Here is a 237,036-nt window from a genome sequence, read left to right as displayed (position 1 = left end):
ATCTTCTAAAATGCAGAAATAAAATCAGAGTATTATATCTGTGCTTCAATTATTAATGCACTCAAGAACTGTTCAGTGTAGATATAAAATAGTTTATTTAAAGCCTATTACAAATCCAGGGAGATGGGCTTTAAAAGTGAGTTAACTATAGAAGAATAACCTGGCGCGGGTTCATGATGATAAAGTCAGAAGTCCAATATTAGAAACTGCAGTAGGAGGAGTCTCTCTCCTTGGCTGTGCTGTAGATTCTAAGGTTTACAACACAACCACTGGTTGCTACATCAACTAGGTATTTGCTGATATCTCCTGACTGATTCGCATGCACAGTTTGCTCTGTAATTCCTAGCAGCTAACGGGGAAAAGTCCAATTGCAAACATGAAGGTGTAAAAAAACAAAAAAAACACCACACACACACACACACACACACACACACACACACACACACACACACACACCCCACTTTGCTACTAAGCCAGAATAGATTCTTTGATGGCTCTGAGACGTATCAGAAAAGTTAAACTTTCCTTCATTGTATTGACATTCTAGGTGTCATATGCTCTGATTATATTAAGGTAATTTCAGTTGCTAATAGAGGATCTTCCTCTTTTGCCTGAAGCACTAGCACTAAGAATCAGAAGCAGGTTTATTTAGTAAAAACCTAGTTTTGGCTATGTGGAATTGTTGCTTGTATGCCAAGCTAAACATATATTTCTTCCTGTATTGCTTACATTTTGTTGTGAATGGTACATATGTGATCTTCAGATGGGAAGGAAAGAGCAATGTGGGGGGGAAAGGGGGGAGAGAAATCACTACAATATTAAAAAAACCTTTCAAATAAAAATTGTCTAAATTGATATTTTTCCTTCTTTGTTCATAACAAAGAAAAAGTGATCTCTTATGATTATTTGTTATCTCTTATCTTTGCTTTGTAGAAGTGGGTGAAAGAGTGAAGCTAGGGAAATGTAAAGAACCACACAAATTTACAGGGCAGGACTAGCAGAAAAAAAAATGGGAGTTTAAAAAAAATCAACAACCTCTCATTGATTCTTCCAAGGAAGCTAAGGCCAAAAAAATCACAAATAAGTGGCATAAACATACGGAAAAAATAGCATCAGCCCTCTCTTGATTGGGAAAAGTACTAAAGTTCCTATCTCACCTCTCTTCTCCTTAGGCAGAGGGACTAGCACAAGGCCTATGCACCACTTATGCCATCAAAATAGTGCTTAAGTGGGATTTAAACAGTGGCTTATATTACATTGTTGCAGAGGGGTGAATGTTGCCCAAAGTCATTAATCCTCCCATGGAGCAGTGACACAGAAGCCCAACAATGTTCCTTGTTCTCTTCCAGGCATTTTCTAATTTGAGCATTCCAGAGCCAAGTGGATTAGAAAATTGTACCATTTGCTTTCTGAAAAATTCCCACAGATGAAAAGCTGCAATCTCCATTACTTATAATCCGGAATTTTGAAGTACCCTCATATTAAAGAAAGTAAACAAACTACTGCAAGTTAAAAATATTTTGCTCTCATGTTGAAAATAAAATAAATGTGCAGCAATGCACAGAGTAAAATAGACTCTACCTTGGAACCATAGTTTGATATCACTATATCCTTAGTATTGTAGTCACTTAGTTATTATTTTAACGATACACAGGTGGATGGGAATCAAATTTCCCCCAAATTCACAGAAAATCTGCATCAAGTCCCCAAAAGCAGAAAAAAAGCCAATATGAAGTAGAGGCAAAGCAGAGAATAGAAAGTTACCTGCATAGCACAGGTTGGAGGGAGGTGTAACTTCAGTGTAGCTATGCCAATTGACACAAACTGAGAATCTGGCCCTTAAGTGTTTATTTGCTGCATTGTTAGTATAGGCAACTTGTTTCTCCTCTTATTTATACTAGTTTTAAATGAGTATAACTCCACTTATTTTAATGGAGTTACTCCTGATTTCCTTTGCTAAAGTAAAACAAGACTTAGGCCAAGATGGTCTAAATAGAGATGCAATAAATTATCACACTACCCTGATCCAAAGACTATTGAAGTTCATGGAAACTTTCCTGTTGACTTTTATGTCAGGTTCAAGATCAGCTCCTAGGCGAGATGAAGTTTGACATACTTTATTAGGGATCTAAGTGATATATTACATGACAGACCTTCAGGCTATTCTGGAAAAGTCTGGATTTGCTCACACAGGACATTCAAGTTATACATGTAATCAATATTATAGCTATATTACTGAGTGGGACATAGTGCAGTTGCAGAGGATCTCAGGATGCCTGCTACCTTCTGTCAAATACAGCCAAGAATAGCATATGCTTCCTTCTGAGCATTAACTCATGTTCATAACTCCCATGATCATCAAATCTACCTGCCCCATGCACACATGATGTACGAGCACTTTCTGTAGCTGAGAAGAGCTTGTTCCTTTCAATACCTCCCCTTATTAAGATGAGTGTGTATTTTAATGTATTATTGCTTCTTACAGGAAAGTTAAATATAAAAAGTCAGGCTGCATCTTGCTGCGCAGGCATCCAAGTTTATGATCGTCCTAATCCATGCAGAAAGCAAGTGCACTAGTCATGAACCAGCTTCTGAGAAAGCTTGGTCCCCTGTATTTCTGTCTTGTGTTCTACCCCAATACAGAACCATCAGGAATAGTCCAGTTCAAAGCCCAATAGTGTCAGTAGAAGGCTGTCTATTGACCTCAATCGGCTTTAGAACTGGCCCAAAATTACCACTGAGCTGCAGAGCACTTTGAGAAAGATGATTGGAGAATAGGGCTCCATGGAAGCAGACTGGCAGACGGTTTACATCTGTTTTGTGGTTGTGGATGCTTCTTTTAAACTTTATTTGGGCTTTAAGACAGCCCCCTCTCCTGTTTTTATTAATTTGGTGTATCTTATATTGTTACCACTTTTGCTTCACTCCAGGGGGACTACAGTTGGATCTCTCTAGATGCAGATGGATCTACCATGCACTAAACAGAAGAATACAAAGGAAGTGTAGAAAAAAACCTGGAAAAAAGGGTAAAAATAACAGAATGTAAAACTTTTCTGCAGTTATTCCTCCACTGCCTATAAAAATGCAATCATGTATTTCATTTCCATGTATTGCATTCAATTAACTCTCTATTGGCTACAGAGTGGAAGCAGGTTGCATTGGAGATAGTGATGGGACCAGAGTGCAATGGCTCCCCTGGTGACCTGTTGCATAAAACTCTGGGTAAGTCAGTAGAAGTTAACACATCTTCTAGCCATCACATTGGAAGTGATGAGTAGGATGAGTAGGAGGGCACAGATGCAGCATCAGGATCAATGGTCCTAAATGACTCTGCTACCAGAAGGGGAGAGAAATTCAAGAAATAGTGAGGAGGGATTCCCACATCTGCTGAAATGAAAACAAAATGTCCCAGGGAATCTCAGGCTCTGTATGATTTGAAGGAAAACATAAGGGAAGATCTGTGTCCAAATCAGCTTGATTTCCTTCTTAGACAGAGTAACTGGTTTGGTGGATAAAAGGAAAGCGATGAACATAATATACCTGGACTTCAGCTTTTTACACAGTCCCATGTGATATTCTGATAAGTAAACTGAAAAAACATGTGCTTAATAGAGCTTCCATTAAGTGGATACATAATTGGTTAAAAAACACAAAACAAAGAATGATGCCAGATTGGAAGATCTCAAGTGGAGTTGCAAGGTGTCTGTTCTGGATCAAGTGTTATCTAAGATCTTTATTAATGACCTGGATGTAAGTATTGAGAGAACACTGATCTGACTTGCAGATGACACAAATCTGGGGTGGGAGGTTGCTAACAGTTTGGAGGAAAGAGCTAAAATTCACAGGGACGTATATAAACTAGAGAAATGGGCTACAGACAACAACATGAAATTCAACAAAGATAAATGTAAGGTGCTACCGGGGGCTGACAGCTTCTGCGGGCCCCCAGCAAGGCATGGAGGGGAGCTTCTGGCTCTGCACCCTGGAAGGCACAGGGCCTCATGCAGAAAGAGTGGGGCCAGAGCAGCCAACCCTTAGCACTAACTAGAGTGTGGTGATGGCCCCACTCCTCCGGCCCCAGAGCCATGTGGAGCACATTGCACTGCTCTACAGCAGCAATTTAAAGGCCCTAGGGCTCCAGCTGCTGCCACTGCCGCAGTAGTAACCAGGAGTCCTGGGCCCCTTTGAATCACCAGGTTCTGGAGCAACTGCCCCATTTGCCCCTCCCTGTTGGTGGATGTGGGTGCTACGCTTAGGGAAGAAAAAACAAATGCATATATACAGAATGGAAGATAATTGGCTGAGCAGCCGCATTGTTCAAAAGGATCTGGGAGTTGTGGATCACAACCTCAACATGATTTAGCATTGCAATGCTGCTGCTAAAACAGCAAATGCAATTTTAGTTTGCATGAACAGAGGCATAGGGTGCAAGTCATAGGAAGTAATAGTAGTGATCTAGATGGTGCTGAGTAGGTCTCTGCTGGAGTTCTGTGTACAATTTTGGTCACCACTGTATAGAAAGGAACCAGCAGTAAATGACAAAGATGGTCAAGTAAACAAAATTCTGAAGAATCATAGAATACTAGGACAGGAAGGGACCTCGAGAGGTCATCGAGTCCAGTCCTCTGCCCTCATGGAAGGACCCAGTACTGTCTAAACCATCCCCGATAGATATTTATCTAAGTTACTCTTAAATATCTCCAGAGATGGAGATTCTACAGCCTTCCTAGGCAATTTATTCGTGTTTAACCACCTTGACAGTTACGAACTTTTTCCTAATGTCCAACCTAAATCTCCCTTGCTGAAGTTTAAGCCCATTGCTTCTTGTTCTATCCTCAGAGGCCAAGAAGAACAATTTTTCTCCCTTCTCCTTGTGACACCCTTTTAGATACCTGAAAACTGCTATCATGTCCCCCCTCAATCTACTCTTTTCCAAACTAAACAAGCCCAAGTCTTTCAGCCTTCCTTCATAGGTTATGTTCTCTAGACTTTTAATCATTCTGTTGCTCTTCTCTTGACCTTCTCTAATTTCTCCACATCTTTCTTGAAATGTGGTGCCCAGAACTGAACACAATACTCCAACTGAGGTCTAATCAGTGCAGAATAGAGCAGAAGAATGGCTTCTCATGTCTTGCTCACAACACACTTGTTAATGCATCCTAGAATTATGTTCTCTTTTTCTGCAACAGCAACACACTGTTGACTTGTATTAAGCTTACGGTCCACTATAACCCCTAGATCTTTTCTGCCATACTCTTTCCTAGACAGTTGCTTCCTATTCTGTGTGTGTGAATCTGATTGTTCCTTCCTAAGTGGAGCACTTTCCTGTTGTCTTTACAGGCAGTCCCCAGGTTACATACAAGATAGGGACTGTAGGTTTGTTCTTAAGTTGAATCTGTATGTAAGTCGGAACTGGCGTCCAGATTCAGCCGCTGCTGAAACTGACCAGCGGCTGACTACAGGACTACAGTGCGCCTCCCCCCCCCCCAGCAGACCAGGCTTTTGTTGTGGATGCCTGGGGTAGAGCAGCTGGGGTGCTGCTGGGTTGGTCCTGGGGGGGACCTACAGGGCAGCACCCCAGCTGTTCTGTCCCAGGCTCCAGATTCAGCCGCTGTTGAAACTGATCAGTGGCTGATTCCAGGAAGCTGGGGGCAGAGCAACTCTGCCTCGGGCTTCCTGTAGTCAGCTCCTGGTCAGTTTCAGCAGCAGCGGCTGAATCTGGAGCCAGTTCCGAGTTACGTACAAATTCAACTTAAGAACAAACCTATAGTCCCTATCTTGTACGTAACCTGGGGACTGCCTGTACTCAACCAGTTTCTCCCTATTCGTTAAAATCAAATCTAGGACAGCTTCCCCCCCAGTAGCTTTTTCAACCTTCTGAAATAAAAAGTTGTCTTCAATGCAGTCCAAGAACGTATTGGATAGTCTGTGCCCTGCTGTGTTAGTTCCCCAACATGTGTCTGGATAGCTGAAGTCCCCCATCATCACCAAATCCTGCACTTTGGATGATTTTGTTAATTGTTTAAAAAAAGCCTAATCCACCTCTTCCGCCTGGGTAGGTGGCCTGTAGTAGACCCCTTAGCGTGACATCACCCTTGGTTTTTATCCCTTTTAGCCTAACCCAGGGACTCTCAACATGTTTGTCTCCTATGTCCAGGTCAGTATGTTTAGATTGGAAAAGAGGAGATTAACAGGGGACATGATAGGAGCCTTCAAATATTTGAAAGGTTGCCATAAAAAAGTTGGAGAAAAGTTGTTCTTTCTTGCCAGAGAGGGCAGGAATTAGAGGCTATAGGTTCAAACTACAGCAAAGCAGATTTAAATTAAATCTCAGCAAAAACTTCCTAACCGTGAGCAAAGTAGGCCAATAGAATAGGCTGCCTACAGAGGTCATGGAATCTTCTTCACTGTAGGTTTTCAAAAGGAGACTTGAGAGCCATCTATCTTAAATATTTTAGATACAACAAATCCTACATTTTGACATGACTTTTTTTAGATGACTCTTGTGGTCCTTCTAACCCTGTGGCTCTATGATTTCATCACTGTGGTAGTGATTGTAGGAGTTGGACCCTGTATAGATATAGAAGCACTTTTCTCTCTTTCCTGGGTTATTCAGGGGTTGGAGAGAACTTGGTCCATATAATGAAAAGCCATCATGCGAAGGATTTTCTAATATACTGTATCAGCAACTTTTTTATATTTCCTATTGTTTCTTTATAAAGAAAAATACTCCTCCTGGGGTTTGGAGTAATATGTATTTTATGGACTTTGTAAATTATTGTACTATTTCCAGTAATGTTTTCACACTATAAACATTGTACTTCTAATAGTCACTTTTCTTTTCAGCACATGGCACCAAAATGTGAGCAACACAGCAGGAGGCCAAGAGAACACTCCATATTTGGAGGGGGAAGGGATAAAAAATTGTTGCAGTCTCTAAATAGCAGGAATTTATAGGTTGACAATTTAATGAGATATATATTTTTCCATGCTCAGTTAGTCTGCATTGCTTGGAAAACAAAATAGGTTAGTAACAATAATTTCCATGTTACATTGAATCATTTTTATTCACATAATACTCCTATTTCTTGTATTATTTACATTTGTCATGCACCCAGCTGCAACACTGGCTTCCCAGGTTGTGTGAAATGTGTGTCCTACATGTATAGTCTGTCCCTTAACTTCAGGGCACTGTCTTATGATTGTGTCCAAACACACCAATATGAAATCCTGACACCTATCTTATGCAGATAATAAATCATATGTATCAGTTAAGAATTCTACAATTAAGGCAGAAATTTTAAGAGTTCTTAAGGTTTGAAAAGAAATATAACTATTTTAAAAATTCAAAAGTTAAAAAAAACCACAATACTCAGAGATCTACCCATCTATCTCTGCAATCATGAAGAAATTACAAGTTAAAATTTCTAATTTCTTTTTTTTTTTTTTTTGGTTTCTCGCAATTGTTCCTCTACAAACAGGACAAGTCAGAAAATATCTGTATGTATATGCTAGGTCTTTTGCATATGTACAAAACATCCAGATTCCTGATGCTTTTTTAGCATGTATTTTACATTCTCTCATCTGAAATGAAACACATGCTGAAGTGTCCTGCAGTTATGTACTAAGGCGGCTTACCTTTCAATTGACGTGGAATGTGAGGGTGGGAAGTTAATCCTTGCAAGAGGTCACACTCCACATTTCTACAGCACCACTAACAGCTGCTGCTGTCACTCTCTGAACCTGCTTACTCTGTAAATACTCCAGGGAGGGAGAGAGAACAGGCATGATGAAAGAGGGAAATTATTACATACGGTATAAATCCCCACCTCCTGTACAGAGAAATGAATGCATATAGGCACTACGTACAATGTATACATGGCTCTTCTGACAAGTTTCCTCAGAGAATCTTTTAGAATGTATTGATTCTAGGAATGATGCAGCAATGGTTATTTATTGCACTTTATTAAACAGACCCTTCCAAGGCTGCTCTTGTTCCACTGAAGGCACTAGGAGAGCACGCCATTCTGATTACTGGTTAGTTTATTGATTGAAAGTGGACTACTTACAGACAGCGGTGTCAATAGCAACCAAGTGTATATGCTCTGACTGGGATGTAAGAACATTTAAGAAACAAAGAAGCCCTTTTTCACTGGACATCTATTGCTTTAATAGAGCAACTGCTCCCATAAACAGCTGTACTTAAGTTACTTCACAGCGTGAACCACATTTAAATGGAGATTGTCCCCTCCCCCAAATCCCAATCACTCATCTCATTCACAATCACATCCCTATGATAGACATAACAATTGCTTAGAAGGGAAACACATGAGAGGTATTTAATGCATTCTTAATTATCTTTTAATGGAATTTGCAGCTAGAAACAAGGAGTTAGCTGTTCACAGACAACCAGCAAGTGCTCCACAAAGAGCCAGTTTGTCAATAATTGGTCTATGTGGTCATTAACTAGTAAGGTTGTGTCTAGACTACAGGGTTTTTTCCAAAAAAAAGTAGTCTTTTTTTGAAAAAACTTCCTCTGCATCTAGACTGCTGCCACATTCTTTCAAAAGTACATTGAAAGAATGTAGCAGTTTTTTTGACCACGGAAAACCTTGTTTTACGAGGAATAACGCCTTTTTTCAGAAGTGCTCTTTCGAAAAAAGGCGCTATGTAATGCAAACTGTGCTTTTTCGAAAGAGAGCATCCAGACTACCTGGGTGCTCTCTTTGGAAAAAGCAGCTTGCTTTTTCGAAAGTACTGGTTGTAGTCTAGACACTCTTCTTTAAAAGAGGCTTTTTCAAAAGTATCTTTCGAAAAAGCCTCTTTTGAAAGAGGCTTGCAGTCTAAACGTAGCCTCAGTGTATGAACTAGGCAATTGTTATATCGGTATTGACTTAAAGGCTTTATTCTGGGCCTATTTCTGCCCATCATTTCTCTACAGTGGCTCAAATGAGTGAGGATAACACAGCATGAGTCACAGTGGCAGATTTTGGCTCTTATTTTTTTATTTAGTTACTATACAAGCAAAATCTGTTGAAGTGAATGAAAATTTTGCATGAGCAAAACCCAAGTAAGGGATTCAAGATGTGGCCTTTCATGTTTTTTAAAGGGACATTCACATTTATGGTTCTGTCTAATGCATAATACATTAGATTTGTGCGCCTATGCAGGGCGCCCCCGCTATACATCCAAGATACATTCCAAAAAGCGTGGATGTATAGTGAAACAATGTAAAGAGGGGAATTTTTTCCCGTGGCTGACTTCCATTTGCACAAATTGCTTGCGGGTTTTTTCCGCGATGTAAGAGCAGGAATTGAGAAGACTTATTATGACGTTAATGCAGAACCAATGTATACCAGAACAACTTATACAGTGATGTTATACGACAAAATCCATAAAATTGTCATCTGTTAACTCGTCGTCACTGCAACCATTAGAAGGAAAATTATATCCATGTTCATAACCAGATCAAAAGTCTCCACATTGCAATCTGAATTTTGCAAGCTGAATTAAAAATAACCAAATAAAGATATTCATTTTAAGCATTTCTATTTATTTGATTGCTTCTGTTTTGTGGAAAATAATTTGAACACCAAGAGTCTCATGGAACTCAAGCTCATGGAATTCACAGCCACGTGTGCTCCTCAAGTGTCCTGTCTGCTCTGAGGTATGCTTGCAACACTGTATACATGGGAAATAAAATTCAAACTTTCCCCTAGAGTTTCCTATTCACCTGGAGAGCAGTAGATTCACAAGTTCTGGCCAGAGCAGTCAAATGGCCACACTGTCCCGGAAGCCAAGAACATTGACTTTCACAATGCTGGGTCTACACTACCATAAACTGAACCATGCAAGGTTGAATTTAGGGTTGTTCCTCATGAAAAGCAGGAGTACAAAAATCAGCTTCAGCAGCCATTAAAGTCAACAGAGAAGGTGTGGTAGCGTGGACTCATTGTTTAAAAAAGTTGACTTTATGCAGCTAAATTCTATCTAAACTCCTAGTGTAAACTAAGCCTCATTTTCACAGACCCATAACACCAGCTGAAGTCAGTGTAGGCTCAAGAGAGCACAAGAGGAACATTCAAATAAAACTTTGTGACACTCAAAATTGAAAGCCACTTTTGAAAATATAGAAAATGATGTGCACAATGTACACTGTCATATACTCACCCTGCCTTTCTTGAATATTTGAGAAAGCAATAAGAAATTATATATAATGAAGAACTTAAGAGTACAACTGCCTGCAGCAGAGCAAGATAGTGGAAATATATATAGTTCTCAGGAGAATTCCATTTTATTCCATTTAACTCCCTTGATTAGCTGAGTTCATTCCTGCTACCAGTTATTGGTTTATAACTATGTAGTATCTATATTCTCCTATTCCCTGCAGTCCAGGAAGACATAATTCAATACTAATAAAAATTGCATCTCACATACTGGATTGCAAAACCACTGCCTAATGTAGAAAGCCAGCTTTTAATATTATTTCTGCATTGTGCATTCAGTAAGGACTATGTCACTATGGAGAAACAACGATTGCTTCTATGAAGAAACAAGCTGTGTGGCACAAGAGGGAAAGAGAACAAATGTTACTTTATAAAATTTAATTTCCTCAGCCAACGTCTGTCTACCCCACGTCATAATAGAAAGATTATGGAACTGATATAGGCATTATTACAGCACTAACAGATTGTGTAGTAATGCTCATGTTCCAGAATTAATGAAAATTAATGTTCATATCACTAGCAAATTATCCTAATTTCAAAGTGCAAAACAACAAGAAAACTGTGGTGGAAACAACTAGTGATGCAAGAGAAATGTCCATATCATGAATTATCAGTGTTATTTATAATCTTAATATTTCACATTAAAGGTTTCTTCATACTTACTAATGTTTTGTTAACATGATAGCAATCTTCTTCTAGGGCCAGTACTGCTAACTACCATGATATCTTTCAAGTCATTCTGAGAGAATCATCAGCTGTTTTTTTATGTATTTGACTAGAAAATGAGGCTCTACCAGGTCATAGGGCTGAATTGCATTTCTATATAAACAGAAATGGTGATTCCTAGTAAATGTAGAGAACTCAGTATATCTTTATCCAGAAAAAGAGGCTTTCATCACTTTAATAAAGGGAGATCTTCCTTACTAGTTAGTACTTCATATCCTCTTCATAGGCCAGCCGCTAGAAGATAGCAATCAAACACGTAAGCCATCTAATCCCATGAAAGTACAGGACAATGGTACATAAGTGCACTAGCAAATATCACATGTAATACTCAGTTCAAAGTGTGTGGTTTTTTGTACCTAAATATGTGCTAGGTGCTTGAACAGTTAATGCATTCGATTCTGGTGAAAAAAAAAACCAGAGGGTTGAATACTGAAGTACAAGAACAGTTGATCTCTGCTGTTTATTATTCATACTTTGATTTATTCTGAAAAATATATGCCAAAATTTCAAGGCAACTTCTGGGGCATCTGCTTATATGCAAATGAAGGGGAAGAAGAGACAAGCCATGGAAATAACTCTCAGTTAAGAAGCTCTCTCAACCCAGTCCCTAGCTCCTGGCTGAAGAAGAGGCTTCTCTAAGTTTTTATCTGACGAGATCCTTACTTTCAGTTCCTTATAAAAATCTCACATGTGGATCTCCTAAAATATTCACTTAGAGAAGCCTCTTCTTTAATTCTTTGGTATGACTTGCACTTTTCCAGAGTGAATTACATTTATCTACAAAAGAGAGAACCATTCATTAAATTGAAGAGTAATATTTTATTCAGATAGAAAATAACATAAAATGAGACAATACAAAGGAATCTGTAGATAGATCAGGGGGTTGGTCACATAGGGGGAATGTGCACCTTGGTTGAAAAAATAAATAAATCTATAGACGTTTGCTTTTACCTTATTTTTCAAATGGGTTGAGGTACCCCCCAATGAATAAAAATCTTTTTTGTCACATTGACTTGTTGTAAAATGTAGAAATTTGAAACACTTGACGTGACAGTCACATAACTTTATGTTGAACATTTCATTTCAAGTGTATTCATTCCAACTGAAGTAAAGTTCAAGGCAAGTAAATGTAAGTTTTGTTTTGTTTTTTTTTCAATTCAAATTCAGTCTGTATACTGGTTTCAACTATGAATAAGGCTTAGTGGTTCAAGTGCTACCTTAACAGAACAACAGTGAAAAAATAAAACCATGACATTTTTCAGAGTACTGTATTAGGGAGGGTAAAAAGCACTGTTCAAACACTCTGAGTAGACATGGCTTTCTGCATTGTCCATCTCTTCAGGCTCAAAGTCATCCAGATCTTGAGTTAATTGGTCAGTGTCCTCATCTGAAGTGGAAGGGCGTGTTAGGATGATTCGAGGTATCTTGGGTAAAATAGAAGGGATTTCAGAACACAAGAGATGAGAGAGTTCAAAACCAGAAAAGCACAAGAAAACAAAATTATATTGAATAAAAGAGAACAGAGCCAATTAATAAAGTAACTAATGCAATTAAAATGTGAGCAACCCAGCAGAGCTCTGTGGCAGGTTAAAGAGTATGAAAAATGTACTTACCCATCATACCTTTTACAAAATCCATGTACTAGAAGCAAGGAAATGAATTATTAAGGGCCTCATAAACCTTTCACTCTCCACATAACAAACAATATTCTTATTAGGTATCAAGAAATGCATAACTCATCGTATCACAAAGACTTTTAATACCAATAATTTTTTTTCAAACTCCTACAGTTTATGTATTATTTTGATTTTGAAGTCTTTGTATTTTCTTTTAAGGAATACAATGGTAACATTGTATAACAATATCTTAGTCCAGGACTGTAGATATTATTAGTAATGAACTTATAACTGGCATGCATTGAAAATTGTGTGTGATTTAATTTTATTTTGTAATTTAGCAATTTTCGCAGATAGGGAAGCACATGACATTGTGATTCATGGCAAAATTATGAAGCTATATGGCCTATCCTTGAGGCTAATGAGTGTTTTATTAATGCATACATATGAATTATTGTGTTTCCTTTTGAGAAAGGCATGCATTATATTTAAATGTTGACTCTGCTAGTGATAGTAGTAGTTATTTTGGATAGAATTTAAGGTTGCTTTGTTGTACTGAAATATACAGTTCTTTATGCTTGATAAGAAAAACATGCTTGTTTGTTATGTTGGCAGCATAAAATTTATCATATCCTTAACTATTCATTTCATTGTCTTAATTGTTTAGTTTTTGTAAACGGTGTGGTAGGTAACTGTACAGTCACTTAGCAACATTAGCAAGGTTTTTTTAAATGAGATTTTGGTTTTAAGAATTTCCCAAGTAATTTTGGGTTCTTTTTTCCTTCCCTTCCCCTCCTCCCACCACTTCATCTTAATTAACCTAAGCAAAAGAAAGCATTAAAGACCCAGTATTTTACTTTTTTTTTTAAATGGAATAGAGAGATCATCATATTTTATTGAATCATGAGTATGGTGCTAGCCAGCCTGATGATAACTCTTTAGGTAATTTGCCTCATTGAGTGAACCTCAAGAAAATATATTTGAGTTACTTGTGCATCCAGCATAAAACTACCTACCTTAGCACTGAATGTTGGCACAAGGGGATACAAATCACTATCAGTAATAGAACCCAGGTTGCTTTGTTCTACATACCTACTGTCCGATCTAATCGGTCTCAGATTCCCTAATTATGTTTGGAGAATATGAGGCACTGTGGTCTAGCAGGGGAGATTAAGGCTTACTACCTTCAATATCAGAGCACAGATCCTGGCCCAACTGAAGTAATTGGCACAATTCCTAGGAACAGGATCCATATTTCACCTAGTGGACTGTTTCAAGCTCAGCTACAAACTACTAATGGCACTTCGGGTAAATCACTTATTTGGTCTTAAAAACAAAACCTGGAAAGCATATAATGGGGAATGCTGGAGAAAGTTTCCATTGACTTTTAAAAAATAGCCCTCAGCTATTTTGTAGAATAATTATTACAATATTTGCCATCATCATGGCTTTTCCTCAAATGATCTAATTGGCAAAACATTATTATTTATATATTTTTAGTTCCAAAGAGCCCAGACATGAACCAGGACCCAATTATGGTAGGTGCTGTACAAACACAGAACAAAAAACGTTCCTGCCTCAAAAGCTTGCAGAGAGTGAGATAAGCGACAAAGTGTACCAGGCAGGCTTGTGAGTGGGGATTAAGAACTGTTTTATCAATATTGATCTTCTGCCACTGGCAAGACATCTACAAGATGTCAGAAACACATTTAGGTTTCAAATAAAGCAGTTCCTTAAACATTTTAGTAGCCGTTTTTGAAATATGCATTTTATATGAACCAATGTTAAATATAATTATATTTCAAATATTATGGTGTAATTTGATTTCATTGGACATGTTCAGACAGAAAAAAAATTATATGTTTAGAAAACATTTCTAGAAGGAGCCATTTTTAGGTCTTTCAAATCATAAAAATACCTTATTTAATTTAATTTAAAATGTCACAATATTCTAGTCATTAACTAACTTAAAAGTTGCTCTTAAATGTCCCTTAATTCAGGAATTTTAAACTTGCCTGGGCTACATCTAGACAGCGGGCCTATTTCAGGATACCTGAAGTATCCCGAAATAGCTATTCTGCGTCTTTAAACATGCTTGTTATTTCAAAATATATCATCAAAATAATGGGCACACTATTCCAGCATCCCTGTAACCCTCGTTCCATGAGGGTTAAGGGACTTGTCAAAATAGAGCTTTATTTTGAAATTACCTCGAAATAAGCTACACAATTTGCATAGCACAAATTAGATAGCTTATTTCATGGTAAGGGTGCATTGTAGACGCACCCCTACAGTCCACAGAAAATTGATTTCCCCTCATTTTTGTTTTAAAAACAATTTACATCTAAAAGAATCATGGAACTGAGGTTATAAAGAGAGGTACTTGCAGTAGAGGAATGAATGCCGCAGCATTTAGTTCCTGGTATGAACAGATTTGTGTGTCCCTCATGGTGAGTCTACAGTTATTTCATTTCAAGATGGAAGATGAAACTCTACCTGAAGGGGACATACACATCCTAGCTCTGATTGAGTTAGTGCATTGAAAATAGACTGCAGCCATGGTGCTGCAAGCCGTGGAAACGGCTAGCCACCCTGAGTACATATTTAGCATTTTGGCCGGAGATGTACTCAGAATGGCTAACCGTTCCCGCTGCTTAAGTTGCCAGAGAAAAAACAGTGCCCTTGCTTGATCAGAGAAAAAACAGATATGTCTCTTCCAGCTGGAAACTATACCTCCAGCTCAAACTAGAAACACCCAATGTCACACAGTGCTTCACACATTTAGGCTTTGGCAAGATGAGTAGTGAGGACTAGGAGGGGGTTACAATTCTAACTCTGGAAAGACTATGTCCGCTCCATGAGAAAACAATAACACATGCCTCTTGCAGTGCTGAGGCTGCAACACTGAACTTTAAGTTCCAAAAACACAGGTCTACATTATTTTGAACAAAAGCAGGTATGGTGCTTAAGTGAAAGGTTTTTCTTAGACCCCCTGCCATCACATTCATTATTACATTTTTGACTCCACATCATCACTGTGGCAACTGCAGCAATTGCTTCCATGTACAAGTAACATTAGGAAGTTATTGCATGTGTTTTAGCTGTCTTTTTCCTGCACTTTCCTGCAGTTTTTCAGCTGGAAACGAGGAGGAGTCAACACCATCCGCCAGATCTCTATCGACTATACAAAATCACTTTGCAGACCCACAGAGGTCCAAAGACTGAGTGTTTGGGAACTTGTGAGTAGGGCCATCTTTAGGATTTATGGGGCACTATGCCAGTGGGCAACCTGTGGTCCATGGGCCGCATGTGACCCAATGTGGCTCCACCTGCAGCGTGCAGACCCCTTGGCTGCCTTCCTCCTTCACACACCTCACACACACTGGGGCAATGGAGTCTTGGAGTCCTGCACTTCTCATGCCTTCCCGCTCCCTCCCAGCACTTTCAGAGAAGCCACAAATCACCTAATTCAAGTTCCATCCCTGCTCTTCCCCTCTCCCCCAAGCTGGAATGCCATGAATCAGCTCTTTGTGCCATTCCAGCTCTGGAAGGGGAGGAGAGGAGTGGGAACAGAGCACAAATCAGGTGAGTCACACTCTTTGAAAGTGCTGGGAGGGAGGAGGAGGAGCAGGTAAGAGTGGGGCTCTGGTGCCCCAGTGGGTGAGAGGTGCAGATGGGGCAGTCTACAGGGCCACAGAGGGGGTGGGCTGCAGTCCACTGAGGTGAAGTAGGGCCACTCATGCAGCCTACCCATTATTCATGGTTGCCCATCCCTGCTGTACACAGTATTATTAAAACTGGTGTCCCTGTGCCCAATGGCAGCTGGGAAGAAAGGGAGGGACAATGATTTCTTAGTGATGTGTTTTTATAATATTCAGCAACACACTCATGAAATATTTTTAAAACAAATATTAAACTAAGGTCCTGTCAACTAACAGTAAATTCAGAAATTCACAGTACATACCTGGGGTAAGCAAATGCCTGCTAAACAGCTTAATTACTACTTGAATGGCTCTTCCACAGTTTCTCCTAATACAGAGGTGGGCAATAATTTGTACAGGGGGCCACTTCATAAACTGTGGTAATGGTCATGGGCCAGCTCCAGACCCCTCCCCCCTCCAACCCCCCTCAAAAGGGCAGGGCCTCAAGCACAAAGGGTGGGATTTCAAACAGAAAGGGTGGTTCCCTCTAGGTGCCACATGCCTCTAGTGGGGGAAGTGCACAAAGTCTCTCCCCTCCCCCCCCATCACACCTGATGTGTGTGGTGTCTAGAGGGAACCACCAGCCCTTTTGAACAGCTGGTGGTTCCCTCTGGGTGCTACATGCCCTTTGCGGGGAGAGGAGACTTCATGTGCTCTTTTGCCCCAGGCCAATCAGGGGCCGGGGCAGTACACGAAGTGTCTCTCCCCCATCTGCTGCCCTGCCAGGAGCGAGTGAAGCCTAGAAGGAACCACCAGCCATTCTGAGCAGCTGGCAGCTCCCTCTAGGAGCCATGCACTCCTGTTGGGGGAGGAACTGCCAGCTGCTTGAACAGCAAATGACTTCACACACTCCCCCAATCTCGACTGGCCTGGGGATGGGGGCACAGCAGGCTGGATCAAATGGCATGACTGTCCAGATCCTGCCCATGGGTTGCATCTTGCACACCCCTGTGCTAATAGATCTAATAGGCTTTTTCACTTTTAAGTTAACTAGATCCTCTCTAGAGGAAGCAAAGCCACAGAACAGAGATAGGAAGAGAAAGGTGTATGGACATTAAGGGCTCATCTAGACTACGCTGAAGTTTTGAAAGAGGATATGCAAATTCCGATCTCAGTTTCAAATTGTTCCAAAACATTCCTTGCTGAAAGTCAAAGTTTCTCCTCTCTTCTTCTACGTGAAATAATAACGAAATAATAATAATTATTGTAATAGCACCAAAACCACCAATACAAAGCATCTAAAAAACATATGTCCAGGAGAATGAGAGAGTTACAATTTGAAAAAGATGTTGTAATTTTTGCTCTTCTCCATAGGTGGTGGATATAAGAAGCAAAGAAAAGAAATGTGTCCCCTGCATCTTAGTGCCCAACCACTTACCTCTTCCTATCCCTATTCTAATCATTCCTGCAGGCTTCCATAGCAGGCTGTTGAGTCCTGGAGAGTCTTCCTATGGATAGGAATCTTGTAACTGAAAAGTGAAAAGCCTTCCAGCTTGCCAGACCTACTAGCTTCACATTGAACCTGTGGAAGAGCCATTAAGTGGTAATGAAGCCATTTAACAGGCATCTGCCAACCTTGAGGTATACCACCAGTTACTGAATTTACTGACAAAACCCAACTGTGCATTACTGCTATATGTTTATAGGACCTTCATTTAAAATTTGCTTTAAACATTTCATTAGTTTGTTGCTGAAAATTATAAAAATCCTTGCACAGATTTTTTAGATGAACAATCTGAGTTTTCATCTTTAACCTTCAATGCTTGGCTCTTCAGACATAGACCACTCTTACTAAAATACACATTTTAATTTTAATTACTATATTATAGAAAACTTGCTTCCAAAATAGGTCGAATTGGGAAGCTAGAGAATCAGCCAGCCAGCACTGGTTAAGTGGAAAATAGGAAAGCCAGGCTGGCAGCCAGCAACCAAAAGAAGATGGAAAGAGCCAAAGCAAGTAAACAGGATAGGAAAGGGTATTTTGACTGGCCTTCTGCAGATGAAGTGGGAAAGATGGGATTTGTTAATCCCCTCATTAGACAAACTAATTTTTCATAAACTTAGGAAAATGTTAATTAGTTGTGATGAATTTACTTAAACACTTTCTTAAAGAAAGCTCTCTTTCAAACAGGGAGACAACTCCACACTTTTCTTTTTATGAGTGAAATGCTGATGCTGTCATTTGTTTTCCTTGTACAGGAACATATTTCAGAGAAATTTGTTTAAACATAACACACTTCCCTAGATAAGAACGTTGGGGTTGTATGTGAAATGTAGCCACTACCTTATGAGTTCAAATCTAAATGAATATTGTTTTTCTATTAGTACTGGGGAAAGCAATAATAGACAGACTTTAACAAAAGTAAGAATTACACACCTGACTGCTCATCAGAGAATGAAAGCAAGGTTTTTACTGTGTATAAAAAGTTTGGCTGTGATAATATAATATCCATAGCAGAGCTTGTCTAAGTTAATTTTTCTAACTTTGAGTGAAGGAAGTTATTCCTATTCATCCATGAGAAAATTAATTACATATAGCTATTTTTAAATATTTTTTTCAGAAGAGTCTACAAAGGTGTCTGAGAATTGCAGCAGTGAATGTATATATAAGTTGTCCAAAGACTTATATAATACTGACATCTACTGGCTTTTAAATTAATTAAATACGGTTATGGTTAAATAAAAATAAGACACAACCTTCTCTCTGAAAGAAAACTTAAAGAAAGCTAAAGATACAAGAATCATCTAAACAAGTTTCACAAACTTGCATGACTTTTAACCTAACAACCTATTTGCATTATTCATATATACACATAATGTCCATAGGATAAATTGCAGAGGCATTGTCCATGACCTAAGATTATTCAAAAAGAGCTTTGCCGATCAGGATAAAGTCAGTAACTAGATTACCTGAGCAACTAAGGTGCTACCATACCAAATTAGATAAAGGTAGACATTATGTTCGTTTCCAGACTTTTAAACATCTCAGGCATACAACTGCATACAAATATGCATATGAAACTGCACAGCTATATGTATGCATGCAATATGACCTCTTTCTCTACGTTTTAAAACATGTTGGTTAAAATGTTCCAGCTATCATGAAATGTACAAGCCCTAAATGCTTCAACTTTATTACCATGTGTAATAGTGGCTTTTTTCCATTAAAAGTCTTAGCCTTAATGAAGAGACTGTGTGTGGAGGAATTATATCAAATTTAGTAGACAGCCAAGAAGACATGCAAATGAAAGTGTGAATTTATTACAGGCAAAGAGATATTGAAAGAGCAGCAAACACTAACATGCACTTGATAAAAACAAAATTAAAGCAATGGCTGCTGGAGCCACCAATCACCCAACCCCAAAATGCTAACATCAGTGACAGCAATGGTTATAAAATCCTTCATCTGCCCTTTGAAATCTGTTGTTGTCTGCCCATTGCCCACCTTCAAACACTGTTGTCTGGGAGAGCAAAGCATTAACCCTTCCAATGCCCTTGGGAACAACTTTGCAGGCTCCTTTCTTCATTGTGCTTGTCTTGGTCTTCTAGTGTTGCAGTGTTTAGGGACAAGGTTGAGGATCCAGTGCTTCTCTTATTTATATGTTTTGATAAATCATGAGGTATGTAAGAGGAGATGGCTCCCCTTTAAATTGTTTATTTATTTTCCATTAATGTATGATCATTTTTAATTGTGTATTTTCTATGTTGGGGCAGAGGAGACAAGCTTAAAAGAGAATTATGTTTTCTCCCCATTCTTCTCCTCAGTTTGTACTAATATAAGGCCACTGACAGAACAGGGACAAAACAAGAGAGCTGAAATTAGAGTAAAATGTACAGGCTCCATTTAGCAAAAAGGATGGAGAAAGACAAATGTGTCCCCTCTTTTGCGGCCCTCTTTTGGCCACAGAGGGTTTACATGTTGTTCAAGTTGCTGATGAGCAGTCTTCACGCCAGCTCCCTCAGCTTCTCATTAAAAAAAAACAAACCAAACTTGTTTTTAAAAGTTACAGACTCACATGGCTCCCTCTCTGAAACTTTTAAACATGTCAGTCAGCATGGCTTTGTCTGCCACTTCATCACTTGGATTTTAAGTGAGTTTGTCTATACAGGAGCTTAGTGCATAGTAAGTCAGGATGTGAATTTACAGTGCACTAGCCACTCCTTACCCATTCTACTTGTGGACATACTTACTACACACTACCAGTGCCCTTGGCATGTTTAAAGTGTACTTTTAATGTGTAGGACATTTATCCACACAGACAATTAGTGTGGCATAGAATGCCTTAAATTCACACCCTAACTTGCTGCTTCCCATATAGACAAGCCTTAGAATCTAAGTCACCAACATAGCTGCTGAAATATCAGACAAAACAATTCTGAGTGATGTGCCTTAAATTATATCCAGAAGGACTCCACTATCTTTCATCTTGTACCTGGAATCACCACCTGGCAGATTTGAATCTGGGATCTCAAAACTTAGTGTAGGAGTCTCTACAGCTTGAGCTATAAAGCCAGCTGGCTCTCAGCTTAGGCTGCACAGCTCCTTCATTCTTACCTCTCACTCTTAAGTGGTCTAACTACCACTATGTGGGACAGTGAACCACACTAGGTGTGTAGGTTACATAATCATTTACAGCCTGTTCTTACAAAGCAGTTAAGAACACACATGGCTTTTCTCACATGAACTGTACAATTGACGTCATGGGGACTACTCACAAGAGCAAACTATGTTTGGGCTTAAGTGCTTAGTAGGAATGGGTCGATGCAAAGTGGGTGTAAAATGCGACCCAGATAGAGTGTTTGCATCTTGTACCCACTTGCAGAGATGTGAATGCCTAGACAAGAGGCAAGGTAATTCAGAAGCAGATCCTGTAATCTCTAAAACTACATCATTAGACGGGAATGGTAAAAAAGCTGATATGACAGCACTAAGGACCATGTAGGTGTTTTTGATCAAATTCAATCCAATTCTTCATAGAAAATGTAAGGGTCTGAAAATAATATCAAATCATACATTAGGACAATAGGTTTCTCAGAGCATTCACTCTGAGAAACTTCATTTGTAGTTTGAAACAACTTTAGGGCAAAAGTTTGATTTCTCTCTGATGAGGATTAAAGAATTCTCTATTCCATTTAAATTGTCTTTTCTGACTTCTGCTTCTTTGAGCTGAACATTACTTTTGTTTCAATAAAATGACAAAGATGAGGTGACATTTCAAGTAGGGCAAAGGAAATTTATCATTTCAAGGGGAATTTTACATTTTCTTGATATAGAAAACACTACCAAGATTAACAAGAAGAACTTCCTAACTGTCAGGGTGGCTAAACACTGGAATAAATTGCCTACGGAGGTTGTGGAATCTCCGTCACTGGAGATATTTAAGAGCAGGTTAGATAGATTATCCCTGATAGATGTCTATCAGGTACGATGCTTGGTCCTGCCATGAGGGCAGATGACCTGACTTGATGATCTCTCAAGGTCCCTTCCAGTTCTAGTGTTCTAGAATACTAATCCTGCATCAGGACATTTTTTTTTTTACAAAGCCTGAATTGAGTGTAGATGAAAAATACTTGTCCGTTTTGATTCTGATTGATGTAAAGATTGTCATGGATCATGTCTATGCAATGTGAATGAAAGGCAGAGCGATAAGTGTTTACGTGGTTCAGCACAAATAGTGGAGTTGCAAATTGAAGGGCAGAAAACACTAATTGGGATTTTCACACCCAGGTCTTTTCCCACTAATATAGCACGGTCCATAATGCTTAGGTCAGTGTAACTTATATAGCCTGAGGGGGGTGGCTTATTCACACCCCAAATGATGTAAGTTATATGAAAGTAAGTTGTAGTGTAGACCTGGGCTAATTTTTACTTTGAAAAAGAACGATACGGTATGAAAGAGCTTTCTTGTTTGTCCAACTGATTACTGATCATTCAAAGTGGAATTAATTCTGAAGGCTGTCATTTAAGCACATGAATTTTGGACGAGTTAAAATTCAAATGAGCCTTTCAAAATTATCTGGAGCAACCAACTCTTTGAAGAATGGAAGACCAGAGAGGAGAAATTGAATCTACTGGAGACAATGTCTTTTGTCATGACAGTGATACCATCTGCAGAGACATCATTAAGGATAAAGGATAAAAGTGGACAGGCAGATTGGTGAAAGAACACAAGTATGATTAATAAAAGGTAGAGGTTTTCCTGATTAAAACATATGAAGTTTTTTATTTCTGAATTCATAACTTAATAAATGCAGAAAAAGATATCCCTGTCTGTTTTTGAGGCATGAAGAGAAATAGAGAGAAGAAGAATACTCTGTTAAGAACATACAGATCATTATACTGTTATGTCCTAGATCTTTAATAAGAGGAAAATTCTAGCACATCAGAACTTCAGTAAGGACTTTCTGTAACATCTAGTCCACCCCTCTGAATATTGTAGGTCTTTTCCTCATATATATGGACTCCAATGCTGCAATCCTCTCTCAGAAAAAACTCCCATTGAGGGGCAACAGGAGCAGTGCCTGAGAAAAGACTGAGTAAGAACGTAAGATGAGGTATTGACTAGATCTATGATAATAGCCATAAGGAGACAATAGTCCCATAAGATTTGGTCAGGCAACTACTTCGTTAACTAGTCATAGTGTCCATGTCCTCATTGAATCACAATGATGATGTCCAATGGATTATTATCCTCCAATATGTGCAAGTGACCTTTTAAGTGAATATTAGCTCTGCACAGAGCTGGTTATTAATTCTAAAATCAAAATGCTTGAGGAAATCATGTAGATTTTGCTAACATTTCATTTTGGACAAAAACCTGAAGCTCTAACAATTTTGGGCTGTTCAGTTTTGATTTTTTTTTAAAATATACTTCTGTTGCTTTTTACTTTGAATTCTAGTATACAAGATGTTATAAAATTAAAAAGTTAAAAGTCAAAACAAAAAAATTGATTTTCTTGAAATAAAATATTTGAATCACTCCAAAACTGAACAATTTTCAGAATTCTCTTTTATGGCGAATTTCGAAGTTTCCAATTCAAAACAAAGCCAAATTTCAAAACCATTTTGTCAAAAGAAAATGCACTTCAGTGTGGTCCAACTCTGATCTATCTTTGGTCATGTGACCAACTTGAAATCAGATTGCTTAAAAACTTCTAAAGGGCTAATCAAATACTGAACCATCTGTCCAAACTCATAAATGGAAGTAAAGGGATTTCCTTTCCCAATTAATTGTGCCACAGCTGGGTGTGATTTGAGAGAGAGGCTGGAAGAGAAGAAATGGAAACAAAGTGTTCTACTGGTGGTTGGAGTCACCTGGTACCAGTTCCATGGGAGGCAGGCATTCCAGTATGAAAGCTCTGACTGAGTTAAAGTTTGTGACAACATTTTAGACAACAAAGACTCTCCTGTTTCCTGTGAATCCCCTTGGTTTTTAATGGTATGTTCCATAAATAATGGTACTTTCAAGAGCTCAGCAGCACCCCCAGCTGGGCACAGAGTTTCAAAAGAGCAGAATTTCCATTTAAGTAACTATGAAAATTCAGCACCCAAAGTCTCCAAATGTGACACTTACAGGCAGATTTTCAAAACAGTGAACATCGGATTTTTTCATTTGGTTTCTCAGTGGAAGTTTAGCTCTTTTGGAAATTTGCTCTTGATTGTGGCTGCTGAGTACTTGATAACTTGACCCACAATGGAGTGTTTCTTTTAAAATTTCACTTTTTATTACTTTACATTTTTTGCTAATGCTGTCTGTCTGAATGCCAGAGTAGCATGTGTATCACAACTCACAAAACATATGTTTAATCATGGCCGTTTGCAAACCGAAGTCACCCTCTTCACTTACTGTTATGATGTGGCTTACTGTCTGGAATGGACTCCTTTTAGCTGGAACATCAACAGGACCAGATTCAGGTGTGTTTGGTTCTAAAAGAATGGACCCCTTGAGAGGAGAAACATAAAATGTACATGCTTTATATTCTGGGTACTATTAAAATAAAAGAGGAGTAACTACCTTGCACTCACATCAGCTTAAGCAGTGACTAGATTAATTATCATGTAGGATTTCACAAGAAAGAATTCAAATAGCGTGTACTCATTTCTTTCTCACTGTTCCTTACATTCACTGAATACATGTGCTTGAGTTGTTGAAAAGGTCAGAATGACACTAACAACTTGTAAAACAAAGCTAAATGACTATTTTAGTTTCTTGAACATAGATTATTCTCTGGTCAAAACATTAAAACTCCTTTTTAAATATGTTTTAATGTATTAATTCCTTTTCATCTCACAAAAAAGTGAAATTTTTCCCTACACATTTGAAATATATGAATTGTTCTGCTAATAGTACCATCTTGTGGCATGAACAGAAAAATGCAGATACTTAAATCCGCCACCTATTTGAGAAGGAATGAGAACTTTTATAGTTCTTGATTTTACATGCCCAACAACCCACAACTATATTTAATAGCTAACATAATTAATTATGTGGGTTCTAGGGGATTATTACTGTATGGGACTACCGTACCATTGATTTTTAAACTTAACTCTCTACTGGATCTCAATTGGGAAGTACATTTCAAAACTGAGGGCACACTAGGCCAATAGTAACTAGAAAGGTGGATTAATTTTGCAAATAATCCGCTAATATGAAAGACATGTGAATAACAATGTTTCTTTTAAATTTTTACTTTGCCAATATCCTACAGTTTTTAAATAATACTAGTCCTTCATTCAAAGTAAAAGTTTGTGTTCTCTCCTTGAACAAGCACTACAGCAGCTAACAAAGAACAATAACCTTTCCAAAGAATTTTTCAACCAACCTATAGAATTCAAACAAAAATATAATGTTCTATTAAATTCTATAGGGTTGCTTTCAAGTGAAGGATATCATTCAGTTAAATTATATAATTTTAAAGTAATTTCTGTAGAATCCTGTTTAATTTCTATATAGCTGAATTTTTTAGTCTCTGTAAAAATATCTAGGACTTTTCTATAAAAGTAGACTTTGTTGTAGATCATGCATTACATTCCCAATGCAGACAATTTATTATACAGAAATCTTTATTGTATCGATGCTGATTCAACAAGAAAGGTCAAATTACGTAGTATTTAAGATAAATAATAAAATGCTAGCAACAGAAATAAAAAATACTGTTTTGAGAACAGTAGCTGAAAAATAGGTGTTAGAGAATAGTGGTCCCTGTGCATCTAAGGATTAAGAATTTTAGTTCAGGTGCATAGAAAATCATTTTAAACAAGTGTTCATGAGAGCCAATGGGGGAAAAGAGAATTCTATTGCTCACATAAGAAAATACAGTACTCCACACACAAATCAAGCTTTTTACCTCCAGCACTGTGTCTCCTGTTTGTACCCCAGCCAAGTCTGTTGGGCCATCCGTGGCCACCCGTGCAATTAAGATTGCCTGGTGACATAAAACATAAAATTTCAGATCCAACAGAGTTGATCCAATTCTGCTTGGATGTTAAAAAGTAAATAGGCAAACTGATTTTCAATGCCTGTTGCTCAGCTACGTCTAAATGAATACAAGCTAAATGTGTTAATCAACACATTAACAGAAAAATAAAACCACCCATTGCTGACTGACACAAACCACAATCAGCAGAAGTCATTTACAGTGCCAGGAAGGACATATCTGAGAATAAGAATTTCAATGATGATAAACTGGGTAAAGACAAATAGTTCAAGTAGGAATTAGTGTGAACAAACAAGTGGCATTAGTGTGTGGGCTGCAAATGGAGTTACTTTGAAATCAGGTGGAAAATACCCAATGAGATTTCAAGCTGTGAAACCTTCAGGAGCTAATCATTCACTTTCCATCTTTTCTCAAGGAGGCATCACGAAAAAGCTATCATCATAGAATCATAGAATCATAGAATAATAGGACTGGAAGGGACCTCAAGAGGTCATCGAGTCGACTTCAACATCTTTTTTTTTTGGGGGGGGAGGAATATATGCACCCCCTTTTGTTCTCCTTGCCAACTAGGTTACTAAGATTACAGCATTACACCGATGACTCCAAAAAGAAAATAGCTAAAATGGCTAGCTTCTAAAAATTGCCCTTTCCCCATCTCTTTCTAAATGATTACTTGGTAAATGTTGGATTAATGAAATGCACCTCATCATTTTCTTTATATGGAGATGAGCCCTTTCCACCAGCAATGCTAATACCAAGACTCCCCATTTGACTGCACACAGTAATGGTTATCTGCAAGAGAATTATAGTTAATATCAAGTGGCCTGAATAATCAAACAGCACCCCATACATAACACAGGCAACAATACTGTAATGTTCATTCTGTATATGAACAATCCATCTAATTCAAACTAAAGAAAAATGGTGATTATTCTGTAGTAATATCTGAAGTGGGTCTGCCCCACGAAAGCTCATCACCTAATAAACCATCTTGCTAGTCTTTAAAGTACTACATGACTGCTTTTTTTTTGTTTTACCAAGGTCAGACTAACACAGCTACCTCTCTGTTACCACATAGAAGTACAGCCTTCACCTTTCCCAAAAGCACACAGAGACACTATTTCCAGAGCTAGGTTTTAAAGCCTGCAGAGACAATTTTAGAAGCTTACATTTTCTCATCGTGGGCCTGATTCATCACCATTAGATACTGAGTACTATATTAATGGTTATCTTTTAAGAGGACTAATCATGGATTACATTACTACTGGATGGATGAAAACCTTGCTGTATTGAAAGTTATGGCAAAACACCTCCATTTCAGTGAAGAAAGAATTTTACCCAATGTGAAACAGCCATCCATTGTATTCTGATCATCTGATATCCACTTCAGAAAACAACAGGTGGGTTAATGAAATTATTTCTTTCACATAAATCAATGATTTATTGAGCACTTGCCTTGACAACAACACTATTTCTATACATGTGTCATTGTTAATTGTAAACCACTTTTTTGGAAAGTTTTTTATATCACATTGGGTTGAAATTTCACACAAGTTCCCAGCCCATGTGCATTTTTTTTCTGGGCCAGGTGATTGCCATCAATCAGCATTAAATTGGATTGAGATGGCTCTTTTTAGTGCTACTGTAATGCAATCCTCACTTTTTTAAAATCAACATTTTTCAGACAATTAGCTCGTTGAAAGGCCTTTTGTTTGTAATAGAGCAAGATAATTCAGAGTTAAAGCTGACATTGGATTCTTCATACCCTCTCACATGCCTAGAAATTTTAATACATCTGGGTGACACTTTTGTAATATATTATTAATCTACAGTCCCTGCAACACAGTCCAGTGGGATTAGTTTAGGTCACAGCAGCAACTTAAATTAACAATTCCTTTTGCAATTTCTATATGGTGGTTTTAATACATAATTTTACTGGTACTAAAAAGCAGAAATAGCTTTCAAACATACCTAAGATTCATTGCATTAAGAGTTAAGGAAACCCCATTTAAAACTGAAATTGAGCTGTAGATAAATAGTGTTTCATTCATCAGTCTTACGTGTAGCTAAGATGCTATTACTTCTGCAGCTTCAGTTCATGCCTCTAAGGCAATGAGAAAATTATTTTTTTTAAATGTTACATTAAGGGCTGTTCAGTGCAACTGTAGTACATTTCATTAATATTACAATTTTAACATGTGTACACATGTGTTGATTTGAAACAATTATTTTACATGTGCAAGAAAATGCCACCTTATACTGATTAAAAATGTATAAGCCTTCGATTATGCCCCAGTTACCATGGAGTCCAACCATCATTTATGCTCAGCCTGAGTAGTCTCATTGAATTCAATAGGACCATTCATGAGAGCAAAGTTAGTCACGTGCACCACGGTTCACAAGACTATCCTTCTCAACAATGCTTCATTGATCTTGTTGGGCTAGACTGTAGCCTGGCCTGCTGTGTGCATCCACATAGGCGAGTAAAACCCTCCCTTTAATTCCTGGCAGCCTCTCTAGGTTCCAGTGCCATAAAAGTGCACTGTGTACCTGCTATTGAATCTAATTTGACCAGGTAGACCTGTGCTCCCTCCAGCATGCTGGTCACCAGAGAGAGAACTCAGCATGGAGAAGAGACCATAATTTGCTACTGGTATGAACTTGTACCAAGTATTACCCCCCAGAGCAAGCCCCAGAGATGTGCAATTCCTTCTCTGCACTACCGCAGGCCACGCCCAGCATTGTGGTCAAGCCATGATCTAGCTTCCCCTGCCTCCCACTCCACACACCTACCCTAGTGGTTTATTCCATAAATCCAAGGCACTGCTTTTGCAGCTCCCTGCATAATGGCAGTCCTTACTCATCTGAGCATTCCCACCAACTCCAAGGAAATATTGAAGTTAGCAAGATCTGTGCACAAAGGTATATTCACAAGCAACCACTGGTTGTGGGTGTCTAGCTTGAGATACTTCTGGATGTATCTCTATAGATGTGATACGTTCAGAACTCCCTTTGACTTCTGAGACTTGCGAATGTTCAGCCCTTCTGAGAAACTAGCCCAAGGCGTCGGAGGCTGAACATTCAACAATTTAGGCACTCAAAACTGGAGTGTGTTTTTGAAAAGTTTGGCTACACATCACTAAGAATATGGACAAACCCCTGTTCCCACAAAAGCCAATGGGGATGGGAATGGACTCCATACAGCACAATGCCAGTTATATGAATATTGCAAGGCAGATGAGGATATTTCTTGATTTTACATATCGCACTTAAAAATTTCCTTTGCATTCAAAGTTTCTCATATAACCCAAAGTCACAAAACTGGATGGGAATGAAAGGCACTTCCGGGAGGTGACGCACTACCTTTAATGGTGGCTGTGTCACTTCTGTCGCTCTGGGAACCTGCTCTTTCATTTCCTCTGGAAACCTGCTGCTTTCTGTTGGAAAGCTGCCTGCTGTTGAGGTAGGAGCCTGTGGCTTGCTTTTAGCCTCTGGAAAGGGCTTGGTTTTTGCAGCTGCTTTGTGCTTTTCCTGAAAAGCCACTCTAGTCTTTCTTTGGTCCTTGTCATTGGTATCAAAAAGACTGCCAGAAAACTTGGATACTGGCTCCTGTTTGTGAAAGAAAGACAAAACAACAGAAATATAAACACTGAATTACTGTCTAGGAGTCTAGACATTACATTCAACAAATTAATGTCTTTTTTTGTCACGTGGGTGTTGATCAGGAGTTACTCTGCTGAAGACACTAGACCTAACTATGCCCTCAATATTCATAAGAAGAGTGGACTTTCTATGCAGCTGCCCTTGTGGCACCAACTCTAATTTCTCAGGGCCCTGTGAAGCATGAGATGCAGGTTCGGGGACTGGGTAAGGGTGAAGGTAGGCAGTGGGTGGCCTCTCAGACATGGTTGAGTGTTTCACCTGCTCTGAACCCATGGAGATAAAGTAATTCAGTCTAGGACTCGATTACCTGATATGCAGAACCTCCCATGCTGTGCGAATCTCCCCATTAATGAAATTAGCTGTTATACAAGGGATTCCAGCTGCGGCAAAGTGGCACCATGCTGCCAGAATGTGTGAATGGAGAAACAAAAGTACCATGTAGGACATAAGGAGTGAGTACACCAAGTACAAATCTATCTTTTAGACAGCTCTGGTCAAGAATTTCTATAGTGATTCCAGTAAGGACTACAATGAATCCTGTGTTATCCAAATAACCTGCATTTACTCAATTCAAAACTTCTAACAACTTCTGCACATAGCAATTGTATTGATACAACTAAATAACACGAGGCCCCTCAATTCTGGAATTCATTCTCCATTTCCTTCTTTAATCCACCAATACTACAAATCTACTGTCCATCAATATACATTGAAAAACCATTTCACTAGAACTGGTGGAGGAAACATTGATACAGAAGGTTAGGGCCTTCTAAGGAGAAACAGGATATTTCTATTTCCCACTGTTGGCCAATTTTTTTTTAATGTGGGTTGGGGCTCTGCCCCGAGTGGTTTTGTTTTAGACGATTGTTAAGCCTCCTAGAATCTAGAACAGGCATCTGTTTTAATGTATTTCAATTAAATAAATAATTGAAAGTGGTTCCATCTTCACCACCACAAAACACAAACATTGAAACTATGCATTAGAACAGCAACCAATCCAGTTCAGAAAGCTATTGATCCTTTCTAACCAAGAGTAGTCACATGTTCATCTAATGAAACACTTACTGGATTAAAAATGTAGTGTGCGTATAATCTACTATATTATGTTTTTGAGATTATAAAGGAAGTTAACTTACATCCTCATCAGAATCCTCCAATTCCTCTGCTTCTTGCTCAGGACTGACTCTCCCTCCCTTCCATTTTTCAGTGCCTGAGCTGAATTTGTGCAGATTGCCACCACGAAAACTTTCCCTTCCCTTTAATGAGGCCCAGCAAGAGCTCTGTGAGCTCCAGTTATGGCCGCTGTGAAGCTTAGGAGACCTGGGAAGCCACTTAGAGGCCTGGTGGAGAAGAACAAAACAAGATGATAGGCAATGAATAGATTTTTTAAATGTTATTGTATTACAGTCAATAGCTACCTACCAAGAAGGTGCTCTGGCAAGAACAGTAGGGTGTTTCAACATCACATAATAGTTTGTTGGCTTACATGGAGGTAAGCACCACACATAGGAATGTGCCGTTAGTCCAACAGACATGCTTAAGGTATGCCAACACTGCAATTGAAGGTATGGTTTGCGCTAGCTTTTATTTAGCTAACACTAGTTTTAATCTAGCTAAGACACTAAAAGATTAAGCCCATTTACACAGTTTCTATCTGTACTAGCTAGATTAGTGCTAATGCTAACACACATACCTAAGCTACAACTCAGATCTTAAATCACATCATAGCTGTACCATTAAAGAGTAAACCACCATTAAAGGTGGTATGGGGAATGATCTGCAGGCTGTTAAAATCAGCAAGCAAGGTATCAAGCCCACATTCAGTTTCTTAAAGAAGAGGCTGTCTGCTCACACTCAGCTAAATACAACTTACAGTAATATCTGTCAGAGCACCATGTAGTAGCTTCCATGGTCCTTTTTAAACAGTATTACAGAGCAGTTTGAGCTTTCCCACTGTTTCTCCCCATCTCTTAGTTTAGAATCCCAGCAATAATTAAGTGTTTGCTTTCCCTGCCCTTGAAATAAAGTGTTTTGTTTTAAAAGCATTGCCAACAACATGAAATTAGTATTTTTTTAAAAAAAATCACTGATATACAAAGCACTGTGAAAAAGTGAAGGAGCAAAGGGAAGGAGGAACTTTAAGAGCCTTAAAGTTATTATAATATACTGTGTGGTAACTGAATCCAGTTTTCACATGTGGGCCCCTCATTAAAGGCATACACAAATAGTCATCTCTTTTTCTATCCCAACTTACACAATTCAGAGGGCTTTGAGTTATACAATGTGTAGACCCTAAAGAAGCTGCATGTAACAATGAAGGGGAGTAATCACACATCAAATGTATGTATGCTCTCTTTGAACAAACTCCTTAAAGTGACAAGTTGACCCTAAATATGAGGCAGCAACTTGGGAAGTTGGTGATGAGAAACATCAGTTCTTTTATATTGAACTTCTACTTCAGCATCTATCTAAGGAGCTCAAAAGCATTTTGAAAGCTAAAAACATTTGTATAATTAGTAGGTATTATTGCCATTTTGCATATGGGAAATCTAAGGCACACAGGTTAGACTCCCCACATAGAATCACAGAAATGTAGGGCTGGAAGGGATCTTGATAGCTATGTCAATCCCCTTCACTGAGGCAAGGTGATATATTATCTGGACCAGCTCTGATAGGTCATGTTTTCCAGATCTTTAATAGTTTTTGTTGCCTTCCTCTGGACTTTCTCTAATTTGTTTCCAAAGAATTAGAATTCTAATTGTGTCTTCCAAAGCGCTTGCAACCCCTCTCAGCTTGGTATTATCCACACACTTATAAATGTACTCTCTATGCCATCATCTAAATAATTTATGAAAATACTGAATACAACTAGACCCAGTACAGATAGATGCATGACCACACTTGATATGGCCTTCCAGTTTGACTGTGAACCTTTGATAATTCATCTCTGAGTATGGTTTCTTATCAAGTTGTTTACCCACCATATCCTGGGTTCCTCTAGGCCATAGTTCCCTAATTTGGTTACGAGGCAATCATAAGAGACTGTATCAGAACCTCACTAAAGTTGATACACATCTATTTCTTCCCTTATCCACAGAGCTTGTTAACCTGTCAAAGGAGGATATTAGGTTGGTTTGATATAATTTATTCTTAACGAATCCATGCTGACTGAGACTTATCTAAAATCTGATTATTTGGTACCCAGAAAGATAATAGAGTAAATAATTCAAAGTTAAGCTGACAGATCTATAATGCCCCAGGCTGTCTTTTTTTTTTAAATAGATAGGAACTATATTAAAAGTTAAACTATTAAAACTATATTAAAAGATCCCTTTTCTAATCTTCTGGGATCTCTCTCATCCTTCAAAAGTTCTCACAGGTAATTGTTCAGAAATCTCTTCAGCCACTTTAGTGAGTATTCTCAGATGTATTTTGTTAGGTCCTGTCAACTTGAAGACATCTAACTTGGACTTAAGCAGAGGTTTACATCCCTTTTATATTACACAAATTATGTGTGATAAATTCAGTCCATCTGCTGAGTTTATCCAGGAATCAGAGCAAAATGTAAATAAAACAACATGAAGTAAATGTGCACGTGTGTCAATGCACATACATCCATGTCAATGAGGCAGAGATGGAGGAGAGTTTTAGATAAGGGAAAATTCAGGAAACTCAAGAACATCGCATCCCCAACACATGGCTGCACTCATACCTCATGTTGGCTTAAATGGTTTTCTTCATATTGCTTTTTTGTTTTTTAATGCAGCATTGTTAGTACATGAGATTTTGCATGTTTACAAATTATTGGTGTGAGCACAGAAGATGTTACAATCTGTATTATACATGATAAAATAATGGATGGTGATAAAAGTCTTTGAGAGGAAACACAGGAAGAAAAAGGATTACCGTGCTAAAAGATCATGCAATATATTTATAGTCCTCTTAAGAGATTTTTGTCTGATTATTTTTTCTTATTATAGTTGAAGAGACTAAATATCATGTAGTTCAGTGCAAGAGGACAGATTATAGAACTCTTTCACAGACTTTTCTAGTGGATCATAATACTGTACAATAAAAACTAAACATAATTTTTCCATTACAATACTCCAGTATGGTCACTATAGCAGCTAATAACTTTTAGAGGCAAGAGGTACACTCAAAAATCGTGTTGGCCTTAGAAATTCCCCCATTCATTATTGATAACAAGGATTAGGGTATCTGGATATTCTTCATCATGGTAGGTCAGAGTATTCTGCTTTGCAGAGCTGTAGAGCCACTTCACCTATAAATGAAATTTGAATGAGCCACAAAGCAATCATGTTTGCATTAGTGGCACCCATTCATGACAGCATGGTACTTAGGAGAAAGGATTCTCTTTTGCCTTTATTCATCGCTCTCCTTGGATGTCAGACAGCATGGGTGTGCTCCTGTGATCACCACTCTGTTCATTAGATAGGAAAATAAGAAATCTGATCAGACACATAGATTAGATGGAAAAGCCTGCATGAGGTTCTAGAACTGCAGGTATGAAATCACCAATACAGGAGATTATAGGTTTTTTTTTTTAAACATTAGGAGGTGGGACTGAGCCAGTTTACTTATGAATTTGAACTTCCCCTACATAGATTGTTTGGTCATAGGGATTGGTCCTCAGTCTGCTCTGCATCTGAAACCGTTTGAAAGCAAGCAGACAGCTTTGGTGGGTTTCTGACCCCTTTTAAAAGCCTGAACTCCTGAATGGTAACTCCTCAGATGCACATACATTGTTGCAAACACTTTTTCCCATAGGACCAGAAAAAGCCCATTGTCCCAAAGGAGTGCAGGTTGAAAGATGCAAACAGAGAACATTATGACTTAATGTGGATAGGTCTCAGTCATTTATAAAAAGGAAGAGCTTCATTTCATAGTATCCCTAATTGCTGCAACACAGATATGGCGGTTGCGTAGGTTGTCCTAGACAAAGTTTAAATTTCAGTCCAACTTGGAGAGAAAGATAAGTCTGGAGGATGTAACTGCAGGATAGTCTGCAGTCCTTGTTTGTGTTTTCTTCTTTGGTAGAGTAAGTTGCATAGCATCCTTTTTTAGGTTGGACTTTATGCTCAGGCCTTAAATGGCAATCCATAAAGGAACTGTCAAGAGAGCACACTAGCAATCCAAGATCTTTTTCACATCCATGAGCTAGCTTTTTCATCACTTTTGCTTATGAAAAACATGCATCAATAATTAAATCCACTTTCACCAGTTTTTTTTTCTATAAACATACATTTAGGATCAATGAGGTAGAGGTACACAAACAGTTCCAGACAAGAAGAGCTCACCATTCCATCAGGAGTTTGAAATATTCCTTCGTTATTGGTAGCCAGAATGCTTTTCAGAGAACACAGCCACCAAGCCATAAAAATAAACAGCCAATGAACTCTGATGTGAATACAAACCTTAATTCTTAATCTCTTTTTAAAATCATTCCACTCCATAGAAGTTTTCAGTGCAAAAAATGCCGAGATATAGAGCATGAACCTGAGCACAGTAGGAATGGAAGGTCCTGCATGGGAAACAAGGAGTGTCCTATATTTTGCAGGTTCAAAACCTAAAGACTGCAAGCTCCTTGGAGCACAGAACTGTGTCTTTCTCTACATATTGTACAAAGCCAGGCATACAACCGGATTACTCAATACTTTCAGTTAGTACTTATACTAACTACACTGTATCAAAACCAGATGGGTAGTACATGTCTCCTGATGGCATTGGATTATAATTGAATATTCGTTAGCACTTAAATCTTACTACAGCTGCCATTTATTGACTGGATAGAATATATGTCTTTCTCTGAGACAATCACCAGCTGGCACAGTATTGGCAGTTTTTGCCTTAAAAATATTTTACAAACAATAGCTAACTTTATGGTTCCCAGATAAGATCAGCATCTAAACCTTTATTTTACAAATGGAAGAAACCAAGGCACACAGGTGTTACATGGCAAACCTAATATGCCTAACGTCAAGTATGGATTTAAGTGCCTAACATTAATTGATGTTTGATTTTTTTGTAATAATTCAGGAGCAGAATTGGTGTTCCTGCTTCCTAATTCCGTGTTCAAAACTTTTCAAAGATTTTTTTTATTAAATATCAAAAGATATTTTGCTCATCGGATGTAGTTCTGTTCAAGAAATTTAAAATAAATTATTGAAAAACATTTTGCTTAGAACCACCATAGCTTATTTCATTATGGGACACAAACACAGTTACCATTTCACACCCTTTATTAACGTGTGCATGCCACGTTGAGTTATAAAACTGCCTTTTTACTTATTCTTATTCTACTTAAATGATCCTCCTTTACTAGTCAGAGGCTCTTAATCTCCATCTCTTACCCTGTGTTTTCTTTATATGCAATCCCTAAGGATAAGATTACGTCACAGAGATCCTGAAAGTCATGAATTTGGACAGTTCCAAAGAACTCCGTAACATTTTTCTGCCTCCGCCTCTGTGAGCTTCCATTGATTTGTTTATTGCATGAAACCTGTCCTTGAGTTTTACTAAAATTAGTGGTATCAAAATCTTAACCTTCACTATTCTTACAATACATTTTTAACCTCATTTGTTAAGAGGACAAACTGTCCTTATGAGTCATAAGTAAAATAATGTGCAGCTACTTTGATAAAATCTGTTTAATAAGTCCTCTATAGGAATAAATTTCCATCTGCCAAAAGGTTTGCAAGTGCCACATATTGCTATAAATCATCTGCGCAAAACAACAAAACCTCATGAATTATTCAAAAGAGATGAATGGCTGAACAACTAATCTACATTTTAAGATTAAAGAGAGACAGAAAAACTTTTGCAGCAGTAGGCTGATAACACTCCATCTGCAAATCAACATACAATGTAAACACAGTGAATTTGCAAATATCTAGAACATGTGGAATGAAGCACATTTTGTTATCCATAACCAACCTCATAAAAAATTTCGCTTTCCAACCTGCTTGTCTCCTATTTTTAAAATGACTTTATATTTTAAAAATGTGAAAATATGCAACTGGTTTTAATTTTGCAAGGTATTTTTCTAGAGAAACTCCCTTTCCATTTTATGTATAAATGCACATAGCATTCTACTCACCAAAAGGAATGTACACTAGTTTAGCTCTTTTAACGATAAATTTCAAAGTGCTTTACAATCAAACTGAAATAAAAAAAGTGTGCAAATCACTTAACTAGAACAGCATACACCATACTAACTCCATGACTCTTCTCAGGAAAAGGAAGATACCATTTCCAACAGATCAGCCTAATTGAATCCACGCTCTAGACTAGAGTGTCTCCAATTTAGTTAAATTAGTGCTAAAGCTATAATGCAGACCAGTGATTGGTTCCTGAAAAATAAAAGAAGTGCTTGGACTTTATGGTGATCGACCCCTCAAGAGTCTATTTAGTGGGTCAGCTGCTAAATCAACCACCAGTCACTCCTGTCCACTGTAGTACTCCATCAGAATGAGATGAGTAAGGGGAGTTGACAGGAGAGTTTATTCCGTCAACATTGTCTGGTGTGGATCCTACAGTAAGTAAATCTAAGCTATATCAGTTTGAGTTATGTTACTGACATAACTCAAATTGCAGAGCTTAGACCAACTTGTCTCCGTAGCATAGACCTGGCCTCGCTTCCAATACTATCCTACATGGGCAACAGACCCAAAAGTACTAGAAGCTGGAATGCAAAAAAAGCCAGAACAGAGATTTTATAATTACTCAGGACTGCGTAGATACCCGCCCATAATGTTCTTTAAGTGCCCTCCTATCAAAGTAGCAATGCAGCTTAATCAGACCTAAGTTGTGAAATAGGAAAGATTCATAGCACAAGATGGCATGGTTATTGGCTTTGTTCACATCAATCAGCCACACTAAGAACTGCACGAAGCATGCTGAACCCAAACATGCTAAAATGAATTAATTATATAATCACTGAGAACCTGCCACAATAGGATTATCCATAGCAAAAATAAACCCTGAGCTTTTAAATTGCAATCTCCACCAATGTGCATGCACCATGTGAGACAGATATGGCAAATTTCTGCAATGTCTTTGGAAGAGTTAACTGGATTAAGCTTATTCATCATGGGCTAAGGACTGCATGTCATTCCATTCAGGAGGGTGACTACAGCTCCTCCAAGAATTAAGAACTGAGAGAGGTAAATTCACTCAGGCTGCAACACCTCTAAAGAGGCCCCACTATGGGGACAGGCTGCCATTTACTAGCTCTAGATTCTCCAGAGATCAATAAACAAAGAAAGATCTTTGGGTAAATATCCTGAGTTTAAAGTGACTCAAGACCCAGCTAACACACAGGGGGCCTTAACACTTGCAGAAGGATTGGAAAGGCTTTGGCCTACTGAGGCCCATAAGACTGATGGGTGACCTCTGACAATCTATTAACACATGAACAGGAACTTTATTGTTTTTAATAGGTTTCTGTTCTTCAGATAGATGTAGGAGTTGGCGTTCAGAGTTTATTTCAACAGGGACAGCAGAACTTGCTCCCAAAGTTTGCATCTGATTTAGATGCAGCAGTAATGTTACTGTGGTTTCTGATGCCCTAAAGACCTAGTGGCAGCCCCACAAGCATACAGTGTAGGAATGTCACTCAAACCCCCTTAACATTGCCCAGGCTCTCATGGAACGAGCTCATACCCCTTGAGGAAATGGCCTGGGCTACTTCACATGCTATATGCCTGACACAGGAAGTTAATGCCTGGAGATCATCTGTGAAGCAATCCTTTGACCCTTCTTTGGTTTGCATATGAACAAATAAGATGGGGAGTGGAAAAAATTGTTGTATCTAGATAAAAAGCTAAATATCACCTGACAGCCAATATGTGAAGACATTGTTCTTCAGGGGTTGAATGTGGCACTTGATTCAAGTACAAATGGGAAACCCCTTGGATAAAAAAAAACAAATAAATACAGCAAAGATGCAGGATTGCTTTGTCTTTAGAAAATTGCATATAGGGGCTCCACTATCAAGACCTGCAACCTACCCACCCACTTTGCACATGTTATTGCCATAATGAAGGCAGTTTTCTACCATATGGAGAAAGAAGCTACCAGAGGCTCTGAGGACTTATAAGAGCCCCTAGGACAGTATTAAAACATGCAAATGATAGGCTGTAATGGGCAGAGGGAGACAAGTGACTTATCAAGGACCTCACAACCATGAGGTTTGAAAATATGGATTTCACATGGATGCTCAGATGAAAGGTGGATCTCATAAAACTAAACACAGGACCAGAAGAGTGAAGTGTAATGTATATTTCTAAGTTGTCATGGATGAACCTACCAGGCTCATGCCATATCAAGAACTACTTTCTTAGTCAAATAGGTTGCTCTGATGGACAGCTTTCTTCTACTGAGCAAGGTCTGCCAGACCACCTTCACAATTGATCCTCTGCTTCATCTAATTATGCAGCATCTATGCTGTGAGACGCAGGGAACTGAACAGACCAGGTTACAGGAGTCAGGATGACAAAGAAAGAATATGAGAAGCTGAACCAATAGCACAAGGAGGTCAGAAAACCAACACTGTCCCAAACATGCTGGAACAAGGAGAATGAGTTTGATTTGGTCCAATTACAGCATGAGAACAAATCTGCAAGATAATCAGAATTGGAGCAAATGCATACAGGAAAGTTAATTCACAGCTCAAGTGAAAACCACTGTTCAAGGAGCCCAAACAGACCCTCGTTGGGAATAAAACAGTTGATATTTCTTTTTGTCTCTTGTGGCAAACAAGTTGATTGTTAGGATGCCCCAAATTCCAAAAACGAACTGTAGCACACTGGGCTTTAGCAATCTTTTGTGATTAAGGGAGAAATTTATGTTGAGATGTTTTGCCAGATGATTCTGGACCAAGGCAAGTGATCCACCATGGAAGCACCATCTTCCCCTATGCAAAACTGGCAGGGCCTGATCTCCTCCTGATAGAGCATGCTGTAGTGTATTGTCTGTAAGGATGTACACAGCCAAGTTTCTGAAGTGATCTGAAAGAGGCTGACAGAGCATACGTGGCAGGAAGCTCCAGGACACTGACAAGCAGAGAAGCTTCCTGTTCAGATGTAGATCTTGGACTTTCAGTGGTCCCAGATGCACTCCCCAACCTATTAAGGAAGCATTGGTGCCCTGGTCAGTAAGGATTGAGTGAAGAGAACACACTGGCACATGGAGCCACCTTCAGGACCAGCAATCTGATTCTGGAGCAACTCAAGGAGTAGGATCTTATGGACCAAAAATGTCCTTAAGACTTTAAGGCCATGGGCCATACCAATAAGACAATGGCGGCCATCAGGCATCAGACCAAGAGCCCCTGACCCAACTGTGGGACAGATGCCAAATCTCAAGACTGATGATGAGGCAAAGTTTCTCTGTGGTGCTTATCTGTTGATCTGGAAGAGTCTTGAAGATTCTCTGGGAACAATGAGGAAGCCAGCCCCAATGGAGCAAACAAATGGTTAGGCTCTTCTGATGCCCAATATGGGAAGGGGGTCATCAGTGCCAACCAGGAATGGGGGATTGGCACTGATGGTACCAAATGAAACATGTTCCTATTGCTGATACTGGGAGAGGTGCCAATACCAAGGATAAGGGCAGTCCTGAACTCAAAAGGACCTGCTGCCCAGACAACAATGATGCCCGAGGATGCACCAGCATCAATGAGACCTTTGGTGCCTGGCCTTGCATCAGCCACAAATGTGTCTGAAGCCTGGGCAGTACAAGCTGTGGTGCTGACAAACCCAGCAGCTTTGTGATGCAGGCAAAAGATGATAATAGCACAAAGTAGGATGAGTTGGAAGAAGCCATGGCACCAGAGAACTCCTGAACCAGTGGAGAATCCAGGACTCAGAGGCTACAAAGGCCGGATGCTGCTTGGTATGTCAGAGTGGAGACAGACCCCCATGGCCAGAACTGAGACGTTGACACAGGCTCTTGTCCTACCTCAGAGTGGTAAATCAGGGAGCAGTTGGATGGACTGCTCTATCCCTATATGCCAGACAAAATGTGGTGCCAGTCAGCACTCCTCTTGGAAAGTGTGGTACAGTCTCCCTGAGCCTTATTTGTTTTATGGGACCCCTTTCTAGTTATACTAGAAAAGGGAAAATGATCCCTTCCTCTCTGGGGAAATGCCAAAGCCAAAGAACACAGTGACATCATTTGAAGGAGATGTGAAGGCATCCTCGTGGTCTGCACCAGCAGATGCTGCTTCAGCTGCAAGTGCTTGATCACTGAAGTGCTTTGTGAATGACTTACAGGTGGAACACAGCTCTTTAATGTTTCTTTCACTGATCCAAAAGAACCATCTGTAGGAATTACTGCATGGAATGCCCTCCTGCCCCACTTCTCCCCTCCAGAGATGGAGAATGCTTGAACCCCAGTAAGAGCTTTACACATGCAGCCAACTACTCTAATTGAATACTAAACTTAAGATAAGATGCTACTATATACAAGAAAATAATCTCAAACAGACCAAAAGCACAAAGGTGAAAAACACCAGAGTCCTCACTGTAGCCAGGGGCTGTAAGCAGTGATTGAGAGGGTTAGAGCAGTGCTGCCTTTGTATGGCTAGAGGAGGGGTTGGCAAGATCCAACCTGCCAAGTCTTTTAATCCGGCCCACTCACCCTTGTGGCACAGACCTGCACTGTGGAAGTCAGCAGGGAAGCCGTTTGAGAGTGCTGCTGCCCAGGAGCTGTTTAGGTAAGCACCTCCTGACCAGAGCCTGCCTCTGACACCCCAGTCCCCCACACGCAACTCTCTCCCAGACGCTGCACCTCTCTCAAATGCCTCCCCCCAGGTCAGAATGCTCTCTTGCACCTCCTCACAATACCCTCTTTCACCCAAACGCCCTCTCAGACCCCACACTCTTTCCTGCATCCCAGTCCCCCCCTACCCTGAGCTCCCTTCTGCACCCAAACTCTGTGTCACATAAAAAGTCGTATGTGGGTCCTGCAGCTTAGCAGGCCTGGGATGGAGGTTTGCATCCTAGCTGTACATAGCCTGGTAAAATCTTATACCCTGCAAACGCAAACAGCAGCTGGGCTTTATCAGCTTTAACCCATGCCTTGAACTGGGAAACTAAGTGGTAAACTAGTTTGACCTTGGTTCCCAGCCCCATGGGAACATTGGGAGTGGAGTTGGGCGAGCTTGCAGACACTCGGTATACAACTGTAGTATAACTAGCATAGGGAGTCCTGTGCTCGGTGAGTCTCACCAGGGACCTAGACCTTAGAGGGTGCCCTGGATTCCTCCAGCTGGAGCCACATCCACGGCAGCCTGGTGCGAGGTAACAGGAATGGGAGTCCCCACAGACTGAAGGGGAGTAAGCATTTCTAAGTGCCTGCTGCTCTCTTATGCATTGCTCTGCCTATGTTTATTGATGTGTCTCTTTGCAGTAGCTGTGTAACCATCTGACAGTATTAAGCCTATAATAGTAGTGATGTAGTGAGATTAATAAAATCAACAATCCCTAATCGACTCTGCTGTGAAGTGAATCCATAATCCTGTTTGGCCACATCCCTGTGAGTTGACACTCCATCCCAGACCCCCGCCTGGTCCATAGAAAAGTGTGACCCTTGATCAACTACAAAAATTTTGATGTGGCCCCCCCCCTTCAAAAATTATTGCCCATCCCTGGGCTAGAGGAAGGGCTAAGGCTGTGTGCACTTGCCAACAGGTAGTGCAGGGCAAAGATCTCTGGCCCCTAGTCCAGAGCTGCATCTACTTGAAGAAGAAACTCCATATTCTTGATAATACTATTAACTTAGCAAAATGTTCTTCCTGTTAAGTTTCTCAAGTCTTCCTTTCAAACATTTGAATGTTTACAAGCAGGTTCAATTCCAAATGATAATGTACAGAGGAGCTTGCTTGAAGTAGTAACACTTATTTTGATCATACTTGAGTCTGTTCATTTCAGTTACAGGCTTGCATCTGAACCTCCTAGGTATAGTACACCTTTTTTCCGAACCTAAAGGCTATTCAGCGGTCTACATGTGCAGTCTTTGATTAGTTCTTAGTGAACACAGATGCACAACACAGATACAGTCAAAACTGACACTATTGTTTCAAATCTCAGCAGAGGTGCCACAAATGTAATATATATGGAGAATGAATTGGTCTCATTTGCATGTCACAGTCCAGGAACACTGACAGCAATGTGAGAAACCTTACAATGTAACTGTTTGCATTGTATTTGCACTGCATTCAAGAGACTATTTTCTCTGGTACACATTAAAACTGGTACTTTTCATGGCATTAAATTCAATTTAACAAAGTTTACTAAGCCCTCCACTCAAAAAGACCCCAAAAAGCTTTCAATACAAACATAAAGCTAGTGTTCACTCAATTAACATATAGCACAATGAAATGTACAGATAAAGTCAATTCTAATATTTATCATAGCAATTTAAATGATACAAAAATGCTATCGAGGCTTAAGATTTTTATTATGGTTTTATATATGGATATAAAACCTCCAAAGCACTTTAAAAGAATATCATTCTTCTTGTGTAGTACATAAAACTAGTTTCATACTGTGCTTCTGAAAGTCTAGAGTGCATTTTGTTCTGTTTATTTTATAAATGGCACATTCAACATTAAACGTGAGAGCATGAGTTTTATAGTGACTGCAATCCATCATTGCATCCAAAACAAGAGGTTTCCTTATGATTAAGTTAAAGTGTGAGTGCATTGTGTAATAAACAGTAGCAGTCTGGTCATTTAATCTCACCTCAGCATACAATAAAATAAACAGTTGTGCTTCACAAATTTGAATCCTATGATATAAACATCAGTTTTCTTTTTTCTTTATGTAAAATACTCCAAATGTTAATTACTGCTTGAAATGAACACATCCAGACAGCCACCCCATTTAAAACTTCTTCTTCTGCCCAAGGATTCAGTTTTCTTTTAAGACTCGTCTGACATACAAGACACATTAAGGCACAAGTGGGCAATATAAACAACAAATGAATACAACTGTCCGTGAAACTCATGTTCTCTTCCACAATACTAAAATATGTACCGATTAAGATAAATTTCTTTTTTAAAAATGAAATACACCATATTGTTATGAAACTTCTATACAAAATTTTAAAATGTACACCATCTGAGCTGCCGAAGAGTAAAAATGTATCCATTTTCCACATAAAACTGTATTTCTCACCAGCATAACTAGCAACTGGGAAGAAAATACCACAGCACTTAGGAAAAATCATATTTCTCCACATGTAAGACAAAAATACAGCACTATGTATACAGTATTGTACCCTATTAAAAACGAATTTAACTATTAAAAGTACAATATTGATTTGGAAATTATTGGTTCAATGCCTGGCTGAAATAAGGCACTTTCTTCCAGTGAGCAGCACCTTCCACATACAAGGAGATGATGAATAGGTTTTGGTTAAAAACAAAGGGGGCTGAATGAAGTCCCAGAAGACGACAGGAACATTTCAACAGCAGGGGAAGACACAGGAGGTAAAACCTGGAGATGAGACTCTACACAGAAGTGGTCACTCTGTCAATGGCATTATTGACCTCGTTTTTGTTTGAATCCAGTCCTTTAGCAGCATTCATATCATTCCGTAAATTCTCCACTGTCTTTTTCATGTTCTTTAACTCTCCAGGATGTGGAGTGGCTCGCCTTAGAAGTGTACTCTAAAAACAAACAGTGGAGTAAACGGTTTTGCTTTTGTCTTTTTGAAACGCACACACTTTCATGGTTTTAGCATTTAATACCACATATTTTTAAGAATCATAATGTTAATTTTAAGATATGTAATTTCATAGCAGCTTTTTGATGAAATCATTCTTGGGAGGGTTGGGGTGGAACAGACTCCAAGCACAGAATTTACTAATTTGATCTGTTAATTTGAAATCCACACCAACAGAAGTTGAAAAATAGCTGCCAACTGTGGGGTGGGAGGGAGGGAGGGAAGCATGAAAGAATTAGATGGGATTTATAAAACCAGCAAAGTAATTTAGGAATTCATTCTGTAAACCAAACAAAACTTAGGTCATGTCTTCACTGTGGGAAGATCGACACTACCACGATCAATCTTCCGGAGTTTGGGTTAGCATGGGAGTGTGAGCTCCCATCGACCTCCCGCTGTAGAGATCACACGGAATCTTGAATTAATGGAGGTGGAGTTGCATATCTTAATTCAATCTTCCCCTTTACAGCCATAGATACTTTTGAAAAATCCCACAGCACCTCTTTGTGGTGTGTCTATATTGGCAAGCAAATGTTTGTGTGATGTTTTGCTTGCCTTCCATCAAGACCTGGATTAGATTATGTGTTGTCAAACAGGCATTGGGAATTTGAAGGGAAAGAGGGGGAACATTCCAACAGTCTATTTTCAGTAATTTGGTTCCATTTCTAGAGAAGGATGTTAGCATATGTTCAAGGAAAGTTGACAAAAGCTAAATGAAAAGATAAAATTTACTTGCATAATTGGACAAAGTTTAAACTTTCTTTTAAAATTCTATATCATGCTGACTGTAGCAGCATGAATGTATGTGCAGGTGTATATAATTTATGTATGTGCTTTACATTATCACAGTACCACTGATGACCTACAAAGGGCATACACTGGGAGCTGATGACTAGCTGGATAAAACACTTTTTTGGCAGGATCACAGACTGATTTATATTAAAAAAAAGGTTTTTCTAATATCAAAAGTGGACTGATTAGAGGCTGTAGATCCACAAGTAATATCTTGCACTTGAATTTTAATAGTGTTTCAAAATGCCTGCTGTTCCCAGTTCATTACAAATCAATCGGTCATAAGATGCAAAAGTTTTCAGTTTAGTTAAAAATTCTTATTTCACAACTTGATGTGGTTCAGTTATGAAAAGTGACATCTTACTCAAAATGTCCCCAATCACATATGCTGCCTTCAGTGACCCAATTTAATTTTACTACTCTTTACTCCAATTAGTCCTCTACACATTACACAACTGAAGGAAAGTAAACTAGAGCATATTCCTTCTTGTGCATTCCCAGAAGTTGCTTACTAAGTTTCCATCAGCTACACCTGTGGAAACCAACACCTGGCAAACACTGTTGGCACATATCAAAGGGACTAAACTAGTCTGCTAAACACTACTCTTAGTTCTGAGGACTACTCTGGATTATCAGACAGACTCTGGTTTATCAGATCCCAGATCAAATTACAGGGATGGCAGTAAGGAAAATATCTGTATGCTTGTAAGGAGACATATTTGATAGGGAAGTGATTGTTAAAGTCACTTTTCAGAATAAATCCATACTGCTAGCATGTCTGGAGTGCTACATCCAAGATGTTCTTGAACTCAAGTATAAATCTGAAATTCCCCATGTTTGGAGATTTTAGATTTGCTTTAATGCAGACTCACTTCAAATTAAGGCTGAAGGCTAAAGCTTCAGCACGTGTCTGAAAACGTGCATGCAAAATTGGTATAAACATCATGTTTAGTGGGGACACAGAGGCGTGCTGAAAATTTGGCTCTAAAAGTCTGAATACCGACAATTAGCTGCTGTTAGTGAAGCAAAGGCATTAGAGAAGAGGGCTTTACTTCAAAGGTCACCTCACATTTTTTATCTCCAAGGAGTGTGAAATGACCATTTAATGGAGGTCTCACAAGTACAGTGACAGATGCTCCCAATATACTTGTTCATTTGAGTGGGAAACAGCATACACAGCATGCACCAATGTGCTACATGCCATCGGATTATGGACCCTATGTTGGTGTCAATACACATGGTCATGAGATGGAGGGGTAATGAAAGTGGGGGAACAAGACAACACGATAGGAGGGTAGAAAATTTAATGTGAACCCATGTCATGGTGTCAGAGTTACTGCCTAAAGGACACAGAGTCAAAGGCTTACACATTCCATACTGCAGAAAACCCTACTCCTAAGCCTGCTTTTTGGAAAAGTGGAAGGAACCATCCTAAAGAAATAAAGCAAAGAAAACAAAAAAAGACTAAAATTTTCACAGTAAGACAGTCTTGTTTCAGCAGAACTGAAAGTTATATTTGATGTAAGCAGATAAGCAATACAAAATTTTAAAAAGTCTTTTTAAACCCCTATGAAGCCAATGTTTGACAGCTCTGCTATAGGTATTTATATAAAAAGACTGCTACTATTGTTAAAAATGTTTAATGCAAGATGTAGATATTTCAAACACTTTTTTACTCTTTTGCATTTTAATCACTACATGTGTATCAGGGTGTGAGAGAAACATACCATTTCACTATCCTCTTCATCTTTTTCATCTTCCAAAAAGCGGATTGCACTGACTCTGTTTACTGCACGCTCATTCCATGTTTCATCTGACATTTCATTTACCAAGCTCTCAAATGCACCACACCGGGGCAGATTATCTGTTATAATGGAAACAAACAAAACTGAACCTTCTCAAGAGAGAACAGTATGCTAACATATACTTACTAGGGCTTTGGGGTTTATTAATTTCTTTGTGCAGGGTTTGTGGTTCCTTGTATATAATATATATTACTCATTGCATTGTTCCAATGTGTCCTACTGTAATGGGTAATCTCTTGGTAATATTACTTAATGCACTTTATCTTAGTATTGTTTCAAATAGCACTACATTAAAATGCACTAGGAAACCTTAGTGCACTCCAGCACCTTACACAGACCAATTATTGTGCAATATGAATTTTACACATCACATCCTTGTTTGCCTCAGTATTCCATGCAAACAAGTCAGTAAATACAAGTAACCACTTCTAACTTTTTTCCAGTGTTTACTAGATAAACACCAGATTTCATTTATTTGTACTGGCAGTGTTATCAGCTAAAACTGAAAGTCAGAAGCCCTAATTATCTATTCATCCCACACAAAAGTTCTACTGACCACTCACTCAGACAAGCAATTTTATTAAAGCTAGCAGTTTTTCCATTATCAAGCATTTATTATATGAATTTTAACCATGCACATATATTCTACACTTTTGGATTAACAATCTAACTTAGAAATAAGACAAAAGATTTATAGCTAATCAACAGATAATAGCACATCATTTGTCAATTGTCCATCATTGGCTACATGTCATATTAAACAACTGGATGAGATGCTTGTAATCCAAAAAGCTGAACCTGCATAAACAAGAGATGTAGTAGGAAATGTGGTCTTAGCAGGAAAGTGGATGGTGACCATCAGTAACCCCTCCACACCAGCATGCCTAAACCCCCTTCTCTTATCAGCCTGGAATGCCTATCTAGATTCCACTTCTGCCATCCCCAAGTTTAAAAAAAAAAAACAGTCGGGCTCTTAAAAACCATCACTTTTTTAAAAAAATCATGATTTTTAAATCCAAACAAATAAGATATTGGAGTTTTTTATATGCCTACTGGTTTTTTAGACTTCAGGATTCACATTTTCAATCTTTGTCCTTGCAACGATGGGCACTAGAACGTTTTGTTTTCTGGTTTTTAAATGAAAACGATTCTCGAGTAATCTATGCGCCAAATACAGGCACCAAATACAGAGAATCACAATAAAATTGTGGAAGCTGACAACACTAAGCTTTTTATTTGTTCCTAATCACCATAGTACTTGAATCAAAGGCTATGTCTACACTGGAAAGGTTTGGCATAAAAATGCTGTCAACATGTAAATGTCGCCAAAACTGAAAACTCACCAAACGTGTCTTTCTGCCACCCTATGTCAACGTACCATGGCCACATTGTTAGCTCACTCATTGATAGAAAGAGCAAAGCAATGTGGATAAGTATGCTACAGTGCCTGGCATCACCTTCAGTCACTAAGCATTATGGAAACACATAACATAGCGCTAAGCATTTTGGGAACGTGAAAAATGTCCCGTCAGCCCCCTCTTTGCTTCCCAACCTTCCTAGGCTTCCAGCTTACTTTCATACCACTTGAATGACAATCTTTGCTGTGAACTCCTATATCTGTTGGAAATCGCTTTTAAAATTCCCAGGTCGGAGGGGCACAACTGTTTATCTGTTTACTTGGGTACAGAGCAGCGGAGTTCAAAGCGCTGACCAGAGTGACTAATCGGGCATTGTAGGAAACATACTGGACAAAAAACTTGACAAAAAAACCTCTAGTACAGCGGTTCTCAAACTTTTTGGGCTCCAGAGCCCTTTACATGCATAAAAATTTATGCGGAGCCCCAGCGGTCCACTGATTGTACCTATCGATGTTTCCAGTTTGTCAACCTCGCAGAGCCCCTGGAAATGTCTCGCAGAGCCCCAGGGCTCCGTGGATCACAGTTTGAGAAACACTGCTCTAGTACATGCTGCATTATTGTCGTCAGTAAAAGGAGAAGAGACGAGATAAAGTCCCTCTCGTAGCTTGTCACTAAACCTGGGCACTTGTCACAACTTGTGTCACATTGCATTATGAACGCTCCCAGGTTTCGCTGTCAAAAAAGTTTTGGTGACAAAACTTGCCAGTGTACCATGGCTACCCTTTTGGCCTATTCTAATCTGTATCTGCAAAACAACGAGGAGTCCTGTGGCACGTTATACACTAACAGAAGTGTTTAGACAAACTTTCGTGGGCAAAGACCCACCTTGTCAAATGCACATCTGATAATGTGGGTCTTTTGTCCACAAAAACTTATGCCCAAACACATCTGTTAGTGTTTAACATGCCACAAGACTCCTTGTTGTTTTTATAGTACTTGAGTACCAATACATAGCTTGTACACCTTGGGACGCATACTCAAACCTTCACAAACTACTGAAGCAGCAATCCAGAAATTACTGCAACAGGCTTTAACACTCACCTGAGCACGGAAGGAATTAGCTACACAGGTGGGGTAATTTAACTGACCCCACCAATCTCTCACCTATTTTTTTAAGACGATAATGTAAATACTGTGCAGAAACTTATTTGAGTGCAAATGCTTATTGCTTATGACGTGCGATTAATTCACATTGATCTTTCCAGTCATGATTCAGAGCTTTTCAACTTTTAACTGTCCAACAATGTTTGACAGCTACAAACACAAGTTTGAAAAAGAGATATAAACTTCTGAATGCTCATGGATTGCGGGGCAGGCGGGGAGGTGCGGGGGGGAAAACAAGGTTATGATGTTTACTTCTTTGTCTTTGTCTTTTCATTAAATAAGTCTGTAGAAGGCAGGCAAGTCAATTTACTTACCAGCTCACCACTGGAGTTAAAAATCTTTTGAGACAGTAAAGAGTGAAAGCCAGAAGAGAAACTCTTTAACAGCAAACAACTAAAATGTGGACCGTTATGAATGATTAACTGATATTTTTAAATGAAAATGATAAACTAAAGTTTGTTGCACAACACTATAAGAAAGATACCAGATAACAGATTTTTAAAGATGACAGTTGTGCTGTGTGTAGGAATGATTTTCGAAGTGAACCATACCTTGGCAGCTGGGCTCAGAAGGCATTTGAGGAAGTAATACACATGTTAAAATTTTCTCTCCAGTTTCAGGGTCCGTGTCAGTCTGGAACATCAGCAAAGGCTGGGACTGGTTATCAGACAACCACAAAGCCTTCAGCTTTAAGGAAGTCAGTGACAGAGGAAGATGCATCAGCCTAATTTAAAAAGAAATGGTAAGTCTGAAATTTCATGCTAGTTTCTAGGAGACTTAATAAATCAATGTGGGAACCAACTGCAACCATACACACACACTCGTGGTTTGATTTCAAGAAACAACAGAGATGACTCAGTAATGGGCTAACCATCTCACTTTAAACCTTTTACTTCTATCTGTTCTATCTAGCTGTTTCTCATTATGCTTATACTGAAATTTGAAGCAGTTAATGTCTTTTCATTGTGCGTGTACCGTATCAGCCACAATGGAGCCCTAGTTTCTTGTTAGGGCCTCTATGTGTGAAACAATACAAATAAATTAACCGAAAACAACTCTGCATGACTGAGATTGGTAAAACAAGTTTTTATGCTGATGAAGTGTAACTTCAGTTGCCTTAACATGTATATGAATAACCTGATTGTCAAACTCTTTGTTCAGAAGGATCATCTGGAATTAATTCAGGTATTCAATTCACCAGACTTGACCTGAAGCCAAGAGCTCTTTTGTTTTAATTTCAAGTCAGAAATACATCAAATGAAAAGGTTAGGAGACTTTTCTGTTCATGGATAAAGATTATTTGAAAGTCATGATTGCAAAATATTTTTGTGTGTATTTGTCACAGAGATAGTTTTGACACAAATAATTGTGCTCAGTATTGGCAGGGTTCGGAATTACATTTGGCCTGAGGGCAGGAACATATTGCCAATTTCACCATATTGGGATTAGTGAAACTGGAGTATAAGCTCTTTTGCTGCTTCATTCTAAAATATCAATCCATATGCTGAAGCAAAACCAGTACAGCAACAGGACACAATAAAATCCTCTCACCTGTTTCCAGCTACATTCAGGACGTGCAGTTCAGTGGCTTGTGAAATCTCAGAGGGAATTCGAGATAATCTGTTGTCACGCACAGAAAAGACATTAAGACTGCAGCACCCCCCAATCTATATTAAAAAGAGAGGAAAACTATTTTTGTTGCAGAACCACACTGTAGGAAAGACATAATAGCATAGATCACACCAGATGTCATAGCACATTTAAATTGTAAATGGCTTCAAGTCACAGACTGCAAATTAGTCCCTTTTTTGGACCTTTAGTATTTTCATGAACCATAAATTTGTAAAACTGCATTTCATTATTCAGAACCAATGAGATTCACCGACCTCAACTGTTCCTGCCTTAAGCCTCATGACTCAGGATGTTAAATTTAGAATCATTAACTAATCAAACAGTCGATGAGATTTCCATCAACTATTCAATTAGTCTATAAGGGTGCAGGGACCACAAGGTTTCCTTCAATTAGTCGCAGGGAGCACAGGACTTCCTTTTGAAATATACAAGAGCCCCATTAGGCCCATAAGCACAGGGCCAGCAGGGCGCCTCAGCCTTTGAAAGGAAGCCCCATAGCCTCCCCTGCTGGTCCCGCGCTCCCTGTGGCACCCAAACCTTTGAAATATACAAGAGCCCAGCAGAATTGCAGCAAAAGCGGCACAAGCCGAGACTGGTTATGTCTCCGCTCGCGCCATTTCCACTGTGCTTCTACCTCACCTACCCTTTGTAAAGATAGTGCTGGGGGGAACTGGCTCTCCCCAGCACTGGCTCCTGCTCCTCTCCACCCCTTGCTGCCTCTCTCATGATATATGGTCATGCCAATTCTCTTCCAGAATTTGATCTGAGGAAGTGGGTCGGGCCCACGAAAGCTCATCACCTAATAAACCATCTTGTTAGTCTTTAAAGTGCTGCATAGTCCTGTCTTTTGTTTCAGCAAGGTCAGACTAACACAGCTACATCTCTATTACTTCTCTCTGATAGAGGCAGCAAGTTGGGGGAAGCAACTAGTTGCATCACTAGTTGACTATTCAATAAGCTTCTGCTTATCAGATGGTAGACTAGTTGCTGACAGCCCTACTCATGACCAGGTGCATGGGTGCCTGTATGCTTTTTCCCCAGCAAGTGTTAGGTTCTTCTCCTCAACTTCTTCTAACCTTATATTTCAATGTTCACATTATTTGATTGTGTTTGTAATTCACCAAGCACAACAGAGCTCTGTGCAATATCAAATGTTAAATAAGCCATTCAGCTCTTAATGTTTGTTGAGATTATAGTCACTAGAGTCAGCAATTAGCAATTAGTGTGAGTCAAAATAATAAATGTCTTCCAAATTAATGTCTTTGGTATAGCTCAAGCAATGACAACATTGTTTTATCAAAAGCTTCTAAAATTCAACCCTTCTTTGCCACATAAACTGCCCCAAATTACTCTAATATCCTCTGCTTCCACCCTTCTCCCGAATGCGATCATCTGCTCACATCATCCTGCCAACCAACCTAATTTCCTCCACAGCACTCCTCCCGGGTAAGTGGGTCTGGCCCACGAAAGCTCATCATCTAATAAACCATCTTGTTAGTCTTTAAAGTGCTACATAGTCCTGCATTTTGCTTCAGCTCCTGGGTAAGGTATTCTCTGGTCTTCAGTTATGTTTCTATACCCTGATTATGATGCAAAATATACTGTCACATCAAATACACAGTTAAAAACAGCATTCAATTGCTAAAATCCAGCTTCAGTCACCTTTGCTCTTGATGGCAACTATTGAGGTTACTGAATTCACCCAGCAGACAGCTTCTTCAAGTAACTGATAGGTTGGAGCACTTTTCTTACCTTGGGATTGCTAATCTTATACATTGTAACAAACCAGTATTGCTAATTTTGCATCCTTTTAAAAACCAAACCAAAAAAAAAAATCGCTCTTATTTAAAAAGTGTTTCTTCTCCCTTAGTCTGTGTATTAGACTGAAATATCAGAAGCCATTTTAAACTTTCAGACTAAGTGGATTTAAAATTTGATTGCATTAGTAAATACAGAAGCTATTAACGTGGACCCTAGACTAAAAAGTAACACACAGTCAACATTTAAGGCCGTGTCTAGATACATCACTCTTTCCACAGAGGGATGTAAATTAGACACTTCGAAAATACAAATGAAGTGGGGATTTAAATATCCCGCACCTCATTTGCATAATTCCATCATGGCACTTTTTCCAAAAAGCCATTTGAAAGTAAAATCGTGGTCTAGAAGTGGTTCTTTTGAAAACTCAGTACAGGATCTTTTGAAAAAGCCTGCCATTTTCGAAAGAACCGTTTCTAGACTGCGGTTTTACTTTCAAATGGCACTTTTTCAAAAAAGCGCCATGACGTGATTATGGAAATGAAGTACAGGATATTTAAATTCCTGCTTCATTTGCACTTTTGAAGTGTCTAATTTACATCCCTCTGTCGAAAGAGCAATGTAGTCTAGACACAGCCTAATTATTATAAACATACAGTTTAAGTAGTTTACTAATTAATTAAATTCTAAATTATTTTCTTTAAGATAACCTAGATATAATTTATAATAACCTGAATGCCTCCCTTTAGCAGTTCCCTCTTCAATATGAAGTATTTTCTGTAGTCAGCAACCCCACCAACTCCACTACCTTAATAAAGAGTAGGCTCCTTTGTAAGCAATATGGTTCTTTCATTACAAACAACATTCAAAGCTCTTAAAAATCTTTGATTACAGATCCTCAAATTACTGATGTTAGTACCAACTAGCTATCAGAGCAAATTCTACCTTGGCCAATGCTAGAAGTTAAATAATAAAAAATATCTAAAATTTAATTGTGCGTTAAGTCTTCCCAGTCAAAATATCTTTTCATCATATGTATTTAATCTATTACTCATTTTCTCCTTGCTTAAATAAAGGGTTTAACAAATTGGAATAAAAAAAAGTGCTAACCAAAACAGAAACATCCACCTTCATCTATTTTTACATATATTTTCATGGAAGAATGTAGCATTTAACTAAACTAGAAACTGGCACTGAAAAGCATAAGCAAAAGTTTTAAAATTACAAATTCTTCTCCTAATTACTTGACTTCACCACCTCTTTGCAGTATCAAGAGACCACTCACTCAAATTCTTAATTAAGTTGTCTTGACAAATTCACAGCATATGAAGTGCCATCTAGAAAAAAAACAAATCTATTCAGTGTCTAATTGGCGTGTCTAATATGAGGAACTGTGAGGAACAACAGCTACAGTTAGTGAATGTTAGATGAGCTGGCAAGTGATGACTCTCCAAACATAAAGCGTCGGTTTTTCTATGAATGAACTTTGAGTAATTCAATCTTGGGAGCATGAGGATCTGAACATTTTTGCCAGGCAAACAGAAAAAGCCATGCAGCCCTGTTGGGATTCCCCACTAAGCTGAAAATATCTATACTTTGACAATGAAAAATGTGCTGTAGTGGAGCCAGCTGATTTTGAGTCATCATGCACTTAAAGCGGTTAAATGAGCAGTAACAGAGCAACTGTGGACTGAATGATGTTTAAAAAGTTACAAGTTTACCTGGCTCAATTTTCCAAGCAGCTAACAATTAAGAAAACACAAAAGACATTCATTTGATTTATTTTTCTTTATATGTACTGGACCACACTATGCTAAAAATGGAGACAGAAGATAAATCCCATCTTCCCTAAAGAGCTGTCAAAATTCACATGTGGTTGCTGCTGCCTTCAATTACTTCATCATGAACTATTATTCTGAACAATATGATTTAACTCACAAATACAAGCAATTTGTATTTAAAAAAAATGCATAGATAATGCACTGGAAGCCATTTATGAAACTATGTTTTTCCATGGTGGTGAGAACATATATCCAACAAACAACATTAAGAGAAAACTGCATGACAAGATAAATGGGTCATTTGGAAGATTAAGTATTTGCTACTATTTCAAAAGAAAGAATGCATCTACCCACCCAGTATTGTAGGAAGTTACCAGGACAAAATTACAGAAGCGGTTGAGATAAACTGCAGGTACTAAATAGCATATTGAATGAAAAATATGTCTCTGTGACCACTGTGAAGTAATGCAATACTAGAACATTACTTTGCTTCGCAGAATGGCATTAACTGACAAAGAGCCAGGGACTCTGGTCATGCTTTTGTTGATTTGGCAACATTATGTATAATTTCAAGCACATATTCAAACCATTACATATGCACTAAATATACAACAGTTAAGCCTTCATTCCACAAAACACTTAAGCACGTACTTAACTTTAAATACGGACTTTATTGATTTTAATGGGACAACTCATCTGAGAAAAGTGCAAGCTTCAGCGCTCTCATGAACTGGGGCTGCATAAGTGAAGATTTTTTTAAACTTTCTTTACTAAGCTATGCGCCATGGAGAGTGCTGATACACAACCAATTTTAAATGATATCTTACACCTATAACTAAACATAACACTAACACACTATTTTAGAAACGTGTGTCCATTTGTCTATCCGTACATGAGTCCAGTTGTTCAAGAACTCTCCTTACATGGTAAGAGCTAAGACACCAAATTTGGTATACAGCTTCCTCGAATAACTTAAAGCAAGGTCAGGGTTTGGTTGTGCCAGGAAAATGGAATGTACCTGGAATTTGATAGTTTCTCAAAAAAAGGGAAGGGAGGGGTTTGTCAGGAAGGATAGTCATACTGCAGAATGACCACAGGAGGACAGCAAGGGACCAGGATGGCTATAACCCCATTGGGCTAGCAATGGAGAAAGGGACAAACTATCTGTCTCCCTACTGGGGGTCATGCACTTCTCCCCCAACTGTGCCTGCTGCAGCAGTGGACAGGCACTTCACACCTGGCCCCAAGCTACTATGGTGACAGAGGGCTGGGGCTGTCCTCTCACCTCCCCTCTTTTCCCCCCCGGACAGCCTGGATACTCAACCCCCATGCTCAACCCACCCAAGAACAATTATTTAAGTGAACAAAAACAAAACTTATTTGAGTGAAGGACCTGAGCAATGCTGGGTAAACAAGTCTCTAGGCCAGGGGTGGCCAGCCAAAACCTGTGAAGGAGCCAGAATTTACCAATGCACATTGCCAAAGAGCAACAGTTGTATGTCACCAGCCCTGATCATCTCCCCACCACCACTCAGCACATCCTGCCCACTGGCAGCCCCATGAGTCAGTGCCTCCTTCTCCTTTTCCTCCCGCCCACTGTGATCAGCTCTCTCAGTGGGAGACACTGGAGGGGGGAAGCATGGGTGTGACAGACTCAGTGTAGAGGGTGGGAAGTGGCAGGATCCTAGGGGGAAAGAGCCTAGGGCAGAGCTGGGGGTTGAACAGTGAGCACTCTCCGGCCCAGTGTAAGCTGGTACCTGTAGCTCCAGCCCTGGATTTGGTACCTATGTAAGGAGAAGACGTCTGAAGAGCCGCATGTAGCTCTGGAGCCACAGGTTGGCCACCCCTGTTCTAGGCCTATTGCAACCACCTTGCATAACCGGTATATTACATGTCCATTTCCCTTCAAAAATAAAAAAACACAAAAAACAATTAACCAATCCAGCTGAACAGATGGCAATGTATAAGGTTGAATTGCATATGTTTAAAATAAGATATCAGAGTCTTAATACTGATAGCTCTACATCAGGCGTGTCCAAACTTTTTTCAAAGAGGGCCAGATCTGAAGAAGTGAACATGCGTGAGAGCCGTCCTCGCACTCTCAGCCCCAATGCGGAGGGCCCGCAAGGCCAGAGGCGGGCGGAGAGTGCAGGGCATGCCGGCCTCACGGCGGCCCGGGCACACGGCGAACCCGCAGCCGAGCGGGGGAGCAGGGCTGCGGACGTGCCCTACAGGGCAGGCTCTAGGACCGCGGAGGCCATGGGCGGCGGCGCGGCCGGAAACGGCGCACTGGGTGCGCCAGTTCAAAAGAGCACCGGGGAGCCAGGAGAGGGGGAGGAAGCGGGGGCCGTATTAAATTGGAACATGGGCCGCAACTGGCCCGCGGGCCGGACTTTGGACATGCCTGCTCTACATCATACATCTGATAGAAAAAAAATTACATACAAGTAATGCATATATTCATTATTTACATTAAAATGCAAGTATATTCCAGAAAATACACTGCACCGGATATCCTGAGAACTCTTCCCTGGGCTTTTTTTATAACAATTTTTCAGTTGTTCTTTCAGCAGTGACTGCTCTTCCCTTGTCTCACTGTAGATGACCTTTAAACCCCACCCTCAGGCAATTTTTTCAACTTCCAAGGGTTCAGCCATCATCTCTATGCAGATAACTCAGCTCAGCCCACAACTGATCTTCCCATCTCTGCCCAATCACATGTTGCCATTTGTCCCTAACATCTTCTACCAGATTTTTCACCACCACTCATCTCTCAACTTACGGATCATCATCTTTTACTCTTCTCTCATTCTCAACACAAGCATACGTCTTGCTACATATTTTTTTTCCTTATGGCTTGCTATGTCTTCTTCCACAATAATATTACAGCCTCTCGGTTACTTGATAACTGTGTCAGCCACTACCAATCCACCCCAAAAACAATCACACCACTTCCTCTTCCAACTTTCAATGTCTCCAGTGGTTCTCCCTTTCCCTATTTCATCATGAACTCTGATTTAATCCTTTAAGGCCCTGCAACACTCATCTTTCCTTGCTTCATTTACTTTATCTTTTTTGTGTCAGTCCTCTGCAACTTTTGACAAACCTCAAGGCTCCATTTGTCTGCTTCTCCTCCTCTCTACTCCTAGCAACTCTGTGCCTTGTTTTATGCTTGGAATTACCTTCTTGGAACTATGACGACACAACTCTTACTAGTCTTGTCACTTTGCTTGAATTCTGTATCCTTCACCATAGCTCAGGATAGACAAACTTTTTGACCTGAGGGCCATATCTCAGTATGGAAATTGAATGGAGGGCGACGAATACTCATGATATACAGGGTTGGGGTGCAGGAGGAAGGGTTGAGACCTTCAGCTGGGGGTGGGACAGGGATGAGGAGTTTGGGGTGTAAGAGGGTGCTCTAAGCTGGTGCAGAGGGAATGAGGAGGACAGGAGAAGAAGCGGGGCTAGGACAAGGGGTTCAGAGACAGGAGTAGGCCTGGGAAAGGACGCTGGGGTGTAGTGGGAGGGTGAAGGCTCTGGGTGCAGGCTTTGAGGTGGGGCAGGGGATGAGGGTTATGGGATGCAGGAGGGTGCTCTGAGCTGAGATTGAGAGATTCGGATGGCAGAAAGGGAATGAGGACTGAGGAAGTGCGTTGAGATGTGGTGAGGGACATTTAAAGGACGCAGGCTCTAGGTAGTGCTTACCTCAAAGAGCTCTCAGAAGCAGTGGCATGTCCACCCTCCAGCTGCCAAGCAGTGGCTCAGCCAGACAGCTCTGCACACTGGCCCATACACAAGTGCTACCCCTGCAGCTCCCATGGCCCAATGGAAGCTGCAGAACTGGCAGTTGGTTCAAGGCATCGTGAATTCCCTCTGGCTGCCCATTTCCAGGAGCCACAGAATCACGGTGCATGCAGAATGGAGCAAGCCCCCAACCCTGCTCCCTGGCTCGAGCTTGAGAGCCAGAGTAAAAGGTCTGTTGGGGCGACAGGAAATCCATTAGCTGCATCAACTACTAATTAAAGACAATCCTATTGAACATCAAGGTTTAGCATAATTGAATAACTGTTAATATTATCACATCTTTTATTGATTACTCACTAAATTAAGCAATGCTCATTAATTTTTTTCTGCTATATTTATGTTCCTTCCTAACGTGGCACGTATATTTGTATTACTCAAAAAATGTCTTTCCTCTTTTAAAAAATCATTTTAATCACCACAAAAATATTACTTTAATATGAGGGTTTCAAACTCCCATTCCACAGGTCTTCTCTGTTACTGGCCAAAACTCCACCCCCACCATTGCCCTGCCCTCTCCCCCCTCATGGAACGCTGTCCCAAGGATGAAGCTTTGGGAATTACTGGGGGGACTTGCTGCTGCAAGAAGTAGGTGCCAGCCTCTGAAATAGCTACCCCACATTTACACAAGCCACCCATTATTTCAAAATATTTTTAGAAATAACAGGCACGCTATTGCGGCATCCACGAGGGTTAAGGGATGTCTCAAAATAGCACATTATTTAGAAATTTGGCACTTTGCAAAGCACAAATTGCTTATCTTATTGCGAGTTTAGAATGCTGTGTAGACGCACCTTTAGATATTAATAAAATTCCAGTCTCAAGCTCCTAGAGGCATGTAAAGCCCAGATAATAAAAAGGGAAATGTCCCATTTTTGAGACTGTGAAGCATCAGGCACATCTATTTAGAGTGATACAACCAGCTATTTGACATACAAAAACTGAAGTTAGGAATTTTCTTGAATCTCAAACCTAATACATTAGTCCTCTGATACCAAGAAGAAAACACATTTAAGGTTCAAAAGTTGCTTAATTAACATGAATGGAACTGTGACGGAAGTTCTCAATTTGTTATGAAAAACTCAGTAAGTGAAAGCATATGTAAGCGGGGGAATGGTCCCGCTCTTGTGGGGAACTTTCCTGGCTTCTATACACCCCGGTGAAATGAAGCAGCGAAAGGATCTGAGTCCCCGCTCCCACTTCCTTTACCCCACGGCTCCCTGATCCTGAGGGCTCCCCCTCCACTCTCCTGAGTAGCAGAGCCCTTGAAACCCCAACAAGGCTGGGCCCAGGTTTCCTGGGGCTTAATCCCTGACCTTGTAGTCACTAGGGGCAGGAGTTAGGGTGTCCCCACTCCGAGGTGCTCTCTTTACACTGCAGGCCTTCTTGGCCCAGTGATCACTTCATAAGGTTCAAAGCAAATACAATTTATTAAACATCAACTGATTAAAGAGAATAGAATAAGAAACAATGAGAATGGTTAAATGAGAACACACAGCCCTGCTCTGTAGCACAGGGACATCAACACAGCAGTCTGCAGAGTGTAAGGACAGTTCACAGTCTCTTCCTTAGAAGCCCTGGATGTGCTGCAAGGGGCTGCAGGCTGGACACGCTTGCACTGGCAGTGACCACACAGCCTCAGTCTCTAAGTGGCCAGACCCCTCTCCCAGTCCAGAGCCTTTCCCCACACTTTGCAGGTCCCAGTAGCTCACCACATCCAGCTGCAGGCTGTGCTGCTTCGCCAGTTCCAGCTCCTTGTGTTGTTTCTCTGTTCCTTTTGGCTTTCTGAGCACTGCCAGTCTGCTGCTCAACACAGGGTCTGCACTGCTTGGCCTGTCTGTGTCTGGTTCTGTCGCTGCAGGACTTCTTCTTGTACTCCTCTTTCAGCTCTCTGTCTTTGCAGGATCTCTTCTGCACACAGCTTGTTTGTTCAGAGACAGAGCCAGAACAATCCCCACTTACAACCTGTCAGTCAGGCTGAGCTGGAGTGTTGACTGCTTTCCATTGTCTCTGGGGTCTGTCAGTCTCATGAACCCTTCCCCTTCTGAAGCTGGTAAACCAAAAACTCCCACAGAGTTTTAGTAAGGGGTAACAGTCCCCTTACACATATCATCTGCTTATTGCCCTATATTTCTGCTGCACAGTGTGGTGGGGAGAAAACTAGCAGAGAAACTTGTCACCAAGAAGTGTTTCAAAGCAGCCTTTACCCCCATTCGTTCATTCTGACACTTTATACTTCTCTTCCCTGATCTCCCAAGATATCCATGTGGGAAGAAACGTATGGGGCAAGGGTGGGAAAACCCATGCTATACAGTTTGTTTCTCTGGCTTACGACTGAAGGTATGATGCTGGAATTCTGTTAATACTGACTTAACAGCATTGCCACCTTCTGCACTTTGATTTCTCTCCTCAAAGGAAAATGAAAATTTTCTCAGGAAAACAAAACATTGATTTTGAAAAATGAGTATTTTCAGTCACAGACAATCATTGCAGTAATTATTTTTTGCGGGTTCTAGTTATTATGTAGGTAGTTCTCTTCATCAGATTACACAGGCTCATCAATGAGCACATAATTACACAATTTAGGACACTTTAAAATTTCCTAAGCAGGTGGATCAGCACACTAGTTTCACTCATGCTCCAGTCACAGAGTGGGATTTAAGATTAGCCAAAATCACCAAGCAGTGTTTCAAGTTTCAAGAAATCAACCATTTGTAATATAAACAAGTTTAAGCATATTCAGCTCTTGCTCAAGTCAGACTTTTGCCACTAACTTAAATGAGAGTAGAATCATCTTCAAGTTACGGATAGTAAATATATGGCTTATTAAGTGACTTTTAGTATCTGCCAGCCTTCATTCAGATGTTAAAATTTTCACATTATGATTTGCCATCAGGTTCAGAAGGACCTTTGAACCAAAAAGTCTAAGGAGTTATTATATTAAAGGTTCAGAATAATCTTGAGTCGTACTATAATTAAGTAATAAATACAGATGTTAAAATGCATGTAATTGATTAACCATGTAACCCCTGAAAATATTGGCAGTTACACATGGAGCAGCAGCCAGTTCCCGGGAGCCAGTGCATGCCAGGAGGCAGCTTGTAGGCTGGCTCCCTGTGCATACCGGTTCCCGCGCTGCATGTAGCCATTTGGGTAACCGATAAGCTCATACTTACAACTAGCAATCCCCAGTAATAAAGGTGTCAATGTCCCCTTACCACAATAGGGAAAGATTGGTTTCACAAGTGTATATAGATGTAAGTGCATAAGCACTTGTTTGACAAGTTTACCCAAAAATTTTATCTCAAATACAATTTAAAAAAACCAAAATTCATAGTTCTGCCAGAGCACTGTTGTCAGAACACTGCTTTTCATTAAAACAGATATACAATTCCTGATATCACAGGTGTAGGATACATCTTTGCTTCAGGAACAAATTCTAGGGGGTTGTATGGAGAAGGAGGAGAACACTTGACTTAACATTTAGAGGTCAGAGACTACCATTTTCCCAATGCTACCCTGACAGTCATCTTGAGTTAAACACACAGAAGGAACAAGTCACACATCAGAGTTTTTTAAATGGACATTCAGACCTCCTTGCTTAACTTCCATATCAAAATCAGCTTGCTATAAGAACAAATGAGAATGCTGAAGGGAACACCACACACCAGGGCTACGTAACACGTGGCCCGTGGGTCACGTGTGGCCTGCAGCCCATTTGTTTGTGGTCCACAGTGTGGTTTGGATTTACGTGGGACTCAACATGCGGCCTACAGGTGGGATCCTTTGAACATGGCCTCCACTGGGAACATGCTCCACAACGGAAATTCAATGTAATGGTCTTCTGTTGATATGCATTTTAGTAGTCAAATTCCTGAACTGCCATTGCTCATTAAAAGTGCTGCCATATGGGTAGAAACCGGGTAACTATTGCATTTTATTAATATCAGCAGAACTGGCTTAAATGGGACCTGCATGTTATGTAGTCTTGCCTTATCTTTGTATTCATGCCCACCAGTGTGAAATAAGCTATTTGCATATATATTTGCACGTATATGCAACTTAAGTTGCGGCCCTTGCCATGTGCTGTGAGTATGATTGTGATCCTGGGACTTCCAAAGTTGAGTAGCCCTGCCATACACTCTCACTACCAAGTAATCACAAGCAGAATACACCCCTCCTCCTGCCTACAAGAAAGTGAATATAAAGGTCTTTGCTACTTGTTACAACATTGTTTTGTTCAGTAGGGAAGTGGAAAAATCTTCTAGCAAGAGACCAAGTTTAGCTCCCAATGATGAAATTCATTGCTAGAATCATGTTCATTATCAATGTCCCTGAAGGCCACTCCTGCTGAGCCTGGGTTGTTTGCATGGCCACACACTGCATATGCCACTCCACCTACAAGACTGGCCAGACTCCTTTTTTTTCCCCTTTCAGGATTGTAGAACATATGGATTTCCATTATTCTCTCTTTCCCCACCCATTTTTACATTATGACTTTGAGCCACACATGAGCAAAAATACTTAAAAATACTCATATTTTGCTTAAAGCCAGTACCTCTGGATAAGACAACTCCTATACTAAGGGAACTGAACTATTTGTTACCCCAAGTATGTATAGCATGAACAGCACAACAAGCTTCTCCACATGATCCTACTAGTGTTCCATAAGTATTCTTTGAGGAACAGAGTCCAAAAAGATATTTATGTTTGTCAGTCTAAGCACAAAGATCTGAGCCCGCTACAGATGCTAACTAACAGGAGTTGGGTTGTGGGTTCTATGACGTGTTGCCTACGAAAGTAACTGAAGCAAATGCAGTCTACCACATGAATCCAAGAGTGTAACTTATTTTCCATTTGCTACCATTACCAACTCTGAATTCCAGCTACTGCCTTTGAGACGAAAGGTTGTAATAGCAACAGCCAGTAACAGGATGCATTTCCGGAAGTTTCAAGGGCTAGCAAAACATGCACAAAGCCAATGCACTTACAGAGAGTTCGTGCTCCAGAGCATTTTGTTAGTGGTAAAGACACAGACATAAGACTAAAGCTTATCATTCCAATTATACTGAACATTAAACACACACAAAACACCTTTGAAATTGTTGGATGAAAATGCTAATTAGGGGAACATTGTTTTGCAAAGGTGACCATTAAAGTGTTGCACATTTTGTAGCCCCTCTAGGCCAGTGGTCCCCAATGTGGTGCCTGCAGGTTGGCTTAGGGCTGGCCCGAGCCATTCTTGTGCTCCAGGCTCCAGGAGTTCGGCGCATGCACGGCCCCCATCCCGGGTGCACGGCGCATGCACGGTGCTGCCCCCAGGCATGCGGTGCATGGGCAGTGCCGCCCTCAGGCGCGTGGCACATGCGCGGTTCCACCCCCGCCCAGCCTGGCAGCCCCAAAAAGTTGGGGACCACTTCTCTAGACTGTATACACCATATACCTCAAGGTCTCCCTTCCTCCAAACCCCTGCTTCCCGTATGCTACTCTCCTCATTCCCCTGCATTTCAGCGAGTCACTGCAACTCCTGCCACTCCCATTCTGCCTACCACTGCCAGGGGACTGTGTATGTCCCATTCTCCCCACATGCCATGGGCACAGTCTGGCCCAACCAGGACATTCATCCATTCCCTTCATACCCCCATTCTTCTTCCCAATAGCAGGCCCTGCCAGAAGCTCTGTGACTGCCATTTCCCATTGTGCCTTGGTCTCTGTGTGGCTCCCCCATTTCACCTAGCCAGGTCTAGCTTTCTCTGACCCCACCCCAGGTTCTGTGGTTCCCCCCATTCCACTTACCATCTGTTTCCCTTGACTCCACACCCACACACTCTGTTACCCTCCAACCTGAGGTCCCTCATTACCATTACTCCCATCTTGCAGGTTCCTGATTTGCCCCACTTCAAGCCCCATTACCAAATTCACTTCACCCCCCATTCCCAACTTACCTCAGGATCCCTGCTTGCCACCTCTCCCCAAATTCTTTTTCCAGGTTCTTACTTCTCCCTCCCTTCCCCAAGCTCCCCATTCATTTCAGGTCACTGCTTCCCTCTCCACCACAGTCCCATGCTGCCTGCTTCCCATGCGCCCACTCCAAGTTGCTCACCCCACCACTGGTCCTTACTCCTTCCTTCGCCTTCCCCTAACAAATTCTCCTTGTAAGGGTCTTATTCATGGGCGGTCGGCAATGTAGGCAAGGGGCCTTCTCAAAGCTGCCTACACACCCTACCGCTTGAGGTTGGGGCTGCCACCGGAGAGGGCTGGGGCCAAGGAGCAGCATCCCGGCTTCCCCCTGGGCACCTGGAGGGCTAGGGCTGTGGTACGGCAGCCTTGCTGTCTTCCCCCCGACCGCCAGGGCACCCCAGTACTCCAGGTGGCCAGGAAGCATTGGGCTATGAGGGGGCAGGGCTTGGCTCCAGGGACGGGGCTTTGGGCAGAAGGGATGGGATGGTGCTTGCCTTCCCCAGCTGGGCTTTCACCCGATGCCCATGGTCTTCTTTCCATTAGTTTAGGCTTACAATTTCCTCATGCGGTAAGCTATGCTGATATCAGTAGACGGCAGCAAAAGGATTGCTCTGTCTGTGGCACCAGCAAGGTGAGCACCCTGATTTCTCCTGTCAATACGGTTTTTCTGATATTCTAATTTGCACGCGCGCGCACACGCACGCACACCCAAAATCCCAATAGGGTTCAGCCCGTTGATGGCTAGAACATTCTCTAACATTTTTAGAACTGATTGGATGCAGCATTCCAAAGATGATATGTTACAAACAAACAAACAATCTTGTAGCACCTTGAAGACTAACTCAACATGTAGATGGTATCATGAGTTTTTATGGGTAGAACCCACTTCTTCAGATGAATGGAGTTATTAAAGGTCCAGTTTCTAAATAAATAGAGAATGGGGGGTGGGGGGAAACAAGGGAAAGAAATAGTCAATTTGAGTCTTCATGTAGCATGGATACTCTGACTATTTCTTTCCCCCTTTTTTCCTTCTTCTCCCTGCATCCCCTACTTATTTTGAAACTGGACCTTTAATAACTCCATTCATCTGAAGAAGTGGGTTGTGCCCACGAAACCACGATACCATCTACATGTTTTGTTAGTCTTCAAAGTGCTGCAAGACTGAAAAAACTTAAAAAAAAAAAAAAAAAAAACAGTTACAGACTAACTTGGCTCCCGCTCTGAAGCTTATGTTACAAACAGACATGCATGCCAAGTTGAGTGCAGCATCTTGGTTTGCTGGGCCAATTATCTATATAGGAAACTCAGGCAGAACACAGACTGGGGAGGGGGTGAATAACACACTGAATCAGTAGCACAGATGGAACAAGAATCCAGGCCTCCTAACTCTCCATGCTTTAGTCACACTACACTGGTTCTCCCTTATTATATTCCCTACCAATCCCAGCAACACCTACCTTTTCAGGTTTTACTGAAGTGCTAAACTTCTAAGACCAACATTACATTTAACCCTATTCTTCCTTCATACACTGCTTACAATAAGCAAGAAGCCCTAGTGATCACAGCTATAAAACTAGGGTATCTCTAAGCTTAGTATTACCTATTTTGGGTTTGGCTGTTTTAATGATACAGCAGCCCGTAGATACTTTCACACAATAAAGATCCCAAAATTACAGCATCCTAAATCATCTCATGATATTAAAAACTACCCATACGCTTTCTAGCCATAACTTTATGAAAAAGATCAGGTTTTCTTGTGGCATCTTCACTCTACCTGCAGAAAAAATTACACCTGTGTTCAGTGCACTGAGTTATGCCCAGACCTTAAAAACCTGTCTTCATGGAGTGCTAGGACTGACTTTCACAATCAGAAATCAGTTGATTTGAAATTATTTATATCTTGCACCACTTGGTCAAATACCCTTATGTTGGTCATTCACTAGCACCCAAACCACCTCTACTTTTGTCAAGGCCTTTGCAATCCAATAGGCAGTAGCTTGGTCATAGTGTATTCTCTAATAATTCATGTAGAACAAAAGCTGTTTAGTACTTCCTACAGGCATCTGTATTTACCATTTTTATTTGTAATATACCATCTATAATTATAATGGTTAATGGCACACAACATACCTCTTTGGGCAAAGACATTAATTTGTTTCTGTCAACATTCAAATTATTCAGCTTCTTTAGTTTTCCGATGCTCTTCGGCAATTTCTGTTTCAATGACAACAAAGTGACACGTGAATAAGGTTTCTATCATCACAGTGTCAAAAGAGAAGTTTACCTGACTTCGAATGTGATCTTGGAAACAGAGCTTTATAATCAAAAGATTTACATGTAAGGAACTAATTCGATTCACAGTCACAACTGTGTAACTCCTCTGACTTTAGGGGAATTCCATGGTTATACCTAAAGGCAGAATTGGCTCCTTGTTTGTTTCAGCTTCTAGCCAAAATGCACTCCTTATGAATTAGGTTTGTGCTAAAATGACTCTGCAGACAAGGTAGAGTATGTGTTATTTTGAAAGCAATTTTGAAGAAGCATGATAACAAAGAGCAGCCACATTGTACTAGGGCCTGTAGTCTGACTCCACACTTATTTATCAAATTATGCACTGCAGTAGTTGGCACGAAAGGGGAGGTAATCCCAATTTAAAGTGGATTGTACCCACAAAAGCGCATGATACCATCTCCATGTTTTGTTAGTCTTTAAGATGCTGCTAGACCATTCCTTGTTTTTTAAGTTTTTCCAGTTACAGACTAAACTCGGCTACTCCTCTGAAATCCAATTTAAATATATGTGTTGATGCTCTTACTCTGAAATATGAGCATCCAGACTCCAAATTGAATAAGGAGCAATTAATTCATCTATTTAGCGAGATACAGTATAAATTTTGGCTGCCATTTCAGGTATTCTCATTTGGAATACTGTGACATGGACAAATACATTAGGTTATTTCTTGTACGTATACAGGATTCTATATAAATACATTTCCTTCTGGATTACAAATGCTCAGATATTCCCACTATGGTGAAGTGCAGTGCAGGGCGCCAGGAGATGGGCAGCAGGGCGGATCGGAGTAGGCTGCCAGGTCACTTCAGCTCCCACCATCGCAGTTGAGTGTGGGTCAGGCAACCCTTGTTGAAGGGAGGCCTGGCATGGGGCAGTAACCTCCAGTTCACATTGCTCAGAGGAGGGGGGCTTCTGGCAAGGAATGCAGGAGGGAGCAGAGCAGGGGGTGGGGCCTGCAGCATGGTGGTTGACCTGTGCCCCCTAGGATCAACCCCATTTAAAAAAAAATCCACGTATTTCACCTATCCAAAAAGATGCCGCCAGGGAAGCAAGCCCCTTTTACTACACTACTCAAGTTATTCCTCGTAATTCAATAAGCTCTGATGACTCAGGTTTAAAAAAAAAAAAAAAAAAAGATGTGTTTTTCCAGAATTCGTCTAAAATCATGTACAAGTTAAAGTGCAGCACTAATTCAAAATACGGACCATGTAAAAAATGGCACCTTGTTACTCAGCATGTTGTTCTACATATTCAGTCTTAATGTTTACATTTTATACTATGGTCAAGAGCAGAGTAAAAAACTTAGGACAGTCATTTCTGTCTACTCTGATTAATAAGTTTTTACTCATTAGTAATGCAGAGCCCACACAGCTAAAACTGAATTGGGTTCCACTCTAGTTTTTGCATCAACAGATCTGTGTCCTAAGATCTAAGTGCAGAGCCAAGTTCTGCCTTCATTTACACCTTGGCAACATGCAGGGCTGCCTGATATTTTGCTTAGAGGTTGTTTTTGTTGATACTGATGTACATATTCAAACCAAACAACTGATTTTGTTTTTTTGTTTTGCTTAGAAGTCAAATGCAGGTCTTGCCATTAGGTGAAGAAAAATTTTATTCTTGTATAGAGAGCATACTTTCAATAAGACTCTGTCAGGCAAATCTGTAATTCTGCAGTGTCGTTCTCTCATATAATCATCCAGTAATTAAAAATGAGTACTTTGAGTTACTAATTTTCCATTATGATGAATTCCTGTTGAGTCTATTGTCATGTACCTATACAGAATATATTATATATGGAAACAATACAATGACTGCTGTAACATCATGCATTTTCTTAAGGCAAACTCCACTGTATTGTACTTAGCAGAACAATAACAAAAAGGGAAATAAAGACATGGCAATAAAAATGAACCAGTGCATAGCTGTAGGCCTAATTACTGCCAGTTATTTGAGCAATCAAGACTATACTCACCAGCAGCTGGTTTTCTGTTAGAACAAGTTCAGTAAGGCTTTCACAGTCTCCTATTGCTTCTGTCAACTGAACAAGTCTGTTCTGATTAACTTTCAGGATAGACAGCTTCTTTAAATGTCCTATATATAGAAGAGAATCATTAAGCTTGGTGTTGGGCCTCAACTATATCTTCATCAAATGTTCCCTTTAAGATTAACTAATTCATGTTCCTGAAGTTATATTATTCCAGCACATCTGAAATATGAGTGAATATCTCAATATTAACATTTTAAAAAAAATATTTTAAAATGATGACTTTTGTTACTACATTACAATTTTTTGTAAAACCAAATACTATATTGCATCATTTCCTTAGATAACCTTAACTACTTTTGTAAAGCTACATCAATACTGAATATTCTATAATTCAGAAACCATTTAATGCTTTAAACTGCATTGCTAATGGCAATTAAACAATAACAGTGAGAGCAAAAAAAGTAAGAAACTCTAAGCATATTTCAGCAGCAGTCAGGATAATGGAGATTGTGAAACCTACAATTTGAACATTTAAAAACATACAAAATACAGTGCAACCTTTCTTCTGTTAGAAAATTTTGATGTATTTTGCAAGAGTTTTCAAAGTCAAATTCTATGGCAACAACAGGATAAGTGTCAGATATAGACAATAAGTCTCAGAGGGATAGCCCGCTGATAGATAGATAGATAGATAGATATAGTTTTTTTTTTTTTTTAGTCTCTAAGGTTCTACAGGACTACTTGTTTTATGGACAGTAAAAACTCAATTGGAATTAGACATCACAAATGTAAGCCAAAAAGGAGAATTTTCCAGTTTGCAATGGCTGTGCTTTATTAGTCACGCAATACTCATTTCCACTTCAAATTAGGTGCTGAACTGCCAACACACTATAGTTCTGCTAGATAATGATAATAAAATATCCATAAATTTTAAATGTCAGACGATTAATGATAAGAGAGGAGCTCAAAATTATATAGCATTCTCCTCAAATAGTGACTCCCATAACTCTATGTGAAAAGAAAAAGATAGTTGTGGGGTAAGCTTGAGAGCAAATGATTCAATATTAAATGCAGTTAAAATCCAATAACTGAAAGGTTTTCTTGCGAGGAAAAAAAGTGTTTTCAATTACAATAAAACCTGTGTTGTCCAGCACGCCCGGGAATTAGAGCGTGCCAGTAACCTAAAAATTCTGGTTACCAGAATTGGTTAGCCATGTGGGGCCTACGGGAGCCATGCATGGGCTGGGATGTGGCCTGCTGGGGGGGGCGGGGGGGGGGGGGGGAGAGACCTGGCCTGCCAGGGGTGCCAGGAGCTGCAGGGGGAGCTGAGATGCTTGCTGCTTGCTTCTAGCTGTGGTTAATCCTTCCCCCCAGTTATGTGGGGTTTGTCTGAGGAGCGGTCCAGAACTTAAAGGGCCAGTTTCCTTGGTTTTCCTTTCCCGGCATCAGAAATTTGCCAGTTTCTACAGTTTTCCGGATAGCGCAGGTTTTACTGTTTGTTTCACAAGACTATAATTTGACAAAGGGGTAATAATAGTAGACCACATCAATGTGTTAAGACATGGGAAATCATTTTACATAGGGAGAGAGAGTGGGATAATCATCTAAATATGATTGGGAAAATGAATATTTTCAATATTTTCTAATAAGCATACAAAAGTGTGTGAAATTTTAAGCTTCTAGTAATCTGCATTTGTTAAACACAAGTACTAAAAACATGTAGTACTTATGAAAACTGAACCTGCTTTTAATTTTCTGTCATCAAAAACATAATGCATTTAGTTCAATATGCAGGTTCATGAGATGACTTAACCCTCATCACTGCACTAGACTACTATACAAATATGTTAATTTTGTACTAAATAAAATTAGTCCCAAGTATTAAGTTATCACATCTTTCATTTTATAATGAACTCTTTAGCACTATTACAAGATTTCACATGATATTCCATTTTGTTTTGTGTCCTTCCACTGTGTACTCTCATGATAATCAGCGTAACATTTTTCAGTATTTGCCTCATCTAAAATATTCTTAGTGATTTGAGCAGACAGTTGAAATCATACTATACAGGATCCCAAGAGGTCATCTTGGTACACATTGCAGTTTAATATCTTTCTGCAAAGCTACATATTCCTTGAAGAGAGCGAAAATCAAAAGGCATAGAAGGAAAGTTCCAACAATCCTGTTATTAGTACTGTACATGACTAGTAGCCTGAATTATCCACATCAGCTTCAATGTCCACAAGCAACACCCAAATAGGAGGGCTTTTTTACATTCTACTTAAACAGCTGACAAAAATAATCACACGAGCTACTGTTTATACTAGCAATACAAACTAGAAGCAGTAATACCAATAGTATTGCCAAATCTACTAGGTGCTGTACAAACAATAGTTAGTCTCATACTGGCCTGGTAACTAATAAGGTCAGAATTAAAACAAAAACATCGAAGGAGAGGATTTTAAGCCATGTCACTCTCAAAGAGCTCTCTACCAGAATCACTGAAGCTCAGGACACGGATAGCTAGTACTATATAAGCATTAAATATCACTCTGCTTCTTAGAGCATGGACCAGGTCTTTCTCCAGGCCAGTGGTGTTTAACCTTTTCAGCTGATGAGCCAAACATTACTCTTAAAAAGGTCAGTGATACTACACAGGTCACAACTGATACTACAGAGAAGACTTTGTCCTCTTCTGCTCCCTTTGTTCTGTGTAGGATGGAGACCTCTGCCAGCTGTTGAAAGTTTGAGTGTTCCCCAGGCTGCTCTAACTTGTTCTGGAGACAAATAACCTAGGAGTCATCACTGGGTACAAAGTTTAAGTCTTCTTCCTTCTAACCTCTCCTGAGCTGCCCTGAATGGCTGTGCTAGCATCAGTCAAGCTCCGTTCATGTTCCTAAGCCATAGGGATTTAACTACCCAACATGGAAGCAGATAACGAAACTTCCATAGTTACTCTTCTCCTTCCTCTCAGATGCAAGAGGGCAGCCAGTGTGGAGCTACTGATCAGCCGCAGCAGGGAACAGAGAGCAGCTGTTCAGAGAGTACTGAGCTCACATCAGACTGCTCATCCTAGGGTTGACTTTCCATAGTGACAGGGCTGACTTAAAATGTTCCAATTTTAGAATCACAGAAGAGGACTCAGGAACATTTTTCAATAAGGAAAAAACACTTAATCATAAATACAGTTGCCGAGAGCCTCATGGGTTAAAATCGAGTCTCAAAGGCTGTGGAGGTGTTCGGACATAGGTCGGAAACTACTATGTTCAGTACAGTGCTGAGCACACTGATGCAGTCCCTATAATCCCACCCATTGTTTAAAAACCACACAGACACATACACACAGAGCATTTTCTTAAAGAACTATGCTCGATGAATTTTAATAAATGACTGAATAATTTTACATGTGATGTAGGAATGTAAGTGTTTACCCGGTAAGCAGGATCTGGCCCAGCCAGAGCAGCGCCCCCGCCTGTGGTGTAATGGGCACTGGTAGCCAGGCCAAAGCAGCCTCCTGCCCATGGCACACTGCAGGCGGGCGCTGTTCCAGCCTACCTGGGCCTACTGCACCTCTCCGTGGTCTGGTTAGCCGGTTAAAAATATAGTTTAACCAGTTAACATTTTAAATGGGATTTTATATCCCTAATGTGATGTACTACAAAATAGGATTTACAGATTATAAAACAGCCAATTAAGCAACTTACACACCTGACCGTGACAGAACAAGTTCCTGCAGTCTCTTTGGGAGAGCTTACTATATCCAGTGCATGTATGATTGTAGGCCAGGAATTCCACAAATTCTATGGAGCTGGGTGACCAAAGCTCCTGCAAGAACTAACAGTGGGGGACAATCAGGTAAATTCACTCAGGCTGCAACACTTCCAGAGAAAGTATTATACCACCTGGAGAGTGCTCGCACGTATTAGTTCAAGTTCAATTTTTCCAGAGACCAGAAAAGAAAGGATTTCTGGATAAACCTAGTTTAAACTATATCAGTGCCTTATTTCAGAATCATCCAGCTAACAGACAGGTCCAACGGAGCCCCAATCCTTCCCTGAATGGGTAGGAAGGATTTGGGCCTTTTAAGATCACATATTACAAGCTGCCCCCGACTTGCAACGCGATCGGTTCCGGGGATAGCGTCGCAAGTCGGGGGCATCATAACTTGTTGTCCTGAACTGTGACATTGAATCCTTTGGTGCTTATGGCCATGGATCACATCTCTCATACTTAGCTCTCTAAATTAATAATAAATTCAGGCCGTCTAAATGGTGAGGCATCCCTTCCACAACAGAAATACAAATATTGTAAGTATAAAATGATCAGGACTTTGTGTATATTAGACCCTTTTAAAAAAAGTGTGATCGACTCATCTCTTACATAAGCAGAGCATTGCAAAAGATATTCAGGACAAACATGCTTCCTGTTTAGACTAGATCCAGTAGCTGTCTATTATTATGTTTACTTTATACTTACCAATACCATCAGGTAGGACCTCAAGTAAATTCTGAGAAACGAGCAAATCTGTTAAGGAAATCAGGCCACTGATCTCTTCAGGAAGTCTTTCCAATTTATTTTCAGACACATCCAGACATAGCAGGTTTTTCAAATTTCCTATTTCCTATATTATATTTAACAAAACAGAAACAACAACAAAAATCAAGTCTTATCCAAACAGGCAACTCCAAGCCACTTAAAGTTTCCTATCAGACTTGAATTAAAAAAGGGGGCAGAGATGACCACTTTCATTTTGTGTCATATTACAAATGAGAACAGCAGCTTCTTAAGACAAAAATATTTGACTACAACAGGCAAGTAATTCAGAGAAAAAGGCTTCCATCTTAAACACTGTGTACATAATAGGAACAGAAGCAAGCAGCATAAGAGAAACATAAGCCAAAACAGTTGTCTTCCTGGGGAAAAACTCAATGCAGTTGTTCCTTGAAGCTACAGAACTTAAATCCCACATCAGTCTCTCCCAAGTAACTCCAGGCAAATGACTGGCTCTTCTTGTCCAATCTATCCACATACACAACTATCAACATCTAGGGATTTCATGTATCTCCACCCCCCCCCCCCCCACACACACACACGAACAAATGGAGAAATACAAATTATAAGTGCTACACTAACCAGCTTGTAAGCCTCTAAAATTATACTAAGTTCTTCAGCTATTGTTACCAATTATTTAGTTTTGACAGTGATATAGTTCATTTAAAGATCTGACTGGAAAAATATTGACACCTCTTATTTTTATATATTTCAGTACACCCTCACTGTGAATACACACCTACGCTCATTCTGTCATAGCTAACTTTAATCATTGCAAAACGTTTAGCACTGCTGTACCAACACAGCTGAAAATAAAGACATAAAAAGAACAGCATCCTTAGTATTGCATATATAAGTGTCTACAGAGTTGCAATAGATTAATGAAAAAAACTGAACACTGATGTTTTTCCTCTATATTTTCTAATATTTTTAAAACAAATTACATAAAGTAAGTTGCTCATAAAAAAGTTTTTTCATAGGGTTTCTTCAATGTACATTAACAAAACCCACTAATTATTGCTAAAAATGTCTGCTAAACTTCAAATGTCCAGAGAAGACCTAAGATTGCAGAGTCTAATTCAGGGGTGGGTAATAATTTAGATGTGGGGCCATTCCAAGGTTTTGGTAAGTGGTCAAGGGCTGCACTATTCTATAAAGAGGGTGTGGTGCCTAGTACACAGGTTGTGTGAAGTGCGCTGTGGGTAGGGAACTGGGATGCAGGAGAGGGGTAGGGGGTCTGAGATGGAGTTTGGGTGAAGGGGGGGGTTATGGCCTCGGGCAAGGATTGGTGTGCAGGGTTGGGGACGGACGCAGGAAAGGATTTTGGCCTGAGGGAGGGACATAGGAGGGGATGCAGGATCTGAGAGGTAGTTGTGACCTGGGGGAAGGATTCTACAGAGGATATGCGTGGTGACCTGGGGCAGGCGGAGATGGTGATGTGGGGAAGGGAGTTGAGATGTGGAAGGGGTGGCAGATGCAGGCTCCCAGCCAGCAGCCAAGTGGGACCCTCAGGAAGCTTTTCACACTGCCCCTGCCTCCAGCACAATCATTGCAGATCCCTTTGGCCAGAAGCCAGCCAATGGGAGCTGTAATGATTGTGCTGGGGGAGGGGCAGCATGTCAAGTGTGCCCCTTACCAGGGAGTGAAGAGAAACAATTCCTGAAGTCACATGGCTCCAGCGGCCAGCTGCTCTGAGCGGCCTGGGGCTGTAATAAGCAGGGAGCCTTCTTGGGGGGGGCGGGGGGGGGGTCCCACCAAGGTAGGCCACAGGCCATACCCAAATGCTTGGTGGACCAGATCCAAACCATGGGCCATATCTTGCCCACCCCAGTCTAATTGAATCCACTTAAAAGTTCTTACTGTAGCCAGTCTTAATGACTCAAAAAGGCATAGACTAAACTCACTTGATAGCAACATTGTTTTTGCATTGATAGCACACAAGACTTCCACATCACCCACAGTGGACTCAGCATACAGAATACCAGAGAAATAGCCTGATTTTTTTGGCTTGATTCTTTAAAAATGCTGTTCTTAATGCACTAAGGATAGGGAATTTTACTAGATTACAGAATTTCTTAACTGTTTAGGCCTCTCATCCTGCAATAGAAGGCAATGGGAGTATTTGCTTGTATAAGCCCAGTAGCAGGGCTGAAGTTTCAAAATTCTATTTATGGAGAAAGTTTTATTATCCTATTTCCTCTAGTCACTGTATTTTCCAACAGCAGGAGCAAGCTAGAGAAGAAGACAGTTTACACACCCCTTTGCCTACCTGCATTTTGGCAAGTGTGAAGACTTTGAGGGTCAGCTCAACTGAATACTGGTCCTCCGATGCCTACGCCAGGAACACTACAAATTGAGAATAACCAATATGGCAGAGGAAAAGTCCTGCCATACAGCAGATAAAAACCCTTTTAAGCCTATCAGTGCATATGACAAAGGCTTCTAAAGCTGAGAGGCAGGAATCCTAAAGATACTTGCTGATCTTTTCAAAAAAGCTAATAAACTTCAAAATTTAAAAAAGAAGCCCAACAAAAAGCTAGTTTGATACTTGGAGTTTAACTACAAAGAATTTTTTCTTTATACTTTTTTTTTTTTTGTAATGACAATCCTTTACCTGAGGGATTTCAGCTAACTGGTTTCCATCCAGCCAGAGATCTTTAAGATTGAGAAGTGCACCAATTGTTTCGGGCTATAACATTTAAAGATAAACAAAAGAGCAAAAGGTAATTAAGGCAATACAGAAAAAAATAATGCATGCAACAAACGAAAAATCAGGAGACACAACACACGGATTTCAGTACTATTACTATGTTGTAATGCCAGTTCAGATTTAGAAAATTTGATTAAATAAGACCATAACTTGTATTCATTACGTTTTGTTAAGTATTCAACAGGTGATTTATGTATTTGATTAAGACTATGTTAGATTAACAAAGGGGACTCCATATTCAGACAGTTTTCAACATAGAGAGAGGAAAGACAGGTATTAGGCAAACAATTACAATCCATTACACAGAATCAGGAGGAAAAAAAAAACATATTCAAGCGATGATACATTATCCTTGTTCTTTAAGGGTATGTCTACACTACAGTGTTATTCCGAAATATCTAATTTCGAAGTAACTTATTTCGAAATAACGCGTCTACACACAAAATGCATTTCGAAATAGCGTTTTGCTATTTCGAAATAGTGCGTCCACACTGAGTGGATGCTGAATCTCATTTAAGGCCAGCTGGAACCAGGTCCGGCAGGGCATCAGGTCAAGAGTGTCTTTGTGTGGCTGCTGCCTGAGGCTATCTGAGGCCTGTGCTTAAAGGGACCCCCCCTTGGACAGCCGGTTCTCAGCTTTCCCTGCTTGCTTGCCTACTTCGATGAGGGACAGCAAAGCATTTTGTCTCCGCGTGTTCAGGTTGTGATCACTTGGGACATCACAGCATTCTGCAACTTGGAGCCAGACACACCCCTGGGCACTCTGGTGCTTCTGGTGGACACGTTGCTGCAAGCTTGGCTGCAGTTTCTGCAGGCTGCCATCCAGGAGGCCCACCGGGGGGCTGTCAGCATCCAGGAGGCCCTGCAGGAGAGCTTCCACCCTGAGGAGCACTAAGAGCATTCCTGGTCTGCCCCACTGGGGGCTTGTGCCTCATTCCTCCCTCACATCCTTCCACTTACCCCTCCCTAACCCCCTTTCCTGATGTCAAATAAAATACATGTATTTTCATGAACACAAACTCTCTTTATTTAACAAAACTGGGGGAGGGAGAATGAAACTCTGGTGAGACTGGGAAAAGGGAGAAGAGAGTGAGAGAGGGGAAGGGGAAACCTGGGAGGAGGGAGCTGGAAGAAGGGGGAGGAGAAGCTCAGGGCTCAGGGTTGGAGGTCTCACCGGACCAACTTGATTTTCATGCAGACCTGCTCCTGGGTTCACATGTGGCCTTTGGTGGGCAGGCTGGCAGCTATCCTGCCATAGATGGCCGCGTTCGTCCGTCTAGTGCAGAAATCATGGACGTTGGGGGCATCCCCCTCAAACCTGAATAAGGTCCACGATATCCACCCTGGACCAGGAAGGTGCTCGCCTTCTCCGGGCCCTGGCAGGCTCCTGGGAGCTGGCAGACTGCTCCTGGGGAGTGGTGGAGGGCTGGCTGCCAGTGGCTTGCTGGCTCATGTTTTGGGGCCACTGGGTCAGGGGCAGTAACTGCTACCTCTGGGCTGGCAGGCTTGGATCTGGCACAGGCACTGTGGCCAGAGTCAACCCCTTTAAGGGCTCTGGGGAGGGGGAAAGAAGAGGAGTGTTCTTGGTTGAGGCTGGAGTGGAGGCCCCCTATTTTGATACAAGTGTCTACATAGCACTCATTTCGAAATAGCTATTTTGTATTTGGTGTTATTCCTCATGAAATGAGGTTTACCAAATTCAAAATAAGCGCTCCACTATTTTGAATTAATTTCGAAATAGCGGTTTGGCTGTGTAGACGGCTGTTATTTCGAAATAACTTTGCTGTGTAGACATACCCTAATTCTTTAAGTAAGCAAAACAAGTCTAAGTTGTAGCTCCCAAAATGATTAACCCATTCCTTAATCACCCTCATATACACACAAAATATTTTGTCTCAGAAGTGTAGCCATGTTGCTTGTAAGTTTAAAAACAATGCGTAGTCCTGTGGCACCTTAGATACTAACAAATATTTTATATATATATATATATATATATATATATATATATATATATATATATATATATATATATATAATAAGCTTTCGTAGGTAAAGCCTACTTCAGATGATCTTATCTGGTGATGAGGTGGGTTTTATCCACGAAAGCTCATGATACTATATATATATATTTTTGTTAGTCTTTAAGGTGCCACCACTTTCGATTTGGGAAAATTCTGTTCTGGATATTTTAGTTCCATATGAAATGGCAACATTTTCAATGCCATATTCTATTGATACCTTACCAAGTTATAAAGTTCATTGTTTCCTAAATCAAGTTCTTCTAGTCTCTGCAGCTGAGTGAGTGATCTGTAAGGAGAGAGAGAATCACATTAGGCTAAACCAGTGTTTCTCAACCTATTTTTATAAAGTACCCCTTTTTCAAAAAAAAAAGTACCCATAGAGCCAAACACTCCTAGCACCGCCACTCTAACCCAATAACCTTCCTCTCCCCCAAAGCCAGGCATCGGACATATGGTAACCCTACATTTGAAGTGCCCACTCCCACCGCCTGGCCCTGCCTCAGCAGCTTGTCTGCAGGGAGCAAGTGCCTGCCAGCCCGGGTTCGCCGAGTGGGGCTGCGCACTCCCACCCCGGCCTGGTGCACTCCTGGCCCCTCCCCCGCCCTCCTTCGCAAACCACAGATGAGGGGTGTCCTTTGAAGCAAAGTTTATTGTGCCGCTTCACTGCCTTTTAGCTCCTCTCCGCAGCACCATGGGTAAGGTGTACTGAGCTGCTGAGGGTAATGCGCGTCTCCAGGTTCAGCCTCATTGTACTGAGCTGCTGTCAGGGGTGAGGGTAATGCGCGTCTCCAGGTTCGGCCTCTCTCCCCACTGGAGCACGCCAGGGAGGCAACGAACTAAGAGAGGCAGCCTTGGAAGTGATTTTTTTTCCTCCCCATCTAAACCCACCTCAACTTGGAATTGCCCTGAGTCTCACAGGAGCAGCCTCCACAGCCACATGCTTTCCCCGCCAGGCGCTGGGGCATGTGCGCACAGCAGCTGTTAACGTCTAGGCACGTGGCTCAGAAAGTTCAATTTGACAGGCACATGCCCCGCTCCCTCCTGATCCCCTTTGCAGAGCAAAATCCCAGACTTTTTTTTGACAAATTTCACTTGTTTTGACATACCCCCAGGCTTCTCTCACATACCTCAAGGGTACACGTACCACTGGTTGAGAAACACTGGTCTACACCATCAGAAACCCTTGGTATTTGAATGAGTTCATTCCACAGTATAACCACACATTTTTTCTAGAAAAGTATTTTATTGGGCATCAAGTGTGTACATTAACATGCTATTGGAGGGCACTGGGTTTGTCAGCTTAATGTTACGCCTCTGAAGCATAAAATGCACCATGATTGATTGGATCACTGCCCACTATGCTAATCACCAATCTTAGCCTTGTCTATATCTGTGGCAGGGTGGCTGCCCCACACTGGAGCAAAAGGGGTTAAGGACAGCTCTGGGAGAAGGCTATCAGGACAGAGCATGCAGCCCAATGAAGGCTTTGGGGGGCTATGTGTCATGTCTACTCTCCTGAGGGAGCTCAGTGTCCTTTGAGGGAAAAGGGACCAAGATGCCAACTAGGAAGGTACCTCAAATACAGCCTTGTGGAGAATATTAAGGGGGGGCAGGGGAACCCCACCCTAATACTCAGGAAGAGGCCTGGCTATGGAGGCCTGAAAGCGTAACTAGGGGCTGTAGAAAAGCAGCTGGGATAGGAAGAGGCAGCAAGTCTAATGCCCCTTGCCAGTGATGAGTGGCCAGATCAGACTGCAGTTTGCCCTTCAGGGAAGGGACTAGACAAAGGGGTAAATCTGACCTAGATGAGCAGGCTTTAAAAACCAGAGGCAGAGCAATCAGAGGAGTGAAGTGGACAGGGAGCTGCAGATAAGGGAGTTTGAGAAGGAGTTTGTAAGAAGGAGTCCTAATATGGTTAGGAAGACCAGCAACACCTGTGCCAGCACCGCTTCTGTCTCCTCTACCTGCAGCCAGCCAGACCACCTGACCATGGATGCCTCTGTGGTTTTGAAAAGACTGTGGTTTGCAATTCCCACTTACTCAAATCCAAGCTAGGGAGACCATCCAACATGAAAACGTGCCTGCTGGTTGAATCCCTCAGGAAGCAGGTGAGAGAGCTACAGGAAGTAGTGTCTAGGCTAAGGAGCATCTGAATCCATGAGGAATTCCTTGACAGTATTCATGTGGAGACGACTGAGGCTGAGGTAGCTATCCCATTACAAAAGACTGCTGACACACACACACACACACACACACACACACACACACACACACACACACACACACACACACCCCCCATTGGTGCAAGAGGAGATGGCTCTGATTCAGGGACGACACTGGCAGCTGGTCACTTCTGGCAGCAGGCAGTGCTCCACCCCTGCTCCCAACCCTCCCCACCATGGTTCTAAGAACGATTACGCTGTTCTGGATTTGGGAAACAAGGAATCACCCCCTAAAGCAGAAGAGGAGAAGCCTTGTCTCCCCAAATCTGGAAGGTCTGCAGCCACCACTGCGAGGAGGAAAATAGGGTAGTGGTTGGATATTCTCTTCTAAGGGGACAGAGGCATCCATCTGTTGCTCTGACATGTCATCTTAGGAGGTATGCTGCCTGTCAGGGGCTCATATGTAAGATGCTATGAAGGCATTGTCAAAGATTATCCGACCCTCTGACTACTACCCCATACTACTCATCCATGTGGGCACTAATGATACTGCAAGGTGTGACCTGAGCAGATCAGGAGTGATTAAAGGGCTCTGGGAGTATGGGTGAAGGAATTTGGAGCGCAGATGGTATTTTCTTCAGTCCTTCCTGTCAAAGGTCATGGCCCAGGTGCATCCCGGAGGTGAATACCTGGCTGCGAAGAAGGTGTTGCCAAGAGAGCTTTGGTTTCCTTGACCACGGGATACTGTTTCAAGAAGAAGGACTGCTAAGCAGGGATGGGGAAGAGAGTATTTGGATACAGACTGGCTAATCTAATGAGCACAGCTTTAAACTAAATTTGATGGAGGCAGGTGACCAAAGCCCACAGGTAAGTGAAAAATATGGAGACCTGGAAGATAGTTCAGAAATGGGAGGGAGAAAGGGCTATAATAGCAGAGAAAGGAGGGGCCCTGGTGGGGCAAATCAAATCAGTATCTTAGATGCCTATATACAAATGCAAAGAGTATGTGGAATAAGCAGGAAGAACTTGAAGTGCTAATAAGTAAACACAACTATCACAGAATCATAGAACACTAGAACAGGAAAGGACCTCAAGAGGTCATGGAGTCCAGCCCTCTGCCCTCAAGGCAGGACCCAGTACAGTATCCCTATGACATAGTTGGCATCACAGAGACTTGGTGGGATAATACACAATTGGAATATAGGAGGGTACAGATCGCTCAGGAAGGATAGGCAGGGGGAAAAGGGAGGCGCTGGTACCTTATATATTAAAAATGTAAACACTGGACTGAGGTAGAGATGGACATATGACACAGACTTATTGAGAGTCTCTAGGTTAGGTTAAAAGGGGTAAAAAAAAACCCAAGGATGATGTCATGCTAGGGGTCTACTACAGAACACCAACCTAGGCAGAAGAGATGGATGAGGCTCTTTTTTTTTTTTTTTTTAAACATCAAAATCATCCAAAGCACAGGATTTGGTGATGATGGGGGACCTCTCAACTACCCAGACATATGTTAGGAAACTAACACAGCAGGGCATAGATTATCCAAGAAGCTCTTGGACTGCATTGGAGACCATTTTTTTTTATTTCAGAAGGTTGAGAAAGCTACTGGGGGGGAGGGGGAAGGAAGCTGTTCTAGATTTGATTTTAACAAATAGGGAGGAACTGGGTTGAGAATTTGAAAATGGAAGGCAGCTTGGGTGAAAGTGATCATGAAATCAGAGTTCATGATTCTAAGGAATGGTAGAAGGGAGAATAGTAAAATAGAAGAGAGAACAATGGATTACAGAAGGCATATTTTAGTAAACTCGGAGAGCTGGTATGTAGGTTCCCATGGGAAGCAAGACAAAGAGGAAAAACAACTGAAGAGAGCTGGCAGTTTTTTTAAAGGGCTTTTTTTAAGGACCTAAAGCAAACTATTCCACTGTGTAGGAAAGATACAGAGTATAGCAGGAGACCACCTGGATCAACCGAGAGATCTTATATAAGCTAAAAATAAAAAAGAAGTTATATAAAAAATGGAAACTAGCTCAAATGACAAAGGATGAATATAAGCAACCAACAGAGGTATGCAGGGGCATGATTAGAAAGGCAAAGGCACAAAATGAGCTAAATCTAGCTAGAGACATAGGCTAGACGGGGAGTAAGGGTTCTTTTGAAAAAGGGTTTTTTTTTCCCCAAAAGAACCCCATCTAGACTGCACTTTCACTTTCGAAAAACCCTTTTTTGAAAAGTGCTTGGACACGAATATACAAATGAAGCGCAGAATATTTAAATCCGTGCTTCATTTACACTTTCGATTAGTCTCATTTACATTCCTCTTTCGAAAAAGGAACAAAAAGACATTCTACATAGATACTGGAAGCAAGAGGAAGACCAAGGACAGGGTAGGCCCACTGCTTAGTGAAGAGGGAGAAACAATAATAGGAAACTCGGAAATGGCAAAGGTGGTTAATGACTTATGTGTTTTGGTTTTCACCAGTGAATGGGTAGGTTTAGATATTAAAATAAAAAAACAAGTTAAAAATTACTTAGAAAAGTTAGATGTTTTCAAGTCATCAGGTCCTGATGAAATGCATTCTAGAATACTCAAGAAGCTGATAGAGGAGATCTCTGAGCCTTTAGCTATCATATTTGAAAAGTCCTGGAAGTCAGGAGAGATCCCAGAAGACTGGAAAAGGGCAAATATAGTGTGCATCTATTAAAAGGGAAATAAGAACAACCCAGAAAACAACAGACCAGTCAGTTTAACTTCTGTGCCAGGGAAGATAATGGAGCAAGTAACTAAGGAATTGATCTGCAAACATCTGGAAGATAACCAGGTGATAGGTAACAGCCAGCACGGATTTGTAAAGAACAAATCATGTCAAAGCAATCTGACAGCTTTCTTTGATAGGATATCAAGCCTTGAGGATAAGGGAGAAGCGGTGGTATACCTAGACTTTAGTAAGGCATTTGACAAGGTCTCGCATAATCTTATCAATCAACTAGGGAAATACAACCTAGGTGGGGCTACTATAAGGTGGGTGCATAACTGGCTAGATAATCATTCTCAAGGAGTAGCTTTGGGGAGCCTGCGTGGGTGCTACAACTCCTCTGCTGTCTCACAGCGGGGCTGGAACACACAAAACGTACTAGGCTGGGCACTCCACGGCTCTGGGGTGAGAGGGAAATGTGGCAAATCCCTCTCCTCCTCAGACAGGAGCCACATTTCTGTTTTGGGGTTTTTTTGCTTCTCACTTGTGTGTGGCCTCCAATTGATTTTTCTGTGGGTCAGTGGCCCACAACCCAAAAAAGTTTCCCCACACCTGCATTAGATAGACATCCATCCTTTGGTAGTAGAGAGTCTTTACTCCCTCAGTCAGTGAGGAAGATTCTGGGGTACTGAGAATAAAGAAGGGAAAAATCTTCCCCTTCCAGAAGCTGAAAGGGATTAAAAAAAGAAAAGGAAAAAGGATGTCTAAGCAGGGGCCAATACAAAAAAAATTAAAAAACAAAAAGACTGACTCACTGTAGATGGTGAAGACACAGCACCCCACTACAAATTCTAGGACCTTCTCCCCATTCCTTTTGTGAGAGTAGAGTTGAATTTCTCATTAGATACTGCCAGGAAATGTCAGACTCATCTCCATTTTTTCATGGTTTCTGTTAATTACTCAACCTATGTGTAAGTGCATATTTACGTTTAAAAAAATGGTAAAGCTCACAGTTCAAACCAGTGATGAACAAAAATCCTTGAGGAAATTTCCTATTTATTAAGGGAAGTGAATCTTCTTTCATTACACAGAAGTCTGAAACAAATTTTAATTTATAAAATTAAATGAGGGCCAGAAGAAATATTAACTTCAGACTTTTTTTTGGGGGGGGGGGGGGGGGGGAGACGACAATGGAGAGATATTAAAGAGCACACGACCACAGACAGACACACATGCAGTGGAACTTACTCTGGTAAGTATGTCAGCAGATTCTCTCTTAGTTCCAAGGAAGCCAGGTTAAAAAGACTAAAAGATAAAAAATAATTTTGAAGCCATCTTAAGATTTTTAAATAACTTTAATAACTAAGGAAAAAGGAATCTTTATACATTGTATCCTAACAATTTCTTTTTTAAACATCTCCCCACACTTCATTTCACCCAATTCCTTGATAGACTGAAGAGAAATTTTAAAATTCAGCTCCTCCCCTACCCCGTACAATAAAAGCATTACACAAATCAAGAAAGGAAGCAATCAACACAGGAAGTAACCCACATTTCCACTTTGATAAAAAGTGGAATGGTATTAAGTTACTAAAAAGAGAACATAGGGTTTAAGTCATTCTATGAAAGTAATTTTATTTATTGGCTTTTAGATTATGATGACATGTGGGCTATAAAAAAAAGTTACAGCAGCAGCTAAACTCATTTCTGGCTATACACAACTTGCCAAATATGGCACACTCATTATCGTAAGTGACAGTATGTTTCTAAGCCGTTTGCTTTCTCCATAACCCAGGCTTTTACTAACATCACCATAGTAACATTCAGATTTTTCAGGGTTTTATTTTTGTCTAAATGGAATACAAGGAGTCCAACATTATCCAATGCTATAATCTGCTTTAATCCGTCCTAGGAAAAAATAAAAAACAGATACTGTATTTACAAATAAAAAGCAGTTTTCTGCAACATAACATGCTCTGCCATACCTGAGTGATAAAGATTTAATTTTGTTTTTGGACAAAATGAGGTGAAAATATATTTAGAGCTACGAAGAGAAATGCAACCACTGTCCCATTCTTCAGCCAAATCTGAATTCAGACAAAAAACAAATGTAACACATTCCTAGCATTGATTATAGCCAACACTGGAGAATTTATTACTAGAATGAAGATTGATGAAGCTGAATTGGCCCATTAGTATAAAAGACTACTAAGGACAAACAAGTTGCAAATAAAGTTTTTTTTTCTCTCAACTGATACAAGAAACAGGATTATGGTCAATTATCCATAAAGAGACAATGCTGCTACCTAGACTACAAACAACAGTGTATGAGTTTAGAATCAAATGTAACTTTTTAAACCAAGTAATTTAACTATTGCAATGGTTCTCAAACTTTTTTGATTGCGCCCCCTTTTGTGTCTAATCAACTATGTGCGTATGTCCCTCAATTACATAAACCACTGCCCAGCTTTGAAGTCAGAGAGAACAGTGGCTGTTGGCTGGGTGCCCAGCTCTGAAAGCAGAACCATGCTAGCAGCAACACAAAAGTAAAGGTGGCAAGGAGAGAAGTGATTTGTGTCAATATCACTTTTCACAGCAAATTTAGCTCCCCAGTAGCACCCTCACTTCTGCAATGCTGCTGCCACCTCTAGGCTGACAGCAGGAGCCCTGACATTGCCTCCAGGTGAGGTACTGAAGGAAGAGTGGAAAGGAGAGCCCGGGCAGTAGGACTCCAGCTGTCCCCTTTATCCCATTACCCCACCTTCTGAGCGCATAGCCTTTATGCACAAACTCTGGCTGCCTGTGGCTGACAGAACTCTTTACAAAACAAAAACAACACAAAGCAAAAACGCACAGCTCATGCCTTCTTTTACATGTTACCATGCCTCACTTAGGAAGATCGACTCACGGTTTCCCAAGGAGTATGTTAAATTCTCTTCAGCTAGAATCTTTGACTATTTTTAAAAAGGTGTGCTCAATTTCAACCACAAGCTACTGCGGTTTATTTCACTACTGAATGAAATTCCATGGCATGAGTTATTGCCAGGGGTTAGACTAGATTAAAAGAGCCATTTCCAGCCTTAAAAGTTAAGAATTTAGCATTTCTTCAACAGGAAGACATTTGAAATCTACCACATGGTTTAAATTTTTATTACCCATTCAATGAAAAGATATAATAAAAATATGCCAACTGTTAATGCAACACCACTGAGATCACAATCAAACACCACATTGGACATTAAAGTAAATACAGCTTTCCAATCACCTCCGTGCATCTTAAGCTGAGGTGTTGGCTAACAGAAGAGAGCATTTCTTGATGGCTTGGGGAAGGCGGGAAAGCAATTCTTGATAGCTTGAGCAATTCTTGATGGCTTGGGAGCTGGGGGGAGGGGGAAGACATAAAACTGCTGAAAAAGAAGCTTACGTGGTGGCTGACTCATTACCCAGGAATGTGGGGCTTAAAAGGTCAGCCTGTACTGGGAACCTCCCCTCTTATCACGGAGAATGGTTGGCAGCAACTTGTCCCAGCACCGCAGAGCCAGGCACCTGCAAAAAGGTACAGTGGACTGAGAAATCCAAACACTAGGGGGCAGCACATTTAACAAGGCCTGACCCCTTCCTTTTCGACCGAGGAGAGCATAGGAGACAAACACTGATGCCAACTAATCATGTGGGAAATGATCAATCCCTTGGGGCCCCATTTGTCAAAGGATGTTATAGAAAAAAAAATTGTAAAGGAGAGCATTTCTTCAACAGGAAGACATTTCTCTTCTGTGCAAACCAGGAGTAGGATACAGGTGGGGAAGGAGAGAGGGAGAGGGAAACAAGACAACAAACCAGCAAACTCAAGATGGCTAGAACATTACAGAACTGGACTGCAGTCTTTCATATATATACACACATACACACGTATATAATCTGAAAAAAAAATTGAGCCAAGAGCATCTCCATTTTCATAATATTTAGATGTTATATCCAAAACACATGCCATGAATGGTGGTGAGGCATGGTTAAGCTACCTAACCAGATAAAAGTTTGCTGAGGTAACGAAGGCACTAGAGCTTAGCATCTCAACCCAGAAAACTGTGGCACCCATTCTTTCAAGTTGCAGAGGTCATTGCCCCCATACATTAAACAGTGTGACTCCTGAGGGCGGGGGCTCCAGGCTATAAGTTGCTGGAAACAGCACTCTATAGTTCACTGGAGCAACCAAAGAGTAGGCTGCTATCTGGATTTGCAGGCACTCCATTGCGCATTGAGCCTTCAGACTGCATCTGTGTTGACTGCATTCGTTGGTTCAGCAGGAGGAATGTGTGACATTAGCTCATACCCTCTCTCCCACTCGATGATGGGCCACTCGATGATGGGCCAATTACGACCACGTAAATGTCCGGACATGTCTGGATGTTTTCAGGGGAGTAAATTTGAGAGTTAAGATTCAGTGGGATGAGTTAAACATCTTGGCTGAACACAAGATTGGTTTAATCAGAAATATTAGTGAGGCGAGTTTGGTCTGGAACAGTCAAACTAACCTGTGTGGATAGGGTCCCAAAGAATCATTCTGGTTACCAGTGGCTTAGAGATTCCCTCCATTGGGAACAAGCAGCTTGCTTTTTACCGATGGGATATACTTGTCGGTTGTAAAGGCTGAACATTTGGCTTCAATATGTTAGACTGGATAAGGCAGGAAATGGGTAGTAGGGATAAAGGGTGTGACCAAGCTCATAGGTGGTATCCCCTGTGACCTTTGCGGATAAAGACTAACAGGCCAGCTGCCAGAGGTATCAGAAACTGAGGATTGCACTGTTAAATCTTGTGCCTTTGCATGAAAGGGAGATCTGAAGCCTTCAGAAACCAAGTTGCTCTTTTGGCCCTGTGCAGTAGAGGAGGTCAAAGGGATTCAGAAGCAAGCCGAGTCCTAGAAGCATGATGAGGAAGTCCATTATGAATTACTGGTTATACAACTGGAACTTCATAATGCTGCACTTGACTCGGTTAAATGCCTAGAACATGAGAGACTACAGTGGGGATGAGCCTACAGCACTTCAACCCAGTGTTAAAATTAAAGCCACAATCCGCCACTTAAATCCATCCCTGTCTGTCTGTCTGTCTTCATCTGAATGTACTCATCAGATGCAACATTACAGTGGTAATGTCAGAATCAGAGAAATTACTGAAGTGTTTGAAAAACTAGGTTTGGGGGCAATTTTGCTTTTTGCTGTAATGTGTTTCCTTTACAAGTCAATTAGCATTAGCATACTAAAAAATTACATACCAGGCATTTCATAAAAGTTTTATGACTATACAGCCCACAAGTTATACTTCTAGATCCACTGCTGTATCTTCCTACGATATTTTTTTAAAAGATTGAATACTGTCGCTTATTTACAGTTGCAGCTAGTGTTTAATGTTGTCAAAGTAATTATTGAAAGTTGCATTTCAGACTGAACTTGAAATGGTCATAAAATAAACTGATGATTCATATCTATTATGTGGTACACTTCTAATGATATATAATTTAAATTAATTGCATTTTCCCAGAAAACTGTTTCATAAAGCTATGTTTAAATAGAGACTTTTTTTAAAAGTGGGTTTTTGATTTGGTGCCCATTTTTGTAGCCTTCAATTGGGTAAATATATATTACAACATGCATAACGATCAACCTAAGTGTAAGAAACTCATTCTAGACTAAGAATTAGTTCCTCTTTTTATTCTTAATGAAGAGTCCTATAGAATTCAACTAGGTTGTAAAGCCTACAGTATTTAAACACAAACACATCTTATTGTATAAGATGCAATAGTAGCAAGGTCATAATTCTTTAAAATGGTCAAAATCTGCAAAGATTACTAATGAAGTCAATAGGATTTTCCCCATTATCAATAGGAACACTGTGGGAATTGATTAATTAAAAAAAAAAAAAAAAAGAGGGTCCTGTCACCTTTCCAAACATATATGTTGCAATAAAAAAAATTAACTGAGGCAACTCGAATTACACTAGTCAATTTTGAGGTGGTATTAGTTTTAAGAGCATTGTTATATCAACTAACTACTATGTTTAAATGTCAATTTAATAATCTCTGGAAAGATTTTCCCCCCTTTTTGGAGACCAAATAAACTGAGGGTAGAAATTGTCCATAATATCCAACTTAAATCTATTTTCTTTTCTTAGGGTACATATACACAGCACACTTATTTCAAAATAAGCTATTCCGGAAGAGATACTCTGAAATAGCTTATTTCAAAATAGCAGGTCTATGCTACAGGGAAGCCAATTACTCTGAGACAGGCTTTTCTGTTGTATATCTATCTACCTTATAGAAATTTCATCTAGGCCACATTTCCCTAATTTGCTTATGAGAATGTCATGCCGAACTATTCCAAAAGCCTTACTAAAATCAAGATACGTTATGTCAACTCTCTTCCCTCGATCCAAAGAAGGAAATTGTGTTAGCCAGCATGTCTAGAACAAAACATGCCAAACTATTCAGTATAAACCTTTTATTAGAATCCTACCAAATTCACAGTCATGAAAAATGTGCCACGGACTATCCTCCCCCCATGTAATTTGATCTTTTGCATGCTTTTATCCTCTAGCAGATTTAAAACTAATAAAATAAAGTTCTTCTTCGCACAATGCACAGTCAAACTGTGGAACTCCTTGCCAGAGGAGGCTGTGAAGGCTAGGACTATAACAGAGTTTAAAAAAAAAGAGCTAGATAAATTCCTGGAGGTTAGGTCCATAAAAAAGCTATTAGCCAGGGGGTAAGAAATGGTGTCCCTGGCCTCTGTTAGTCAAAGGCTGGAGAAGGATGGCAGGAGACAAATCACTTGATCATTGTCTTTGGTCCACCCCCTCTGGGGCACCTGACATAGGCCACTGTCGGCAGACAGGATACTGGGCTAGATGGACCTTTGTTCTGACCCAGTGTGGCCATTCTTATGTTCTTATTGTGCCAGTGTTTCTCAAATTGTGGGTCCTGACCCAAAGGGGAGGGCACATGGTTATTTGGAGGGGGAAAATCACAGTATATGCATGCCACACTCATTCCCTCACCCAACCTGGCCAGAAGGCTATTTAAAACAACAGACTGGCACCTAAAATGTGCGTGCGTGTGTGTGCGCATGCACACGCGCACACGCTAGCTTCTTTACTATTGCATTCTTAATAAATGCAGCATATCGCCCTTTTCCCTAAAAAGATTCAGTGTGCTTCTTATAAGCAAAACATATAAGTACTTATAACCGTGATCTTGTAGTTCCAAAAGGTTTTAGAATTTAGTCCAGAGTTATAGTTCAAAATCCAAACTCATGTTTAGGGTGTACCATCTTAGGACTGGGACCTCAATCCGTATGGCTGAGGCTTCCTCTGCATGAAACCTTAAGCAGATCTGAGAAATTAAGTCAGTGTCCATTAGGAGGACACCAGGATATCCTGCAATCTCATTTCTTATGGCTTGCAGCTTTCCCCATGAGCATCCAAGCAGATAAAAGACAAAAAAAGATCAAGACCCTTTGATACAGCCCTGAGTAAACAACAAGCTTTTGGTGTAACCTTCTGTTTCCCAATCATCATGGTAATCAACTTCTTAATAGATAAATTATCTTATTATAAACTGTAAAGAGACATCATGACAATGACTTTATTACACTCAAGATTAATTTAAATGTTAATATACCCTTCTACTCTCAGATTCAACAATTATAATGATAGACAGGAACTGTCTGTTTACATGATTAGCACCTAAAAGATATAAGTAAACACACGTAACTAGTGTTACCTCTAATTTCTAACAATATGGGTTCACATTTCAAAGTTCTAGCCTAACTAGCATTGAATGGCCTTAATTACCATTTAAATACTTTTCTCACATGCCTCTACAGGTTAACCCTGGTCATTTGGCCTCAAGACTGTTTAACCCTTTCTGGCCATGTATCCTATTCAGCACAAGATTTGTTGCAACTATAACAAAATACCATCAAAAGTAGGGTTTATGGTTAAATTATAATCTGATAGCACTACACCATAACAGAGGAACACGGCCAGAAATTGTTATCCTATAAAGTAGGCTAGTAAAGATGCTAACCTTTCCCTACTGGGTCAGCATACTGTGATGGAATGGGGAAACATATCGCAAGCCTGTTTCGGGGAGTAGTTTTTCTGAAATGTATAGCTTCAGAATAAAGAGGATACAAAGTTACAAGCATGGTCTGGCTCCCCAAACACCACAGAAAAAACGACTTAGAATCTTTGAGCCACCTGTGTTTCCTCCCTCCCTTCCTCCCTCAAGAATCCCAACATTCAGAAAGTTTTAGTAAGAGGAATTTTAACTGTGTGTAGTTTCATGTTGTCACCGGTAAATTATAAGTATTTCTATCGTTAAATATGTGGTTTGGTGTTGCCTGCACACTAATTCCCCTTCAAATTTCCTTTAACTGGCCTTTATGGATTTCACCACAGTATACCAGATACTCCCTTTTGCACTAGTATCTTCAAAACAAACATAAGCAACAGTGAGCATTAGGGTTGCAAGATGGTTGAAACAAAATACCGAAATTCCCCCCCTCCCCCAAAAGAAAATTCTGTTGAAGGGGAAAAAAGGGAGGGGGGACCAAAGCTGTTGAGCAAAAAGAAAAAAAAAGGACTCCAAAAATTCTACCGACCCCAAATCCAAAAATTAAAATAAAACAGCATTAAAACAGCATGTCCCCTTTAAGAGTGAGTGCAGGGATAGGAACACGAGAGCACTCAGCCCCTGGCAGCCTTGGGGAACCAGGTAAGCGTGGGGGCTGGGTCGGAGTTGTTGAGAGCCGGGGGGAGGGGGAGAGGGCGGGAAGGGGGGCGGAAGCCAGGCACTGAGTGTTTGTAGGGTTGCCAGGTGCCCAGCGTTTTCACCTCCTGTCCAGGGAAAAATTCAGAAAATACCGGACATTTTAGATGTCTGGTATTCTCTGATTTTTTTTTTTTTTTTTTTTTTTACCAGACAGGAGCCGAAAATACTGGGCTGTCCGGGTGAATACCGGACACCTGGCAACCCTAGTGGGCACAAGTATTACAAAGCAGCACTATCTACAAGTCATTAGTATGATCTTTTACATCATTATCATTATTGGGCTTCAGAGTTAACAACATTAACTGTTTCATAGTCCCAGGGCCACAAGTTGTAAAAGGGGGCCACAGGACAGAACAGTAAGCATTTAAATTATTACTTGTTTGTATTTCCTAACATGAAAAGCATTATACATTTTGAACTTCCTTACAAAGAAGATCAACCTACACAGAGATAAGATGTCAAGTATCAGAGGGGTAGCTGTGTTAGTCTGAATCTGCAAAAGCGGCGAGGAGTCCTGTGGCACCTTATAGACTAACTGAAGTGTAGGAGCATAAGCTTTCGTGGGCAAAGACCCACTTCGTCAGATGCCCATGAAAGCTTATGCTCCTACACTTCAGTTAGTCTAACAGATAAGATGGCTTCACTCAACACTTGAATGCAGCATCTCTATAACAGTTTAGGTCAGGAAATAAATAATTCCACATCTAGAAGAAATTGTAGAAGTATTTAGGTGGGCAATATGTTCCTGTGGGCCTGATTATCAGCAGTTTGTGGAGAACCTACTACTCAAAGAAAATTGTAGCTGCTTTACTGAATTACACTGGGCTTGGTATGAATTCTTGGCCTAGACCAGGGATGGGCAATAATTTTAGATGGAGAGGGGCCACTTCACTAATTTTTGAGCGAAGGAGCGAGGCCTCTGGTGGAAGGGGTGGGGGCAGGACACTTTTGTGTTCCCTCTCCCACAGACCCTGATCGGCCTGGGGGAACACGTGAAGTCTTTTCCCACTGCCCTCCCATTCCTCTCCCCCTAGAGACAACTGCCAGCTGTTCTGAACAGCTGGTGGTTCCCTCTAGGCACCTACTCTCTTGCAGGACAGAAGGAAACTTCACAAGCTCCCCCCAAACCCAGGCCAAAAAGAGCACCATGCGCCTCTTGCAGGGCGGGGGCAGGAAGAATGAAACTTTGTGTGCTCCTTCCACCCCGAGGCCCTGATTGACCTGGGGATGGGGGAACGGGCAAAGTTTCCTGCAGCCCTGCAAGGAGCCAGCGTTCACTCTAAGCACTGTGTGCCCCTTACAGGGCAGGAGGAGACTTCGCATGATCCTGGGGGCAGGGGAGTGGCACGGAGTCCACGGGCTGGATTCGGCCCACAGAGACATAGGCGGTGAGTTATATGGGCTCATGGTGTTATAATACATAAACTGATCTGAAGTTTCAGTCTCTCTTGACTACTCAGATTTACATAAGGATCAGATTCCACCCTTCTCAGCTTGGCTTTAGCTCTCTAATACAAACCTCTAGTAATCTCCTCCCCCCCCCATGAATTTCCACCCATCCCGAAGATTACCGTACCATGAAGAAAAGAGCTGCTGGATCTAAACTATCACTGAAATCTAATTAAAAGAGAGCATGGTGAACTTCAGCAATGGTTGAGACCCAACAGATTACCAGAGCTACTGGACTTTACTATGGAACCTTCAAAACGATTGCTGGGGAGAAGAATTAGAAAGCTTAAAAATATAAAGGATCAATAGAAGATTTTGGAATTCCTAACTGAAAATTCTACAGTTTACTTGTGAGTATTACTGAACTAGGACAAGACAATCCATAAGATGAGGTAAGAGTTCTAGTTATTTTCAGAAGCTATTCCATTTAGTTGATTTTCCACTACCTCCATTAACAGAACAGCTCAACGAATTTAAATGAAATTCTTAATGTATTGAACTTTTAATATCAAGTTAATACAAGACAAACATTTGACTTTCACAAATGTTGATAGATCTATTACGTTTTTAATTGGTATAATAGTGCTCATAAGAATATAAACAGTTTCAAGTTCCTGAACATTCAGTTTTGCTTTTTAATGAAGAACCATCTACATGATAATCAGCCCTACCTGATCAAAAGTGAAAATCTCTCAAGATTACAGTTTAGCAAACAGACTCAGATGGAAAACCCATAGCCTTAACTGAGTACCTATCAGTACAAGTAAAAAAAAAAAAAAAACAGTTTCTGTATCACTATGAGTTACGCCTCACTACAGTAATTACTTGTTTAACACATGCCCGCTTAACACGTTTTCACAATAGCACTATTTTTTTTAGGGAACATTTTTCGAAGAACACGACCATCTCCAAAATAACACGAAAATAATCAAGTGGCGGACTACTTCGTGTGGCGGTATAAGTTGGTAAAAACAGTGGCAATATGCACGAGCGAATGAATATACATGTCACAGTACTCCCTCGCTCACTCACGTGTTTATCTTTGTGTTTTAACAATCTGTGGCAACTTGTGTTGCTAGTTTTCTTGTGTTGCTAGATATCTAATGTGGACGTTGACCCAGCACCAACAAAAAAATGGACTTTGCCACCATCGCCTGAAACGCAATCCCCACCTTTTCCATTATTTTAATGGGAAAATTGACTCCACATAGCACATTTTTGTTTAGCACAAACATTTTCAGAAACATCTATAGTGTTAAATGAGGAATTACTGTATCTCATTTGTTTCTTCTGTAACACTGCACTTCAACAAGCTTGCATTTTAAAATACAGTCCATTAACTGACCTCTTCTGCCTTGTTTCATTCAAAATGTAGAATATTTTTATTCCACATGATGCCATCAGATGTCCCAAACTACAAATTTATGTCAGTAAAAAGGTGCATTCCTTCCTATCTTTCATCAATCTAAGGCACCTCAACTTTCTTAGCCATAGATCTGTCCCTGAAGCCATCAAAAAGAAATAAGCCTAACATTTTAGTTAGTATTTCAGATATTTCTATTACCTCCAAATCTTCCAGTGCATGGATATTAATACAACATATCTAAGATTCTTGCCATTTTAAGCCTACAAGTTACAAAGTAATTCAAAGTCTCTTAAAATAAAAATTGATTTGTGACATCATCTGACATGAAATCCAGAGATATTTCACTTTCCATCTACTCTGGAAAGTGTGCCTTTTTCCCAAATTTCCCCAAAGTCTTATGTTCTATGGAATGTCTTAAGTCAGGGGTAAGCAAAGGAGGCCACTCCACCATGTTAAAAAGTGGTCATGAGCCACACTTTTTTATGGAGCAGGTGTGGGTGACGGGAGCCGAGGGGTAGGGGACTGGGGTGCAGGAGATGGTTGGGGATCCAAGAGGAAGTTTGGGTAAAAGAGGGGTTTGTGACCTGGGGCAGAGGATTAGGGTGCAGGGTCCAGCAGGGGAATGGGTGTGGGAGAGGATTCTGACCTGGGGAGGAGTGTAGGAGGTGGATGCAGGGTCTGGGAGGGAGTTATGACCTGGTGCAGAGGGTTCAAGTGGTGACCAAGGGCATGGGATTGGGGTGCAGGGTCCGAGAGAAGGTATGGGTTTTAAATAGAATAAGAAAATGTAATACCCTGACACAATTACTCATTTGCATAATATACTTCTTAGTTTAATCTTTACATTTTTGTATATACCTTGTGTGCAACATTTAAGTAAATGAAAACAAATTAAAGATCATATCTTGTTTAAAAAACAAACTTACTTGCCAATGTTTTCAGGTAGTGCTTGCAGTGAGATGTCATTTACAGAAAGACACGTTAGATTCTGTAATTCAGGAAAGCTTTCCGGCAACCTATGGGGATATTAATTCAGATAAATCAAACACTTGTACAACAATAATTATTCATATTAGCATAGTGAGATCATATATATTTTGTGGGAAAGAACATGAAATGGCTCTTCTACAAAAAATGAAACACTACTTCAAACAAGGAGAAAGAGAAAACAAGAGAAAAAAAGTTAATTTTCTTCTTGTTTGCATATACAGGCAGTCCCCGAGTTACGCGGATCCGACTTATGTCGGATCCGCAGTTACGAACGGGGATTTCTCGCCCCGGAGAACTGGAGCAGCGGGACGCCTGGTCCCGCCGCCCGCCTTCTCCGGGGCGAGAAAAGCTGCTCCCCGTCTCCCTGGTCTGCTGGCGGAGCCAGCAGACCAGGGAGACGGGAGCAAAGCGGGGGAGCACCGGGGGCCGGACCCGCGGCCGTTTCAAGATCAGCTGGAAGAGCCACGGTTCGGGTCCTCCGCCGCTTTGCTCCACGTCTCCCTGGTCTTCGGGGGGGGGGGGGACGCAGCTAGTGCCCCCCCCAGCAGACCAGGGAGACGTGGAGCAAAGCCGGGGGCCTATGGTAGAGCAGGTGGGGCACTGCTGGTTGGTCCCGCAGCACCGCTCCTTGGCGCTACTGGACCAACCCGGCAGCACCCCAGCTGCTCTGCCCCAGGCGTCCCAAAGTCAGCCGCTGCTGAAACTGACCAGCGGCTGACTACAGGAAGCCCAAGGCAGAGTTGCTCTGCCCTGGGCTTCCTGGAATCAGCTGCTGATCAGTTTCAACAGCAGCTGACTTGGGGACGCTTTGGGTTCTTACGTTGAATCTGTATGTAAGTGGAACTGGTGTCCAGATTCAGCCGCTGTTGAAACTGATCAGTTTCAGCAGCGGCTGATGGCAGTTCCAACTTACATACAGATTCAACTTAAGAACAAACCTACAGTCCCTATCTTGTACGTAACCCGGGGACTGCCTGTATTAAGGCAATGAATATCCCATAAGACGACCTCCACAAAAGAAACAATCAAAACCTGTTGAAACAACATACATTTTTAAGGAAGTTATTATTGGGAAAGCTTGGGAAACTTCACTTTCTTATGCTGCCTGTGTTAATATTAGTTTAGACAAGAAAATTGAGGAAAAAAACCCCATGAGAATATTTTGATGGCGTTTGAGTAATTTAGTAATATGCGAGACAGGGATACAAGCAAGAATGCATATGTGACCACTTTTGGAAGACCACAGGGTCAAAGCAATTGTGTCCCTGCAGTATATTGGGGAGTGTACCACCTGCTTGCCCTATTTTGAGCATATCCTCTGTCCTTGGGACAACTTCAGAGTGAAGAATACCCCACAGAAACTAAGAAGCTCTATTCTTCAATACATTCTTTCTTGCTTGAATATTTAAGAACATTCATTGGAAGCCTCAACAACGATGCAACTCATTGGAGCAGTAGAAGGACATTCATGAAGACAGAGTGGACAATAATTTTTGACAGGGGGGCAATTCCAAGATTTTGGAAAGGGATCAAGGGCTACACACTTTTCTATGAAGTGAGTACAATGTCTGGGACAGAGGTTGGGTACAGAATAAAGCTCAGGATAGGGGACTGGGGCGAAGGACAGGGTGTGGGGTCTGAGAGGGAGTTTGAGTGAAGGAAGGTTAGTGACCTGGGACAGAAGCATGCAGTGTAGGGTCTGGGGAGAGGTATTGGTGCAGGAGAGGATTCTGACCTGAGTGAGGAGAATAGGAGAGGGTGCAGAAGACTGGGGCAGTGACCTGTGGCAGGGAGTTGGAGTGTGGGAGGGAGTCAGGTGCCAGAGGCAGGCGTCACTTATCTAGGCAGCTCCCAGCCAGCAGCCCAGTGGGACCATCAGGCAGGCTCCCAGCCTGCCACAGTCCCAAGCACAAAGCAGCTGGCTGTTCCATATGGCTCTCTGCAGCGAGGCTTTGTGAGTGGCTCCCACCCGCCATCTCTCAGCTCCCATTGCCTGGTTTCCGGCCAATAGGAACTGAGAGATGGTGCTGTTGGCGTAGGCAGCACCCAATGCCTCCCTCCCACACTGAGCCCAGGGCAGAGGACGACATGGAACAGCAAACTGCTTTGAACGGCTTAGAGCTGCTCTTTATCCGAGGGTGCTGGCTTGGACCCTGAGTTAGAAAGATCTGTGACTGGCATTTAAGCCTAGAGGAAATAAGAACTGGACTCACTAGTCACAAAACAGTTCAGTACTTCACAGAAAAGGAGGCAATTACCGGTACTGGGATACACAAATCAACAAGAAAAGATTGCCCAAATGATCATGGTATTATTGGTGATGCTGGTAACAGTGCCTATAAATAACGTTACCTCATACTTCCATTATAAAGACCATTTTCTGTTGCTTCTAACTTAGCCATTTGAATTGAAGTTTTTCATGCAGAATATATCACTCAAGCTGAATATTTTCAAAAAGTTTCAGCCATTTCCAAAAACGAGATTGGGGAAGGGATGACTCTTTTGCCCTCTTGAATAAATCATTCAACCATTTTGTTGAGAAGAACAAGTGCCCATGCTTAGGAGCAGGGTCTAGAAAGGCAGCACAGGGATTGCCTTTATGTCAAGGTTGTATGTTTTCATTGTTCTCTTAAAAACTCATGCCAATTTGCAAAATCTCAATTCATACATGCCCAGTAGAGAACTGTTAGTTTGGCATTTACATCCTCTAAAGCAGGGCTACTCAACTTTGGAAGCCCCAGGAGCCACAATGAGACTCCCAGCACATGCCGAGGGCTGCAACTTAAGGGTGGTTGCGTACACATGCAAATATATATGCAAACAGCTTCTTTCACACTGACGTGTATGAATACAACAATTAAGGCAAGACTACACAACACACATGCCCCATTTCAATTAGTTCTGCTGATATTAATAAAATGCAATATTTACCCAATTTCCACCCATATGACAGCACTTTGAATTAGCAATGACAGTCGACGAATTTAACTACTAAAACGCTTATCAACAGAAGACCATTATAATGACTACTTTTTTGTTTTAGCTTCACAACAGTCCAGGAATTTTACTACTAAAACACATATTAACCTAAGCTGCAATGTAAACCCAAACCGCACCCGCGGACCGCAAACAGACAGGCCGCAGAGCGCGTGTTGAGTAGCTCCGCTCTAAAGATTCCATCCATACTAGGCATGCTTAGGCATTCCCTACAATTGCTGTTCCCATCTATTGGGCTGCTATGGCATCAGACTAGAAATACCAAGCAACGTTTTCCTCTTCTCTCAATGCTTCTGCTTGGTGGACCCCAAGCAGTGCTAAGGAAGAAGCCACTTGACTTGAATGCAGAACAGACAAGAATGTGGCCTGAGGGATGGGAGAAGTAGATTAGGATTGGCTAGATTGGAGGGGATGGGGCAGAAGCTTGTGTGGACACAAGAGCAAAATCTCTGCCAAAATCCAGATTGAAATCCAAGATTCCCAAGTCTCAATATTTCTTTGGTGTCAGCAAATACCTTTTGTCAATCAGTTTCACAGCTATCTCACTCCTTCTAGTGCTGGACCACCTACCAGTAGTAAGTTATCCTCTGTCACTTTACTCTGTAAGTTCAAGCAGCAGAGGCCAGTGCAATGGATCTAATTGTTGCAACCTTGCTAATGATCCACGTGAGCGGCTATATGATTTCATGTGACTGAATTTCTGCTTGTTTACACTTAGAAAGCTACAGTCAAACATTCAGTCAAACATTAGAAAATTTTCCTATGCAATCCTAACAAGACCCCTTGGGTTTTACACATTAGGATACATTCTTTAATTACATGATCCATTCCTCATTCAGTGCATAGCATGAACTGGGCTCTAAGGATTAATTAGAACTGTACTGTGAAAGAGGGCTGTTGATTCATTTGCTGCAGAAATTGGAAGGCAAGTAGTTAATAAGGCAGGGAACTGCAGGAAAAGTGGACGGTCCCGCGATAAAGGCACTTGAACACTGTCCAGGAAAACTGGATTCTATCCCTGCCTCTGCCAAAGTTCCTAAGTGACGCTGGGCAAAGAATTCACAGCCAAGTGTGAACATTTTGGTCATGTGTATTCTTCAGCTTATGGATACCCAATTTGTTACCTTGAAACATGATACACAGAAGTGCTGAGCACTCATAGCTGCAACTGAAGTCAATAAGAGCTGAATTGGAATGCATGAAATACTATCAAATGCTAAATAATTAGAAAACCAGTTCCAAGACACCTCAAATTGGGCATCCAAAATAAAGGGACAGTTTTTCACCTTAATTCCTCTGTGTTCCAGTTGCCTTCCATAACCTATGGATAAGTACCACATCCTAACCTCACCAGGGTTTTTGTGAAGGTTAATTAATTAATATGAGAAGCATTCAGATTCTACAGTGATGATCATCATATGAAAGCCCATAAGGAAGTTTTCCTTCACCAAGAAGTGTACTGCATATTGCTCATTTCAAACCCCAGCAAGTAGAAACTTATTGCTATTTTCTAACACCTTGTAACTTGCTTTATATTTTAGGAAATAGGAAGGATTCAGCTTACAAGTAATCCGACCCATTTAATACTGTTACATCAAAGAGAGAAGAATCATAAAACTAATTCTTTACTAGAATAATATGAGCAGCAGAGAGCCTAAATGCACATGTACAGCTAGCCAGCATACCACTGCAGCATCCATGTTGTAACAATGCTTATTGCTAGTGCGAACATGACAACTACTGGGACAGCTACTGGCGGTTATGCCCCATGTCTATGAAATGTTGTATTGGTGACCTCACTACATGACAAACATGCTACTCTTTTCCACCAAGGAAGGATCACTTATGCAGATTCCATCCCTATTTCTAATGCTCTACAGTCAATCACAATGCATTACAGGCTTTCTTTTTTAGTCCCCTTCTTGCTAGGCACAACCATCCAGAGCATAGGAATAAAGAGCAGCTGCTACAACCCCAGCACCTCAGCTGATCCCTGCTTCTCCTAGATGCTCCTGTACGTCCCAGACTATCATTCATTTTCCTTACCAACCACCTTGATTTTCCAAGGGACCGTCCTCTCCTTTGCTACCATTCATCTTTATGTAGTGTTCGGAGTGGGGTGGAATAACACTGATTCATTAAGCTGAATCAGAGTCACAGCAATCAAGTGCATCCTACCAAACTGAGCCCCTTGAGCAACATCTAAAAGACACTTAAAATAAGCATTTACAGGGTCTTAGTGGTATACAGAATACAGAAGCAAGAGCTACCATCACTGAGGCAACTATTAAGAAGGTAATAGTATAGTCGATTAACTGATAAGCAAAAGCTTATCCATTAATGCTACAGACTACACACATTTCTTTCCCCGACTGGCCAGTAGCCCAGCTCAGTCCCAGCTTGCACTGGGGGGTCCAGGTCTTACCTCCACTGCAGCTCTCCATTTAAAGTGTATTCAGATCTGGGCAGGAAGGCAGCCTGGCTCAGTTCTCCTTGCACTGAGTCTGGGAGCTCAGACCCTCCCACTCCCAGCCCAGGGGCTGCTGCCACCCCACACTGTTGTCTCTTTATCAGAGGCAGCAGCACAGGATGACAGGCTGCTGGTCTGCGAGGGAGGTGCTTTTTAACTGGTGCCCCTTGCAGACCAGCTCCCACCTGGCACCCCACGCTGCTACCTCTGATACAGAGGCAGCAGTGCAGAGTGGCAGGAGACTCCTCGGGAGTGAGGCCGGAGTGGACTGGCTGATGGCCCTGCCTCACGGACTATAGAATAGTCGAGTAACCCATAAGAATTCATGAGGTTAATAAACTATTCAATTAACAGATATTTAATATCCCTAGCAACTATAACTTTTTTCCTAGGACTGGACAGGAGAGAGCATATCTTGACATAACCAATGCCACTATGAACTGCTTTCACAGCAACTGTATGGAGAGGGGGAAGATGGGTATTAGAGAAGCGGCAGCCATCACCAGGTGGAATACATTATGGTCACCCAGCATTGTAGAGGTATGTTGGATTAGCCCTAATTCGGTAGCCAGTTACATGGCATGGCACAGGTGCAAACCTCAAGCATATTCAAGAAGAGCCATAATTTGCATCTGTTGAGTTAACCCCAGTTTCAAGCAGTCAAATTGTGCCAATGCAGCTATACTGCTTTCTGGCCAGTGATTGCTAAATCCCCAAAATAGACAAAAGCTAGAGATGAAAGAAATAGGTAACCATGGAAAATATAACACCATAGCATTGCTGATCCTGCTTGAAAAAATTCCTGTACTTTTACTTCACATTTGTTCTGCACAGCCTATAATCTTCAACCCCAAGGTACAGACAGGCGCACTTGTCCCTGTAACTCTGAGCTCTGACCACCTCCCTGTGGAGGAGATACATTATGTGCAAATCAGACATGCTCCATTTTTAAAGTAAATATTATGGTGTGAGTTAAATAAGATTGTAGAGTTGGCCTGGAAAGCACTTAGCATAAAGGGGAATGTTACCTGGTCAGCGGGTTCCCACTGAAGTCTGCTATCTGTAGTGCTTTGCAAAAGGAGATGCTTTCTGGAATTTCAGCAATTTCTGCAGAAACAAATGCACTGTTAATGACTGTGTTGCAGAAGACCTTCTAGTCTGAAATGTTCACAGCATTACATACTCTCTCTCATCATTTCAAATCAAAGAAATCTCAGTATGTCTTGTGACCTTTTTCAAGGTAAGACTATTTTCAAAAAATGATACAGATATTTCCACATACAATTTGAAGTGCTAACTAATGTTTGGAGAGCCCTAAATTGACTGGAACCCTGAAATTTTAGTGACTTTTTCTCTCATATACCCCTATCTCAAAACAGCTGGAATGCTCATTTGTCCTAATGAAGGTTGATGTCTGTCAGTGAAATACAGAGAATCTTCTATCAAATCTGTTTAAAAGAAGTCAAATTCCGCCATTTTAAGGGCACAGACCTATATTAATCCATCTAATCTGATCTTTGGTAATTTGGGTCAATATAAGGACAGGTATTGGTTTACAGGGGGTGTTGGCATAGTGTGGGGATGGAACAGAAAAGAGCATTTCTAATCAATTCACACTCGTAACAATACCATTCCTTTCCATTACAATCAACTCCCATATTTTAAGTACTATTTTCTTGAATCTAGTTCTCAAAAGAATGCAAAACACTTCTTATTTAGGCTTGGTCTATACTAAGAACTTACGTATGCATAATTACAACATACAGAGGTGTGGAAAATCCACACCCCTGCACAATTGATTTATACTAACCTATAATCCTATTGTAGGCAACATTAGGTCAATGGGAGGGGGTCTTTCCACTGAAATATATTGCCTTTTAGGGAGGTGGAGTACTACACTGAAGGAAGAATGTATCTTTTTGGCATAGACAGCATCTTCACTAAGCAGATACTTAGTGAAAGCAGTGATAAGAATTTACCAGCCCACGGGGGTCTGGTTTAATGTAAATGAAGGTAATCAGATGTTTGCACATAAACAAAGTTTCAGATAGTAGAGCTTGGAAAAGATGCCTGCCAGGTTTCATGCTTCAATTTTCCTCTCATGAACCTATGTTATTGGCCCTTACAGTGTCACATCAAATTCCATCAAGAATAATGCCCACATTAGGAGGATATATTTGCTTTAAAGGTTTACTTTCAAAAGAATACAACTTGTAATAACATTTGGATATAGATTTGCACAGAGGGAAACATTGTTCAAACAGTGACATTAAACCTTTGCACATACATAGCTTCCTTTCAAGCACTGTCTTTTGAACATAAGCCCTTCCACTTATAAGTTATTTACAGAGACTAGACAGTAGTGAGCACTTTCAGAATGTTTATCTATAGAGTAACCCTGATTCTTTGTTACTGTTATTAAACTAATCTTAAAATGTAGATGCCACTGCTTCATCCTTGGAGCACTTAGTTCAGATACTTTAACAAGAAACAAAACCAGAGCACTTAGTTCAGATACTTTAACAAGAAACTCAGACCAGAGAAAGTGAAACGTGAAGCTCTAATTAGAGAAGTTTTCCAGGAACAACAATGTAATTAGTCTGATCTGGTGTTTTAAATCTACCAATAAATCTCATATTGGCCAAACCCAGGATGACAATAAGAAGAACAACGATGAAGGTAGTTATGTACCTTCTCAATTCTTTCAGAAACTGCATAGGTGTATTATGCATTTAAAATAAGCATAAAGAATATAGAAACATCAGACTATAATTAAATTATCTCCAGTCAGAAGAAACCAAGTCAAATCTCAAAAAAGTAATAGTTATTTTCCTGTCAGATTTTCTTCTCAGTTCCCTTCCATCCCCCTCACATTTTTTGCAGACCACATCCCCTGTTTAAGTTTGTTAAATATAGTCCTCCATTCCAACCACACAGGAAATGTAGTCAGGCAATTATCCGATACACTTACTCACACAAATAGTCCCACAGACTGTACTGGCCTGCAGGACTGTATGGCTTGCATGCATGGTAGGAAGTATATTTAGTTTTAAAAAGGAACTTAAAAAGTGTGTTCCCAACTCTAGAAAACTGATTTAAGAATAGCAGGTTCTCCCCTCACCCAAATAAGCTTTCCCACAACTACATTTGAAGCCTGTGAGAACATGTTTATCTTGAATGACCGACATGCAAAACTGAACAACAAGCAAAACCATCTCCAGAAGCAGTGCTCAGGTAAGTTTAGATGCTCATTGAGGAGACTAAACAAGACTGTTTCCCTGGAAGCCTCTTATACTTCCTCATACAACTGTACAAAAAACACCTCAACTAGGATCACCTACAATTCAAACTCATCCTACAAAATATATACGGGGTGCTCTTCCAGGAAGGACTGCTTGGCGGAGATGGAGTTCACCTTTCCAGGAGCGGGAAGGCCTTGTTTGGACACAGACTGGCTAACCTTGTGAGGAGGGCTTTAAACTAGGTTCAACGGGGACAGGTGAGCAAAGCCCACAGGTAAGTGCTGAATGTGCGGGACTGGGAGATGAGTTGGAAATGGGGGGGGGACTACGGCCTATAATGGCAAGGAGAAAGGAGGGTCAGGGCACAACAGGGAGGCAAGATCAAATCAGTATCTTAGATGCCTATATACAAATGCAAGAAATATGGGTAATAAGCAGGAAGAACTGGAATTGCTAACCAATAAATACAACTATGATATCATTGGTATTACAGAAACCTGGTGGGATGGGACGCATGATTGGAATGTTGGTATGGAAGGGTACGGCTTGCTCAGGAAGGACAGACAGGGAAAAAAGGGAGGAGGGATTGCCTTGTATATTAAAAATGTACACACTTGGACTGAAGTGGAGATGAACGTAGGAGATAGCTGTGTAGAGAGTCTCTGGGTTAAGCTAAAAGGGGTAAAAAACGAGGGTGATATCATGCTAGGAGTCTACAACAGGCCACCTAGCCAGGTGGAAGAGGTGGATGAGGCCTTTTTTAAACAATTAACAAAACTATCCAAAGCCCAAGATTTGGTGGTGATGGGGGACTTCAACTATCCAGACATATGTTGGGAAACTAACACAGCAGGGCACAGGCTATCCAATAAGTTTCTGGACTGCATTGGAGACAACTTTCTGTTTCAGAAGGTTGAAAAAGCTACCAGAGGAGAAGCTGTTCTGGATTTGGTTTTAACAAATAGGGAGGAACTAGTTGAGAACTTGAAAGTGGAAGACAGTATAGGGGACAGTGATCACGAAATAATAGAGTTCATGATCTTAAGGAAAGGTAGAAGGGAGACCAGCACAACTGAGGTAATGGATTTCAGGAAGGCAGATTTTGATAAGCTCAGAGAACTTGTAGGTAAGGTCCCACGGGAAGCAAGACTGAAGGGAAAAACAACTGAGGAGAGTTGGAAGTATTTCAAAGGGACGTTGTTAAGGGCCCAAAAGCAAACAATTCCGCTGTGTAGGAAAGATAGAAAATATGGCAAAAGACCAGCTTGGCTTAACAAGGAGATCTTGCATGATCTCAAAATAAAAAAGGAGTCATATAAAAAATGGAAACTAGGACAAACAACAAAGGATGAATATAGGCAAGCAACACGGGAATGCAGGGGCAAGATTAGAAAGGCAAAGGCACAAAATGAGATCAAACTAGCTACAGGCATAAAGGGAAACAAGACCACCTTTTATAAATACATTAAAAGCAAGAGGAAGACCAAGGACAGGGTAGGCCCACTGCTTAGTGAGGAGGGAGAAGCAGTAACAGGAAACTTGGAAATGGCAGAGATGCTCAATGACTTCTTTGTTTCGGTCTTCACTGAGAAGTCTGGAGGTGTGCCTAACGTAGTGAATGCAAGCAGAGAGAGGGTAAGTTTAGAAGATAAGATACACAAAGAACAAGTTAAAAATCACTTAGGAAAGTTAGATATCAGCCAGTCACCAGGTCCTGATGAAATGCATCCCAGGATACTCAAGGAGATGATAGAGGAGGTATCTGAGCCTTTAGCTATGATTTTTGAAAAATCATGGCAGACAGGGGAGATTCCAGAAGACTGGAAAAGGGCAAATATTGTGCCCATCTATAAAAAGGGGAATAAGAACAACCCAGGAAACTACAGACTGGTCAGTTTAACATCTGTCCCAGGGAAGATAATGGAGCAGGTAATTAAGGAAATCATATGCAAATACTTGGAAGGTAATAAAGTGATAGGGAATAGCCAGCATGGGTTTGTGAAGAACAAGTCATGCCAAACTAATCTGATAGCTTTCTTTGATAGGATAACGAGCCTTGTAGATAAGGGAGAAGTGGTGGATGTCATATACCTAGACTTTAGTAAGGCATTTGATACGGTCTCGCATGATATTCTTATTGATAAACTAGGCAAATATAACTTAGATAGGGCCACGATAAGGTGAGTGCATAATTGGCTGGATAACCGTAGTCAGAGAGTTGTTGTTAACGGTGCTAAATCCTGCTGGAAAGGGATAACAAGTGGAGTTCCGCAAGGGTCTGTTTTGGGACCCGTACTGTTCAATATCTTCATCAATGATGTAGATATTGGGATAGAGAGTACGCTTATTAAGTTTGCAGATGATACCAAACTGGGTGGGGTTGCGACTTCTTTGGAGGATAGGGACAGAATTCAAAATGACCTTAGCAAGTTGGAGAAATGGTCAGAGGTAAACAGGATGAGGTTTAATAAAGAGAAATGCAAAGTGCTCCACATAGGAAGGAACAATCAGTTCCATACATACAAGATGGGAAGCGACTGTCTAGGAAGGAGCATGGCGGAAAGGGATCTAGGGGTCATAGTGGACCACAAGTTGAATATGAGTCAACAGTGTGATGCTGTTGCAAAAAAAGCAAATATGATTCTAGGTTGTATCAACAGGTGTGTTGTAAGCAAAACTCGTGAAGTCATTCTGCCGCTCTACTCTGCACTAATTAGGCCTCAGCTGGAGTACTGTGTCCAGTTCTGGGCACCACGTTTCAAGAAAGATGTGGAGAAATTGGAAAGGGTACAGAGAAGAGCGACAAGAATGATTAAAGGTTTAGAGAACATGACCTATGAAGCCAGGCTTCATGAACTGGACTTGTTTAGTTTTGAAAAAAGAAGATTAAGGGGGGACATGATAGCGGTTTTCAAATATCTAAAAGGGTGTCACAAGGAGGAAGGAGAAAATTTGTTCCTCTTGGTTTCTGAGGACAGGACAAGGACTAATGGGCTTAAAGTGCAGCAGGGGAGGTTTAGATTGGACATTAGGAAAAAATTCCTAACTGTCAGGGTGGTCAAATATTGGAATAAATTGCCAAGGGAGGTGGTGGAATCTCCCTCTCTGGAGATATTTAAGAACAGGTTAGATAGACATCTGTCAGGGATGGTGTAGACGGAGCTTGGTCCTGCCTTGTGGGCGGGGGCTGGACTCGATGACCTCTTGAGGTCCCTTTCAGTCCTATTATTCTATGATTCTATGATTAAGGAACTAAATGTCAATCTGCATTTCTTTCATACCTTTCATTTTCAACCTGCTACTATTCAGAGGGAAATGAGCACTAAAAGATTCCTGGGATACATCAAAAGAGATCTCAGGAGTCTGAATACGAATCTCATGTTTCTTTGAACAACTAGGAAATATCCCACAATCTGCTGTGAAATGCTGCGTCTACACTGCACATTAATTTTGGAATAAATAATCGTGGAAGAATATTCCAAAATAGCTTATTTTGAAATAGCATGTCTACACACCAAAAGCTCATCTAAATAGCCCTTAACTATTCTGAAATAAAGCATCCACACTAACTGGATACTAACTTGCATTTAAGGCCACCCAGAATCACTTCAGGCAGGGCTTCAGGACAGCAGTTAGCCTCAGGCAGCAAGCAAAGGAAGTATCGGAGGATCATGCTTAAAGGGACCCCCCCCCCCCGTACAGCAGTGTGTCAGGCTTTTTTCCTTTACCTACCACCTTGAGGGACAACAAACCCATTCCTTTGCCTGCTTGCAGACACCTCAGCTATCCAGGTATGGAGCTGGCGCTACCTCTGGAAAGTGAATGGCTATTGCAGCTTGTGATGCACCTCATGCAGCAGTTTCTGGAGCCTGGGAGCCAGCCTGCAATCCCCTGCTCTGCTTGGAGACCCTCGCCACCTCTCCGCAGACGCAGCTTATGCTGCTCAATCCCGCCCGCCCCACCCCCTTCTCTGCACACCGTGTACTGCCGACGCATCTGGTATCTGGACACCTGTACAGACTGGTGGTACTAGCTCATCATGGAGACCAGCAGTGGCTCCAGAATTTCCAGATGAGGAAGGACACCTGCCCTCAGGTGACGGGACACTCACATGAGACCCACCATCCCCCTCCAGAAGCGGATTGCCATATCCCTGTGGAAGCTTGCCACGCTCGACAGCTACCGATCAGAAACCAGTTCGGCCTGGGGAGATTGACTTCTGCGGCCCTGCTTATGCAGACATGGCATTCTCGGGCTCTTGTCCCAAGAATGGTGTGGATGGCTGGAATGACGTTCCTTGGGGAAGGGAGGTGGGAAAGAGGGGTGGGCTGGGTGCAAGCCCCCTCCTTGGGAGGTTTTTTCAGTCCCGCCCTCACAAAACCCTGCCAGGGGATGTGGTGAGTTGGTGGGGATTGCTCCTGATGTGGGAGGGAAGGGGAATTAGGCTCGGTGACTTCCCAAGGGCTCTGGCCACCCTGTGATTCTCTGTTGGTCTCTTTCTACAGGTGGTATGGGGCCATCAACACTATCTTGCTGCGCAGAGTCATCCACCTCAGTGATATAGATGCCACTCTTTCTGGCTTTGCCAACATGGGCTCCCCCAACTGCAAGGGGCTGAGGAAGTTATTGACAGCACCCACACCCCCGTCTGGACCCCCGACCACCAGACTTCTCTCTACATAAACCGGAAGGGATACATCTCGATGGCCCTGCAGGCTGTTATAGACCACCGGGGCCAGTTTAAGGACATTTATGTTGAGTGGTCGGGGAAGGTGCACAATGCCCGCATCTTCTGCAACTCCAGCATGTTCCAGAAGCTGCACGACAGAACATTTTTCCCCAACGCTGATAGTGTAGTTGGGGATATGGACACGACCATGTGCATGGTGGGGGACACAACCTACCCTCCCCTGTCTTGGCTCATGAAGCCCTACACTGGCTCCCTTTATCACACTAGGGAACAGTTCAATGCGAGGCTCAGCAGGGCGCGCCTGATCATTGAGGATGCCGCCTTTGGGCATCTGAAGGTGCAGTTCAGATACCTCTGCACCCGGCTGGACATCAAGAAGTGGAACATATTGCACATGGTGGCCATATGCTATGTGGGCCACAATATTTGTGAGCAGAAGAGGGGTTGGGGGCAGAGGCTGACCATGTCGGCAGGGCCTTCAAGCAGCCCTGAGGAAGAGTTTCTCACATGGACACCAATGACACTCTCCCCTAGGCCTGCCAACTAGGGGCCTGTACAGCGCCCCTCTCTGCCTTTCTCCCAGACAATCCTCCTTTTCCTGCCAAGACAATAAAACAGACTTCTTTTTCGGGGGGGAAAAATAAACTCTGTGTTGTTTTTATATGGGGTAGAAGTGAGTGGGGAGGGACTGGGGAAAGAACGTGGGGGGAGGGGAAGAGGAAGGAGGAGTGACCCAGGGCTGGGGATGGTACCTGGCTGTGGGGATGCCACCGCCATGTTGCGGGGGCCTCGGTGGCCATGGGGGGAGGAGGAAGTAGGGTTGGGGGAGAAGTGGGAGTCGGAGCAGGAGTAGGAGCAGGCGCAGACAGCATGCTGGAGACCAGAGATTGCATGGCACAGCCCTGAACCAGCAGTATCTGCTGCTAGATATCTCGCCGCAGCTGGATGTCTTCCTGGAGCCTGTAGTTGTTTGTCTGCTCCATAAAGTGCTCCCTCTGGAGTTCATCCATGGGTCTCCAGCAGGTCCCTCTGGTTCAGGAGGCTGCCCCGGGTGGTGTCAACCACCACCCCCATTCGCAGCTGGTCTGGCTGTGGAGAATAGAGACAATCAATCATCCCCGGAGACACTGTGCCTGAAGCCTAGCCCTCACCTCTGAGGCTATGTGTTTGGAGCAAGGCCATGTGTGTTCTAGCCAGTGGGCCCTTGCTTGCAGGGGCCCAGATGTCTCTGGGGAGGGTGAGGAGCAAGCAGGCATGGAAGGTGCCGGACAGTCTGGGGTCCTGTGGGCGGGAGACAGGGCCACGGAGTGACTGGGCTTCTCTCTGTGCCACATGCCTGCCGGGTCTGGCAATGGCGGCGTCCTGCAGGGAGAGGACTTGCATTCCTGCCCACTGAGGGAGAGGGGAACAGGGTATTGGGGAGGGAGGTGTATGTGAGCGGCAAATGTTCCTGAATCTCACCACGCTGTCCCCAGGTATGCATGCTGCCCCAAAAGTGTGTGTGTGCCTGTGTGCAGCAGTGCTGGGGGGGGGAGGGCAGGAGTGTGTGTGCATGCGTCCATGTCCCCAGACTCCTTCTAGAGGTACCTTATGGAGGGAGGGTGTCCCACACCGGTGTCATGAGTACAGAAGGCCTCTCCAAACACACTGCGGCCAATAGCGCAAGGATCCTCTGGTGCAGCCTGCTGGGGCAGCATGCCCTGGACTGTTGCTCTACGTACTCCCACGTGCACAGGCTGCTGCATGATCTCTAGGGCACAAAGGCCAAGTGAGGGGCACACCCCAGCCCCTCACCTCCCGCCCCCTCCACCTTGTGTGCATAGAGAACCTGATAGCACTCACCTGATGTGGATTTCCCGGACTCTGACTATATCCAGGACACATCTGGGGCTTGGGGGACCAGCTCCAGGGTCAGGAGGGTGACAGTGCTGGCCGCATCCATCTCCTCCTCCGCGTCTGTGTCCCCCAAGAGGGTGACGGCAGGCATCTCGAGCCTCGAGCCCACTACTGAGGGAGAGAGGGACTGCCCCACCCCTTAGGATGTGGTCCAGGTCCTTGTAATAAGGTCAGGTGTGGGGTTCTGCCCCGGAACAGGAGCTGCACTCTTGGACCCTAGCATACACCTGGCAGAACTCCTTCACTCTCATTCACACCTGCTCCTGTGTGTGGATGTGCCCCTTATTGGCCAGGCTCTCAGACACCCGGCCATAGTCATCTGCATTCCTGCGTTTGTGGTGCAGAGATCCTGGAGGTTTGCCTCCTTGCCCCAGACCTCAATGAGTTCCAGGATCTCTACACGAGATCAGGAAGGTGCACACCTCTTTCAGGCCCAGGCAAGCTCCTAGGAGCTGTCTGACTGCTCCCTGGGAGCAATGGAGGTCTGAGTGGGACAGCAGACTGGCTCATTTTGGGCAAATATGCAGCTTCTGGGTGGCTCAGGGCTGTCAGGGCCTCCTGCATGCCACAAGCCCTTTCCCCTGAGGCTGGAGCTTTAAGGGCTCCAGGGGAAGGGGGTCGGGAGGACTATAGAGTTTGGCTGAATGTAGACAGAGTGGCCAGCAGGGCACCTTGGGAAGAGCTGGAGGCCCCTTATTTTGAAATAACTGCAGCAACCCTGTCTACACAGCCCCTATTTCAAAACAGCTATTTTGGAAAAGGCATTATTCCTCGCAGAGTGAAGTTTACCAAGTGCTGTGTAGACACTTGCATAATGGACATTATTCCGAAATAACTTTGCTGCATAGAAATACCCAAAGTTACCTAGAAAGTGTAACACCTAGAAGTGGCACTTAGTACTCTGAGATGCCTAGTCACATTCCAACATGCTTTGATCAACATAACACTGGTCACAGTATGCACACAGCTTTACAGGCAAACTAGTTTAAATCAGTGTGTGTAGCAGTGTGGACATTTCTCATTTAGCTGCAGCTTTTTACTTAGCTTGATATGAGCTCTACTGGTATTTCTGAATCAGGCTGAAGACAATGTTTGAGTGCTGGTGGTGTGCAACTGGACATTCAAAGAGAGGCTCACCAGCTAATTGATAACAGATGGAAATACACTGTGTGATCCACTTAGAGACTCCCTGTGGTTCACGGATTCCCTGGCCAAATAGCTCCATTTACTACTGTAAAATGCACACCACAGAACTCCCAAATAGGTCCTAGAGAGCATATCTTTTACACAAGAATAGCTTGGCCCTTTGACTGGTCAGTTATAGCCACAGAAGTGAGGAGATAATAAAAAAACCTCTCAGACTGGCGAGATGCATATACTGCAATCGAAGTTGCGATTGCAGCTCACACAGACACACGCACACACTAGTTTTAACCTAGCTAACATGGCTAAATACAGCAGATCAAATGTGGCAGCACAGACCCCTGCACGAACTAGCCACACAAGCACATGCTCAGGGGTTTGGATGAGCGTGTAAAACCCACACCACTGCATCTTCAACGCTGTTTTAGCTGCACCTAAAGACACCTCTGATTGCAGCAATGACATACACTGGATCTGTGGCCTGCAGTACTCATTTACCAAAAGCGGAAATGCCACAGGCCCAGTTTTGGTACCTGTGAGCCCTTTCACTATGGGGACCAGCAAATGGCAAACTGATTAAACAGTCTAGTGACTCAAATAACAGCATCTCTACAAAACAAAAAGAAAGCATTATTTATTCAGATCCCAAAAGACGCAGAGCACATAGGGGCAAAGGATATAAACCTTAAGTGACACTGCACTTATTATCATCTTAATCTTTTCTTGTAAGCTTTCCTGAGTTCCCCTGAAGCAAGCAGTCTCCCCAGGTATGGCTGGGAGAAACAGACCATCCTGCTTCTAACATGCTCTGCATAGTCACTCAGTAAGCATGTCAACTAACTGATGCTCCCTTGGCACCCTTCCTTGGCTCACCCAAACCTCCTTTTTTCTTAGGCTCAGAGTGCTAATCAGTTTAGTGTAAGTCCACACAACAGCTTATGTTGGCATAACTTATGCCCCTTGGAATGTGAATAAATCAACCACATAAGCAACAAAAAGCACACTGATAGGAGCGCAGTTATGAACAGTGCTGTATCAGCCAGAGCACTTCTCCCTCCAACATAGCTCCCGCCACTTGCGAGGACTGAAGTAGTTAAGTTGATGGGTGCGCTTTTCTCCCATTGCCTTGGAGCTGCTAGACAGAGTCTGTATCAATGCAGCTGTGCTGCTGTAATCTCTCTAGGGTAGCCGTGCCCTTTGATCTCTCTTCTCAGCCTTGACAAACTAGTTATGTCACCAGAGTGGGGCCAAGGAGCCACTTCACATCTCTAAACCTGGCTTTTGTGATTGATTGTTATGAGGCTCCTTACGTAGGCCACTGGTTTTACCTTTCCAGCTTGGTTGAACTAACAACCCCTTTTGATCTCAGTCAATAGCAAGTAACCCTTCAAGAAGAAACAGACATATGTACCTGTCATGATCATGAGAGATGGCCGGAAGCCTGGAGACTAAGGGGTTAACTACACCTAGCCAGGTGGAGTAGCCAATGGGAATGTAGGTAGGAATTTCAAACTGGGACAAAGAAATTTTTGGTTTTACCCTCCTTTCTGGGAGTTCCCTCCGGCTACTGAAGGAGACAAACATGTCTCTCTCTACAAGAAACAATTCTTCACTTTCTGTAAGTAGGGTAAAGTTTAGATAAATCCGTTAGGTTTTATTATTTTATGGTTTGGGAAATGGAATCTGATGTTTTGGCTTTCTTTTGTAACTAAGTTCTAGGCCCATGGAGTTTCTCCATGAGTATATTATTTTGTTACAAGCATAATGACTAGATGGAAAAGTAACAGGAATATTGTGGTGATAATAAAAGTTCTGTCTCTTTTCTTTTTATTAACCTGGTAGTGGTTAATGTGTGTGCCCTGGTTTGTACTTTAGGGGTGAGATTTCCCAAGTAGTCTCTCTCTGTCTGCTTTATTAATATTTGGATGGTGGCAGCAGAGATTTTATTCCCAAAATCTAGGTTGTTAAGATTTTGGGGGAAAATTTTATACCAAAGCCTGGTAGATAAGGTTTTAGGTTACTTTTGCATTTATTGTGCCAGAGTGGGGAAGGAGCCATGACAGCACCACATTTATTTAAAAAAATTACAGGTATTTTCCAGTTCATTACATCTTGTCTGTCAAGATCTACACAGTGAAGTTCTGCAAAACAGGCAGAAACACTATGCAAGCCAACCAGATGGCACTAAGATACAAGAACTTTCATAGATAGTTTCAAATTGCCCTGAAAACAAGGTATTTGCACCTGCAGGTGAAGTACACAAGCAGCCCATCCTGTCCCTGAATGTTGTCAGGGAGCACACACTGAGCAATTCTCATAGAATTTGGGACAGGACCTCAACTCCCGTTCATATGATGTTTGGACAGGAAGTACACAGACCTCAACTATAGCTGTAAGAGCTGCAAATGAAGGCCACATCTCCATTTGGCACGCTGGAGATCAATTTTTGGCAGTCTATTTAGTGGATCTAGCTAAGACCCGCTTAAAAAAAGAAAAAAAATCAGAGGGTAACTCTGGTCAGTGCTGGTACTCCTTGCAGTCACAAGGATAAAGGAAGCTGATGGGAGTGTTTACTTTTGTCAGCCTCCCCCATGAAGATGCCACCAACCTTGGCTTAATGTAGGTCAACTCCAGCTACACATTTTATATATCTGTAGTTGCGTACCTTAACCTTCCAGGTCTAGTGCAAACCTGGCCAAAGTCAGATAAGCCAACATGCGGCCTAGAACACATACATGCCAACATAGGGCTTAAACCCCAGACATGTATGAATGGTCAACATATTTATCTATATGGGGTGTCACCGACTGGAGAGAATGGAACCTGATCAGAAATTGATTCTGGTCAACAGACAGTCAATCGTGGCTCCTATGCCATCATAGAAATACGATAGCATGATTCCTTATTGTTCACCAAGAATACTAGTTGGAAGCAGAGGGAGAGGAACAATACTACCAAGTTATTGCAAATTCCTCCTGGGACATATCCATAACAGCTATTCAAGTGGGAATGAGTCAATGTGGATATTTTTTTTCCTACAGTGTGCTGCCACCACTACCAGGCATCTTGTGAAAAACGTGCTGCTCAGAATCTGAAGCATATTACCCTTTATTGACAATGGTTTGGTCCCACTGACTGTGAGATGCTTCCGTTGTACTTGATTACGGGGAAGCATGAATCCTGTAGTTGAGAGTCATGAACTCCTATAAGAAATGCCTGAAGTAAACAGGCACTGAGGATACCATTTCATCAGCTGACAAAGATGAGAAGCACTTTGGTGGTAAAATAAGGTGGAAGTGTTACTCTAGTCCCAGGTCTCCTTCCTGGTTCCTTTCCCCTCCGCCTCCCGCACTACAGTTCAACCAATGCCACTGGATGCCACTGAGGAGAGCTATCCTGGAGCGTGGTAGGCATTAATTCTTAGAAGCACATGTGACTGATCCCCAGTACGTTCATTAAGGCCATGGTGGCATGTTCTATGTCTTTGGTTAACTCATCTGATATTGGCCAGTTGAATGTCAATCCTGATGTGAAAGTGGTTAAACCTTGTAGGGACAGTCAACCGGTCTTTCAGGGGTGTCACCCACAGATCTCAGAGGAGAGGATTCTCTGCTCAAAGCAGGTGAGAACATGTGCCCTAGCGAAGGAGCAAATTTGCAGGAGCAGTGACTCAGTTTATAGTGCTCTCTGTACCAGCACTGCACTGAGGACATGCCTGGTTCTCCTAGATTATCTGCCTTTGTATTTAGGGAAGAGTCTCTCTGGGCCTGCAACCAACACTGAGATGTCTGGTACTGATGCCTGGTGTGTTTGTGGTGTCAGTGCTGTTGTCAGCACTGGATCTTTTCAGTTTTCTGTATAATGGTTTTAGAGGTCAAATCTGTTAAACTGGGCACATGAATTTGGTTTACCTGGCAGCTTGGTTCTGATATTTATTTCCCCAAGGTGTGGAAACATCTTCATAGATTTGCAGGACACATGGACTACGTGTGCATCCTCAAACAGAACCACCAGCATCAACCAGTGAACCAAATTGGGTGATCAATCCTGGTTACATGCCACCTGAAATATGTTGCACATTTGCTAAGATGACTAGTTTTGTTACCCCTAATGATGCAATAGCCAATCTGTACTAAATAGAAAAAACTTAAAACAACAATCTATGGTAGACACTTACAAAAATGTAGATGGTATTATGAGTTTTCGTGGGCACAACCCATCCACAAAAGCTCATGATACCATCTACATTTTTGTTAGTCTCTATGGTCTGCAGGACCATTTGTTGTTTAAGGTTTGTCAGTTACAGACTAACACAGCTACCCCGCTGAGACTTTTGTACTAAACAGAAGCATTTAGCCAGCCAGCATAAGTTAGAGCATTACAATGCAGAATTGCAAGGTCAATGAGTTTACCCATCAAGTGAGTGGTAGGGATATCCTTGTTACTCTAGTGTACAAGGTTTCTCACAGAGCATCTTGTGATTTAACATGGAAAATAAGGTTCAAAAGAACACACAGAGAAAGTTCATACACAGCATACAGGAAATGTACCCATCTCTGCACAGAATGGCACTAAGTGATAAGTTTGACTTTTCAACTGAACAGCTTTCATCCCATTCCCATGTTGCTTATACGGGACTAAACTGACCACAACACAGGGGGGCCAAAAGAAGGCACCAGCTGACATTCAGCCTTAGCCACAAAGTGCCTGTTGTAGCTCCCAATTTATAGCCATTTAAAATGTATAGCACACTCCTTTTTACTGGCCAGCACGCAGGAGAGATACTCCTGGGTCTAGCCATAGTACTTCACTCCTTCCTGTCCCCTTACAAAACAGTGAATGGGGAAAACAACAACTAAATTGGCCCCTGCCTCTGCATTTCTTTGGGGGCTTAGGATTTATTTTGACATGTCCGAACTATATTTCAGTTAGCATTAGATTTTAGCTCCTCAAAGCAGGGACTTCTCTTTGTATGGCACACCGGAGCGGCTGGTGGGAACAACTGGCGGGCAGCCGGTAGGAGTGGCGGCCGGCGGCCAGTGGAGCAGCTGGCAGGAACAACCGGCGGGTGGCCAGTAGGAGTGGCAGCAGACAGCTGGCAGGAGCGACCAGAAGGCAGCCGGTAGGAACAAGACAACAACAAGAGCAGCACAAAGGTGGCATGGCCTCAAGCTCAATGAGCGGAGTCATCAGGGTGATGTGTCAGAGTCTGCACTGACTGGATAGAGCTGTCAGTGGGGCACTTCAAGTGGGGAACGGAGAAAGCTGGGTAAGTGAATGGAACCCTTACCTTGTTGGACTAGAGAGCCTGAGAGGCAAAGGACATTGGCTCAATCCATTTGAGCTGGGATGGTTACTCGTGGGGGGTTATGAACTCTGTCTGTGGTATTTTCCCAAGTTAATGCCATGTCACTTCTCTCTCTCTCTCTCTTTTTCATTAAAAGTTTCTTTTCTACACTCAGACTCTGTGCTTGCGAGTGGGGAAGCATTGCCTCTCAGAGGCACCCAAGGGTATGTGAATTTCCCAGGCTACTGGGTCGGGGCTCGCAGCCAGTTCTATGTGAGATGGACCCCTAGATATTGAACCCGGCCCTGGATGCCGCTGGCACTATCCAGCAGAAGGGCTACACTTTTAAAAGGTTTCTACTCTCCTTCTACCTACACATTCTTCTACAAACACCTTAATAAAAACATTAATTCAAATTCACCTGAGTCTCTATTGTAAAAGCAGAAAAAAAAAGAGAGACTAACACCTAACTTCATGTTTCTTCATTACAAAATAACCTCAGGAAAGGATTATCAAGCAAGCTGCGATATTTCTACACTGAAGGTCCATTTAAAGCAAATTATTTAAACAATATTTCTTAAACTGTTTAAGAAATTAAAGGCTGTGGGTGAGCAGGGAAACATAAAATAAGGTCCCAGAGGAAACACTGTTCCTATCAAGAATCATCCTGATCGGGTATTATAATAGAAGAAAGAATGGTTCATAGTGGAAGAAATGACAACCATCAGTATAAAATACCGAGGTCACTAAGACTGTTAATTTCAGTGAGTTATGCAGCTTCTTCCATTTCCATTTACTAATAGATTTCATAGTTGATATTTAAACAGTACGTGCATGCCAATACTAAAGCTTGCCTGGTAAGACACTTTCCTCACTGTTGCTTGTTAATAGACTCAAATCCTGCTTAAATATCCCAGGTTTTTCCTAACACTGCACATTGATGAATGCTTTGCATTTACATGGGCTGACCCAGATGTTCTGGCATACACAGACTACACTCAAGCACTGCTAACCAGTAAGGTTATAAAGCACTCATAAGCTTTATGACATATGAAAATGCAGTCAGGCTGACAGCACGCGAAAGTTGTGCCAGAACACAACTGATAAAAATCAAGCTCAGCAGTCATGTAAGTAAGAGGATACACCTTCTTCCAGGCAGGGTTGCTCTCTGGTAATTTATTACCCTTGTTTAAGAAGAAATTATGCTTGTTGCTGACGATTTAGCAAGCTTGCTATTTTTAATGTACAAATGACCTTGGGTAAAAGTCAGACACTGAGTAATTCTCTGGATTGGTTAATCCAAGCACTATTTCCTTCAACGTTTTAACGAAAATTATGTATTTCATGCTTAGTTTAGCATTATTTTAGTTTTCCCCCAATAGGTTTTCAGAAGAAGGTGAGAAAGCAGCCTTGTTCTGGAAACCACTTAAAACTAAGCCACTGAGTTTTACACAGAATAAAATATGCTTTTATATACTGTTCCGGCTTCATGTTCCCCAAAGCACTCAACTTAGTTGCTTCATTTGCCTACCCAATGGTTGAATTGACAATATCTATTAAACACTCTACAACCATTCACATAGCTTTCACTAGCTAACTGCTTTGCAGATACAAAAGTGGCTGGCTAAGGATATGTCTACACTCTGCAGCTTTTTGTGACACAGCCTTGTCTCAAAGTCAGCTTGTGTTCACGCTGTTTATCGATAATTTTGCAGAAAAAATACTTCAACCTCCTGTGAGAGGGTTTCACTTTGTCAGCAGGAGAGTACATCTGCCAACAAAGCAGTGTTCCCACTTGTCGCTTGTTGGGGGTGGGGGGTTAAGCATCCGTGAACGATAGAAGTTTTGGCAATCAAGGGCAAGTGCAGACATACCCTAAGACACTGGCAGCAGCACTCTAGTCCAGCCAACTCTTGCTGTGGGCTGCTCTCAGACTTTTCACTAAAATACTTAATTAACGGTAGGAAAAACAAATATGCACATATACATGCCCAAATCATAGTTATTTATTTATTACTCGCTAATAAGTCTGTAATGAAAAGTGGTATTAAACATACAAGCACTGCTTTTTACAGCAGACTTACTCAGCCCCAGCAAGCCTGGGGACAAATTAAGCCCTAGATAGGGGGAGGTCAAGGAAGGCAACGTGGGGCGTAGCCTGAAGCCCCACAGCTGAGGAGTGGAGCCTGAACCTCATGGCAACCCCAGCAACCAAAACCAAGGCGGTATACTCAGAAGCACTAGGGAGGGGAAGAGACCACTGCTTTGGCTTTCTACACGCCAGAACAGCCCAAGGCCACAAATGACTGTAGCCAGACACAAAACCCCATCTTGTTTTTCCACGAACCCCATCTTGGTTCCCCCCGCCCAGAGAGCAAGAGAAAGGCAGTCAGCCTTTGATGCCCTGGGAACACAGGTTTGCTGCCTGTCCCTGACTCTACCATAAACAGAAACCAGACAGTAAATGGGCTAGCTGATGACCCGGGGCCTCCCGTCGCCCTGATGGCTAGTACCAGTAATTGACACGCCTGCACTGTCCCAGAGAGGAATCTTCGCCCATCACATACCAGAGGTGCCCATTGTCTGCATTTTCCCAGGTGTAAATTATGCTTTGCACCCTTCGTGGGAAACTTGGCATTCAAAGCCATTTTTCCTAATTGGCCACTTGAGCCCAGGAAGAAGCCTACATGACCCAAGGGGTATAAAAAGAGGTTCAGCCGCCCACCCCATTGGAGCTCCAATCATCTATACCTGCTGGCAGGTATTGATTGTCTCCCGAGGTCTGTGGGACGCCCAACCTCGCCCTACTTCTTCCCGAGGGATTGAGAGAAAGACGCTGGCCACGCCAAGTCTGGAACGCAGGGGTGAGAATATATACCTGCTATGTGTCTATTTTGCATGCATTTAATAAGAGCTCAGAGAACCAAAGGGTTTCATGGTACCTGTAAGTGACTTATTAGTGTAATTTCTGTCCTGTCCTTTGTAGTGTCTGTGTTATCTGTAACACAGTAGTAGCATCTAACAACTAAGTTTACCCTGTAACAATAAATAGTAACTGTTTAAGCTTTAACCTGACTCCTTCAGTTGCTGTAACAGAACCAAGCACAATTTAAAAGAACTTCAGCCGGTCATAAGGGACTCACTGCCCTGACCGTCGGCTGACAATGACCACATTTGAGAAACTCAATTCTATTCACTATAGAAGGTCGAGTTCTGGCAGCATTTGCTGCTTACTGGCCAAATTACCTCAGTTACCAGTATAAATGTGGATGGTGTCCCTTGATCTAAATATTTATTCCAGATTTACGTCAACAAGATCAATCATCAGTAACTGCTCTGCGAACGTCACCAACCACCTTGAATTGGTTCTGTGTCCCACAGTAATCTGTCCTTCAACAAATCATGTTCCATGCTGATCTGGGTTTTCTTACAGCACTGTAAATACTGAAGGAACATTTGTCCTATGCTTTGCAATGCTTATGGATAATAATGCAGAGCTGTGCCTGCTCCATGGTTCTGTCGCAAACAATGGACATCAAGGGGAACACATACGTTTATGGCATTTAAAAAAAAGGGGGGGGCACAAATTATGGAATAGAAATAATGACATTATGAGATAGAGGTAGTTGCATGCTGGGAAAGTTGACCCCTTGCTCCTGGTCATCCCTACATGACCAGTTTCTTTCCCACCATGCATTGCCAAAATAACAGTGTGCTTGACAGTAACAGGTTGCACACTAGGATATCTGGCCACAAAGCACCGCATAAGGTACAATGCATTGGAGCCATACATGTGCATACAAGCGATATGCTAACTGCAGCTGCTTTATGCCATGTAATTGAAGTCAGCCAAAGTTTGTATTGCAGATGTGTCCTAACTAATTTTGAAAACTGAGACTTAGGCTCAGATTTTTTTTTTTAAATGGTATTCGGAAGTTGTTTCCAGTCATGCCTTCATGGACTAATGTTGCATACCACTGGGCCAAGTATTTACTGGCTCTGCTCACCAAGATATGGACATGCTCCTGGCTCCCTTGTAAAGAAAATATTTCTTTTTTCTTTAAACTTCTGCTGAAGATGTTGTCAGTCTCTCAACATCCCCAAATCAGAAATGGAGTACTATGAACAGCTGATTAATCTTGTCAGCTAATATTTGCTCAATATTTCTTGAGTGTTTCAACACCTCTGCCTGGACCCGTTGGAGATGTATCTATGAAACAATCTTATATCCCTCTGGGAAGATCTAATTGCCAGTTTTAAAATTTAGACGGTGGCAGAGAATGAGGGAGGAAAGAATTTTCATAACTCTCCCCCTGAACAGTCTATCTTCAACTTGCCTCTGGATTACCAGGTGCTAGCTACTCTGATAAGGGGACAGGTACCCTGTTGAGTTCAGTTCTGTTCTGTTTGAACATTTCACTTCAGAAATGTCTCAGACATGCTCGGTGCTGATGGAATACCAAGAGATTTTTATTAAGCACCAAGCACCTACTGCAAAATGCAACATGGCCTGGATTCTTCCAAATTGGAATGAAATCTGCAGTGTCCCTCAGTCCATAGCCAAACACTTTAATCTGGTCATGATGTCTTTGTGGAAAACAGGATATTCAGGTCTCTTAACTTGCATAGTCAGATAGAGAATTTTGCCTGCAGCCAAGCATTGCAAACTTTGAGAGATCAGCATTCATTCCCTAGATTTGTATAAGATACACTTTTAAGCCAACTCCCCTTAAGCACCAGCTCCCTCCTGCCCCCTCCCTGCTGCCTCTCAGAGAGGCAGCAGCATGGGGAGTGGTGGTGGGAGAGGGGCAGGCAGCTCCATGGGAGCCAATACCCACAGGGAGCCAGCTTGAAAGCCACTTCCCCGTGTACCGGCTTCCATCTGCCGCCCCACCCCCCCGCCACCTCCTACGCTGCTGCCGCTCTATCAGAGGCAGCACCGCAGGCTATGGGAGGGTGAAGAAAGAGAAGGGACAGGCAGCTCCGCGAGAGCCAGGGCTCATGGGGAGCCACCAGAAAAAACACATGAAGATCACTGTGTCACTGTGAGGAAATTTGGAAGTTGACAATTCCAGACTGCTATTGATTGATCATGAATCAGTTCAGAGCCAACTTGTTGGGAGTTGCAGCAAAATAAGTGAGCAGAGCCATCAATTGCATCCTGCTAGGAAGCTGAATGACGGGTGCATCTTCAGGAACACTGGCCTGTACAGAAAGCTGTAGCAGAGACTGCCTTTTCACACCAAAAAGGATTCCAGTAGAGAATGCTGAAATAGCCATTGTGATCCTGGCAGACCAAGCATACCTCTTCCTCCCATAACTCATGAAACTTTACATGGGAAACCTGGATGGTAGCAAGGAGTACATAAATAGGTTGCGCAGGTACAGAGTGACTGTAGAACAGTGTTTTGTAGTTTTTTTCTGGCAACCCAGTTGAAGAAAATCATTGCTGAGTGAGACCCAATGGAGCTGGGGATGAGGGAATTTGTATGTGGGAGGGGGCTCTGGGCTGCAGAGGTGAGGGCTGCAAGGTGTGGCCCGGGATGAGGATGAAAGAGGAGCTCTAGGTTTGAGGGTAGGCTTAGGGCTGGGGCACATGTTTACCTCCCGTGGCTCCCAATCACTGATGCAGCAGCATGTACTGCTTCCTCCAAATTCCCATTAGTCAGGAACAGGCAATGAGAGTGCAGAGCCAGTGCCCAGGCAGGGGCAGTGGTTGGAGCACCAAGGACCCCCTGCCTAGGACCCAGGCCTGCTACTGGCCGCTTCTGGGGCACAGCACGGTGTCAGAACAGGTAGGGACTAGCAGTGGCTTTCACACGAGTCACAACCCCTCTTTAGCCAAGCACCAGAGTTCCTAGGTGCTGAGCAAGGTAACCCAGCCCTTTAGTAACCTGCAATCTAGTACTGGGCCATGCCCCAAAGTTTGAAAAACACGGATATAGAATGTAGCATTTGGCAGATTTAAAGTGCACTGGTATTGCCTGTATGACAGGTTAGATATAAATAATCCCATGGTCATAGCAGCCTGCTGTGAGCTCCATAATATTTGTAAAGCTAAGGGTGAAAAGTTGCCCCTAGGTCAGAGAGCAGAAGTGGATCCCCCTTGCTGCTGAGTTTGAGTAGCCAGATACCAAGGGGACACAACAGGGGTTATTCAAGTCAGGGTGGGCCCCGAGGCAACATTTTGGTAAGGAACACCAGTAATGTTTTCTTCTCAGCATTCTGCCATGCTTTGTTAGTTTGCCACTTTGCATAATCATTTTGATGATTCCTGAACAGGATTTAAAGTCAGCAAATGATCAAACTGACACTATATTATTACCAGCAGCAACCACCCACCATGTGTAGGAGATAAAGATTTCTTATCCTATTGAGAGTTTGTTTCTAATAAAAGCCAATTAACACCACACACAAAAGGCTTGGTGCAATGGGAGATAAGAGTGTAGGGCATGTAAGCTCTCATAGCTGTGTGTAAGTCAACCAATAATTTTGGAAGCTGTCCAAAGGCGTGGAGTAAAAGGGATACAGAGATGTTTTAGGAAGTTGCAAGGAATGTGTTGGAGGACTTTGTGTCTCTGCTGCAGGTCCGAGGTGGGAGGAGGAGTGAGAATACATGTTTTGCCTGGAGCATGATTAAGGACTTTGACATCTCTATTTGCTCCTCCATCACTTTTATCATCCACTCCTAGCCATTTATAATGCACTGCCGCGAGGCAGGGTTGCAAAGCATCAACCCGGAGGAGCTGGCTTTAAAGCAGCTCCCTCCTGCTCCCTGCCTGAGCTCCTGTCTGCCAGAGAGCAGCAGAGCATGGTGGAGGTGGGACACTCAGCACAAAGTCAAAGTGCCCCCAGAGGTACCAAGGGGAAGAAAGAGCACAGTGGCTCCAGGGCTGGCACGGGTGAGGCCAGGACACATGACCTGTCCTTTACATTGTGCCCTCCTATTATGGGGAGGCACCAGCTGAACAGGGGCAGGAAGAGATGGGACGGGGTGATATATAGGATAGAGTGGGGGATTCAAACATTCCCCTTGAAATCTGGCATCTATGCCCTGAGGTATTTTCACCTGAGGATTCGAGCACCTCTCAAAATATGTCCTTATTGCTCTGAGCAGCGTCAACTCAAAGCTATCATTTTCCAGTGCTCTCCTCTCCTGGATCACACGTACTAACAACAGACTGCTAGAACTGACTAGATTCCTCTAGAGTAGAAAAGAAGTCTTAACGTGCAACACAACTAGATGACTCTGCTATATGAACCACATAGTCTTCCAACTTAACTTCCTCATCCACAGCTACCAGGGTCAAGTCCAATGTCCACTGTGATCAGCCCCACCGAAGTATCCACAGGGCTCTTGGCAGTAGAGATGAGGTCACTGTCAAGGATAGCATCAAGCTCCTTGTAGAGCTGGTCTTCAGTGCAGCATCAAAACAGATTGCCTGCCTTACTTTCTAGCATGTCTCTCTCAGCTCCTTTATCTTCACTTGGTGCTGATGCATGTCCCATTCGTAGCCCTGAGTCAACAAACCACAAGAAATTTGACGCAAGGTACTGAAGTTCCTCCGGCTGGAGAGGAGCTGGAACTGCACTGCCTCCTCTCCCCACTGTGCCAACAGATCCAACAACTCATGTGTGCACTAAACGTGACAGCGTTTGCTGCATGGAGCCATGAATGTCAGCTGGAAAAATGCAATGTAAAGCAAACAAGTAGAAGAATTTCAAAAATGCCAGGTCCTTTAAACGGGGAGGGTGGATGCCTATGTACCAAAGCAAGTCACGTTTCAAGTCTGCTGAGGGAAATGGGGAATGTTTCCTAATAATTTTTAAAATATTCATAGATCTGCTAGGAAAAAAGTCAGCCTAGAACATCTTACGTATCCTTTCACATTCACCTACCTGACTCGCTCATTCCTCCTTGGTACCTGCTTACAACTTTTTGGGCATTGAGAAATTTTAAGGAGGAACTGGGGATAGCACAGATGGAAATGCTTTTGGTAAAATACCCATGCAGATACAGCCTTAAAATGGGATAGCTAATAGCATCAACGTACAAATAACTAAGGTATCATTTGAATTAATGATTACACAGTTTATTCAAGTCTCCTCCTCCCTTGTGGCATAAGAATGGCTGGGGGAAAAAGTAAAGCAATGTAGAGAAGACAACCTCCTGCTTCCATACTGACACAAACAGTGATGTTTAGAGATGGTAGGGCCTGCACCTGGCTTAGTATTTCAATCTAAGGCTTTTTCTCAGAGGGTAAGACACTGTCCTACGTTCAATATCAGCACAAGAGAGTTTGAGTGAAACTAAATATGTAATAAGAAGTTTCTCTTGATAATATACCTAATTATTTTAAAAAGTACCGCCATTCAAATGGCCTTTCTAGTCACCTTTTAATGAAGGCATCTAAAAATCAGATCTAGGACAGACTTCCGAGTCTGTTTTTTTACAAACTGTTCTCAAACAAAAAGCCATTTTAAAAATCACACAAATAAAAAAATAGAAGAGGTCATTCTAATACTTGGCAGTATGAAGACCGAGGGGAGAGCTGAAAATAAGAGAATGTTACTCACCCTGTGCGGTAACAGAGGTTCTTTGATATGTTGGCCCTCTGGGTGCTCCACTTCAAGTGAGTGAGCATCTCTATGCCTTTGATCAGAAAGTTTCAGTAGCAGTACTCATCTGGGTCACCCATCTTTTCTCCCCATCTCATGCCATTGTTGGCATCTGTCTAGCACCATGCAACCACACGACCCTGAGTCCCTTCTCTATCACAGAATCTGAAAATTGAACTCCAAAGTAGAGAGGAAGAGGGCAGGTAGTAAAGCATCCATAGGACAACCACCTCGAAGAACCTCATTTACTGTATGGTGTGAGTAACTTTCTCTAGCAAGGATCAGTCCTGGGACCAATCCTTTTCAACTTATTCATAAATGATCCGGAGAAAGGGGTAAGCAGTGAGGTGGTAAAGTTTGCAGATGATACCAAACTGTTTAGGATAGTCAAGACAGAAGCAGACTGTGAGGGACTCCAAGAAGATCTCACCAAACTGAGTGATTGGGCAACAAAATGGCAAATGAAATTTAATGTGGATAAATGTAAAGTAATGCACATTGGGAAAAATAACCCCAATTATAGGTACAGTATGATGGGGGCTAATTTGGCTATGACAAATCAGGAAAGAGATCTTGGAGTTATCGAGGACAGTTCTCTGAAAACTTCCACACAGTGTGCAGCGGCCAAAAAGGCAAATAGGATGCTAGGAATTATTAAGAAAGAGATTATTAAGAAAATAAGACACAGAATATCTTACTGCCCCTGTATAAAACTATGAATATTGTGTACAGATGTGGTCTCCTCACCTCAAAAAAGATATTTTGGCCTTGGAAAGGGTTCAGAAAAGGGCAACTAAAATGATTAGGGGTTTGGAACAGGTCCCATATGAGGAGAGGTTAAAGCGACTGGGACTTTTTAGTTTAGAAAAGAGGAGACTGAGGGGGGATATGACAGAAGTATATAAAATCATGAGTGGTGTGGAGAGGGCGGATAAAGAAAAGTTATTTATTAGTTCCCTAAACAGAAGAACTAGAGGACACCAAATGAAATTAATGGGTAGCACGTTTAAAACTAATAAAAGAAAGTTCTTGTTCACACAGCGTGTAGTCAACCTGTGGAACTCCTTGCCAGAGGAGGCTGTGAAGGCTAGGACTATAACAGAGTTTAAGGAGACGCTAGATAATTTCATGGAGGTTAGGTCCATAAAAGGCTATTAGCCAGGGGATAAAATGGTGTCCTTGGCCTCTGTTTGTCAGAGGCTGGAGAGGGATGGCAGGAGACAAATCGCTTGATCATTGTCTTCGGTCCACCTTCTCTGGAGCACCTGGTGCTGGCCACTGTTGGCAGACAGGATACTGGGGTAGATGGACCTTTGGTCTGACCCAGTACGGCCGTTCTTATGTCCTCTTCTTTGAGGAGTGTCCCTGTCTAGCTGGAAGGGGCTTTTGAGTTTCATTGGGTAACCAATTAATCCACACATTGTTTTCTAAACATGTGTGCTAATGTCCAGGTGGCCACTTTACGTATGTCCACAATTGGTATATTGCTGAGAAAAGACTACTGAGGTTGATAAGGACCTGGAGGAGTAGGTTCAGATCCCTGTTGAGAGTTGTATATCCTTCAGTTAATACGGTGATAGGAGAACCCCTGTGGTGTTAGCTAGGTTAATGGAAAAAAAATTCCATCAACTGAGGCCTGTATACACAGGAACTTTGACGTAGTTGATTGGACTTCACAGCAGTGTGGATTTTTCATATACCTGAATGATCTAGATGGCTCAATCTAATTCTCTAGTACAAACCAGGATAAGAGTGCTTTTTGGAGCTATAGCTGTCTCTCAATGGAACTGGTGTAAACTATACCAGCAAAAGCACTTTGATGCATATACAAGACCCATCTACCTAGGATCTTTTGCCAGTATAGCTGCACCAGACTAGATACCAGCACGACTTTTCAAGTGTCCTCCAAGCAGATGGCCTGTATCAGTTACACGAGCTGTCCACATCAGTAAGAGCAAATATTTTTCAGTCAAAAGAATTTGAAGGGCTTCTCTACAGGGAAATTAAGCCAAATGAATTAAAGGTGTGAATTTAAAGTGCTTTATTTAAAGCATGTTTGGGCTGATCTACAACAGGAATCTGCATAGGCATAGTTATGTCTGTCCTGAGAGAGATAAATAAGTATGAATGTCAACATGCAGTGGACTACACGATTAACTGATAAGCCTGGGTTTGTCACTTAATCTTGTCACCTACGCACCCTCCCCCCCTTGCTGCTTCTGTATCAGAGGCAACAAGCAGTGGGGAGTGGGAGCCAGTGCCCATGAGGAGCTGGCTTCAAGGAGGCTCCCGGTGTGTACCAGATCTGCCTGGCGTTCCACCCCCATGCCACTGCCTCTGATAGAAAGACAGCACTACAGAAGGTGAGGGTGGCAGGCTGGAGCCGATATGCACAGGGAGCCAGCTTTCAAAAAGGTTCCCCATGCCTACAAGATCTGTGGATCCTCCTGTCCTCCACTTGCTGCCTGCTACAGAAGAGTGTGGCCAGAAGTACACTGGCTGCCAGCCTCACCCCCGGGGACTATCAAATAGATGTAACCACTAAGATTTCATGTGATTATACAACTATTCAATTACAAGATATCTAATATCCCTACTCTTGAGACTCCTATGTGGATGCTCTCATTCAGAAGTACAGAGGACTGAGTTCACATTAGCTTAATTCCGCATATAGTCATGCCCTGTTTCCAGTCCCATATGCAGGGATAACACACGTGTGCAATAATTAAGTCTGCATAAACATCTTTTCTGATGTTCTGAATGTGTCCTTTGTTAGAGTTTATTATTATTCCTCCTTTGCAGTTGCTTCTCCATGGGGAACATAAGACATCCCACAGATATAAAAATCCTGGTACAATATATACTGAGTTAGGAGCTCAAGAACAGCAGCAAGTACAGAAGAGCTAGAATTTCCCCCTTCTGGTGAGTAATAAAGAACAAGGATCAGAGGCAGCAGGGAATGGATATTCATCATCCCTAACAAAGTTTCCACTGAGTAGCATTCCTCCCTTTGTGCCAACACAAGAAACAGACTCACTCTGCCGACAGCATGACGAAGTGTTGCCTGCCTGTTGCAATTCACTTATATCTTGGGAGTTTAAAACAGGAGTGGGGAACCTAAGGCCCGGGGGCCGGATGGGGCCCCCAGCTTGCCTGGATCAGTCACCCAGGCTCAGGGCTCCCTGCCAGCATTAGGAAGCCCGTGATGGTGCTTAGTCCCCTCTGTGGAGCTGGAACATACAAAATCTACTAGCATGGGCCTTCCTTGACACTTCTATGCAAGGGGAATGTGGGAAGTGTCTGTTAGCTTCTCAGTTGGGGGGCACATCAGTGACAATTTGTTTGGATTTTTTTGCTTGTCACTTGCGTGCAGCCCCCAACTGATTTTTCTGTGGGTCAATAGCACTCGACCCCCCCCCCCCCCAAAAAAAAGTTCCCTACCCCTGGTTTAAAACATAGTGTTGGTGCTGGGGACAATAATGACTTGATTTGCAATGCAGTTCTGTAGTCTATACATATGACAGTGACCTAGGTAAAGCTACTCTCAGCTTATCACTTAAAGGATGGGGGGATGGGGGAGAGAAAGAGAAAAAACATTAGTTCTATGATAGGAGACGGATGGAAGTATTCTGTACATTCAGTAACTTCTCCACTTCATCCTGTGATAGAATGTTCAGCAGCTCCTCCATTTTCTCTGTGGGGAACAGTCAGGTTCAGCAACCAGTAGTGGTAACTATCATTTAATGAACTGATATTAGTATTCCATCCCTGAAGGAACTAGGATGGTGTGACGGGGTGCACCAGCCCCACACTGGGAAATCCGGGCTTAAACAGGCCCACCTGGCTGAAGAAGCCCTGTCCCCTCAGAGCTGCTGGGCACGCTCAGACTGCAGCCCAGGTAGCCTGGGGAGGGGCTCAGTGTGGGCTGGCTGCTGAGGATGAAGGAGGCATTGCCCGAGATCCGCAGGCTGACTGCCAGAGGGACCTGCCCTGGAAACAGCAAGACACCAACTCTGCAGCAGAGGATATGGAGGAAGGACCCTGGAAGGAGGCCAGCGGAGACTGGTAGGGCCTGTTTGGCTCTCAGCGTGTTGCACTGGGATTCTTTGCTGAGCGAGCAGTGATAATAGGTTCCTGGGCTGGGACCTGGTGGAGTAGGGAAGGCCCAGGTCTCCCTGACACTTCCTCAAACCCCAAGCCAGGGGGACCAGTACCCATTTATTACCGACGCCAGCTGCTAGGCCACATGACCCTCATGAGAAGAGTTTTGACTAGAGACTCCAGCTGCTAGGACACACAGCGCCAGTGGGAGGGGCATGGATGTATAACCACAGTTGCACTGTAGGATATACGTGGTTGGTCATGGTCCCCAAGAAGCCCAGGCACCCAGCAGCTGCACCTAGGAGAGGGACAAGTGTATCACCCCCACGACAGATGGTCAGAAATTAAAGCAATTAGCACACTCAACAAACAGCTAGGAGAAGAAAAGAACAATAGTCTCTCCTGCCCAGAGTTAAGAAGTCACTACCACGCTTCCTACTCATGGAGCAGATCATGTTTTGACATGCAGAGCTGTTTTACTAGGTCTGAAAGAAACACAAATAATTGTAGTAATTTTTGCTGAGTATATAAATAGCAAAGACTGATTAACAAATAGTCACTGGGTAGGAGGTGCCTAAGGCATGTTGAGATTCTCTCCCAAGTAAAGCTGTTCTTCAGAACAGAAGTAAGAACCTTGCAAAATAATTGAATATTTAGAATACTGAGAGAATCTTTACATTTCTTTTTTAAAAAGTTGACAAAATCAGCTATGTAGTAAACAGTTACATGCAACTAGATTAAGCTGAAGAAAGCAAATCCAGTCTTTTCTGGTAATGAACTTTGAGGGCAAAAAATAACACAATAAAATGGGTGATAAAGATTGGACCTTGGATGCATAAGAGAAATTGCTTCCTGCAACCTACTTGAGTTCAAGTCATCACTTCAGAAATTATTACACAAGGAAGTATTTTATAACTAGCCCTGCTCTCCGCCTCCTCCTCAAACATTCATTCACGCTATCCATTCTTATGGACTCTCATGTCAACTGCCAAGGGAAGTGAAGCTGCGTAAGATTCAATGGCTCTGGCTACATCAGTTCTGCATGCAGTTATTCATTTGCAAGGAGAAAACAAAGCTGATCCAAAGCACTGTTGTCTTCATAAGCAGACCTACACAGCCAAATGCTGTACATAAAGCCAATGGCATAGAACTCCCAGATAATTCCTGATCAACCACTCATTCCTACAAAGTTTAGAGAATATGCATGAAATTATATAGGACAGTGAAAGTCTCAGTAATTTTTTTGGGGGTGGGGAGAGGGCTGCATTTCATTGCTGAATATTCACAGGAGGGGTTAGGTTGGACCACCACCACCTGACATCTTCAAACCAGGATTCAAAATTTAGTCAGGTTTGCAGGGGGAGGAGGAACTGGCTGCTTACAAATGGCAACAAATACAACTACTCTTACAGCTCAGCATCGCTTCTCTAGCCTCTGTGTTTCTCTTCTTATATTTACATTTTTGTCATGTCCTCCCCAACCTAATACATGGCAGTTTTTAATGGGGGGAGGGATAGTTCAGTGGTTTGAGTATTGGCCTGCTAAACCCAAGGTTGTGAGTTCAGTCCTTAAGGGGTGCCGTTTACAGATCTGGGGCAAATCTCTCAAGGATGGTACTTGGTCCTGCTGTGAGGGCAGGGGACTGGACTCAATGACCTCTCACAGTCCCTTCCAGTTCTATGAGATGTTATATCTCCATATTATATATACACATTGAAGCAAAGCTGCAGATAGACATGACTGCCTCTCCACCTAATTGGTTCTTTTTCCTTCACTAAACTGGAAGCATTACCAATAAGCATGACAACTCTGCCCAGGGGCCTGATATGCTGCTTCTGTAGTGTTCCAGATATTGCTGGTCCAGGCAAGAAGAGACCATGCTCCATTTCTGAACACTGATTTGCTGTTCCTCAACCATATGGATAAGAAGCTGCTAAAAGGGAGCCCTGCAAGCCCCAAAACATCTCCCACAGTTACTAAAAGTTCACCAGGCTACAAAGCTGACAAGCGACACTAATTTCACTCAGCCACTGCTTAGAAAAGCAGGAGCAGCACTAGTTGAAGCAAGTATTACAAGTCAACAACAAACTATCACTCTCTACAGTATGCTTTTTACTTGCCATGAGGAACAACAGAAGATTAGGACTAGGGGGAAGAGAGAAACAAGAGGATGAAGAATGGAATGGACATGTATCCAGTGTACTGCCTTTGTATATCAGTGGGCCTTCTCTCATATATATCTGAACCACTGTGGTGCAGGACTCTCTGGACTACAGATGTTGCCTAACCAAAGAGCCCCAGCAGCTGGGAGTGGAGGTCAGCTGGGAGCCAAGAACGCAGCTGATCTGGTAGCAGAGCCAGGACTGTAGGCAGGCAGCAGGGAGGGTGGAGGCCAGGAGTGGAGCCAGGTCGCTAGGGCCAACAGCAGGGCCAGAGGGCCGGGAAAGGAGCCTGAGAGCAGGAGCTTGTGGCCAGGAGAGGTACTGACCATTAGTGGTCCAGCAAACTCCCTCGTTCAGGATCAGATGGGTCCCAAGGGTGCTGGACCAAGGAGGTCCAACTGTATTTCATTTTGGTCTCTGCCTTCTAAGTGTATGTGTATACACAGTGCTCAAAAAGCTTACCAGAGACACGCAAAGCAAAACAGGATGGAACACACACACACACACACACACACACACACACACACACAATATTTAGCCTTTCAGAAAGGAGTGGATAGAGAAGAGCAGTATTCTAGTGTTGTGGTTCTACTGCTGGCTCCCCTTAGCACTGAACCATAGCACATCCAATCTAGTATTCCAGAAAACTAGCATTCACTAGAAGCACAGTCAGGGTATTTATAGGCTTCAGAGCCATGTGAAAATCTCAGTAGTCTATATTATTGATAATCATAGTACAGCAGAACCTCAGAGTTACAGACGCCAGAGTTATGAACTAACTGGACAACTACACACCTCATTTAAACCCAGAACTACACAACCAGAAATCAAGCAGCAGCAGAGGAAAAAAATATTGCGTTAAATATAAACTACTATAAGATTTACCCCGCATTGCTCCAGACCTTCACTAAAATAAATTTGGTTTTTCTTCATGTAAATCATTTTTCTTGGGTGGGGCTGGGGATGAGGGGCTCAGCATGGAGCTGCCCCGGGGAGACAGAACAACCCCAGCCTTCTCTCATTGCAACAGCGTGGGGACAGGTTAGAAGCACTTCCCATGGCCACTGCAGCAGGCACAGTTGTGGGAGGGGTGCATGTCCCCCAGCTGGGGGACAGAGAGTGGCACGCATGCACGCACATGAGCTTTCTTACATATATAAGTAGATAGCTGTCCCTTTCTCCACTTCAGCCCCCTGCAGGCCCAGTGGGGTTATAGCTGTCCCAGTCCCCATCTGTGGCCCCTTGCTTTCCTTCTGTGGTCATTCTACAGCAGTGGTCCCCAACCTTTTGGGGCTGCCAGGAGCCCGGGGGTGGGGCCACGCACACGGCGGAGAGGCTGCACATGCACCCGGGGGAGGGGCCGCACACGCACCGTGTGCCCAGTGCCGGCACCACACTCCCAGGGCTGGCGCTGCTCCTGTGCTGCACGCCCAGGGGCCAGCATCATCCATGTACCGCATGCCCGGGGGCGGGGCTGCCATGTGCTGCGTGCCTGGGGCTGGCGCCAGCCCTGTCCCATACACCTGGGGCCAGCGCCACGCCTGTGCCGCACACCCAGGGGCCGGCACCGCCTATTTGCCATGCGCGGGGCCTGCACAGCCCTTGTGCCGTGCATCCGGGGGCAGGGCCACACATACGCTGCGCGCCCAGGGACTGGCACCGCCCATGCACCACATGCCCAGGGGCGGGGCCGGCCCCGATCACTCAGCAAGCGCACAGAAATGTCCCGGCGGGTGCCGTGGCACCCGCGGGCACTGCGTTGCGGACCACTGTTCTACAGTATAACTGTCCCTTCTACCAGATCCCTCACTTTCCATGTTATGAGAAAATCAATTCCAGGTCCAGTAAACTTCCAATAACCTGGCACCTTTAGGACCCAGAGGGTGCCGGATTATCAGTTATGCCGGAGTACCGGAAGGGGGGGCTATGAGCGGTCTGGGGGGGGGGGGAGGAGAAGAGAGGGGAGTAGGCGGGGCACTGCGCAGCATGGGTGAGGGCGGCGCTGCGGGACCAACCCATCAGCACCCCAGCTGCTGTGCCCCCAGCTTCCCCAAGTCAGCCGCTGCTGAAACTGACCAGCAGCTGACTTGGGGAACCAGGGGCAGAGCAGCTCAAGTGCTGCCAGGCTGGTCCCATGGCACCACTCAGGTGCGGGGCAGCGCTGCGGGACCAACCCAGCAGCACCCCAGCTGCTCTGCCCCCGGCTTCCCCAAGTCCGCCACTGGTCAGTTTCAGCAGCAGTGGACTTGGAGAAGTCGAGGGCAGAGCAGCTCCAATAGTCTGGCTGGCCGAGCACTTCCGGGTTCCAGTTGGTGCTGAACTATCGGGAGTGCGGACCACTGATGCCAGACAATTGGAGTTTTACTGTACATTCCTTACATTGCTTTAAGTTATGATAAAAGGAAGCTACATACAAAATTTGGTAGTTTTAGCTCTTACCATTTCGGAGGAGTTCTTGAACAAACAGATTCACATACAGACACACATTTCTAAAATATACAGTAAGACTAAAGAATAAAAGGGAAGGTTTAAAAATTGACCAGGTAAGAAAATTGGTTCTGTGCTTGTTTCACTTAAATTGGTTAAAAGCAGCATTTCTCTTCTGCATAGTAACATTTCAAAGCTGTATTAAATCAATGTTCAGCGGTTCACCTACCAAGATGTTCTGTTCAGAGTTATGAACATTTCAGAGTCATGAACAACCTTTATTCCCAAGATGTTTAACTCTGAGGTTCTGCTGTACACAAATAATGGATAACCAAACACATCTGAATACTGTAGCTTACCATTTCGGGATAAATCAAGTTCTACCAGCTGCATAAAGTTTGCTATTTCTGGAGGGAGCCGCTGAATTTCATTATCACTGAGTCCAAGTTTCCGTAATTTTACAAGCTGGAAAAAGGGCTGAAAAAGAAAATCCTATATTATTATTCACATAATGCATTTGCAACTTGTTTAAATTTTATATGTCAAGTTTCTTGGTGAGACAGTATCACTGGCTGATATAAAATATTAAATCTCAGAGACTGCCTGACAAATGTACTTACTCAAGCTTTGGTAAAAAGCAAGTATAGAATGAACTTTAAAAGAAGTCAGTTTTTTTCAGAGCCACACAAAACACTCTTTCAATCTACGTATTTATACTGACCTTGCTAAGAAAGGTGAGTAGACACTGCAGGACTATTTTTGAAAAATAAAGTAAATTCTTTAATGTAGCTTTCAGAACATTTGTAAAATTCTAGCCATTATGAATCCCAGAAGATTCATAATGGCTCGATGGTTACCTTATTGTTACTTATTGTTTGATGATTACACTTCTAGATAAATGCTATTTTGATATTATTTATTCAGCAATTCTCTCAGAGCTCTCTCAGAGTCAGCAGTATTCTGATCTCAAAGTATAATACTAATTATGAAAGCTATTCATATACACAGATATCCACTTGGTTCTGCCCATCCCAATTATGATACAGCCCAAAAGGGAACTCCCTACTCCAAATGCCTGTAAGTTTCATTCCTATAGTTTTATTACAACATGGTCACAATGTTTTCCTACAAGTCAATAAAATACCAGCTCTAGGACTATGTTGTGATAGCTGTGGACTTGGGTATCACAATTATTTTCTTTAAAAACAGCTTCTCAGAAGAAGGCATTACAAAAGACAGATCAGAGCTGCCAACTCAAAATTTTATTGCAAGTCTCATGATATTTAAGGGTTGTTTTTTTGGGGGGGGATTTTGTTTCAGTCCCAGCTCCTGAACTCCAGAGATTACACAAAAATCTCATCTTTCATTTAGAAAATGTTCTACCCCTAATGGCTGTAGTGAAAACATGGACCAAGCATTCTCTAAAGGATAAATAAAATGGCAATAAAAAGAAGCCCCGACACAGGGTTTTATAAACCCTGACAACTGACAATACTAGACATTTGTAATAAAATTGACCTTCTATTATTCACTACGAAACCAAGAAATATCCCAAACCCATCGAAATACAACTGTGCAGCAATAAAAGATTAAAACAAAAAGGTATATATTGATCTCTTGACTCCAGGGACTCAAGTTACATGTTACGAGTAGATTTTACTGCAAATGAGAAGGGATATAGTGTACACAATTGTGAATGAAAAGGGAAAATGGTTCACAAAAAACTATTAAGACACAGTGCACATTAGGAAAGCTTGAGAACTCCTCATCCACACAATGTTTTTTATTACATATACAGGGTGTTGTGCATTTACAGTATATAGTGCCAATACCATATAAAATATTTAAGGACCAAATATGCCCAGTTAAACTTGAACAAGTTACAAGATATTTAGCCAGGTTACTATTCCCAAAGTAAACTATATTTTTACAAAAGTAAAAGTCATACATTTAAAATTCTCGAAGAACTACATTTCCATTTTGCACACCAGTTGAAGAGGCAACATTAGTACTTAGACAAATGATACAAATATTTTTTTAAATCGAGTTGTACTTTAAATTGCTGTAACCTTTTTATACAAGCCTAAATCATTTTTCAATTCCACTTTTAGTGGATCCTACTCCAATTTCAGATAATGCCTATTTGTAGTTAAGCAACAGCCAGATTATCAATGCTCACTGAAGCCTTGTGCAGGTCTACGATCTATGCATACTTCTATTAATTATTTGTTTATGACCAAAAAAGCAGTATTTACTATTTAGAATATCTTTACATCAATACATGTGTGTGCGCGCACATACACACACATGATGTAACCGCCACCAGGTGGATTTGAACCTGGGACCTCTAAAGCTTAGTATAGCAGCCTCTACTACAGTGGTCCCCAACGCCGTGTCCGTGGGAGCCATGGCGCCGCCGGGCCATTTCAGTGCACCCACCGAGTGATCGGGGCCAGCCCCACCCCCACGCACATGGTGCATGGGCGGTGCCGGCCCCAGGCACACAGGCTGCTGGCTCCTGGACGTGTAGCACAGGAGCAGCGCTGGCCCCAGGAGTGCAGCGTATGGGTGGCGCCGGCACTGGGCACGCGGCGTATGGGCGGCCCCACCCCCAAGTGCCTGGCGCGTGAGTGGCCCCGACCACGGGGTGCCCGGCAGCCCCAAAAGGTTGGGGACCACTGCTCTATCTTTTGAGTTAAAAGCCAGCTGGCTGTGAGGTTTCTTGGTCTTATCTATTGCTGTGGTCTACGTGCCACTGCCTGAGATAGTGAACCATACTAGGTGTGGGGATTACAATTGCACACATCAAAAAAGCAACTGTTTAAATATTTGCTACAAGAAATCTGATAGACCTGGCTTATTACTAAATGACAGAATAGTCAGACTCCATTCAAAATGCTCTGGTAGGAACCTAAGTGCACCATAATTTCTTGATATTTGACCAGAGGCCAAAGCAGAGTATTCAGCCAGCATTCACAATATGCTGCAACAGCATGATTTTGACTGTAGATCCAACTTCTTTGCATGTGTTTTGCCAACTCTTTAGTGACTTGGGTTAGCCCCAAGAAAAGAATTCTCAGTTTAAGTAAAAAATGATCATTGCTCATTTTGCTCAGAGTTGTGTAATAAGGATTTATATTGGCAGGACAATGTCAAAACCCACTGTTAATGCTATATTCATTATGATGTAAAGGAAGGGAAGAGCCACTTGTGACACTGACTGCAGTCCACATGTTAAGACACCGGCAAGCATTTTTTAGCTTTGTAATATTCATGACAAAAAAAAAAACTGATCACGTACTGAACATTTCATTCCTTAGTGAAATTTTTCATGGCAAAACATTATAATCGGTCCTCCCAAATCTGGAAACAAGCAACCCAAATATAAAGTAAGTCAGTCCCTTACAACTTCAATTTAAAACTCCAATTTCTCTACTGGGCAACTGGCCAAACATACATGTTGCCAGGTTTCTTTGACTGCCCCCTTCTTGAAGACAAGGCATTAACACTCTAAAATCCTACTTGAATATTTCAAACCTTTGCCTGAACAACAATAAGGATCAGATGAAAGGGAATCAAAAGATAATGGAAGTCTAAAAACTCTTGAATGTGGGCTGCTTTAAGTGTTCTTTTCAGTGCTGTAATGAATCCATGTCAAAGTTTAAAATCTCACTTTGAAACAGCAATTTAAACAAAATGTTTAACATCACAAGCAATTTCTTCCTTCAAAAAGGCCACCACTAGCAGCAGACAGCTCAGAAAACTCAGTTGGGCTTGATTTTCAAGCAGTGCCAACAGTTACGTCCAGAGTAAGTTGCCATGAGGAGACTACGAATGAATTTCATGTTCAATGTTTTATCCATTGAAAATTGAGGCCTTAATTTGAAGGAGAAAGGACAGGCAAGCACCTGAAGTTTATTTTAAAATAGCACATTAAGCATTTTCTACGTAACACAGCTCTGAGATCAACTTTTCTTCGGATAATAACAAAGGCTGAAATTTCACAGGCAAGAAACAAACACATTGCTAGGGATATTTGAAAGTCATTAGAACTTTTATTTTACTTACTGTTTTATATAGTGCCTATGAATAAAGCATCAACACCCAGAATAACCAGACAGAGGTTAAAACTTTACCTGTCCGAAAGCAGCTACAGCAAGGGTGGCAACCTTTTTTGGGCCGGGGGCTGGTGACCCACAGAAAAAACCAGTCTAGGGCTACATATAAGTGAGAAGCCACTGACTGTGGGGAGTGTCTCTTCTCATTCCTCTTGCACACCAGAGCCTACGGGGGGTCCAGGCTAGTAGATTTTGTGTGTTCTGCCCCAATGCTGAGCCTCAGTGACCAGATCCAGCACACTGGGAGCCATATCTGGCCCCCAGGCCTGAGGTTCCCCACCCCTGGGCTACAGCTTTAAAAAATGAAAAATAAGCATACAGGAATTACAGATTTAGGGGGGAAAGATTGAGAATTAAAAGGCTCGTGTATAGTAAATTAAAAAAATAATATTTCAAAATTTTCTCTCAGATAGGGACCTTTAATTACACTAATAAATCCACAATTAGTTCCGGCCATTCATTTACAAGCCTAATTTTAAGCAACAATTTTTAAAAGCAAAAAATGAAAGTCACCAAAACAAGAAAAGCCTTCAGGCTTTGGGAGAGTAATCTTCTTTCAAACTGTTTAATTCTTCTCTCCTACTTGCCCAGAAAAGTAGCACTTGAGAACTATCACAACCATCATTGTCACAACCACAAATATTTCTCTGGGCAAACAAGCAGAAGCCAAGGAAGCTTTGGTAAACCCTTCTGAAGAGACAGCATTTGTTCCAAGTTACCTCAAAATCTTTAAGATTACAGATACATTTAAATGCATGTTTGTCACAAGGTATAAACCTTTTGTATAACCCATATGAGCATCTTTGTATTGGGACACTAAAGCACATCTAGCATAGTTACAACTGAAGAAAATGTAAGCTAAGAACATTGCATTAGTTTGCTAGGGAGCTGAATATGGAAAAGGATATAAATCCTTTCCCAAACATAATGAAGTTCAGCACAGTTTTAACATATAATTGAAGCAATACAGTGTGGAAAAGCAAGCGTCACTCTGAATAAGGATGATGGAAACCAAACTGGAAAATGTTAAAATAATCAGAAAAGGGAACTGTTATGGTAGGCTTACTTCAGGGCTACGTCTAGACTGGCATGATTTTAATGGAAAAGTTGTTCCGTTAAAAGCATTTGCGGAAAAGACTGTCTAGATTTACATGGACGCTTTTCCGCAAAAGCACTTTTTGTGGAAAAGCGTCCGTGCCAATCTAGACGCGGTTTTGCGCAAGAAAGCCCTGATCGCCATTTTCGCCATCGGGGCTTTTTTGCGCAAAACAGTTTTTAGCTGTCTACACTGGCCCTCTTGCGCAAAAACATTTCTGGAAAAGGGCTTTTGCCCGAATGGGAACGTCAAAGCATTTGCGCAAGAAGCACTGATTTCAGACAGTAGAACGTCAGTGCTTTTGCGCAAAATCAAGCGGCCAATGTAGACAGCTGGCAATTTTTTGCGAAAAACTTACCAGTCTATATGCAGCCCCCATGTTTATGACTGGACATTGGAATCCTGTACTGTAAACCTCACAAGTGATGTCACTCTAGTAGTCAGCTCAAATGTATAGTTTAATTAAATAAATCTGTACCTTCAGACATATTTTGCACAAAAGAAAACAATTCTCAGCATGGAATCTTTCAGAACCCTACACATACAGTTACAAGTTACACTGCATGCAGAAAATTCAGACTAACTTTGTAAGCCTACATACATTTTGAGCTGCAGAGTGCATCTAAATACAGATTAAATAAATGGTATTTTTTAAGATGACTGGTCTCCATTTTTAAGTCAAAGAGAATTGCATACATTTAAAAATAAGACACTGTGAAACTGGTTCTTTGTGCTGATTTTCATTTACTAATCAACCTACGCCATTAGTAAGCATTGCTAAAAGCATACTTTCATCTGTAGAATAAACAAGGAGGCAGTTATTCTTGACTTTTAAGTTCTAAAAAGGGAGGGAAAGGATTGTGCCAACTGCACTTACCATGTCCAAATTAGCCTTAGATTTGAATTCTACCTTTTGAGCTTGTTCTAACATCAGATAAGCCATACTAAGCTGAAAAACGTCAAAAAGACTTTTACAGCAAAAAGACACTGCGAAACTCGTAAAGGCCAGTAAAAAGTCTAATGCACATTTACATTCAGATGAAAGAAGTCTCTTCAAATTCAGATAAAAATGGATGATGATCTGAAAGTTATTTTTTTAATAAATTTATCAACTACCTGTGTATGATCACATCTATAGGAACTGAGTGACACCTGACAATTCACAATCTAGGCTTTTCTGCAGCAGAAAGCAGCAGATGGCCCCAAGAGCCAGAATTATTTTTGAACAATGAATTGAGTTTGTGGATACTCCAACCAAAAAAACTCCATCTTGCAGTGGTTTTCATAGTGAAAAGGAGCTTGCTATATAGTGTTTTGTTTTTCTAAGAGAGGGCATTGCTCAGGCAGAGGGATGAGGGGAGTATGGGAAAGGACTATTTCATAATTTTAAGACTTTGGATAAACTACTCAAAAACATGCAGTACATTCTCTTTTTTCCCTAAATTTTGCATCCATGTACAATTCACACTCAAGGGAAGAGAAGGAGAACAGCCAAATTTCAGGGCAAGAGAAAGAACAGACCTACAGTTCACTATGCAAATTCTGCTGGCATGCACTCTAATTGACATGCCTGACAAGACACATAAGAAATACAATATGTCCCTCTTTTCTCCCATGGATGCTCTTAAGTGTAAGATACAAAATCGGCAAGGCACAAGGAGTTAGGGGGGAGGAGGAGAAAAGAGGCCAATAAAGAGAGAACAAACAAGATAACAATCCTCACTAAGGCTGGCATTCCACCACCACCAATTTAATTTTTGGCAGCTGTGCTTAAAAGGCTTGCCATCCCTGACCAACAATCCGTTATAGGCCGGTTTTGGAGTCCAGGACTATGCTGCTCCAGATCACTTTTACAAAAACAGAAGGGAAAAAGCACAAGGGGTAATCCGTCTTAAAAGTTCACATGCTGCTGCATCTCTACTCACATGCCCTCTCTGTAACGCAACACATTGAAAAAGTTGCTTCATTTTGTTTTCCTGTAGGCAAGGATTTACTTTTTCCTTTATTTAGGCTAAGCAGCAGCAATAAAGATTAAAGAGCATCTGGTACCACAGTCATCGAATAACAGCGGAGGGGGAGGGGGGAGACAACCCTTTATTTTAGCTGCTGCAGGAGAAGCCAGTGATTATGCATTATGACTGGAGTTGCTGAGACTGCTGTTAAACTGCCCTAGCTCACCTTAAGCAGAGCAAGGCAGCCCCTCTTCTCACTAATGAATTTGTAGCAGGCACCAATCTGCTAAAGCAATCCATGTCTTACAGTAAAACAAATGAACACTGTGTTCTGAGACATGTGCCCTCTTCTTCCGCCATCTCAGATAAATGCCACTGCAACAGCTTCTGCATGGGACCATATGCAAGAGTCTCCCAAATTAAAATAAAGGGGGGAGGGAAAATCAAGAGTTTGTCAAAGAAAAATCTAGATCTTTGAAAGCATTTATATTCTGCTACATTCTCAGAGTCACCAACAGGGAATTTACAGGCTCAGCAAAAGGTGCCTGAATATTCACTTATACTGAACTCGTTTTCTTCTTTCATTGGTAGTTTTTGTCTGTAAGTCAACTAAAAATATAAAGTTATATTTTAATGCCTCAAACAGCAAAAGCACAAAACACAATTTTAAATGAACATTGTGCATTAGTAACCTACTGCAATTTTGAGCAATCAGCACAACGTATTCTTGTATACTTAGGTTAGTTGTGTTAACATAATAACACAGTATAATTTCTCCGCAAGCCATAATTTATTTTAACTGTCAGACTTTAAAGTGAGAGGGAGGAAAGAGTGGAGACATTTATAAAATATATATTTAGTATCATATAAAAGTTTAGTTAGGGTATGAAAGAGACAACTTTTCAGTTTAATTATCTTCAGAGAGGATATACAGTACTTGAATTTCATGTATGAGAAGGAAGACAATTTATTTAAACATATTTGTTGCATTATCTATATTTCTAGTCTGAAATGCAAATAAATTTCCAATTGCATTTGACATGAATGCTTCCAAGTGCTAGTTATACAATAGTATTTACAGCAAGATGTATTAAACACTACTGTTAGATGTAATTAATGTTGTAGTTGAATCCTACAGTACTACTTAAAATTGCTTTTATAATCCCATCTGTACTATGTTGGACTATGTTCCACTGGATATATCCCCCTTCCTCCCCCCCGTTCTCCCCCATGTAAGAGCTTCAAATGCTGCATATTTTTTCTACAATTTTTTCTATTTAGAAATATGTCATCATAACAGAGATTTGTTATGCATTATAATTAAGGGGCGAATCTAAGATTCATCTTCTAAATCTGAAAGTATAACTTAATATAGAAAATGTGAAACAAAAAAACAAAGTTTTCGGAGCACTTTATCCTGAATTAGGTAGATTTTGTTTAAAACATGGTACACACTTTATAGATACAGGGATTAGAGATTGGTGACATTTTTCAGACAAATAGTTTGACCAAAAAAATTGTAATTTTGGGTTGTCAAACATCTATTTGTACTGAATTTTGTTTGTCCAAACAAAAAAGAATGTTTTTTTCAAAAACAAATTGTTCAAAACATGTTGCGTTTTGACGCTTTCAAAATGAAAGGTTTTGGATTTTAATTTAGAAACCTTTATTTTTAAGTTAGCTCAATTAAAAATAGAAAAAAGATATAAATATCCAAAACCAAGTCAAAACTAAATGAAAAAAAATACATTTTTAGCAAATTTTCAATTTAACCAAAAAAATAAAACGTTTGGTTTTTTTAGTTCACCCACAAATTTGGAGAGGAAAAGAAAAAAATATTACTCATTCAGTTTACAGGAACTGTACAAATAGGTGCTAACATTCTGTCTAGAAACTATGGTACAAGAAACTGAAGAGGGAGTTGACAGATTCTGAAGAGAGGGCACACATCACTGTGGGATTGTCTATACAGAGAACTGCATCAGTTTAACTACAGTTGTGAATTTAATGTAATGCATACTTATGAGGATACACATTTCATTCTAAGAGTAGTTATTTAAGCTTAGTTTCAATCTGTTTCCAACAGACTAACCTGAAACAGTCACTCTAAAATGAATGAAGAGTCTCTACACAGGTTTGTATTGGTTTAAGCCACTTTAATTTTCTGTGTGAACAGGGCCTGTCAGTCTCAGTGGAAAAATGGAATATCACAAGGACAAAAACTGAAAAGCCACTCAGAAAAAGTTATGGAAGCTTTCCATTATTTGCCAACATAATTGATTCCCAACACAAAGGTCACAGGTTGTCTGCAAAACAAGAACAAAAGCTGAAATGCACTTCTACATTAATTGCTTCAATTTTAAACACTGAGAAAGACGACCCAGTTTTCTGCCCCAAATCTATATGGAAGCATTTGTGTGAAACTTTGTAATAGGTCAAGCGCTAGAAAGTAAACAATTTGAAAAAAAATGTGTATTGGGTCAGTACACAATAGTGGGAAATGTTCAGACTTGAAAGTGTTTAATTTTTGGTGTAAGCCTTTTCATGTTTGAGGAATAGAAATATGTTTGTGGAGTGAGTGAAACAGCACATGTATTTGCTTCCTTTCATAAAAGCTTTGTGGGCTTACTCAATGTGTTTCTTGTACTACTATCATCTTCAGATTTGGAGTAAAAAAGGAAATTAAGAATTCTAAAAAGGCCTACTCTTCGGTGACAGTTTCTTTACCACAGCAAGTGATATGTAACTATAAACTAAGTTGAAAGAATAAAAAAAGTTCATGTCCTCCAGAAGGTAAGTCAAGGAGGGACACATTTAATAAATGTGGTTTATAAATGAAAAGTTGAAAGTGACTAAGAACATTGTTGTGGCCATGCTTTGCACTTTTACGGTCATTATTAAATATAGTCAGTCAAATAGTGTGTGTCAAAAAAGAGGCACTCAGTGAATATTTTAAAGTCTTCTCCAATCAAGATCAGACACTATACAATGCTCTATAGATTTCATAGGTGATCAATCACCAGAGCATGTTAAAAACATAATTTTAAAAAACAAATATCCTCTAAATAAGCTAGCAACTGTTGGAGGATGACAAATTGTGTGATTACTTTTGTGTCTAAAATAATTTGAGTGGAGTAATGGACCACTAACAACCATCAAGATGCTATCACAGATTTATATTCCCAGCGCTCATCAACTGACAACGATCTTTCCTCAAAGGGTAAGGGGATGTTTTGGGGAGATTCCTACAGCCTATGATGCTGTGTGAGAGAGACAGAGAGAACGAGAACGTGCCCTATAGCTCAAAATTTTCTGCAGAAATCCTCACAACAGATTCAGGGTTTGTATATATACAAACCTGAACTGAACTAAATTAAAATCTTGTTTAATTCACATCTTTTACTATTCCTGTTCAAATCTTTGCGTGGACACATTTCAAATTAAGAATGTCCTATTGTGATTTCACTTAAGTGGATAACAAAAGTGACTACGACCTTAGAGCAAATCCTACAGAGGCCAAATGCTCATCTTTGCCTAAAGCAAAAAAGTCAAAAGTTTGTACACTGGAAGTTTATGGTGTAACTGTTCCACAAACCTTCAGCCAAAGCACGGACCAGCCTTTCAGCATACCCAAAGGACAGGCAAAATACAGCACATGGGCCACATCAGTCTCACCAAACTGCTCGATTCAGCCTGCAGTCATCCCACAGTCCAGAGAGAGCCTCAGGGTGTCTGCCTGCCCCACCTCAGCAAGCCACTCAAAGCAGCTGTTTGTGTGGGCCTGTCACTTTGAGGGTCCCTCTAGGTTGCCGGCCAGGAGCCACCTAATGTAAGTGCCTCCCAGCCAATGCCTAAATCTGGCATCTCACACCCTCACACATTTCAACTCCTGCTCCAGGTCACAACCCAAACTCTCTATATCCCCGGTTCCTGCACCTATATCCCCCTCCCAGACCTTGTACCCCCTTCACCTGCACACCAAATCCCATGACCCAGGTCACAACCCCAATCTCTGCCTCATGTCACAATCCCCCTGCCAAATTCTAACTCTCTCCTACTCCCTTCTCCAATCTTATCTTGCACCCACTCCCAGACTCTGCACCCCAATTCCCTGCCACAATCACAACCTCCTCCCTTCATCCAAACACCCTCCCAAACCCACATTTCTTCCTGCACCCATCTCCTACTCTGAGCTCTCTTCTCACTCAACCTACAACCCAGATCTGCATCTCTTCCTTAATATCATAGAAAAGTGCGGCCCTTAACCACTTACCAAATTCTTGGAGTGAACCCCATCAAAAAGTATTGCCCACCCCTGCCCTAGAGCACAGCAGTGCAGGACACTGATATTTTTGTTAGTGTGTCCACATGCTTCAAGAATTTAGTGAGCCTCTGGCTACATCTCACTCGTTCTCTACACCCTCCTGCGATTATCAGTAGTGATGCTACAGAAGCTCCTACAAACCCCGTGATCAGGACCCCATCATTCCAGGCACTGGACAAACTCAGTAATGCATAGCATAGTAATGGGTCTCAAAGAACTTAATATTTAAAAACAGACAAGATTGGTGATGTGTAGGATGGAAAGTGGAGAAAGAGGAAATTATTTGCTCAGACACACACAAGAGGTCAGTGGCAGAGCTATGAACAGTACTCACTCAAAACTGCAGAACTACCAGTCCAGTGCTGTGTCCACAAGCCCGTGTTGCTTCTTGAGGCCCTCTCTCTAGCCCCTCTATAGTCTGTCCTTCAGCACAACACAGCTACATCAGATCTAAAGCATGGCAGCAAAATGCCTCAAAAGCCAAGGTACAGACTTTGCCCTCTAATAAGGAAGTAACAGGCGGCAAGAAAAATCTGTCTACAGAAGTATGATTTCTTATTCTACTAACAACCTCTACAACTCTGAACAGCATAATCAAAAAGATGTCTGTCAAGTATGTAATTTAATAAGTTCCTTGAGAACATCCCTAAGTAATCCCTTTAACTGATCCGAAGTACAGATCCCAAGTATGAATGTTTTTGAGTGCTGTTATGGAGGAACTCATGGCATCAATTCATTCTGTGGCCTGTAATGATGTCACTTGCACATTTCAAGTGACCCTTAGGGCACTTTGCAAGACCCTTACTTCCCATAGTTTTTTTTTTTTTCTGGGCAGGCATAGTGAACTGAGCGAGAGGCGTTCCTAACTATAGACAATGGACTGACGGGGTCTTTGGGAGCATTGTTTAGGAGGTGCTTGCTTTGTGTGTTACAATGAGTTTATAAAAATAATGGAGTGTGTTTAGGACACAGTATCAAAACAGGATGGGATTATTTATGCCTACTGTTCCATCAACTCATAAACAGACCTCACCTACTATTTTAAAGGCATCTTCTGCCTAAGAGAGGGTCACAACTAGGGATGTAAGTACTGTCTCTGTGGGAGACAGAGGAGGTAGAGGCATAACGGAAACGGTGTGAGTGGGGATTGAAGCAATCTCCGCTCACACCTCTTCTGCTTCTGCCAGTGGGGCTCTTGTACATTTCAAAAGCAGAAGCCCAGCAGGGAGTGCAGCACCAGAGGGGACTCCCCCACTGGCCACGCACACCCTGCAGGGCTTCCTTAAACCACAGGAGCTCTTGAATATTTCAAAGGCTGAGGTACCACAGGGAGCGCAGGGCCAGAAGTGGAGTCCCACACTCCCTATGGGGCTTCTGCTTTTGAATTGTAGCAAGAGCCCAGAATAGGCTACAGTTCAACCCTTATAGACTAATCGAAGGAAATCCCATCAACTATTCAGTTAGTTAATTCAATTAGTCACAACAAGGCCCCTTTCAACTTCTTTGCAAAGTCTGTGCCTCTCTAGTCTCCTAACAAAGTCATGACCACATCATCTTGCGTGCCACTTATGAATAATTTTTTAAACAAATGAAACTTTAAGTTCTTATATTTTCAAGGGAGTTTTAGTCCAATCGCACAACTTTGAAAACATTTGTTCTAATGGAAATTTTTAAGAAGTGTTTTCTGGGTCTGACCTCAACAGATTAGAAGAGCATGAAAAACACACACTTTTTTATTATTATTTCTAATAATAGTGAAGACACTACTTCTAGCTAAGTCCATTTATCAGAAATTGTTAATGACATGCAGTAGGAGAATAGAGGAGAAAAGTCCATGGGATAAGACAAAAGGCAGGCTGATAAAATGTGTTTATGCATTACTGATAAAAACATGCAGCCTAAGGACGAATGTTACTATAGATCAGAGCTACTCAACTTTGGAAGCCTTGGGGGCTACAATGATACTCATAGTATATGCCAAGGCCCGCAACTTAAGTGTGGTTGCATATACATGCAAATATATACGCAAACATATGCAAAAGGTTCTTTCACACTGACAGGCATGAATACAAAGAGTAAGGCAAGACTATACAATACACAGGCCCCATTTAAGTCAGTTCTGCTGATATCAATGAAATGCAATACTTACCTGATTTCCACCCATGGACAGCACTTTTAATGAGCAATGACAGTCCAGGAATTTAACTACTAAAATGCTTATCAACAGAAGACCATTATATTGACTACTTTTTTGTTTTGGCTCCCACCCGCAGGTTGCGTGTTGAGTCCCACATAAATCAAACCACACCATGGGCCGCAAACAAATGGGACGGGAGCCACATGCAGTCCCCAGGCCGCGTGTTGAGTAGCCCTGCTATAAATAGCTCCCATAAACTGTGTGCACTGGATACACTTACAGTACCTCTAAAAACCCATTAAAGTCAAGACTGAAACAGTTCTCAAAATATATCTTATCTACCAAGAATTTTTTAAATCTGATTCTTATTCATTTCTACTGCAACACCAGTGCACCCGTTCTCCATCAGCTATTTTCTATAGCTGTGGGACTCAATAGAGAGGAATTTCTATGGCATCATTAGGCAGGCTGAATGTAGAAAATCTCATAGGGAAACAGACAGAAAAATAACCATATGAATCACCTAAAAGACATTAACAACACCGTTCAGAAAAGGATGTAATGGTTGCAAGAAGTGCATATATCATTCCGACTATCATTTATAGCACTGAACTATAAAGAGCCTTCAGCCCCAATAGGATTTATGACCCCTTCATGCATTTCACTGCATCCCCAAAATAAGGCCACATCTGAGCCATAATGATAGCAGTTACAGTAAACAAAAGCACAGTACACTGCACAACAAGGAGTTAGTTGCGAGGGAGAGGAAATTTTGGTTTGACTGTCATATTCTTATGAAGAGCCACAGCATATTCAATCCATGCACAGCAGATATGACATTTTAAGAGAGGTCTTAACCAAAAGGCAAGATGGGTGATGTGGTATCTTTTCTTGGACCAACTTCTGTTGCTGAGACAAGCTTTCAAGCCAATCAGAGCTCTTTTGAGCTTGAAAGCTTGTCTCTCTTACCATCAGCAGTTGGTCCATTAAAAGATATTACCTTGCCCACCTTTTCTTTCTAATACCCTTGGATCAACATGGCTACAACTACACTGCATACCTGAAAAGCCACACACAAGATAGGGTTGCGGGGAATTAGATTTATCTACCTTATAAAGATAGAAAGTGGAGTCAGATGTGCCAAGATTCAAACCTGTTGTTCCGGAGAGTCTAGGTATTTCAAAAGATGATACTTAAACCAGTAAGGCATTCCCTTCAGTTAAGAAGCACTTCTTCTAGTTTCACTATGCAAAGTCACACCTTTAATATGCTCTGGTGACTGAACTTGAGTTAGCAGAAGTTCAGCTGCCTGCTAAATTCAGTTTCCAGTTAGGCATGTTTCACTTCCAGAGTTAGATTTTCATCACTGCAATACTGCAGTTAACTAGGGTCCAAAGTTTGTACCCAAGAATGCTTTTTAAAAAAGCACATCCTCACCCAGAAAAAAAACAAGAAAACACACCCACAAATTACCAATCCTCTTCCCATCCTACAATCTTAACAATGGTTGGATTTTTTTGTTGTTTGTTTTTTTTTTTACAGTTAGCTATGCATAGAAATTTCTCTGGATTGTAGCTTTTCCAGAATCACCAAATGTTCTTAAGCCACTCATGGTGGCAACACCTCATGTTTCACAATAGATTAGTAGCCAGTTTTAATTTGTCACAATTTGCACAGGAAATGTTGTCAAACATGACACACTAGGCCAACAAAGTACTACACAGAAAGTTCTGGTGAATGCTTTCTGTAAATGAAGCAGAACACTGATGACTTAGCAGACTTCACACCAACAGGAAGAGCAAATCTATAGTACAACAACATAAGAATCAAATATATTCAGTTCCCAGAAGCAGAATACAAGAAAGATTAGCATCATAAAAAAACACCAATGCCCGCTCTACTGATTGTCTCTAACCAAGGTGGTTTTTTTTTAAAACATACATGTACTTCTAACACAGCACAAAGATAGAGGTGAATACGTGTGGTGATTAATGTCTCCCATCAGCAAACTTAAGACCTTTAATCCCCCCAGTTCTCCCATAGCAATTCCTACTACCACACCACAGTGATTTTGAAATCTTGTTTTTTAAAGGCTACTTATACCAATCTGAACCATGGTGAAACAGTAAATGCTAACTCACTATTATGCTTTTCCTCTGTTACTAATGCTACTAAAATCAGTGTATAAATTGATAATCCATTTGCACTATAATATATTAAAAGGGCTTTATCAGACAACCCTAGGACCCAAATTTAGAAGAAACATCAAAAAATACTGTTACTGGTTTTAAAATCTCAAATGAAAGTAGTTGCTTTAAATTTAGATGGACAGTGACAACTTTAAATTCACTCATCTAACACGTAACACCTAAGTTCATGGAATTGTAAGATAAGAGAAGTTATTTTTGAAGTCTTGTTTAGTTTATACATTTTACAGTACTTCATGTTTAGTTAAGGCCTTCTACAGTACTTCATGATATTTAGTGCCCCTATCCTTATAGAAGGTATATGAAAGCCAGAGAAACAAACTGGTTGATATATTTTTATACTACAGACCTAAGGGAAAAACAAACAAACACTGATGGTGTAAAGTATTTTTTTTTTAATTTCCCCTCCACTTGCAATTATGTAGGATGCTACTAGTAATAGCAATTAACTTTGGGGAAAAAACCTTTACCGTGTCCCTTTAATTAGATAGTTGATTGCAGGCAGTGCTGTTGATTTAAGACTATATTCTGAAAAGCCTTCCTCACCTAGGCCAAAGAAAGTTGCCTGGATGTTATGACCTATTGAGTTTTTATTTTTATGGCAGGGGAAGGGAGTTGTTTGTTTTTTAGATCACACCCACGGTAGACAAACATTGCTATCACAAGTTTGTTCTTGTTTAATTGGTGAACTGCACCAAGTCACACCAGAGGTTAAACACGTTTACTGGGTCATTAGTACTAACAACCTCACCACATACTCAGTCTAGGAGAGTAAACACCCAACTGAAGGAGGAGCAGCTACCCTTCTCTGCACCCCTTCCCGGGGGGGGGGAGAAGTAGTAGGGCAGAAGCCGCACTGCCGTGTTTCAGGTGAATGGCTGGAATGTGAGCCGGGAGGGGAACCCACTACCACTGAGCCGAATGGCTTCTGCGAGCCTTAGGGGGGACACACTGTATTGAAACGCCAGCTGTGCAGGTGGCTCTGGATTCCAGGTGAGTCCAGCACATTCCCTTCTGCCTTACAGTTTGCCTGGCTCTCGAGTGCAGGGACCTGAAGGTCCCAAGGTCTCTGTTTTCAGAGGAGCTGGGTGGGGGAACAGTACTGGGGTGGGGCATTAACTGGCCTTTCTTCAGCTGCCACTCCGGCGCCCCACCCCTTTCCAAACACCTCCCTGCTGCCCGGCTCGGGAGAGCGGATAGAAGTGCTGAGCGGCCAGAGCACCTCTCCGCGCCCAGCCCCAGCAGGTGCCCGGGGAGGTTTCTCGAGCCCCCGGGCTCCTGCCGGGTCTGCTCACCGGGGGCAGCCGCGCCACGCAGCTACTCCGGCACCTGTAAGCTAGGCTGGAGCGGGCAGTAACAATAGCGGGGAAGGGGGAGGAGCCCCAGCCCCAGCCCGGCCAGGCAATGGAATCCCTGGCCCTCCCCCGGCTCCCGAGGGGCCCGCGCTCACCTTGGGCAGCTCGCGGAGCTGGTTGGCGTCCAGCAGGAGCTCCTCCAGGCTGCGGCTGTAGCGGTAGATGTCCTCGGGCACCGAGGCCAGCGAGCAGTGCCGCTTATCGATGGACTCCACATGACGGTTGCACCGCCACAGGGGGATGCAGTGAAACATAGCAGCAGGCAGCACCGCCCACGAGGGGTCCGGCCGCTGTGGGGCGGGCAGCAGCGCCTCTCCCTGCCGCCGCCTCCCCCGGCTACTGCCGGCCGCGCCAAGGGCAGGACTGGGAGCAAGCGCACCCTGCAGCCCGGCGGGATCCGAAGCGCTTTTCTCTGCAGCCGGCGCCGGGCTGCGAGCCCCCCCTAGCTACTCCCGCCGGCGCCGGGCTCCAAAGCGCCCGCCCCACCCCTAGCAACCCCGCCGTGTTCCGAAGCTCCCTCCCTCCTGCTCCTCCTCTTCCCACTGCGAGTCCCAGCAGAGGCAGCAAGTCCGCAACAGGAACCAGCATCCAACACAGCCGGAGCAGGAGGCAGCTCTTCCCCCCGACCAGTCCCAGAAAGCCCAAGGAGCAAGAGCAGCGGGAGAAGCCCTTCTTATGGTCTCCTGCGGGACCCCCGCTCTCCAGTCACTTGTCTGTCGTTAGCACCGGGTCCTTGGCGCTCCGCTCTTCGCTCTCCCTCCTTTCATTCCTCTTCCTGACCCGGAACACTCGCTCCCGCCCTCCCTCTCATTCCAGGCTGACATCATCACTCCCTGAGCCCTCCCCCTCTCCCTTCCCGACTCTGGTATCTAACCCCGAGGCTCTGGGACACCCACTCACAGCACCTCTCCTCCTGCTGCAGCAAGAGCATGAGGAGAGAGGCACAACCCCTTCCACGTTTCCTGCCCCCTTCGGAAACGGGAAAACTTTCCCACTCTATCAGCGGAACAAAACAAGCTGAATGCAGGCGTATATAGCCGGGGGGAGGGGAAGACTCTGATGGATTATTGATCGATGGGATGTTTAAAATGAAGGGTTCTGTAAACAGGCAGTAAAATCCCCTGAACACAAGTTGGTACAAACACCAGAAGAGTTTGGAATTTGTAATGTTTCACTCTCTCTCTCTACTTTCAATAGGTACTGGAAGCTGTCCCTTGTCAGTAACATCATTGATAGAATGTGAAAAGGTTGTCATCCTGGTCTGTGAGTGTCATCACAGCTCTTGTCACACAGGTCTGGTCTTTCAGACATTTACACAGGTGGAACCAGTCATCTGAGGAAAATTATGTTCAAAGCTTTTTGCAGGATCAGACCAGTTACACAAAAAACTATCTTCCTGCTTACTTCAGTATGCACAAATCTTGTCATACCACACTATCCAGTGCTCTAAAAATAAAATAAAGAAAATAAATAGTAGCTCCATGTTGCACTCAGTCTATTGTAAAGTTCAATTAGGCCCCAACTAACTTGTATAAAGTAGCGCACTTCCATAACTGTATGAACAGAAATTTTTCCTAGTGGTACTAATTTACAATGCAACTATACCAATGTAATGTATTAGATAAATAATGTAAGTAGTTTGGAAGGTACACAAAAAGTGCTTTTGCAGAAAAGCGTCTGTGCCCATCTAGACGCTCTTTTCCGCAAATGCTTTTAATGGAAAACTTTTCTGTTAAAAGCATTTCCGGAAAATCATGCCAGTCTAGACGTAGCCTTGAAGTATAGTGGGACTATTTACAAGAATAAGGAGTTGCAGGATCAACTACAGTAATGTTAATTACATCTTCCTTCAGAAATGATACTTTAAACCAGGGGTAATGAACCTTTTTTGGGTAAAGAGCTTCTGACCAACAGAAAAATCAGTAGGGAGGGGGAGGGCAGGCTTTCCAGTGCTGGGGTGGGGAGGAGCCCTGAGCAGCATCTGGCCCCTGAGCTTAAGGTTCCCCACCCCTGAGGAAAAACTATATGGCTACGTCTAGACTGGCATGATTTTCTGGAAATGCTTTTAATGGAAAAGTTTTCCGTTAAAAGCATTTTTGGAAAAGAGCATCTAGATTGGCATGGACGCTTTTCCGCAGAAGCACTTTTTGCGGAAAAGAGTCCGTGGCCAATCTAGACACGCTTTTCTGCAAAAAAGCCCCGATCCCCATTTTCGCTATCGGGGCTTTTTTGCGGAAAACAAATCTCAGCTGTCTACACTGGCCCTTTTGTGCAAAAGTTTTGCGCAAAAGGGACTTTTGCCCGAATGGGAGCAGCATAGTATTTCCGCAGAAAGCACTGATTTCTTACACTAGGAAGTCAGTGCTTTTGCGGAAATTCAAGCGGACAGTGTAGACAGCTGGCAAGTTTTTCTGGAAAAGCGGCTGATTTTCCGGAAAAACTGGCCAGTCTAGACACAGCTTATGTGTTAATAAAGAGACCAGAATGAAACTGGGCAGCTGAATATTCCTGGTTTTAATCACAGTATTGGCCAGAGTGGTCTGAGGTGCTTTACATCTCATAAGAGCAAGATTGTGTGCAGACTGAATATATTTTATATATGTAGCAACTCAAAAAGAAACTGTTATAGAAATTTTATGCACCTTACAAACTATAATTATAGCATAAAAACAAACTATTGTGCTGTGCTGAAGGCTTTCTAAAATTAGGTTTTCAGCCCATTTGAAAAAAGGCTAATTCTAAGGTCAAGAGGGTTAGCAGAGGCAAACATACAAACAACACTCCATCTGTTACTGCAAACTCCATTCCTTCATGCCTTTGAGGGTGGGATGACTGCAAAGCTCTACTAAGATAACACAGTTTCAAATATTTTGGATTTGGGGGTTTCCTTACACCAAGTTTGGACTCTACATAACTCTGTAAAACTTGATTAAGAAAATAACTATTCAATATTAAAACTTAATATGTTATTCATAATTATAAAGTTGGAAATGGAAAAAATATTTTAGAGGGCGTTGAATCCAATGGTCTCACTCTCTTCTTGCCCACTTTCTAACATCTTGAACAATTCCTATTTGGTAGTAAAAATAGAGGAAGTCTTTTTAAAATCTTAATGTATTATTTATTTCTCATGTTATATCAAATGCTAATTTTTGCAAGTTCCAGTAGTCAGTTTTAAGCAGAGTTTTCAATTAACTGATTTTTTTTTAAATATGCCCTGACATTTCTAACAGCAAACTTCTAACAGTTAACTGGCCTACAAAATATCAAATAAATACAGGAAATATTTCCACTTGGTTACAAACACCTCATAACAAATCCATCTAGACCCAGAAATTTCATTTGTTTTTACATGCATCCAATGGGTTTTGGTTTTTTGAGTAAATCAAATAAGTGCAACAATTGCTGATCTAACACCGACTAGATTAAGTTTAGCACACAAGAAACTTTTTGGAAAGCAACAAAATACAGCAGCCAGGTCAAATTTCAAACAAGTCATGAGTAATACAAATACTATGGGTAAAATGTCGGCCATGCTTAAGACATTTGCTTAATTCCAATTCACACAACTGGATCAGTATTTCACCCAAGAGGACCATAATCAGGTTTACAAACTAATCTTAGTCCATTGCAAGCATACATTTATGTACATTGTATAGTAAAAAAATAATAAAAAAGTAACATCTGGCAGATCTTTTTTCCATCTTGTATGCAAATTTACTATTCAGTGCCAGACTGACAGCCCAGGACACTGGCCTATTTTTATTGACAAAACATATATAGCATATCAACCATAGTGCACGATTTTCCCCAAATTGTCTCACAAATGTGCTTCTACCATATCATACAGTTTTAGAAGCGTTACATCCATCGTGACCTATTCAGATCTCTGCTGGGAAACACAAAACAGGGGTATCAGTGCCAGTTTTATTTTTTCTGAGCTGGACAGCTTTCATCCGAAAGATGGACTGAAAAAGTCAAATGCATTTTAAGATTTACCACGAAACAGTCACAGACTGGTATCACTACCAATCTGGATGGATTTGTACTGGGACCATCATATCTAAAAGTCATCATCTTCCTTTCTAAACAGTCTTCATAAATGCTTTTTTTGCACACACAAAAATTAAATAATCTTGGCTTATTTTTCTGTTTTCCTTTTCAAAGCAGTCAGAAGCTACATGTAAATAGCAAGGTAGAAGAGACAGATTTCACTATCAATCCCAGGGTTATTACTTGAAATCAGTGGGTGAGTGTTCAAATTGTGGGTATCACTTGCTCAGTGCCAGAGATTTGACAGAACAGCTTTCTATTCTTTCAAAAGGAATGTAAGGAATGTCTCAGTTGTTTGCTCTGTAGAGCAAACAATGCAAAGAAAGTTAAGATTGGGAAAAAAAAAGGCAATACATCAAGGAAACCCATAGTTACGTGTGGAAATGAATTGAACCTGCTCCTCCTAATGCTCAGGTAAATAATTAGATCACATATTTCAATATATTTTATTATTCACCAATTCACTGTGAATTTGGGAGGTCTTTTAAGAACTGCCATAGGGAAAACACTAATGTGCAGCAAGGGCAGATCCAGGACAGAGATACGCTCTCATATTTCAATTTGCTGTTGGTCCATTGGTGAGAGAAAAAAAGAGAGGAGAAAGAAATAGACGTGTAAAGGTAATCAACACTCTATGGCTACTGGCATTTTTAGCACCATTTTGAACTGCTGGAGGACAAGTTTAATTAATGCAGTAAAAATGGGACAAGGCTTCAGCAATTTAACTACACTAAGAAACCCTTTCCCCCCACAGAATTATGTAGGCAAGTCAAAGGAAAACAGAGAGACACAGACAGGGAAGGTTAGGCAAAGAAGAAAGTAAGAAATATGGTGTTAGGACATATTGAATTAGTTATTTTAAAAATAATCTCAGTAAAACTCTTAAATTTTTGGTTCTCCCTGCAAGAGGAATTACCAACTCGCTTCAAACAAATTAAATCAAGGTTTCAGAGGTAGCCATGTTAGTCTGCTTCAGCAAAAACAACAAGGAATCCAGTGGTATCTTAAAGACTAACCATTTTTATTTGGCAAAAGCTGTTTTACTACCAAACACTGAACATAAGCCTTGAGAGCTGCTGAAAGTCAAACTGGGCTGGCTGCTGAAGTAAGTTGACGAGAGAAATGCTTCTCTCTTTTCTCAGGTTCATCTGCTAATCACTGAACCGACTTTTAGCACGTATTTAATTATTTAAATAAAAAGTAAAGAGTTTTAAAAACAATAGGCAGATGCAATTATAAATTATCTCCTTTTTTATGAAGAACATAAACTGTTGTAATTCCCTGTTGTGTAGTCATGCCAGACTCAAAGTGCCATACCTTCATGTGCACAAGTCAGATGTCACTTTGTAAACAGATTTATGTGAAGTAACACTCATATATTATAAGTCTTAAAAAAAATCTAGGAATTCTAGTGACATAATAAACTGCTTGAGCAAAGCTTTAGAGCCTTGTGCTGACTACAATGTATTTAATGCAATCAGTGTATTTACAGGCTGGTATAAATAATATTTTGAGCCATTGTATAGCACCTCTTTTCTCCTCTCCTCAAAAAGAGAGAGTGTGCACTATAACTTCTGCCTTTGTTTTAAAATAATTAGCTGTAATTCACATCAGGCAGCAGTCCTCTGATTTAATCCAATTTATTTAAATTTGATTTATGGGAAGGGGTAGAAATAAGCCTATTGCACTGCAAACCATGCTTTGCTACACTGCACCAATCTTTGAGAGCTGGACCCCTCGGGTGACTACATTTGTGAAGCCAGAAAAACAAAACAATAGAGCTGGGATTATGACAAGTGAGGCTTTGGAAGTTATTGCTGGTGAGGGATTCTTTGCTTTCCCAACTGCAGTCAAAACCATTATGAGGCCAGAAGGCAGAAACAAGCATTTAGGTTGGTTTTATAAATAGCCTCTAACACTGTACCCACAATTCACAGCACATTCAAAATCAGAGCCTGACTCAAGACACCTGTATCAAAATAGCTCCTAATGAGGACCAGTGTCAATGGCTGGGCTCTCCTTCACCAGCCAGCAAAGCATTCCTGTCAATGGGTTTGTCCCAAACAAGAGTCTTCTCCTAGCCAAGACATAGGCAGACACCAACATATTTTTTTCAGGTTAAGCCCGGCATTCAATATCACTCTTTTCCTTCTCTTCCTTTTACAGGCATCAGAATCACCAAGTGTAATAAGTCATAGCTGCTTTGGCTCTGCAGTCCCTTAATTGCTTGTACTCTTGGGCTATGTCTACACTGGCACATTCTCAGGCAAAAACTCTAGGAGGACACCTAGTGGTGTCCAAGGGTCAGTCCTGGGACCAATCCTTCTTAACTTATTCATAAATGATCTGGAGAAAGGGGTAAGCAGCGAGGTGGTAAAGTTTGCAGAAGATACCAAACTGTTTAGGATAGTCAAGACAGAAGCAGACTGTGAGGGACTCCAAGAAGATCTCACCAAACTGAGTGATTGGGCAACAAAATGGCAAATGAAATTTAATGTGGATAAGTGTAAAGCAATGCACATCGGGAAAAATAAACCCAGCTATACATACAGTATGATGGGCTAATTTGGCTACGACAAATCAGGAAAGAGATCTTGGAGTTATCGTGGACAGTTCTCTGAAAACTTCCACACAGTGTGCAGCGGTGGTCAAAAAGGCAAATAGGATGCTAGGAATTATTAAGAAAGGGATAGAAAATAAGACCTTGGATACTGTGTACAGATGTGGTCTCCTCACCTCAAAAAAGATATTTTGGCCTTGGAAAGGGTTCATAAAAGGGCAACTAAAATGATTAGAGGTTTGGAACGGGTCCCATATGAGGAGAGGTTAAAGCGACTGGGACTTTTCAGTTTAGAAAAGAGGAGACTGAGGGGTGATATGATAGAGGTATATAAAATCTTGAGTGGTGTGGAGAGGGCGGATAAAGAAAAGTTATTTATTAGTTCCCTAAAGAGAAGAACTAGAGGACACCAAATGAAATTAATAGGTAGCAGGTTTAAAACTAATAAAAGAAAGTAGTTCTTCACACAGCGTGTAGTCAACCTGTGGAACTCCTTGCCAGAGGAGGCTGTGAAGGCTAGAACTATAACAAAGTTTAAAGAGAACCTAGATAATTCAATGGAGGTTAGGTCCATAAAAGGCTATTAGCCAGGGGATGAAATGGTGTCCTTGGCCTCTGTTTTGTCAGAGGCTGGAGAGGGATGGCAGGAGACAAATCGCTTGATCATTGTCCTCGGTCCACCCTCTCTGGGGCACCTGGTGCTGGCCACTGTCGGCAGACAGGATACTGGGGTAGATGGACCTTTGGTCTGACCCAGTATGGCCATTCTTATGTTATCTTTTGCGGAAGAGTTCTTCTGCAAATACTCTTCCAGAAGAGAGCATCTACTCTGGCATGTGCTTATGTGCAAGAGATGTGCTTTTGCGCAAGAGCATCCATGCCAGTGTAGACGCTCTCTTGCGCAAGAAACCTCTGATGGCCATTTTATCCATAGGGCTTTCTTGCGCAAGAAATTCTGTTGCTTGTCTACACTGACCTTTTCCAGAAGAGCTCTTGCACAAGAGGGCTTATTCCTGAGCGGGAGCGTCAGAGTTCTGGCGCAAGAAGCCCTGATTTTATACAATAGAACGTCAGTTTATTTGCGCAAGAACATGCGGCCAGTGTAGACAGGCAGCAAGTTTTTGCACAAGAGCGGCTGCTTTTGTGCAAGATCGCGCCAGTGTAGACACAGCCTTGTTGTATATGCCTACAGACCCAACAGAGAAAAGTTGTTGGATTTGGCTAGGCCTGAGCAGCCTCAGCCAAGCTGCCCATACATATGCCAGGCAATATAATCTATAAACTTCACCTGAAGCCTTTGTTCAGGAGTCCAGGGCTCTGTCAGATAATGACCAACACTTCAGCTCATGCTATTGAATATTATTCATTAGTATTATTATCTGTACTGAGTTAGAACCCGCAGGTCCCAATGAGAATCAAGGGCCCATTGTACAAGGTCCTGTAAAGTTTAAAAAAAAAAGGAAGACATTGTTTTTGCTTTGTAATCTAACGCTCTGCTGACAATTTGGGGGAAAGACCAACATGTTGGTCTGTTGTAGGTATACATCAGAGATAGTCCTCTGCCACATACCTTCCAATGCTGGTTGATAAATCTGTACTCAGAGCCAGCCAGGATGGCCTATCTGGGCAACTTTCCAGGTAGTCAAGAGCATGCCATGCAACAGCACAAAGGTACCTACTGCTGGAGTAGTGCCAGAAATTGCTCTGAGCTGGCAAGGAAGCACTGCTGGAGTGGAGGCAGTGTTTCCCAGATTTCTCCCTGCTTCCTCATGGTGGAGGAACATGGAGAGGAGAGGTGGTGAATGGTGATGCACAGATACTGATCCTCTGCCCTTTGCCAACATTCATCTATGCCCCTCCCCCCAGCAGGCTGTGATGGGATGGGAGTGAAGAGCAACACCAACACTCTGTTTCCCCACAGTACTATGACCATCAGGATCTGCTGCTCTCCTGCCCTGCCCTTACACAGCCCTGATGTTGCTCCTCGCTCCCTTCCAACAACCCCCTAAAGATTCATGGAGGAGAGGCATTTGGGGGCCATGGAAGCAATGCCAGCTGCTCTGTGCATCCAGATCTATTTCCCTATGAGGGCAAGAGGGGCTATGCAGGGATTAGAGGTGAAAGGGGAACAATGCAGGAGTTAGGGGTGCGGGAGAAGGAGTAGTGAAGGAGTTATGGACATAAGAAGGAGTTCAGAGATTAAGGGAACAAAAGGGAAGTTCAGGAGTTAGGAGTAATGTGGAGGGGCACCATACCCCCAGGAGCCAGGGATGTCAAAATACAAGTTTGCCCTTTATGCCATTTCCCCTGAAGTCAGCCCTGTCTGGAGAGTATTTTGCAAGTGCATCCAAAGTCAAATAAAAGGAATTAGCACTGAGGCGCTGGCAGGTTAGGTGATGGTGGGAAATGCTTTAATTGGCTCTTTTTTCTCCAATTTGTAATTTTAATTGTGATTCCTAACTTGATAATTTTGTTTTAATTTTAACTAGAAAGGAAATTTAATTTCCCTTAGTATAATGAAATAGGATCTTATCTATACATACAAACACACACTTTAACATTTTATTATTGATAAATGCTCATTATAATATTGATTTTTTCACTTCAGTTTCCTGTTCTGGGATTTATCTGATACAATGCATGCTAATTATATTATATTTTAATGGCTTTAGAGTAAGAAAAATAATTTTATTTTGCTGTTTGTCTTTCAAATATCAAAATGTCCTGGTAGAAGAGGATAATTTAAAAAGGAGATTAAAGACATTTCCCCATTTGAAAAGAGGAACTGACATATTGTGAAATGTGTTGAGATGGTAAATCTGAAAGCCAGGACAAAAGGAATCTTATCTGGAATTTATTTGCAACACTCAATGGAAAATAAATCAAAGAAATTACTGGAAGTGGCTGCAGAAGGTAAAAGATTTTTTTTATCTGTGTTGAAATTGCCTATTCATAGTGACTATTCAAGATGAGAGCAGAGATATGAATCTGTTCAGTTGCTTACTGTATATGACAGTTTAGTAAGGGGAAGAATTGTCTATGGAATTAGACATGATGCTTCAAGGGAGAAATTACTCACAACATGAAAAGCAAAATTTGGGCAGATACTTGACTGCTCAAACTTCAAGAAAAAAACAACAAATGATCTGGTAGCACTTTATAGACTAACAAAACATGTAGATGGTATCATGAGCTTTTGTGGGCACAGCCCACTTCTTCAGATGACCGGAGTTTTGAGTTTAGGATGTGCAGACCCAAAATAAATAGGAGAGAAGGGGGGGAAGGAGGGGCTGAGAGACAGGGAGCAGAGGGTATAGAAAATTCAGGAAGGTAGAGGGAATCAGTAAGTATCCAAAGATTGGGTAGTTAAAACGAAGCAGATAAGAATCAAAATCAGTTGATAGTATCCTTCCTGACATAGGAATCTACACAAAGAGCTGTTTGTACCCATCGACTGTTCGGTAGATAGTGTCCCAACCATCCTTCATCACGATTGAGTCCATTAGCATGAGAACTGAATTTGCGGATGAACTCTAATTCCAACGTTTCTCTGTGTATCTGACTAGTAGAATTGGTTTGTGACAAGACAGCCATTTGAAGATCTTTTAAATGGTGAGTAGGACGATTAAAGTGTTCCCCAATAGGTTTCTGTATGTTTCCTTTATGTATATCTGATTAGTGTCCATTGATTCTTTCCTGCAGAGATTGTCCAGTTTGTCCAATATATATATAGTACTGGGGCACTGCTGGCATTTGATGGCATAGATCAAATTACTGGATATGCTGGATATGCAATCAAATGACCTTTTGATTTGGTAGCTTATGTTGGTGGCTCCAGGGATGAATTCACTAGTACAGCTATGTGGGCAGAGTTGGCATCATGTTTGGTTGCAGGGCTGGGTTCCTGGATCCTTATGGTGTGGTTGAGTGGCATGCTTACCAGAAAGAATTCGTTTCAGGTTGGAGGGTTGTCTGTAAGTGAGTATAGGCTTTTCTCCCAAGGCTTCTGAGTGTGAGGGATCATTTTCCAAGATGGGTTGTAGATTGTGTATAATGCGCTGAAGGGCTCTGAGTTGTGGACTACAACTTCTCTCAGAGTTATGAATGAGTTACGGACCAAACACTTGGCCATAACTCGATTTGTTCATAACTTGGACCCCATTGAGTTACATAGCAACCACGCTGTTCGTAAGCGTGGGTCACGTTCATAACTCGGGGACTGCCTTTACGACCGCCCCATGGGAGCTTTGGTTTAAATGCAAATGGTCGTAACTCGACCATTTGCAACTCGGGGAACGGCTGTATAGGTAATAAGTGGAGTTCTGTTGTTTTCTGTTGTGGGTCTGTCTTGAAGTAGTTCATGTCTGGGTACTTTTTTGGCTCTGGATAACATCTACATGTTTTGTTAGTCTATAAAGTGCTACCAGACCATTCGTTGTTTTTTTCTGTACAGACTAAATCGGCTACCCCCGGAACCTTCCAAACGTCAAGAATTCACATAAAAATATGGCAAGAGAAAATAAAATATTAAACACTAGAGGATTTACCTGGCATTGCATAGGTACTTAACTCAATTTTTGTTTGTTGGAAAATGAAAATATACATGCTTCATTTAAATCAAAGGTGGGGAACCTTTTTTGGGTCAGGGCTACTGACCCACAGGAAAATCTGTTGGGGACTGCACACAAGTGAAAAACAAACAAAACAAAAAACATGCCTCACCAACATGGGCTGGGGGGAGCCTCAAGCCTTAGGGGCTGGATCAAGTTAAGGCAGGGGCTGACTCCAACCCCTGGGGCTTAAATTCCCCACCTCTGATTTAAATCATTGCTCTGGGATGAGGCTGAGATGAAGGGTTCAGTATGTAGGCTGCCCTGGGAAGATACGGCTACCCCAGGGGCCAGATGAGAAGTGCATGTCCTCCAGCTGGGGCAAGTCCAGGTGCCTCCTGAGCTCCCCAGACAGAGTGAGGAATGCAGCAAGCTGCACTTTCCCATTACTCCCTGATGAGGGGGAACAGCCAGGCATGTTCTCACACAAATGGGGAGGGACGCTTCAGCCTCCCCTCCCTAAAGGGTGCCTGGGAGGTGGAAAGCTCAGAGCTGGGGCAGTCCCAGCTGGGGGTGGAGGGGTGTATGCCTCCAGCCAGCCCCTTTCACCCTCCTGGTGATTCTGTATGGTGTTCTGAGAAGCAATTCCATCTCTGCATATCCCATTGTCCTGGCACAACCACACCCTTAGCTTACTTTATGATAAAAGGAAGCCGTATACCAAATTTGGTGATCACAGCTCTTACAGTTTAGCTCTCTCAAATATACAGTAAATTATAAGAGAATTAAAGAAATAAGTCCTAGCAAAATTTAAATGATTGAGTTCACAATAAAATGGCAGTGCTAATCTGTTTGATCACAACATTAAACAACTGTCCATTTCTATAAAACCTGTGCTACAAATGTCAAACAATTGTTTTTAAAGATATGTAGGTCAAGCAAAGAACATTTCCTAAACGGGCTCACCGTGAGAGACAAAAAATTCTTCACAGGCAACATAAAGTGCTCCAGACTGGTGGAAAAAGTAAATGGGAAGCAGAACTAACAGATGGATATTTTCAAGCTTGGTCCTGGCACACAGGCAAATATTAAGACTTGTTTAATGAGCTTCTAACGGGCAACTACTTTTATCAACCAGATTTTAGCCCTTTCAAATGGGAAACAGATACCCCCGATATAAATGTGTTCTGTTAAAAATGAATTTCAATATGTTTACAAAGATAAAGAAAACGCATTTGCCTTGCTATAGATTTGGAATGATAGCAAATACTTGTGAAAAAATTCTGAAAAAGTAATTGCATAGTTACATTCTACACATCTGGCGAATACACCGTACACGTCGGACCTCCCTTGTTGGGCACCCTCAGGACTTTTTCTGGATTAGGGAATTTGCGGGATATGGGGAGGTCCCTGCCACCAGCCACCCAGGATACTCCCCCTCCCTGTGGCTGGCTCCACTCTGGCCTCACTGCCACTGGGCTCCAGCCTGCAGGGCTTGGACTTGGACTCCGGCCTGCTGAGGCTCCCCAGAGATCACCAGCTGCCATGGCTCTGCCTCTCCCGCCCTGCCCCCCCAACCAGGAATCCCAGGGGATGGGGTTTGTCAGCTGCCCTGCTTTTGCCACTGGCTGCCCCACGGCTGCCCTGCCCATCCTGGGCTCCCAAGCAACGGGGCTTTTTGGTCCCGGTCCTGCCCCTCCAGTTGGGGCTCCCCAGGGATAGGGTCCGCACTCCCAGATGCTGGGACACTCTGATCCAGGAGCATCTATGGTCCTCCCAGATTTTGGAGGCTCAACCTGTAGACCTTTTCTATATACTAGATATGGTAAAATATGCAACCAAAGGGCTTGCACATACATTCTTTTCAGTAGAACTGCCATTAACTATGGCCCATAATTTGGGTCAGTAATCTTTTCAAATGCTCTGTAGTTATGCAGCTATTGTGCAGACAGAGGGTGTGATCCTGAAAAGCCTTATTCATGTTAAAATTATATATTTATATTCCAACAACACGTAGCTGTTTCAGTTAGGCAATCTACAGACACATAGGGTCTTTTCTGAAGTTTTTCTATTAACTTCAAAAGGCTTCTGAAGAGGCCCTGTGAAAGTGACAGAGTCCCTTCCCTAAAGATTTTACAGTCCAAACAGCAGGTTAGTGTCTAAGTGAAGAGTAGAATTCAAATTGATTAATTAAAGTCCGGCAGTAGGACTTACCTTGAGTAGATAAGTCTTACCTTACTTCAGTGGATTTACTTGTATGATTTAGGCCTAGTTCTATCAATATGCAGCATCAGGGTCATATGGGCCCTCCGTCTTGTTTCTTTGTGTACTGCTGCCGGGAGAGACTGTGCAGATGCAGCTAATGGCGACACCCAATGTGATTTTTCCTCATCTTTTTGATCTCTCCAACTTGGCACACCAGAATCACGCCAATCTAGCCACAAAAGGCTTCTCTGAAGCAGCAGACAAGGGGGCTGGATTTGTCTCAGTGAAATCTCAGGATAGATCCCCTAAGCATCAACAATTATAACTAAACAGCATGCTAAGCATATGTTTAACATGTTGCTGAGACTGAGTCATCCTCACCTGGCCTCCATAAGTTTTTCATTCTTCCCTTGCACGTCATTCTCTTTGGTACTCCCTCCCCCCATTTCTCTTCTCAGGTCAAAACATTTTTATTATAAACATAATTTCTGCGAAAGATGAGAAGCTCTCTACTATAATCTTGATTAAACCTTCAGAGCAAAAGCAGAGGAGAGAAAGGGAGAAGATGAGATGATTACAGACCAAGCCAATGCTATGCACTTTGTAACTCCAGGGAGACATTTTTAAAGACACACTGAATAAAATCCATAATTATGTACAACCCTAAATCTTATAAGTTTTCTTTCTTTGTATTTTCCTTCCTACCCTTTCACATCTTCAAATTTCCTCTCACTAACACAACCTCCCTGAACATTTGAGGGGGAGAACAGGACAATGGATGTCCCTTAGTCTAGAGGCCAGATATTCCAGCTACTTCCCAACTTGGGAGTGGTGTGGTGCAGCAACTAGCAGGGAGCCTGCCAGTGCCACTGAACAGTCAGCAGCCCACTCAAGAGTGCTTACCAGAGCCACCAGGATCCCTTTTTGACTGTTTGTTCCAGTCCAACACCAGACACTGGTCACCCTACACCAGGGGTTGGTAACCTTTCAGAAGCAGCGTGCCAAGATTTAATTTATTCATGTCTATTTGCAATCTACAGCCATTGATATTTTTAAATCCAATAATAGTCCTACTTACAGTTTAGCAGTTTCATTAATCTCACAGATAGCTTCAACTGTGCGCCACATCCTTCTTCACCTCTCCTCCTGCACCCACATCCCTGTGGCCCCAGCACACACACTGGCAGGGCAGCAACGCTGTGACTTGCAGTGCCGGGGCAAGGAGGCCAGGGGAAAGGGCTGAACTTGACCACACGCAGCTTCCCTAGGAGACCAGGAAGAGAGGGCCAAACCTGGCTGCATATGGCTTCAGCCCAGCCCAACCCCACAGAGGCCGGGGGAGGGCCTGGCCTGGCCCCACGCGGCTTCTGGAGCAGGAGGCAGCCTCATGCCACTCAAAATCATCATTCATGCCACTTATGGCACACGTGCAAAATGTTGCTGACCTCTGCCCTAGACTTTCATTGTTCTGGTTAAAAAAAAACAAAAAACACCACCACAAATTTGGCCAAGCTACAAGCCTCTGAAAGGATCCCAGTTTGCACCTAAAAATTCAAATATTCTACGTGATCTGAGCATACTTCAGCCCCACAACATAGCTCCCACATGGCAATCAAATTATGCATGCACCATTCCCACAGAGAAACTGAACATGCCCCCATCCCAGAACTACAGGGGTTGAGAAGGATTTTCTCAATAGCTCTTCCTAGCATTTGGGGCAGCTACAGCATCAGAACCGAGAGCATGAAGACTATCTGTCTCTTCTCTCATTTCAGTGACTCACTACTGGGACAAGGCAAACAAAGAAGAGAAGGAAGAAGTTACCGGATTCAAATGTACAGGCAGTAAGGGTGGAGGGGAGAAGAAAAATAGAACAATAGAGCTGACAGCAGAAGCGGAGGAGGTAGGAGAGCCAGAGTTTGGAATAGATGGGAGAAGAGCAGGAAGTAGGCAGGAACCAAGGGATATGAGAGTGGATATGAGAAGAGGGGGCAGGAGCCAGGATGGAGGAAGGGGTTAGATGGGAGGAGGAGGAGGACAGAGACAGGATAGGGACACAAGAGACTATGGGTATTACTATACTACACGGCTCTTAGTGGCAGGGTTGTCAACCCACGTTGTGTGAACGCAGGTTTCGCTTTGTCAGCAGAGCATTCCTGCCAACAAAGCAGTGTTCACACTCACACCTACTGTGGCAAAATTTTGTCATTCACAGAGGGGCGGAGTTAAGCATCAATGAATGACAAAAGTTTTGTTGATTAAATGTGAGTGTAGACTAGAGAAAACTCGTCTGCAGAATCTCATACTGAATCCAGGAGTATACAGCCTCCTCATTACTCTAGCGTTAGTAAACAGCTGTGAAACTCATTGGCAAAGGGAGCATCTCTTGTCCAGTGATGGCTCCACTTAGAGGATCACAGTTAACTACTGCTACCAGTTAGTCTCCTAGCGTAAGTGGCAAATATCTTTGCTGTGGATGCAAATATCTGAACATGGTGGATGACCCAAGATGGGGGTCAATATGGTTCTCCATGAAGATATTTCTAGTTTTTCAGTTTATAATTTTAAATGGGAAATTATATTTAAAAGACTGTGTTAAAAGCATCAAAAGTTGTAAAATCAAGCACTCAAAAGTTTGGAAATGTGAGAATTAAGGTTGCCTATATTAATTTGTCCCCTCTGTGCCAAATTCTGGCATTTCCTAATCTTTTAATGTTTGTTTATGCAAGCTTCATGTTCTTTTAAAATATTATAATAATAAATAATAATAATAATAAATAATGGTATTCCATTTGTATATACATCCTTTAATCTAGCAAGACTGCAAAGTATTTACAAACTGTGGTATTGAATGAAGCCATCTCTGGGGTGGAGAAGTGTAGCCAGTCAGAGAACAATAAGCAGTACATTGAAAAACACTAGGTGCTCTGGAAATGTCTTCTAAATCCCTGAGTAACAAAAAGTGCAATAGGATATTTAATGACTATATAAACAGGAGCTCAGTTTTAAAGTATGTAACTCAATATATTTAGAAGGGGATAAAGGGATTAAATTTATCTACTAGGACTCAAAAATTGATTTATAAAGTCCAAGTAGATATTTTAAAAACCTACTGCTTACTGCTTTAAAAATAAGCCATTCCCTCCAGTATTGTGCCGAGTTCTTTAGAAGCCAGATCTAACAATTGAGATGCAAGATTGGAACAAAGACAAGCAGTGTTTCCAATGTGCTGACTGAACAACTAGATGCTTTGCTCATTGTTTGCATTAAAGTAGATGATGGACATTATGTTCCAGCTCAGGCCCAATGTTTACAAAATAATTACACTAATAGGCACCTTGCAAGGTATTAGCTATCCTTTGCCAGTGCTTTGCTATTCTCAGAAAATACACTTATCATTTTGCATGTTATTTGTAACTAATGGAGGACTTACCTTTTACAAATTTGGAGCAAATCTTTTTCAACTATAAAACAAATATAACATCAAATCCCTGGGCGCAACTTGCAGCCTTCTGTGAGAATGAGGCTGCTGCATCACACAGTAAGATCATTGGAATGAGGTGCAGCAAGGTTTTAAGGTTAAGCTGTCTGGAGCATATGTTCACTCAAGTCCATCTTGCAGGCATTTGGAATGAGTCAACATCCATCAGGCTCCCCATGGGAAGGAGAAGTTTCAGTGGTTTGTGGAGGTGGAGGTGGAGCTGGGTCTCCCCCCGCTGGGTCTCTCCCTCCCCCCCACTACTCACTGAGGAGTTTCTGCTGCTGGAGCACTTCACTTTTAACCAATGCAGATCCTAGACTGGAGCATACTTTTGGCATGCATGCAGTGCAAGAACTACCCTCATTCATTTCCCTGTGACCCAAGTCAAAGGCAAATTCTTATTCATTGGTCATCTGAAGCAAAATGGAAATTCCTCTTAAATCTCTGGTAATGCAACAAATGCTCAACTTATCCTGAAAGTAAACATGAAGTATAGCCTGATGTGGCAAGAAACTCAAAGTTAACATAACAAAGTGCGCAGAAAAGGGTCATTCAAAGCAGTCATGGGCAACAGGCTAGTGAGTGGCCCGCCCGATTGTTGTAATTAAGGGTATGTCTACACAGCAGTGTTATTTCAGAATAATTGATGTTATTCCAAAATAACAAAGAGCACATCAACACTACAAGCCTTTATTTCAAAATAATGTTAAGATAGAGGACTTCTTACTCGGACTCCTGTAACCCTTATTTTACGAGTAAGGGAAGTCAAAGGAAGAGTGTTCTACCTTCAACTTCCAGTTGTGTAGACAGTGCCAAAAGCTAAGATAAGCTATTTCAACTTAAGCTACACAACTGATGTAGCTGAAGTTGCCTAGAGAAGCTTAATTCAACTTTAGCCCTGCTGTGTAGAAGTACCCTAAGAGGGGTCTCCCAGGAAAGGGTAGTTTTGCTAACTGTGCTTGCGTACCTAGAATTTGTGCAGTGTTCCAACTGAAACATAGCAGCACTTTGTGTGTAGAACGAGTATATGGCTTTTATAGTCTTCTAGTCATGGTTGGGACTGTTACCAGCAAAGGCGTACTAGTAAACTAAATTTAATGGGCCTGATCTTAAACCATGTTAAATGCCTTTGTCCCAGAAGATGGTCTGATCTGGAAACCACCATATATGTCACCGGCGGATTTCTCAGCTAGAGTCCGAATAATCACAAACACATATGATGTTTAAATGTAACAGTACCGTATTTTCCGGCGTATAAGACGACTTTTTATACTAAAAAACATCCCCCAAAAATCGGGGGTCGTCTTATACGCCGGGTATAAGCATACGGGCAAGTCCCCGACTTGCAGGTACGAACGGGGACCTCGCGGTCCCGCCGCCCGTGTACTCCGGGGCGAGAAAAGCTGCTCCGCGTCTCCCTGGTCTGCAGACCAGGAAGACACGGAGCAAAGCCTCAGAGGCGCAGGACCCCGCCACTGCTGCAGCTTTGCTCCTGGTGCCCCTGGTCTGCTGGGGACCGTCTCCAGCAGACCATGGACACCGGGAGCAAAGCCGGGGAGGCGGAGGGGTCCTGCTCTGGCAAAGCCTCAGAGACACGGGACCCCCGCCGCGGCTGCGGCTTTGCTCCCAGTGTCCCTGGTCTGCTGGAGACGGTCCCCAGCAGACCAGGGGCACCGGGAGTAAAGCCGCAGCAGCGGCGGGGTCCTGCGCCTCTGAGGCTTTGCCAGAGCAAAGCCTCAGAGGCGCGGCACCCCGCTGCCGCTGCGGCTTTGCTCCCCGTGTCCCTGGTCTGCTGGGGGGGGGGCAGCTAGTGCGCGCCCCCCCCCCCCAGCAGACCAGGCTTTTGTTGTGGACCTTGGGGCAGAGCAGCTGGGGCACTACCGGTTGGCCTCTTAAGGGGAGGGGTAGTCTTATACGGTGAGTATAGGCGAAAACCTATGTTTTAACTAGAAAATTAGGGGGTCGTCTTATATGCCCAGTCACCTTATATGCTGGAAAATACGGTATATATAAAGTACAACAGGTAACAGGTAAGTTAAAACAATGGATTACAAACACTGAACAGATAAGACAACCCCTCACCCTCTGATATTGATATAATAGAAGACAGGATAGATACAACAAACAGCAGAATTTTCTATTCAGTCTCTCTGAGGCAGCTTAGACCTTCAACCCTTTAGCTGGTGGTAGCTTTCAGGGGAGCAACACTGAGGTGTCCTGATGCTCCGGTGCTAGCGGTGGCATGGCAAACAGTTCAGTTCACTGCTTAGTCCCTGCCTTTGCAACGGACCAGCGTACAGTTTGTGGATTGCAGGCAGAGCAGTTCTGGGTGCCTTGAAGGGCCTTTGCCACAGCAGGCGCAGAACAATGGAAGGAGCTCTGTGGTCACACTCCCAGTGATGTGGGGAGAAATAGGTAGCTGAGGCTCACTGAGCTGAGCTATTGCTACAGCTGTGGGCCAAAGCACCCTGTGGGCAGCAGCGGAGTCGGGGCCGGTCTGTTACTGGACTGGGCCTTCACCACCGTCTTCGATGACAGAACGACTGTCCTCCAGGATGGTACGGGAAACTGCCGACCCGATCTCCTCAGGAATCTGGATTTTATAGCGTCCAAGGTGGGAAAACTCTGAAGGTCCCGAGTGCAAAAGCAAGGCATACCCAGTGCAAAACTTTGGGGCCTACTGCAGATTTAGTGCCATGTTCAGCTTGGTGGTGCTATGAGTATAGCCACGTGCTGTGTGCAAAGGTGGTGTTTTGGCGGCAACTGTCTCTTGGGTTCCATTTTGAATCCTTCCTCGAGCTCAGACTCCATTTTGATTTTACAATGTCCATACAGCTAACAGGATACTATCAACCTAACATTCAATGATGGTGCAAACAGCTCTTTGTGTAGATTACTGTGTTAAGAAGGGTACTATCTACTGACTTTGATTCTTATCTGCTTGGTTTTAACTATCCAATCTTCAGGTGCTCACTGATTCCCAGTTCTGCCTGGTTTTCCCTTTGATATTTCCATATCCTCTTCCTTGTTTCCCACCTCCCCCTTTTTTTCCTCCTCCTCTCTGCCCGCTCCCCCCCATTTATTTTGGGTCTGCACATCTTAACTCAAAACTCCGGTCATCTGAAGAAGTGGGCTATGCCCACAAAAGCTCATACCACCATCTACATGTTTTGTTAGTCTATAAAGTGCTACTAGATCATTTATAGTCAATGTTGTGAGTAATCAGCATGCATATCACTTCACGTGTCCTTGCTTTACATGCATATCACTTTTGTAATACCAGTAGGAAAAAAAACTATGTGGTGGAAAGCAGCAAAATCTGGAAGCCCTGCACGTGGGTAATGGTAAACAAAAGTTCTTCTGTGCCATCCGCAGAACCTACAGGGCACAGTTTGCCCACCACTGATTCAAAATCATTACATGTTAAAGCTACCATACCCATGGGCAATGCATAGCTGCAACATTTGGGGAGTCTGGCCCAAGCACTGGAAGCTCCCCTGATGCCAGGACCGTGAACCTGGCCCATGCTCTGACCCACTTGGCCTCATCACGATGAGGCCCTTCCCACATTCCATTCCTGCTTGGCCCCAGACCCTACTCATGGCCAACATCCCCCCCCCCCCCCCACCTTACTCAGTATTTCCACCCCTTCACTGTACCTGAGCCCCCACACCTACTGCATCTCTCTTCTCTGCCACCTTTTGTCCCCTTAAGGTCCTGCTTCCAGCTGAATCCTTCTCCACCTCCACTCTCTGCCCAAGGTATCCCACTGCCTGCACTAGTTATCTCATAGCAGACACAAGATTTTACACTAAATTTCCCTTGGAAAATAGTGGTTTAAATTTTCAAAAAAACACATGAAACCCAAAACTTTTTTGAAGTCTGCATAGTTTGTGGAACTCAACTGCTCTGATATGCCCATACGACTTTCCCCATCAAATACACCTTCCCCCATTTCTCTAGCCAAGACTTTTCTCAAGTTTGATTGGCATAAAATATTTGGTTGGTGATGTCCCTTTAATAATCAGAAGAGAGGAATGTTGGTTGAGAAGATGGTTTAACAGCAGCTAGGAAAACTGTTGCTGGGAAGGAGAAACAATGGGGTTGTTGAGCAGCTTGTGCCCTAAAGGCAGCCTGAGATGGAAAACACCCTATAGGATGTTGTAGGTATAGTCCCCTTACTAAAGATGCCACTGCTTATTTTTTGGGACGACCCTATGTGCTGCAATCTAGCCCCAGAGACTATAATTCCCATGAGCCCTAGAGGAAAACAGGAAAGAAGTAACTTTTGTTTTGGAGATTGGAGGCTCTCTATGTGTGCGGAAGAAGATTCAGCAGCCTATGGACTGTTTCCTTTGGGTTTTTTTGGAACAAAAGGGAGCCAGGCTGCTGTGGAGGAGTTTATATCCAGTTCAGGAGCTGTTATGTTGCAGTTACAGACTAGGACAGAGTCTTTGGAACTGGGATCTAGCAGGCTCCTTCTGGCTGCCCTAGAGGGGAGGCCCTTTGGCTGTACTTGTGGCTAGAAGTTACTCTGCATCCAGCACACATAAGGAGACTTTGAGTAACTGGGCATCTTTGGGAAAATGCTGCCTGGGACAGATCTCAGAGATTCAGACTAACTCTGGGTTCAAAGAGAGGCAGAGAAGCCAACCCAGTGAACCAAAGCTGCTGCCCAGCTTGGACCCACATACACACTACCTGCAGAGACTCTCGATTACAGCTGCAGTTCTTCAAGCACACTCACACAAGCAATAGTCTGGGACTCTGAGTCCAGGAGTGTGCACAGTGTGGGGTGGGATAAATATTGGCAGTGCAAAGGACAGCTAGATACATTCCTTTTACTTCTGTGTACTTTGTTAATAGATGTTATTCACTGTTAACTTAAAGAAACAGGATTTAACAAATTAAGTAAAGGTTGTTCATTCTAATGCAATCTATTAGATGTATATTTATAACTTGTAATTGTTGTTCTGGAGTTAGATCCAGTTTATTTCTGGAATACATTTATTCCTGGATGTTCCCAAGGCACACCAGTAAGTGTGTACAGGGCCAGCCAGGTGGAGGCACCACCCTTGTACATTCTTTATGAGCAAGGGACTGCAGCAAGGGGGTGGATAGGTTTTCCCCAACCACACATCACCACCGGGGTACTCAGGATCTCCTTTTATGTCAGGCACACCTATGAGCATAACCTGCTCCCGAGTAACCTGGGGAGGAAAAAGGCGGTTACACAGACATCATGTAAACTTGGGGCAAAGAAAAGGAGATGATATCTCAGAAATTGCAGAAAAAAAACTTTTGAGCAGGAGCAAGACTGAGCTGACTGCATTGCCATGATGATCTGTTTGACACCATGGCCACAGATGAAGCTATGCTGAGCATAGTTTGCCTTTGCCTGCACTGGTGGTTACCTACCCTCAGCCTGAGCTCAGCAGCACTAAGTATTTTCTGTGGTGCATCTAAATGCTGAAACCAAAGGATTTGCCCTTGACAAAGAATAGGAACTGGAATGAAAAAGGCAGTGAGAATTCATGCTAGACAACAATGAATTCTACTGAAAGTGGCACTGGAAAAGGAAACCAATATGACTCATGTATTTGAGAAAGAACAGACTTGCATAAATAACCGTTCAATTACCAGAGACTGGAGAGAGAAAGTGAAGAGAAGCAGAATAATAAGTGTTCCACATACAATAGGAAATTTAATATCATTAGGAAGTCAAACTGCTTTCCATTGTTCCATGCATAGTAACCTTGGAGTTGGAGGTATATAACCTCAGTGATATTTTATGCATGCTTTATGTAACTCTGGACAAGGCGGCCATTGCTCTGTGAAGAATCCTTTACTAGCAGCTTTCACAGGTTTGAACTCTTGAGAAGGAGGACATCCAGTGGTTCAATGTGGTAGCAGCAGACTGGAGGAGTTGACAGTAGCTTAAATACCACAATGTTGAGGACTCACAAAAAGCCAAATACACTATTTACATCACACTTAAATACTCAACATCATGCTTAAATGAGGCTTGGGTGACAACAGAGAGCTTTGTGCAGGCTATGAGCACAGAGATGAATTTCACCCAGAGTGAATTATCAATGAAAACTTAGCTGTTTTACCTGATATGACCTACTGTCCTGATTGTATATTAGTAAAATCTTCAAAAGTATTACATTCCCTTTGAGCTCAGGGGCATGGCTGTTTCTTTACACTCAGTGTTTTGGTCATTTCTTCGGGGGGGGGGGGGGGGGGGTTAAACTTTCAAATGCTGCAGGTGAACACATATGGGCCAACATTTTCAATGCCTGGATGTAACATTTGGCCCTCCATCTTTTTTTAACTACCCACTGTAGAGAGGAGTGTGATTTGCAGAAATGATCAGCACTCAACAAATCCCACTAAATGAATTAGACCTGCAAGTATGCCACACCTTTGAAACTGAGGCCCTTGGCTCTTGTGTGTTTCAACTGGGATTTAGCACTTCAATTTAGGATACCCACGTTTGAATATTTTGACTTAGTGTTTATAAAGGCTTTATGAGTGTAGCATTTATGTTCTAATTAGAGCAGTTAATAGAATTAGCAAATATGTATCTCAGAAGAGAAACTTAAAAGTGCATTATAGCAACACATACTTGACTAAATTCATCCTCTGTTAATGCTTCTGAAGCAATGGCTTCATGTAAGCTGAGCTGATTTACAGAGTCATTGACAGAGGACTTTGCTGCCTTGGCTGCTTTTCCAACAAGATGTTTCTCTAAATAGATTCATAGGATTTTCACTTAACTCACTAAAGAAAATTGGGTAGGAGTTTGGGGTTGTTTTTTTTTTTTTTAATCAGTTTTGTTTTTGCACATTCCTGAAAGACTAAACTCGTTGCTAGAGCACTAGGAAGTAGCACATCAGTGGAAATTAGGGATGTTTGCGAGTAGCTGACTGGAATATCCTTCCCTCACTCCCTTTGTTACCTTTATGAGAGGAGACAGGAGGAAAAGGGGAAAAGAAGACCATGCTGGGGTGAGCTAGCTCAAAAGCTGGTTCTCCCCAGCATCAACTCTGTAGTGTAACCTCATCTCCCCCTCTCTCTCTTCCCGCCCCCACCCACCCGGCCATCTCTAACAGAGGCAACGGGGGGGGGGGGGAGAAGAGAGGAGATAGGGGAGGCTGCTGCAAAACAGTCTCTGGCCGTGGTGGGCCAAGGCTCATGGCAGCAGCAGATCCCTGGATGCTGTAAACAGAGGCTGCTGGACTCAGCAAAAGCTGGGCCCGAGCAATCCCAGCTCATGCTACTGCGGGACGGTGAGGCTCTGCATTTTAAATGTAATGAAAGCCTGGCAACTCTTACTACATTTAAAATGCAGAGCCACAGCACCAGTGACTCCTAGAACTACCTCGGCTGCAGCTCTGCAGAGCAGTCCTTATTGACTATGCAATCAGTTGATACAAGTAGTATCAATTACATGATTAGTCAGATAACCACAATTTAACATCCCTAGTTTCAAACGGAAAAGCTATATTCTTTGGAATGGAAAGATTAGAGGTGTTTTTTGTTGTTTTGTTCTAAAAGAAAGCTTTCATAGAATCAGAGCTAGAATAGACCTCAGAAGGTCATCAAGTCCAGGCCCCTGCTCTAGGCAGGACCAATCCCAACTAAATCAACCCGGCCAGGGCTTTGTCAAGCCGAGACTTAAACACTTCTAGGGATGGAGACTCCACTACTTCCCTAGGTAACCCATTCCAGTGCTTCACTCTAGCTTTCATTCTAAGAGAAGAGTTAGTGCAAAACTAGCAAACAAAGAATTAGTGATGAGTTAGAAAAGAAAAAATTAGGTCTGTTTTTCCCCGCTAGGTACTTAAACATCAGTAATACAAATGTTTAGAATAAGATACAAACCTTTCATTACTAAAGATGCAACAAGGGAGCATAATACCCTAAAATAAAAGTTCTAAAATCAGGGTCAGCATGAGGCATGCATAGGCTGTTTCCTCCACACATGCACCACACTTTGTTATTGACCTCACTCGCCCAGGTAGTATGTCCTACCTGATGTGCATCCCAAAGCTGCAGGCTGAGCATGGCAGCCATGGCCCTCCCCCTGCTCATGGGATTAGAAGAGGTGGCTGCCATAAGGTGCTGGTGGTAAGGGCACCCTGGCCCCACCGCACTGCTGGCCCATGAGGTCTTTGCCCCATTGGAGAAGTGGCCGCCCCATCCCAACACGTGTAGAGCTGGTGCCCCAGACTCTATATGCAGTTGCTGGTGGCCTGGGCTGCAGTGCCCCCATTCAAACTAGGCCCTGTAAATAATCATGTCAGCCTGTCTAAAATGAACAAAGTCAAACAAAACAGCCATGTGCTTCTCTTTGTCTTTGGTCATGCCTGGCTTAATAAGGTCTCTCTAGTGTAAATTGTCTGAAAGGTATGACTCGAGTACTGCTTGCCTAATATATTCTGAAAATCTATTCTCACACTGTATGTATAAAGTCCTTTGTGGGTTATTGTACATGCATCATATAATATTAATGTTCAATACACTTGTGATGACTTGGACCCCATGGGATGTCACCGGAAAACACGAGACACCATTGAGCTTTTCTGCCAGTGTAGGCATGTTTTTACCCTGTCTTGCTGAGCCAGATACATTCGCTTCTTCCAGCCCAGCATCGAGGCAGGACTACACCCAACTTCAGAATGATAGACACTGAGACCAGCTCTCAGAAGAGTCAACTTAAGGAACTTGACACAGCCCCACCTATTCATGCCCCTTGGACAGCAAATCCAAAATTATATGAAATTTGCCTCCTCCCTAATATGTGGAGAAAGGTATGCACAACTTCCTGCCCTCCCAGTTAGCAGTTACAGAAACTGAGTTATACTATAAAGAAATAAATTTATTAACTACAAAACACGCATTTTAAGAGGTTAAAGATATAGCAAACAGAATAAAACAATACGGAAATAAAGCAAAGCACACAAACTAACCTTGATTCAGTAAAGAAACTGGTTACAAATTATAATAATTCCTCACCCTAATATATTATTTTAAGTAGAGTCCTTCATAGGCCAGGGATATTTTTATCCTGGATCCAGCAGTTCTTGCCCTTTCTGACTGAATTGTTTTGTTTAAAAGTGCTTTCAAGTATTTCTTTGGGTGGGGAGACAGAAGAGAAGCAAATCAAAATTTTCCACTCCTGCCTCACAAACTTTATATAGGGCAGGAATCCTTTGTTTGATTCCCCCACCTCCCAGTGGATAAGTTCAGCAGTCCAAAAAGAGGTTACTATCGGTGACCAGGATACCTGACTCCGTAGCATAACAGTCTCCATGCATCAGTGGCAGTACTGAGCATCTGCTGGAAGGTCAAAGCTTTTCACAATCCATTGTCCTGTCTGTTAGGTCATCAGCCCTGTCTGGCTTGTCCGTTCCTGTACCTGAAGTGTTAGCAGTGGGCATCACCCAAAGTAGCAGCCAAAATATGAAATCATTAGTCAATCATTCTTATTAATACAAAAATGATACCCAACATACAAATAGGATAATCATATTCAGTAAAACCAATGATTCCTTATGTGGCTTACCTTGCATAAAGTACACCTCAATTATGTCATTCATATCAAAGAATAAAGAATATGGAATGTGTTCATAATGTTATTTGTTTTTCAGTAATATATGCCCAACAGTTTGCATGTAGTGTATCAGGATCACACTGCTCACTGGTACTGACATGCCCTTAAGGTCACACAAAATGCTTCAGTCTCTCAGGTGTTTCTACTCAACATCCCTGTGACGTAGGGAATTGTTATTCCCTGTGGCAAAACAAGGAATTGACCCCAAATCTACTAAGCCCTAGGTTCCCACTATAAGCTTATGTCTAGACAGCAGGGCTATTTTGGGACAGAAGTATCCTGAAATAGCAATTCCACATCATTAAACACACCCATTACTTCAAAATATATTTCAAAATAATGGGCGCATTATTCCGGCATCCTTGTGAAGGGTAAAGGGATTTGTCGGAATAACACTATTTTGAAATTTGGTAAATTTTGAAATAAGCTCAAAATAAGCTATGCAATTTGTGTAGCTTATTTTGAGGTAATGGTGCTGTGTAGATGCACCCTAAATGGAATTTCCAGTCTGTAATGGAAACTATGTCTAGAGTTGTATTGTGTGTAGTTGGGATGTTCTCTCTGCTTGTGCACTGAATTTATGCTCCTTTCTCTCAGTATTGGAATTTAGAGGTAAGTAAAAAGAATGAGAAATTTGTTGCAACTGTTGCTGTTCTCTCCTTCTCCTCACCTGCAAGAACCTTTATTACTGGTTCTCATAACTACTATTGTGATGCTGCATTATAGCATCATGTATGTATCAAGTGGATATTGTTTATATCCAGCAACATGTTCATGTTAAAAGAGCACAATTTTATAGTTCCTTTACTAAACTCCCCTTGTGGCTTGGGTTTAAAAAAAAAAAAAAAAAAAAATCACAACAAATATGCAACTGACATATTGATCAATTGGAGCCCATGTGGTTTGACAGTTTGGCCCAATCTACACTTTATGGTAGCATCGATATTCCTCAGTCCATCTTCCGGGTTTGATTTAGCTAGCATAGTGAAGACCTGCTAATCTGAACTGAGAGGGCCCCACTGTCTGTGCCAGTACTCCTGCTCCTCCCGCTATGCAGTTGGTGATTTAAGAAACATTGACTCCAACTATATAATTAACATAGCTGGAATTGAGTATCTGAAGTCAACCTTCTCTTTTAGTGTAGACATGCCCTTTGGGATTAGATTTGGGTGCATGGGGTCAGAGAATTGAGGGTGAGGGTGCTCGGAATTCTGCAGTCCTTGGTGAACAATCTCTCCATAACACTGAACACAAACAGAATCCTTTTTCTTACTGAATGTGCCTCAGTCTGAGTCTGTACCATGTGTTTGTATTGTACCTTAGCGACTGTTGTTTGAATTGCTTGTGAAAGTAGTGGGTATGACAGTCACAGCCAAAGCAACAGTAAAACTCCCATTGACTTGAGCGTGGCTCAGATTTCAGCCCAAGGTGGCTGGAGTTCCATTTCACTTCAAGCACTGGTTTGCAGTTTCTCTCGCTGCAGAAAATTGTATTAAAAAAAACACACACAACAGAACAGAGATTTTATTTATGGTATTAATTGGGTAACACTATAGTTGGCTGTGGTCAAAATAATCACTCCAAATTCATTGTGTTGGGTTAACTACATTACATTCCTTCCTTCTTACCATTGGCTTATTCAGCCTACAGGCAGTCCCTGACATACGTCGGATCCCTACATACGAATGGGGCTTATCTCGCCCTGGAGGACGGGGGCGGCGGGACCGCCCAGACGTGCAGCGGTCCCGCCGCCCGCGTCCTCCGCAGCGAGAAAAGCTGCTCCGTGTCTCCCTGGTCTGCTGGTGGGGGGGAGGGGCGCAGCTAGTGCGCCACCCCCTCCACCCCCCAGGAGACCAGGCTTTTCTCGCCACGGAGGACGCGGGCGGTCCTGCTGCCCACGTCCTCCGGGGCGAGATAAGCCGCTCCGCGTCTCCCTAGTCTGTTGAGGGCGCCCCCTAGCAGACCAGGGAGACGCGGAGCAAAGCCCCGGAGGACACGGGCAGCGGGACCGCGGTGCGTCTTGGCAGTCCCGCTGCCCGCATCTCCCTGGTTTGCTGGGGGGGGGGGGGGCCACCTAGTGCGCCCCCCCCCCCCCCCAGCTGGCCAGGCTTTTCTCACCGCGAAGGACGCGGATGGTCCTGCCACCCGGGTCCTCCGGGGCTTTGCTCCGCATCCCCCTAGTCTGCTGGGATGGCCCCCACGGCAGACCAGGGAGACGCGGAGCAAAGCCCCGGAGGACCCGGGCGGCGGGACCACAGTGCATCTCGGCGGTCCCGCCGCTCACGTCCTCCATGGCTTTGCTCCGCATCTCCCGGTCTGCTGGGATGGCCCCCCCAGCAGACCAGGGAGACGTGGAGCAGCTTTTCTCGCCACGGAGAACGCGGGCGGCAGGACCGTCTGCGTCCTTTGCGGTGAGAAAAGCCTGGTCTGCTGGGGGGGGAGGGGGGGGGAGGGGGGAGGAGAAACGCACTAGCTAGCTAGTGCGCCCCTCCCCCCCCCCAGAAGACCAGGCGTTTCTCGCTGACGCCTGGCGTAGAGCAGCTGGGGCGCTGCCGGGTTGGTCCCGCAACTCCGCTCCTGGGCGCTACTGGATCAACCCGGCAGCACCCCAGCTGCTCTGCCCCAGGTGTCCCCAAATCAGCTGCTGCTGAAACTCACCAGCAGCTGACTACAGGAAGCCCGAGGCAGAGCTGCTCTGCCCCAGGCTTCCTGTAGTCAGCCGGTGATCAGTTTCAGCAGCTGCTGACTTGGGAACACCTGGGGTAGAGCAGCTGGGGTGCTGCCGGGTTGGTCCCCGCAGCGCCGAGGTGCGGCGCTGCGGGGACCTACCAGGCAGCGCCCCAGCTGCTCTGTTCCAGGCATCCAGATTCAGTTGCTGTTGAAACTGATCAGCGGCTGATTCCAGGAAGCCCAGGGCAGAGCAGCTCTGCCTCGGGCTTCCTGTAGTCAGCCACTGGTCAGTTTCAACAACGGCTGAATCTGGACGCCAGTTCCAACTTACATACAAATTCAACTTAACAAACCTACAGTCCCTATCTTGTACATAACCCAGGGACTGCCTGTATAAATATATATTAAGTTACCTAACCTTCAAGTAATAGAGATGTAGTCGTGTTAGTCTGGTCTTGCTGAAACTGAAGACAGGACTATGCACAGCCCTTTAAAGACTAACAGGATGGTTTATTAGGTGATGAGCTTTTGTGGGCCACACCCACTTCCTCAGATGGATCTGGCCCACGAAAGCTCATCACCTAATAAACCATCCTGTTAATCTTTAAAGGGCTGCATAGTCCTGTCTGTTGTTCTAACCTTCAAGGGCCAGGTAATGAAGTGCAGCTGAACTGCAGAGAGCAGGCCAGGAGTATATATTTTAAAGTAGTGTAAAGCTTACCTTTATACTGCTATGATCCTACTGGGGTCCCTGTAGGCTGATTCTCTGGTACCATAGTAGAGCAGCCCATGTAACCTATGCTGTGCTGCGAAGGCCAACAGGGCGATGACAAAGCCCTTGAGGACTGACCAAGCAGAGGAGTGTCATAGCCATGATTTCTCTCCCTCCACCCTCTTCTGTTGATACACTGGCAACAGGATGGGTGACTGGCCTGAGTCTGGACACTGACTCTGTGCCACCAGAGGATCATTCAGAGACTGGGCAGATCTTCACTCTACCACTGCACTATGGACTGATCACACTAGCAGCATAGCATCAGAGGAGCTACATTGGCTGAACTGTTTGTAAACACAGCCAAAGAAACCTGTACCCATTCCTGAGGAGATAGCCTCAGATGATACACCACCCTTTTTACACATCAGAAAACTGAAAGTTGCAGCATTTGCCCACACCACCACTGAGGCAGCAAGACAATCATCATTAGTTCCTACTAATTAGATATGTAATACTGTCAAATGGCCATCCTCAGCTCTAAGATACAAAGGGAAGGAGAGATGATCTACCTACCATTCACCACAAAAAAAAGGATCATTGAAGAATGCAAACAAAAACTATGAACAAAACACTGTAGACATAGCCAAATTTACTTAGGCAAATACTGATTTCTGAATACAGGTTGCACCCCTCTCCCTCCCCCCAAAAAAGTACTCTCTGGTCCAGCAACATCCCTGGTCCACAGGACCATGAATGTTCCTGGACCAGAGAACCCCAGAAGCCTAGTGGCAGGAGCCCATGGGAGCCTGGCACCACCAACAGTGGAGCCAGCATCCCAGCCAGGGCTGGAAGCTGGTGGCAGCCCAGTGGGGGCCATTGGTAGACAGGACCAGTCAGGGGGAAGCAGGCTGGGGCTGTAGTGGAGCTGGGATCACTGACGGAGATGGACTGGGGAGCTGGTGGCAGAGGACCACCCCTGGTTCAGCAAATTAGGTCCCAAAGGTGCTGGACCAGGGGGGGTCCACCATGTAGTCTGGAAGGCTAGGTCTACACTGCAATGCTATGTCAGGATACCAGAGTATCCCGAAATAGCTATCCCACATCTTAACAGTGGACCCATTATTTCAGGATCACTATTCCAACGTTCTTGTATACTTCATTCCACAAGGAGTAAGGGACATTTTGGAACAACAGGTTTTTTTCAAAATTTGGTGCTGTGTAGACTGCATTTCAAAATAGGATACACAATTTGGATAGCTCAAATTGCATCTTATTTTGAACTATTGTGTACTGTAGACATAGCCACGTTTACTTAGGTATCATCAGCCCCAAAGTCATCATCAGCCCCAAAGTCAATCTCATGGTTGTATAACAGGATACCAAGCAATCCTCCTGCAAGGTCATTATATAAGCTCTGGCCAGTTGACAGTGAAAATCTGCATATCCAGAGCCATATCTTTGTAAGATGAGGAACTGCCCCACATCTCCTTTTCCATTAAATACTATAATCTCATTATTGCTGAGTGCTGACTGAGGTAGGTATCTGGCTCAAAGCCAGCAAGCTGCCATAAGACTGAAGTGGTTTGTCAGCTGAGGGAAGCATTAGAAAGTGTACACTGCCTCACTCCTAGGTAATGAGAAGATTTGCCTAATTTTCATCTAGGCAGTTTGCAAATTCAGAGTCCTATTTGGATCCAACTTTAAAAAAAAAAATCACCCCCAGTTTCCAGTGGCCTGTAATGAGTTTTTTACTTTAGTAGCAGGCCATAGGTTCATAAGGAGGAAAACTCAAAGGAATCAACTGCAAGTCATTCTTATTTTTTTATGCAGCCTAAACTACTGGATGTGTTCTGTTTAAGAGTACCAGTGAGATCACTACAAAGCTACCATAAATGCAAGTTCTATATGCCTGCCTTCTGGATGTCTGATCACAACCCAGGTTCATAGGTAAGAGGAATTGAACCTGGGATATTAGGAGCTAAAGCTATGTGCCTCTGCCAACTGGGGCTTAGGCTGTAGAGCACCTTCACTCTCCTTTGTCAGTGGTCTCAATGCCTCTGGGTTACGCTACCATTGCTAATTCCCCCCTCCCAGTGAAAGCCTACATGCCCTCCTCAGTCTAGCACATTACTATTTTCCAGAGTTAACACCTTACCCCTAAGGTGATTTGATTTATTCACTAATCAAAATACAAATCACACAAGTAGTTCCTATTAATGCTCCAAGCAAACATTGCCTTCTCAGTGTCCTGGTAATATCAGACTTCTCTAAACTTCTGAAGTACTTCTATTACCATGTATTGCCTTATACAGTTGCCAGAACACTGGGAGATTTTTAATACAGTATTTTGTAGTGAAAGCAGGTGGGAAGATGAAAATTAAGGACTGATGTTGTTCACTTTCAATAGAAGCAGTGAATTCTGCAGTTCGCAACAAAAGTACTATGACATTTTTTGAATGCTCCATCATGCTCTTTCAATTTTTATGCTTATTTTTCATAAATGAAAAGTGGCAGTTCATTGTCAGAACACTTAAGTGACTGGTTAATGCATCCTGAATGAATGCTGGTGGCGTGCTTTGCCAATGGTCCAGTCACATTGTAAATCACTGGATTGTACAGAAAAATTGGATGTGACTGTTGGCATCATGTGATTTTAGATTCCTTAGATATAAAATTAGTGTTCCTGGAAAATCTTTTAAGAATTCTCCGCTCTAGCAAGTTTTCCTCTAACTTAATGGGTTCAAGCAAATGACAGGGCAACATGGTACCTGACTGAAGGTATCGGAGAGAAAGACCTGAACTGATTCTGTGTACTGCTACAGACACGGAAAAGCGCAAGAAAAGCCAAACATGACTGGCCCATGAAATGGCAGATTTCAGCACAGCAGCAGCTTTCCTGTAGTATGCTATTCCACTACAGAAATGGTATAAAAGATAAAGTAGTTATTTTGAATACCTGAAAAGAAACATCAGATTCCCTGTTATTCTGTTAATTACATGAGTTTTTAAAAAGGGACTTTCCACCCAGGAAAGGAATTTGGGCGTAAATCTTAGGGGTGGTCTATACTGAAAAACATTATTGACATAACTACATCTCTAACGCTTGAGAGATGTCACTAAGTCAATCTAACTGCCCATTCTACGCAGAGGTATGTCAATAGAAAAATGCTTTCATCAATGTAGCTACTGCTTCTCAGGAAGGAGAATTTCCCACAGTAACACAAGAACCCCTCCCATTAGCATAGGTAGTGTTTACACTGACGTGTGAGTGGCACAGCTGCAGGTCTTTTGGCACTGACAGCAGCTGCACAAGGTGGACTGTTGCTTTTGAGCTTGCAAAATGAACATTGAATAGTGAAATCTCATTATGCAGGTCTGGGATGACAAAAAACCCTTTGAATGTGGAAAGTGAGGTCCCCTCTAGGGTGGGCTCCTGCACAGCGGAGCAGGTATACACACTGCATTCAATGGCATGCAGTGCTGATGACGGAACTTAGGACACATGAGGCTGTGGCAATTCCTCCAAGCCTGTGGCTGCAAAGAGGTGAGGAAAAAAGCCTCAACTCCATCCTGGGAGCTGCAGCAGCCAGACAACCCCTCATCCTCAGTTCCATCCCAGAGCCCACATCTCCCCATATCAACTCTCTGCCCAATCTCTGAACTCCCTCCCATACATCAAACACTTCAGCCCCACATCAACTCCACATTGGCACACAACAAAATTAATTCTGCACACGGATGGGAAAAATTAGAGGATATCTTAACAGAAAGCCAACTTCTTGGCACTGCCAGTGGAGCTCACCAAATGTCAGCCAAATGAAAGGAGTCCTCAATATAAAAGTATATGATGCCTGCAGTGCAATGCATAAGCTGGGAACTCCTGAGTGCGACTGCTCAGTCACAAATCAGGACATCAATTGTTGAGTCAGCATCAACATAAATGCACAGGGCCATCCTCCTATGAAGGACTATGAGTCTTGGCAATGTGCATGAAATGGTGGATGGCTCTGCAGCAATGGGATTCCCAAATTACAGCAGGAAATAGATGGCATGCAGACTTCCAGTTTTGGCCCTGGATCATCTTGGGTCAGAATACATCAACAGAAAGGGGCACTTCTCTATGGTATTGCAGGTGGTCGATCACAGAGGCCATTTCACGGACATCAGCCCACAGTAATCTCAGGAAGGTGCATGCATCTTCAGGAACCCTGGTCTACAGAGAAAGCTGCAAGCAGGAACTTGTTTTCCAAACCAGAAGATCCCAGTATGACATGAAGAGCAGCAAAGAGCATTTCAACAAGTTTTCCTATATAAGGCTTCATGGGAAACCCAGAGAGCAGCAAGGAGCATTTCAACATGTTCCACTTGAATCTTCTGGTTTGGAAAGCAAAGAGTATGCTAGGTCTCCGAAGATCATGATCAGCATTTCAACAATAGGATGAAGAATGACCATGGAACTTGAGTTTGGCAAATTAAAAGCATCCTGACAAGGCCTCTCTCGTAGGTTAGGCCAAAGTGAGAAGCATTCCAACAGTCATAGTTGCCTGCTGCATGCTCCATAATCTTTGTGAGACTAAGGTGAAAAGTTTGCCCAAGGCATGGAGTGGTGAGGCAGATTGCTCAAAATCAGTCAGACAGCCTGATACCAAGGTCACCAGAAGACACAATGGGGGACAAATCAAATAAGGGAAGCTGAGGCAGCATTTTGAGAGAGAACCAGAAATGTGTGCTTGTACACAGCAATCTGTCATTCTTCATTAATCTAAGTTTTTTGTTTGCCTAACACTTGTGACAATTCCTGAGCAGGATTTGCAAAAAGCAAATGATTAAACCTTATGTAGATGTTTTACTACCAACTGAAATCACTAGGGCTGTGTCTAGACAGGCATGATTTTGCACAAATACTTTTAACAGAAAAACTTTTCCGTTAAAAGTATTTGCGCAAGAGAGCGTCTATACTGGCATGTGCCTTTGCGCAAAAGATTTGCTTTTGCACAAAAGCATCCGTGCCAGTGTAGACGTTCTCTTGCGAAAGAAAGCTCCGATGGCCATTTTAGCCATCGGGCTTTCTTGCGCAAGAAATTGATCTTACCAGTCTACACTGGCCTCTTGCGCAAGAACACTTGCACAAGAGGACTTATCCCTGAGCGGCAGCGGCAGACTATTTGCGCAAGCAGCACTGATTTCATAGAGTGGAACATCAGTGTTCTTGCACAAATACTCGCAGCCAATGTAGACAGGCGGCAAGATTTTGCGCAAAAGAGACCGCTTTTGCGCAAAATCTTGCCAGTGTAGACACAGCCTAGGTCTTTCAGAGATTTTGCTTTTAATAAAAGTGTTCTATCTAGGCTGGAAACAGCGAACCAGAGCCAACAGGAGACGCAAGACCCCCCTTTCGGTCTGGGGTCAATAACCTTTTCAAACCAAAGAGCCAAACTATATCAAGCTTCAGAACAAGTGGTCAACAGAGAGCCATATAAGAATGCCTATCTGCAGGACTAAAGTATAAAAATTATTGAGAAATTGACATAATGATTAGTAATAGCATAAATGAAACCTACTTCCAGACTTTATTTAATGGGACTTCTGCTGCATCTTTTTGCCCGTTTCTTTGAAGTTTACATCATAACTTGTCAAATCCAACTTCATGCATGCATTTAGGCTGTCTGTCAATTTTATGGCAGGGGACTGGATGTGAGGGTGCAGGAATCTGGTATGGGGTGTATGACTCACTCAGGGCAGGGGATTTGAGAGTATGAGGACTCAAGGCACAAGGTTAGGTTGCGAGGGGCTGCAGGACTTTAGGGATGTGGCAGTACGAGGGGCTCAGGGCAGAGGGTTCAGGTATTTGATCCTCTTAGAGTTGGTGTGTGTAGAGGGGTGCAAGAGTGTTATAAGAGTGCAGCCAGATGAGGGCTGGGCCAGGCTTGTTGGCCAGGCTTCATTTTTAATTAAAGTAAAATATTATGTCCAACACAAAAAGGTTTCAGTGTTGTCTTTATGGCAAGAGTGAGAACCTTTTTTGTAGGGGGGGGGAGGGGGCACTGACCCACAAGAAAAACAGTTGGGGACTACAAAAGTGAGAAGCAAAGAAAAACCTTCCAAAACTTCCCAACCCTTGCTGATGTGTCCCCCAACTAATACATCACTCCTCTGGTGCTCTAGTCCTATGATTCGGGGGCAGTGAGAACTGAGGTTCAAGGCCTCAGGCCAGATTTACGCCCTTGAGATTCCAGGATTAGTGGATTTTGTGGCCTCCCCCCCCCCCCCCCAAAGCTCTGGGGTGGGGCCAAAAATGAGGCATTAAGTGTGTGGGACAGGGCTGCCAGTGAATGGGATAGAGATGAGGTGCAGGCTATCTGGCTTGGGAGTGGAGAGTGAGGGGGTGGGGGTATGGGCATAAAAGGGTGGGGGGCATTTACTTGTTTTTACACAGTGCCTGCTACGCAGTGCAACACAGCCTCCTGCTGCTCCATTAGCCAGAAGGAAGCCTCCAGGAAGGATTCGCTGGGGAAAACCACCAGGATGCGTGTCCCTGGAGACACACAATGGTAGTGTGTGGAGCCATTTTTTGGTTCTGCTTGTTCCCCACATATTGGGGGGGGGGGGGGGGGAGAAGAAAGGGCAGCATATGGAGCCAAAATACTTGCTCCCAAATGCCAAATCTGGTGGGGAGGCTCAGGACTCTCTCATCCTCTTCCCCTCTTCCTCCCTCCCCCTCCCCGCCGGAAGCCAGTGCTGGTGTTCCAATCTTGCAGGGGGCCATAAGGCTGTAGTGCCAGCGATGGCTCCGCGCTGCAAGGAGGGTGAGGAGGTTGAATTAGGGCTCTAGAAGAGTCCTATCTGGCTCCTAGTGAACCATATTCAGCTCACGAGCCATAGGTTGCCAACCCCTGCTTTAGGTAAAGTGGTATGGGCCCGCTAGGAGTTTTCCCAAAGCAGGCTTGCAGAACACTGAAAAACACTGAGCTAGGGATACAATTGCCCCTGCTCACATGCAAGTATCTACATTAGCTCTCACTGAGAGCACTGGCTTAGTTTGTACCATCTAAACGCGCACCTGAAACTGGTGGGTACATACTCATCACAAATAAGCTGTGCCTCCACTGCTGCAATCCATGCTACTCCTAGCTTCTGTTCCTGTAACTGCAAACAAGAGATCCTAGTGTATCCTGACATCTGTCAACTAGCTGTTTTCCTTGGGTTTAAAGTAGCAAGTCTCATGATAGCACTAGCTCCAGACATTTCAACATCCCCATGTGGATGGTGTTACACGGCCAGAATTCCTGCAAGACGCCTAGTCACTATCCCTAACAAATGGTACTGCTGTAGGGAGTTTAGTGTCTTCTCTTATGGCGATCAGGAGAGATCCCAGATGATTGGAAAAAGACAGATGTAGTGCCCATCTTCAAAAAAGGGAAGAAGGACGATCCAGGGAACTATAGGCCAATCAGTCTTACCTCGGTTCCTGGAAAAATCATGGAAGGGATCCTTAAGAAATCCATTTTGAGGCACTTGGAAGAGAGGAAAGTGATTAGGAATAGGCAGCATGGATTCACAAAGGGGAAGTCATGCCTGACCAATCTGATTAGCTTCTATAATGAGGTAACTGGTTCTGTGGACATGGGAAAGTCAGTGGATGTAATATACCTTGACTTTAGCAAGGCTTTTGATACAGTCTCCCACAATAATCTTGCCAGCAAGTTAAGGGAATGTAGATTGGATAAATGGACAGTAAGATGGATAGAAAGCTGGCTAAAAGGCCAGGCCCAGCAGGTAGTGACCAACGGTTCGACGTCAGGATGGCGGTCGGTTTCTAGCGGAGTGCCCCAAGGTTCGGTTCTAGGACTGGTTTTGTTCAATATCTTTATTAATGATGACCTGGATGAGGGGATGGATTGCACCCTCAGCAAGTTTGCGGATAACACTAAGTTTGCGGATAACACTAAGGGCAGAGATAGGGTCCAGAGTGACTTAAACAAATTGGAGGATTGGCCACAAGAAATCTGATGAAGTTCAACAGGGACAAGTGCAGAGTCCTGCACTTGGGACAGAAGAATCCCAAGCATTGTTACAGGCTGGGAACCAACCAGCTAAGTAGTAGTTCTGGAGAAAAGGACCTGGGGGTTACAGTGGATGAGAAGCTGGATATGAGTCAACAGTGTGCCCTCGTAGCCAAGAAGGCTAATGGCATATTTGGTTGCATTAAGAGGAGCATTGCCAGCAGATCCAGAGATGTCATTATTCCCCTTTTTTTGGCTCTGGTGAGGCCACATCTGGAGTATTATGTCCAGTTCTGGGCCCCCCCACTACAAAAACGAGGTGGACACACTGGAGAGGGTCTAGCGGAGGGCAACCAAAATGATTAGAGGGCTTGAGCATACGACCTATAAGGAGAGGCTGAGGGTGCTGGGTCTATTTAGTCTGCAGAAGCGAAGCGTGAAGGGGAATTTGATAGCAGCCTTCAACTTCCTGAAGGGAGCTTCCAAAGAGGATGGAGAAACGCTGTTCTCAGTGGTGATAGATGGCAGAACAAGGAGCAATGGTCTCAAGTTGTGGTGGGAGAGTTCCAGGTTGGCTATTAGGAAAAAAATATATTTCACTAGGAGGGTAGTGAAGCACTGGAATGGGTTACCTAGGGAAGTAGTGGAGTCTCCATCCCTAGAAGTGTTTAAGTCTCGGCTTGACAAAGCCCTGGCTGGGTTGATTTAGTTGGGATTGATCCTGCCTAGAGCAGGGGGCTGGACTTGATGACCTTCTGAGGTCTCTTCCAGCTCTATGATTTGATTATGATTCTGGTCTGATAGTCTTCTGCTCTTGCTGTAAGTCCAGTATGTGTTTCAAGAGCAATATAACAATGGAACAAATTCCTATTTTTCGTAACAGCAGAGAGGTCTAAATGAGACTAAAGCGGTCATCCAAAAACTGAAAAAAGTTGACAATTTCACACACACACACAAAAGAAAACCCCACTTTTCCCAAAAATACTTATGATAGAAAGTGTTCTACCAGACATGACTGGAACATTTTTCACATAGCTATGCCCCTTTCCAAACTAAGGGCACTATCAGAATGCAAGTTATTTGCAATAGTAATTGTTGGATGAATTGAACTGTACAGTTTTAATCTCTAGTTTGCACCTTCAGGACCTGACTGGTTCCAAACTAGAGAATTTTCCTGACAATGGGAGATCAATATTGTCTGGAGGCATTACCAACACTTCCACTGCTTTACAAGGCTGTTAGAAGACACTTAGGGATAAACTGGAGCTAAATAACACAAAAAACCTAGAGCTAGGACTGGTGTCTGTAAACCAACTTGATGGCACCACAGGAAACTTGGCCATACCTATGAAGAGAGGACTAACTAAAATCATTTCGACAGATGTTCCCAGACCAGAGAGGTCTGGACTAGATAGGTTCAACATATACTAAACATTTCTTCTAAGTTACCCATTTACTATTTCCTTCATATTTCACACAAGTCTAATCTTGCACATTTTTCAGAGATGTTTAGAAACTACCAAAAGATTGCACAGTGCAACATTCAGGACTATAAAGAATTTGGTTTAAACAAACAGAAACAAGATGGAATATTTTAAGTTCTGCATCAGTCACCTGATGAAAAATAATGAAGTTCATATACTAATGTACAAGGATCATCTACGAAAATATGCATCATCCTTCTTGGTTGCAGATTATTTGTAATATTGCCTCCTACAGAATTACCTTGTTTCAATTCACTTTTGCTAACTGGCTCATGGATTATAAGGAGTGTGCACTGGGTGAGGGGAGGAAATCAGGGATTTAGATTATATTCTAAAATTGCAGACCACTGCATGCATTCTGCCACTTTATTCATTAAAGAGACCACTTTGTTAACTGAATGCAGGTTAGTCACAATTTTATATTACATATGATATGCAAATGTTAACATAAGTTTAATCAGATATGCAAGACTGACTTATCGTGGTCCAACTCTATTCTTGAATGCTCTCAAAGATTTTCTCATCATCGGTGCAATTTCTTCAAAGAAAAAACAATATAGTTAGGATAACAGTTGTATAATACTCAAAGTGACTTTCAAAGTAATACAATTAACCATATTATCAAAGGGGAATTATTCCAAAGCTACTTACTTTTTACAGTTTTTTTAATATCCTGATTCACTCCACTTGAATAAGAGCTGGAACTTCCATTTGTTACATTAGTGGTTGTGTTTCTGCTTGGTGAGGTGTTATTTCTGTCTCTGCTTTCTGGATTCTTTGTTCTATTAAAAATAACCAAAATGGAAAGGGAGAAGCATTCAGCTTAAAAACCTCACAGAGGGTTATCATTAACACTGAACTGTTTTCAAAAACCAGTCATTTATGAAACAGTTACCTTACCAGTTACTGGTGTTCTAAGATTTGTTGCTCACATGTCCAATCCACATTAGGTGTGCATTCTCACCATGTGCAGAGGTGTTGGAAATTTTTCCTTACAAGCATTCACAAGGAAGTGGCTCCAGCGACCACTGGAGTGGCGATGCCGTTGCACAGTATAAGGGAGCTGCATGCACTCCTCACCCTCAGTTCCTTCTTCCTGAAAATTCCAACCGTGAGGACAGGTTGTGGAATGAACATGAGCAACACATCTTGAAGAACATCAGTTACCAATAGGTAACTTTTGCCTTTTCTTCAAGTGATTGCTCATGTCCATTCCACATTAGGATTCCAAGCAGTACTCAGTGACACGGATAGGAGTTCACAGCCTCAGACTGCAGTTCAGCTCAGCCAAATCTAGCATTCTCTATAGCTTGCTGAATGAGGGTATAATATGCTGTGAATGTGCGTACTGATGACCATGTAGCAGCTTTATAGATGTACTGGATAAATACATGTACAAAGAAGGCTGAGGACAACGTTTGGGCCCTGGATGAATGAGCCTCTGTGATCCGTGGCAGGGAGACCTGGGCAAGGTCGTAGTAGGTCCAGATACACAAAGTGATCAAGTTAGCAAGCTTCTGCAGGGGAGTGTGTGTGGGGGGAGAGAGGGGGGTGGAAACACATGGAGGGGGGAGAATACAGACGTGCCTTTCATCTTATCAGCCATAGCCATAATCAACTGAAATGGCTTATGAAAGGGCTTGGTGCATTTTAAGTAAAAGACCAATGCCTTTCTAACATCCAAGTTGTGTAGCCACTTGTCCTCCTCTGTCTTATGTGGCTTAGGGTAGAACACAGGCAATAACAGGTCTTGGTTCATGTGAAGGGAGGAGACAACCTTAGGCAGGAAGGCTGGGTTCAACACCTTGTCCTTGAAGAAAGCCATATATGAAAGCTCCAAACTTAGAGCTCAGATTTCCAAAACCAGTCTTACCAACAACAGCACAATCAGGAATGCTACTTTCATGAAAAATGAGAGAAAACAGGCAGCCTGTGACAAACAATAGTCCCATGAGCCAGGAGAGGACCAAGTTTAGACTCCACTGAAGGACTGGGTCCTGGCACTTGTGGACAGAGGCATGTTATGTTGAAAGACCACCTGCCCTTGGACCAGTTTATTAAAAGCCCAGATAAACCTTAATAAAGAAGTGTGCCAGGCCTTGGCACCAGAGCTGCAGTTGAGAGTTGAGAATTGACTGTACCAGTGGATGTACTGCAGATATGCCTTGATCCTTCACCCAGAAGGAGAATCTTCTCCACTTTGGCTGGTAAGTCACCCTCGTGGAAGGCTTCCCACTTCCCAGCACAACCTGAAGAATTTTCTTCAAACAGGTACACTCAACCTAACAGCACCATGGACCATCCATGCCACAAAGAGCAGAAGTGCGAGGTCTAGATGGGGAAGTCGACCCTGATTCTGCAACAGAAGGTCATGGGGGAAGGGAGATAAACTGTCAGGTCTAGTAATATCCTTTAAAAAAAAACAACCAAAAAAAAAACACACACAACATGCCCCAGGCCTTGCCACGCCTTTGATTTCGATGAGAACTCTGCTGATGAGAAGAATTGACAGGAACACATACAACAGACCTTCCATCCAGGACTGGAGGAAGGCGTCTTAGAGAAAGCCCATAGCCAAATCCCACTGGGAGCAAAAATGGTGGCACTTCCACCAGGCAGAACAGGCAAAGATGTCCATCTGGGTAGTTCCCCACCTTCGAAAAATTGAGGCCATTTCCCTGTGAAGCAACCAATTGTGGTGAGAGCAGAAGCCCCTGTTGAGGTCATCCACCAGGGAGTTCTTAATCTCCAGGTGGATGCTGTGGCTGATAGTAAAGTCCTAAGTCCGAAAGAAGGATCACCTCCCAACAGAGCATGGTGGAATGTGCTCTTCCCTGTGTACGTACAACATGGATGCTGTATTGTCCATGAGGACTCACGAGGAAGGAAAACCGTATAATCCAGATGTACTATTCTGAACTCCTTAACACTGATATGCAGCTGAGCTTCTTCCAAGATCCACAGCCCATGCCCAAGGGTTGCTGAGGTGCACAGCCTAGTCCAGATCTGAGGTATCCGGTGAGTTCGAAAAAGGGGACTGGAGAGAACAGTGACAAGACCAGGACCAGTGCTGACCTTCCAGGGTGGAAAGAAATGGCCCTTGGCTAATATCTTCACCTTCCATATGGGTCCAGTGAAGGTAAAGTAATGCAGACTGGAGAACGGCCATGGTACCCAAGGCAGAGACTGATAGTGGCTCTGCTGTTGGGGACAGTGATGGAGTCAGCACAAGTGCTTGAAGGTGAATGTCCCTCTCCTTTTTTAGTAGGGGCTTAAATGATCTGCAAATTCAGCACCTGTCACTAACATGCCCCTTGCCAAGACTCCACAGGCAACTCACGCGTGTCACTCACAAGCACATGGCATCTGCATGAAATACAAAGTTTGAGGCCTGCTGATCAGGACATGCCCCATCCCTAGGCAAACAAAGCTAACATCTAATTATGCAGAAGAACTACCTAAGAAGTGCTAAACAGAGGATACCTAGCTATGAAGAGTTGAAGTCAGCAGTTCAGATGTGGTCACTGGTGTCAAGAAGGAGCTGAGTGTGGAGGAGCACAGGACCCCTTATACCGTGCCATGTCAACATGACACCAGAGCCATTCTGCTATACATGCTGTTAGGGGGAAAAAATTCCAATACTGGTGCACGTGGCAAGCATGCATATCTAGAATGCAGAATCAACACTAGCAATCATTCAAAAAAAAAAAAAAAAAAAAAAAACCACAGAAGTTTAGGGCGGGAGGAGGAAGGTCGTACTGTCTGTAATAACTGCACTCGCTTTGTCTCCCAGGGAACAAAATGAGAAAACTAGTGAAATGGAAATTAAAAGGCACATGCACAAGAAGAAAAAAAACCAATAAAAGAGGCTCAAATTAAATGTATATCACAAACTATAAAAACAGAGGGAAAAAAACTGGTAGTTAAGGCAAAAAGGCATCCTTTACAAATTGAAAGCTAATACCATTGAGGAAAATAGAAAGGAGTATAAGCTCTCTCAAATCAAGCCTAAAAGTATGATTACACGAGTCAAAAAGAAATTGAAGAACAAATAGCCAAAGACCCAAAAACTAACAATGAATATTTTAAAGTAAATCAGCAGCAGACCTGCCAATCAGTGAGGGTAATCTGGATAATCCAGATGTTAAAGGAACACTGGAGAAAGGTAAGGCTATTGCAGGGGAGCTAAATTAATTAACCGATTAATCCAGGAGTGTAAAAATCCCATTAACATGGATATGATCCAGAAATAACAGACCCACTCCTAAGCTGGAGGAAGAGTACTTCAGCACTGGAGTTTGACAGAAAGGGATGAAAATGGGGCCTACTACAAACTCACTGAATTCCATATATGTAAGTTTTTATTTCAGATCATTAAAATACTAAAAGAAAAAAGCAATAGCTAAAGTTTAGCTGCATTCTTTCACACAAAGATATTGCTGATAGCATGTGTTTGCTGACGTGACCAACATGAAATCATCTAGTCTCAAATCACAGTACGGAAACCATGTACTTACTTGCCCTTTTCTAAAGGGTGAAGCTGAACAATAGGTCCAGCTGTCCCATAGATTTCTTGCTGCCGACGAACATTTCTGGGTGGTTTTGCCACACTGTGTATGTAAGCCAGTTTAACCTGTCGCCCTGACATAGAAACAAGGGCAAAGGCATTTTTAAAGTGAGACACACACACACACACTCAATTAACAGTGTGGAAGTGTGAGTTCCAATACTGAATTAAAATGCTGAACACATCAGAAAATAGTGACAGGTTTACAAAACTTTACATCAAGATACCAAATGAATAGTGACAAAATAGCATAACAAAATGTGCACACTTTCTTCATTGCAACAGTGTCTGGGATGGCTCTGATGGGCCAGGCAATACAAGTAACAGCCAGCTTTGGCTCCTGAGCTCTTAACCATAAAGATCAGATATGGTCTAAAACATGAATCAGTTACATGAAGGAATCTTGTGCATGACCTTCAAAAGAATTTGAACACAAAGAAACAATCACTTTTCCTTGAAATGCATTTTTACTAGTCTATGCAATTTAAAAAAAAAAAAAAAAAAAAGTCTTACACATTGCATTTCTGAAGTGTAGAAAATGGGGGAGAGGAGGTTTAAAGGAAAAAAGTTACCTGAATACTTTATTTACCTTTAGGCTTTTCAGACTGAGCTGAAATAATGTTTTTTGTGAGGGTCTTTAGTTTTTCTTCTCTTTGATTGAAGAGCCTCAAGTACATTTCACGCCACGACTCATACTCCAGGAGATGCTCATTTTTGAAATCCCTTTGGCAGTGTTTCTTCCACAAATGATCAGACTCTTCTGTGAACGTCTTGGTGTAAAGCAAAAGATATTTAACAACACTTAAAGACTTAGTGTAAAATGTTCAAAAGAGCATATGGGACTTAGTCACCTAATTCCTATAGATGTTGGATGAGATTTAGAATCCAAAATCATACAGGCTCTTGAAAATGTTATGCTCTGTTTACATTGCTTCAACACTGAGAAGCAAGTCAAAGTGACTCTAGTCAACATCTTTTTTCAGCACATGCTATAATGTTCAGCAAACATAAGACACAGGTTATATAAAAGCCACATGCAGCAACATAATGTATCCATTGGTCAAAGATTACATTAAAGGTTGTTTCATTGTACTGTAGACAAAGATGATTAGCCAAAATTTTCAACTTTAGTGCCTAAATCTAGGTACCTAAAGAAAAGTGGCACGATTTTCAAAAGTACTAACCACTCACAAATCCAGTTCAGAAATATTATGTAAATCAAGCCTTTCCACCATACACATATATGGTAGGAGGCAGAGTTAAGGTTATAGCAGCCAATTTACTGTTAGAGCTTCCTGACTTTTCTGTACTTTTCACAACCTGAACAATTATCTTGGGCATACAAATGCTTGAAATAGAACAGACTGCAAATACTATCGTGGATTCCAGCTGTCTCTTTCCTTGTTTATTTTAGGAACAGAAGTAAATTTGTATGCTATGCTGGCTTCCCTGACTCATCACTAGTAACGCCCTAGTGCTTCTGATCCTGACATACAGTGAAGAAACCAGGAAGCAGGACAATGACAGTAGAACTAAAATCACAGAGATGAATGTTTAGGGTAGAGTAGACTGTATATAGTTTCTTTCAACAGCTACAAGGAAGCCAAGGAAAAAGCCTTTATTTCCTGCATGGTTCCAAGCTAAGAGCAATAAAAGCAGGCTGTTTGTACCCTTCCTATCCCTGAATAGCCAAAGAATCCATTGGTACTAACTTCCCCACCTCATCCCAGACAATTCAGTGTAGGAGCTCCCAGATAGCAAGCGGAGTTGTGGGGGAAGAGAGCTATTTAGTACAGTGTCCCTGCATCAGATCCCCTTCTGCTCTGTCTGACAGTAGTATCAACAGACCCCAGTTCCTGCCTCCAAGCAGGAGTTAAAGCAAGAACCAGAAAAATGAAAACCATATTCTTCCAAAAACAAGCTGTGGACATTCATTGAGCTAAACATGAAGCTAAGAGCCAATTCTTATTCTCTGGATCCCAACAGGTACCAAGTTTCACCTGAAGGTTTGTTCTGGGCCTTTTCGTGTTAACACTTCTGATGCCCTCTGTACTTTTCCTTGGTGGTGAAGGAGACATTTGTCCAGTCAGGGTAAAACAGTTTGAGGCTATGCTCTGCTAACAGTTTAATAGGAAATGGGCTATCTTCACTAGGAAAAGCAGAAGATTGTAACAAGGATAAAATAGTGAGAGGAATAAAAGTAAAGTTAACAGAATTCTATACATATCAGAATTAAAATATAAGTAAAGATCAAGGCAAAAGGCAGTATAGAAGAAAGTGAGGGTGAAGAGATTAATTTTTAAAAATTCACCCTCTTCCAGCCCTTTGTGTACTGTCAATTTGGATTACAAATCTTCTGATGCTGGGATCTACTCAAGCATATATTTTATGAAGCTTGTACCATACTTCTAGATCTAGTAATCATTCAGTAATCTGGAAAGAGTGCAACTCCTAACAACTATAGACAAAGTCCTACTATGAACAGTGTTGATCAGTTTGTGAACTATTCCTGAGGGGAAAGTGAAGACTTCACAATTTTTTGTAGTTTGCCTGTGTTGAAAATCAAAATCACACGAACAGTCACAAAATAGGAGCCAAGGCATTTAATGAGAAATTACCGGATTGCACTCCTCTATTCGAAACAACTGCTCTGGTGTACAACGTGTTAGCACAGGCTCAAGAATTTCAAAGGGCACCCCTCCTACTTCATGCAATGCTACAAAGCAAAACAATATTGTAAGTATCCCATCAACATGTATCCAATAAGCTTCATTTCACCATTTACAAAACAGTATTATAAATAATCAGGTTAATAAATACCAGCTGAACATATGTTTTGAAATCTGGACAATCTAATGGCTGGAATCTCCAACACTGGAGACATTTAAGAGCAGGTTAGATAGACTTCTATCAAGAATGATCTAGATCAGGGGTGGGCAATAATTTTTAATGGGGGTAAAAGAGGAAGTTATGATCTGGATCAGGTACTTGGGATGCAGGGTCCAGGAAGGATATGACTGTAGGCAGGGCTGGCCCGAGCCATTCACATGCCCCAGGCCCCAAGAGTGCAGCGCATGCGCAGCCCCGCCTCTGGGTGCGCAACCCCGCCCCCGGGTGCGCGGCCGCGCCCCCACCTGATCCGGCAGCCTTGTGTGGCACCCCCTATAATGGGGCGCCCCAGGTGGTAGCCCAGTCAGCCTGTAGCTTGGGCTGGCTTGACTGTAGAAGAGGATTCTGGCATGGGGAAGGGGTGTGGGAGGGAGTGGAGGGTCTGGGACGGAGTTGTGACTTGAAGGAGGTGGAGAAAAGGGGTGCAGAGGGTTTGGGTGGTAGCCTGGGGAAGGCAGTTGGGAAGAAAGGGGGAGGGCAGAGGCAGGCTCTGTCTGAGAGGTGCTTACCTGTAGGAACCCTGTGTGTGCTGGACAAATTGTTCCATGTGGCTCTGCTCCAGAACATTGAGGGAGGATGGAGGAGGCTTCATTCACTGCCCTTACCTTCAGCAAAATTTCTGATCTCCTATTGGCCAGAAACTGGCCAATGGGAGCTGGGGGATTTTGCTAAGGAGCAGGGACATCACACAAAGCTCTCTCCTTCCTGGCCAGTTTGCAAAGCACTTAGCCTGCTGTTTAAAGCAGGAGCAGCTGCTCTTTAGTAAGAGTGGCAGTTAGACAGCCACGGGCTGGGTCTGGTGGCCTGGCAGGCCAGATTTGGCCCACAAGCCACCTCTTGCCCGCCCCTGATTTAGATGATACTTGGTCCTGTAGTGAGGGAAGGAGCCTCTCAAGGCGCCTTTCAGTTCTAGTATTCTATGGTTTGTAGATGAGCGGTTCTGTACTGACCACTGAAGTGGTAGTCTGAGGAAAAGGTAGTATTCATCCTTGTCTACCCATTTCATCATTTCCACCCATTCCCCTCTCCCTCATTGTCTCCTCCTGGATAGACACCAAACCTGGAATGTTCACATGCAAGTTGGCATGCACATTCACCCTTTGTATCTAAGTATTTTCTTGACAGCTCATCCCTGGTTTGTATAAAAACATCTGAGATAAAACTGCATTAAACATGAGACTAGCAGGATTTAGAGAGAAAAAAGCAAGACTGCCTGTTTGAGCTTGTGTTTCATGGTTTTTATATTACCATGGCGTCACAGTTTAATGTGAAGTTGGGACTTCATATAAAACACAAGATTGTTTTACACTACTGAAAGCCCAGTGCTATAATGTCACTCAATCTGCTGAAACCCACATTAAAGTACTTACAATCAATGTTATTTTGAAGTACGCGGATGCACTGTTCATACAGCGTTAGCATCTTTGCAAGATAGACTGTTTTAGAGCCAGAGTAAACCTGCATTTTAGAGTTCAATCTCCGTCCGGTGAACTGATTTGTATCACTCGTTTGTGGGGGTGCTTCCATGACTGGTACTACAGACATTACAAAACAGAACAAATCTCAAAGAAGTATTTTGCCCATGTATATTCAGATTCATACTGCAGTTCTTTAAGAATGTTCAAAGCTATCTAATTTTGTGGAGAAGTATAATTAACTCATTGAGAAACATTGCTGGTAGAAAAAACACGCAATTCATTTTTATTGCAATACAACAGGGGTGGGGAACCTAAGGCTTGCCTGTATCTCACCCCCAAGGCTCAGAACTTCCTCCTCGCCCCAGCACCTGGGAGCACTGTGCAAGTGCTCCATCCCCCCTGCCATCCCTCCATGGGGCTGCAGCTCACAAAATCTACTAGACTGGGTCCCCCAAGCTCTAGTGTGCAAAGAAAACGTGGAAAGCATCCTTCTCAGTCAGGACCACATCACTGAAGATTGGGGGTTTTTTCTGTCCCCCCAATTGATTTTTCTGTGGATCAGTGGCCCTCAAACCAAAAAAAGTCCCCCCCCAAAAAAAAGTTCCCCCCCCCTACGAAGATATACATTTACTCAAGACTTAATGACATTGTACACAGAGCTAAAGTAAAGATTCAGTTTCAGCTAAGGTAGTGAGTTTAATACCTTTTACCTAAAGAAGCTGAATTAGTCAATTTTTCATTTGTGGTGTATTTAGTTCTTGTAAACATTAGCCTAATTTACAAAGTTGTGTGGCAGTCAGTAAAGTTAACAATTAAACTAGAAAAGCTAATAGTTGTAGCAGCAGGGATATTTGAAGGCAAGAAGGCAGTTTCAGTAGAACTGTGCAGGGGAAGCCCACACAGCATCCACCTACACAGTCTCAAATAATGGCATGCTTCACATTCAAGGACTAGCGTGTGTGTCACGGCTGCCCCATTACACAGCTGCCCCATCTTCAGGTTTCTGTATTTTATTCAAACATGGCTGGTTAATGTGACCCTACATCCTCCTATTTTATGGAAATATGTTTTTGAATATTTGTAACACTAATATGATTTATGGAAAAAGCCAAGCAAGTAGCCTATAATGCAAGAGCCTGTAATCCCCTGAATAATTTATATTTATTTATATAATTTCTATTTGTATGCATGCATCATTCTTGTCTCTGTAGTTAGAAATATGAAGTGTAAATTTGTTTATTAATCTACAACTCCTAGGGGTACGTCTAGACTACATGCCTCTGTCGCCAGAGGCATGTAGATTAGGCTACCGGACATAGTAAAATGAAGCGGCGATTTAACAGCTGATCAGCTGTTTGTCAGCTCAGCGCGGCAGCCATGTAAATTTAAATGAAGCGGCAATTATTTAAATCGCCGCTTCATTTTACTATGTCCGGTAGCCTAATCTACATGCCTCTGGCGACAGAGGCATGTAGTCTAGACGTACCCCTAAACTGTGGTTCATCTTACAGAAACCAAGCAACCACACCACCTGGTGCTGGAACCCGTTTTGAATTTGATTTTTTTTTCCCCCATTGGGATGGAGAGAATTTAACAGACTTCCCAAACTAGGGAAATTCTATTTAAGGGTTGGAAAACAATCAATAAACAATCTTCATCTGTCTTCTGAAATAGTCTCCCCACCTTAAGAGTGTACACAAGAAGCTGTTAGAGCAAGGCCAGAGAGAAGATCAAGTAAAATCCTTCAAGTGAGAGCTGAAACCAGGATTGGGATGGTAAAATATGATTTTTAACAATTTCTCTTAGTGTATTAGGCTTAACTAGCCTGTTTTGTATATTCTAGGTTAGTAATTTGGTTTTATCTGTGTTTTCACTTGCAATTACTTATTCTACTTTTTATACTTAAAAAACACTATCATACCAAATGTAAATAATGGTTAGCTGGGGGGAATAACAGCTGTGCGTCTCTCTCATTGATAAGGGACTTTCTCTGTGTAAAACTTTTGTACAGAGTAAGGTGGATTTATTGGGGGTTTTGGTCTTTTTCGCGGCTGTGCTTCTGGGTGCAGTCAAGTCCCTATACCTAAGCCCTCCCAAAGCAGTCTTCAGGATCTGTGTTACTCTGCTGGTGGCTGTTGCCCCAACTATGTGCCTTTGCTGTAGGATACCAGAGCTTCTGGCCCAGCAGGGCAGGGTGATAGCTTTAGTGGTATGATCAGCACACAGGTGACAGTCGAGGGGACTTGTGATCCAATTCATCACAAATAATACAGAGTGATCCCCCCAAGAAGGAGGTACAGAAGGAAGCGAAGAATAAATGGAGAACAGAGTCAGAGCCTTAAAGAAAGTGGGATCGATGTGCCATACTCCTTCTTCCACACCCATGGAAGCCCCTTCCTGGTCTTCTCTGGATGGCTCAGCTTCCACAAGGACTTGAACAAGTGGGTGGAACTGGGAAAATCTAAAACTGTAGGCTACATACTGCCTTCAGAACCTAGTGGATTTCTATGAGAGAGCCAATGCAGAAGGTAATGTATTGCATTGGCACAAAACATGGACATATTTTTGTGAGGGTGCAAGACTTTCATCAGGACCGCTCTAACTGCTCATTGTAGTCTCACATGTGACAGTCTTGCATATTACTTACCTTTGAACTCCATAGAATAGGGGGGAGAAGATAAGGCTATCTCTGGTAGCAATTTAGGTAGTGGAGTATGAAGGAGATCTTGGAGTGATGCTGTCTTTGCCTACATGCATGCAAGGAAACACTGTTATAATTTCCTCATCTCCACTAACTATTAAGGAATTTTCAAATACATAATCAAATGCCAAAGCAAAACCAAATGTTTCAACATAACTAGACTTGTACACATTACTTCATCATAACTATTGAATTAATTATCACTTTATTCATTCACTCATTATCCAACATTATAATATGTACAAAAATGCAAAATGTCACAAGACCTTTGCCACAATCTATTCATAACATGGGCTCAAGGAATGAATCTTAAGTGCATAGTCAATGAGGCTTTCACCAAGAGGACGTTGGTCCAAATCACTGCAGAAGTTGCAAGGTATGTAGTGAATGAGACGGGATTGCAAGAAGAGGAAATAGTTTATAGTTATACAGCAGCTGAATGTGACCTGGAAAAAAGGGACTTAACATCTGCTTCAGTCGTGATCTCTCTACATTTTACTGGGCAAGTGACTCAGTTAAAAGTTATCATACATGGCCACTAATTGTGAGTTCCTGCCCAGCCTAAGGCACCAGGCTCCTGAGTTTTCTTACGTGCTAAGTACATACTGTATTTTCAGGCGTATAGGGCGACTGGGCGTATAAGACGACCCCCTATCTTTTTAATTAAAAGATAGGGTTTCATCTTATACCCCAGCGCCCCTCCGCCTCCTTTCCTCCCGGTATCCCTGGTCTGCTGGAGATGGTCCCCAGCAGACCAGAGACACTGGGAGCAAAGCCACAGCAGCTTTGAAAGCCTCGGGGGAAGCCGGCGGGGGGACATCCCAGCTGGAGCCCCTTTGAAAGCCTCGGGGGAAGCCGGCGGCCGGGCATCCCAGGTGCGCCTGGGATGTATACCCGGCGTACAAGACGACCCCCAATTTTTGGGGGATGTTTTTTAACATCAGAGGTCGTCTTGTACGCCGGAATATATGGTACTACTGCAAGTGAAGACAACAGGAGTGGGATATACTATATGGTAATACTCTTTTTTTTTTTTTTTTTTTAAAGTTAGACCCTGCACGTGCCCAATCACTGATCACTCAAGACTAAGCACAAAATTTTCAAAACCTTCTTAAGCTCATATCTCAATCTCTAAAAGTCTTCTACTCCCACTCAAGTGTGAAGATAAATTGATATGATGAGGAGAATCAGATATTTACAATGATGAAAGCCCATGAGGAATTTTACACTTCTCTACTTGGTGTTTGTTCTCGACTTTGTGCACTAAGTAGGGTTTGGAGCTACTGCACACTGACCATGGATAAATTACTGGACAGCTGCCTCCTTACTTAAGCACTAATTATCCTATCCATCTCTAATTAAAGGACACACAGTAAGCACATCCCTACTCAGAATAAACACTTGAAACATATGCTTCAATCCCACAGAAACCAATGGGACTTTGTGTTCTTAAAATTAAGCATGTGTTTAAGGGATTTCAACAGTAAGAACACTTTCCTGAGTCAGGGCCTAAATAAGGCAGAGTCCGGTAGAAAAATCACTTCAGTTAACACATAATTAAAGACAATCATAAATCCATATGCACAAGGAGGCACAATTAATCATTTAATCCAAGAAATAAACTACAATCATTTCTTTGGGTCAAAAATTATTCCCAATTTTTAGTAACCATGTGTGGCTGATATATCAAAGTCATGCAATCTGAGGCTTAAATTTGAATTAAACTTTGAACATAAATTTGTTTAACTCAATAAAATTAGTGCTTTCCTTCACATTAGCTTGCCTAAATAATTGTTCACCTTTTTAGTGGGACTTTCTGACTGATCATCTTCTGATGTGTGTGGTTTTTCCGCTCTCTCTTTTGTCACTGGGGATATTGATTTTTTCTGTGATAACAAGCAGTTCTTCTGGTTGCAGCCCTTGTTGTTTTTTGACTGTTCACTTGTAGGACAAGTCTTCCTCTTTCTTTTAGTTGAAACCTGATCATAATTAAGATAGGATTCAAAAGACATAGTAGGAGGCTCAAAATCCTCATCACTGGGCAACTTTGGTTTGCTTTTCATACTAAGTGTTTGGTTTAATTTTCCTGGATCCTCAGAGTTTCTCTGTTTGGAGAGATCCTTACAAGAGTCTTTTTTTGGCAATAGGTCTTTTCTGCTGGCTGTAGGGGAATGATGCTTTTCTGAAGGATTTTTACTGGCTACAGAGATTGTTTCTTTGTAGTCACTTTTTGAGTCTTCAGGATTGATGCTTTGGGAAGTATTTTTAGAACTACTGGAGCTATGTGTTTTACTTTCATGTATATTATGAGACTGGATATCTTTATTTCTTAGCTTAGTCTCTGTAAAATTATGTTCCTTCTTCCGTTTAACAGATATGGGAGATTTTTTACAATCTTCTGAGGCTGGTTCAAATGTTTGATTCTTGCCAGAATGATTATTCTCCTTACAAACTGATGATTTTGTCTTGTCCAATGATAACTCTTTCCTCTTTTCAGTGTTTTGTATTTTCCCCTTGTGGTCACTGAAATACAAGACAACCAGAACAGACATGAATTTAATACTCAGTTACTGAAGATTAACTTTCAGACCTCTACCAATGGTATTAGTAAAAAAAAGTCCGATGCAACACACTTCAGTGTTTTAATTGTTTAAAAGTCTTCTAGAAAAACACACACACACACACACACACACACACACACACACACACACACACACTTGTGTTATGAGCTGAATGGAACTATGTTAGGAGTTGATTTAAACCCCTGCTGAGACACAGGTTTTCACTCACCCAACCATTAACAACCATGAACATCAACCCCTACCTCAGACCAAAAGGTGTGAACATGCCCAGGAGCTTTCGGCTAAGTATTGTCTTGGGTAAGGTGAGGGGTGTGGGTGTGGGTCAAGGGAGATCACGCAAAGGGGTGAATAGCCAAGAAAGCCAAGCAGCAAATAGTTTCAGACACTTACAATAGGATTATCTAGCAATATTGACTCCCTCCTCAGACCCTGTGGTACCAGTGCTCCTAGCTACCTCCGCACCACCACTGACTTCCTGAGGAAACTACAAAACATCAGTAATCTACCTGAAAATACCATCCTGGCCAACATGGACATAGAAGCCCTTTATACCAACATTCCACATGAAGACTGATTACAGGCCATCAGAAATGCCATCCTTGATGACAGAACTGCAAGCCTGATTACTAGGGTTGCCAGATGGTTTCAACAAAAATACCGGACACACTTGACATTACATCTTATTTAGAAAATACCGGACATTTATATTTTCTCATTTATATTTTTCCCCCCAATTTGTTTCCTGAACAGAAAGCTCAAATACTGGACCGTGTCATTCAAAACCAGACACCTGGCAACCCTACTGATTACAGAGCTCTGCGACTTTGTCCTCACCCACAACTACTTCCGATTCGGAGACAATCTGTATCTTCAAGTCAGCGACATAGTAATGGGCACCAGCATGGCACCACAATATGCCAACACCTTAAAAAATGTTTCCGCAACTCTTGCCCCGTAACACTCTTACTCTACTTATGCTACATCAATGACATCTTCATCATATGGGCCCATGGGAAAGAGACCCTTGAAGAATTTCACAAGGATCTCAACAGCTTCCACTCCACCATCAACCTCAGCCTGGATCAGTCCACATAAGACCACTTCCTTGAAACTACAGTACAATTAAATGATGGACAAATTTCCACCACCCTGTATCGGAAACCTACCGACCACTACACTTACTTGCATGCCTCTAAGCTTCCATCCCAGACACATTTCTCAATCTATTGTATACAGCCATGCCCGAAGATGCAACCTGATTTGCTCCGATCCCACAGACAGAGACAAACACTTACAGGATCTACATAGAGCATTCCTAAAACTGAAATACCTACCTGGTAAAGTGAAAAAAAACAGATTGACAGAGCCAAAAAAGTACGAAGTTCATTTCTGGAATTACTTCAAGACAGACCCAAAAGAGAACAATTCCATTTGTCATTACCTACAGTCCACAACTTAAACCCCTTGAATGCATTATCCATAATCTACAACCTATCTTGAAAAAGGACCCCTCACTCTCAGAGGCTTTGGGGGAAAAGGCCTATTCTCGCTTACAGACAACTCTCCCCCCCCCCCCAACCTGAAAAATTATTTCCAGTGACCATGCTGCACAGCTACATCATAAGCATCCAGGAACCAACCCCTGCAATCAACCCCAGTGCTAACTCTGCCCACACATCTATAAAAGCCTTATCATTGGACCCAATTACATCAGCCACCAAATCAGAAGTTCATTTAACTACACATCCAGTAGTGTTATCTATGCCATCAAATGTCAGCAATTCCCCACTGCAATGTATATTGGACAAACTGGACAGTCCCGATGGGAAAGAATTAATGGACAAATCAGATATCCGAAAAGGCAACACACAAGAACCTGTTGGGGAACACTAGCCTCCTTGGACACTCATTAAGGGATCTACAAGTTGCTGTTTTGTTTCAGACCAATTCCACAAGCCAAATACACAGAGAAGGATTGGAACTCCACTTTATTCTCAAGTTTAACTCTCGTGCAAATGGTCTAACTTGTGATATCGGATGGCTCGCACATTATCAACCAACCAATGAAGTTGCCAATGGTCTGGATGTCAATGTAGAATCTGGTTTAAGTACTCTTACTTTCCTAGTGCAAACTAACGGTTATTAGCCTCTTAACTATTAAGTCTTCAAGGTGCTAATAGACTATTGGTTGTTTAAGTTTTTCCTGTTACAGACTGGCTATACCTTTGAAACTTATCTACCCAATGTCCTCTACCGCCAACCCCCTTATTTATTCTTGGTTCTGGACACTCCCATCATCTGAAGTGGGCTGTGCCCACGAAAGCTCATGATACCATCAACATGTTTTGTTAGTCTTTAAAGTGCTACCAGACTATAAGCAGCAAATACTGCTCCTTTTGTTCTCGGGTCCTTCTACATTCAGAGACACAAGACTTTATTTAAAAGGCATGTAAACAAAAAGATTGCCAAGAGAATACCAGACTATCAATTTCTACTTCTAGCTGGAATCTCTCCAGGGCCAAACTTTAGTTAGCTGCTCAAGTCAAAAAAGGGCAACAGAATAAATTTGGTTTTCTGCACTGTAGAATTTTCACAAACACAAGTGTTGAACTTGAAACATTATATGAAGTCCCTGGAAGCAGACAATAGACAGTGCAAGTTTAAAGTCCACTTAACGGTCCTAAAGAAGTGACCCTATAAAAAAATACAAGGTTGGAAAAAACAACATTTGCCTTTAGAGTTATAGTAAATGCACCTTTAGAAATTTGTGTGCCTATTTTCCAATCAACAGGGCAAGCAATACCAGAGACAGGGTGGCATGAAAGCTTTCTGAACTGTGTCTAACTTCTGCTTAGAATTGCACTGTTGTTTGGAAAGGAGTACCCACTCTTTTTAGGGCCTAGCAGGTCAGGTGTTTAATAGGAAACTTTCCATTCAATCCATTAAGTATCCTCGATACACCAGGCTTTTCTCTCTTGTCCTTTCACTTACCATTCCAGCAGCTACAGTAAATCCTATCGAAAGGCACCCCACAATTGCTCAGCCCCTATAGGCTGACACTCCAGGAGCAGTAGCTTTCAGCAAATGGCTGAACACAACATCTCTGCTTACCCCCACAGTAGCAGATCTCCCCTAAAAGCATGCTTTGCAAAAAGTACCAGAACTCCTATAGTGCTGCTGTAACTCTTCCACATTAGCACAGACCCCAATGAAGCAGAATGGATCCAACCAATGGCTGCTAAGGCTTTCCTTGGGGTGGCGCAGGGCCTGGAGCAGACCCCCTGAGCAGGCCCTGCTTCCACTCTACCCCCAATGCACCCTTTCCCTTAATCACAACATTTCTCTACTCCCACCCTGCTTCTCACCCCTTCCCCATTTACCTTAAGCGCTCTTTCTCAAGCAACAAGCCAAGCTAGTTCGGGGGGGCCTGGCACAGGGTGACAGCAGAGTGACCCCCCCCCCCCCAAACTCACCACAGCGACAGGAGCTGGAGTGACCCAGCAACCTACTCTGCTTCATCCCCCAGCCCTCTGCTTCATCACGGGGAGATGTGCAGGGAGTGGAGCAGGCTGCTGGATTGCTCTGACTCCCACCGCCATGGTGAGTGGGGGAGTGAGGGAGAAGAGGGGAGCACCCCTTCTGCTGCTGCACTGAGTCAGGCCTCCTGGTAATCCCTCAGGCTGCTCTGGGCCCTGCAGAACCTGTCCATGGGACAGTTGAGGGGGCTGCCGCAGGGCCCTCCAAAGCGCAGGGTCTGAGGTGGCCGCCCTAAACCATTTTATGACAGACCAGCTGCCACTAGAAAATGAGAGCATACCAGTCACAATTATTTCCTCAGTGTACTTCCTTCCAGAGGGGAACAGTAGCCAAACATTTATTACCTATTTCATTATATGCTAAATTCATCCCAGATTCTGGGCTGTTGATTTGTACTTAAATGGTGCGGTTTTTTTTTAAACAGAAATTTAAGTTTAAAAAATTGTTTTAGTTCAACTAATAATCTAACTCGGATTTTTCCCGTAGCAAAACAAACAGAGTACCTTCTCCACCCTACCTGAGCTATCTAACCCCAGATCCACTCGGACCTTCAGACTGAAGCCACCAGCCCATCTCCGTCTCAAAAATATCAGGTATAGAGCTGTAAAGGAACATATCTGGCCTGATGGGGGCAGCAGTGGCTGTATCAAGGAGATGGAAATTACCTCTACTCCATGAAGCTAGTGAACAGGACCAGCAAACAGGAATTTACAAGAGTGTTATCCAGGTGAAGGAGACCTAACTACATGACCCTTCGGGTGAGTGGTCTAATGTCTGCTTGACTATAGTATATAGTGTTGCGAGTAGGAGAAGTGCAGGAAGACTGTGTAGCCTATTCAGCAAGGCTGAGACCTTCTTAATGAGGATTTCATCCCTAATCACTTTAGGCATCATTAATCACTTACCATGGGATGGGGCTACTAAGAGTAGCACACAGGCCTTTAAAAAGGCAGCTCCTAAAGTACCACAAGACACTACTGAACAAGAGCAGCAAATGGGAGTTTTGTGCAGGAGTGAGACACCCAGGTGCACCATTGTCTAAATTTAGGTCAATCAACATCCTACCTAGCTCTTCCCCCCCCCCCCCCCTCCCACCAAAAAAAGCTGCAAAAATAAAAAGAATGCAGGCAGAAGTTCAGCCACAGAATGGGAGATCTCCACTTTATTGCACTGAATGAGCATGTGTCTACCTGCCTATGAGCCACCTGCCTACATGTAAATTCAGTCCAAAGAGCTCATAGGCTTAGAGAGTGTAAGGGCTTGAGACCAGAGTGGCTGAACTGGAGGAGCTAAAAGACAGATGAGACTTTTGGACACACAGTAGTGTGGTCCCATGCCCCATCTGACAGTCTTTGTGCTGCTGAGGAGGCTGAAAGTCTCAGGGAAGAACATCAAACTGGAGTAGAGGGAAATGATCCCATAACTGACATGATCCTGCCAAATGATGTCAAGGCATCCTCTTGCACAGAGGCTATTTCTCCAGGGGAGGGGATGCTCGTTATTAGGAAGAGACAGGCAATAGTAATGCAGATATAAGAAATACAGATAGCTGGGTTTGTGATGATCAGGAGAAGCATGGGCAGTTGGTACAGCTAGGGCTGGGAGAGACAGGATCTCAGCCCCACTTACAGCCCCAACCCCTCTGATGAGCCCCCCCCCCCCACCGGGAAGGAGGCGGGGCAGCATGCTGAGTGCTCCCCAAAGCATCGAGGAGAGGGAGAAAGGGAAGGGGAGCATGCACACAGCACGGCTCCTAGAGCACTAGGGGAGGGGAGGAGGTGGTTCCAGCCTCCCCGGCCAGGAACACAAGGAAGCCAGGCACTGAGGGCAGCAACACTTCACCCCCAGAATACCTACAGTAGACACTCTGGGGGTGGAGCGTGGACATGGCCAGGCTGGCGGTTTGGGAAGGCAGAGCAGTACAGAGAAGCACACTGTCAACTGCCATGCCACCACTATAGCTAGGTCTGACGTAGCACCATCGTGCCCTCAGCCCTGCCCCTCCCCAGTGCTTGGGAGACTAAAGGGGCCTTAGGTTGGTTGCATCTATATGTTGGGGTGGAACACTGCACTCCCTCTGATCATAGTGGCCTGGGCAGTCACCCACAGGTAAGGCTGGCTCTACCTCTCCCCCCAAAAAGTGACAACTGCCAGCAGCCACTGATCTTTGGCTGTTCAAGTCTGAAGGCAGTACCATCTCCCTGCAATAGCCGGATGTTACAGATTTTTCACAGCTGTAACTTTGGTAGGGCTGGATATATGAACAATTCTGGGGAGTGGCTCGTACTCATGGTATATGTAGGTACCAACAACACAGGAAAAGGTAGAAGAGAAGTCCTGGAGGAGAAATTTAGGCTGCTAGATAGAGATCAAGATCAAGGACCTCCATGATTGCATCCTCTGAAATGCTTCTAGTTCCCTGTGCAGGGCCAGTTAGACAAAGCTTCAGGGTCACAATAAGTGAATGAGACATCATTGTAAAGAGCAGGGCTTTAGGCTTATTAAGAACTGGGGAGCCTTTGGGAAAAACAGCTTTAATATAAACAAAATTTTAAAAAATGGTCTTGGAATTTCAGCTTGGAAAAGAAATGACTAAGGAGGAAATATGAGAGAGATCTATACAAATCATGAATGGTGTACAGCAAGTGAACAAGTGTTATGTGAAGGGATAAGTGGCCCAAGAACCCAGGGTCACCCAATGAATACATATATAGCAGGTTTAAAACAAACCAAAGGAAATACTAAACCAACAACACAGGCAACCTGTGGGACACATTGCCAGATGTTGTGAAGGCCGAACGGGATTCAAAAAATAATTAGCTAAGTTTACAGAAGATAGCCATTGATGAACCTATTAGTCAAGATGTTCAGGAATTCAACCCCAATTCCCAAAGCCTGACTCCAAGATGCTGGGACTGGTCAACAGGGGATGGATCACTCAATAACTTTTTTTTATTTCATTCCCTTTGCAGCCTCAACTCCCACTGTTAATAGATAGTGGGGTAATGGACCATTGATCTAACCGAGTTTGACCATTATGATTTGCTCTTTACACAAGTGAGAATCAAAAGTCAGGAAGCAAAGGGAGAATTATGTAGGAGCCTTTATAAGTAAATCATGAAACTATTACAGCATCACAGTACTCAGGAGACAGGTTTGTAGTAAATGTCACTGAAGTCAGAACCAATAAGAATCAGGGATACCCTTGAGATACATTAACTTGTAGACACACACACTTTTTTTTTGGGGGTTCTTCTTGAGGACTATTTCATATAATGTTAATAAGCTTAAAGGGGTGAAATTCCTCCTCTCTCTCTCGGAAGCAGCAAGGTAATAGAAAAGAAATCATGGAGAAAGGCACGTCATTTAACTAAGTTTCCCCCACACAAGCTTCCTTTCTGACCTGTACATGCAACTTCCTTGAAGAATTAGATGATAGCAATTTATTAGTCCTGCCTTAATTCAGGGGCAGAGGCTTGGCCTGTTTGTTAACAGTTGATCAAATAATTATTTGACCAACAAGACCAACAGAATGTTTGGCAATATTTTACCAAACAAGAGTCACAAACTAGTCTTTCATTCCAGCTACTCTATTTCCAAAATATTGACTTGTCTTATCGGTTTTAACTTTACCATGCTAATTTTACGGTATCAAAACAGTCTGAACTGAAAACATTATACTGAACAATTTATCTCAAAATAAAAATTAGACTGTTACTTACCTTTCATTTTCTGGTGGAATAAGTTTTTTCCAGTGGTTTACCAGAGATTTAGCTATATTCCCAGCAGTAGCATGTTTCCTAAAACTGTTAACTGTTTTTCCTATTCCAGTTTCCTATTGAAGACAGTGCAAGGATAGAAACATGTGACTAACATTATGAATATACTTTGACTTCTAGCTAATTCAATTCACACAGCAATAAGTCATAGCTAGAAAAATCCTTTGACCAATCAGATTATAAAAACAATTTTTATAAGAGAAACAAATATGTCAAAGGAGCCGAAGTAAAACCACACATTTATAACCCAAGCTACTATCTATGTGCAATGTGCATTTCTTTCTATGTTTTAGTTTTATGAAACTTATGAGAAATTAAGTTACTCTTCATTTAGGAGCATACTTCTGGCAGTTCACTCAGGTTGAAGATGTGAACCCTGTTTACATAGACACAAAAGTCACCTCTCAATTTGATTAAATCAGCTTGAGCATTAAATGAGATTTTAATCATGTAGACAGAATTTAGCAGCTTTAAGATCACTTGAATTGGTTGTGCTGTAGCCTAACTTTAACCACACAGGCATTAAGATGTGTAAAATACGATGTTTTACTAGAAATGAACTAATTTGACTGAGCTATTCCAACTCAAAAAACCTATACCTTTTTGCCCATGTACATTGACCCTTAGATACTAGACTGCTCAATTTTACTGAGACCCCCCCCCCCGCCAAAAAAATGAACTTCTTATTCATATTGCAATAGTGCTATGACTGAGGCCCAAATACCAGTTCACCACTGTGTTTGCAACACATAAATTGTCCTTGTCCTGAAGAGCTTATGGTTGGGAGCCCACAATATTGGAGTGAATTTGCATCAGGAGAGCATATCTATTCATATTTGGTTATATTTCGCTCTCTTTTTAAACACCTACACAAACACTAAAATGGTCCTTGTGACACCGAACAGGAAAGCGTTAAACTTAGCAAGCTAAGCTATCTAAAGAACAATCTTTAAGAACATACTAGGGAATTACAAAAATGCTAAAAAAAAGGCCATTTCTTGTAGACTTATCAAACTCATATAAGTAGAGTAAATCCTTTAAAATGCAAGTGTGTATAGTAAATTACAAATAAATACTAATTATATTTGTCTGTATTTACCTACAGCTGTTAGAAACTTCACAATGTGTTTTTATTAGCTGGCAGATGACCCACTTCTATTCATCCTTTCTGTTACTATAGTCTACTGATTTAGAAACCAAAAGGAAATATTAGCAATAGATAAGTATAGTGTAATAATAATACCATTGTCTTAACTTACTATAAAATTCAAAGACAGTTACTCATTGAGCCTCATGCTCAATGCAACTAATTACCTCTGTATACAAAAGAAATATGATTTGTCTTCAAAAAGTAACCATGCACATTACCTATTCACCATCCCAGGAATGTCTGCTGTCAGCTTCAGCAATGAAGGAACTTTGGGGACCTGACTTGTTCATTTCACATCTGCTTGAACTTTGGCAGGGAATGTTTAAGTCATAAGAATGAGGTCTCTAGCTTTATTCTGAATTACCCTGCTATTTCTCATGAAACAACAGCATTATTAGACAATAAGCAATTGAACTGATTTTGAAGAACTCTTTACAATTCAGAAGCTCACCATCTCTGCTTTGAAACGGACTTGAGAATGTTATTCATACTAGTTCTTTTCTTTAAAAAAAAATTAGATGAGTTAGTAGGAACTGACTAGTAAGCGTGTATTTGGGTAAGATTTGAAATATTCACTGACCTCATAGGTAATGTGCCCAATCTCTAAGTTGGTAAAAACTTTATACATAGTGACTAAGATTTTCAGTAATCCTTATGTTCAACTTGTCTGTCTGGGTTAGGGATGTTAATAGTTACCTGCGTAACCAATTAACCAATAATCAGTTGCTTGGCAGTTATGATACCAGTTAACTGCAACACCATCTCCCACACCCTCCACATGCTCTGCATTTAAAACTCAGACTAGCAGGCTGGCTCACTCCCATCCCATTAGTCTGAGTTCTAAATGAAGAGCACACATAGGAGTCACCTGCAGCATGGGTTGGCTGGGGCTCCCCAGGAATAGAACCAGGTGAACATTGGCTGCCAGGCTCACCTCACTGAGGGGCACCAAGTAACCATGTAACCACTAAGAATTTTAGTGGTTACACAGTTATTAAAATAACCAATTTCTAACATCCCTAGTCTGGGTGGGAGCCTAGGGCTGGATTGCTCTAGAGGAGCTGTATTTTGTCTTCTGGGTAGCCAGTAGGGATATTAAAAAATGGTTAATTGGTTGACCATAAGCAACAAGGAGTCCTGTGGCACCTTATACACGAAGATGTATTGGAGCTTAAGCTTTCGTGGGCAAAGACCCACTTCGTCAAATGCATGTAGTGGAAATTTCCAGAGGCACGTATAAATTTCCAGAGGCAAGTTTCCTTGTCGCTTTTGCAGATCTAGACTCACACCGCTACCCCTCTGATAGCTAACCATGTAACTGATGAAAATCTTAGCAATTATATGCTGTGAGCTTTGCAGTATGAAGTTTATACTGCAGAACTCACAGCACAGCCAGCTCGCCAGTAGCAAGGCCAGCAGCCAGTGTGTGCCGAGAGCCAGCTCTCAACCCCAATCCTGGGGAGCTGGTTGTGCTGCAGGCTCTGCAGTACAAGCTTTGTACTACACAGCCTACAGCATGGGGCAGCAGCTGGCTCCCTGGAAGCCAGTGCACACTGGAAGCTGGATTTTAAGCCACCTCTTGGCTTATACCAGCTTACTACATTTAAACTGCAGAACCACAGCAGGGGGCGTCCTGAATGTGGTACGAGCCGGGACTGAGCCAGGTTGCCTTCCTCTATCAACTGAGTACTTGATAAAAATGTTATTGGCTACTCCATTAGTAAATTAACCACATTTTAACATTCCTACTAGCAGAACCAAGAGCATCATTAACATATGACTACTAAGATGCTTGTTTTAACTGCAGAATCACAGTTAAAAAGGGATTGTGTGCACCTTGGAGGAATGGAAGAGTAATAACTGATCTAAAATATAAATTGCTCATGTTTGTTTCACCTTGGTATAGAATCAAAGCACCAGCACACAAATACAAAATAGAAGTGTGTCTGCAGGAAAAACCTAGTCCATCATATTTACACAAAGGTCATTACACTTGGAGCAAAACCCAGCCAGCATGGGATTCTGCTCTCTGGATGTTCAGTGCAAGAGCCCAATAGTGTCACTATATGCCATGCTGCCTTAATTACCAGACATGGCAACAAGCCTTTTGGTGACTTTGGAAGAAGACTCCATAAACCCATGTAACTTTTTATATTTAAAATTGGGATTAGGATTCAGAATTGCATAGTGAAGGAACTTTCTTGGCTTCTATGGTTGCAAACTACTGAATATGCCATCGATCAGCTCATAGATGAAGGCTTTAAGGACAGTTTGTTACTTACCACTAGAATGTCCAGTGAAATATCCAAATCCTGCAGTCCCTTAAGTGCTTTGATAATCTGGAAGAAAACATAATGTCACTCTACAAATAACATTTCATAATTATCCTACTATTCTTACCCTTTTGTAACACTTGAAGATGAAGAATTCCTCCCCTAACCTCTCAATTGATACTTTGCAATTTCAACTTTTTTATTAAGTTAGAAGTACACATACTAGCTCAGGAAAAATAAAAACAGTCCAAGCCTGTGTTCCCAAGAATATGATAATTTGGAAGAGAATTACAGATTAAATATCTCTTCCACTTCCTTCTTTAGTTTTGCATTTCTCTGACATTTCTAATACACTTTGAGTAGCATATTTGATCTTGATTAACTTTCATTGGACTGAGTGTTAGTAATTCTGGCTTTTTTATTACAAATTCTATTCTGTTGCCCACTTGAATAATCTTTCCAGCAAAAGGAAAAGTTTGGCAAGCGTAGCTGGGCTGCTCCATAGAGGTATTTCTGCTACATCCTCCAATTTAGAAGGTGTACACAGAAGTCCAATAAATGGCATCGCTGTAAAAATGAGGTAAAAAAGACCCTATTGTAGAAACTATTTGTATACTCCATCATCACACCTGACTTGGTGCTCCCCAGTCACTTATTCGGAGTATGTCATATGCCAGAATACAGGATGTACCTCCCTCGTCTAGCACCCTTAAGTCCTGACCAGTCCCTAACAAGGACATCTTCCAGACCAGGGGCAGTCAACGCCCATACTCCCTCCTCCTGCTGCCACTGGCTGCAGTGCTCTGCTCTAATAGCAGCAGATGGAGCAAGACTGAGTGAGCGGGGTCCGAAGTGGGGACAAGGGGGGTGCTCTGGGGAAGAGGCAGAGTGGATGCAGAGTCCTGAGTTCAGCCCTTCCGCAGCTGGTCTGTACTCCCAGCCTCCACAGTTAGCTGCAGGACTGCACTGCTGTCTCTTCCCGTGACCATACCCATACCTGCTCCTCTCCCTCCCTCCCTGAGCTTGATCATTGCAAGTAAGCTCTGGGAGGACTGGAGAGGGAGGAGTTGCTAAGAACAAGGCCTGGCTTTTCCCCATGAGTGCTCCAGCCACAGAGCACCCATGGAGATAATGTACCACAGAGGTTGCCAGACTAAGGAAGTTCAGGCTATAGAGGTCGATCCTATAATACGTTTTTCACTAGATCTCACCATATGCAAATTACGGACCCTTCCTCAATGAGGAACACAAAATTACCAAACTCCCATTAAATTCCAATTCAATGCAGCCAGAGGTGAAGATGAGGCTACAGGTTTTTATTCAGTAGCACTATTTAGCAAGAGGGAGAGATGTTGTTATTCTCTTTCACATGCACAAAAGGAATCAGCTCTGTTCTGAATTTTAAAAAACCCACACCTTGATTTTCAGATAACAGACCTGGGAGATTTCTGCAATTTTACTATGCTTCAAGTGAAACAAGTTGCAGAATTCCCCAGGACTATAAAACTGAGCTTTTCTTCCTGGTCTCAAACCACCACCAAAAAAACCCTTTGTTTAGACTTGCAAAAAGAACATACAATTTGATAACACACCCACAAGAGCAGCATTCTTAGTTTCACTTAGCTAGCCATAAGAATGCTTTTAAAACAACCTCACCCACCTTTCCTTTCCTGAGGGCTTCTTTCCCCATACCGTACTATATTATATTTACAGAGAAAGAATGAATGATGGACTCTAGGCACAAGCTTCAGATCTTTTCAACTCATCCACATTTTGGGAGTGTTTGAGCAACTGTTTTAGTCATGCCCATCTATACATGCAACAGAGAAGAGGATTTTGCTAGGAACATGCACAGGTACATAGATCATGAGGTAAGGATCAGAACTTATTGGGAGTAGCATACAGTTCTACATGAACTATAGATTGGCATTTATAATTTTAGATCAGTTGTGACTCCTTAAACCCGCTGTATCAGGTGGAAGTGGTGCAGGAATTGTTGTTTTAGCAATACAGTAGATTTAAAAGAATGCCGGCAAGAGTAGATTAAAAGCCCATAAAATTATTACAAGTACTGTACAACCAAAATTATTATACACAAGAGGCTAGGAAAAATATTGTCCATTTCCCCCTCTTTTGATTCTATTTTGTGCATTGTTAGTTTCTCTGTGCCTCCTATACTGTCAGTCTTCCTATTTCCCAACAACAAGGGAGAAAACATTTAAAAACTAAATAAGTATGCTTGAAAAGCCACATGAATTGGAAGGTGGGCTCTGACTACCATAATACCCGAAACTCCTATACATTTTTAAAAATGTAACTTGATGTCAAGATTCAGTATCATTTTAAAGGATTCTAAATCTTCTGCAATTGCTGCAAAACAATCTCAAATTCTAATTAAAGTAAACAGAACAATTAAAAATAAGGTCTTCCAGGGGCCAGTAGAAGCAGCCTCAGATATAAAGAGCTCTTTAATTTCAGTAAGTGGGAATGTAGTTTGCATTCCAAAAGAAAAGTGCTATTTTCCCTGAAGACTCTCCATCCCCAGTCTTAATCCCTATTGCCAGTCACTTAGCAGAAACAGATCAAACAGTGTTATAGAGCTGAATGGTAAACTTAGGATACTTCTCTCTTTCCTAAGAAATCCATCAGAAAAGTCTGATGCACAATTTGTTCATAGGTTTTCTGTCAAAGTTACTAGACACTAACTTAACTATATATTTTTTTAAAACCTAAAATATTTTACACATCTATGATCAGCTTATAAACATGAATTTTATAACATCACTATTTCTTTTTAGAGTTAAAGAGCACATAACTCAGATATTTAGCCATATAGAAGGACTGGACACCAAACAAACTAGAATTATCCTCAGACATAGAAACTTTTTAAGAGTCAAATCTAGCATCAGAGTAAAATTGCTGAATTAGATGTTTTGATCACTAAGAACATTAAAGGAAGAGACAACTTAAAATCATCCAACTTCTAACATACTTTGGAACATTAATTCAGCTTTATGAATTAACTTATCCTTAAGCTCTGCAGTAAGATTTCAGGGAATACATATTGTCTTATAGTTAATGTCAACATCAAATCTATCAGACACACAACTTCAAAAACTAGCAGGCCAACATGCCATAAATGCATGTACATGGCAGGCAATTCTGATAACATTACAATATATTGGTAGGTGAGATTTAAAAGTACCAAAAAAAAGTTACTATACCAAGGCTGCAATGTCAGTTTTGCTTTCTTGAAACATGTAACACAAGAACCAACCAATTGTATTAGAAAAATACAAATGGAAAGAATAAATCAGATTTCCTGACAATACTTTTTATGGAAAGCACCTCCTGTTCTCTAGAAAGCATGGGATGGCTGAGTCTGCAGTGAGATCATTCACTATGTATGGGAATACCAGAGGACAGACAGCTCCGTTTACTTTGTACTATAAATGGGCAATGTGAATGCCAGCAGCTAGTCTGGCAATAAAAATGGCTGACCTCACAACCCAATACAAGAGAGTGTGAAGTCTGAACACTGACAGCAATACACACAGATGCAACTGTTCCTGTCTCATTTAGGAGCCATCTAACTTTCATACAGGTATGATCAAAGAAGGAGAAAAATGTATCTTATTAAACAAAACTGTAATAAAATTTTTCAGATGACAGCCCAGCTATCATCTTAAAATCAAATTTTTACGTAAGTAACCATGATCCAATGCCTATCAACATATGCCCTTTGCCAAAATAAGTGTACACAAGGCATAACAAAAATACATTTAAACTTTTCATCTGCCAGTCTCAGAGCTCTCTACAAGCATGAACTGAAATCCAAAACACTCTTTTGGTATGATTTGCCCAATATCTCAGCATAATTAGCTCATTGGACTATAGTCAGAGATTAATGCAATTTTTCCTATAAATATTTTATTTATTCCATCCACTCTTTTGTTGTAAAAGTGAAAATCTTTACGCTATTTTATGAGAGGCCCTGACTACATTTTTAGCTAAACCCCCAAATTTGAAAGGAATTCTACAGGAATTCTTTTAAAAAAATATTTAGAGTGTAAAGAAAAACAATATCCTTTCACTTGAACGTTATTTTTTATTCATGTCTAGAAAATAGATAATTAAGAAATAGCCTGTTTTATAGCAGCACCAGTCTTCCAGTTTCTTCCCCAATACCAAACAGAAATATCTGCTTAACTCATCTACTTTCCTTCTGTATCATTATTGACAATTTTACCATTATTATCTAATAAAATATTAAAACATGGCTAGAATTTCTTTTGCCCCTCATTTCAAAAATGCCTTTAACTCTACTGGTCATATTTTTATTGATGTATTTAGCTTCCCTCAGCAATTGCCTGCATTTAATGACTGCTAGTTTATAGCCATTGCTGTCAGCATTCCCTTTTTAATGTGTTGTATATTTTCATTCTGCATTGCTGTTTACCATTCTTAACCAAGTTGTTGGTTTTGAAAACCAACAAAGTCTGTTGTGATTGCTGCACTCTTTTGGGAGCAGATACAAAACTCCCAGTCATCATTCACATCAATTGGGAGGGAAAATATACACAACAATTTCAACATCAGTAAATTAGCCCTTTTAAAGAAGCAAGTATACATTATTTGTCAGCACACAAACACACACACACACACACACCCCTCTCAGAACACTGTACATTTACTAGTTTAAAATTATTTTAAATTTGACAGCAAATCCTTTCAAACAGTACAACCCAGATCTACAAAGGTACTTATGCATAAAGAGGATTTCAGGGACAAATGCACTCCACAAAACCCTTATTCAGGTGTTAACTAATTCTTCAGGTGCCTGAACTTACCCAGAGCCTAACCTTTTGCAGTTCTTCACGGGCTTAAGTTTTGGTCTGGACATGCACACTGTCACACTAAGCATGTGGATGCCTATCTATAAAATTGGAGAAGATAGGCCTTTGCCTTCCTATCTCACTCATGGGGCTCAACTCTGCAGGTGTGTTTTGAGGCTGGCTGGCTGCCAGATTGAGTCTTTCAAAATCTGTCCAGAGCAAGAAAAGGGGATTGGTGACCATCTTGTACATTTTAGTCAGATATTCAGAGCTCTCTCCAGAGAGGTGAGGGAGACTACCATTCACACCACCTTCCTCCAGCTCAGTGTTTCCCAACCAGGGTTCCGCAGAACCCCGGGGTTCTGCAGACCATCACCAGGGGTTCTGCAAGAAATCATGGAATAAATAACATTGAGCATGGCCTGGAGCATCTGTCACGCCCTTTGCCTCCCACCCTGGCACTCTGCTGACTTCTGCGCTGCTCAGCCAGGCCGCCGTGCAGGAGCAAGCAGCCATTTGGGCTCCACGAGTGAGAGGCAGGAGGGGGAGGAGAAGAGAAAGAGAAAGAGAGAGGCAGGAGGGGGAGGATACAGGCAGTCCCCGGGTTATGTACAAGATAGGGTCTGTAGGTTTGTTCTTAAGTTGAATCTGTATGTAAGTCGGAACTGGCGTCCAGATTCAGCCGCTGCTGAAACTGATCAGTTTCAACAGCGGCTGAATCTGGACGCCAGTTCTGACTTGCATACAGATTCAACTTAAGAATCTCAGGCATCCCCAAGTCAGCTGCTGCTGAAACTGATCAGCGGCTGATTCCAGGAAGCTCCAGGCAGGGGCTTCCTGTAGTCAGCCACTGGTCAGTTTCAGCAGCGGCTGACTTGGGGACGCCTGGGGCAGAGCAGCTGGGGTGCTGCTGGGTTGGTCCAGTAGCGCCGCCGCTCCTCGGCGCTACTGGACCAACCCAGCAGCACCCCAGCTGCTCTGCCCCAGGTGTCCTGATTCAGCCGCTGCTGAAACTGATCAGCAGCAGCTGAATCAGGACACCTGGGGCAGAGCAGCTGGGGTGCTGCCGGGTTGGTCCAGTAGCACCAAGGAGCGGTGCTGCGGGACCAACCAGCAGCGCCCCACCTGCTCTACCACAGGCCTGGGGCTTTGCTCCACATCTCCCTGGTCTGCTGGGGGGGAGGGGGCACTAGCTGCACACACCCCCAGCCGACCAGGGACACGGGGAGCAAAGCCGCAGCAGCGGCGGGGTGCCGCGCTTCTGAGGCTTTGCTCTGGCAAAGCCTCAGAGACGCGGGACCCCTCCCCCTCCCGGCTTTGCTCCAGGTGTCCCTGGTCTGCTGGAGATGGTCCCCAGCAGACCAGGGGCACCCGGAGCAGCTTTTCTCGCCCCGGAGGTCGAGGTGGCGGGACCACTGCGCTCTGGGCGGTCCCACTGCCTGCAAGCTCCGGGGCGAGAAAGCCCCGTTCGTAAGTGCGGATCCGACATAAGTCGGATCCACGTAACTCGGGGACTGCCTGTATTTGAAATTTGAAAAAGAGATTAGATAATACAAGAAGAGACAGGAAAAAAGCTCCAATTTTTTTTCTTACAATGCAAGCTGACATATAAACAGCTCTTTACAAATAAATTTTCTTGAAAAAAATTTAGCAGTAATTGAATTGCGCTCCCCACTGTCAACTTTTTCTGGCCAAGCAAACGTTTTCATACGTAAGGGTTCCTCGGGATATGAAAAATTATTTTAGGGATTCCTCCATAGGAAAAAGGGTGGTAATCTCTGTGCCAGCTTAAGCAGAGGAGGAAATTAAACCTGGGTTTCCCCACTATATACCGGGGAAGAGCTCTAACTACAGGGTTATAAGTGGTAAAGTAGGCAGTAATTCCCCATCTCCTCACCCCCCACCCCTTTCATATGGTTTGAGGCAGGTGTCTTACTCATTTTCACAAGACATCACTGGGGTCAGGCAGCTTAAGTGCTCAAGGACAAGCCATGTCAGGCACCCATGCGAAGCCTGAATTCAGGTGTCTAACTTCATGAGGGGGACAGGACATAGAACACACCACTCGTCAGTATCTCCCACCATGCTTAAGTGGCTCTCCGCCTAGCACAATGGCTTTTTGGCATCACATTCTAAGGCACCTGTCTCTCCCCATACATTGTATAAGGTACCCAGGTGTCTAACTGGGCTTTATGGACCACATTGTTGTTTCAATGATTTTGTAGATGACTAAGAGCTAGACCTTGCAAAACTGAGCGATGCAATGCCCAAGTCCCTTTATGGATTCTAGACAAAGTTGTGAAATTTCCCGCTACCACCCAGTTATACAGATACATACGTTTTTAAAATGTCAACCATTGGAAATTGAGGCAGGGCTCTGGAAGTCAAACATGATTCCCCCTTCCATTACCAATTAAAAAAAATATTCCACAGGCCAGCTACAGCTTGCACTCACACCAGCGTATGCCAGTGAAGGTTAGTGGATTTGCAGAGTTGAAAGTGGATGTATAATCTGCAAGCCACAGTTGCAGGTGTCACTGGGGATATAGCCTGCAGAAACAACAAAAACTATTCAATATAGGAAAACAACATAAGAACAGAAGAACGGCCGTTCTGGGTCAGACCAGAGGTCCATCTAGCCCAGTAGCCTGTCTGCCAACAGTGGCCAGCACCAGGTGCCCCAGAGAGGGTGGACCAAAGACACTGATCAAGCGATTTGTCTCCTGCCATCCTTCTCCGGCCTCTGACAAACAGAGGCCAAGGACACCAATTCTATCCCCTGGCTAATAGCCTTTTATGGACCTAACCTCCATGAAATTATCTAGCTTCTCTTTAAACTCTGTTATAGTCCTAGCCTTCACAGCCTCCTCTGGCAAGGAGTTCCACAGGTTGACTACACGCTGTGTGAAGAAGAACTTTCTTTTATTAGTTTTAAACCTGCTACCCATTAATTTCATTCGGTGCCCTCTAGTTCTTCTATTATGGGAATTAATAAATAACTTCTCTTTATTCGCCCTCTCCACACCACTCATGATTTTATATACCTCTATCATATCCCCCCTCAGTCTCCTCTTTTCTAAACTGAAGAGTCCCAGTCGCTTTAACCTCTCCTCATATGGGAACCGTTCCAAACCCCTAATCATTTTAGTTGCCCTTTTCTGAACCCCTTACAAGGCCAAAATATCTTTTTTGAGGTGAGGAGACCACATCTGTACACAGTATTCAAGATGTGGGCATACCATAGTTTTATACAAGGGCAGTAAGATATTCTGGGTCTTATTTTCTATCCCTTTCTTAATAATTCCTAGCATCCTATTTCCCTTTTTGACCACCACTGCACACTGTGTGGAAGTTTTCAGAGAACTATCCACGATAACTCCAAGATCTCTTTCCTGATTTGTCGTAGCCAAATTAGCCCCCCATCATACTGTACCTATAGTTGGGGTTATTTTTCCCAATGTGCATTACTTTACACTTATCCACATTAAATTTCATTTGCCATTTTGTTGCCCACTCAGTTTGGTGAGATCTTCTTGGAGTCCCTCACAGTCTGCTTCTGTCTTGACTATCCTAAACAATTTGGTATCATCTGCAAACTTTACCACCTCACTGCTTACCCCTTTCTCCAGATCATTTATGAATAAGTTGAAAAAGATTGGTCCCAGGACTGACCCTTAGGGGACAACACTAGTTACCCCTCTCCATTCTGAAAATTTACCATTTATTCCTACCCTTTGTTTCCTGTCTTTTAACCAGTTCTCAATCCAAGAAAGGACCTTCCCTCTTATCCCATGGCCATGTAATTTACACAAGAGCCTTTGGTGAGGGACCTTGTCAAAGGCTTTCTGAAAATCTAAGTATACTAAATCTACTGGATCCCCCTTGTCCGCATGTTTGTTAACCCCTTCAAAGAACTCTAATAGATTAGTAAGACATGATTTCCCTTTACAGAAACCATGTTGACGTTTGTCCAACAAATTATGTTCTTCTATGTGCCTCACAATTTTATTCTTTACTATTGTTTCGACTAGTTTGCCCAGTACTGAAGTTAGACTTACCGGTCTAATTGCCAGGATCGCCTCTAGAGCCCATTTTAAATATTGGTGTCACGTTGGCTACCTTCCAGTCATAAGGTACGGAAGCCGATTTAAAGGATAGGTTACAAACCACAGATAATAGTTCAGCAATTTCCCATGTGAGTTCTTTTAGAACCCTTGGATGAATGCCATCCAGTCCCAGAGATTTGTTAATATTAAGTTTTTCTATTTGTTCCAAAACCTCCTCTAATGACACTTCAATCCGGGACAGTTCCTCAGATTCATCACCCACAAAGGACGGTGCAGATTTGGCAATCTCCCCAACGTCCTCAGCCGTGAAGACTGAAGCAAAGAAATCATTTAGTTTCTCCGCAATGGCTTTATCATCCTTGATTGCTCCTTTTATACCTCGATCATTTAGGGGACCCACAGGTTTTTTAAGCAGGTTTCCTGCTTCTTATGTACTTAAAAACATTTTGTTATTTCTTTGAGTTTTTGGCTAGCTGTTCCTCAAAATCTTTTTTTGCTTTTCTTCTTACATTTTTACATTTGATTTGACAGTGTTTATGTTCCTTTCTATTTATCTCACTAGGACTGGACTTCTACTTCTTAAAAGATACCTTTTTGTCCCTCAATGCTTCTTTTACATGGTGGTTAAGCCACGGTGACTCTTAGGTCCCTTGCTATGTTTTTTTAATTTGGGGTATACATTTAAGTTGAGCCTCTATTATGGTGTCTTTCAAAAGTTTCCATGCAGCTTGCAGGGATTTGGCTCTAGTCATTGTGCCTTTTAGTTTCTGTTTAACTAACCTCCTCACTTTTGTTTAATTCCCCTTTTTGAAATTAAATGCCAGGGTGCTGGACTGCTGAGGTGTTCTTCCCACCACAGGAATGTTGAATGTTATTATATTATGGTCACTATTCCCAAGCGGTCCTGTAACAGTTATCTCTTGGCCCTGATCCTGCGCTCCACTCAGGACTAAATCGAGAATTACCTCTCCCCTTGTGGGTTCCTGCACCAGCTGCTCTAAGAAGCAGTTATTTAAGCCATTGAGAAATTTTATCTCTGCTTCTCTTCCTGAGGTGACATGTATCCAGTCAATATGGGGGTAATTAAAATCCCCCATTATTAGAGTTCTTTATTTTGGTAGCCTCTCTAATCTCCCTCAGAATTTCAATGTCAGTATCGCTGTCCTGGTCAGGTGGTCAGTAATATATGCCCACTGCTAATTTCTTATTGGAGCATGGAATTACTATCCATAGAGATTCTATGGAACATGTTGATTCATTTAATATTTTTATTTCATTTGATTCTACATTATCTTTCACATACAGTGCCACTCCGCCACCCACCCGGCCTGCTCTATCCTTTTGATATATTTTATATCCCGGTATGATTGTGTCCCACAGATTTTCCTCATTCCACCAGGTTTCAGTGATGCCTAGTATGTCAATCTCCTCCTTTAAGACGAGGTACTCTAGTTCACCCATCTTATTAGTCAGATGCCTAGCATTTGTGTAGAAGCACTATAAAAATTTGCCACTGCTTATTTGTCTGCCCTTCCCCAATGCATTGGATTCCTTTATATGCGGTTGTTTGTCTGCTCTGGCCCATGGTTTGTCCTCCCCTCCTCTCTTTCTGACTATAGCTTAGAGAATCTCTATCAACGGATTCTCCTCTAAGAGAAGTCTCCCTCCAATTTACATGCATCTCCGCACCAATCAGCTTTCCCCCCATCTCTTAGTTTAAAAACTGCTCTACGGCGTTTTTAACATTTGGTGCCAGCAGTCTGATTCCACCCTGGTTTAGGTGGAGCTCATCCTTCCTGTATAGGCTCCCCCTCTCCCACAAGTGTCCCCAGTTCCTAATAAATCCAAACCCCTCTTCCCTACACCATTGTCTCATCCACGCATTGAGACTCCGAAGCTCTGCCTGCCTACCTGGCCCTGCGCGTGGAACTGGAAGCATTTCTGAGAATGCCACCATAGAGGTCCTGGACTAAATTTGGCCTCCAGGACATCTCTCCTACCCTTCCCTATGTCATTGGTACCTACATGTACCACGACCACCGGCTCCTCCCCAGCACTACACATAAGTCTATCTAGATGCCTCGAGAGATCCGCAACCTTCGCACCAGGCAGGCAAGTGACCATACGGTTCTCCCAGTCATCACAAACCCAACTATCTATGTTTCTAACGATCGAATCACCTACTACTAACACCTGCCTCTTCCTAGCAACTGGCATTCCCTCCCCCTCAGAGGTATCCTCAGTGCGAGAGGATACCGCAATATCCTCTGGGAGGAGGGTCCCAACTACGAGATGGTTTCCCTCTGCTCCCATTGAATGCTCTGTTTCCTTGAGACTTTAATCCTCCTTAAGAGCATTGGGGCTCTCAGACTGGAGGTGGGACAGTACTACAGTGTCCCAGAAAGTCTCATCAACATATCTCTCTACCTCCTCCAGTTCAACTACCCTGGCCTCCAAAGCCCGAACTCGGTCTCTGAGGGTCAGGAGCTCCTTGCAACGGGTGCACACATACGCCACCCGCCCACAGGGCAGGTAATCATACATGTAACACTTGACGCAATAAACAGGATAGCCCCCACTCTGCTGCTGGGCTTCTGTCTCCATTTTTCTTATGGATAAGTTTAAGTATGAACTGGGCTTCTTTTTAAATCTCTGGAATATAGATTATTATAAGAGTTATGTTTTAAAGAAGGTCAGAAGTCACTAGCGCCCTCTAACCTCCCTCTCCAAACTCGCTGTTAGCTGCTCCTGTTCTCAAGCTCCCTGGTCACTGACTCACAGGCTTATATAGCTCTGGTAGCTCCTCCCCCTGACTGAGGCTCAGCCATTTAACAGAGGCTTCTAGATTTCAAACCTTAGAAGGTCCTTCAAACAAACAAACCAACCAACCAACGTGCCATTTTGACTCTCATAACCAGCACAAATAGCAAATACATTTGAAATAGAAGATGTAAGTGCCTTAATTAAAATAGAGAGAGAGAGAGAGAGAGAGAGAGAGAGAGAGAGAGAGAGGAAAAAAAAAAAGAAAAATGTAACCATAAAATGTATTCCAAGTTTTTAAGTTCAGTAACCATGGATTATTATTGAAAAATTATAGCTGTTCTCTGTGTACAACAACTTTGACAGAAACTGAGAACTTTAATGCCTTACAACACGCAACCAACGCTTTTAACTTTCAATTACGGTGCCTGATTAAAAGTTACACTTACAGAGGGCTGGTCTACACTGGGAAGTTGCATCCAAAATCCACACCCTTGAAACACACAAGTAGGCTGCTTTAACCCCCAGTATAGAAAGCACTCGGTCAACAGGAGACTTTTTTCATTGATTGTTGGGCTTTTTACTGCCTGTTGGGGAGATAGATTACCTACAGGAGACCCCTCCTACTGGCATAAGTAATGTTTACACTGAAGCTCTACATCAGCACAGCTACAGCTCTGCTGCAGTAATGCAACAAGCACAAATACCCTCAGCTTCCTTTAAACACCATGTTGGATGCCCACACCCTGGTTGTCAGGATATTGTGGCTGGTAAAAGGATAAACAGCAGCCAGTGGAATCCTGCTAATCTTCCCTTCCAGGTCTGGTTTCATCTTCATTTGCTTTAGTGCTGCTGATTAAATTCAAATGCTGACACTTCATATCAGAATGATCTGTGTTTGAGGTTTGCTTCTGGGTTTTTCCCATCTAGTTCTGACTTTTTAGCTCCTGGACAATACCACTATTCTACAAGCTACTGAATTCCTTTTCAAGTTTAGGAGCAGCTTTGTTCTTCCTGCATGTCAGGAATATGCAGTAACTTTCTCACGCTGACAGCTGTAGCCTTTCTTGGCTATATAGCATTAGCAAATACACAAAGGCTCATATCACACTTAAAATCACTAATATAAAGTACTTTGCACCCCAGAAGCTCAACGTGTTTTCTAATCTCAGTGCCATGCCTTCAGACATAACTAACGTTGTGTGCTACTTAGATGGGCTTGCTTTAGATAACTCTATTATATCAGTCACAAGTTTTAATGATCTTCTCACTTTCCTGTTCTTCATTCTCATCATAAATCACCACCACCACTACCAATTTAGAACGTTTCCTGATAAGCAAGTGCATGTCTAAGCACAGGATAAAACTTCGTTCTGCTCCAGGATGAAGTGAGTGAAGAGAAATTACAACAAAGGCCAATTTACTACAAATTAGCTTCTAAAACACTCATACTAGCAGCACCACTTGGAATAACAAAACTAATCTAAGAGATCGTGTTTAGCTTAATCAATGATTCTTCAAATACTTCTAACCTAGAGCAGCGGTCCCCAACACTGTGCCCGCGGGTGCCATGGCGCCCACGGGGGCATTTGTTTGCACCCGCCAAATGCTCTGGGCTGGCCCAGTCCTGGGCACATGGCGCATGCAAGGTCCCGGAGCTAGCCCCCGGGCACGTGGCGACTTGGGCGCTCTGGCCCCTGGGCACGCGGTGACTTGGGCGCTCTGGCCCCCGGGCACGCGGCACATGGCTCATGGGGGGGTGGCATATGCGTGGCCCCGCCCCCAGGTGTACAAGTGTCCCCACCCTCTGGCGCCCGGCAGGTGAATGGCCACGCTCCCTGGCGCCCAGCAGCTTCAAATAGTTTGGGACCACTGACCTAGAGTAATATTATCCAGTAGAACCTCAAAGTTACAAGCTGACTAGTCAACTGCACACCTCAGCTGAAACCACAAGTACGCAATCAGGCTGCAGCAGTCAGCAGGAATGAATACAGTACAGTAATTCTTCATTTAACACTATAGATGCATTTCTGAAAATGTTCATGCTAAGCAAAAAAGTGCTATACAGGGTCAATTATCCTATTAAAAATAACAGAAAAGGTGGGGGTTGCATTTCAGGTGGTGGCAGCAGCAAAGTCAATTTTTTGTTGGTGCTGGGTCATCAATGTCAATTAGATATATAGCAACACATGTCACCACGGTTTGTTAAAACACAAAGGCTATGACTAGACCGGCATGATTTTCCGCAAATGCTTTTAACGGAAGAGTTTTTCCGTTAAAAGCACTTGCGGAAAAGGGCGTATAGATTGGCAGGGACGCTTTTCCGTAAAAACAATTTTTGCGGAAAAGAGTCCGTGTCAATCTAGACGCGGTTTTGCGCAAGAAAGCCCCCATCGCCATTTTCGCCATCAGGGCATTTTTGCGCAAAACAGTTTTTAGCTGTCTACACTGGCCCTCTTGCGCAAAAACATTTCCGGAAAAGGGCTTTTGCCTGAACGGGAACGTCAAAGCATTTGCGCAAGAAGCACTGATTTCAGACAGTAGAACATCAGTGCTTTTGCGCAAAATCAAGCGGCCAGTGTAGACAGCTGGCAAGTTTTTGCACAAAAGCAGCTGCTTTTGCGGAAAAACTTGCCAGTCTAGACGCAGCCTCTGACAAACACGTGAGTGAGCAAAAGAGCACTGTGACCACATGTATTCATCCACTCATGCGTATTACCACTGTTTTCACCAACTTATACCGCCACACGAAGTAGTCCACCACTTGATTATTTTCGTGTTATTTTGGGGACGGTCGTGTTAGTCTAAAAACTTTCCCAAAAAAAGTTCTATTGCGAAAATGTGTTAAGCAGATACATGTTAAACGACTAATTACTGTACAGGAGCAGCTCTCAAATTGAGTCAGGATCCCAAAGTGGGTCACAACACCATTTTAATAGGGCCACTAGGGCCAGCATTAGACTTTATGGGACACAGGGCTGAAGCCCGAATTCTAACCCTCCCTAGAGCAGTGAAGCTTGGATTATGGCCCCTCTCTCTGGCCCCCTCCCAGGGTAATGTAGTAACTTTGTCAGAAGGGGATCACTGTGCAATAAGGTTGGAGAATGCCTGCAATATTGTATTGTGTTAAACCACTATAAAAAAAAAAATAAAAATAAAGGGGAAGATTTAAAAAAACTCATTAGGTAAGGAAACTATTCTGTACCTGATTTGTTTAAATTAAGGGGGCTAAAGGCAGCGTTTTTCTTCGGCATAAAAAATGTTTAAGGCTGTATTAAACTCAATATTCAGTTATAAACTTTTGACAGAACAACCATAATGTTTTGAATAGAGTTGCAAACATTGCAGAGTTATGAGCAACCTTTATTCCAAAGATGTTTTTTATTCTGAGGTTCTACTGGACATTAGGGATGTAAGTGACTCAAATAGTCAACTACCCAATAAGCCTAAGCTTATCACTACTCAACTAGTTGCTTCCTTCACTGCTGCCTCTGACACAGAGGCAGCAAGTGGGGAGCAGGAGTCCGCGCTGGTGGGAGACGGTTTAAAAGCAGTTTACCCCCAGCACCTTCTCCACAGGGAGGCAGAAGCGCAGCAGGGGACCTTGCACAAGCTGGGATTGAGCATTATCATCTCGTGCCCAGTCCCAGACAGCTAAAGCTCTGCCTTTAAATGTGGTGAAAGCCTGGCGACTCTTATTAAATTTAAAAAGCAGAGTCACAGCAAACCCCCTTATCAACTACGCAGTTAACTTACTAACCACTATTTAACATCCCTACTGGGCATGTGACTAGTCCCATTGAATTCAACAGGGCTACTCATATAAGGCAGCACTGATGGAAAGAACTGGCATATCAACATCCTTGTTATACCAGTTCATCATGGCATATCTTAGAGACAGCACACACAAATTAAAGGTAAAAATCATGAGAATAAGCACAGATTTCTGCAGCAGCATGAGCTTTAATACGTAATTGTGGGTAAAAGATCACTTAAAGTAAATGTCAAACTACAGATAACTAGAGGTCTTTATAATGTACTTTAGAAAGATAATTAGAAATGCTAAATTCTTGAGATTTTATTCCTATTGCTTTTTAAGCCCATTTATTAGCACCTCCTAATAGGTGTCTATTAGATTGGCTGTACACATCAAAAGGACATTTGAGTCTCTCCCACAGGGATCCTGTTGTTCTGGAGCACGGTTTCTCAACCAATGGTACCAGTACACTTAGGGGTACTCGAGAGAACTCGGGGAGAGGGGGCACATCAACACAACTGAAATTTAGAGAAAACTGAATTTTTGTTTGAAGTTTTACAGTGCTTTATTATTTTTGTACTTTTTACACCCAAATATTTCGTCGTCCACCCGGCTACAACTAAATTGTTTAAACAAATGTGTTGCAATGGTAGACAAAAAAATGTGTGTGGCTTAAAACTGTAGGTACTGGGGGTACTTACGATTTGTTGGCTTTTTTTTTTTTAAAAGGGGTACTTTATAAAATAAAGGTTGAGAAACACTGTTCTGGAGGATGTTTGAGTTTCTCCCATAGGGATCTTGTTGTTCTGGAGCGAGGCCGTGTTCAGAGGATCCCACCCACGGGCCATGTGTTGAACCCCAAACCTCACCGGGGGCCGCAGCAGCCCCCCGGTTGAGTAGCCCTGCTCTAGGTGCTCAGGATGAAGCATGAAAAGCAGCCAGGCGTTATCAGCTGAAGACAAGGAGGTCAGGGAAACCCCAGACGCCCATCGGAGGGCGAGCTACCAAGACACCGTAGCTTGTGTGCGGGGGACAGAGGGGAGCAGCCGTCCAGAAAGGGGGACAGAGGGGAGCACCCCCCGCAAGGCTGACTGCAGCCTCCTTCCTGGGCAGGTGCGGGCAAGACGGTACCTTTTGGGGATCCTGGGTCTGGCCGAGCCGCTCTTTCAGATACAAGACCCTCGGCACCACGCTCGCAGCCTCTGCCATAGTACAGCGCCCGGCCCAGCCACAGCCGGGCAGCTCCCAGCCTGCTCTCTCGGCGGAACGCAGCTCTCCCCGGCGCGCCTCTTATAGCCGCGTCCGGAGCGCCGCAGCCATGCCGGCCGGACTACTCCCCGCCGCGCCCCTCGCTCCTTGCGGGCTGGCGGGGCTGGGCGGGGCTGTGAGCTGAGCCTCTCCCGGGCCTGGGCCCCTGCGTGCCGCTCTCTGCGCTCCTGGTTTGGTTATTCCCGCCCTTCGGTGCCCCCGCGGCGCTTTCCACTCTCTCTCCCTCGAGGCGCCCCCTTCCCCGCCAGCCTTTCCCCTAGATTCTCCCACGGCAGGGTCCAGAATATTGGTAATGCCCAGAGCCCGCACTCCCCCCAACCCACTCACACCTGCCTAAACCTTGGGGCGGGGGAGGGGGCAGTTTGGGAGCTGGGTGCAGGCTGAGCGCTGAGGCCCGGTTGAGGGGTTCAGGAAAGGAGTTGGGTGGCAGAAGGTGTGAGGTGCATGGGAATGTGGGTGTGGGAGGGAGTCTGGGTGCAGACTCTGGGCTGGGGCGGGGGGGGGGTGAGGGTGCAAACTCTGATAAGGAGCTTGAGGGCTGCAGGAGGAGTTTGTGTGCAAGGGACGCTGGCTCTGGGATGCGGAGGAGAGTGGTGGGAGCTCTGCTTACCTGGGATACCCAGATGGGAGAAGCAAGGATTTCTGCACACTGCTGCCCTGAGGCACTAACCCCGCAGCCTTCCATTAGTCACAGGGGCACTTGAGGTGGAGACAGTGCACAGAGATACACACACAGGGGGCTGCGGGAACGTGCTGGTAGTGGCATGGAACTGCCCAGCTGTGTAGCCAGTTGTGGTTGGTGAGGGAAGGGGCCTGGATTGTTTTACGTCTTCTGGGGGCAGCAGAAGGGTCTGAGAGATGTGTGGGGGGAGCATGTTGGCTGGCAGGTGTGGCTGGTGGAGAGACCTGGCCCCAAATTTTGGTGGAGTTGGGCCCCCAGCTAGGCTCATATCACTCTCCATGCCTTTGGCATGTTGCACCTCTCGTCACCTTTCTCCCCTACCCAGTTGGTCTTCGAGCTGCTTGAAAAACAATTAATTGTATTGTCAAGAACCTCAGGATTGTTGGCAGTGTTGTTGTAGCCTGGCGGTGGGTCTCAGGCAGGCCTGCCGATAAGTGGTAGGTGCAAAGGGGGCAACTGCCCCAGGGCCCAGCAATACAAAAGGGGCCAGAGCTCCTGGTTGCTGTGGAAGTGGCCAGAACCCCAGGCTCTTTAAATCACTGCTGCATGGTGCGCTCTGAGCAGCGTTGAGGGCTGCCGAGGGGAAGTGTGATGCTCTCTGGGTGGCACTGTGAGCTGCCTGGCCCCAGCCCCACACCTGCCGGAGACCCTGCCCCTTCCCAGGATGTGGAGCAGCTCCTCCCTTCCCCATCTTGCTGGGGGCTTGGCAAATCTGTCAGGTCTGCTGGTCTCAGGATCAAAAAAGAGCCACGTGGGGAAGGGCTGGACATAGCTTTGGAAATGGACCAACTTCTGTGAGGGTATGTCTACACTACCTTCCTAGTTCGAACTAGGGGGGTAATGTAGGCATTCCGCACTTGCAAATGAAGCCCGGGATTTGAATTTCCCGGGCTTCATTTGCATAAGCGGGGCGCCGCCATTTTTAAAACCCCGCTGGTTCGAACCCCGTGCAGCGCGGCTACACGGGGCACGAAGTAGGTAGTTCGAACTAGGCTTCCACGATGGAATGAGGAGTAACGGTAGTTCGAACTAGGAAGCCTAGTTCGAACTACCTACTTCGTGCCCCGTGTAGCCGCGCTGCACGGGGTTCGAACCAGCGGGGTTTTAAAAATGGCGGCGCCCCTCTTATGCAAATGAAGCCCGGGAAATTCAAATCCCGGGCTTCATTTGCAAGTGCGGTATGCCTACATTACCCCCCTAGTTCGAACTAGGAAGGTAGTGTAGACATACCCTGAGAGAAAGAGCCAAGCTTTGGAGCCTGTGCAGATTGAGTTGCACAGCTTGTCTCTACCCCCAAATTGGGCCAGTCAAAACTATGGCTTCTAGCACTTTGTCTCTCCAACGAAACACAGTCCGGGAAACTCAGTTCTCTTGTTATTTTGTCCCCACAGGTTTTCACCCAGCTCCAGTTTGCCTTTTCTCCAGCTTAGAGGAGCAGAGCTCTCATGGACCCATTCCTCCTCTTGTTAATTGTGGACTCCCTACTTCTGTAACTCTCTAAGCAGCCCATATTTCTTCCATCTCTTCCCTCTACATTGTTTTTTTTCCAGTAACTTCTGTTCAGGGAGCAGATGTGAAGAACACAAAGCCTTTGCTTTCCTTTTCCTCCCCAGCCATCATCATCATCACTATGCGAGGGCCAGAGCCAGTGCTTAGTTGTGCCAGCTCCTCTGGACGTTCTGCATCATTCTGAATCATTCATTATGCTTGACTCACAGCACCTCTTTCATTACAAATTAAGCCCCACTCTGTGGTAGGCAATGGTTGTGGATACCTTAGTTGCATTTGCTGCCTCCACCACCAAAGTAGACCCCACCCCTTCCACTATGCCAGTGTTTCCGAAATGGTGTTCTGCAGAACCCTGTGGTTCCATGAAATTAAAATAAGGGTTCTGTGAGAAAATTCCATTACAGGTAGTCCCCGAGTTACGCGGATCCGACTTATGTCGGATCCACAGTTACGAACGGGGATTTTCTCGCCCCGGAGGATTCGAGCGGCGGAACGCCTGGTCCCGCCGCCCGCTTCCTCTGGGGCGAGAAAAGCTACTCCCCGTCTCCCTGGTCTGCTGCGGGAGTCAGCAGACCAGGGAGACGGGGAGCAAAGCGGCGGAGGACCTGGGGCCGAACCCGCGGCCGCTTCCAGATCAGCTGCCCCCCCCAGCAGACCAGGGAGATGTGGAGCAAAGCCCGGGGCCTGTGGTAGAGCAGGTGGGGCGCTGCTGGTTGGTCCCGCAGCACCGCTCCTTGGCGCTACTGGACCAACCCGGCAGCACCCCAGCTGCTCAGCCCCAGGAGTGCTGATTCAGCCGCTGCTGATCAGTTTCAGCAGTGGCTGAATCAGGACGCCTGGGGCAGAGCAGCTGGGGTGCTGCTGGGTTGGTCCAGTAGCGCCGAGGAGCGGCCGCGCTACTGGACCAACCCAGCAGCACCCGAGCTGCTCTACCCCAGGCGTCCCCAAGTTAGCCGCTGCTGAAACTGACCAGCGGCTGACTACAGGAAGCCCAAGGCAGAGTTGCTCTGCCCCAGGCTTCCTGGAATCAGCTGCTGATCAGTTTCAGCAGCAGCTGACTTGGGGACGCCTGAGGTTGTTAAGTTGAATCTGTATGTAAGTCAGAACTGGTGTCCAGATTCAGCAGCTGAATCTGGATGCCAGTTCCGACTTACATACAGATTCAACTTAAGAACAAACCTACAGTCCCTGTCTTGTACGTAACCCGGGGACTGCCTGTACAATAACATTTTATGATAAAAAAATATTTAAGCATTTATGAATTTTATTGAAAACAATTTTCATTTGTTTGCCATGATAAGCGTCCCTGTGTAATGCCAGCTTAGGCAGAGAGTGGGGACGATGTCACTACTCAGCACTGCGCGCACAGTCAGTCAGTGGTGCAATCGCCTGTTATATACCACTGTAAATCCCCATATTCACTCTCAAGGAGCGTGGATCACATGGGTGACTGAATACGAATATACTAGCACCGCATTAGACAAAATCGAAGCTTCAGCTGTCAAACCAGTTGCTTGTATGGGAATACACAGGCAGTGTTCTCGTGAATACTTTACTTCAGTATAGTCGTGTGATTTCTTGTTTTTAAATTTTTTTAAAATTCTTGTTTTAAAAAATATAAATTGACTATGATAGATTAATATACATATCTACAATACATAACAATAATACTTTGGTCAATAATAATAATATGACATATTAATAGTATCTACACATAGAGTTTAAATTGTTGATACCAAAATTCCCCATGGATCATTGGCTAAAGGAAGGAACTTTAAAGAAAAAAGTGAATACTTCAAACACTCCATATATAAGACTGTTATTAGGGGTTCCGCAAAATTCTGTTGAGTTTTAAAGGGTTCTGTGGCCAAATAAAATTGGGAAACACTGTACTAACCATTGAAACCCCAGGAAGCTTTGAAGAAACCATGATTTCACAAAGATTTATTTGGGTAGGTGCCATCAGTGTTTAATCTGTAATTAAAGATGTGCCAAGGCCAAGCAGTTATATGCTAGGGCTCAAGCTATGTGGGTTTTTGTTGGTGGTGGTTTGGTTGGTTGGTTGGTTGGTTTGGTTTACATTCATCACTGAGATAGTAAACTCAGAGGAGGTGGGACTATGAACTACCAAGTCTTGCAATCTCAGGACTCAGCCCCAGCACAAATTAAGCTCTGGGTGCAATTGATAATTAATGTACTCCTACCATGTGCAGCATGGCGGAAAGGTGACTTCGTGGGTAGAACACTGGGCACTCAAGAGTAGCATTCATTTTTTGATTCAGCCATATACTTTCTGTGTGATCTTACTTAAGCTACACTATACCTCAGTTCCCCTTTACTGAACTGGGGTTAAGGTTCCCTATGTCCCAGAAATGTAGTGAAGACAAAATTCCACGAGGGCTATATAAATACTCCAGTAGAGGGTGCTAGAAAGGACAAGTCCAGATATATCCTCAAA

At 42.6% G+C, this 237,036-nt stretch overlaps 3 protein-coding genes and 1 long non-coding RNA gene across 5 annotated transcripts; 1 reads left to right on the top strand and 3 right to left on the bottom strand.

Moving 5' to 3' along the window:
* Positions 1-11,708: 11,708 nt before the first annotated feature.
* On the bottom strand, positions 11,709-32,989 carry LOC142827620 (uncharacterized). The gene is made up of 7 exons (XM_075923159.1): positions 32,984-32,989; positions 30,507-30,788; positions 29,071-29,316; positions 26,410-26,499; positions 25,618-25,695; positions 24,117-24,212; positions 11,709-12,376 (listed from the first exon to the last, which is right to left on the bottom strand). The coding sequence occupies exons 1-7, from the start codon at positions 32,987-32,989 to the stop codon at positions 12,224-12,226; spliced, it is 951 nt and encodes a 316-aa protein (XP_075779274.1). The 3' UTR covers positions 11,709-12,223.
* A 9,842-nt stretch (positions 32,990-42,831) lies between these two features.
* On the bottom strand, positions 42,832-152,271 carry LRRC1 (leucine rich repeat containing 1). The gene is made up of 14 exons (XM_075923612.1): positions 151,556-152,271; positions 134,631-134,748; positions 101,733-101,811; positions 95,174-95,263; positions 83,848-83,904; positions 77,961-78,024; positions 75,622-75,696; positions 72,933-73,077; positions 68,441-68,559; positions 66,307-66,390; positions 50,792-50,907; positions 49,792-49,964; positions 46,641-46,777; positions 42,832-44,065 (listed from the first exon to the last, which is right to left on the bottom strand). The coding sequence occupies exons 1-14, from the start codon at positions 151,712-151,714 to the stop codon at positions 43,907-43,909; spliced, it is 1,575 nt and encodes a 524-aa protein (XP_075779727.1). The 5' UTR covers positions 151,715-152,271; the 3' UTR covers positions 42,832-43,906.
* LOC112543812 (uncharacterized) lies at positions 150,902-163,739 on the top strand. Its single transcript, XR_003087054.2, has 4 exons — positions 150,902-151,098; positions 152,658-152,723; positions 160,805-160,986; positions 163,549-163,739. It is a non-coding gene; the product is annotated as an uncharacterized LOC112543812 (long non-coding RNA).
* Positions 163,740-191,202: 27,463 nt separating this feature from the next.
* Positions 191,203-232,577, bottom strand: LOC102453875 (elongin-A-like). Of its 2 annotated transcripts, XM_025178826.2 has the most exons (11): positions 232,250-232,566; positions 215,709-215,765; positions 212,220-212,332; positions 204,178-204,901; positions 202,325-202,424; positions 199,630-199,794; positions 197,989-198,086; positions 195,960-196,140; positions 195,321-195,444; positions 191,455-191,585; positions 191,203-191,341 (listed from the first exon to the last, which is right to left on the bottom strand). In XM_025178826.2, exons 1-11 carry the CDS (start codon positions 232,325-232,327, stop codon positions 191,280-191,282), a joined length of 1,833 nt encoding a protein of 610 aa, XP_025034611.2. In that variant the 5' UTR covers positions 232,328-232,566; the 3' UTR covers positions 191,203-191,279. The 2 variants fall into 2 exon arrangements, 1 of the variants encoding a protein (XP_025034611.2); XR_003087053.2 differs by lacking the exon at positions 195,321-195,444 and having other exon boundaries at positions 232,250-232,577.
* Positions 232,578-237,036: the final 4,459 nt, after the last annotated feature.

This window comes from Pelodiscus sinensis, chromosome 3 (assembly GCF_049634645.1).
Source record: "Pelodiscus sinensis isolate JC-2024 chromosome 3, ASM4963464v1, whole genome shotgun sequence".
Classification (NCBI taxonomy): domain Eukaryota; kingdom Metazoa; phylum Chordata; order Testudines; family Trionychidae; genus Pelodiscus; species Pelodiscus sinensis.
This window is presented reverse-complemented; position numbering and strand designations above follow the sequence as displayed.

What these genes read in the sequence shown, in the direction of transcription:
- LOC142827620 (XM_075923159.1), bottom strand. An exon ending in TGGAGGATTCTGATGAGGAT is followed by an intron (nt 29,317 to 30,506) that starts GTAAGTTAACTT and finishes TTTCACAAACAG; the next exon opens with GAGCCAGTATCCAAGTTTTC. An exon ending in CAGTAAGCCACATCATAACA is followed by an intron (nt 12,377 to 24,116) that starts GTAAGTGAAGAG and finishes ATTTTACCCAAG; the next exon opens with ATACCTCGAATCATCCTAAC.
- LRRC1 (XM_075923612.1), bottom strand. Translation starts at nt 151,714, where the DNA reads ATGTTTCACTGCATCCCCCTGTGGCGGTGCAACCGTCATGTGGAGTCC. An exon ending in CTACCTGAAAACATTGGCAA is followed by an intron (nt 83,905 to 95,173) that starts GTAAGTTTGTTT and finishes TTTATCTTTTAG; the next exon opens with TCTTTTTAACCTGGCTTCCT. An exon ending in TAATGTCTTTGCCCAAAGAG is followed by an intron (nt 50,908 to 66,306) that starts GTATGTTGTGTG and finishes TTTTTAATATAG; the next exon opens with ATTGGGGGGTGCTGCAGTCT.
- LOC102453875 (XM_025178826.2), bottom strand. Translation starts at nt 232,327, where the DNA reads ATGGCAGAGGCTGCGAGCGTGGTGCCGAGGGTCTTGTATCTGAAAGAG. An exon ending in GAATAGAGGAGTGCAATCCG is followed by an intron (nt 196,141 to 197,988) that starts GTAATTTCTCAT and finishes CTTTACACCAAG; the next exon opens with ACGTTCACAGAAGAGTCTGA. An exon ending in TCAGTCTGAAAAGCCTAAAG is followed by an intron (nt 195,445 to 195,959) that starts GTAAATAAAGTA and finishes TTTCTATGTCAG; the next exon opens with GGCGACAGGTTAAACTGGCT.